We start from the raw sequence: 273,433 nt of genomic DNA on the forward strand, positions 1-273,433 counted from the left end.
TAAGGTTTAGCTTACGCTGCGTTTGTGGTTCTGGCCATGTGATTTTTGTGTGGTTCGTTTCATTTTCGATTGGCTAGCATTCAGGAATTGTGGGTGTGAAGTGAATTTTTTAATTTTCCTCCGAGGAGGCCGAATTACAATTGGCACTCTTACGGTCCACGGGAGTTTTTTGGGGTTTTCTCCTTCACTTGTTTTTTTTTCTGTGGTTATAGTAATGTCTAAGTTTGAATTGTAGCTGCTGTTAGGGTTCTTCTTTTTCAGCTTCGTTGGATATTGCAGCATAGATTTGGCCAGTTGGGCGGAGAGGCATCTATGGCGAGACAAATGGCTGACTTTTTAGGTGCTAGGTACTGGTAGCCAGTGGTTAGGTGTGTGAGTTTTTGTGTTTGGGTTGTTTTTCTTAAGCTTCTTTTCCGTCTCGAACGAAGGTGGGGCCGGCCCAGCTTGTTCTTCATTCCCTTGTCGAACTGTCATGGGTCGAGTTGAGAGCATCGCCCTTATCCTGAGTGTCGGAGCGGATTTGGTGGCTTTACGAGCCTCTTGGCCTTGAGTGGGAATTGTGTGTCAGCTGTTTTCCCCATGTTAGCTAGCGGCGTGCGGTTCGATTTTCTTCCATGGACACGGCTCCTGAGGGGGTGACCTCTGAGGTTCTGTATGGGGTAGTCATGGGTTTTTTTTTGGGTAGTCCAGCGTCCACTGCTTGTACTTAGTGATTTCCTGTGTTATAGGGTGGACGGTGTTCGCCTTTCCCATGCCGACATTGGTGCGTTTTTAGGAAGTATTTTTTAACTTTTTGATTGGTTAGCTTTCAGGGTTTTTTTTTTCATTTTCTTGGTTGGATGGCGTCCTGCGGTTTAGGTAAACCTTGTTGTGGCGGAAAGTCTCTACCAGCCAGTGGTCAAAAGCTTGCTTAAGTGGTCATTGTGAAGCCATAGGTGTGCGCAGGGGGGGGTGCCTGGTGCGCACAGGCACCCTCTAATGTCTGGCACCCCGATCTCACATGCCTGATGCAGCGATCGTCGAGCAGGCTGATTACTGTCCCCTCTGCGCTGCACCCTGTCAGGACTGCATTACTGACTGGATGCCTGGGTTAATCAAGGGTGCCACTGACACCGGCTTTCAAATTCCCAGCTCCACCTCCATGTACAAAAACAGTGTGATGTGACGTGATTACGTCATGCTGCTCGCATGCCAACCCGTCACACCCGCCACATACACACCTCTCTCCTTCTATGCTATGCCAACGCCAGCCACTGATGAGGAGCAGCATGCAGCCAGCATTCCTCTTAGGAAGACAAATTCAATACTGGCAGACGGCCGGCAGCAGCATTGACACGTCACTCATTTTTCCAGCAGCACCAGTACTAGTCTGCGACAGTCAGTGTCAGTGAGTGACTGACTTGTAAGTAAGCTGGTGCAGCTTGCAGGGGAAAGAGAGTGGCAGCAAGACCAGGCTGAGGAGGAGCAGTGTAATTGCAGTGAGTGCCATCAGGGGTTTTTGTTTGGTGCACACCACATCTGACAATGTATCTGCTTTATTAGGATTGGTTCAAAGATGGATATTTTAAATGTGTTGACCATCAATAGATGGTACTAAACACGCCCAAAAGGCGGTGCTAGACACCCCCCCATCCCCCGACGGTGCACCCCCTAATAAAATGTGCTGCGCACGCCAGTGTGTGAAGCACCCCCTTTTTGGAAGACGACGAGTGTGTCCTCCCCCTGCGGGTGGACTACGGACGTTCCCGTGCGGGTTCGTCCATTGCTCTGCTAGAGTAAAGGGTGGTGAGTCCTGCACAATGCGGGTTATGCTGTAGGAGGCGGTGGTGAGTCCCCTCCTAGGCTATTTGGTATTATTCTAGTTGACTGGTACTGGTGAGTTGGTAGCGCCTTTCTTTGCCATCCTCCCATACATAGTTAAAATTAGGTCATCAAACAATAAATACCTGTTGACCTTTTAAATCTAGCAGTTGGTGTCCATGTCGGTATTTCTTAGTGCTAAGCTAGTTTAAGTTTATATATGTTTAAGTGTGTCACAATAAACCTATGGGCGACTTATTGCTTTGTACTATTTGTTCCCAATTGTAAATGGTCATATAAACCAGATTGCATAGGATTAGTGCATTAGATGACGAGCAACGTATATTGGGGGTAATTCAGACCTGATCGCTAGACTGCATTTTCGTACAGCCTGCAATCAGGTCTAAACTGCGCGTGCATATGCAGCACAATGCGCAGGCGAGTCGCACGGGTACAAAGCGGATCGCCGCTCAGCGATGGGTTTGTGCGAAGGATCCATTCGCACGGGCATTAGCAAGGAGATTGACAGGAAGAGGGCGTTTGTGGGTGGCAACTGACCATTTTCTGGGAGTGTCTGGAAAAACGCAGGCGTTCCCAAGCGTTTGCAGGGTGGGTTCCTGACGTCAATTCCGGCCCCGGACAGGCTGATGTGATCGCAGCGGCTGAGTAAGTCCTGGGCTGCGCAGAGACTGCACAATATCTGTTTGTACAGCTCTGCTACATATGCGTTCGCACACTTGCAAAGTGAAAATACACTCCCCCTGTAGGCGGCGACTATTTGATCGCAACAGTGCAAAAAATCACCTGCTAGCGATCAGGTCTGAATTAGGGCCATTGAGTCACCCCAAAAAACATGTGGTAACTTTGTCCTGCTCTAAAACATCCTTGCCCAGAGCCTTCCGCTATTTTTCAACTCTGAGGCTATGGACGTCGGACGATGAACCACATGATGCGCCCAAAGGCAATCGCAGGGGGAGTTTCCACTTGTCAGGGAAGCCCCTATACCCACTGCATTCCCAGTCAGCGGTTCAAATCATAACCACAACAGCAGTCATACAGTATATTATTTATACGTTTTTTCAAGTGCTGCTGCATATGCAAAGTGGCAGCAGCTTTTGCAACCTAGGGGTATATTCAGTTAGGGTCGGATCCATTCCGACATGCATTTGTCGCAATGAATCCGACAACCCCTATTCAATCTCATCTCAATTCGACTTTTAAAAAGTCGAATTGAGATGTGGGACCCAGACGAGTAGGGGGGGGGGGAGCCGCGGGGAGACCAGCGGGGACAGCCGCGGGAAGACGGAGGAGATCAGCGCTACAGTAGCGCTGCAGGAGGATGTCTCACAGCCGCCCGACCTCACGGCAGTGTCCACCCGGCTCCAGCAAGCGTGACCTCACTTGCTGGAGCCGGGTGGATGCTGCCGTGAGCGGCGCGGCTGTGTGACATCCTGCTGCAGCGCTTTGCTATAGCGCTGACCTCCTCTGTTTGCCCGCGGATGTCCCCCATCTCCCCGCGGCTCCCCCTCCTCTCCTCCTCTGGGTCCCACATCTCAGTCCGACATTTTTTTATGTCGGACTGAGATGGTCGGAAACGGGGCCAAATCCTGTAGAATTTGGCCCCGTTTCCCTCAAAAGTACCTGAATCGGCAGCTATACCACTGATTCACGTACTATTCGATAAGTCGAATTCCACGACTTGTCGAATAAAAACTGCTGGGACTGAATAGGTCGAATCATGATTCGACCTTAAAAAGCCGAAAACTGCCGTCTTTTCGACAGACGGCAGTTTTCGACCCTAATTGAATATACAACCTAGGCTGCTGTATCTGTAGTACAGAGCGATCACTCAGCACATCAGAGCAGAGATAACAGAGAGCAGCTGCCAACAAAAAGAGAATCAGAATCAGCTTTATTGGGCAAGTATACACAAATATACAAAGAATTCAGTTCCGATATGCTACAAGACTCATAGAGAAAGGGAAAAAATAAATTGGAGATAAAAACATATATCCATAATTAAAATTCAGTGTAGTCTATAACCCCAAAATTCAGTGTAGTCTATCGGGGTTATAGACCCTGAACTTTCCCTGTCACACTCCAGATTTTAAAAACACTTTCTTACCTACGAGGTGTCTGTACTGCCTCGCGCAGAGGTTGGTGTGCGCTGTGTAAATACATTGCTCCCAGAGGTCCGCCGGCGCTGATCCCGTATGAGGTCTCCTGCAGTGGCCGCTATCTCTGTGCATAGCACTTCACAGCGCTGTCTTCCATTGTTTCAGTGTTCATTCTCCATTATTCTTATTTCTCTGTGTTTGGGCCTAGTGAGAGTTTCCTTCCAAGCAGAGGTGTAGCTAGGTGCCATGGTGCCCGGAGCAAGGTTATGTTTTGACGCTCCCCTCTCCTGTACTGAACTTGGGGGCCTAGCCAACTAGACCTTGTGGAGCTCAGGGTGAAAGTTTCCTTTGGGTGCCCCCCCCATTGTCTAAAATAGGATCAGTGTGTGCCAAACGCTTGCAACAATAATATAAGGGTGTGGCATTACGAATGGTTAACATTACTGCCTCTCAGCACTGAGGTCATGGATTCGAGTACCACCATGTGTGGAGTTTGTATATTCTCCCCGTGCTTGGGTGGGTTTCCTCTGGGTACTCCGGTTTCCTCCCACAATACAAAACTATACTGCTAGGTTAATTGGCTCCCAACAAAAATTAACAACTGGTAATAATAAAGAAAATAATGGCTTCACTGGGCAGGTGCGTGGCCACAAAATAGTACCCATTCACATTACATTAGAAAGAAGTACTGCAGCAACCGGAGCAGAAAGAGGTTCTGCAGAAGTTGAGACAGAAAGAGGTGCTGCAGCAGCTAGGGTAGAGAGAGCAGCTGCAGCATCTGAAGTAGAGAAGTGCTGCAGCTTCCAGAAAATAGATCGGTGCTGCAGCAGAGAGAGAAGGACAGAAGCAGACAGTAAGACGTATAAAGAGGACGGCAGAGCTCCGGCATGTGCCGGCTGTCAGTGTTTCCTGCTGTGCCCTATGGCCTGCCCTGTTCCCTACCTAGGGGGTCATTCCGAGTTGATCGCTAGCTGCCGTTGTTCGCAGCACAGCGTTCAGGCTAAAAAACTGCATTTCTGCGCATGCATATGCTCCGCAATGCGCACGCGCGACGTACAGGCACAAAGCCCGTTGTGGTTGTGCACAGGTTCTAGCAAAGTTTTCCTTCGCACTGACGGTCGCAAGAAGGTTTACAGGAAGGGGGCGTTACTGGGTGTCAACTGACCGTTTTCAGGGAGTGTTTGCAAAAACGCAGGCGTGGCTGGGCGTTCGCTGGGCGGGTATATGATGTCAAATCCGGACATGAATAGGATGAAGTGATCGCAAGCACTGAGTAGTTTCAGAGCTACTCAGAAGCTGCACAAACTGTTTTTGCAGAGCTCGGCTGCACATGCGTTCGCACTTCTGCTAAGCTAAAATACACTTCCCAGTGGGTGGCGGCATAGCGTTTGCACGGCTGCTAAAACTAGCTAGCGAGCGATCAACTCGGAAAGGTCGCCCCTAGTCTCAGAGTCCGACCAAGTGTGCGCCCCCTCTACTTCTCCTCCTGACGAAAAATTAACTGTGAAACGCGCGTCGGCGTTTTCACTCTATACTCATGTGTTCATTAAAATGTGCATAATAATTTATGTAGTGCTAGTCAGGTGTTAAGGGTGCGAACTACATTTAAGGGGGAGATTATTGAAATTTTTCTGAGCAATACAAATGATGTTAACTGCCATATCAGTGTAGCACAATACAGCATAGCAGCTGGTGAGCCGGTGTATTCATACCGGAGACTGAGGAAACTTACCAGTTGCAGGTGTGTCAGGAGAATGTAACTGCAGCTAGAACATAGTGACAGAATCTGACCTTACAATTGTCCAAGATAGCAACATTGTGATTATAGCTTAGTGCTTTATGCATATATCTATCTGTAAGCCACACACAGTGCTTTGGTGGTTAATAAGGCTCAGACAGCGGGACAACAAGAGCTATCACTATAAAAGCATTTGCAGCCTAACTAAAAGCTAATTATTAAATATATATACTTAATATGTTTAATATGAGCGCAGCTGTGACAACACATTAGAGGAAACCACTTAGTAGCTAGTGATTATCTGCTGCTTATATATCTGACACTGAAGATATTTACCAGTTATCTGTGTACTATGAGAACGCAGCTGCAGCTCTAACATAGTAACAGAATCTGTCCTCACAGCTTTGTAAGATAGCAACATTGGGGGTCATTCCGAGTTGTTCGCTCGCAAGCTGCTTTTAGCAGCTTTGCACACGCTAAGCCGCCGCCTACTGGGAGTGAATCTTAGCTTACCAAAATTGCGAACGAAAGATTAGCAGAATTGCAAATAGACACTTCTTAGCAGTTTCTGAGTAGCTCCGGACTTACTCGGCAACTGCGATCAGTTCATTCAGTTTCGTTCCTGGTTTGACGTCACAAACACACCCAGCGTTCGCCCAGACACTCCTCCGTTTCTCCAGCCACTCCCGCGTTTTTCCCAGAAACGGTAGCGTTTTTTCGCACACACCCATAAAACGGCCAGTTTCCGCCCAGAAACACCCACTTCCTGTCAATCACATTACGATCACCAGAACGAAGAAAAAACCTTGTAATGCCGTGAGTAAAATTCCTAACTGCATAGCAAATTTACTTGGCGCAGTCGCACTGCAGACATTGCGCATGCGCATTAGCGACTAATCGATCCGTTGCGAGAAAAAAATACAGAGCGAACAACTCGGAATGACCCCCATTGTTACTATAGCTCAGTGCACAGCATATGTATCCACTTGTAAACCACACACAAAGCCTTTATGCCTAATAAGGCTTAGACAGTGGGACAACTAGAGCTACTATAAAAGCATCTACACTTTAAATTAAAGTTAAAATAATAAACAAATGTGTTGGAACTGTACAATGAAAGTGTGGCTCAGTTGAACTACAAAGAGTGTTAATCACAGTAAGAGATACATTGTGAATACAACTTGGGGGGTCATTCCGAGTTGTTCGCTCATTATTTTTTTCTCGCAACGGATCGATTAGTCGCTAATGCGCATGCGCAATGTCCGCAGTGCGACTGCGCCAAGTAAATTTGCTATGCAGTTAGGTATTTTACTCACGGTATTACGAGGTTTTTTCTTCGTTCTGGTGTTCGTAATGTGATTGACAGGAAGTGCGTGTTTCTGGGCGGAAACTGGCCGTTTTATGGGAGTGTGTGAAAAAACGCTACCGTTTCTGGGAAAAACGCGGGAGTGGCTGGAGAAACGGAGGAGTGTCTGGGCGAACGCTGGGTGTGTTTGTGACGTCAAACCAGGAACGACAAGCACTGAACTGATCGCACTGGCAGAGTAAGTCTCGAGCTACTCAGAAACTGCACAGAGAAGTATTTTCGCAATTTTGAGAACCTTTCGTTCGCAATTTTAAGAAGCTAAGATTCACTCCCAGTAGGCGGCGGCTTAGCGTGTGCAAAGCTGCTAAAAGCAGCTTGCGAGTGAACAACTCGGAATGAGGGCCCCGGTGCCCAACGTTTATATCAATGGGCAGACTATACAGAAAAAATATACAGATACTTATGTCTGATGTGAATGTCTTAGTAAAAAGCAAGTAATCACCCTCGCATAAAGGGTTGGCAGTGTAACATACTCCTATGGTACAGAATATGAAATTATACCTAGAGATTGCCTGACCTGTATAATATTGGCAGTAATGATTCTCCAATAATTAATCACACGTGAAACATACTATTTGTGAAGTGATAGCAATTAATACCAGATAAAGTGTATGACTACGGATGAAAGTCATGTTATGAAGATTAACCCATGAGAGAGCAGGACTGAGAGTGTTGAATGACAATACACATATATAATAGTCCATCTCATCACATGAATAGAAGTTACAAGCTAGTAATTTCATACAGACGTTGACAGTATAAACTGAGAACGCCAGCAAACCAGCTCTGTATATATAGGAGGGTGGCACTTAGAGGGTTGGCACCCTACGCGTTGACAGCATAGACTGAGAACGCCCATACATACTATAAGATACGCCACAACCAACTTATCTCTATGAATAATTCAAGCTGATAACTGGTATTCAGCGGTGAACCTCCTAAATATATATCATCTGTACCTAGTAATACAGGGACGTTGACAGCAGAGACTGAGAACGCCTATTAAAGCATACAATAATATAGTGACGCTGACAGCAGAGACTGAGAACGCCAATACACTAGGTACAGAGAGGCACTTCTTGAAATAAATTTACTAATCCATGTGATGTTTGTAAACTCTCTATTATTTATTAGATAATTTTCCTTTTTTACGGGAATTCATCGATAACAATACACTTATCTGAGGTTCATTGGGATCGGTGATTACACGTGGGATTATCATACTGTCGCTCGCACTCATTGCACCCAGCTATTGACAGGGATAACTTCCTGACAGCACTAAATCAATTTTGCGAAAGGTCATAGAACCTATCATTATCGTATATAACATATTAGATATTGCACAACACATTGGAGTAAGAGAGTGTGTTTTTTAATATTTATGTTACACTGTGTCTTGCACTTGTCCAGATCTATTTTAATATTTCACAGTTACTGTTTTTTTTAAATTCAAATGAATTAAAAGTTACATTTTAAGAGAGTGTTTATTTAACTTCAGTGCGCCACCCACAGTCCAATTCTTTCCCCTCCCTTCAATACTTCTCCTCCTGCTCTGTGGCTTCCAGTGGCCCACGGGAAGGGTAGGGCAGCGCGCCCTCTAACTTTTTTGGCGCCCGGAGCTCGTGCTCCACCGGAACCACCCTCGCTACACTCCTGCCTCCAAGTCTGGACATCTTGGATTCCATCAGCTGATCCTCCATTGCCCAATCCTCAGAACTCTGCATTGCTCTGATCCAGTTCCAGTCTGGTAAATTCTAAAGTACTCTGCAATATCTCCAAGGACTTACAGTGTCAAGATTCCGGATCCAGGCCGGTCAGCACTCCAGGCCATTCCGGTTTCTATTGTTATGTTATGTGTTATTGTTCTAAAGTACTCTGCAATATCTCCAAGGACTTACAGTGTCAAGATTCCGGATTCAGGCCGGTCAGCACTCCAGTCCATTCCGGACTCTATTGTTATGTGAACTTCAGGACTTTCAGTGTCAAGATTCCGGATCCAGGCCGGTCAGCACTCCAGGCCATTCCGGTCTCTAGTGTTATGTTATGTGTTATTGTTCTAAAGTACTCTGCAATATCTCCAAGGACTTTCAGTGTCAAGATTCTGGATCCAGCCCGGTCAGCACTCCAGTCCGTTCTGGCTCTATTTAGACTTTATTGTTAAGTGGACTTCTGCCTTTCTTCAGGACTTCTAGTGTCAAGATTCCAGACAGCACTTCAGTCCATTCTGGTCATCATCCCTGTCATTATTCCAGTTCCATCATCTTTACAATTGTTAACCTGATATCATTATGTATCATACAGAATCTGCAGTGATCCACAGATTCTATTCTTAATAAAGTTTTATTCCTATTATAGCTGCCTCCGGGCTTGTCACTGCTAGAACACCAACGATTCTTCCAAGTACATGTATCAACATTCATTCACCATCAGGATAAATCCTCCTCGCTTCATTTACACTCGCTTTGTGTCAGCTCCACTTAAAAACACCTGCCCAAGCCAAATCCAACCCTCAGGCATGATATTCCCAAAACCGCTTTGCAGGTGTCACCCCTCTCACACAGACTGCTACATTTTTCGTTAAGTTGAACATAATATCCAACGCATTTTTCCGGATGCTAACCGAGGCTTACAGGTTACTTGCATGTGTGTTTGAGTGGCAGAAAAGGTTTAGTGATGGTCGTGCGAATGTTGAAGATGATTAACATCTCGGAAGGCCCTGCAAATCAAAAGCCAACAAAAATGTGGAAAAAATTAGAACATTTCTGAATTGGCCATCGACCCAACATCTGAATGATAACAGAAATGGTAAGCATCGACAGAGAAACTCTTAGGCAAGTTTTGCATCAAGATCTTAACATGACCAATGTTTGTGCTAAGATGGTTCCAAGGCTTCTCACTGCCGAGCAGAAAGAAAATCAAAAGTGAATTTGTAGAGACATTTTTGGAACAAAATCAAGTGGATTCACATTTTTTAGATAAAGTTATTAGCTGTGATGAGAGTAGACATAGATTTTCCAGTATGATCCTGAGACAAAAGTCCATGCACTGGAAAACACCGTCATCACCTAGAATGAGGAAAGCACGTCAATGCAAATCTAAATTCAAAGCCATGGGAATTGTTTTCGTTATTATTATTATTATTATTATTATTATACTTTATTTATAAGGTGGCACATGGGATCCGCAGCGCCCAATTACAGAGTAAACAAAGAAGCAAAGCTCGTGAGAGCTTACATTCTAAACTGACATCAAAGGGGTTATTTTGGGAGACTGGGTACCAGAAGGTGCAAGAGTAACTCAACATTACTACAAAAATGTCCTAGACACTTTTTGCGAAAGAATCAGAAGACAGAGGCCAGAGCTGTGGAAAAATGGATTTATTCTCCATCAGGACAACGCACCAGCCCACACAGCTCTCCCTGTGAAGCAGTATTTGGCCGAGGAATAGATTGCAATGCTAGAACACTCTCCATATGTGAGGGTGGCGGTGTGGTGTAGCACGTGCTGCCGTGCAGGTGTGATTCGCTTCTTACCGCAAACTGCCCTTCTCGACTTCCGGACTCAGAACTTCTTTTCGAACGGGAACCCTTCCTGGGACCTCAACGCAGCGATCCGGCCTTGTAGTCCAGACCAGCTAGGGGAAGAGAGGCACTAGTCACCAAGTATTACTCTTTCTCGCACGTGCAAGGTCCACCGAACCGGCGCTCAGGGGACAGACAGGAGGGACAGAGAGAGACAGATGTTACTCACCGTTGCCAGTCTTGCACTGCGATCAGGGCCGGTTCTAGACCTTGTGGCGCCCAGTGCGAAAGTTTCCACTGGCGCCCCGCCACCCCCACCCCCACCCCCCGAGGCAAGACAGCCGGAGGTGCGCAGCAAAAAATAGGGGCGTGGCTTCATAGGGGAGGGGAGTGGCCACAGTTATGACCCCAGTAGCTGTGCCCCCAGAATTGCCCCAAGTAGTTGTGCCCCCCAGTTGATTTGCCCCCAGTAGATTTGCCCCCTGTAGCTGTGCCCCCAGTAGCTGTGCCCCCTGTAGCTATTCCCCCAGTAGATTTTCCCCCAGTAGTTGTGCCCCCTATAGCTATGCCCCGTCGCTGTGCCCCTGTTGCTTTGCCCCCAGTAGTTGTGCCCCCTGTTGCTTTGCCCCCAGTTGTTGTGCCCTCTGTTGCTGTGCCCCCTGTTTCTTTGCCCCCTGTCGCTGTGCCCCCAGTAGTTGTGCCCCCTGTAGCTATGCCCCCAGTAGATTTGCCCCAGTAGTTGTGCCCCCTGTTGCTTTGCCCCCAGTAGTTGTGCCCTCTGTTGCTGTGCCGTTGCTTTGCCCCCAATAGTTGTGCCCCTTAGTAGCCGCTTACAAACAAACACAAAAATAAAAAATAAATACTTACCACTGCCCCGCTCCTGCTTCCCGACCGCTGCTGCTGCTCCTTCTGGCCTCCTGCGGCTCCTCTCTATGGGAGAGACATCATGACGTCTCTCCCATAGCAGCGCCGCACAGACACTAGAGGTCAATAATGACCTCTAGTGTCTGTCACTGGAGCCGGCTGCAGCGGATGCCCACACAGCCCACGGCGTCCGCTGCAGCCGGTGAGCGTGGTGCGGGTAGGCGGCGGTGCCTGCGGGGTGACTGCGGCCGCGCCCCCAGGCCGCAGCGCCCCGGATGCAGTCACTGCTTGCCCGCACCAAGAACCGCTCCTGACTGCGATCTTCCTCTCCACTTACAGGTCCTTGTAAGGAGGCAACCAAACAACAGCCGTGCAGGGCCCAACTCTATCCTGATGTAACACCACTACACTAACTATAACCAGAGCCCTCAACTAACTCTGTGTGTGTGGTGCAACAAAACTAAACAAACTATAAGCAAACTTGGCCCTGCACGGGAACAACAATTCAATAACACAGTACAGTACAAGTATCTACAATGCTGCTGTCCCTTTAAGTTCCTATCTGCTTTAGATTACTGGGGAGTGGGCGCCGTACAGCCTACCCACCTCCCATACACTTACTGCACTCCCTAAATGCACACAGGCCGGAGGCCTGACTTTACCAACAGGCCTAGCGCCCGCCTAACATGGAGCTGGATGGGTGACTCTGGGCCTAATACCCAGAGTCACCTTATATACCCTAGGTGCCGCACTTTAACTAGGGCCTAATGCCCTCTAATGTGGCCACAGGCCTATTGCCTGGTCTTGCCCCACGGGCCTATTGCCCGCCTATCATGCCCCACAGGCCTGGAGCCTGAATGAGCCCACGGGCCTAGTGCCCAATCCCTGATGGTCTAGGGAGGGGTAGGGGTAGCAGGGGCACCTTAAAAGGGCCTACCTGACCCGGTGGGAGAGGCAACATGGGGGAGCTTCATCAGCTCTTTCTTCCCACTCCTTGAGGCTTGTCCGGTCCGCGCCTTCAATCTTCTGCCGTTGGCCCGTCCTAGCCAGCGGCGCCGACGTTGCCTCTCCGCGTCCAGCCACCTCTGGACATCTTGCCTGGCGCTGTCTTTTCCGCGGCCTCAGGAACTCCCTCCGCGGCGTCCTCTTCTTCCTGGCACCGCCTGACTCTTCTCCACTCTTCCGCGCGGTCTCCTTCATCTTCACCCTCCCGGCGGCGTCTGACGTCACTCGCCGGTGGCGGGGCCTATGACGCACCCGCTTTCCATTGGCCGGCACCCCGTGAGCCGCTATTGGCTCACGGACGGTGCTGGATTCAAAATCCCGCCGCCGGCACTTCCAATTGGCTGCCAAAACAGCGCCAAGTTTGAAGTGTCGCTCCTGCTGCACTGAGCCGCGCTGCTTCAGGTCCGGTGCTGGGAACCAATACACGGTCCCTGCACTGGACGCCCGCCGCTGCACTGATGTGGCCTGTGACCTAGCACCGTGTGACTTCTTTCTTTTCCTTAAAGTCAAATCTGTACTCAAGGGAACCCGTTTTGCATCAGTTACTAAAGGGGGGTACTCACGGGAGAGATGTGTGCTGAGCGATCTTAACACAGACCGCTCAGCACACATCTCTCCCCCCGCTCAGCACAGCGCGATGTGCTGAGCGAGGGGGAAAGCCGACGGGGGGCCGCTCACTTCACACAACGGTGAAGTGAGCGACTCGCTAGATTGAGCCTGCATGCAGGCTCAATCTAGCATCGGCGATAGCGATGCGCGGGGCCGCGCATCGCTATCGCTGGAGGGCATACACACGGCAGATCCGTGCTTAAAATCTAAGCAATCTAGCAAGATTGCTTAGATTTTAAGCACGGATCTCTCCGTGTGTACCCCCCTTTAGGTAAAGAAGAAAACAATGGAGCTGCTGAGAGAGCTGACAGATAATGAGCTACAACACAGCTTTGAAATAAGAATGCAGCGGTGTATGGATGCAGGAGGGGAGTACATAGAAAGGGGGCAGCGTTAAAATGTATTTAAACGTAAATGATAGCATCAGTCTCGTTATTTAATAGCCACACCTCATAAGACTGACATACAGTTGAGTATTGCACACACTGCACTTGGTATGAGGAAAACCCCCCTCCCTTCAGAGATCCTGCATTTGCTCCTAGTGCACCACACTAAAGCGGATTTGAAAGAGCTGCAATTTTAGATTGGTCTAAGGGAGAAGGTCGGCAGAGTGTGTGTGTGTGTGGGGGGGGGGGGGGGGGCGGTTGTGCATGGGGGGACGACAGGATGCTGAATAGGGGCGGGACAGGGGGCGTTTCTGCGTGACCATGTCATTGTGGCTCCTTCCCCACTGCACAACATTGTGCGGAGAGGTGTGGGTGTGTTGGCAGAGGCGATGTTCTGCGGGCGGATGGTGTTCTGCCAGGAGACTTGCCCAATCTTCCAGGAGGCCGGGAGCACCATCTGATTTTCAGGCAGGGCCGTCTTAACGGCAGTGTAGGCCCCTGGGCACAGCAATGCATTAAGCCCCCTACCCGTCCTCCAGCGGTAGGGGTGGGGGGTGCTATCAGCGGCAGCTTTGATGTCCCGTGGGTGGTAGGGGGTGTTCTATCTTCCGCTCAGCATGTAGGACCTGGAGCAGTAATTTCTGCTAATTGCTCCTTTACTGCACAGATGGGGCGGGAGGGAGAACACTAAACTGTAGAAGAGGGCATTGGGCTGAATGAAGGGGCCCCGGTACATGACTTCCGGGGTGGTAGGGGGTGTTTAATACACAGGGGAGGGATGGATAGTGGAGTAGGCTTAACATTCATCATTTTCTGGTGGGAGGGCAGCTTGCTTGACTGCAGATATCTCAAGTTCCTGAAAATATATTTCTTGGTTTTGAATGGGATAACAAAACTAGAGATGAGCGCCTGAAATTTTTCGGGTTTTGTGTTTTGGTTTTGGGTTCGGTTCCGCGGCCGTGTTTTGGGTTCGACCGCGTTTTGGCAAAACCTCACCGAATTTTTTTTGTCGGATTCGGGTGTGTTTTGGATTCGGGTGTTTTTTTAAAAAAACACTAAAAAACAGCTTAAATCATAGAATTTGGGGGTCATTTTGATCCCATATTATTATTAACCTCAAAAACCATAATTTCCACTCATTTTCAGTCTATTCTGAATACCTCACACCTCACAATATTATTTTTAGTCCTAAAATTTGCACCAAGGTCGCTGGATGACTAAGCTAAGCGACACTAGTGGCCGACACAAACACCTGGCCCATCTAGGAGTGGCACTGCAGTGTCACGCAGGATGTCCCTTCCAAAAAACCCTCCCCAATCAGCACATGACGCAAAGAAAAAAAGAGGCGCAATGAGGTAGCTGACTGTGTGAGTAAGATAAGCGACCCTAGTGGCCGACACAAACACCGGGCCCATTTAGGAGTGGCACTGCAGTGTCACGCAGGATGTCCCTTCCAAAAAACCCTCCCCAATCAGCACATGACGCAAAGAAAAAAAGAGGCGCAATGAGGTAGCTGACTGTGTGAGTAAGATTAGCGACCCTAGTGGCCGACACAAACACCGGGCCCATTTAGGAGTGGCACTGCAGTGTCACGCAGGATGTCCCTTCCAAAAAACCCTCCCCAATCAGCACATGACGCAAAGAAAAAAAGAGGCGCAATGAGGTAGCTGACTGTGTGAGTAAGATTAGCGACCCTAGTGGCAGACACAAACACCGGGCCCATTTAGGAGTGGCACTGCAGTGTCACGCAGGATGTCCCTTCCAAAAAACCCTCCCCAATCAGCACATGACGCAAAGAAAAAAAGAGGCGCAATGAGGTAGCTGACTGTGTGAGTAAGATTAGCGACCCTAGTGGCCGACACAAACACCGGGCCCATTTAGGAGTGGCACTGCAGTGTCACGCAGGATGTCCCTTCCAAAAAACCCTCCCCAATCAGCACATGACGCAAAGAAAAAAAGAGGCGCAATGAGGTAGCTGACTGTGTGAGTAAGATTAGCGACCCTAGTGGCCGACACAAACACCGGGCCCATTTAGGAGTGGCACTGCAGTGTCACGCAGGATGTCCCTTCCAAAAAACCCTCCCCAATCAGCACATGACGCAAAGAAAAAAAGAGGCGCAATGAGGTAGCTGACTGTGTGAGTAAGATTAGCGACCCTAGTGGCCGACACAAACACCGGGCCCATTTAGGAGTGGCACTGCAGTGTCACGCAGGATGTCCCTTCCAAAAAACCCTCCCCAATCAGCACATGACGCAAAGAAAAAAAGAGGCGCAATGAGGTAGCTGACTGTGTGAGTAAGATTAGCGACCCTAGTGGCCGACACAAACACCGGGCCCATTTAGGAGTGGCACTGCAGTGTCACGCAGGATGTCCCTTCCAAAAAACCCTCCCCAATCAGCACATGACGCAAAGAAAAAAAGAGGCGCAATGAGGTAGCTGACTGTGTGAGTAAGATTAGCGACCCTAGTGGCCGACACAAACACCGGGCCCATTTAGGAGTGGCACTGCAGTGTCACGCAGGATGTCCCTTCCAAAAAACCCTCCCCAATCAGCACATGACGCAAAGAAAAAAAGAGGCGCAATGAGGTAGCTGACTGTGTGAGTAAGATTAGCGACCCTAGTGGCCGACACAAACACCGGGCCCATTTAGGAGTGGCACTGCAGTGTCACGCAGGATGTCCCTTCCAAAAAACCCTCCCCAATCAGCACATGACGCAAAGAAAAAAAGAGGCGCAATGAGGTAGCTGACTGTGTGAGTAAGATTAGCGACCCTAGTGGCCGACACAAACACCGGGCCCATTTAGGAGTGGCACTGCAGTGTCACGCAGGATGTCCCTTCCAAAAAACCCTCCCCAATCAGCACATGACGCAAAGAAAAAAAGAGGCGCAATGAGGTAGCTGACTGTGTGAGTAAGATTAGCGACCCTAGTGGCCGACACAAACACCGGGCCCATTTAGGAGTGGCACTGCAGTGTCACGCAGGATGTCCCTTCCAAAAAACCTCCCCAATCAGCACATGACGCAAAGAAAAAAAGAGGCGCAATGAGGTAGCTGACTGTGTGAGTAAGATTAGCGACCCTAGTGGCCGACACAAACACCGGGCCCATTTAGGAGTGGCACTGCAGTGTCACGCAGGATGTCCCTTCCAAAAAACCCTCCCCAATCAGCACATGACGCAAAGAAAAAAAGAGGCGCAATGAGGTAGCTGACTGTGTGAGTAAGATTAGCGACCCTAGTGGCCGACACAAACACCGGGCCCATTTAGGAGTGGCACTGCAGTGTCACGCAGGATGTCCCTTCCAAAAAACCCTCCCCAATCAGCACATGACGCAAAGAAAAAAAGAGGCGCAATGAGGTAGCTGACTGTGTGAGTAAGATTAGCGACCCTAGTGGCCGACACAAACACCGGGCCCATTTAGGAGTGGCACTGCAGTGTCACGCAGGATGTCCCTTCCAAAAAACCCTCCCCAAACAGCACATGACGCAAAGAAAAATAAAAGAAAAAAGAGGTGCAAGATGGAATTGTCCTTGGGCCCTCCCACCCACCCTTATGTTGTATAAACAAAACAGGACATACACACTTTAACCAACCCATCATTTCAGTGACAGGGTCTGCCACACGACTGTGACTGATATGACGGGTTGGTTTGGACCCCCCCCAAAAAAGAAGCAATTAATCTCTCCTTGCACAAACTGGCTCTACAGAGGCAAGATGTCCACCTCATCATCACCCTCCGATATATCACCGTGTACATCCCCCTCCTCACAGATTATCAATTCGTCCCCACTGGAATCCACCATCTCAGCTCCCTGTGTACTTTGTGGAGGCAATTGCTGCTGGTCAATGTCTCCGCGGAGGAATTGATTATAATTCATTTTAATGAACATCATCTTCTCCACATTTTCTGGATGTAACCTCGTACGCCGATTGCTGACAAGGTGAGCGGCGGCACTAAACACTCTTTCGGAGTACACACTTGTGGGAGGGCAACTTAGGTAGAATAAAGCCAGTTTGTGCAATGGCCTCCAAATTGCCTCTTTTTCCTGCCAGTATACGTACGGACTGTCTGACGTGCCTACTTGGATGCGGTCACTCATATAATCCTCCACCATTCTTTCAATGGTGAGAGAATCATATGCAGTGACAGTAGACGACATGTCCGTAATCGTTGTCAGGTCCTTCAGTCCGGACCAGATGTCAGCATCAGCAGTCGCTCCAGACTGCCCTGCATCACCGCCAGCGGGTGGGCTCGGAATTCTGAGCCTTTTCCTCGCACCCCCAGTTGCGGGAGAATGTGAAGGAGGAGATGTTGACAGGTCGCGTTCCGCTTGACTTGACAATTTTCTCACCAGCAGGTCTTTGAACCCCAGCAGACTTGTGTCTGCCGGAAAGAGAGATCCAAGGTAGGCTTTAAATCTAGGATCGAGCACGGTGGCCAAAATGTAGTGCTCTGATTTCAACAGATTGACCACCCGTGAATCCTTGTTAAGCGAATTAAGGGCTCCATCCACAAGTCCCACATGCCTAGCGGAATCGCTCCGTGTTAGCTCCTCCTTCAATGTCTCCAGCTTCTTCTGCAAAAGCCTGATGAGGGGAATGACCTGACTCAGGCTGGCAGTGTCTGAACTGACTTCACGTGTGGCAAGTTCAAAGGGCATCAGAACCTTGCACAACGTTGAAATCATTCTCCACTGCGCTTGAGACAGGTGCATTCCACCTCCTATATCGTGCTCAATTGTATAGGCTTGAATGGCCTTTTGCTGCTCCTCCAACCTCTGAAGCATATAGAGGGTTGAATTCCACCTCGTTACCACTTCTTGCTTCAGATGATGGCAGGGCAGGTTCAGTAGTTTTTGGTGGTGCTCCAGTCTTCTGTACGTGGTGCCTGTACGCCGAAAGTGTCCCGCAATTTTTCTGGCCACCGACAGCATCTCTTGCACGCCCCTGTCGTTTTTTAAATAATTCTGCACCACCAAATTCAAGGTATGTGCAAAACATGGGACGTGCTGGAATTTGCCCATATTTAATGCACACACAATATTGCTGGCGTTGTCCGATGCCACAAATCCACAGGAGAGTCCAATTGGGGTAAGCCATTCCGCGATGATCTTCCTCAGTTGCCGTAAGAGGTTTTCAGCTGTGTGCGTATTCTGGAAACCGGTGATACAAAGCGTAGCCTGCCTAGGAAAGAGTTGGCGTTTGCGAGATGCTGCTACTGGTGCCGCCGCTGCTGTTCTTGCGGCGGGAGTCCATACATCTACCCAGTGGGCTGTCACAGTCATATAGTCCTGACCCTGCCCTGCTCCACTTGTCCACATGTCCGTGGTTAAGTGGACATTGGGTACAACTGCATTTTTTAGGACACTGGTGAGTCTTTTTCTGACGTCCGTGTACATTCTCGGTATCGCCTGCCTAGAGAAGTGGAACCTAGATGGTATTTGGTAACGGGGGCACACTGCCTCAATAAATTGTCTAGTTCCCTGTGAACTAACGGCGGATACCGGACGCACGTCTAACACCAACATAGTTGTCAAGGCCTCAGTTATCCGCTTTGCAGCAGGATGACTGCTGTGATATTTCATCTTCCTCGCAAAGGACTGTTGAACAGTCAATTGCTTACTGGAAGTAGTACAAGTGGGCTTACGACTTCCCCTCTGGGATGACCATCGACTCCCAGCAGCAACAACAGCAGCGCCAGCAGCAGTAGGCGTTACACGCAAGGATGCATCGGAGGAATCCCAGGCAGGAGAGGACTCGTCAGAATTGCCAGTGACATTGCCTGCAGGACTATTGGCATTCCTGGGGAAGGAGGAAATTGACACTGAGGGAGTTGGTGGGGTGGTTTGCGTGAGCTTGGTTACAAGAGGAAGGGATTTACTGGTCAGTGGACTGCTTCCGCTGTCACCCAAAGTTTTTGAACTTGTCACTGACTTATTATGAATGCGCTGCAGGTGACGTATAAGGGAGGATGTTCCGAGGTGGTTAACGTCCTTACCCCTACTTATTACAGCTTGACAAAGGGAACACACGGCTTGACACCTGTTGTCCGCATTTCTGTTGAAATAGTTCCACACCGAAGAGCTGATTTTTTTGGTATTTTCACCAGGCATGTCAACGGCCATATTCCTCCCACGGACAACAGGTGTCTCCCCGGGTGCCTGACTTAAACAAACCACCTCACCATCAGAATCCTCCTGGTCAATTTCCTCCCCAGCGCCAGCAACACCCATATCCTCCTCATCCTGGTGTACTTCAACACTGACATCTTCAATCTGACTATCAGGAACTGGACTGCGGGTGCTCCTTCCAGCACTTGCAGGGGGCGTGCAAATGGTGGAAGGCGCATGCTCTTCACGTCCAGTGTTGGGAAGGTCAGGCATCGCAACCGACACAATTGGACTCTCCTTGTGGATTTGGGATTTCGAAGAACGCACAGTTCTTTGCGGTGCTACTGCTTTTGCCAGCTTGAGTCTTTTCATTTTTCTAGCGAGAGGCTGAGTGCCTCCATCCTCATGTGAAGCTGAACCACTAGCCATGAACATAGGCCAGGGCCTCAGCCGTTCCTTGCCACTCCGTGTGGTAAATGGCATATTGGCAAGTTTACGCTTCTCCTCCGACAATTTTATTTTAGGTTTTGGAGTCCTTTTTTTACTGATATTTGGTGTTTTGGATTTGACATGCTCTGTACTATGACATTGGGCATCGGCCTTGGCAGACGACGTTGCTGGCATTTCATCGTCTCGGCCATGACTAGTGGCAGCAGCTTCAGCACGAGGTGGAAGTGGATCTTGATCTTTCCCTAATTTTGGAACCTCAACATTTTTGTTCTCCATATTTTAATAGGCACAACTAAAAGGCACCTCAGGTAAACAATGGAGATGGATGGATACTAGTATACAATTATGGACGGACTGCCGAGTGCCGACACAGAGGTAGCTACAGCCGTGAACTACCGTACTGTGTCTGCTGCTAATATAGACTGGTTGATAAAGAGATGTCGTAGTATGTATGTATGAAGAAGAAAGAAAAAAAAACCACGGTTAGGTGGTATACAATTATGGACGGACTGCCGAGTGCCGACACAGAGGTAGCCACAGCCGTGAACTACCGTACTGTACTGTGTCTGCTGCTAATATAGACTGGTTGATAAAGAGATGTCATAGTATGTATGTATGAAGAAGAAAGAAAAAAAAACCACGGTTAGGTGGTATACAATTATGGACGGACTGCCGAGTGCCGACACAGAGGTAGCCACAGCCGTGAACTACCGTACTGTACTGTGTCTGCTGCTAATATAGACTGGTTGATAAAGAGATGTAGTAGTATGTATGTATAAAGAAGAAAGAAAAAAAAACCACGGGTAGGTGGTATACAATTATGGACGGACTGCCGAGTGCCGACACAGAGGTAGCCACAGCCGTGAACTACCGTACTGTACTGTGTCTGCTGCTAATATAGACTGGTTGATAAAGAGATGTCGTAGTATGTATGTATGAAGAAGAAAGAAAAAAAAACCACGGTTAGGTGGTATACAATTATGGACGGACTGCCGAGTGCCGACACAGAGGTAGCCACAGCCGTGAACTACCGTACTGTACTGTGTCTGCTGCTAATATAGACTGGTTGATAAAGAGATGTCGTAGTATGTATGTATAAAGAAGAAAGAAAAAAAACCCACGGTTAGGTGGTATACAATTATGGACGGACTGCCGAGTGCCGACACAGAGGTAGCCACAGCCGTGAACTACCGTACTGTACTGTGTCTGCTGCTAATATAGACTGGTTGATAAAGAGATGTCGTAGTATGTATGTATGAAGAAGAAAGAAAAAAAAACCACGGTTAGGTGGTATACAATTATGGACGGACTGCCGAGTGCCGACACAGAGGTAGCCACAGCCGTGAACTACCGTACTGTACTGTGTCTGCTGCTAATATAGACTGGTTGATAAAGAGATGTCGTAGTATGTATGTATAAAGAAGAAAGAAAAAAAAACCACGGTTAGGTGGTATACAATTATGGACGGACTGCCGAGTGCCGACACAGAGGTAGCCACAGCCGTGAACTACCGTACTGTACTGTGTCTGCTGCTAATATAGACTGGTTGATAAAGAGATGTAGTAGTATGTATGTATAAAGAAGAAAGAAAAAAAAACCACGGGTAGGTGGTATACAATTATGGATGGACTGCCGAGTGCCGACACAGAGGTAGCTACAGCCGTGAACTACCGTACTGTGTCTGCTGCGACTGGATGATAAATAATTATATAAAAAATATATATATATCACTACTGCAGCCGGACAGGTATATATATTATATAATGACGGACCTGCTGGACACTGTCTGTCAGCAGAATGAGTTTTTTATAGAATAAAAAAAAAAACACCACACAAGTGAAGTCACACGACGAGTGTTTAACTTTTTCAGGCAATCACAATATAGTATACTACTAACTATACTGGTGGTCAGTGTGGTCAGGTCACTGGTCAGTCACACTGGCAGTGGCACTCCTGCAGCAAAAGTGTGCACTGTTTAATTTTAATAATAATATGTACTCCTGGCTCCTGCTATAACCTATAACTGGCACTGCAGTGCTCCCCAGTCTCCCCCACAATTATAAGCTGTGTGAGCTGAGCACAGTCAGATATATAATATATACATAGATGATGCAGCACACTGGGCTGAGCAGTGCACACAGATATGGTATGTGACTGTCTTGTACTCCTGGCTCCTGCTATAACCTATAACTGGCACTGCAGTGCTCCCCAGTCTCCCCCACAATTATAAGCTGTGTGAGCTGAGCACAGTCAGATATATAATATATACATAGATGATGCAGGCATGCAGCACACTGGGCTGAGCAGTGCACACAGATATGGTATGTGACTGAGTCACTGTGTGTACCGTTTTTTTCAGGCAGAGAACGGATATATTAAATAAAACAACTGCACTGCTGGTGGTCACTGTGGTCAGTCACTAGCCTCAGGTCAATCTCTCTCTCTCTCTCCTAATCTAAATGGAGAGGACGCCAGCCACGTCCTCTCCCTATCAATCTCAATGCACGTGTGAAAATGGCGGCGACGCGCGGCTCCTTATATAGAATCCGAGTCTCGCGAGAATCCGACAGCGTCATGATGACGTTCGGGCGCGCTCGGGTTAACCGAGCAAGGCGGGAAGATCCGAGTCGCTCGGACCCGTGAAAAAAAACATGAAGTTCGTGCGGGTTCGGATTCAGAGAAACCGAACCCGCTCATCTCTAAACAAAACTAGAGATTCCCACCTTTCAGAAGGTTTTGGGGACTTGGGGATCAGAGTTCAGGAGCCAGAGCAATCCTCCAATGAATATATAAAACTGTATACCAGGCGCGTGGAGCTGGAGCAGGGACCAGCTGCTGGAAGGCTGATATCTCTGGTTCTGGGCACAGTAGAGACAAGCTGCCAGCGTCCAGCAAAAGGGGAGAGTCCCAGCTTTTGGATTATACCCTCAGAAAAACTCTAAGTCAGACAGAACCTGAGCTATCTGGCTGGGAAGAGCAATTAACAGGCTCGGATGGGGACCACTGCTTTCACGTTGGATATCTCCGGTTCCCCAAGGCCGATTTTCAAAAATCTGGTACCCCTGGAAAGAGGGGACCCTCAGCTATCAGCCTAGGGCCCTTATACTCCTGGGGCCCTTGGGAAAGAGCCCATTGAGCCCATACGGAAAGACGGCCCTGTTTTCAGGAGGGCAAGAATGTGTGAAACTTTAGCTGACTTCCCAGCTTTGACAAGTAATATGATTGCAGTAGAGGTTGCAGGATACTCACATGCAGCACATGTCTCTACATAGCAAACACTGTGACATTGGGGGTAATTCCAAGTTGATCGCAGTAGTAATTTTGGTAGCAGTTGGGCAAAACCATGTGCACTGCAGGGGAGGCAGATAAAACACATACCTCCCAACTGTCCCGATTTTCGCGGGACAGTCCCGTTTTTTTGGGACTGTCCCGCTGTCCCACCCGCGGGCCGCAGTGTCCCGCTGTGTGGAACGGGAAGTTGGGAGGCTCCTATCATCGATGCTCTGCTTAGCAGAGCAGCGGTGAATAGACGCTGTGCGCATGCGCACAGCGTCTATTCAGTGAAGACAGGGAGAGGGGGCATGCCAGCGGCTCACAGAGTGCTGGTCATGCCCCCTTTAGTGATGAAAAACGGGTGCGTGACTCGCAATCGCGGCAGTGCCGCGAGGCCACGCCCCTTTTTGTTAGACCACGCCACCTTTTCGGGCACGCGCGCTACGCGCGTGCAGGGGTCCCTCTTTGAGCCCACAGAATATTGGGAGGTATGATAACATGTGCAGAGAGAGTTAGATTTGGGTGGGGTGTGTTCAAACTGAAATCTAAATTGCAGTGTAAAAAAAAAGCAGCCAGTATTTATCCTGCACAGAAACAATATAACCCACCCAAATCTAACTCTCTCTGCAAATGTTATATCTTCCCTCCCTGCAGTGCACATGGTTTTGTCCAATTGCTAACAAACTTGCTGCTGCGATCAACTCAGAATTACCCCCTGTGGCTGGCCGCTGCCACCAATTTCTGTGACAGGACGGTAGCATACGAAAGCACTCGCCGCTTTCGCGTCCCGTTGACTGCGCACAGAATGGAAGGTCAAGCCGCACGAGGCCTGACCACATAGGGGATTCCCGCTTACCGTCAGTAACCGCCTGTTACTGACTCCACCCACTGCGTTGTGGACGGGTTCTTGCTGCCACCACCAAACTCCTAACCTGCCGTGGCGTTTGGAACCACGGTTCTGCTATGTATGTGCCGACGCACTGCCTTACCACAGCTGTGTGGTGCTGACGAATCCCCACTAGCCACTTGCTAGGCCTCTACCGGTAGCTGGCGGAAGGCGGAGCTTGGAGACGTCAGGTGCTTCCCTGGACAGCCGGAGAACGGGGCTAGGTTTGGCCTAACCCTGTAGGTCACAAGATGAAGCAGTCTTGAGGCAAAGATGTTTATTGCTCAAATAACCTTTAAAAAGGCTCCTCCCTATTGCTAGGGGCAACAGCATACAATCAAGATGTTTTCAGCAGAAGAAGATGTTACAACTACTACTCTGGAGGCACGCAGGTCTCCTTTTTATGTCAGTTTTCCACACAGTACCACAGGGGGGTAAGCCCTCCCTGTCTTCTCCAACCAATCAGGTTATTTTACAAAATACCAATAAATTACATTTTACAAGGATATAAGTGCAATAAAACAATATCCTCCTTCCTGTCACCCAGACAACGTTTGGTATCAGATTAACATTCACTATTGATAAATTTATCACATATCTTCAAAATACAAATGTGTCTGGTCATTCCCATCTGCAGGCAATCCCAGTGTTTAAGATTACAACAGGAATGGCTACAATACAAACAAACAGTCTTCCTTCCTTTATCTGCCATTCACGGATCGTAAGTCAATTACATCCCCTACATGAAACAGATTCCAAGCCCATAGACCCAGTGATTAGTATCTCTCTCTAAGGAACTTACACATCAAAAGGTTTTGTCCTTCACACCTCTCTGCTAGCACAGAGCCATTTTTCCTTTAAATACATTTCATTTAAACACGTGTTTCCCTTTAAATATACACCAAGCTTGTCTTGAATATAAAATAAATACATTTAAACATGTCTTCCTGCAATGGTGCACAGAGCACTACATATGACATGTTAAAACACATCATTCAACAAACTTTTAAACAGTCCGCAACATGGCGCTGGGCACGAGGGTTAACCCCTTCAGTGCCGCAGACGCCATTACACGTGTGGCTGGCTTGTCTCTCCGGCCACATTCCTTCCCCCCCATTCAAGCGGGTCAACCAGGGACCCATGTCCCAACGATTTGGGTCCTGGTCCCGCAGTCCCTTGTGTTGAAGGGGATGCTACCTAGGGTGTGTAGGCTCCGGCCTAGACAGTTCATCCATAGTGCAGTGGGCCTCTCTTCGTGGGTGCACAATGTTCAGATAGTCCACCTGAAGTCCAAGTGCAAGGCTCCACCACAAAAGTCTGTCCAATTTCCCCAAGGTAGGTTGCCGCCACCTAACGGGTAGGTGGTAAGTCACCACGGTGGGGGGCCGATTACAAACAAGTGCCACCCAAGGTGTCCCAATCGTGGCATACCCCACCTCCCACAATAGCAGTATACTGCTCAACCAGGCCACAGGGTGCTCCTGCCCATAAGGCTCTTTCTGGCTCTGTACAGCTCCCAGTCCGTGCAGTGGCGCAATAGTTCGTAACACACAGTCCTGGTCAAGAATGTGCGCCAACAGCACTGGAGCGGGTACCCGAGCCTCCTTCAATGACTGGAATGCCAACTCGCAAGCGGGTGCAAAGTCCACTGACTTGGGAATGCCCTTCCTAGCCATCTCTGTCAAGGGGTTCACTACAGGACTAAAGTCAATGACAACATGTCCGTAGGGCCTTACAGGTTCTAAGGTCAGTACCGGTCTGGGTGATGTGGGTCGGGGACAGCCTCTGGTTGCCTCCACCCCCTCTGGGTTGGGCCTACCCCTGTCTCCTCCCACATGGTGCCCCAGGCACTGCACCTTCGTCATACCTATCTGGCAACTGTCTGCCCTAACTGTCAGACCTGCCCTCCAATCCTCTTCTGTCGACCTATGACTCGGGAAACATACCCTGTCACCTAGGCCTACTCTTCCCTCCTCGTCCGCTACCTGTGCCACAGTGATGGCGGCCAGACCACCAGCCTCTGGATCCTGTGTGGCATCCACTACAGGGAGGCTGCGTGTCTTCCCCGATCTACTGTGCACAGGCAAGGGACCTGCTATGTCCACAGCAACTTGCTGCAAGGGTTCTCCTATGGGCAGAGGCCCAGAGACAACACAACCGCTGGAGTGCCCCGGCTGCCAACGCATGGCACCAGCCTTACATGTGGTCTGGGCGTCATCCGACATTCCAGACCAGGGTAAGCTCTGTGTCAGGCACTTCAGGGTACGGTCTGTCTCCGGGTTACTGTCCAAAGGGGTTTCGCTGGCAACCGACACCGGTTGCACAGGAAAGTTCCCTGGGGGGACCAGTTGGACACATTCCCTATCTGGTCTATCCCCTCCCACTTTCCTGGCTACCCTGTACCTTAACCCTTCCCGCCAGGTCAACCTCCCCGCCCCAACCCTGTCAAGGCCGCAGCCAGAGTGGCGCCTCATGCCTTTCGGGGATGGGTCAGAGAGTTGAGCCTCCCTAAACTCCTGCCTGTGGCCCTCAATCTCTCCTAAATTGGGACACTCTACAGGGGGATCTAGGTGGGGACTACTAGGGTCAGTCTGGTAGGGGTCAGTCAGGGAAAAGTCAGTGTGGTTTCTCATACTCACCGCCGGAGTTGGCAAACCACTTCGGTCAGGAGCATCATTGGGCACCCCCACAGGATCACACGAGCTGGAACCGACATCCTCTGCGTTGCTAGGGGACGTAGGCATACCAGAGGCAAAAGGCATGCGGGGTCGATGTACTGATCTAGCCGCTGTGATCTTTTCCTCTGGGCTGGTTGATGCTGTGGTTGGCTGTGCTGGCAGTTGCCTAGTAGCTGTAGTCTTTTCCTCTGGGCTGGGCTGTGCTGGAGTAGCTGATGTCAACGGTGGTTTTGGAACTTGACTCCGGGGAATGGCGCCAACAAACATAGTGACGATCCCACCACCCAGATCATTTCCTAGGACCACATCAGTTGGGAGACCATCCATGACGGCAACTTCTCGCAACTCTGGTCCAGCTCCCCAGTCCAGGTAGACTCTTGCCATGGGAACCGCTTTTTCTGTTCCTTCTGCCAGGGTGACCGTGGCAGTGCGACCCTGCAATACTGCAGCAGGATCTATAAGGTGGGGGCTCACCACAGTGATTGAGGCCCCAGAGTCTCTTAGGCCTTCTCCCTGCAGGGGTCCCACGTGGACTGGCTGCAGGTGCCTCCACATGTTGTGTAGGGGCTGTTTGGCCATGCAGGTGACTCTCTCCTCAGAGTGCACCTGTCTCTCGCCACACTCCATCGGACTGACTGGAGGGGGAACAGTCTCTGTAGGCTCATCTCCTCTCGTCAAACAAGCGAGCCGGGCTCCAGCACTCGGATTTGGGGCACGAGTCTGGGGTGCTTGGGATGCAGGACAGTTCATCCTCAGATGTCCGATTTTCCCACAGCCGTAGCACTTCTTCTCCAGTCGTGGCACCGATGATCTCTGATCAGTTGCAGGGACGCTGCGGTGCGGTTGCTGGCCAAGATCACCCGGGTTGGAAGATGCTTGTCTTTGGGGTTGATGAGCTGAAGAGGGTGGTCCCCTTGGTGGTACAGTCTGTTGGAGCTGGCTGCTGGCGGGGCGCTTCTGCCCCCGTGGCCGAATTGCCACATACTTGTCTGCTAATTGGGCAGCCATCTTTAAGCTGGGTGGCTCCCGATCTAGCACCCACTCCTTCACTTCTTGGGCGCACCGGCGGTAGAACTGCTCCCTGCAGATCAGGTCGATCAGTGCGTCCCATGTAGTGGCTTCCGAATCCTTCACCCACTTCACCACATACTGCCGCAGCTGGGTGGCGAACTGCTCATGGGTGCTGCTAGGATTCTTGGGCAAGTCTCTGAACTTCTTCCTGTAAGACTCTGGAGTGATGAAGAATCGCTGGAGGAGGGCCTTCTTGACTTCGTCGTAGTTCCCACAGTCCTCCGTGGCCACTCCTCGATAGGCCTCCAAGGCCTCTCCATGCAGAGTGGGCACAAGGTGTCTCACCCACTCTGACTTGGGAAGATCGTGTAGTTTGCAAGTCCTTTCAAAAACTTGTAAATGTCCATCAATGTCCCCATCACTGTCTGCAAACTTGGCAAACTGAATACGTCCTGATCTGTGTACAACAGCTGACAACGGCTCCCGGGGTACCACGGCCTGTGGTGCCCGCTCATCACGCCACATCTGGATGATGATCAAGCGCTCTTGCTCCGTTGCCCTTTCCCCCAATTCCGCTAGCCGATCTGCTAGGGTATCCGGGCCGCCCCCCCTGGGACGTTGGGATCCTGGCCCTGCTAGGGATTGCTGGGAAACATTGCTGCTGTGAGAGAGGGCGGGGCTTGTGGTTCTCACCGGTTCCTTACGAAGGTCCACTGTTGGGCCGTCCTCTGCGATGCTGACGCCGTCAGTGCTTTCCACCTCCGCCCGATGAGACTCCTCCCAGCTCCTGAGCGCCGCCTGCATGATGCTCCTGGACGCGTTGGAAGGGATTTCCACACCCTTCCCCTGGCATACGATCTCCAGATCCTCCTTGGACATTCCGCCGAATTCCGCCATCTTGTGCGTTCTCCTGCGCTGCAGTCACTCCTCTCCTGAGTAACTCGGCTTCTCCAATCGGGTGATGAAAAGCCGCCTGGGATTATCCCACCACTATGCCACCAATTTCTGTGACAGGACGGTACCGTACGGAAGCACTCGCCGCTTGCCGCGTCCCGTCGACTGCGCACAGAATGGAAGGTCAAGCCGCACGAGGCCTGACCACATAGGGGATTCCCGCTTACCGTCAGTAACCGCCTGTTACTGACTCCACCCACTGCGTTGTGGACGGGTTCTTGCTGCCACCACCAAACTCCTAACCTGCCGTGGCGTTTGGAACCACGGTTCTGCTATGTATGTGCCGACGCACTGCCTTACCACAGCTGTGTGGTGCTGACGAATCCCCACTAGCCACTTGCTAGGCCTCTACCGGTAGCTGGCGGAAGGCGGAGCTTGGAGACGTCAGGTGCTTCCCTGGACAGCCGGAGAACGGGGCTAGGTTTGGCCTAACCCTGTAGGTCACAAGATGAAGCAGTCTTGAGGCAAAGATGTTTATTGCTCAAATAACCTTTAAAAAGGCTCCTCCCTATTGCTAGGGGCAACAGCATACAATCAAGATGTTTTCAGCAGAAGAAGATGTTACAACTACTACTCTGGAGGCACGCAGGTCTCCTTTTTATGTCAGTTTTCCACACAGTACCACAGGGGGGTAAGCCCTCCCTGTCTTCTCCAACCAATCAGGTTATTTTACAAAATACCAATAAATTACATTTTACAAGGATATAAGTGCAATAAAACAATATCCTCCTTCCTGTCACCCAGACAACGTTTGGTATCAGATTAACATTCACTATTGATAAATTTATCACATATCTTCAAAATACAAATGTGTCTGGTCATTCCCATCTGCAGGCAATCCCAGTGTTTAAGATTACAACAGGAATGGCTACAATACAAACAAACAGTCTTCCTTCCTTTATCTGCCATTCACGGATCGTAAGTCAATTACATCCCCTACATGAAACAGATTCCAAGCCCATAGACCCAGTGATTAGTATCTCTCTCTAAGGAACTTACACATCAAAAGGTTTTGTCCTTCACACCTCTCTGCTAGCACAGAGCCATTTTTCCTTTAAATACATTTCATTTAAACACGTGTTTCCCTTTAAATATACACCAAGCTTGCCTTGAATATAAAATAAATACATTTAAACATGTCTTCCTGCAATGGTGCACAGAGCACTACATATGACATGTTAAAACACATCATTCAGCAAACTTTTAAACAGTCCGCAACATGGCGCTGGGCACGAGGGTTAACCCCTTCAGTGCCGCAGACGCCATTACACGTGTGGCTGGCTTGTCTCTCCGGCCACACCCCCATTACACGTACAGATCGGGTGGTATTCATGTGACCGCCGGTCAGCTGACCGACAGTCACATGACCTCCTCCACGAGCCCGACGGCTCACTTTCCCGATGGTCGGCATGCCGACCAACAGGGACTATTTCCACTCGTGGGTGTCCACGACACCCATAGAGTGGGAATAGAACCCGTGGCGAGCGCAGGTCGCCACCGAGCCTGCAGCGAGGCGAGCGCAGCGAGGCGAGCGCAGCGAGCCCGCAAGGGGCTTGCTGCACTCGCCCCTCCCCGCCGGGATCCCGGCGTCCGTATGCTGCCGGGATCCCGGCGTTGGTAAGCTGACGGGCGGTCAGGAGACCGCCGGTCAGCCATACTACACCCGTACAGATCTTGCAGGCTCTCTCATGAAGATTCAGGGAATGGTCAGATAAGTAATATTAGAAGTCACTGTGTGGTGTGTACCTGATACCATACCTACTGCCAATGAGTACTCATCCTGCTTTATCCAAGCCTAGCAGAGATGCTGATGAATTGTTAATGTACAGAGCTGCCAGCTAGGCCTGAGGCAGTGGAAAGCTGTGTGATGTGATTGTACATGTATACTACTCCTGAAGGCCGCTGTGACAAGAGAACAGTGTCGGAGGATGTCATTCTGCAGCTGTTGCAGATATTGCTCTTTCAAAACTGAAAAGAAAAGCCACCGGCTCCTGCACCCAGTATAGGGGACTTTCTTCTCTGCTGACATAATAATGATTCCTTCTAAACGCCAAAGACTGCTGGATTACATATTATAAACGGTCAGATGCCTCTCATTTCATGACTATTATCAGTATTACCTTATAAGGGGTCACAGTGCTCTGCAGTGCTGGACAAAGGGGAAAACGGAACATATATTAAGTAGACACATACAGTTGAAAGATGAGTCTCCAAGGAGGCTTTATACCCTATCCCAAGATGGCCACCAAGAACCCTACTGAGCATGTGTAGAGGTCATTTTGTCTTTACTGTGTAGAGTGACATGGTGGGAGACAGAAATCTCCTACTTAGCTCCTATGAAAAACCTAGTTATTACCTGCAAAAAGGCTGTTCCAGCATCCGGCCCAGCTACCGGTTTGCAGCATACACTCACCGGCTGGTGAGCTGTATGAAATCCCACTCCGCTCAAGCTCCATTCCATCACCAGTGTGCATGTAACAGTGAGTACGGCTGCACTTGCTATCTATCAATAAACCAACATCACTGGTTACATATCTAGACTGACATAGTTTGAGTCATCTGCTGGTGTGTGCCTGTAATATCAACACCTGCACACACAACGTTCCCAACAGGTCTAGTTCCATGAGGTATTTCTCCTTCTTGCAGACCCAGGCACACTTCTAGTTTACAGTCTGAGGTAATGTGACCTTGAGAAACCAGTGTGATCCTGAAGCCCAAATCCATTAGTTCATAAACCTGAGGGTGCAGCCTTTTACATTCAGAAATTTGTGTTACATTAATGTGGGTCTCAAGGAGAGTTAGGGGTACATTCAATTAAAGATTGGAATGGATCCGACATGCCCTATTCAATGAGCGGCCAAATCCGACTGTCGGATTTGAGCCAAATACGACTGCCGGATCTGGCCGTTCCCGGTGTCCTGCTGCTGCTGTCAGTGGCGGCCAGGGTGCGCTGTCAGTGGCGGCCGGGGTGCGCTGTCAGTGGCGGCCGGGGTGCGCTGTCAGTGGCGGCCGGGGTGCGCTGTCAGTGGCGGCCGGGGTGCGCTGTCAGTGGCGGCCGGGGTGCGCTGTCAGTAGCGGCCAGGGTGCGCTGTCAGTGGCGGCCGGGGGGCGGGGTGCGCTGTCAGTGGCGACCGGGTTGTGCTGTCAGTGGCGGCCAGGGAGCACTGTCGGGAGTGAGGAGCCTGGCCGGGGGGACACCCTGCTATAGAGGTACCTGTGCCCTGCTGCCCCTATAGCCCGTCAGCCCGCTACCCCGTCTCATCTCCTCAATCCAACTTTTTTAAAGTCGGATTGAGATTGTCGGGAACGGGACCAAAAACTGTCGACTTTGGTCCCATTTCCGACAGAAGCACACGGATCGGCGGCTATTCCGCCAATTCACGTGCTTTCCAAGAAGTCGAAATGCCCGACTTGTCGAAAAAATCTGGGTGGGATTGAATAGGTCGGAACCCCTTCCGGCCTGAAAAAGTCGAAACCTGCCGTCTTTCTGACGGCAGGTTTCGACTTTAGTCCAAGGATGCGGATGTGAGGTGATAAAATTGCCAGAATCTGCACTGTGATAATTTCAACCTCCTGGAGGCCCCTTGCTTCTTGCTACATATGGGCAGGGCGGGCAGACCCCACTGCTGCCACTGTAGCTACATTAACAAGTCCAGGCTGGCTCTCGTGGCAGATAAGAGGATCAGTCGGGTTTGGTTAAGTCTGGTAGGAGCTGTTCTACCCATATAACAACATAGGCACATACATGTGACATGCGCACACATAAGACACGCTCTGCTTAGTGACGGAACTAGCGAGCGGTGGGCCCAGGTGCGACAAAATGCTTTGCCCCCCCCCCCCCCCCTCATCCCATCCAAGTCCACCACCTCACCCATGGAGAGGATCTGGTGAGGGGGACCTACTCAGGGCCAGGGAAATGGATACCTAGCAACCGTGCCGTAACTAGACATTTTAGCGCTTTGTGCAAGAAACGGCATTGGAGCCCCCCCTAGGTAAAACAGGGGCAGTGCGCGCTATAGGCGCGCGCAAAAAGTATAGGGGCGTGGCTTCATGGGGAAGGGGTGTGACCACAAAATAATACCAATTCATATAACGGTGCACAGTAGTCTCCATTATTCAAATTACGCCGCACAGTAGCACCACTACACCAGGTACAGACCCTTTTACACCTTACGGTGGACAGATTCTCCTACAGTATTTACACATTACGGCAGACAGAGTCCACCTTTTACACATTACGGCAGACAGCGTCCCCTTTTTACACATTTCAGCATACAGCGTCCCGTATTTACACATTGCGGCAGACAGCATCCCCTTTTTACACATTACGGGAGACAGATTCCCCTTTTTACCCTTTACGGCAGACAGAGTCCCCTTTTTTTCAAATTATGGCAGACAGAGTCCCCTTTTTTACACATTACGGCAGACACCGTCCCCCTTTGTACACATTACGGCAGACAGCGTCCCCTTTTTACACATTACGGCAGACAGCGTCCCCTTTTTTGCACATTACGGCAGACAGCGTCCCCTTTTTACACATAACGGCAGACAGCGTCCCCTTTTTTACACATAACGGCAGACAGCGTCCCCCTTTTTACACATTACGGCAGACAGCGTCCACCTTTTTGCGCATTATGGCAGACAGCGTCCCCCTTTTTACACATTATGGCAGACAGCTTCCCCCTTTTTACACATTCCGGCAGACAGATTCCCCCTTTTTACACATTATGGCAGACAGCGTCCCCCTTTTTACACATTAAGGCAGACAGAGTCCCCTTTTTACACATCACAGCAGACAGCATCCCCCTTTTTACACATTACGGCAGACAGCGTCCATTTTTTACACACTACGGCAGACAGCGTCCCTTTTTTACACATTACGGCAGACAGCGTCCCTTTTTTACACATTACGGCAGACAGCGTCCCCCTTATTACACATTACGGCAGCCAGTCCCCCTTTTTACACATTACGGCAGACAGCACCCCCTTTCTACACATTAAGGCAGACAGAATAGATAGATAGATAGATAGATAGATAGATAGATAGATAGATAGATAGACAGAATACTTACTGTCTTCGCTGGCAGTCAGGCTCCTCTCCTTTACCATAGGCTGTCCTCCGCCGCTGTGATGAGGGAAGCGCATCCCAGCATTCACAGCGGCGGAGGACAGCCTATGGTGAAGGAGAGGGACAGCAGCAGCGACGCCTACACCAATTACACTGCGCTGCTGCGGCTCCCTCCTCCACCTCCCTCCTCCTCCTCCCCCCCCCCACCCCCCCGTGGCCGCTGCGCTCCTCTCCTCGGCGGGCGGCGGTGGCCCGCAGCACACAGTGGCATGTAATGAGTCCATTTGACTCATTACATGCCGCGCTGGCTTTGGGCCCCTTGACAGTGGTGGGCCCCAGTGCAAGGCACAGCTTGCACTGGCGGTAGTTCTGCCACTGGCTCTGCTGCAAATGGGTGCATATATGTTCAGCTCTGCATCAGCTACTATGCACATTTCTGTACATTCATAGTTTTGCATGGTAACACCGATGAAATGTTGACTGTTGGAATGTCGACAAAATGTTCTTAGTGGTCTAACGGAGACTTACCTGGTACAGAGTCTTCAGCAGTGTCTCCCGGGCCGGTGATGATGTCATAATGACTTCCTGCTCATCCTGCAGGAGTTTCAACAGTTAATGCACCTAATACCTAACCCTCCTAGTGCCTCACCCTAACCTCCCCTCCCATAGCCTGAACCTAACCCTCCTAGTGCCTCACCCTAACCTCCCCTCCCATAGCCTGAACCTAACCCTCCTAGTGCCTCACCCTAACCTCCCCTCCCGTAGTCTGAACCTAACCCTTCTAGTGCCTCACCCTAACCTCCCCTCCCGTAGTCTGAACCTAACCCTCCTAGTGCCTCACCCTAACCTCCCCTCCCGTAGTCTGAACCTAACCCTTCTAGTGCCTCACCCTAACCTCCCCTCCCATAGTCTGAACCTAACCCTTCTAGTGCCTCACCCTAACCTCCCCTCGCGTAGTCTGAACCTAACCCTTCTAGTGCCTCACTCTAACCTCCCCTCCTGTAGCCTGAACCTAACCCTTCTAGTGCCTCACCCTAACCTCCCCTCCTGTAGCCTGAACCTAACCCTTCTAGTGCCTCACCCTAACCTCCCCTCCCATAGCCTGAACCTAACCATTCTAGTGCCTCACCCTAACCTCCCCTCCCGTAGCCTGAACCTAACCCTCCCACCAGTGCCTAATCCTATCCCTCTCTTCCTGTAGTCTGACCCTTATCGCTCTGCTGCCGCAGTGTAACCCTAACCCTCCAGTTCATGCTAAATGGCAAGATTTAACTTGCCGACATACTGCAGATGCCGACATGGTCAATGTCATTGTGATGTCACCATAATGATTGCATCCCTGCCATTGTACATGTTTCTACAGACCAAAAGGCATCTTTCTCTAGGCAGTACTACAAGCCATTTTGGGTAGAGATGTGAACCGGAAATTTTTCGGGTTTTGTGTTTTGGTTTTGGATTCGGTTCCGCGGCCGTGTTTTGGATTCGGATGCGTTTTAGCAAAACCTCCCTGAAAATTTTTTGTCGGATTCGGGTGCGTTTTGGATTCGGGTGTTTTTTTTTCAAAAAACCCTCAAAAACAGCTTAAATCACAGAATTTGGAGGTAATTTTGATCCTATAGTATTAATAACCTCAATAACCACAATTTCCACTCATTTCCAATCTATTCTGAACACCTCACACCTCACAATACTATTTTGGCTAAGCAAAGCGACCCACAAACACCTGGCCCATCTAGGAGTGGCACTGCAGTGTCAGACAGTGTCAGACAGGATGGCACTTCAAAAAATTGCCCCCAAACAGCACATGATGCAAAGAAAAGAGAAAAAGTGGTGCACTGTGGTCGCTGGACGGCTAAGCTAAGCGACACAAACACCTCAATATCACAGGAATTATTCATTCTAATCAATGGTATTATTGGTCCAAATCACTGGAAGAAAATGACAAAATCACAGGAATTATTCGTTCTAATCAATGGTATTATTGGTCCAAATCACTGGAAGAAAATGACAAAATCACAGGAATTATTCGTTCTAATCAATGGTATTATTGGTCCAAATCACTGGAAGAAAATGACAAAATCACAGGAATTATTCGTTCTATTCAATGGTATTATTGGTCCAAATCACTGGAAGAAAATGACAAAATAACTGGAATTATTCGTTCTAATCAATGGTATTATTGGTCCAAATCACTTGAAGAAAATGACAAAATCACTGGAATTATTCATAAACATTTGTAGAAAGTCGCTGCTTTCTGATTACAGAAATGCTCAGATATTCCTGCGAATCCACAATCCCTTCCCAGAGGAAAAAGAAATTGAGAAACCGTTGTTTGAGAACATTTGTTCTCTTTCCCTTACAAAGGAACAAACCACTTTCCAAGAAGACTGACGTTTTTGGGATTATGGAGACATAATGTTTTTTAATATAAATCCTAAAGCAGGTGGTGTATTAGAGCAAGAGTGCAAGAGACCAGCCATGCAGTTTCTGAAATATTATGACAAAATGTTACTGTATTTTAAAAGCACTCATTCCTAACTTTGCTAAGTACTTTTTGGTATACTGTATCTGGCTTCCATGAGGTCGTTGTCCATTATTTCAGCTTCCATTGACCTTTTTGAAAGCGGTAGAAGTTATCAATTCTTTTTTTTTATTTCTCTTACATCCTAGAGGATGCTGGGGACTCCAAAAGGACCATGGGGTATAGACGGGATCCGCAGGAGACATGGGCACACTATAAGACTTTGAATGGGTGTGAACTGGCTCCTCCCTCTATGCCCCTCCTCCAGACCTCAGTTAGATTCTGTGCCCAGAGAGACTGGACACACACTAGGGGAGCTCTCCTGAGTTTCTCTGAAAAAACTTTCTGTTAGGTTTTTTATTTTCAGGGAGACCTGCTGGCTACAGGCTCCCTGCTTCGTGGGAGTGAGGGGAGAGAAGCAGACCTACTTCTTCTGAGTTCAAAGGCTCTGCTTCTTAGGCTACTAGACACCATTAGCTGAAGAGGGTTCGATCACTTGGTGCGCCTAGCTGCTTGTTCCCGGAGCCGCGCCGTCAACCCCCTCACAGAAGCCAGAAGAAAGAAGCCGGGTGAGTATAGAGAAGATCAGAAGACTTCAGTGACGGCAGAAGACTTCAGTAACGAGGTACCACGCAGCGGTCGCGCTGCGCGCCATGCTCCCACACACACTTCAAACGGCACTTGCAGGGTGCAGGGCGCAGGGGGGGGGGGGGCGCTCTGAGCAGCATGTTACTGGAGGTCACAACTGGCAGAATATATATATTATAAGTGCCTAGGCACTAAATATAGCCCCTGCCAGTATAAATATTTGAATTTTGAGCGGGATTACATCGCGCCGGTGAGGGGGCATGGCTTAGCCCTCACAGCTTACCAGCGCCATTTTTCTCTTCACAGGCTGCAGAGACGCTGGCCCGGACCTCCACTCTCCTGAACAAGTAACAGGGAGAAAAACGGGGGGAGGGGGGGACAGTAATTTGGTGCTATTAACCCTTTTTATAATATCAGCGCTGACATCTGAGGCAGTGTATATTGCTCTCAGTACTGGAATAGGTACTGGGGTGTGAGCTGGTAAACTCCCTCTGTGTTTCTCTAACAGGCTTCCCTGTGGGTCTGTCCCCTATAGCCAGTGTGATTGTGCGTGTCGGTACGTGTGTGTCGACACGTCTGAGGCTGAGTGCTCCTCCCCGGAGGAAGTTGCAGTGGACGCAGATAAAGAGCTGGGAATGACTCTGTTGGCACCGCCGACTGCTGATTGGGTGAATATGTTGAGTACATTGAATGTAAATGTGGCGTTATTGTCTAAAAGGCTGGATAAATCTGATTCTCAGACACAAACGTGGAGAAAATCCATGGAGGACGCCTTGTCTCAGGTACAGCCCCCCTCAGGGTCACAAAAGCGTTCATTTACCCAGATGGCGGATACTGATACCGACACGGACTCTGATTCCAGTGTCGACTTTAGTGAGGCCAGTTTACATCCAAAATTGGCTAAGAGTATTCAGTACATGATTGTGGCAATTAAAGATATTTTACATATTTCTGAAGTGCCTGCTGTTCCAGATACAAGGGTTTGTTTGTTTGTATAAGGGAAAAAAGCCTGAGGTGACGTTTCCCCCCTCTCATGAACTGAACGCTCCTTGTGAAAAAGCTTGGGAATCGCCTGACAAAAGGTGGCAGATTCCCAAGAGAATTCTAATGGCAGTGGGCAGACAATTTGGCATCTGACATGGATACCCTGATTAGGGATAACAATCTTTTGACTCTCGGTTATATTAGGGATGCGGCAGCTTACCTAAAGGATGTGGCGAGAGATATTGGCCTCTTGGGATCAAGGGCCAATGCCATGGCAGTCTCGGCTAGGAGAGCGCTGTGGATTCATCAATGGAATGCTGATGCCGACTCTAAGAAAGCTATGGGAAGCTCTCCCATACAAAGATAGTGTCTTGTTTGGTGACGGCCTCGCTGACCTGGTATCTACGGCTACAGCGGGTAAGTCATCCTTTCTTCCTTATGTTCCTGCACAGCAGAAAAAGACACCCCATTATTAGATGCAGTTATTTCGGCCTCATAAATACAAAAAAGGAAGGGGGTCGTCCTTCCTTGCCTCAAAAGGTAGAGGAAGGTGAAAAAGGTCGCCTGTGGTGTCAGGCTCCCAGGACCAGAAGTCCTCCCCAGCATCTGCCAAGTCCACCGCATGACGCTGGGGCTCCCCTACGGGAGGCCGTACCGGTGGGGGCACGTCTCCGACTCTTCAGTCAGGTCTGGTTTCACTCGGACCTGGACCCTTGGGTGTTAGACATAGTGTCCCAAGAGTACAAACTGGAGTTTCAGGAGGTGCCCCCCCCCCCCACCGATTTTTCAAATCAGCCTTGCCAGTTTCTATCCCAGAACGGGAAATAGTCAGTGCGGCGATACAAAAGCTGTGCCAACAGCGTGTCATTGTCACGGTGCCCCCATCTCAACGGGGAGAAGGGTTTTATTCAAGCCTCTTTGTCGTACCAAAGCCGGATGGCTCGGTCAGACCTATCCTGAACCTAAAATCCCTCAATCCGTATTTGAAAACTTTCAAGTTCAAGATGGAGTCTCTTCGAGCAGTGATCTCCAGTCTGGAAGGAGGGGATTTTATGGCGTCAGTCGACATAAAAGATGCCTACTTACATGTCCCAATATATCCTCCACATCAAGCTTTCCTAAGGTTTGCGGTGCAGGATTGTCATTACCAATTTCAGACATTGCCGTTTGGTCTTTCCACGGCCCCGAGGGTCTTCACCAAGGTAATGGCAGAAATGATGGTACTCCTACGCAAGCAGGGTGTCACAATTATCCCGTACTTGGACGATCTCCTGATAAAGGCGAGATCAAAGGAGCAGTTCCTAAGAAACGTGGCACTCTCCCATAAAATTCTGCAACAACATGGTTGGATTCTAAATTTGCCAAAGTCACAGTTAGTTCCGACAACTCGACTGTCTGTCTTGGGCATGATCCTGGACATGGAACAGCAGAGAGTATTTCCCCTGGCGGAAAAAGCTCTGGAAATCCAGACCATGGTCAAGGAGATTCTAAAACCGGCAAGAGTATCGATTCATCAATGCACTCGGGTGCTGGGGAAGATGGTTGCAGCTTACGAAGCCATTCCGTTCGGCAGGTTTCATGCCCGGGTATTTCAGTGGGACCTGTTGGACAAGTGGTCCGGGTCTCACCTCCACATGTTCCGGAAAATAAGTCTATCTTCCAGGACCAGAATATCTCTTCTGTGGTGGCTTCAAAGTTCTCACCTCCTAGAGGGACGCAGGTTCGTGATCCAGGATTGGGTCCTGGTGACCACGGATGCAAGTCTCCCAGGCTGGGGAGCGGTCACACAAGGAAGAAATTTCCAGGGAAAATGGTCAAGCCTGGAAGCTTGTCTGCACATAAACGTTCTGGAATTAAGAGCCATCTACAACGGCCTTCTGCAAGCGGAACATCTTCTGTGAGGTCTACCTGTCCTGATTCAGTCACACAACGTAACAGCGGTAGCGTACATGGGTTCACTACGGCTGGCCGGTGGTCAGGCTCCCGGCGACTAGCATCCCAGCGCCGGGAGCCCGACCGCCGGCTTACCGACAGCGTGGCGAGCGCAAATGAGCCCCTTGCGGGCTCGCTGCGCTCGCCACGCTATGGGCACGGTGTACGCGCGCCACACTATTTTATTCTCCCTCTATAGGGGTCGTGGACCCCCATGAGGGAAAATAAGTGTCGGTATGCCAGCTGTCGGGCTCCCGGCGCCGGTATACTGAGCGCCGGGAGCCCGACCGCCGGCATACAGAAGACCACCCGCGTACATAATCCGCCAGGGCGGAACAAGGAGCAGAGCTTTGATGGCGGAGGCCACAAAAGTTCTCCACTGGGCGGAAAAGCATGTAAGCGCTCTGTCAGCGGTCTTCCTTCCGGGCGTGGACAACTGGGAAGCAGACTTCCTCAGCAGACACGATCTCCATTCAGGAGAGGGGGGTCTTCATCAAGACGTCTTTGCAGAAGTGACAAGTCGTTGGGGAATTCCTCAAATAGACATGATGGTGTCTCGCCTCAACAAGAAGCTTCAGCGATATTGTTCCAGGTCAAGGGACCCTCAAGCCAGTGCAGTGGACGCCCTGGTAACTCCGTGGGTGTTTCAGTCGGTATATGTGTTCCCTCCACTTCCACTCATTCCAAAAGTGTTGAGAAGCGTAAGAAGAACAAGGGTTCAGGCGCTACTCATCGTTCCAGATTGGCCACGGGGGGCCTGGTATCCTGATCTTCAGGAATTGCTCATAGAAGATCCCTGGCCTCTTCCTCTCAAAGAGGATCTGTTACTGCAGGGACCGTGCGTCTTCCAGGACTTACCGCGGCTGCGTTTGACGGCGTGGAGGTTGAACGCCAAATCCTAGCTCAGAAGGGTATTCCCGGGGAAGTCATCCCCACTCTCCTTAAGGCTAGAAAGTAGGTCACGGCGAAGCATTATCACAGAATTTGGAGAAAGTATGTGTCTTGGTGTGAAGCCAAGAAGGCTCCTATGGAGGAGTTTCAGCTGGGTTGTTTCCGCTCATCACTTGTTTCCTCCATTTTTTGCAGGCAGGCGTGGATGCAGGCCTAAAATTAGGTTCCATTAAAGTGCAGATTTAGGCTTTATCTATTTTCTTTCAAAAAGAATTGTCCGCCCTTCCAGAGGTTCAGACTTTTGTGAAGGGAGTGCTGCGCATCCATCCTCCATTTGTGCCACCCGTGGCACCGTGGGATCTTGATGTGGTGTTGCAATTTCTTATGTCTCACTGGTTTGAACCTTTGCGAAAGGTTGAGTTGACATTTCTCACTTGGAAAGTGGACATGCTTTTGGCCTTAGCGTCCGCAAGACGGGTGTCGGAGTTGGCGGCTTTGTCTCACAAGAGCCCCTATTTGATTTTCCATGTGGATAGAGCGGAATTGAGGATTCGTCAACAATTTCAGCCGAAGGTGGTTTCTTCGTTTCACATAAATCAGCCTATTGTGGTGCCTGTGGCCACGGATGGCGTGGCTGTGTCAAAATCTCTCGATGTGGTGAGAGCTTTGAAAATTTATGTCGCCAGAACGGTTCCGATTAGGAAATCAGAAGCTCTGTTTGTCCTGTATGCTCCCAACAAGATTGGGGCTCCTGCTTCCAAGCAGACGATTGCACGCTGGATCTGTAATACGATTCGGCATGCTCATTCTACGGCTGGATTGCCGTTGCCGAAGTCAGTGAAGGCCCATTCTACCAGGAAAGTGGGCTCATCTTGGGCGGCTGCCCGAGGAGTCTCGGCGCTTCAACGTTTGCCGAGCAGCTACGTGGTCGGGTTCAAACACTTTTGCTAAGTTCTACAAGTTTGATACCCTGGCTGATGAGGACCTCATGTTTGCTCAGTCGGTGCTGCAGAGTCGTCCGCACTCTCCCGCCCGGTCTGGAGCTTTGGTGTAGACCCCATGGTCCTTTTGGAGTCCCCAGCATCCTCTAGGACGTAAAAGAAAATAGGATTTTAATACCTACCGGTAAATCCTTTTCTCCTAGTCCGTAGAGGATGCTGGGTGCCCGTCCCAGTGCGTACTGTTATTTGCAGTTGTATTGATAGTCGTTACTTCTGTTGCATGAAGGTTTGTATCGGTTATGTTCAGCTAGTTGCTGTTTTTAGTTCATGCTGTTAACTTGTGTTGCTTAAAAGCCATGTTGTACGGTGTGTTGTGGTGTGAGCTGGTGTATGTCTCACCCTTGGTTAACAAAAATCCTTTTCCTCGGAATGTCCGTCTCCCTGGTCACAGTTCCTATAACTGAGGTCTGGAGGAGGGGCATAGAGGGAGGAGCCAGTTCACACCCATTCAAAGTCTTATAGTGTGCCCATGTCTCCTGCGGATCCCGTCTATACCCCATGGTCCTTTTGGAGTCCCCAGCATCCTCTACGGACTAGGAGAAAAGGATTTACCGGTAGGTATTAAAATCCTATTTTTTATTTCCCCCTATTTTTAATTTTCTCCTGCATAGCCCAGTAAAATGTTGCAATGTTAAGTATTGACTTGTGCCTTCTGGGGGTCCACTTCTTCACCAAACCCAGCCAAATCTCATCCTAACCTTCTGTTCCACATTCTCTATGTACCCCATCTGTGTCACCCATGTCTGTCTACCCCTCCCCTTTAGATTGTAAGCTCTCACGAGCAGGGCCCTCATCCCTCATGTGCTTATCCTTTGTCTTACTTTAATAATCTTCAACTGTACAACATCCAGCAGTCTTCTGCCACCTGATACTTATTCCAGTGTCATCTGCTGATGTAACTATGTGTATTTACCCTGTACTTGTCCTATACTGTCATCAACTATAAGTTGCTGTTTTCCTGTTTGATTATTTATGTACTCTGTAATTGGGCACTGCAGAACCCTTGTGGCGCCATATAAATAAAGGATAATAATAATAATTATATACAGTGTATAATCCCCAGGTGTATCTCACACATCGCTCAGTACAGATTACAGGATGTACAATCACCTGGTGTATAACACACGTCACACAGTACAGTATACATACTGGTCACAACAATGCAGCAGATATTGAGCACTGATCAGGATACTAGAAGTGACACAGAACTGCAAGATACAGCAATGGCTTACTCTACTGTACTATATATGTATACTGCTGGTCACCAAAATGCTGCACTGTCCTACTATATACTGCTCACAAAAATGCAGCACAGATATGGAATGGATACTTGCAGTGACACAGAGCTGCAAGATACAGCAATGGCCTACTGTACACAACTATATACTGTTGGGTCACCAAAATGCTGCACTGTAATACTATATATACTGCTCACAAAAATGCTGCACAGATATGGAATGGATACTTGCAGTGACACATAGCTGCAAGATACAGCAATGGCTTACTGTACACAACTATATACTATATACTGTTGGGTCACCAAAATGCTGCACTGTAATACTTTATATACTGCTCACAAAAATGCAGCACAGATATGGAATGGATACTTGCAGTGACACAGAGCTGCAAGATACAGCAATGGCCTACTGTACTGTACTACTATAAGTATAATTATATACTGGTGGTCCCCAGTCCCCACAATAAAGCACACTGAGCACAGATATTTGCAGCACACTGAGCACAGATATGGAGCGTTTTCAGGCAGAGAATGTAGATATTTTCAGCACACTGAGCACAGATATTTGCAGCACACTGAGCACAGATTACGGAGCTTTTCAGGGAGAGAACGCAGCCACGTCCTCTCTGTTCAATCTCCAATGCATGAGTGAAAATGGCGACGACGCGCGGCTCTTTATATAGAATACGAATCTCGCGAGAATCCGACAGCGGGATGATGACGTTTGGGCGCGTTCGGGTTAACCGAGCAAGGCATGAAGATCCGAGGCTGCCTCGTAACCGTGTAAAATGGGTGAAGTTCGGGGAGTTCGGATCTCGACGAACCGAACCCGCTCATCTCTAATTTTAGGAGATGAATCAGCTTACAGTTTAAGGAGTTAAACTGCAGACACATGAGCTCAGTGATTTTTTTTTTTGTTTGCCTTTGTTTCAGTAATGTGACATTTGTTCCTCCACTTTCATTACATAATGGACCAATAACCAATTATGTCTACAGTGTTTGCAATGTCACCTTGTCAACTTGCTCTTTTAATATTTCACAGTTCTACTATGGCTTGAGGTGATAGAATATTTGTGCTTGTTTGTATCAGTATAATATATATATAAACAGGATGTAGTCATATTGCCGGCAGTCGGAATCCCGGCGGTCAGGATACCGACGTCGGAATCTTGACTGCTGACGGGTATGGGTCATTAGGTTCACCACTTAGGTCGACAGTCGTTAGGCCGACCACTATTGGTCGACATGCAGTAGGTCGACATGGAAAAAGGTCGACATGAGTTGTTGTTTTTTACTGTTTTTGGTGTCGTTTTCTTCGTAAAGTGACGGGGAACCCCAATTGGTGCACCGTGTCCCCTCGCTGCGCTCGGCACAGGTTACCATTCCCAATTGTAGACCATGTGGATCGTAAAGTATGAAAAAGTTAAAAAATTAAAGAAAATGTGAAAAACTCATGTCGACCTTTGTCCATGTCGACCTAGTAAATGTCGACATAATGACTGTCGACCTAAGTGCTGTCGACCTAATGACCGTATACCCTGCTGACAATGCCGCCTGCTGGAATACCGGCTAACAGGGGCTATTCCCACTCATGGGTGTTCACGACAAGGGACTTTGTTGCACCCTCAAGGAGCTTTGTTGTGCTTGCCCCCTGCCGGCATTTTGGCGGCCAGGATCCCGGCGTCGGAATGCTGACCGCCGGGATCCCGGCCGCCGGTCACCCATACCCAACACATATAAACAATGTAAAGATCTGGCACTCACTGCATATTTGAACAGTTTCACCGCGTGGTTGTCCTTGTGTGTATATGCAACAAAAGTCCACTATAGATACAGATAGGACTGGTGTCATGGTGGCACATCAGTTGTCTATTTGAATAGAAACAACTTGGCCCACTGAAACTTGCAGCCTCCCTCTGGCAGGTGCAGTTTCTCCATCTGAATATGGCCGCCAATGCCTGTGGCTGTGCGCCTTTGGATGCAGCAGCTTACAGCGACACGCCCACATCTGCTTATCCATCTCCCCGTTACCCCCCCAGGAACGCCCACTGAATTCCACAGACCCTGCATCCAAATCTGTTCTGCTTCTCTGAGTGATAACATTCAAGACGCATACGCTGACTTAAAACATCGGCCAACTGCGTGCGGCTTTGACACTGCGTGCAACTCTGATTCGTGCCCAAAACGCATAGGATATATTTGGTAGTGCTTGAAAGGACTGTTTCCTGCATATCTGCTGTATATACTTACCTGGATTGTAGAGGTTCACACTTGAAAGGAATTTGGACATAAAATCAGTTACTGTAGCAGCTAAGCCTATAATGTTTTCATGTTAATAATATCTGTGCATTTTTTTATTATGTTTTTGTTATGATGTATATAAGGATAAGAGATATGCAAAAGCACCCTCCCTATCCTTGTGTGTCACTATGAGAGCTAGGCTAAGTGATTTGGGTACATCATTTCAGTAAAACGGCTCGCTGGCTGAGAAGAGAGTACTCATTGTATTTTAAGTCCCAGGTGTTTTTGTAAATTAAACTGAATTTGCGCGGATTGTCTCTCATAGTCTCAGATCTCCAGCTCCTATCACAATAAAGCAGAAACAGACCTAGCATTCAGTGCTAGGTGATTTCCAGTGTAACTTTGTATCACTATTGCCACCCACTCTACTTTGATCTTCTATGTTCCGATTTTGTCAGTGACTTTTGACCTCTATCGTGTCTCCTCCTTATACTTGCTGATTACTTTGTACCAAACTTGCTACCTGACCTTTGTGTTATGACCCTTGCTATCTGCTTATACAGTATACTAGAACTGTATAACCAGGACTTGAAGTTGACTAAGCTCATGACTATTCCTTCTAATATAGAACCATACCCAGGTAACAAACTTGACAAATGATATTGCCTTAGCTTTTGTTTGCCACTACTTCAACTTGTTAGTGTCCTGAATCCAAAAACCTTTATAGACCTTGCATCAATTCTCACTGTTCTTTTGTACCTGCTAAGCAGGTGATTGCCCTATGAAACACACCAGTGTTACTCATCATCCATTCATTAATAAAAGTACTGATGCATCTGTACTGTAAGTTGCTCACCCCCAGCTGACATATATTATACTGTAAGCTCCTGCCACTGGGGTCTTCGCCTGAGCTCTGTAGATAAAAATTCCACCCTGATTATGTGACATTATCAATGGTTATTATACAGGGCCGTAAGGCACATAGTGCAACATGTGCCACGACCCAGAGCGCAAAACTGAGGGACGGCACGATTGTTGCCTTGATGGCAACCATTCTCGAGGTTAAAGAGGCACCCCACTACATAGATAGCTGCAGGTGCCCAACTTCCTGGTCCTGGTGCTTGTCCTGTTAGATCATCAAATCAAGGGGCTGATTTATCAACGAGTTTTATCATATGCTCGTTGGGTATAATAAATGGTGCTCCAGCCAATCAGCTCCTAACTGTTATCATCATAAGCAATGAGTTTTAAACGTTGTTGTGTATTATAAAACTCATTGATAAATCAGCCCCCAAGTGTGTCGACGGCAGTGTGCGGGGATAGCCGGCCAAGGTTGCTTCTGTGTCTAGCTACGGCACTGGTTTTATATCTCCTACACTATAGGTAAATGTAACAGTGAGTCTGCCCGATGTTTTAGCAACCTGAATTTATCTTTAAATTTTTGTTACTTTAAAACATCAGGCAGACTTGCAAGGGTATGTGGTTCATTAGGTCGACGTACATTGGGTCGACCACGTTTGGTCAACATGCATTAGGTCGACATGATCACTAGGTCGAAATGGTCATTAGGTCGGCGTGTACTAGGTCGACATGGAAAAAGGTTGACATGAGGGTTTTTTTTTACTTTTTTGGTGTCGTTTTCTTTGTAAAGTGACAGGGAACCCCAATTAGTTCGCTCGCCATGCTACGGGCAATTCACAATTGTAGTCCACGTGGATCGTTAAGTATGAAAAAGGTCAAAAAATTGAAAAAATGTGAAAAACTCATGTCGACCTTTTTCCATGTCGACCTAGTACATGTTGACCTAATGACCATGTCGACCTAGTGATCATGTCAACCTACTGAATGTCGACCAAATGTGGTCGACTCAATGTATGTCGACCTAACTCATGTCGACCTAATGACCGCCATCCCTTGCAGGGATCTTGCCAATGCTTGCAATTCACTATTACTCACTAGAGCCAGGGCCAGATTAAAAATGGGGTGTATGGAGTGACAGCCAGTGTCAGACTGGGGCATGAAGGGCCCACCGGAGGAATGCTGTGATAGGGGCCCATACTTGTGGGTGTGGCCAGCCTACAAAGGGGGTGTGACCAGCCTCCACAGAAGCTTGAAATACACAATAGACTTGTGCATCGTAATGCAACATATCTACCATGTATAATACAAGTGCACAGTCTGGAACCTGATCCCTAGAGGAAGGAGTGGGGCCCCAGGCAGTGGGACCCACCGGTGGTTTCCCCTGTACCCCTGTGGACCAGTCCGACCCTGGTGACAGCTCCAGGCCTCCACATAACAATAGGCCCATCATCATGGCAAATTGATGATGGCGAGATAACTAGCAGGACACACAGTCGGCCATAAATCGTAAGTATTAAAGTAATATTTCTAGTTTCCTCACAAATGACGCAATTTTTATATTACTTATTCAGGGAGACATTGGGACTGATAGTGTGGGGGGTGCACACGCCCATGTGGCATTGGCCACACCCACACCGCACTGGCCACACCCACACAGCACTGGTCACACCTCCTCCACTTTTCAGTGTAAGCCCATGTGGTCCTTAATCAAGCCCTGACTGGATCTTCATATTCAAGCACGCTTGCATACTACACTATAGGGACGCACTCTCCTTTGGTATTCATTTGGGTGTGCATTTATCAAGAATTGCATATGCAATGCGATCTTGGCGCGATATCAGTGCAATATGCGTTTCTTACGGAGAGATGCAGAGGTGTCACTGGGTGTGGCCATGCGGAAAGGGGCGTGGCCTCATGAACCAACCCCCATTTTCCTTACTCCGGGGGCCGTGCCAAGCATTCCCAGATGTGCTGGGCTACCCCCAGAGACTGGTCTAGCTACAATTCCAGCTCCTGTACTGTCCCACTGGAGCACAGTCTAAATTCCATACCACACAAACACGGGTCTGTTTCAGTCAGAAGCCACGTAACTTACCATAGACTTTTTATGTAGTTTGTTATTTTATTTCCATATTCACTGAATATATGTTGCAGTAAAAAAAAAAAATAGTAGGATTTGCTATTTATTTTATTAAAAATGAAAATATTTTACATGGCTTGATGGAGCCTTTTTTAAAACATATTTAGGGGGACATTTACTAAGCAGTGATAAGAGTGGAGAAGTGAGCCAGTGGAGAAGTTGCCCATGGCATTGGCAACCAATCCGCACTGAAGTATCATCTATAGTTTGCATACTATAAAATGATACAGAGCTACCGATTGGTTGATGGGGCAATTTCTACATTGGCTCACTTCTCCGCTCTTATCACTGCTTAGTAAATGTCCCCCTTAATGTGTTGCTCCTAGCCCGGTGGCTGTCACAGTTGTTCAGATGTCGGCTTTCAACAGCATCTGTGTTATTTTATTATGAATTTCGACTTTTTGACTGTCAGCATTTTGGCCCTGTCGACATTTTGATCGTCGACCTTGAGGCCAGCTCTACAGTCTGAGCACGATGCACTTTTTGGGGGCCGTATTTTGCCCCAGTATGTGCCCGAGATTATTTCAGGTTATAGTTATGTTAGTGATATTTTTATTATGAGTGGCAGCTGATGACAATAGGGATGGCACCCCATGTAATTATTATACCTACTAGGGTCTAGCTCCGATACAGTATATTCATTTTACATTGGAAATGTCTTCCACATCTATTTATATCATCATGGAAAAATACCTTTCAAGCAGGTCTGCAAGGCATTTCGATATTCTATTACAGTGACAGCGGTAAGGTTATTTGCTGGCCATCTGTGTAAATAGATGAGAGTATTTACAGTGAAGACAGATGGGTGCCATAGATTGGTTTATGTGATTTCACCACTACGTGTCAGGCTTTGCAGGGATTTAAAGCCAGGCTATCAATGATGCACTGCCAAGTCCTATTACTGTGTCATTTTTCCCAATCCTCATCGTTTTGCTGACACTTTTCGTCCCCAAAATCCTGCAGGGATGTCTTAGAAATTTTAGGGAGCCCAGGGCAAGTTACTTGGGGGCCGTTATTACATGTGCAGGCTGGCCAAACACTGCACTGCCAGCAACACTACCAAATACGTTCCAAAAGTGAATAAACTGTATTTGAGATAAGGTTAAAATAATGATGAGAGTATTTATTGCTACAGTACGCTGCTAGGTAGGTACAGCATACCCAGGGCCGTCTTTTCATATGGGCTTAATGGGCACTTGCCCAAGGGCCCCAGTAGTATAAGCCCTATGCTGATAGCCGAGGGTCCGCTCTTTCCAGGGGTACCAGATTTTTGAGAATTGGTCCTGGGGAACGAGAGATATCCAACTTCAAAGCAGTGGTCCCCATCCGAGCCTGTTAATTGCTCTCCCCCCCCCCCAGATATCTCGGGCTCTGTCTGACAGAGTAGTTCTGAGGGTATAATCCAAAAGCTGGGACTCTCCCCTTTCACTGGACACTGGCAGCTTGTCTCTACTATGCCCAGAACCAGAGATATCAGCCTTCCAGCAGCTGGTCCCTGCTCCAGCTCCACATGCCTGGTATGCAGTTTTATAATTTCGTTGGTGAATTGTTCTGGCTCCTGAACTCCTACCCCCAAGTCCCCAGTACCTCCTGAAAGGTGGGACTCTCTAGTTTTTTATCCTATTCAAAGCTAAGAAATATATTTTCAGGAACTTGAGAAATCTGCAGTGAAGCAAGCTGCCCTCTCACCAGAAAATGATGAATATTAAGCCCACTCCACTATCTATCCCTCCCCTGCGTATTAAATACCCCCTACTGGCCTAAAAGTCAAGTACTGGGGCTCCTTCATTCAGTGCAATGCCCCCTTCTACAGTTTAGTGTTCTCCCTCTCACCGCATATCCCACCATCTGTGCAGTAAAGGAGTAATTAGCAGAAATTACTGCTCCAGGCCCTACATGCTGAGCAGAAGATAAAACACCGCCTACCCCCAGCGGGACATCAAAGCTGCAGCAAATAGCACCCCCACCCCTACTGCCGGAGGATGGGTAGGGGCCACAGTGCATTGCTGTGCCCAGGGGCCTATACTGCTGTTAAGACGGCCCAGAGCATACCTCCCAAATCCAACTTCTAATGCCACATGCTGAGGAGCCAGAATTCCGTGTGGCAACACCTCCCAAAAAACCCTGGGTCCTGCAACTGTGAAGAACTTCTTGAGCGCAGGACTGCCCTGGGAAAAACGGGATGTTTGGGAAGTATGTAAACGGTATACCTCTTTAAGGAGATGTGTCAAACCTTGGAGAGTAATAATGTACCAACCAATCAGCCCCTAACTGCCATTTCCCAGACTTTGTTTGAAAAATGACAGCTGATTGGTTGGTACTTTATCCACTACTTGCCTACCCTCCCTCATTCTGCAGGAGACTCCCTGAAATAGAAGCAATCTCCCTGACTCCCTGAATAGACCAGCAATCTCCCTGATTGCACCTTACCCCCATTATGCAGCTGTTACATTCTTGGGGGGGGGGGAATAAATCACAGATACATACATTCAAATGGGAACATCAGCGCCATTTCCCTGCATTGATATAAGCAGCAATGATCCCTATGGATACACACATTTGAAATAAGGTTTCTCGTGGCCACTTACAGTATATGGAACCTCTTGTAAAATAAAATACAGTATCCCAGATAAGAAACTTCACTTTATCCATCTTTAATAATAGTTTTCAGCACCCGTCCCCCTGGATCTCCAGCTTGGAGTAAAAAAATACTTAGGGGTCTATTCATGAAGCAGTGATAAGAGTGGAGAAGTGAGCCTGTGGAGAAGTTGCCCATGGCAACCAATCAGCTGCTCCGTACAACTGTATAGTATGCAAATTATAAATGTTACTTCAATGCTGATTGGTTGCCATGGGCAACTTCTCCGATGCCTCATTTCTCCACACTTTTCACTGCTTCATGAATAGACCCCCTTAGCAATAAATTGTGCGATCCGCTCTGTCTTTCAGATTCTTGTATTCTTCTCACTATTTTGCATTTTATTTTCTCCCTGGCTGTGATCAGTGTGCAAGAGAACAGACAATGCTTTGATACTGCATCTAGTTGTTCCGTTCAGCTCCTGTATGTTTTATTCTGCTGGTCTGACTGTTGATGAAACTTTTATATAAAGAAATCCTGCCTTGGCTTACAACGTATTCATCAGGGCAGCTGGCCCAGGATGTTACAGACGCAGCACTTTTGCAACACGGAGAAAGTATAGCTGTTCCCAAACAATTAGGAATGTATCTTCCAGCACATTATAATTGTATTGTCAGCAGGCGCTACTTTCAGCTGTCCCAAACCCAAGTATTCCGCCATAAACAGCTTTTTCCTTCTTTGTCTCATGCCTTGGGCATCCTTATCGGTCCATATCGTAGCGGGAATAATAGTTTGTAACATGTTTATCCCAGCTATGTACTAACAATTTCTACAGGAATAGCGCTTTGGCTGTACCTGTGAAGAACTTCTCTGCGCGTTGGAGGATTCTTTTGTATTTTCTAAAGACTTCTTCACAGTTTGATAGTTTCAGTTTCCAAGGGTTTTTACCAGAGGTCAGAGGCTGCGAGAGAGGGATCACAAGATCCCTCTCTTTTGGAAATGCCTCCATAGGCATAAAGCAGCTATCGCCATCAGAGGATGGTGGTAGCCAGGGCCAGACATAAACCCAGCGCTCCAGTCCCACACAAAAATGGGAAGGCCACGCACAGCGCAGCCTCCTGCTCTTTGGTTTAGCTGCCCCCACTGCCCGAAGCATATATCTCCATGGAAATGGAGGGGTGTCGTGTATCCATGCCCACCTGATTTGCAGCGGACCTCCAACCCCCCCCCCCACCACCACCACCACCACCACCTGAGGCGCATGTCTCCATGGAAATGGGAACGTGCTGCGAGTTCGCTGTCAAAGTCAGAAAAATATCTCTATACACACTGCCATATTTGCACCTCATTCTGGTCCGCGCTGCGCATGCGTGCGCTCTCCCGTGCGTGCGCATACTCACAGTCGCGGGCACCCGCAGGCGCACGGTATGCGTATTTACGGTAGAGTTTATGTGATCGTAGCGTGCGACTCAATCGTTACATATTTTCAGTAATAATGTATTTTGTAGATCATGGTCCCTTTGATAGATTCTGAAAGTTTGGTTAATATAGAATGTTCATGAACAGAGAAATCCCTCTTTGTTTGATACGAAGGGTCAGACAGGAGTAATACAGTGGTGTTTAGTATCCATCGGAAGAATATTTAATTAGAAATATTCCGGTGTTGGTTTGAAGCAGATCAATCGCTCGTGCGAATAGTTATGGACATAAGAAGTTTATGAACATTTACTTTATTTGCACTTTATTACCCATGCGGCGGGAAACCCAGTTTCCCTCCCACCTGAGCTGTTGGAAATAGTCACAGCCCACCTGTATGAATCAACCTATGACCTTTTGTTATAATGCGAAGCCGAATTCCTGTGTCCAATGAACAATGAGATTGTAGGGACCATTGAATTGCATTGTGTGTGGGGCATAAATAGAAAGGCCGATCACATCCAGCTCTCACTCTTCAACGGTTATCATTGCTGAAAATCGGGAGCTGGATGTCCAGAGGCGCATGCGATCGTTTCCTTTGTGCGTAAGTTTTTCTCCGTAAGCATACTGTTTCTCTCTTGTTATTATGGGCCATATCTTTCTCTCTCTTCTCTTTCTCTCATTTTCTCTTAAACTTAATTGTATTGTATTTACTGTATAGTTACCTGGTTAGTTAGTCTATGTTATATTGTAGTGTATGATTTGTATTTGTATTAATTCTTTTGCAAGTATATCATTCAAAATATATATATATATTAGGCGTTGGACCCTAAGCCTAGGTATCTGTGTATTTCTTATAGAGTTAAGTATTCTCAGAGCGTCAGTGACGCTCAAACTGCTTTTAAGCTAGTAAGGTTATACTGTGTTGCATTTACACCATATCACTACACAAAGGGTTTACTGCATAATACACTGTTTATGGTTTAGATATAAAGGTTTTACATTGTGAGCGTATGCGTCGCTGGTGATCTCTTCGTGGTCTCGAGCGGTCGCATCGCTATAGCGAATCATTACGGTAGTCGGCAGCCAATAGCGTGCCTGCCAGTGATCTCTTGGCCGTGAGCGAATGTAACGCTTGAGCGTCTCGACCACGGCTAAGCGATCGTTACGCAACGTGCGTACCCTTACGGTACTTCATACGTAGTTAGCGTACAGTGTTCTTAGACCTCATAAAGGGTATTATATCCGATAAATATTTAGCTTTACCAATTGCGGGCTCGTCCTGTCCTTCACATATCTACACTAGGTAATTTCAGCAGACATTATCCAGCAGCAAAGGGCGGGAGATCATATTCCTCGTAGTGCTGTTTGGATAAGCGTCTGCTTCTCTTAGTAAAGGGTGCTGAAGGAATCCGGGAACCGGAGGTAAGAACAAAACAATAGTGTCTTTTTAAAACTGTTTATTTTTCTGTCTTGCGTACACACGCACGCACACATATATATCTGCATTTCCTTTTCATTGGTGTATTTTCGTATGTCACTCTCCTGTTTGCCAGTTCTATAGTTGATAAACGTGCTTAGAGAGATTTGTCACTATTTCATAGTTTAAGAGTAAAGGTAATATAGTTAAAGTATAGACAAACACACAGCTGTGCCTGAGAGACAAGGCGAAGTCAGTGTGGTGCGCGGTAGATGATAAAGGATCATCTACATTGATAAACGTATAAATTGTGTTACGGTGGATCTTTCCTTTGCGTACACGTGTCTCTAACAAAAGACTGAGACTTGCGTACGCAATCCAAGGGCCGACGCACGCAGCGTATATTACGCAACGGAGCGTACGGGTACGCCCACGTAACTCAAATCACAAGTTTTTTTTTCTCTCCTCTCAACGCGATAAGTAGCGCCACGCGGTAAATAACGCCAGGCGATAAATCGCGCAAATCTATTTTTTTTTAAATTCGAAATTTAAATTAATAGATCCTTCTCCTAATTTGTAACACATCTGGTCTAAAGAGAAATTTCTGCGCAGAAATAGAAATAGAAACAAAAGTGTACATGTGGTGAGTGAGTGTGGTGTATACAATTTTACAGGTTGTACCACAAGAAAAGTCGAGTTCTCGTGAGGTACATGCGTGTAAGTGACGTACATGGTGGCTAGGGAGGCATCCCTGGTTAAAACATACAATTTGAGCATTAGAGTGTAGCAGACCAGGAGGTCATACTGTAACAGACCAGGAGGTCATAGCAGACCAACAGGTTCAGGTACAGCAGACAAGGAAGTCCGCTATACAGTCCACAGGCACAACACCAAGAAAGGGTTGGTGCAACACCCATATAGGCCATACAAGCTCTGGCTGAAGGAATTCGCAGCCGCAATTTTCGATTCCACTGGTCGCTCCGTACATAAGATTAGTTGCTTATGTGCTGAACGATTGTACCGCACGTAATTGTGTACATTAGTAAACCTGACCGGTACTATTTGTGTACGAAGGTCATAAACGCTATTTGTACATTCTAACGTGATTTGTGTAATTTTTTTTATTTTAAGGGAAGTTCGCTGCTCACTCAGGAACTATCCAGCAACCAATAGTTACTGGAAAGAGTAAGTGTTCTTCGGATCACCCTCACAGGTTCCAGTAAATAGAGGTTCAGGTCGCAGGGGCCCTAGGTCGAGTACGCCAGCACCATATCGGTGTGATCAGGTCGTATTGGTCGGCGTGGGCGAGTGAGTGGGGTACTCGGTAAACCGCCACCGTCAGCCTATTTTGGACATTTGGTTTGCGTAAGGGTTGGCTGGATAAAGCAACACTTTCGAACTATGGGGGCCACTTGTTCAGGTAGGGGGCGATCAACCTCGGTTCGGGTTGATTCAGTGAACCGACCAATTGGGTCGGCAAGGTATGTAATGTGTGAGAAATACGGAAGTCACACAGAAGCTTTATGTGATGAATGGGAGAGAATGACAGTACATGATGGGGAGAAATTCCCAAGAGTAGGTAGCTTCAGCACAGAAGTGTTAACGAATTTAAGGAGAAGGATATGTCTCATTAAATCAGCAAAGAGACGAATCAAGCATTATGATTATTTGCAGTTGTGGCAACAGGAGGGTGACATACAGAGAGGATTGGCTCAGGCGGCGGGATCTGGCTCAATCAGAAAACTGATAGCCACGGCCCCACCGCCACCATACATATCAGGAGAGAAATTGGTTGCGGAGAATGACGCACTAAGGTGTAACACACAAACACTTAGCAACTGTGTAAATGTTAAAGATAATGTTAACCAATTAACCAATGCAAGTATTAACCCGTGCAAGTTGTACCCTGTTTTGAACTTTCCTCAGGAGTGTGATCAAGAAGACGAATCGGCAACAATTTCAGCGCTCTCTCTAGCAGCCACCATAGCAGAGACCACAGTAGGCACAGCTCCACCCACGAGATTAGTAACAAGGGCCCCTAGCGGAGGGATAGGTGAGGTCGTATCTACAGGTAAGTACGGCACCATACACTATGCTGAAGCCATTTCACCACAGGCTGTAGAACCCACACAGAGTGATGTTGTTAGAGTTAATCCTGTTAGGGTAATAGCTGTTCCAAATGGGAAAACTGACACATCAGGAGTCACCCCTGTGAGGAACATTGCCATGTATAGCCCATTTTCCAGAATGGAATTAAGGACCATAGTGTCTGAATTCCCTGACCCTAGAAAAGACTTAGTTGCCAGTCAAAAATACATCAGAGACTTAGGTAACACTGTAGAGCCCAACAATAAAGACTGGCAGATATTGCTGAGAGCATGTTTACCCTCCAATGTTGACGCAACTCAATTTTTAGCTGATTGCGGATTAGATCAGGATGTACCTCTTACAGATGTGTACAACAAAGATAATGTAAAAAGAATAAGCTTACAGTTAAAAGAGTATTTCCCAGCGGTAGTCAGATGGAACAAGATATTCTCCATTAAACAGAAGGAGTCAGAGACAGCTGCAGAGTATTTTCACAGAGCATTATCAGAAATGGCAAAATACACAGGCATAGAGGACATTAAAACAAACATAAACCATCGAGAAGTAGCAGTATCGGTACTGATGGATGGTTTAAAAGAATCATTAAAGACTAGGGTACAGACCACACAACCATGTTGGCGAGGTCTGTCTGTGGCTACTTTGAGAGAGGCTGCTATTGATCACGATAGGAACATCACCAGACACAGGGAACAACAAAGTGATAAGTTAATGGCAGTAAGTATACAGGCCCTGACCACAAAACAGCCTGTGTTAACATCACCAAACCCTGTGGGTAAGTCAAATGTGGTAACATGTTATTTTTGTCACAAACAGGGACACTTTGCACGAGACTGTAGATCGAGAAATGTACAAAAAATCTTATCAACCCCCTAGACAACGACACGACACACGACATTGGGAGCAGGGTCCGCAGAAACGGAGTTATGAGCCACATGCAGGGGAAACAAAAAGATACCCCCCAAACAGAGATTGGCAGGCCTCTGGGAGTTCCCATTTAACCCCTTCACAGGTAGTTGCTGCCAGCGGAATTCAGGTAGGTCACCATACCCAATAGGGGTGTGGCCATACCTGTAATCTGCAGCCAGTAAAATTGATTGCAAGCCTTGGAAGTGAACCAGAAATTGCAATCAATGTAGCTGGTAAATCATTAAACTTTCTTGTAGACACAGGGGCGGCCAAATCAGTGATAAATTCGACAGTGGGCATGAGAACCACTGGTAAGACAATTCCAGCCATAGGGGTAACGGGAGTAGTCCAGCACTACCCTGTTAGCAAACCAGCCGAGATTACAGTAGGGCCGTTACATACCAAGCATTCCTTTTTGCTGGCTGCATCGGCACCGACCAATCTCCTGGGAAGAGACTTACTGTGTAAAATGGGGTGCGTCATTTATTGTACTCCTGAAGGTGTATTCTTGGACATACCTGAGAATCACGCTCAGGAAGTACGAGACATGTTAGACTCCCCATCAAAATTAATGTCACATACCACTATGACAAATAGGACTCCCTCCCAAGTAGAAGAAATGACATCTCAGATACCAGAGTCACTTTGGACAAAAGATGGACAGGACACTGGATTAATGGCAAACGTAGCTCCGGTAGTTGTACAAGTAAAAGATGGTAGGATAGCTCCAAAAATCCCACAGTACCCTCTGAAGCCAGAGGTGGAGTTAGGAGTTTACCCAGTAATAGAGCGCTTGCTACAACAGGGCATTCTGGTAAGAACGTCCAGCACTGCTAATAGTCCCATCTTCCCTGTGAAAAAGAGTGGGGGGAGGGGTTACAGGCTAGTGCAGGATCTAAGGGGGATTAACAAAATAGTTGAGAGTCAGTTCCCCGTAGTGCCAAATCCAGCTGTCATCCTAATGCAAATCCCTCCCACTGCGAAATTTTTCACTGTTATTGACCTCTGCTCCGCTTTCTTTTCGGTACCTCTGCACCCTGACAGTCAATATTTGTTTGCATTTACATACAGAGGAGTCCAATACACATGGACTCGATTACCACAAGGATTCATAGATAGCCCAAGTATATTTTCTCAGGCTTTGCATGATTGTTTACAGTCTTTCCAACCAGTGAGTGGATCAGTATTAATACAGTACGTGGATGATCTACTACTGTGTTCTGATTCATTGGAGGCATCCCTGAAGGATACGAAACAGCTCCTGTTTCATCTTTCAGACACAGGACACAAGGTTTCCAAAGACAAGTTGCAATTATGCCAAACTAAGGTAAAATATTTGGGACACTGTTTAACACAAGGACTGAGACACCTGACCGCTGATAGAATTCAAGCAATTAGAGACATGACTCTGCCACAAACCCAGCAACAGATCAGAACATTTTTAGGAATGTGTGGGTATTGCCGTAATTGGATCCCAGGGTTTTCCATTTTAGCGTTACCTTTGCAGGAGATGGTCTCCTCAAACAAACCTGATCGGATTTCGCATACAGACGAGTCTGAGGCAGCATTTGAGAGACTTAAACAGTGCCTAACGCAGGCACCAGCATTAGGTATGCCGGACTATGGGAAACCCTTTGAACTATACGGAACAGAAAGTGCTGGTTGCGCGGCAGGCGTACTAACCCAAAAGCACGGTGATGCCAGCAGACCGGTAGCATATTACAGCGCTCAGCTAGACACGGTAGCGCGATCCCTCCCCACATGCTTGCGAAGCGTTGCTGCGATAGCATTGCTAGTAACGAAAAGCGAAGACGTCGTGCTAGGTCACAACCTCACAATTCATACACCACATGCAGTGTCAGCCTTGTTAAATTCTGCACAAACCAGGCACGTCTCATCAGCGCGGTTTACAAGATGGGAATTGGCACTAATGGCCCCCGTAAACATCACCATAAGGAGATGCAGTGCATTAAATCCTGCAACATATCTCCCAGGTGTGTCTGGACAGACCCAAAGGGTGGAGGATGAGAGTACTGGGGAAGAAGGATTTAATACAAAGGAAGACACTCATGATTGTATGGAATATTTGACCCAAAATTTTACCGCAAGGCCTGACATCAGTGACAACCCACTGGAAGATGTAGAACTTACGTTCTACACGGACGGTAGTTGTCATAGACAGTCAGACTCGGGAGACTTGTGTACTGGATACGCAGTCGTAGATGACCAAGGCACCATAGAAGCGGAACCGCTAGGCCCACCTCACTCAGCCCAGGTTGCTGAACTGGTCGCCCTAACCAGAGCATGTGAATTGGCTAAGGGCAAATCAGCCAATATCTACACCGATTCTAGATACGCATTCGGGGTAGTCCATGATTTCGGAGCCCTATGGCGCCTCAGAAATTTCATGACGGCAGCTGGTACACCGGTAGCGCATGCAGCTCACATAAAAAGGCTTCTAACAGCGATACAGGAACCCGACAGAGTGGCTGTTATCAAATGTAAAGCACATACATATAGCCAAGACCCAGTATCACTTGGTAACAGCCGAGCAGACGAAGCTGCTAAATTAGCAGCTGCTACCCCCAGACAGACAGACACCACACAATTGATGGTATTTAATACCATCAACACACAGAAGTTGTGTGAGATGCAAAATTTGTGTTCAACGCAGGAAAAGGCAGTCTGGAAGGCAAAGGGATATGGCCAGGAGTCCTCAGGACTCTGGACGGATGGACATGGTAAACCAGTGGCCCCCAGAGCATATCTTCCATGTTTGGCTGAAGCAGCTCACGGGCTGACTCATCTAGGCAAGGAAGGGATGTGCAAGTTGGTAAGAGCATATTGGTGCGCCCCAGGATTCTCCTCTCATGCGAGTAAAAGAGCCATGTCATGCCTTACCTGTTTGAGAAAGAATATTGGAAAGGCAATACCTACAGAACCATCCCATATCCCACCTGCCGGCGGCCCTTTCCAGGTAATACAGATTGACTTCATTCAATTACCCCCTTGTCGAAATTTGAAATATGTACTTGTTTGTATAGATGTTTTCTCAAATTGGGTCGAAGCATTTCCGGCGGCCACAAATACCGCTATGTTTACTGCTAAGAAAATTGTGCAGGAATTTGTATGTAGATATGGTATCCCTAGAATTATCGAAAGTGATAGGGGTACCCATTTTACAGGTGATGTCTTTCAAGGAATGTGTAAATTGATGGGAATTGATAGCAAGCTGCACACTCCATACCGTCCACAGGCGAGTGCGAAAGTGGAAAGAGTGAACAGCACTATTAAAAATAAACTGAGTAAAGTGATGGCAGAGACAGGATTGACATGGCCAGAAGCTTTACCCATTGTACTGTACAGCATCAGAACCACTCCCAGGTCCCCTCTTAATCTGTCTCCCTTTGAAATCTTGTTTGGTCGACAACCGCATGTTATGATTAACCCTCATGATGATTTGAAGTGTAACAATGAAGTGACTGTAAAATACTTGACTAACATGAGTAAACAGTTAAGGAATCAAAATGATAATCTGAAGTTAGTGATTCCTGATTTACCAGATAGTAATTGTCATGACATTGAACCTGGGGATTATGTAATGATACGGAATTTTCTACGCTCAGGTTGCCTTATTGACAGATGGGAAGGACCATACCAGGTCTTATTGACTAGCACTACAGCATTGAAGGTTGCTGAGAGAGAGACTTGGGTTCAGTCGTCCCACTGTAAAAAGGTTGCTGATCCAGAGAGGTCCCGTGATAAGGAACAGACGGTAGAGGTTGTATCACTGGAGTGTCTGTTCCAGGAAGATTGAGGCGGCACCTGAGCATTGAAAATCACAAGACCAAAAGCAGTTGTCGATCCCCTGTTCCCTTTTATTGTTTTTCTCCAACTCCCCACCCCCTCTCCCTCAAATTATTTTTTTTCCCCCTTCTCATTCTTCTCCATTTCCTCCTACAAGATGGACTTGCCCCAAGAGACTGTGATCCGGATTTTCCTGTTGACCATGATGTTGACCAGAGCAGTCTGTTCCGGCGAGAGTACCATGGAGGTCGAGAGAGGTTCTGGAATGGGTTCTGATGATAAAGATGGAGGCGTAGTTTTCCAAGAACAACTTAACCAACAAGTAAAGGCGAGTATCAGAAAACGATCCAATAGCATTGACCATAGAAGGAATTGTGAAGGATTGTTAGCTGAAGAAAACTGTATCTGTCGGCTCTGTAACAATGTCATTGAGGATGGGTGCATAAAGAAATGCCAATCCAGTTTTAATATCCATATGGACCGGCATCCATTAAGTGACTATCACTCCTTAGTGGGTAGTGTGTTAAATAAAACAGATTGTTGGGTATGCTCTCAAGTACCTCAAGGTCATAGCAAATCAGGGCTAGTACCATTTCCTTTAACGATAGGGGAGGTACTTGAGTTAAGTGGTGGGAGACCGGTGGACAGAAGGTTTAATATCTCCAGTCCTCCTAGTTTGAAGCTCCACCAATACCATGTGGATAGGTCCCTATTATGTTTCAACATCTCCAATCCCCGAAAGCCGGGAAATTGGGAAGTGTCATGGAGTAACCAAACCATGACCTTTTCGCATAGAGCAGATAGAATGCCTACAGATACAGAGCTTGTACGCCACATAGCCAGTAGAGGAAAATCTTTCCGGTATAGGTATACCTTAGGAAATAGGATTACTAGAGTTGGAGAGGTATCACCAGGATACTGTGCACATATCGTACAACCTGATACGTGTACTAAGCAGATGGAAGAATTAGGGTTAGGAGATTTCACATGGAAGGTGTGTAATATGGTTATGTCCTACTCCGTCCCATATGTTCTCCCCGATGATGCATATTTCATATGCGGGAGAAAGGCGTACAAGTGGCTTGCCCCAAACTCTGAAGGATTGTGTTATATTGGAAAAGTACTGCCTGAAGTAATGACTGTATCACATGACAAAATGAAAGACATACACCGTGGTGCCCAAGCTCCTTATACTCACACCCATTACGAGCACGTTGTTAAGAGGCACCTGATAGAGAAGACAGAGCATCCGGCCTCTGATCTGATAAGTGAATCCACCGGGATTCAATTCTTAATCGCGTTAGATTTCACCCGCACCGCTAGAGGAGTGCTGAATTATAAATACATATCGGCGCTCGCAAATTTGTTAGATAATATCACTGAAATGTATGATGACACATTTAGGTATACTGGAAGGGAACTTCAAGCTTACAAAACAGAACTGGTACAGCATAGAATGGTTCTCAATTACCTCACAGAAGTGACAGGCGGATATTGTGTCACACTGGCAACACAATACGGCGTGAAATGTTGCACATATATTACGAATAGCACCGAGGATCCGGTCGAGGTCATAGACCAAAAGATGGACGATATTCTCCAATTGAAGTGGGAATTTCGCAGGAGACACAATCTCACTCTTGCTGCTGTAGGTAATGAGCTGACTGGTTGGGTGTCATGGTTGAACCCGCGAAATTGGTTTTCTGGTTTAGGAGAATGGGCTCAAGGAGTCATAATGGATGTTGGGAAGTTTCTCCTATGTATCTTAGGTGTTGTCATATCGATTGGATTGATATTTAGATGCGGTCAGGCTTTAATGAAGTGCAAACATCGTACAAGGGTAATGAGTTTAAGGAGTGAGGAAACTGTAATTCCAATGGACTTGATTTATGACCCAAATGTAGAAACAATGATGTGATGAAAATGCGATTTCTACGGTCCGTTTCTTTCACCTGTTTTTCCGTTTCCTCCAAGGTAAAAAGACCCACTTGGACGAGGAATTTGATGAGCCGATATACAGACAACAGAGGGATTAAAGAAGAAGTTTTGACAACCTGATACACAGATTCTTGATGAACTATGCCATGGATCCCCAGTTTCCCTAGAAATTTTAAAATTATGCTAGCCCAACACTTTTGTAAATCTATGGACATTGACAGCTTTTGCTCGCACCTTATGGGCAAAAGCACAAAGAAGACTGCATTCAACAGACACCAAACAAGACCTCAATCGACGAATGTACATTTACCTGACATAGAATACCACCGCATTTACCGTAATTATGTCTTCTCTTCATTTCTACAACCCTCAGGTAATGACACACATAGTCGATAGGGAATACAGGCACAGATATCAGCAATCACATATCTTCCCCATTCATGTATCATCAACTAAAATGTGCTCCCCCATTTTGTTACAACCAAAGCCGAAAAGAGCTCGGTAAAGTTTGACAGCCCATCCACAGACCCGTACCACGGGATAAGAAGGAATTCAAATGTATACTTCGCAATACCTCGAAGCTTGATTTAAAACACGTACGGCACGATGATACATGACCCCCAAGCACGGATTCATACACACATGCTTCTGCTATCTCACTAGGTCTTACCCTTTTCCTACCTTCTCCTCTCCTCCCCTACCCAACCATGTAAATGTATTAACCCCATACATATATTTTTCTCTTTTGAAATGTTTTTAGAAGGTGGCAGTTATTATTGACTGCCAAAGGGTGGACTGTCAAAGTCAGAAAAATATCTCTATACACACTGCCATATTTGCACCTCATTCTGGTCCGCGCTGCGCATGCGTGCGCTCTCCCGTGCGTGCGCATACTCACAGTCGCGGGCACCCGCAGGCGCACGGTATGCGTATTTACGGTAGAGTTTATGTGATCGTAGCGTGCGACTCAATCGTTACATATTTTCAGTAATAATGTATTTTGTAGATCATGGTCCCTTTGATAGATTCTGAAAGTTTGGTTAATATAGAATGTTCATGAACAGAGAAATCCCTCTTTGTTTGATACGAAGGGTCAGACAGGAGTAATACAGTGGTGTTTAGTATCCATCGGAAGAATATTTAATTAGAAATATTCCGGTGTTGGTTTGAAGCAGATCAATCGCTCGTGCGAATAGTTATGGACATAAGAAGTTTATGAACATTTACTTTATTTGCACTTTATTACCCATGCGGCGGGAAACCCAGTTTCCCTCCCACCTGAGCTGTTGGAAATAGTCACAGCCCACCTGTATGAATCAACCTATGACCTTTTGTTATAATGCGAAGCCGAATTCCTGTGTCCAATGAACAATGAGATTGTAGGGACCATTGAATTGCATTGTGTGTGGGGCATAAATAGAAAGGCCGATCACATCCAGCTCTCACTCTTCAACGGTTATCATTGCTGAAAATCGGGAGCTGGATGTCCAGAGGCGCATGCGATCGTTTCCTTTGTGCGTAAGTTTTTCTCCGTAATCATACTGTTTCTCTCTTGTTATTATGGGCCATATCTTTCTCTCTCTTCTCTTTCTCTCATTTTCTCTTAAACTTAATTGTATTGTATTTACTGTATAGTTACCTGGTTAGTTAGTCTATGTTATATTGTAGTGTATGATTTGTATTTGTATTAATTCTTTTGCAAGTATATCATTCAAAATATATATATATATTAGGCGTTGGACCCTAAGCCTAGGTATCTGTGTATTTCTTATAGAGTTAAGTATTCTCAGAGCGTCGGTGACGCTCAAACTGCTTTTAAGCTAGTAAGGTTATACTGTGTTGCATTTACACCATATCACTACACAAAGGGTTTACTGCATAATACACTGTTTATGGTTTAGATATAAAGGTTTTACATTGTGAGCGTATGCGTCGCTGGTGATCTCTTCGTGGTCTCGAGCGGTCGCATCGCTATAGCGAATCATTACGGTAGTCGGCAGCCAATAGCGTGCCTGCCAGTGATCTCTTGGCCGTGAGCGAACGTAACGCTTGAGCGTCTCGACCACGGCTAAGCGATCGTTACGCAACGTGCGTACCCTTACGGTACTTCATACGTAGTTAGCGTACAGTGTTCTTAGACCTCATAAAGGGTATTATATACGATAAATATTTAGCTTTATCATCGCGCCCCCTGACACATAGCACGCCCCCATGCTTTGTGTCCGTGTCCCCCCCGTGATGTGCGCGGGCCCCCTGTGACGTGTTCACAAATGCCCAGGCCGATTCGGAGCCCCAGTCCATCCCTGGTGGTAGCTTTCGGGAGCAATCTTCTAAAAGCTTTTTGGAGCGTGGTACAGTACATAGGGGTCAGCCTGCAGTCCCTAGTAAGAAAAATGGGGACTGTGGTCTGCAGTGCTATTTAGCCTCTAACTGGAGATTGGCTAGTGATAAATAGCGGAGATATGTAAAATTATGCAGAAACTGTAGTTTTGCATAATTTAATGAAAAACAGACTTGATAACTACAGTACGCCTAGTGGTGTGGATATCTTACCAACCTAGAAAACGTAAGATGTATTGATTCTCTCACTGAGGATCAGTGTCCTGGCTCTAAGGGGTCTATTTACTAAGCCTTGGATGGAGATAAAGTGGACGGAGATAAAGTACCAGCCAACCAGGTTCTAACTATCATTTTTCAAACCCAGCCTGTAACATGGCAGTTAGGAGCTGATTGGCTGGTACTTTGGGCGGGATGTACTAAAGGAAAAATGCGGTAAAACCCCCGAAAATGGGGGTTTTACCGCATTTTCAAATGTACTAAGACCCCACCGCCGGTTTTTCGCCATCCAGGGTATCGCCATCTCTGGATAGCGATACCCTATAGAAGCCTATGGGCTTCTTATCGCCGACCACCGCAACCCACCACCTCCGCCGCAGATGCCTCCCCTCCGGCATACCTTCCTCCAGGCTGCCCTGTTACCGGAAGATAATCTCCTCCTCCCCCTAGCTACGCAGCCGGAGGTCCTTCCGGCTGCAGGGGTAGGAGGAGGCGCCGGGGACAGCCTGCTGCTGCTTCCCGGCGTGCGGGCAATGTGGAGACCCCTGGTAGGTGATGGAGACCCCCCGCAGACCACCTCACAGGTATCACGGGGAGCCTCCGTCACCGCATTGCGATATTGACCGCATATGTTAGTACATATGCGATCAACATCGCTGCGATAAGCGGCGAGGGGCAGCGATGTATCTTAATACATCCCGCCCTTTATCTCCATCCACTTTATCTCCATCCAAGGCTTAGCTTAGGCGAAATTCTCTTCTACACTGCCAGTGCTGGCTTCAAACTTACAGTCAGATGTATTGTGAAGCCTGGTTTATAGGCACCACTTGCTACTGAAGCTGATATGATCGTCTCTTACCTATTTCTGATCAAATATAAATTACATACGGCGGCGTCTTTGCACATCAATGCTGCCTCTTCTCCATGAAGCAATCTCCAGGATATTACTTGTAAACAAAACAAATTCTGATGCGTTTCATCATCCCCAGGTGTATTTCTTCAAGCGTAAAGTCATCTGTGTGGGTCATGAAACTCATCAGCAGGGAGCACGGAGTATTATAACTACCAACCGACACTTCTATCTTACTGTCTCAAGACCCCCTTACATGCTAACGTATGCTTTCCATGCTACTATCTGGTACAAGTTTTTAACATATGTGAACTCAAATGACCTTGTGGAGATTTTTATATGCCTGTTATGTTGATGGAAATCTGAGCATATCTCATGATTATTCAGCTGTCGAAACAATATTATGCTAGGACCATCCTTGATTTTCTCTTTACATGGTGGAACAATATGAAGATATGAAATCTTTCTGACAAATGGGAAAAAGGAAAGGAAGAACAAATCCATATGGTATACGTTTAATTTGCCGGCTGTCGGGATTCCGGCATTCAGGCTACCAATGCCAAAATCCTGACAGCAGGCAATGCTGGAAGCCGAATACCGGCTCAACAGGACTATGCCCACTCGTGGGTGTCCACGACACCCATAGGGGTATATTTACTAAGGTGGTAGGTTTTGTTTTTAGAACTGGTGATGTTGCCCATAGCAACCAATCAGATTCTACCTATTATTTTTTAGAAGCAGATAGATAAATGTTAAGTAGAATCTGATTGGTTGCTATGAGAAACATCACCAGTTCTGAAAAAAAAACCTCCCACCTTAGTAAATTTATCCCATAGAGTGGGTATAGAATCTGTGGCGGGGGCAGCGAGCCCGCAAGGGGACTCTTTGCACTTGCCCGCTTTTACACTGAGTTGCTGGGTCGCACCCGGATTTTGTAGTTGGCTCCAACCTGGATGCGACTCAGCTGAGACCCTGATCAGACTGGCGCCAAGACGTCAGTGGTCACATGTGCAGTGCCGGCGCTAGAAGATGAGAACATATGTTAGCGCCAGCTTTCTTATGCTGTAAATGGTTCCCAGATCGCATCGACCCTGCTCACTCATTTACACTGCACTGCGACCAGGGTCCTTCCCGGGACCAACCCTGCAAGCAAGCCGGATTGGATTCCTAGGTCACTGGACCCATGGAATATCCTTTTACAGCGAGCCGGCAATAACCCATATCAAAAGCTCAGTGTGAAAGAGTATAAATCATAGCAACCAATGAGGCGCTTGCTATCAAGACAGATAAAAAAAAAACTAATTGCTGATTGGTTGCAGTGTTTCAATGAACATTTTGCATAAAAATGCAGTTTTATTTAAATAGCCATATAAATGCATTAAAACCTTCATATTGTTACTGTTGTGAACATGGTGTTTGGTTGAGAATCTAAACTACTAGCCACAAAAGTAATTAATTATTTAATTAAGAAAATGAGTGATTGTAATTTGTTAGAGTAATCAATGACATGACCCAGCAGTCTGCTATGTAATGAGGACAGCTAATTATTGAATGTAGGGCAGTGGCCTAAAGGACCTGTACAGCCAAATGACTGTTTAGCTAAGGATCCCTGGTGGAGTATGAATCATGTATTCAGCATTATAACTACAGTACTTTCTGTGACTTTTCTTTGGTGGTACAAATATTCCTAATGAAATCCAATGATCATTTAATGAAACAAGATGGCAGTAATATATAAGGGTCTATTTAATAAACAAAAATATGGCTCATCGCCAGCATTTAGCCACAGAGAGCCACACAGTACTTTTGTTTTCTCTCTAGTAACATAAAAAGAGCAGAGAAATCACTTCTTGCTTCTTCTCCACTCCCTCGCCAGCTTCTGCTCTCCTGCCCGTTCCCTCTTCTATGCTTCCTAGGGAAGTAGGTTCATATCAGGCACCCGGAGGCAAAATAGAAGGTGGTGCCCCCCAAGCGGCTTTGGCTTGCATATGTGCTGACGTACACTGGCACATGTGCAGCAGCACAGCTGAGGGGGCAAAGGAGGAAGTAACGTGATCGCAATCCAATCACTTTATGTCTCAGTGGTAGCTGGGATTGGCTCCATTGGATCCCCTATCCCAGTGACTCACCAATGATACATCTGGGAGAATAAAGATTCCTTATTGCTGCTAATTGCAGTGATAAGGATCTTTATTTTCGGGTGCTGTCTGCATATGATAATAAATAGAGCCCTAAAAGTTTTATTCTAACAATTAATGCACTTACTTAGAACAACTTCTGCTCTCCTTTCTGTCATCATATAAGACACTGAGAGCTGTCACACATTCCAAAACTCTTCAGCTTAAGGGGGCCACAAAAATGAGTGAATTGAGTGGAGATCTCTCGTAGTTCAGCAGCCCCCTTGGTCTTTCCTCCTTGGTGCCCCCTTCAACAGCTGGAGCCCTGGATTCCTGTTTTTCCAGTTACTCCAGTGCTGCTCCCGCCGGCCAGCTTCAACAATCAGCATCAGTCTGACATCACCGTCGCTGATCTGGGCCTGCGCAGAGCATTCAGATATCTTTAGCAAATGTGAAAGCTGTTTGAAATGGGGACAGCCCTTTTCCATATGCTCACAATGTATAAAGACACAAAGGGCTGATTCAGAGATTGACGTTGCTGTGTAAACTCTCGAGTCTGTTGCCAGAGTTGCGGGTGCGATAATACGCAACTGCTAGTAACAGCCATTCCAAGCACTGAGATCAGATGTCCACTTTCAGTATCTCTGCATGCCACCTGTGATTCTTAACACTCCACCATTGTGTGCAGTGTGTACCATCAACACCCAATAGCCTTTGGTTGAAAATCTATGAAGCTTTTCCTATTCCTCCATAATCTTCCAATAGTCTAACATTGAGTTATTTTGATTTATATATACCGTGTGTGTGTGTGTGTGTGTGTGTGTGTGTGTGTGTGTGTGTGTGTATATATATATAATAATTTTTTGTGTTTGTGTACTGTATGCATCTATTGTGTTATGTGTGTTTCTGTTTTGTTTTTGTTATTTTGCTGCAATTGTAAATTATTATTTTCAAATGAACGTTTTTCCTCTAGCAATGTACAGTAGCTGACACTCCTGAGGCTCTCGGAAATGATAAAGCACTGTAATGCTTATTTTGAATAAGTGTTGTGTAGTTGGTTAGGGAGCTAATATAATTTATCACCGCATTGATACAGATTGGTTTTGTAAACAGAAACAACGTAACAGGTCGAAGGACAGTTTTTCCTGCTGCAGAAAACTCTGTAATAACATAACGGCCTCAATAAGTCATATGCTAGCAGAATAGCTGCAAAGCTAAAATGATGCTAATTGTATAAATTTTCTCTGTGTGGCTCTAGTCGCTCCGGACACTGATAAATGACCGTCTTTGTGTTTAAGCAGATTACTTGCTTTAAATGCATTATATATTTTCACAGCCATTCAATACAATCTCTTTTTATTTTTAACATATAAATTAGGTCTATCTGTATTAATTTAGAGATGAGCGGGTTTAGTTTTCTAAAACTTCAGGTTTCCAATTGAATCTGAGCCATGGCTGGGGTTTTCCCGTCAGGCTCAGAATCCAAACTGAGGCAAAACATCATCTTACCGTCGTTGGATCTTGCTTGTTTTGTATTTGATATAAATCCCTCCCACAGTGATTCGGCGCCTTTTCACACAAGACATAGATAGAACACACTAGACTGCCAGGGCAGCATTATATAATTGAATCCTTACCTTTACATGTGCACACAGGCCAGAGCTCCTTCATAATACAGACAGAGCAGCATTTCTTTGACCATTAACCCTTTGCTTTTATTGGTGCACAGTTATGCTGGTGATGAGCGTGCAACTGCCCACAGTGCAGCCCAGAGCTCCCACAGTACAGCCCAGAGCTCCCACAGTGCAGCTCAGGGCTCCTAGTACAGGGCAGCATTAATGCTTTATTGGTGCACACTGGTGCTCTAACTGCCCTCAAAAGTTTTAAGTTTGTGCAAATTTCCAAAGGTGCCAGTGTGCCTCCATTACTATAAGCGCAGTGAGTCGCAGCAGTGTGTAAATATATATACACAGTGCTAGATTAAGGTCCTGATGGGCCTGGAGCTGAAATTTATGAAGGGCCTATTGTGCACTACTGCAGGGGGTGTGACCTGCATGGTGGGGGTGTGACTACTTATATGGGGGTGTGATCTGTGCCATGTGGCAAGCACCATGGAGGGCATAGCTAGACACCTACCTTCAATTTCCAAATTCACTATATATACTTTCTGGATTTACGCTCTCTCTCTCTATATATATGTACATACATACACACATATATGTACAAGTATATTACATGATCAACGTTTCAGGGCATCCGCACTGTCATTATGACCACAATGCATTGTATGTGGTTCTGACTACAGTGTGGACACCCCGAAACATTGATCATTGAATATACTTATTTGCCAGCAGAAACTCTGACTGCTGTTTATTGGAGAGATACTGATGTAGCCAGCCTTGTCCATATCGAGGGTGCAATTTGGTGCGCCTAAGTGCAACTATTCCAGCCAGCGCTGAGTTAATGTACGTATTCTCTATGGCCATGCACATGCATATGCACGCATGCAGCCATTCACTGGCACACATGGTGTGACTACTTTGCCACGAGGCTGGCTACATCTGTATGTCTTATTACAATTCCACACTGGGGCAAGCTGCCATTGGTATTGTGAGTGCCGGCAGTTCTTCTGGATGTATGGAGAAAAACAAACAATTTTTTATATATATATATATATATATATAGCAAGCACAAAAGACTGCGGCACTCAGAGACTTGATGCAAAACTCGTGATATATTAAAAATACCACCTGAACTCCAACGTTTCGGGGTTGGCACACCCCTTTGTCAAGGAAAAACGTTGGAGTCCAGGTGGTATTTTTAATATATCACGAGTTTTGCATCAAGTCTCTGAGTGCCGCAGTCTTTTGTGCTTGCTTTACATTACGTGTTTCCTGGAGGCACCGGAGCGAGTCCATTAGGTGGAGTGCCGGTCCATACATTGCTTTTATATATATATATATATATATATATATATATATATTCTTTAGTTTTCCTTATTAAAAAAAAAAATATATATATATATATATATATATATATATATACAATCATGTGACCGGCACTCCTATTCCAATGGATAACTGGTCCCGGTGCCCTCATAAAGGTGAATGTAGCAAATTGTAGAATGCGGCACTCAGGAAAAAATACAACATAAGCAAATTTCGTATCACCGTTTCAATCTTATTAGATTGTCTTCAGGATACAGGCATAACAAATAAATCGTGACTTACCCGAACTTTATACCCCTCACCGTGTTCAAAACGGGATCACGCCGTTCACCACGCTGCGGCTCTGGCTGTGTCCCATTTAGATGACGTCATCGCGTATAGACGCGACACGCGTCCACCCAGCTAGTGCGTGTGTATCGTAACTATGGCAACCCGGCAAAACATAATACTGTAACAGAGAGATTGATCAAAGATACAGAATATAGCAATCCACATCAACTAAATCCAGCAAGTTCTATATCACAGATTGAATAGCGATTATAACACAGTGCATCTACAGCTTGTATATCTGTGCTTAAGACAGCACGACATTTTGTGTCCACAACAAAATAAAATTAAAATTAATTTAAACTGCATACAAGTTGTAAGGGAAAAAATACCTAATAACATGATAGTGTAAAGATCTCATTGAGACCCCTGGGGTGGATAACATCGAGGCGATGGATCCATGCATTTTCACGTTTAATTAACATCGCATCACGATCACCTCCTCTTTTTAGAGGTGGAATGTAGTCGATCATGCGGTAACGCAAACTTGGAAGCGTATGTCTGGCTTCTTGGAAATGGCGAGCAACAGGTTGTTTGCTATAGCCATTTTCGATGGCTGCCTTGATCGATGACCTATGAGCAGCCATCCTTTCTTTAAATTTGCGTTTAGTTTTCCCTATATAGGTGAGACCACAGGGACATATAATTTGATAAATTACAAAAGTACTGTCACAGGTGAGATGATGTTGGATGCAGTATTTCTTTCCAGAATGTGGGTGATTAAAAGAATCACCTTGAATCAAGAATTTACAAGTGGTGCAAGAGCACTTAAAGCACCCTGGTTTTTTCTTTAAAAAATTCTTGACTGAGGACTGTATAGGTGTAGAGGTAATGTCAGATTTAACCAAATGATCATGTAGATTTTTGGCTCTGGAATAGCAAGGCATCAGAGATGTATCTGACAGCTGTAAATCAGGATCAGTAGTGACTACATGCCAATGCTCCTTGGAGATACGATTAATGATGGGTGACCTATGTGTATATCTATTAACCCATGGAAATTTCTTTGAACTTGCTTTAGATACAGGATCTTTCTTTTTTAACAGTAATGATCTATCTTGACTCAGCGCTGACACTTTAGCATTCTGTAACAGTTTAAATGAATACCCCCTCCTCAAAAATTTGGTGATTAATTCATCAATTTGAGTAATGGCTGTCTCACGACAGCTATTGATACGTAATATACGTATCATTTGTGAATAGGGGAGGCCGCGTTTAAGACTGGCAGGATGATTACTTTGATATTGTAAGATGGTATTCCTGTCAGTATCTTTGGAATAAAGTGTGGTAGTGATTTTTCCCTCAACTATACCAATTTGGACATCTAAGAAATGTATGGTATCTTGGCTCATGGTGGAGGAAAGTTTGACCGGCGTTGAAGACATATTGTTTGCTTCAATTAAATCAACAAATTCACGCTGGGTCCCTGTCCAAATTAACAAAATATCGTCTATATATCTACTATAGAAAAATATTTTAGATGAAATGGAGGAATTTGCAAAAAATAATTGGTCTTCAATCAAAAACATATATGCATTAGCATATGTCGGTGCCACTGAAACACCCATGGCGCAACCTTGTTTTTGAAGAAAATACCTGTTGTTAAACATAAAAAAATTCTTGGTAAGTATAAACTCCAACATTAACAAAAAAATTTAAATATGTGCCAGGTCAAATTTACCTCCAGATAACAATAATTGTCTAATGGCCATTAGGCCAACAGAATGCGGTATGATGGTATATAAGCTAGAGACGTCAAGCGAAATCAACCAAGCTTGATCAGGAATGTTGACCAGCAGTGCTAACTTATTAAGTAATGATGTAGTATCACTTAAATAATTTTAATGTTGTTGAACCAGTGGTTGCAGCACAGAATCTAAGAAGATAGAAAGAGGTTGAAGTAATGAGCCACGGGCGGAGATTATTGGACGACCCGGTGGAGGGATACCCTCTTTATGCACCTTGTGTAAGATGTATAATATAGGAACAATGGGGTTATCTGGTAATAAAATTTCTCCGCCCGTGGCTCATTACTTCAACCTCTTTCTATCTTCTTAGATTCTGTGCTGCAACCACTGGGCCACGGGCGGAGAAATTTTATTACCAGATAACCCCATTGTTCCTATATTATACATCTTACCCAAGGTGCATAAAGAGGGTATCCCTCCACCGGGTCGTCCAATAATCTCCGCCCGTGGCTCATTACTTCAACCTCTTTCTATCTTCTTAGATTCTGTGCTGCAACCACTGGTTCAACAACATAAAAATGATTTAAGTGATACTACATCATTACTTAATAAGTTAGCACTGCTGGTCAACATTCCTGATCAAGCTTGGTTGATTTCGCTTGACGTCTCTAGCTTATATACCATCATACCGCATTCTGTTGGCCTAATGGCCATTAGACAATTATTGTTATCTGGAGGTAAATTTGACCTGGCACATATTGAATTTTTTTTGTTAATGTTGGAGTTTATACTTACCAAGATTTTTTTTATGTTTAACAACAGGTATTTTCTTCAAAAACAAGGTTGCGCCATGGGTGCTTCAGTGGCACCGACATATGCTAATGCATATATGTTTTTGATTGAAGACCAATTATTTTTTGCAAATTCCTCCATTTCATCTAAGATATTTTTCTATACTAGATATATAGACGATATTTTGTTAATTTGGACAGGGACCCAGCGTGAATTTGTTGATTTAATTGAAGCAAACAATATGTCTTCAACGCCGGTCAAACTTTCCTCCACCATGAGCCAAGATACCATACATTTCTTAGATGTCCAAATTGGTATAGTTGAGGGAAAAATCACTACCACACTTTATTCCAAAGATACTGACAGGAATACCATCTTACAATATCAAAGTAATCATCCTGCCAGTCTTAAACGCGGCCTCCCCTATTCACAAATGATACGTATATTACGTATCAATAGCTGTCGTGAGACAGCCATTACTCAAATTGATGAATTAATCACCAAATTTTTGAGGAGGGGGTATTCATTTAAACTGTTACAGAATGCTAAAGTGTCAGCGCTGAGTCAAGATAGATCATTACTGTTAAAAAAGAAAGATCCTGTATCTAAAGCAAGTTCAAAGAAATTTCCATGGGTTAATAGATATACACATAGGTCACCCATCATTAATCGTATCTCCAAGGAGCATTGGCATGTAGTCACTACTGATCCTGATTTACAGCTGTCAGATACATCTCTGATGCCTTGCTATTCCAGAGCCAAAAATCTACATGATCATTTGGTTAAATCTGACATTACCTCTACACCTATACAGTCCTCAGTCAAGAATTTTTTAAAGAAAAAACCAGGGTGCTTTAAGTGCTCTTGCACCACTTGTAAATTCTTGATTCAAGGTGATTCTTTTAATCACCCACATTCTGGAAAGAAATACTGCATCCAACATCATCTCACCTGTGACAGTACTTTTGTAATTTATCAGATTATATGTCCCTGTGGTCTCACCTATATAGGGAAAACTAAACGCAAATTTAAAGAAAGGATGGCTGCTCATAGGTCATCGATCAAGGCAGCCATCGAAAATGGCTATAGCGAACAACCTGTTGTTCGCCATTTCCAAGAAGCCAGACATACGCTTCCAAGTTTGCGTTACCGCATGATCGACCACATTCCACCTCTAAAAAGAGGAGGTGATCGTGATGCGATGTTAATTAAACGTGAAAATGCATGGATCCATCGCCTCGATGTTATCCACCCCAGGGGTCTCAATGAGATCTTTACACTATCATGTTATTAGGTATTTTTTCCCTTACAACTTGTATGCAGTTTAAATTAATTTTAATTTAATTTTGTTGTGGACACAAAATGTCGTGCTGTCTTAAGCACAGATATACAAGCTGTAGATGAACTGTGTTATAATCGCTATTCAATCTGTGATATAGAACTTGCTGGATTTAGTTGATGTGGATTGCTATATTCTGTATCTTTGATCAATCTCTCTGTTACAGTATTATGTTTTGCCGGGTTGCCATAGTTACGATACACACGCACTAGTTGGGTGGACGTGCGTCGCGTCTACACGCGATGACGTCATCTAAATGGGACACAGCCAGAGCCGCAGCGTGGTGAACGGCGTGATCCCGTTTTGAACACGGTGAGGGGTATAAAGTTCGGGTAAGTCACGATTTATTTGTTATGCCTGTATCCTGAAGACAATCTAATAAGATTGAAACGTTGATACGAAATTTGCTTATGTTGTATTTTTTCCTGAGTGCCGCATTCTACAATTTGTCTATATATATATATATATATATATATATGGTTATATACAGTATGTATGTATATATATATATATATATATATATATATACACACACACATACACACACATATACACATGTAACTGTAATTTAACAGTGCCTCAGTATGCCACGTCAGTCTGATACCTCGCCTCAGTCTGGAGGATATCAGATGATATGCTGCTGCTGCCGCTGGGCCACCTTCAAGAAGCAGCTGCTTAGGGGATCTAGGCGCTATCCTGCTTTGAGTGCCCTGCCCTGGGCTGTATTTTGGAGTCTGGGTGCCGTATTGGCACCTTTTTGATGTCGGGGCCGGCCCCAGGTCAGCTAGCACCATGTTAAAGATATTTTGAAGTGCCCCTCCCCCCCCCGCTAGGGTTAGGGATAGGCTACAGGGGTGGGATGGTCAGGGTTAGACTGTGTGGAGGAGGGTTAGGGTTAGGCATCCCCGGGGAGTGTTAGGCTACGGGGGAGGATGGTTAGGTTTAGGCTGTGGGTGGAGGGAGGGTTAGGGATTAGCATTAGGTATCTTTTCCCAAAGGTGTCAGGATTCCCAGCGTCAGGATGCAGCAGTCGGAATTTTGACTGCCGGCATCCCGACCGCCGGGATATTATATGTATTCCTACTCCATTGTATAGCAATATCCCTATTCCTCCAAGATATCATTAATATACACACCAAAACTTAAATACACCCCATCCCTTATAATGATCCACCCTGTAGATAACGTTTGAACTCATCAACCCTCAGGTAACCTTAATATACCCCCATCCCACATAATAATACACACCACATCCCTCAAATCATATTAATAAACACCCACACCATATAATACATTTCAACCCTCTTCACATTTATACACTCCTACACCACACAATAATGCACCCCATAGATAACATTTATGCATCCCCCACCCCCACACAATAATACACCCCACAGATATCATTTATACACACCCTACAATAATACAACCCACAGATAACATTTATACAACCCCACAATAATATACCCCCAGATAACATTTATACACCCCCACAATAATACACCCCACAGATAACATTAACACCCACACAGTAATACACCCCACAGATAACATTTATACACCCCCACAATACACCCCCCAGATAACATTTATACACTCCCCACAATACACCACCCAGATAACATTTATACACCCCTCACAATAATACACCCCACAGATAACATTTATACACCCCCCACAATACACCCCACAGATATCATTTATACACCCCCCACAATAATACACCCCACAGATAACATTTATACACCCCCCACAATACACCCCCCAGATAACATTTATACACCCCTCACAATAATACACCCCACAGATAACATTTATACACCCACCACAATACACCCCCCAGATAACATTTATACACTCCCCACAATACACCCCACAGATATCATTTATACACCCCCCACAATACTCCCCACATATAACATTTATACACACCCCACAATAATACACCCCACATATAACATTTATACACACACCACAATAATACACCCCACATATAACATTTATACACACCCCACAATAATACACCCCCTACACAATCAATAATACACAACACAGGATAACATTTTGATACTCCTAAAACTTTAATAAACCACTATCCCACTCACTGATTGCTTTTACACACCCTCACCCCACTCCAGTTACGTACATACCACAATATTGAACAAGTCAGTGCACTGTCTTTAGCTTGGTGCCTCGTCTTCTGAGGGTGCAGCTGCAGCACAGGAAGGGAAGCCTCTTCACAGTGTGAGAGGTGCGGCTGTGGTGTGGTGGTGCCTGCTGCCGTGCAGGTGTAGTCTCGGTACTCACCAGGCGCCGCTCTCTCTCACCTTCAGGTACCGGAACCTTCAACGGACCTGGAAATCTTCAATCGGATCCGAACGCGGCGATTCCCTCTCGAAGCTGACCGACGACCGAGCTGAGGAGAGAATAGTTTACCTTAAAGGGGGTATCGACCCTTCTTCCACTGGAACAGGGGATACCCCAGGGGTGACCGCGACCTTCACCGGTTGGGTGAAAGGTCATCACTGGCACAAAGCCTCAGCCACCCAGCTTTCACACACTCGCGCTCTCGCACGTAGTGTGATGAAAAGGATTCTCACGTCCGTGAGCAATCCCGACTCCAGCGCTCGGGGACAGACAAGGGACAAACGTACACGGATGCTACTCACCGTCACAAGTCTTGCACTCCGATCTTCTCCACTTACAGGTCCCTGTAAGGAGGCAAAGAGAAACAGCCGTGCAGGGCCAAGAACTACCCTAGTGTGCATCCGCTACACTAGCTACATAAACAGAGCCCTCAAACTAGCTCGTGTGGGTGGTGCAACACAACTATGCACAACTTAAACACATACACTTTGCCCTGCACGGTAACAACATACATCACAATATCGGAATACAAGATCACACGGTGCTGTCCCTTTAAATCCCTACCTGCCGCTGGAAGGGGGTGGGCGCCACACAGCCTGCCCACCTCCTGTACACTTCCGGGGGCTCAGGTCAAACGGACCTGCCTACCTAACACCTCAGGGTGGCGTGGACCTAGTGCCCAGTACCACCTTTATTTACCTCGGGGGAACACTGATTCACTGGGCCTAGTGCCCCCTGACTGCCCACAGGCCGGAGGCCTGATTTCACCCACGGGCCTAGCGCCCGCCTAACTTGTCACTCGTGGGGTGACCTGGGCCTAGTACCCAGCATCACCTTTATATATCCCTAGCGGCCGCCAACTGAAGTAGGGCCTAGTGCCCCCTACTGTCCCCTCAGGCCTATTGCCTGTATTTGCCCTCGGGCCTAATGCCCGCCTAACTGGCGCTGGAGGGGTAGCTTGGGCCTAATACCCAAACTACCCAAATGATGGCCCCCAAATCTTAGCCGGGCCACGGGCCGGGGGGGACCCCGACTGCGCAGGGCCCGACTAAAGGTACCCACGGGCCGGGAGGGCCCGACTACTTGCCCACAGGCCGGGAGGGCCTGACTGTGCCCACGGGCCTAATGCCCGAACACCCGGTGGTCTGGGGAGGAGCGGCTACAGGGGCACCTGAAAAAGGCCTACCTGACCCGCTGGGAGGGGCACCAGGGGGGAGCTTCGCCAGCCCTTGCTTCCCACCCCTGGTGACCCCTCCGGCGTTCTTCTTTAATCTTCGGCCGCTGGCCCGTCCTGGCCAGCGGCGCCGCCGTCGCCTCGCCGCGTCCAGCCGCCGCTGGACATCTTCCTGCCGCCGGACGTCTTCAGGCCTCTTCCGCGGCCTCCCGAGCTCCCACCGCAACGACTTCTTTCTCGCGGGATCTCTTCCGCTCTTCTGCGCGCTTCTGCGCCTCTTCGGCTCCCGCCCGGCGTCCTCTTCTGCCTTCGCGCCCCCGCGCGCGGTCTTTTTTTCAGGCTCAGAGTTCAAAGTCCTCCGCAGCCTCTGGTCCGGTGCAGGGACAAGGGTAATCCCTGCACCAGACACCCGCTGCTCCTGCCCACAGACAAGCGCTGGGGGCAGACAAGCTGCCCCAGCGCTGCCACACACACACTCCCGCAGGGGACACAGATCCCCTGCGTGCTGCTGATGGGATGTGTCCCGGAGTACCGGACACATCTCCACAACAGTACGTCATGGTGGCTGCCGGCTCGGGGGAAGGACCAGCCAGCCACCAGGAAGCACACACAGTAAGTAAAGTTCTTCCAGTGAAGCCGACAGTGGCAGGGGGCTGACCTGGCATTTGTGGCAGGGGGTGGCAGCTGTGCGATCGGGCCCTGAAGCTGTCTTTAACAGGGTGGGGAGGGATCCGGGCACCGCAGTGCACTTGCGGCTGTGGCACTACCTCTGGCTGCTTGACTCAGCATTTGTCACTGGTCGCAGTGGCGGTGACCACACACAGTGCCGCCTATGGGATGGCGCCCCGCGCAGCTGCTCAGCTGGAGCAGCGCTCGAAGCCCTGCACACAGCGTCACATCATCCGACGCAGAGGAAGCGCTGCCGAGACACACTGTGTATGCAGTACAGGGAAGGCAGGTGAAGCCTTATACTGTCTCTGTCTGCGGCGCAATTTAATCCACCAACACTGCGGGAAGGAGGCCTAGGGTGTTGAGGGTGGAGGGGGCGATACCTGCCTAGGAGGCTGCAGCAGTAGAAGGAAATTGTATTTCCTGTCTACTGCACAACATAGATCTGCAATTCTCCGGGCCTATTTTAGTGGGTGGGCCTGGAGCTGCAGCTCCATCAGCCCCATTGTTAATCCGGCCCTGTATATATATTTATATATATATAACAAAAAAAAACTTGTATATGTTCAGAGTCAGGTTGTGGCTCTATGTTACAATAAAGGTACCATGCCACCTTGTTAATAATACAAGCACTGTGTGCGTCGCAGTGTGAAGTTGTTATGTTAGAAAACAGATTGTGGTAGAAAACATGGATCATACACTTGGTGCAGAAATGTCAAAGGAAATAGTGTTAGTTATTTGCAGTGAACACATTGAAGTCCGATAAATTTAGTCTAAAGCTTAAATGTGGTTTAGTAGCATTTTATTGCAACATAAAGTTACACACATAAAAGCATTTAAAAGCCTTGATTTGTAAAAGACAAACAGCAACAAAAAAAAAAACATTCAAGAGTTCAAGAGGGTAGATCCCCAGTGCCTACCATGTGGTATTGTCAGATATTACTGCTGAGTTTAATGGTTACTGTAGCTTTGCATAGGAATATTCCAGCAATGTAATGCAGCTTGCCCAGCATAACTTATTCCACAGGTCTTTCTTGCGGCTGTGTGTGTTCCCCACTGTCCTCTAAAAGTGCGGCCACGGTGTCCATGTTAGCTGTGTGTGAGTCTGACATCTCTCACACTGTACTTGTAAAGTAGCCACCATTCTGCACCCTCTAAAAATGTGGGCATGAGCAGTACAAGTAAAGATGGTGATGAAAACATTATAGAAATTGAGGATGCTAGTGTGGAAGTACAACAGGATGAGGGTGATATTTGTGCACTATCTGATGCTAATGAGGATATTGATGATGAGGATGTTTATGATGTTTTTTGTGTAAGTCAGCCACCAGTGGTAGCAGTTCTTGCCCATGATAAAAAGAAATCCATTGTCATGCCGGGGCATAAGACCAAAAAACCTACAGTACCTCTTGGGTGTAGGATTATTTTTACCCAAATCCTGACAACATTTGTGAAGGCATCTGCTCCATTTGAAAGGCCAAAATTAGTAGAGGTAAGGATGTTAACCACGTAGGCACCTCCTCCATGTTACATCATTTGCTGTGAGTTCATAAAATGTATTTTACAAAAGTATAATTATTTGTATTATAATAATAATAATAATAATAATAATAATAAAAAACAGTATCAGCTACCAGCAGTTCAGACTAGCCAATGCAAATAACTACAATTAATCTGCTAACAAAAAAAATATTTATTTAATGTAACAATTATGCCCCTTTCACACATAAGACCCAATAAAAACACGGCTATGACCCGGGTCTATCAACCCGGCTTCAACCCAGGTCTCAGCATAAGGCACCCATTCACACAACACCAGAAACCTGGGAAATTCCCGGCCCAGATGCTTTCACACCAGTGATCCGGGTCTTCCGTAAGGCAGTGGGCGCTTGGAGATTATATCATCTCCAAGTACCACTGTGCCTGCCAATCTGCACCAGGCATGCCGTTCACACTACAGGCGACCCACGACATTCCCAGGAATATTCCTGGTACCGAGCAGGGTCGCGGGCCCGGTACTCAGATCCAGGTAGGCACTATTCACACATAGCTGAGATCCAGGTCGACGTACTTGCACCGGCAAAGACCCGGGTATTTCAGCTACTGTATGTGTGAAAGGGGTATTAGTGATGAGTCTTGTTCATTAGTCAGATCAACTAGTCTTAAAACATATAAAAATATAATCTGTGTAAGTTGTTTAAACCTGATACTATATTGAAGGTTTTTCTGTAATGTTTTGGTGCCTTTTGTTATTAATTATGAATTGAAATAACTGCATTTGTTCAAGCATTATTAAACTATTTCTCATTCATTTTAGAATATGACCAAACATGGCCAGCACATAACGGAGTGGCAGTTGTAAGAAGCACAGTACTTGCAATGGCTGCACACAGGAAGAGGATAAACAGCTCACTATTTTACATTAGAAATCACATATTTGGGATCCCAATACTTCAAAATCCTTCCAAAAGTAGAGAGAAAGTATTATTGAAGTATTATTAAAATATGAGGAAAATACAATTTATTACATGCCGCTCATATAGAAATGTCCCTGGTGTGAATGAAACAGAAATATTATTTAAAAAAGTAATAAAGCGGACAGATTGCTCTAAGCTGCGTGGTGTCAACATCAGAAGTAAGATTTAATTAAAAAACACACAGGAGACATCACACATGATTCTGATTGCATCAAGACTGACTTTGCAGAATATTACCAATCACTATAGGACTTTAAGCCCAATAGCCCTGGTAATCAGTTAACAATGTCTGACATTAATACGTGTCTCTGCTCTTGTTCCCTTCCAAGCAGACAATTAGAACATCTGAACAAACGAGTCACAGTGAAAGAAAGCTTAACGTCTTTAAAAAAATATAATTATTATAATAAAGCCCCAGGCCATGATGGCTTCACAAAATGTTTTACTTTTAAGCCGAGTCCTCTAATTAACTTGTCATTCACTTTCTCCAACCCTCCATCTTGTCTTCTTCCCAGGTCACCCTACCTTAGTCAGAGGCGTCACTGTACCTGGTGTCACCCATTGTGGGTAAGTGGCACATGCCTCAAGTGGAAGGGGGAGTGACCTTATGCCTGCAAAGTCATGCCCTCTGGTGTTTGACGTTTGGGGTTCCCGTCAAGTTGGGAGCTTGCCTAGTGCTCCGTGAGTGACTGCTTGCATCATCCATCTCCGCTATCACTGCTGCTCGGTGACACCATCCACGGGGCAGAGCAGCTCTGCTATTTTGGTGTCACCCCTCGGATGGTGTCCACACACCCCCTTCCCCAGTGACAGCACTGCCCTTAGTATGTAAGACCTCGGGCATGACCCTGCTCCCTGTTGTTCTGCCCATAGAACTATCCATGCTACCATTGAGCCTTATCTTTTGTCTTCTTCAGCTACAATGATAATATTGGTTCCTACGGGCAACATTCCATCTTAAATAGAATTTCCATCTTAGTAAATTTACCCCTAAGAGCCACTAACGTTACCAAAAGTCTGGAAGGCACTTTGCAGCCCCCCCCCCCCCCCCCTCCTATTTTTTTCAGAAAAGACAACCAACCTGTATAATTTACATTTAAAGCTACAGTAATTATTTTGTAGAAAGTAATACTGCAGTTGTATAACTTATGTACCTGTACTATGTTGTAGTGATAATAAGTGACAACTATTACTGTATAGATCCTTTCCTCTCGCCTCCATTTTCACTCTTGTTTCCCTTTTCCCTTATCAGGCATTGCATGAAACTGTCCAGGGAACTATTATTACCGGCTGGTCATGTTATATATACGAGGAATCTAAAAGGCTACATTTTATTACAACATTAAACCTACCTGAGTGAGGGTTAAGGCGGCAGTTTTATTGCCACTGATTTTGTTTTATCGCAGAGTTTTCTGGTCTTTTTGTGTTTTGCTTACAGAGAGAAATAATGCTGGCCATACACTTGTGATATATCGGGTACAATCATGCGATGGCGATAAATCGCAGCGACAAATCGCGAGAATCGCACACGCCAAACGCATGTGTCCCCCGATGCGATGTGTGAGCACGCTGGTCGAATCTCGGATCTTAAGATATTGGCCCTCATTCCGAGTTGATCGCACGCTGCTGATTTTCGCAGCGCAACGATCAGGTTACTACTGCGCATGCGTATGCACCGCAATGTGCACGCGCGTCGTACGGGTACAAACAGCATTGCCGCTGTGCAATGCTTCTAGCGACTATTCCATTCGCACAGCCGTTCGCAAGGAGATTGACAGAAAGAGGGCGTTTATGGGTGTCAACTGACCGTTTTCTGGGAGTGGTTGGAAAAATGCAGGCGTGTCCAGGTGTTTGCAGGGCGGGTGTCTGACGTCATTTCCGGGACCGGACAGGCTGAAGTGATCGCAAGGGCTGAGTAAGTTCAGACCTACTCAGAAACTGCAAAAAACTTTTTTGTCCCGCTTGGCTGCACATGCGATCGCACACTTGCAAAGTGAAAATACACTCCCCGTGGGCGGTGACTATATGTTTGCACGGCTGCAAAAAGTAGCTAGCGAGCGATCTACTCGGAATGAGGGCCATTATGTGCTGCACGTAATATTTATCGCATCGCAGGTGCGATCACATGTGGTTTTTAAACACATGTGATTTATCACACTACGATGTGCGATCTGTGCTGTTTTTAACTCATTTCCTGGACACTCCAATCAATTCGAGAGAGCAGCCAGTTCGTCTCAGCAGAGAGGCAGGGTAGGACAATGACGAGCAGAGGGGACGGAGCGGAGGCGGTATGGGGGCGGGACAGAGGTGGTTCAGGACGTGGTTACAGCGGGACGTCATTTAAGCCATGCCCCCAGCTCTGTAATGCGGCTATTACCGCCATTACACTGCAAGGGGCGTGGCTATAATGACGCGATTCAACAAGAATTGCGTCATCGACTGCCCAGACCGCCCACTTTACTCACAAAGTGGGCGGCCGGGCAGGGGGGAATTTAAGAATCGGGAGACTTGTCTGCTCTTCCGGGGGGCTGGGAGGGTCACCCGGTTTTCAGGAGCCTCCTGGCCATTCCGGGAGAGTAGGCAAGTATGCGCAAGGGGTATGCGATTTGTCACATGGCCGTATGCACATTGAATGCCAAGAAAAGCACTTCAGATGCGATTTATCGCATGGGGAGCTTCAAGGGAAATCGCAGCACGATATTGCAGCACGTACAATCGCACATATGTATGGGTACCACAAGACAGGACAGACAGGCTCTATAAGAAGCACAAGATGTGTGAATCATCAGTGTATTTAGACAGCATACATTTGTAAACATTATAATTTGTGACTGTCAATGCCCGGTATTCATGAGCTCATAGGCTACAATGTCAAGACCCACTTTTTTATCCAAGCCTTCTAGCTCCCATCCTAAACCACTGTTCCTTGCTCATTACTGACAGTCAGCCATAGGGGGTAATTCAGAGTTGATCGTAGCAGCAAATTTGTTAGCAGCTGGCCAAAACCATGTGCACTGCAGGTGTGGCAGATGTAACATGTTCAGAGAGAGTTAGATTTGGGTGGGTTATTTTGTTTCTGTGCAGGGTGAATACTGGCTGCTTTATTTTTACACTGCAATTTAGATTTCAGTATGAACACACCGCACCCAAATCTAACTCTCTCTGCACATGTTATATCTTCCCCCCCTGCAGTGCACATGGTTTTGGCCAACTGCTAACAAATTTGCTGCTGCGATCAACTCTGAATTTTACCCCCATTGTCATTGCTGAAAGTAGGGTGGTACAGGGTGGTACGGAGTACCTTTAAGAAATATGCGTACATACTGTATATGCCACCGCCGGCGCCGCAGGGTGCAAAGTCTCTATCCGCAATGAGAATACAAACCCTGGCAATGAGCAAGAAACCCCTGGCAATGAGCAAGAAAGCCCTGGCAATGAGCAAGAAACCCCTGGCAAAGAGCATCTTAGGGCGGTAAGTCCAACTAGAGTTATTATGTGTGTAAGCGGCACTGCAGGGGGCGTTATGTGTGTAAGCGACACTAGTGGGGCATTATGCGTGTAAGCAGGACAGCAGGGGGCAATGTGTGTGTAAGGGGCACTACAGGGGGGCATTATGCGTGTAAGCGGCACTACACAGGGCATTATGTGTGTAAGCAGCACTAAAATGCCACGGGGGGGCGCAAAATGTACAATTACCCCACTGCAAGTATATCATTACCCACAAGTGCGGGAAAACCTGGCGCCGCCAGGAGACGATGCAGAAAGCTGAATCTTTTGCCATGAAACCCCTGGCAGCAAGTAAATAGAAGCCTTAGTGGGGCATAATATTTATAAGGGGCATTTTTGTGTGTGGGACGAAAAATGGTGTGAGTGGCATAACTGTGTGTGGCATAATATGAAATAGGCTAAACAGTGTGTGGTAAAATATGTAATAGGCATTACGGTGTGTGGCATAATGTGTAATGGGCATTACGGTGTGTGGCATAATGTGTAATAAGCATTAGGGTGTGTGGCATAATGTGTAATAAGCATTAGGGGGTGTGGCATAATGTGTAATAAGCATGACCATGTGTGGCATAATGTGTAATGAGCATTACAGTGATTAGCATAATGTGTAAGGGGCATTAGTGTGTGGCAAAATGTGGCTATGCCACTATTGTCATGTAGCACTAGCCACTCCCCTAGTTCTGTGTGACCACACCCCCTCATGACATTTGACCACACCCATTTTTACTAGCAGTACCACTAAGAAAAAATTTCTACTTTCACCACTGGCCTTAGTTGCCTACCGTCCCGCATTCTGCAGGAGACTCCCTGAAATAGTTACAATCTCCCTGACTCCCTGAATAGACCATCAATCTCCCTGATTGCCACTTACCCTATTATGCAACTGTTACATTCTTGGGGGGGGGGGGGGGGGAAATAGGATTTTGATAACCTACCGGTAAATCCTTATCTCCTAGTCCGTAGAGGATGCTGGGGACGACATCAAGACCATGGGGTATAGACGGGATCCGCAGGAGACATTGGCACTCTAAAGACTTTTCATTGGGTGTGAACTGGCTCCTCCCTCTATGCCCCTCCCCCAGACCTCAATTGTAGGAACTGTGCCCAGGGAGACTGACATTTCGAGGAAAGGAATTACTTAACTAGTGGTGAGATATCTACCAACTCACACCCCCAACCATGTCGCACACATGGCATTCAACATAACACACGCCAACAGGCATGAACTAATTACAGCAACATGCTGAAACCAAGATAACACAACTTGTGCAACTGTAATAACTAAACTGCAGGTAAAGTACGCACTGGGACAGGCGCCCAGCATCCTCTACGGACTAGGAGAAAAGGATTTACCGGTAGGTTATCAAAATCCTATTTTCTCTATCGTCCTAGTGGATGCTGGGGTTCCTGAAAGGACCATGGGGAATAGCGGCTCCGCAGGAGACAGGGCACAAAAAGTAAAGCTTTAGGATCAGGTGGTGTGCACTGGCTCCTCCCCCTATGACCCTCCTCCAAGCCTCAGTTAGATTTTTGTGCCCGGCCGAGAAGGGTGCAATCTAGGTGGCTCTCCTGAGCTGCTTAGAATAAAAGTTTAGTTAGGTTTTTTTTATTTTCAGTGAGTCCTGCTGGCAACAGGCTCACTGCATCGTGGGACTAAGGGGAGAAGAAACGGACTCACCTGAGTGCAGAGTGGATCGGGTTTCTTAGGCTACTGGACACTAGCTCCAGAGGGACGATCACAGGTTCAGCCTGGATGGGTCACCGGAGCCGCGCCGCCGTCCCCCTTACAGAGCCAGAAGAGACGAAGAGGTCCGGTGAAATCGGCGGCAGAAGACATCCTGTCTTCAGACTAAGGTAGCGCACAGCACCGCAGCTGTGCGCCATTGCTCTCAGCACACTTCACACTCCGGTCACTGAGGGTGCAGGGCGCTGGGGGGGGAGCGCCCTGAGACGCAATATAACGGAATACCTTAGGTGGCAAAACAGAATACATCACATATAGCTCCTGGGCTATATGGATGTATTTTAATCCCCTGCCATTTTACACAGAAAAGCGGGAGATAAGGACGTCGTGAAGGGGCGGAGCCTATCTCCTCAGCACACAAGCGCCATTTTCCCTCACAGCTCCGCTGGAAGGACGGCTCCCTGACTCTCCCCTGCAGTCCTGCTTCAGAATCAGGGTAAAAAAGAGAAGGGGGGGCATTTTTGGCAGCAAATAACGATAATAACAGCAGCTATAAGGGAATAACACTTATATAAGGTTATCCCTGTATATATATATATAGCGCTGGGTGTGTGCTGGCAGACTCTCCCTCTGTCTCTCCAAAGGGCTAAGTGGGGTCCTGTCCTCTATCAGAGCATTCCCGGTGTGTGTGCTGTGTGTCGGTACGCGTGTGTCGACATGTATGAGGAGGAAAATTATGTGGAGGCGGAGCAGTTGCCTGTGTTGGTGATGTCACCCCCTAGGGAGTCGACACCTGACTGGATGATTGTATTTAAACAATTAAGTGATAATGTCAGCAATTTGCAGAAAACTGTTGACGACATGAGACAGCCGGCAAATCAATTAGTGCCTGTCCAGGCGTCTCAGACACCGTCAGGGGCGCTAAAACGCCCGTTACCTCAGTGGGTCGACACAGACCCTGACACAGATACTGAGTCTAGTGTCGACGGTGACGAGACAAACGTAATGTCCAGTAGGGCCACACGTTACATGATCACGGCAATGAAAGAGGCATTGAACCTTTCTGACACTACAAGTACCACAAAGAAGGGTATTATGTGGGGAGAGAAAAAACTACCAATATTTTTTCCTGAGTCAGAGGAAATAAATGAGGTGTGTGAAAAAGCGTGGGTTTCCCCCGATAAAAAACAGCTAATTTCTAAAAAATTATTAGCATTATATCCTTTCCCGCCAGAGGTTAGGGCGCGTTGGGAAACACCCCCTAGGGTAGATAAGGCGCTCACACGTTTATCAAAACAAGTAGCGTTACCGTCTCCTGATACGGCTACCCTCAAAGAACCAGCTGATAGAAGGCTGGAAAATATCCTAAAAAGTATATACACACATACTGGTGTTATACTGCGACCAGCAATCGCCTCAGCCTGGATGTGCAGTGCTGGAGTCGCATGGTCGGATTCCCTGACCGAGAATATTGATACCCTGGATATAGAACATTTAAAGGATGCACTACTATATATGCGTGATGCACAGAGGGATATTTGCACCCTGGCATCAAGAATAAGTGCTATGTCCATCTCTGCCAGAAGAGCGTTATGGACGCGACAGTGGTCAGGGGATGCGGATTCCAAACGGCACATGGAAGTATTGCCGTATAAAGGGGAGGAGTTATTTGGGGCTGGTCTATCGGACCTGGTGGCCACGGCAACGGCTGGAAAATCCACCTTTTTACCCCAGGTCACTCCACATCAGCAGAAAAAGACACCGTCTTTTCAAACTCAGTCCTTTCGTTCCCATAAGTACAAGCGAGCAAAAGGCCACTCTTTTCTGCCCCGGGGCAGAGGAAGAGGAAAAAGACTGCACCATGCAGCCGCTTCACAGGAGCAGAAGCCCTCCCCTGCTTCTGCCAAGTCTTCAGCATGACGCTGGGGCTTTACAAGCAGACTCAGATATGGTGGGGGCCCGTCTCAAGAATTTCAACGCGCAGTGGGCTCACTCGCAAGTGGATCCCTGGATTCTACAGGTAGTATCGCAGGGGTACAAACTGGAATTCGAGGCGTTTCCCCCTCGTCGTTTCCTGAAGTCTGCTTTACCAAAGTCTCCCTCCGACAGGGAGGCAGTTTTGGCAGCCATTCACAAGCTGTATTCCCAGCAGGTGATAATCAAGGTACCCCTCCTGCAACAAGGAAAGGGGTATTATTCCACGCTGTTTGTGGTACCGAAGCCGGACGGCTCGGTGAGACCAATTTTAAATCTGAAATCCTTGAACACTTACATAAAAAGGTTCAAATTCAAGATGGAGTCACTCAGAGCAATTATAGCAAACCTGGAAGAAGGGGACTATATGGTGTCTCTGGACATCAAGGATGCTTATCTCCACGTCCCGATATACCCTTCTCACCAAGGGTACCTCAGGTTTGTAGTACAAAACTGTCATTATCAGTTTCAGACGCTGCCGTTTGGATTGTCCACGGCACCTCGGGTCTTTACCAAGGTAATGGCCGAAATAATGATTCTTCTAAGAAGAAAAGACATTTTAATTATCCCTTACTTGGACGATCTCCTGATAAGGGCAAGATCCAGGGAACAGTTAGAAGTCGGAGTAGCACTATCTCAGGTAGTGTTACGTCAGCACGGGTGGATTCTAAATATTCCAAAATCGCAGCTGATTCCAACGACACGTCTACTGTTCCTAGGAATGATTCTGGACACAGTCCAGAAGAAGGTGTTTCTCCCGGAGGAGAAGGCCAGGGAGTTATCCGAGCTAGTCAGGAACCTCCTAAAACCAGGACAGGTCTCAGTGCATCAGTGCACGAGGGTCCTGGGGAAAATGGTGGCTTCTTACGAAGCGATTCCATTCGGAAGATTCCATGCAAGAACATTTCAGTGGGATCTACTGGACAAATGGTCCGGATCGCATCTGCAGATGCATCAGCGGATAACCCTGTCGCCAAGGACAAGGGTGTCTCTCCTGTGGTGGCTGCAGAGTGCTCATCTACTAGAGGGCCGCAGATTTGGCATTCAGGATTGGATCCTGGTAACCACGGATGCCAGCCTGAGAGGCTGGGGAGCAGTCACACAGGGAAGGAATTTCCAGGGCCTGTGGTCAAGCCTGGAAACGTCTCTTCATATAAACATTCTGGAACTAAGGGCCATTTACAATGCCCTAAGTCAAGCAAAACCTCTGCTTCAGGGTCAGGCGGTGTTGATCCAATCGGACAACATCACGTCAGTCGCCCACGTAAACAGACAGGGCGGCACGAGAAGCAGGAGGGCAATGGCAGAAGCTGCAAGGATTCTTCGCTGGGCGGAAAATCATGTGATAGCACTGTCAGCAGTATTCATTCCGGGAGTGGACAACTGGGAAGCAGACTTCCTCAGCAGACACGACCTTCACCCGGGAGAGTGGGGACTTCACCCAGAAGTCTTCCACCTGATTGTAAACCGTTGGGAAAAACCAAAGGTGGACATGATGGCGTCCCGCCTCAACAAAAAACTGGACAGATATTGCGCCAGGTCAAGGGACCCTCAGGCAATAGCAGTGGACGCTCTGGTAACGCCGTGGGTGTACCAGTCAGTGTATGTGTTCCCTCCTCTGCCTCTCATACCAAAAGTACTGAGAATCATAAGAAGGAGAGGAGTAAGAACTATACTCGTGGTTCCGGATTGGCCAAGACGGACTTGGTACCCGGAACTTCAAGAGATGCTCACGGACGAACCGTGGCCTCTACCTCTAAGAAAGGACCTGCTACTGCAGGAGCCTTGTCTGTTCCAAGACTTACCGCGGCTGCGTTTGACGGCATGGCGGTTGAACGCCGGATCCTGAGGGAAAAAGGCATTCCAGAAGAAGTCATCCCTACTCTGGTCAAAGCCAGGAAGGACGTAACCGCAAAACATTATCACCGCATTTGGCGTAAATATGTTGCGTGGTGTGAGGCCAAGAAGGCCCCTACAGAGGAATTTCAACTGGGTCGTTTCCTTCATTTCCTGCAAACAGGACTGTCTATGGGCCTAAAATTAGGGTCCATTAAGGTTCAAATTTCGGCCCTGTCGATTATTCTTCCAGAAAGAACTGGCTTCAGTACCTGAAGTTCAGACATTTGTAAAAGGGGTCCTGCACATACAGCCTCCTTTTGTGCCTCCAGTGGCACCTTGGGATCTCAATGTGGTGTTGAGTTTTCTAAAGTCACATTGGTTTGAACCACTTTCCACTGTGGACTTAAAATATCTCACATGGAAGGTGTCGATGCTGTTAGCCTTGGCTTCAGCCAGGCGTGTGTCAGAATTGGCGGCTTTATCATATAAAAGCCCTTACTTAATTTTTCATTCTGACAGGGCGGAATTGAGGACTCGTCCTCAATTTCTACCTAAGGTGGTTTCTGCATTTCACATGAACCAACCTATTGTGGTACCTGCGGCTACCAGGGACTTAGAGGACTCTAAGTTGCTTGACGTTGTCAGGGCCTTGAAAATATATGTTTCCAGGACGGCTGGAGTCAGAAAATCTGACTCGCTGTTTATCCTGTATGCACCCAACAAGCTGGGTGCTCCTGCTTCTAAGCAGACGATTGCTCGTTGGATTTGTAGTACATTTCAGCTTGCACATTCTGTGGCAGGATTGCCACAGCCAAAATCAGTAAAAGCCCATTCCACAAGGAAAGTGGGCTCATCTTGGGCGGCTGCCCGAGGGGTCTCGGCTTTACAACTTTGCCGAGCAGCTACTTGGTCAGGGGCAAACACGTTTGCTAAATTCTACAAATTTGATACCCTGGCTGAGGAGGACCTGGAGTTCTCTCATTCGGTGCTGCAGAGTCATCCGCACTCTCCCGCCCGTTTGGGAGCTTTGGTATAATCCCCATGGTCCTTTCAGGAACCCCAGCATCCACTAGGACGATAGAGAAAATAAGAATTTACTTACCGATAATTCTATTTCTCGGAGTCCGTAGTGGATGCTGGGCGCCCATCCCAAGTGCGGATTATCTGCAATACTTGTACATAGTTACAAAAATCGGGTTATTATTGTTGTGAGCCATCTTTTCAGAGGCTCCGCTGTTATCATACTGTTAACTGGGTTCAGATCACAGGTTGTACAGTGTGATTGGTGTGGCTGGTATGAGTCTTACCCGGGATTCAAAATCCTTCCTTATTGTGTACGCTCGTCCGGGCACAGTATCCTAACTGAGGCTTGGAGGAGGGTCATAGGGGGAGGAGCCAGTGCACACCACCTGATCCTAAAGCTTTACTTTTTGTGCCCTGTCTCCTGCGGAGCCGCTATTCCCCATGGTCCTTTCAGGAACCCCAGCATCCACTACGGACTCCGAGAAATAGAATTATCGGTAAGTAAATTCTTATTTTCTCATACGTCATAGAGGATGCTGGGGACGACATCAATACCATGGGGTCTATACCAAAGCTCCAGTACGGGCGGGAGAGTGCGGATGACCCTGCAGCACCGATTGACCAAACTTTAGGTCCTCATCGGCCAAGGTGTCAAACTTATAGAACTTAGCAAATGTGTTTGACCCTCACCAAGTAGTTGCTCGGCAAAGTTGTAATGCCGAGACCCCCCGGGCAGCCGCCCAGGATGAGCCCACCTTCCTAGTGGAGTGGGCCCTTACCGACGTCGGTAACGGCAATCCAGCCGTAGTATGAGCTTGCTGAATCGTATTTCTAAGCCAATAGTCTGTTTGGAAGCAGGACAGCCAATCTTGTTATGATCATACAGGACAAATAGAGCCTCTGTTTTCCGTATACGAGCTGTTCTAGCAACATAGATTTTCAAAGCTCTAACCACATCTAGAGACTTTAAATCAGTGAATGTGTCAGTAACTACTGGCACATAGGTTGGTTTATGTGAAAAGCAGAAACCACCTTAGGAAGAAAATGTTGTCGAGTTCGCAACTCTGCCCTATCTTCATGGAAAATCAAGTAAGTGCTCTTGTGAGACAAGCTGTCTATCCATGATTATTGGATGTACCGCAGTGACCTTACAGTTGTCGATGGTATTATTTACAAAGGCAATAGGTTTGTCATACCTGCAGGACTAAGAAAAACTATGCTGTGCAAGATACATGAAGGCCACTTAGGAGAAGAAAAATGTAAGCGGAGAGCGCGTGAAGTTATGTATTGGCCAAGAATGAACCAAGACATAGCACAGACTACAGCTACATGTGAATTATGTCTTATGTATAGACCGAAACAACAAGTCGAGCCACTGAGTCCTCACGCAGAGCCAGAGAGACCGTACCAGAAAGTTGGCGCAGATTTGTTTGATTGTAATGGGAAAATGTACATTGTCATGACTGATTATTACTCTAACTACCCTGAGGTGAAGACACTACATACAACTACTAGTAAAGCCGTAATCAATTGCATGAAGTCAATCTTTGCAAAGCATGGTGTTCCTATGGAAGTGTTCACTGACAATGGTCCTCAGTTTTCCAGGGCTGAATTTAGACAATTTGCTGATGAGTGGGAATTTGTCCATACTACGTCAAGTCCCCACTATCCACGCTCAAATGGGTTGGTGGAAAGTTCAGTAAAAACTGTAAAGAGTCTCATGAAAAAAGCTCAAGAAGGTAAAGAAGATTTCTACAAAAGTCTTTTAATCTACCGCAGTACACCGTTACAGAATGGACTTTTTCCTGCACAAATGCTGAAGGGAAGGAGGATTAGAGCAAATCTCCGATACATGATGAACTGCTTAATACACATAACTCAGCGTTGGTCAGACTGAGTAAAGAACGTCAACAGGCGAAACAGAAACTGTTCCATGACAGGCGAGCAAAAAGCTTATCTGATCTAAAATCGGGTGACCAAGTCTGTCTCAGAGATCATGAGAAAGGTATTTGGGTGCAGAAAGGTATTGTGCAAACACAAGTAGCACCAAGATCCTATACTATACGTACAGAGCGTGGAACGGAAGTAAGAAGAAATCGGGTGGATTTAAGATCTCAACCTAACCATAATGAAGACAACATGACTGAAGAATACCCTTCATCTGACATGTATGATGATCCTGATAATGGTGAACAAACCACGATTCTAGAAAGGTCCAACATGGTAGATGAAACACAGACTGTGTATGAAAGACCCAAAAGGGAAATACGCAGACCTGAGAGACTCATTGAAACATGTTAGATGATGTTCTCAATATGACGTTGTTAATTGTTGCATTGAAGCGTATAGTGCTTATCTTTAAAGAAAAGAGGATGTGATGTTAGTGTATTAGAATGCTTAATATTTGTAGACACTCCATTACTAATCTGTGTAAGCCTGAATCTTCAGTGATGGTCCCTGGGACCAGGGGGATGCTGGGAAGTGGGTGGTCCAGTGTGCAGTGTGCCTGGAGTTGGTGATGGAATAAACAGCACAGCAGTGAACTCACATGTCTCCTGATGACTGGATTTACAAACATATGAACAAAACACGGAGTACCTTTAAGAATTTGGCAGCGGGTACCACCTGCCACACACTTCTGTACTACAATTATAATGTGCCACAAAGCAACAATACCATGGTGTTTGGTAGCTACTCCCACTGTGTCAGGGTTACTTGGAGTGCGACAGTGGCTGTAATTTCCTGTTATACTGGAGGCATTACTATATATTTTTAGCTTTGCCCCCAGATTCCCCCCCCCCCAAAAAAAAGGGGCTGTTGTGTGGCCACGCTGCTAGTGCCATGTAGCCACTCCCACTAGCAGCAAGTGGCCACCCCCCTCACAACACATGACCATGCCCATTTTTCGGCACTCAGTACCACTAAGAAAATATTTCTACTTGCGCCACTGTCTGTACAGTAAGTCACTGTCTTTCTTATTTTGTTCATACTGTTTCTATTTATGTATGTGGAAGGTGCTGTGGACCCCTTGTGGTGCCATATATATAAAGGATAATCATAATACTAATAATCACCATCATACAGTACATATGCTCATGTCCTAAACTCTGTGTTGGGAAAGCTATCTACAGTACATGCACTAAGAAAGGACTGCCTTGCATAAATCAGACATTAGATCTTTCTGCTTTACGCGTCGCACTCAAAAACAGCTTTAAAGAGAACTGCAGGCATTTGAAAAGAAAGGAGCAGTTGCAGCAGCCCCCTACACCCAGGGGTGTAGCGACATTGGCTCCGGTGGATCTCGAGCCCCTGGTGCCGTAAAAGTTAGAGGGCACCCCCTCCCTGTACAGGTAGCCGCAGAGCATTAGGAGGAGAAGCAGAGGGGCACACATTGACTTGGATTCGGAGACTAGGTAGGGAACAGGGCAGACCAGCAGGAGACACTGACAGCCAGCACATGCCGGAGCTCTGCCCACCATCTTTATATGTCTCACTGTCTGCTTGTAGCTGTTCTGTTCTGCTACACCATTCTCTGCCCCGCTGCTGCAGCACCTTTTTGTCCCGGTTGCTGTGGCACCTCTCTCTGTCACAGCTTCTGCAGCACCTCTCTCTACATTGATGTTGCAACATCTCTCTCTGCCCCAGCTACTGCAGCACCTCTCTCTGCATTACTGTATTAGATGCTGCAGAGTAACATGTATAAGCAGCTCTACTGTGGTGTAACGTGTATAAAAAGGCTCTACTGTAGTGTAACGTGTATAAAAAGGCTCTACTGTGATGTAACGTGTATAAAAAGGCTCTACTGTAGTGTAACGTGTATAAAAAGGCTCTACTGTGGTGTAACGTGTATAAAAAGGCTCTACTGTGGTGTAATGTGTATAAAAAGGCTCTACTGTAGTGTAACGTGTATAAAAAGGCTCTACTGTAGTGTAACGTGTATAAAAAGGCTCTACTGTAGTGTAACGTGTATAAAAAGGCTCTACTGTGATGTAACGTGTATAAAAAGGCTCTACTGTAGTGTAACGTGTATAAAAAGGCTCTACTGTGGTGTAACGTGTATAAAAAGGCTCTACTGTGGTGTAATGTGTATAAAAAGGCTCTACTGTTGGTGTAACGTGTATACAAATCCTCTACTGTGGTGTAACGTACATAACTGGCTCTACTGTGGTGTAATGTGTATAAGCAGCTCTGCTATGGCATAACATGTATATGCTGCACTTCTGTATTGTGTAACATGTATAAGGGGCTCTACTGTGTGGTGTAATGTGTATAAGGGGCTCTACTGTGTGGCGTAACGTGTATGAGGGTCTCTACTGTGTTGCGTAAAGTGTATAAGGATTACTACCGCGCGGTGTAATGTGAATAACGGACACTACTGTGTGGAGTAATGTGAATAACGGATAATACTGTGTGGTGTAATGTGAATAACGGATAATACTGTGTGGTGTGATGTGAATAACGGATAAAACTGTGTGGTGTAATGTGAATAACGGACACTACTGTGTGGTGTAATGTGACTAACGGATAATACTGTGTGGTGTAATGTGAATAACGGATAATACTGTGTGGTGTAATGTGAATAACGGATAATACTGTGTGGTATAATGTGAATAATGGACAATACCGTCCGGTGTAATTTGAATTGGTACTATTCTGTGGGCATGCCCCTTCACCATAAAGCTACGCCCCTATATTTGTGTTCCCTCTTCCACTGTCCCTATTTTATACATGGAGGGGTGCCCAAAGGAAATATTCGCCCTGAGCTCCACAAAGTCTAGAACCAGCCCTGTCACCAATTTAGGATTTTTAACTATTTTTTTATTTTCAAATGTAACATGCACCCAATTCAGTACAGGGGAGGGGGTGCTGTAACATACCCTTGCTCCAGGCATCATGGCACCTAGCTACACCTCTGCCTACACCTTCTGCCGCTGGCACAGTCTTCTTCAGGAAGTTGGCACATGCACAGAAGCAGGGGCTAGTTAAGGTTTGTGTGGGACCCTGGAACCCTTCCCCCTCACCAGTTGAAGGATAGTTTAGCAATTGCAGTTGGCTTCAATTACGCCAAACTGCTCCTCTTGGCACACCAGGTTAAAGTGCTGTAATGTGGTGGTCATGGCTTTTTCTCACACCAACTTCCCTGCTTTTGATCTGACACCGGGGGTAATTCAGATCTGTTCAATAGGCAGCGATTTTTGCTGCCCTGCGATCAGACAGTCGACGCCTACAGGGGGAGTGTATTTTCACTGTGTAAGTGTGCAATCGAATGTGTAGCAGAGCTGCACAAACTGCATTTGCGCAGTCTCTGTGCAGCCGCTGCGATCACTTCAGCCTGTCCGGGACCGGATTTGACGTCAGACACCATCCCTTCAAACGCCAGCCTGCGTTTTTCCAGACACTCCCTAAAAACGTCCACTTGCCACCCACAAACGTCCTCTTCCTGTCGGTCACCTTGCGAACGCCCGTGTGAATGGATCCTTTGCACAATCTTGTCGCTGAACGGCTATCCACTTTGTAGCCGTCTGTCGTGCCTGTGCATTGCGGTGCATACGCATGCGCAGTTCAGATCAGATTGTCCGCTGTGCGAAAACGCACAGCAGCGATCAGATCTGTAAAACCCCCACAGTCTTTAATAATCTCAGCACTGGCGCTATCTTTCTCGATATATCACTTGGAAGAATGCACCACATATACTGTAGATTTATGTGGATGTGGAATTTGCATCATTGCCATCCACTTGTTATACAGGAAGTGGTTGTTGTTATACAGGAAGTTCCTCTGCAGCCATTGTTCAGCATAACTGCAGTTTGTAAATACACACTTCTGCAGCTCTCCAGAATCCTGTGGTGATTTGCACACAGACTACTTTACACAACAGGCAGATTTCATATAATAAGTGTGACTTGCTCCACGGAACACAGTGGGGTCATTTTCAGGTGCAGGATTTGCAGTATGGGGCTCCGCGTAACCCAGGTGCCCATTGCACACCTTACACCCATTATAAATATGCTACTGAGCTGCAGGTAAATTGTGGTGGTATATGCAGCCAAGCGTTAATGGCTCAGATAGATAACAAATAATCAGATACAAATCTGCAGCACTTTCATTGGCACACATACAGTATGTCAGCAGTATATGAGCAGAAAGCTGTTAAATTAAATTTATATTTTTTTACATTAGTGGACATAAAAAAGGAACACGCATTAAGGAAAACGGGGCCAGTTTACTTTACTTATCTGTTTAAGTTTCAATGAAGAAAGATCTCTAAATGAGAGAGGTAATTTCGATCACGGCTTACCGCACCGCTTTCATAAATAACAATTGTCCCTAGTTGTCGGCTCCCTGGCTGCAATAGAATGGAAGCGCTAGAACTTGGTATTTTATTGTTTCTCATCTATTTAAACCACCCAGGCTGGGATAGACTAAATGGGTAAACTGCATAGACGTTCTATATATGGAGATCCATAATTACACACATGGAAATGTAACAATGCACAAGGAAGGAGATTAGGGTAACAGCATACATATCTAGGCTACTGCAGATGGAAACAGCGCAGCCGAATGATGTGTGTAGGGTTAAAGCAGCATTTGATTATACAGGGCTTAGGCTGAATTCTTGCCAAGAACGCTGATTTTCTTGCAGAATGGTTTTCATTTTAAGGTACATTGGGTTCCAGATTAATGAGAAAGCCCAGAGTGTGCAAATAGTGCATTTTAGGAAGCTTTTTGTAATGCCTCAGGTCCCAAGTTCAATCTCTTGCAAAATACCAGGTTGTTTGGAAGTTTGCAGGGCCTGGGGGAGAAATCTTTAAAGATGCAGCCATTAGTTGGCCTTTTAAACGTGTTATTAGCAATGTACTGCAGTGCATGAGTCTGCAGCTCTGTCAGCGCACCGGCTTACCCTCTCCTTACAGGAATTTATCCAAAAGTATTCTGAAATCAAGTTAGAATTTCTCTTGGGAGGATTCATCAAAAGGAGATAAGTGCGTATCATGACATTTTATGCTATGGAGCTGATATTACACTTCCCTGATGAGTAGCAGGAGACTGAAATACTATTTACTCAGAATAATAAATGTATTGCTTCTTGCCCCACTTGACACTAAAGTCATGCATAATATTTCCTACTGTACGGTGGCGGATATTTGAGAATATTTTATGGAGACCCTATCGTGAAATATGAAAAGCAGTAAGAACATTTGTACACTGAAACAGACATCTAGCACTGCTGTTGTTTCTGCTGCAATAACAAATACGTCAGCTAAGGAGCAGAACTTAAAGGGTTCCATAGTGGCTAGTTTACAAGGTTCCAGGCTTAATTGCCCTTCTATTGATTATTTTGTCCCTCCTGGAGAAGGTCATGTTGGGAGGTATGTATTCATGCTACCACCAGCATAGCCTGAGCAGGTGTGACCTCTGGATCAATAGGAAGCTGCAATCAGAAAGAGTTCAGCCTCCAGTTGGTCTATAGGGTCACACCCCTATCTGGGAAACATACTTGGTTAACTAATGCTTTTAACAGTGTTCAGAGAAAAAGCGGAAACACCAGAAACTGCTCACTAAGGGGAAGGAACCGCTCAGTAAGTTAGGGGGAGATGTACCAAACCTTCTAAAGAGCACAAGGGGGACAGTGGGATTCTAGCTATCATTTATATAGTAATAATATATATAATGTTCTATAAAATGATTGCTAGGGTGTGATTGGTTGCTAAGGCAACATCTACACCTATCCTGTATACTTCCTGATGGCCGACCCCTCTCACAGCCACCTTACATTAGGTTGATTCTGAGTTAGGAGTAGGGATGTGAGCCGCCCCCCACCATGGGTTTTGGATCTATGGCCCTCATTCCGAGTTGTTCGCTCGCAAGTGAATTTTAGCAGATTTGCTCATGCTAAGCCGCCGCCTACTGGGAGTGAATCTTAGCATCTTAAAATTGCGAACAATGTATTCGCAATATTGCGATTACACACCTCGTAGCAGTTTCTGAGTAGCTTCAGACTTACTCGGCATCTGCGATCAGTTCAGTGCTTGTCGTTCCTGGTTTGACGTCACAAACACACCCAGCGTTCGCCCAGACACTCCTCCGTTTCTACAGCCACTCCTGCGTTTTTTCCGGAAACGGTAGCGTTTTTTCCCACACGCCCATAAAACGGCCTGTTTCCGCCCAGTAACACCCATTTCCTGTCAATCACATTACGATCGCCAGAACGATGAAAAAGCCGTGAGTAAAATTCCTAAGTGCATAGCAAATTTACTTGGCGCAGTCGCAGTGCGGACATTGCGCATGCGCATTAAGCAGAAAATCGCTGCGATGCGAAGATTTTTACAGAGCGAACAACTCGGAATGAGGGCCTATATCTCCTTCATGTTTTGGATCTGTATTTGGTTTTGTCAAATTAGCCCCTGCCGGTTTTTGGTTTTGATCTGTATTTTATTTTTACAAAAATCCTAAAAAACAGCTAAAATCACAGAATTTAGAGAATTTGGGGGTGTCTTTGTTCCAGCAGTATTATTAACCTCCATAACATTCATTTCCAAGCAGTTTTGACCACCTCACAGCTCACAATATTGTTTTCATCCAGTTTAGGCCTAAAGGTTGCACCGAAGTAGGTGGATGACTAAGCTAAGTGGCAGCAGTGGGTGGCACTTAAACTGGCAACAACATGGCACATCTGGGAAACAGAAAGGCACTTGCTTTGGCAGACAGGGTGGTAGTTTAATAAACTAGGAAAATGTTCGTCGTATAAAGAAGACAGATAGCGATGTACATGTATGAATATTACACTGCGGTACTACCTACAGTGTCACAATACTTGGATGAAATTGGGTTACCACCTACAGTGTCACAATACGTGTATGAATATTACACTGCGGTACGACCTACAGCGTCACAATACTTGTATGAATATTACACTGTGGTACGGCCTACAGTGTCACAATACTTGTATGAAATTGGGGTATGGCCTGCAGCGTCACAATACTTGTATGAGTATTACACTGTGGTCTGAACTACAGCGTTACAATATGTATATGAATATTAAGCTGTGGTACGACCTGCAGCGTCACAATACTTGTGTGAATGTTACACTGCGGTACGACCTACAGCGTCACAATACTTGTATGAATATTACACTGCGGTACGGCCTACAGAGTCACAATACTTGTATGAAATTGGGGTATGGCCTACAGCATCACAGTACTTGTATGAATATTAAGCTGCAGTACGTCCTTCAGTTTAACAATTATATGAATATTACACTGTGGTACCACCTACAGTGCCACAATACTTGGATGAAATTGGGGTACGACCTACAGTGTCACAATACGTGTATACATATTATACTGCAGTGCTACCTACAATGTCACAATACTTTGATTAAATGAATGTACCACCTACAGTGTCGCAATACATGTATGAATATTATAATGCGGTACTACCTACAGTGTCACAATACTTGGATGAAATTGGGGTACCACATACAGTGTTACAATACATGTATGAATATTACACTACGGTACCACCTACAGTGTCACAATACATGTATGAATATTACACTGCGGTACCATCTACAGTGTCACAATACTTGGATGAAATTGGGGTACCACCTACATTGTCACAAAAAATGTCTGCCCATGTGCCATCGCTAATGCAGCCAGGCATCCATCCCTGTAGCTACAACCCCCTGCGCCGCTACACCCCCCTTCACCGAATACTTACCTAGTGATTGGTGCTCTGGTGCACTCCACTAGCTCCGGTCATGGGATCGCCGGCTTCCTAAACTGTGACCCTGTCATCTGGCGACTTGCTCAGAGTGCAGGAGCCGGAGATCACATGACCGGAGAGCACAGGAGCGCTGATCCAAGCTGTACAGTAAGTATATTTTAAAAAAAAAAATTTTTTTTTTGCTTGTGTGTCAATCGGACACACATAGCTGATCACACTGGCCGGGTCACCGCACAGCTTGCTCTGCTGGGGTTCACAGAAAGCTGTGCAGAAGGCTGAATATCGCAGTGAGTCCTGTGATTGACACTGGCCTAATTATGACAGCGCTCACTGCAGTGTTTTTTTTACATTATTATTATTTATTTTTAGTAAATTTGATCACATCGCATTTCCCATTATAAGTATGGGAAATGCGATCTGGGCTACTAAAAAAAAAAAAAGGAATTAAAAGGGTTTGGACCAGTTTTTCACGAAAACTGCTCCAAAAACCCTTTAATACATTCAGGTGATACTAAAATAATGTAAGAAGAGTGTGAAAATGTTGATAAATAGGCCCCTTAGTGAAGCTATACATCCAGCGCACAGCATTATATTGAAAGCTGGTGTTCCGATCATGTTTCTGCAGAACTTGACACCACCCAAGTTATGCAACGGAACCCAACTTAAAGTGACTGCTCTGCAGAGGAACCTAATTGAGGCAGAGATTCTAACAAGATGTGGCGCAGGTGTGACTGTGGTATACCACGTATAACCGATATCCCAAACAACTTTCCTTTTCAATTCAAATTCCTGCAGTTTACTCTGTAAATGTCTGCTTCTTATGACGATCAAAAAGTTGGAGGGGTAGACGCTCAGGGCTGCATGCATAGATCTCAGGACCAGATTCTTCTCCCATGGGCAGCTCTATGTGGCTTGCTCATGTGTTAGTAGCCCCAAGCATATGTTTGTGTTGATCCCTGAAGAGAAAAAAACTGCAAATATTGTTTACAAAGAAAATTTGTGATCAGTGTCTACAATATAAAATATACATCACAATATTAGGTGGCACTACTGTCTTTGTAAAATTTGGTCCACTGAGCAATAACAGACATTCACGCGAGCGAAAACGTGGGCAAACGCTAGTGTATATATATAATTTTAATTTTAATGATTTATGGCCAGTCATGTGGGCAGCTGCTACGATGATGGGCCTGCTATTATGTAGAGGTCTAGTAGTACCATCTGCCTCATTGAGAGCTGTAGTACCATCTGCCTCATTGTTAATATGGCCCTGGATGTTGCATTTTAAGAAGGGAATGCAAACAAAAAAAACAAAAACAAAAATACGCCGAACCATCAACTCTGTTTGGTCCATGGTCCGAATCCTTATTCGGTCACTTATTCCAGATGCCCCCACCTTCCTCCTGAGACGCTTCTCTTGTGTGCCCAAGCCTGTCAATTATCCAAGTTTGAAACAAACTGGCTCTACATATCGCTTGTGCAGCTAAACTCCAAATTGCTAAATCATGGACACAAGCCGCCCCTCCCACCCGTCCTGAACTTGTGAACCGTATTCGGTTTGTAGCGAAGATGGAGTACCTTTTCTCCCTGATGAAGGACACAGTGGATAAATTCCACAACGTTTGGACACCTTGGTATGCTAAATTTCAAGTAGCTCTTCCAGGTCTCCTAATTCACCTTACCCTTTTCTCCATTTTTCTTCTCCGACGATTCACTCTCCCCTTGTCTGTGTTTTGTCTCTCTTCTTTTTCTTTCTCTCAACTCTTTTCTCAATTTTCTTTCTCGTCTCTACTTACTCTTCTCTGTGACAAGCCCTCCCAAGGGTTCCACTGGTTGGCCCTTCGGAATATACTTTTTTAAGTTTTGCTTTTTTCTCTCATTTTTTATTTTTTTTAAAAACAGATTTTTATTGAGTTTTCTTTCAGGATAACAACAGTGATCATCATTACAGAAAAGGAGAGAGAGGATCAGAACCAATGAAAAATCAGAATATATCTCATACAGATATCACCAAAATACGTTTAGACATCAGGGGTCCAGATTTATCATCGAGTAACAACAGATGGCATTATGCAGAGATATATCATAAAAGCAAACGGATAACCTATCTGATTATTGTGCCTTATACAAATGTTACATGAAGATAATAAAAGTACAAAAGATGGCAATTATGTCTGTCTTCTTTATTATACAGGTTGAGTATCCCATATCCAAATATTCCGAAATACGGAATATTCCGAAATACGGACTTTTTTGAGTGAGAGTGAGATAGTGAAACCTTTGTTTTTTGATGACTCAATGTACACAAACTTTGTTTAATACACAAAATTATTAAAAATATTGTATTAAATGACCTTCAGGCTGTGTGTATAAGGTGTATATGAAACATAAATGAATTGTGTGAATGTAGACACACTTTGTTTAATGCACAAAGTTATAAAAAATATTGGCTAAAATTACCTTCAGGCTGTGTGTATAAGGTGTATATGAAACGTAAATGCATTCTGTGCTTAGATTTAGGTCCCATCACCATGATATCTCATTATGGTATGCAATTATTCCGAAATACGGAAAAATCCGATATCCAAAATACCTCTGGTCCCAAGCATTTTGGATAAGGGATACTCAACCAGTATATATAGGATTGCCATGTCAAGTGTACCTTTTTCTCTCTCTCATATAAACTTAGCATATAAACTAAACAAGGGAGGGGGGGGGGGTGTTATTCAGCTAGAGAGGGGCCCTGCAATGAGGCGATTCCTGTCAGAGGAATAGAAAAACAGAGTATCCTATAGGTTGACCCAGGAATATACATTATTTAAGTGAGGTCTTCAAATCGTTTATAATGCCACCAGTCAGTGTTTTCATAAAGCTTGAAAATCATCAAGTGTTTCAATGTATATACCCCATTTCCTGTAAAAGTGGACTACCCCCTTTTCCAGGTCAGGAATTGTCGATTCCCCATCAAAATAGAGAATCCTGAGGAGTAGGGTCTTCACCTCAAATAATGAGGGGGATGTTGCCAATTTCTCTCATTTTTGATAGATTTTTAAAAGACAGATTCATGCACTTGATTTTCTGGTTGATGTACTTCATCATGTAACATCACGCAGCTGCCACGGCCCACCTCACAAACACACCAGACACGCCTGCGGTGTCCTGACCGCGCCCCCCCCCCCTAACGCTGCCACAATGCCCCTAAATGCCAAATCAACGCCCCTCCCGCCCTGTGAACGCCTCTGTCTGTCAATCAGGCAGAGGCGTTCGCGGATGAGAGATGCCGTCGCATCTCGCAGTGCGCCTTCTGTGAGTGCGCACACTTCACAGGCCCTCAGTGCTGTCCAAATGAAAAACAATCAGAATTCACTGAATCCAATATCCAAATCACTCTAATCGGTTTTCCCATCTGTGATCAATAATCCCAGTGTGCACACTTTCCATTCCGCAGCCCAGATTGTGGCTGATCCCCACGTGTGTTTAAACCTTCAGACTCGGGAAATTCTCCATCTGCAGAGCGGAAACCCTACCATTCTAGGAACGACTGTCTGTAATACTAACCTCGTCTGAAGTTCAACATTTTCATCAAAAAATTCCCATTGCATTAATGTCTATAGATGATCTCGTTGCGTAACTAATTTGAGCAGATTTGCTCTAGCTGCTGCCTGAGTTACTCTCCGCACGTTGCAGCTCGTCAGGCCCTGCTACACTGCACATTTACATGACATTTTGTGCTGCTTTTATGAATTTACTGTCCCTTTTGTACTGTAAGAATCAATACATAATCCTTTGCAAATCATGGTATATTATTATGACCATCCTGAATCTCATTTTGAACATAGAGCCTGACATATAGTCATCTTTACATTTGTAATCCTTTAAACTCAGGGAACTAATAAAGTATTTGCCCCAGTGAATGTAGTTAAATCACCTGACATTGTATAAATATTACTTTTACAGATCCGCTGAGGGGTAAAGTGCACCAGCTTGAGTAATAGGGCTGCAACATATGTTCCGTCTATTAGAGCTGGTTCAACATCTTATTATGTACAGCCATAATGTGGCTGCGTGCAGTAAGATTTATCATCATCTCTTATTCCTAATTACTCCCACATATGGCCACATAAACATCCCGTCCTGCACTTCTAAGCGCTTCCCAAACAAGCATTTTTATCAATTTATTCTCTTAATTAAGATCATATTGTTTCTAAGTGGCAATGATGATCGTACTGTATTTTCCAACAATGGGGTAAATGTATGAAGCGGTGATACAGTAGCCCTCTTTTCAACAGAAATGGAGTTATTCCCGCTTCTCCAAAATGTATGACAAGGCCGACAATGAAGAAGTCAGAGCTTTCTCTGTGCATATTCTGTATGTTCTCCCTTTCCCCAGCAGCGCCTTCATCGGTTATTATAATGCTGCCACCATAGCTGCAATTCTGGACTCATAGCAATGAAAAGGTACTCTTTCCAATGCTTGCCCACTAGTACTGAGCGCCATCTGAGGATGGCATTATGTATTACTTATCAGTCCCACTGCCGGACATCTTAGTACAGTACATTGGGGGTCATTCCAAGTTGATAGCACGTAGCAACTTTTTGCTGCTCATGCGATCAACTAGACGCCGCCTATGGGGAATGTATTTTAGCATAGCAGGGCTGCGATTGCTTGTGCAGCCCTGCTATGCTAAAAAAGTTTTGTGCAGAACAAGACTAGCCATGCAGTTACTTACCCAGTGCGATGGATCCAGCGATGATTTTCCCAGAATTGATGTCAGACAACCGCCCTCCAAACGCCTGGACACGCCTGCGTTTGGATCTCCACACCCGGAAAACGGTGAGTATCCGCCCCGGAACACCTCCCCGCTGTCAATCTTCTTGCGATTGCGCTAGCGATCACTCTCTTCTGGTCCTTGCCCGGTGACGACTGCCGCTGGGCAACGACGTGCATTTGCATTGCAGGCGCAGCGCATGCACATTTCCGTCCCATTCGCACTGCAGCGTAGAACCGCAGCATGCGAACGGGTCGGAATGACCCCCCCAGTTGACCCTTAAGTCACTGGAAATTCTGGCGGCAACCGCACAAATAGGGACCATGGACGGTTATGCCAAGTCGGGGGCAGGGGCTCTGGGAGTGGGGGGAGCAGGTGCTAATTACACATGCCTGGGTCCAGAGGTGGATTGGCCATAGGGCTTACAGGGAAGATTCCCGGTGGGCCGACGCACCCGTGGGGCCTATTTTGTTTCGGGACATGTGGTCCTTTTTATAGACATAATGAATAAGATGCAAAATAATTTGCATATATGAAAATTACTTTGCCACTTAGCCTGTGATTGCAGATGATCTAGTGTATGCTCTGTCTGCCTGCTTGGCTGACATATAAGATTGAGTGAATAGTGATTGGGATACGGTTGGTGTAATAAGCAAGAAAATATATCTTTCTAAAGAATGATATAGTTTCCTAAATTCTGAAGGTGTATCATATAATGTGCTCATAATATTTAATTTTATTTCCTTTTAACTTCCCCCTTGATGCTGGACTTGCCCACTATCTGGAAAGTCTTGGGGGGAGGGTGCTGCTGCCATGGCCCATGGCTAGACCGTACACCTCTGGTGCTGCCCATGTGGGGCCACTAGTACAAATTTTTCCAGGGCCGCTTTTTGTTCCCAATAAACCCCTGCCTGGGTCTTTTGGAGGGCTCCGCTGATGTCCAGACCAGCTGCTGAGGGGGCATGTAGCATCTTGCATAGTATTTTACTTCTTTTTTTTTACTAGATGGGTGTGGCCACATCTATCAGATTTATGGGCTAATTCAGACCTGATAGTTGCTGTGCGTGTTTGCACAGCAACAATCAGGTCTGAACTGCGCAAGCGCCGGCGCCGCAGTGCGCTGGCACATGGCAGACAGTGCTGTGCAATGCTTTTGTACTTCTGCGGGAAGGGACTGACATGCGGGGCGGACTAGCCCTGTGCTGAGCTTCCCCCCCCACATGTCAGTGTGCCTGATCGTAGATGTGCTAAATTTAGCACATCTATGATCAGGTCTGAATTAGGCCCTTAGTACCCTGGCCCAGTGTATGCCTCAGCTGCCCTGGTCATGGCTGCTCTTGGCTGCCCCAAAATCCACACTTTCACTAAAACCGACACTTCCAAAAATCATCTGTGGGGCTAAGAGTTCATATTCTGGTATCACTCAGGATGGCTCTAATAGGAGGATTAAATAAGTAAATGATAGTAATTTATACTGAACAAATTTTTCATTTTTTGTGAAGGCGCAGGTCATTTAGCCAGTTTCTCAATGGACTTGTGGTGTGGTCGATGGACACAAATGTAATCTCTACGTGAAAACACATATAACGCTGACACATGCGCTATATTGTTCATATGTAGTACACCGTGACCTGAGGCCACCCAACAGGGGAGCACGGGTCTCCCTGCTTTCGGGTCACCCACGGCAAAACTAACGTCGCTTTAAATCTAGCTGTTATCTTGCCAGAATCTCACCGGTGCAGGCAAATCGCAGCCTATTACATATGGGTGGTCATTCCGAGTTGTTCGCTCGCAAGCTGCTTTTAGCAGCTTTGCACACGCTAAGCCGCCGCCTATTGGGAGTGAATCTTAGCATAGTAGATTTGCGAACGAAAGATTAGCAGATTTGCGAATAGACAGTTCTTAGCAGTTTCTGAGTAGCTCGAGACTTACTCTGCCACTGCGATCAGTTCAGTCAGTTTCGTTCCTGGTTTGACGTCACAAACACACCCAGCGTTCGCCCAGACACTCCCCCGTTTCTTCAGCCACTCCCGCGTTTTTCCCAGAAACGGCAGCGTTTTTTCACACACACCCATAAAACGTCCAGTTTCCGCACAGAAACACCCACTTCCTGTCAATCACATTACGATCACCAGAACGAAGAAAAAACCTCGTAATGCCGTTAGTAAATTACCAAACTTCTTAGCAAATTTACTTGGCGCAGTCGCAGTGCGAACATTGCGCATGCGCAATTAGCGGAAAATCGCTACGATGCGAAGAAAATTACCGAGCGAACAACTCGGAATGAGGGCCATGGGCCATTACTTGGGTGTCCCTTTCAGTGTTTTAGGCAGCCCCCAAGCCATGACCATCTAGGGGGACCTAATGGTAGCATCAGCCTTAACCATTCTCTCTTCCTCTTCCTTCTGACTTCATCAAGCATAAAAAGCACGCTGGATCATATAGAGTACTCTCTCCCAGAACACAGGGGTCACAGAGAACCCTTTCTTTTACTACATACCATGCCCAAGCATTAAGCAGTAGAGCAATGAACTGGAACCAGGCACCCCAGTGACCAGTGACAGGTGCGCTTCCCGCAGGAGAATTCCACTGACCAGTGGCAGGCGAGATATATATGATATTTTAAACAAAGAAATTGATAGCAGCCTTGCGCTTGTTAATTGCTGCTAGTTCTAATGCAGTGGAGGAAACACCCAATATCTCCTATTTCACAGCAAATTTACACAAACACAACAATTGCTTAAAACTAGCGCTTTATATGCAAAGACAAATGTGAATGGTGCTTAATATTGACACGCAGAAATCCCCTGTGTGTTCTCTCTCCTGGAAAGACACTTACAGTTTATTTCTTTCTCGTGTGCCCATAAAGGTATCTTTTAGACAGCTTAAGGATTTCGCCCACTGGTATCCCAATATTCTTTCAATATATAGCTGACAGGATGTAACTTACATTAAATTTCTGTCCCGCGTTCCCATAAAGGTATCTTTATCCTTTTTGTGTGTTGTTATCCAATAGGAATTCTCAGCAGTGCAACGCTTGTTTTCCAAAAAAAGGATTTTTTATTTAAAATACAAAATAGTCATTAAAAGTAAGTCCACATACATGCATCGGCACTGGGTCTCGGCAGTTGATGAAAAATCCCGATAAAGGACGCACCGGCTGCAGACAGGTAAGCGCACTCCACAGGATTCGAATCACCGATCTCCAGGACCTTTCGTATGTGTGACACAGGACGGCTTCGACGCGTTTCTGGGAGTCCACTCCCCTTTTTCAAGAAGTGGAAAAAGGGGAGTGGAGTGCGCTTACCTGTCTGCAGCCGGTGCGTCCTTTATCGGGATTTTTCATCAACTGCCGAGACCCAGTGCCGATGCATGTATGTGGACTTACTTTTAATGACTATTTTGTATTTTAAATAAAAAATCCTTTTTTTGGAAAACAAGCGTTGCACTGCTGAGAATTCCTATTGGATAACAACACACAAAAAGGATAAAGATACCTTTATGGGAACGCGGGACAGAAATTTAATGTAAGTTACATCCTGTCAGCTATATATTGAAAGAATATTGGGATACCAGTGGGCGAAATCCTTAAGCTGTCTAAAAGATACCTTTATGGGCACACGAGAAAGAAATAAACTGTAAGTGTCTTTCCAGGAGAGAGAACACACAGGGGATTTCTGCGTGTCAATATTAAGCACCATTCACATTTGTCTTTGCATATAAAGCGCTAGTTTTAAGCAATTGTTGTGTTTGTGTAGAGATATATATGATACATCTCCCCTTCCCTGTTCTCTGCAACTGACCTTGGCAGGCAGCCGACGCAGCCTGGAACTATGACATTTATAATAACGTTTGATAAATGGTAGACTTGGATAACTTTGTGCCGCATAAGCTGATTTTAAATGCTGTGATTTTACACTGCTCCCTTTCTTGCATGGATAGATTTTAAGAGTACATTTCTGTATGTGAGAAAACGTTTCCTTGTTTTCCTCTTTTCCGGTTAACTGGATATATATGGAATATGTAATTATTTTTTATATTTTCTAAACCTGTTCCTGTGTTTTATAATAGGCTATGCATTATGCTTTTTGTAAATTCCTGTGCGAATTAGTTATATATCAAATAAATACCAGAAGGCAGCGCGGATGGTGTAATGGTTAGCATTACTGCTTCACAGCACTGAGGTCATGTGTTCGATTCCCACCATGGCCCTAACTGTGTGGAGTTTGTATATTCTCCCCATGTTTGCGTGGGTTTCCTCCGGGCACTCCGGTTTCCTCCCACAATCCAAAAATATACCGGTAGGTTAATTGGCTCCCAACAATATTAACTCTAGCGTGAATGTGTGTGTGTGTACATGTGATAGGGAATATGGTGGGTAATTCAGACCTGATCACTGCAGTGCGTTTTCGCACAGCGGGCGATCAGAGCCAAACTGCGCATGCATATGCACTGTAATGCGCAGGTGCGACGGAATGCTGCAAAGGGGATTACCGGTCAGTGATGGGTTTGTTCAAAGGATCCATTCGCACGGGCGTTCGCAAGGAGATTGACGGGAAGAGGGCGTTTGTGGGTGGCAACTGACCGTTTTTAGGGAGTGTTTGGAAAAACGCAGGCGTGTCCAAGTGTTTGCAGGGAGGGTGTCTGACGTCAAATCCGGTCCTGAATAGGCTGATGTGATCGCAGCGGCTGAGTAAGTCCTGGGCTGCGCAGAGACTGCACAAAATCAGTTTGTGCAGCTCTGCTTCACATGCAATCGCACACTTGCACAGCGAAAATACACTCCCCCTGTAGGTCACTATGGCGACTATCTGATCGCAGGGCTGCAAAAATCACTGCCCAGCGATCAGGTCTGAATTACCGGGATCCGGTCTGAAGATCGATAGTGTCTAGGTCGACAATGTTTAGGTCGACCACTATAGGTCGACAGTCACTAGGTCGACATGGATGGAAGGTCGACAGGGTTTCTAGGTCGACATGTGCTAGGTCGACATGTCTAAAGGTCGACATGAGTTTTTCACATTTTTTATTTTTTTATTTTTTCATACTTAATGATCCACGTGGACTACGATTGGAACGGTAAAGTGTGCCGAGCGAAGCGGTAGCGGAGCGAAGGCACCATGCGAGGGGACGTGGTGCACTAATTTGGGATCCCTGTCACTTTACGAAGAAAATTACGTACACCCAAAAAAAAATTTCTCCTCATGTCGACCTTTAGACCTGTCGACCTAGCACATGTCGACCTAGAAACTAGTGATGAGCGGATTCGGTTTTACTCGGTTTTACTCGGTTTTACTCGGTTCTCAAAACGGCATCTTATTGGCTCACGGATGTCACGTGTTTTGGATAGCCAATAAGATGCCGTTTTGAGAACCGAGTAAAACCGAGTAAAACCGAGTAAAACCGAACCTCGCTCATCACTACTAGAAACCCTGTCGACCTTCCATCCATGTCGACCTAGTGACTGTCGACCTATATTGGTCGACCTAAACATTGTCGACCTAGATACTGTCGATAAAACGAACCACACCCTGAATTACCCCCATAGATTGTAAGCTCCACTGGGGCAGGGACTGATGTGAATGGCCAAATATTTTCTGTAAAGCGCTGCAGAATATGGGTGAGTTATATAAATAACTGGTAGTAATAATAATAATAATAATAATAATAATAATAAGGCTTATGATATTAGTTACTTGCTGTAAAATAGGTTTTATTGCAAAATAAGATACTGCAATTGTTATAGTGATGCTCAAATGTTCACCTTTTTATACCCAGTGCCGGATTATACCCTGCAGAGGCCCCTAGGCAGTTGAAATCTTGGGGCCCCCTCGCATATTTTCTAATACCTTTTTAATTTTACCAGCCAACAGTCTACGATCTGGTAAGGTTCTGGTATGAATGGTCGACAATGTTAAGGTCGACACTCATTAGGTCGACCCCTATTGGTCGACATTGACATGGTTGACATGGACTAATGGTCGACACATAAAAATGGTCGACAGTTGAAAGGTCGACACATGAAAAGGTCGACATGAGTTTTTTTAAAAATATTTTTTGGTGTCGTTTTCTGCGTAAAGTGACAGGGAACCCCAATTAGTGCACCGTTTCACTCGCCATGCTTCGGGTAAGGTGCCTCGCTCCGCTACCTCTGCGCTCGGCACAGGTTACCATTCCCAATCGTAGTCCACGTGGATTGTAAAGTATGAAAAAGTTCCAAAAAAAGAAAAAAAAATTGAAAACCTCATGTCGACCTTTTCATGCATCGACCATTTTCATGTGTCGACCATTTGTCCATGTCGACCATGTCAATGTCAACCAATAGTGGACGACCTAATGAGTGTCGATCTTAACATTGTCGACCATCTGAACGGATACCATCTGGTAACCGTAATGTGAATCTGATGTCTATGGTTTAGGTACTTAATGAGTACATTACATTAATACTAGAGATGAGCGGGTTCGGTTCGTCGAGATCCGAACCCCCCCGAACTTCACGTGGTTTACACGGGTCCGAGGCAGCCTCGGTTCTTCCCACCTAACACGCAAAACCCGAACGGGGGAAAACGTCATTATCCCGCTGTCAGATTCTCGCGAGATTCGGATTCCATATAAAGAGCCACGCGTCGCCGCCATTTTTACTCGTGCATTGTCGAGATAGCGAGAGGACGTGGCTACGTTCCCTGCCTGAATAGCCCAATATCAGCTAAATCTCAGCTCAATATCTGTGCTCAGTATCAGTGCTGCATTGTGGTGACCAGTATATATATAGTAGTACAGTACAGTAGTTCATTGCTGTATTTTGCTGCTCCATGTCAGTTCTGTTATCCTGAATAGTGCTCAGTATCTGTGCTCATTTATTATCATTGCTGCATTGTGGTGACCACTGACCAGTATATAGTAGTAGAGTACAGTAGTCCAGTGCTGTTCTCGCTGCCCAGTGTCAGTTCTATTATCCTGAATAGTGCTCAGTATCTGTGCTCATTTATTATCATTGCTGCATTGTGGTGACCACTGACCAGTATATAGTAGTACAGTACAGTAGTCCAGTGCTGTTCTCGCTGCCCAGTGTCAGTTCTATTATCCTGAATAGTGCTCAGTATCTGTGCTCATTTATTATCATTGCTGCATTGTGGTGACCACTGACCAGTATATAGTAGTACAGTACAGTAGTCCAGTGCTGCTCTCGCTGCCCAGTGTCAGTTCTATTATCCTGAATAGTGCTCAGTATCTGTGCTCATTTATTATCATTGCTGCATTGTGGTGACCACTGACCAGTATATAGTAGTAGAGTACAGTAGTCCAGTGCTGTTCTCGCTGCCCAGTGTCAGTTCTATTATCCTGAATAGTGCTCAGTATCTGTGCTCATTTATTATCATTGCTGCATTGTGGTGACCACTGACCAGTATATAGTAGTAGAGTACAGTAGTCCAGTGCTGTTCTCGCTGCCCAGTGTCAGTTCTATTATCCTGAATAGTGCTCAGTATCTGTGCTCATTTATTATCATTGCTGCATTGTGGTGACCACTGACCAGTATATGGTAGTGCAGTACAGTAGTCCAGTGCTGTTCTCGCTGCCCAGTGTCAGTTCTATTATCCTGAATAGTGCTCAGTATCTGTGCTCATTTATTATCATTGCTGTATTGTGGTGACCACTGACCAGTATATAGTAGTACAGTCCAGTATTCCAGTGCTATTCTCGCTGCCCAATGTCAGTTCTATTATCCTGAACAGTGCTCGGTATCTGGGCTCATTATTATCATTGTTGCATTGTGGTGACCAATATATGGTAGTACAGTACAGTAGCCCATTGCTGTATCTTGCTGCTCCGTGTCACTTCTAGTATCCTGAACAGTGCTCAGTATCACTGGTCAGTGTCATGTCAGAACAAAATGTTTTGGAGGTTGTGGAGGTGTCTTCCTCAGAGGAGTCTGTACCAGGTACTCAGGATTGCCTTGAGTGGTTTCATCCCATTAGGATGGAGACAGAATGGCTGGATAGCCTAGGAAATAAGATTCCTCAGAGTTCATTAGGGCATACTCTATTAAGTTGCTGGGAAAAAAAAGCTACGAAGAATGCTCTAGATATGGATCAGTCCATTTCATTTAGGACCCCCTCAGCTCCTGATACACAGGTCTTGCAGGCCAACGCGGACATCGATGCCGACACAGGGATCGACACAGAAGTTAGAGGAGGGCACTATGATAGATTGGAATATAAAATTCAGCAATTTATCAATGCCATTAGGGATGTGTTAGAAATACCTATACAAATAGAGGAAAATTCTTGTATTCTAACTGCAAAATCATTAGTGACATTCCCGGTTTCGGAAGAGTTGAATACCCTATTTGAAAGATCCTGGTTAAACCCAGAAGAGGTTTTTCACATCCCCAATAAAGTACTTAAGACATATCCCTTTCCTGAGGCCATCAGGGGTAATTACATTACCTGTACTAGGATCGGCCTCGTTAACGGAGCCGACTGACCGCAAGATAGAGACAACTCTAAAATCCATTTACACGGCTACTGGGGTCCACTAGGGGGGGGGGGGGGGATCTCATCTACATCACTACAGGGGAGCCTTAGTGATTATTATTATATCCCGGGTAATAAAAATTATTACCCAGGGTTAGAAACTGGATTCAGGAGTTTCCCCCTGGCTGTTAGTTTAATCAGCTCTGCCAATTGTTAGGACAGTGGGTTTGTCCCTGTCATATAAAAAAAAAGTTTTTTTTAAAGTGCCATCATGTCTGACACTTCCGTATATGTCCAGTGGTACTGCCATTTGATATAATTCCCGACATTACTGCCATTTAATTCCAGTGATTTTGTCATTTTTTTCCAGTGATTTGGACCAATAATACCATTGATTAGAACAAATAATTCCTGTGATAATGGCTTTTAATTCCAGTGATTTTGTCATTTTCTTCCAGTGATTTGGACCAATAAATAATATCATTGATTAGAACGAATAATTCCTGTGATATTGAGGTGTTTGTGTCGCTTAGCTTAGCCATCCAGCGACCGCCATCCAGCAACCTTGGTGCACCTCTTTTTTTCTTTGCATCATGTGCTGTTTGGGGACTATTTTTTTAAGTGCCATCCTGGCTGACACTGCAGTGCCACTCCTAGATGGGCCAGGTGTTTGTGCCGCCAACTTGGGTCGCTTAGCTTAGTCATCCAGCGACCTCGGTGCAAATTTTAGCACTAAAAATAATATTGTGAGGTGTGAGGTGTTCAGAATAGACTGGAAATGAGTGGAAATTATGGTTATTGAGGTTAATAATACTATAGGATCAAAATTACCCCCAAATTCTATGATTTAAGCTGTTTTTGAGTGGTTTTTGAAAAAAAACACCCGAATCCAAAAACACACCCGAATCCGACAAAAATTCTTAAGGGAGGTTTTGCCAAAACGCGTCCGAATCCAAAACACGGCCGCGGAAACGAATCCAAAGCCAAAACACAAAACCCGAAAAATGTCCTGTGCACATCTCTAATTAATACAGTATTTTCTCTATATAGTCTTTAATGTAAAGTTGATTAATTTTTTCTATCTTTTCAGAACAATTTAAGAAAGCTTGATAGTAATTTTCTTTCAGAATGAAACAAGTATTATTTTGATCTGTTTTCACAGGGCCCCTAAAAGGCGCGGGCCCATAGGCCAGTGCCTACTCTGCCTATTCGGTAATCCGACACTGTTTACATTAGAGATGAGCGGGTTCGGTTCGTTGAGATCCGAACCCCCCCCCCCCCCCCGAACTTCACCTATTTTACACGGGTCCGAGGCAGCCTTGGATCTTCCAGCCTTGCTCGGTTAACCCGAACGCGGGCGAACGTCATCATCCCGCTGTCGGAATCTGGCAAGATTCTTATTTTATATAAAGAGCCGCGCGTCGCCGCCATTTTTTTCACTCGCGCATTCGAGATTGAACGGAGAGGACGTGGCTGCGTTCTCTCCCTGTAAAGCTCCGTAATCTGTGCTCAGTGTGCTGCAAATATCTGTGCTCAGTGTGCTGAAAATATCTATGTTCTCTGCCTGAAAACGCTCCATATCTGTGCTCAGTGTGCTGCAAATATCTGTGCTCAGTGTGCTGCATTGTGGGGACTGGGGACCACCAGTATATAATTATAGTAGTACAGTACAGTAGGCCATTGCTGTATCTTGCAGCTCTGTGTCATGTATACTATCTCTGTGCTGCATTATTGTGAGCAGTATATAGTAGGACAGTGCAGCATTTTGGTGACCAGCAGTATACATATAGTACAGTACAGTAGGCCATTGCTGTATCTTGCAGCTCTGTGTCAAGTATACTATCTCTGTGCTGCATTATTGTGAGCAGTATATAGTAGGACAGTGCAGCATTTTGGTGACCAGCAGTATACATATAGTACAGTACACTAGGCCATTGCTGTATCTTGCAGCTCTGTGTCACTTCTAGTATCCTGATCAGTGCTCAATATCTGCTGCATTGTTGTGACCAGTATGTATACTGTACTGTGCGACGTGTGTAATACACCTGGTGATTTTATACATCCTGTAATCTGTACTGAGCGATGTGTGAGATACACCTGGGGATTATACACCCTGTATACTGTACTGTGCAACGTTTGTGATACACCTGGTGATTATACACCCTGTATACTGTACTGAGCGATGTGTGAGATACACCTTGGGATTATACACCCTATATACTGTACTGTGTGATGTGTGAAATACCCCTGGGGATTATACACCCTATATACTGTACTGTGCGATGTGTGTGATACACCTGGTAATTAATTATACACCCTGTATACTGTACTGTGCGATGTGTGTTATACACCTGGTGATACTAATTATACATCCTGTAATCTGTACTGAGCAATGTGTGAGATACACCTGGGGATTATACACCCTATATACTGTACTGTGTGATGTGTGAGATACACCTGGGGATTATACACCCTATATACTGTACTGAGCGATGTGTGAGATACACCTGGGGATTATACACCCTATATTATTATTATTATTATTATTATTATCCTTTATTTATATGGTGCCACAAGGGTTCCGCAGCGCCCAATTACAAAGTACATAAATAATCAAACAGGAAAACAGCAACTTACAGTAGATGACAGTATAGGACAAGTACAGGGTAAATAAACATAGTTACATCAGCAGATGACACTGGAATAAGTATCAGGTGGCAGAAGACTGCTGGATGTGGTACAGTTGAAGATTATTAAAGTAAGACAAAGGATAAGCACATGAGGGAAGAGGGCCCTGCTCGTGAGAGTTTACAATCTAAAGGGGAGGGGTAGACAGACAGGGTGACACAGATGGGGTACATAGAGAACGTGGAACAGAGGGTTAGGATGAGATTTGGCTGGGTTTGGTGAAGAAGTGGACCCCCAGAAGGCACAAGTCAATACTTAACATTGCAACATTTTACTGGGCTATGCAGGAGAAAAGTAAAAATAGGGGAAAATAAAAAAAATAAAAAAAATCGATAACTTCAATACCATTGATTAGAACGAATAATTCCAGTGATTTTGTCATTTTCTTCCAGTGATTTGGACCAATAATACCATTGATTAGAACGAATAATTCCAATGATTTTGTCATTTTCTTCCAGTGATTTGGACCAATAATACCATTGATTAGAACGAATATTTCCAGTGATTTTGTCATTTTCTTCCAGTGATTTGGACCAATAATACCATTGATTAGAACGAATAATTCCAGTGATTTTGTCACTTCTAGTATCCTGATCAGTGCTCAATATCTGCTGCATTGTTGTGACCAGTATGTATACTGTACTGTGCGACGTGTGTAATACACCTGGTGATTTTATACATCCTGTAATCTGTACTGAGCGATGTGTGAGATACACCTGGGGATTATACACCCTGTATACTGTACTGTGCAACGTTTGTGATACACCTGGTGATTATACACCCTGTATACTGTACTGAGCGATGTGTGAGATACACCTTGGGATTATACACCCTATATACTGTACTGTGTGATGTGTGAGATACCCCTGGGGATTATACACCCTATATACTGTACTGTGCGATGTGTGTGATACACCTGGTAATTAATTATACACCCTGTATACTGTACTGTGCGATTTGGACCAATAATACCATTGATTAGAACGAATAATTCCAGTGATTTTGTCATTTTCTTCCAGTGATTTGGACCAATAATACCATTGATTAGAACGAATAATTCCAATGATTTTGTCATTTTCTTCCAGTGATTTGGACCAATAATACCATTGATTAGAACGAATATTTCCAGTGATTTTGTCATTTTCTTCCAGTGATTTGGACCAATAATACCATTGATTAGAACGAATAATCCCAGTGATTAGAACGAATATTTCCAGTGATTTTGTCATTTTCTTCCAGTGATTTGGACCAATAATACCATTGATTAGAACGAATAATTCCAGTGATTTTGTCACTTCTAGTATCCTGATCAGTGCTCAATATCTGCTGCATTGTTGTGACCAGTATGTATACTGTACTGTGCGACGTGTGTAATACACCTGGTGATTTTATACATCCTGTAATCTGTACTGAGCGATGTGTGAGATACACCTGGGGATTATACACCCTGTATACTGTACTGTGCAGCGTTTGTGATACACCTGGTGATTATACACCCTGTATACTGTACTGAGCGATGTGTGAGATACACCTTGGGATTATACACCCTATATACTGTACTGTGTGATGTGTGAGATACCCCTGGGGATTATACACCCTATATACTGTACTGTGCGATGTGTGTGATACACCTGGTAATTAATTATACACCCTGTATACTGTACTGTGTGATTTGGACCAATAATACCATTGATTAGAACGAATAATTCCAGTGATTTTGTCATTTTCTTCCAGTGATTTGGACCAATAATACCATTGATTAGAACGAATAATTCCAATGATTTTGTCATTTTCTTCCAGTGATTTGGACCAATAATACCATTGATTAGAACGAATATTTCCAGTGATTTTGTCATTTTCTTCCAGTGATTTGGACCAATAATACCATTGATTAGAACGAATAATTCCAGTGATTTTGTCATTTTCTTCCAGTGATTTGGACCAATAATACCATTGATTAGAACGAATAATTCCAGTGATTTTGTCATTTTCTTCCAGTGATTTGGACCAATAATACCATTGATTAGAACGAATAATTCCTGTGATATTGAGGTGTTTGTGTCACTTAGCTTAGCCGTCCAGCGACCACAGTGCACCTCTTTTTCTCTTTTCTTTGCATCATGTGCTGTTTGGGGCCAATTTTTTTAAGTGCCATCCTGTCTGACACTGCACTGCCACTCCTAGATGGGCCAGGTGTTTGTGCCGCCCTCTTGGGTCGCTTATCTTAGTCATCCAGCGACCTCGGTGCAAATTTTAGGACTAAAAATAGTATTGTGAGGTGTGAGGTGTTCAGAATAGACTAGAAATGAGTGGAAATTGTGGTTATTGAGGATAATAATACAATAGGATCAAAATTACCCCCACATTCTATGATTTAAGCTGTTTTTGAGGGGTTTTGAAAAAAAAAACACCTGAATCCGACAAAAAAATTTCAGGGAGGTTTTGCCAAAACGCGTCCGAATCCAAAACACGGCCGCGGAACCTAATCCATAACCAAAACACAAAACCCGAAAAATTTCCGGTGCACATCTCTGGTTTACACCATACCTCCTAACTGCTGGAAATACTGTATGTGTGTTCAGGTAAGATGATGTGACAGAGTTGCTGTACACACCAGCGGATGGCTTGAGACAATGAACAGCCCAGTTGCTTAACCAGTGGAGAGGTTTTATTGAAGGTACAGCCATACAGTACTCACTGTTAAAAAGGAGAAGGAGTGGAGCTTGAGCAGATTGGGGTGTCATACAGTTCGCCAGCAGGTGAGTGTTTGTGGAAGCAGATAGCAATACAGGAATGCAGGCAATTGCGTTGAAATTTAATATCTCTGGTGCTAAGGGGAAGACAAATGTCTACAACTGTGACACTCTAACACAGTGACAAGATGGCGCAGCACATGTGTAGTATTTAGGTTGGTTGCCATCTTGGTACAGGATATGAAGCCTCCCTGTATGAGCAATATGGAGGCTGAGCGGTAGCACTCTCCACCTTCAACACCCACTGTCCAGATTTAGGCAGCCCAGTCCCATTTTGAGGGGACTGCCATGTCATCCCACGTTCCGAGTCCATTTGTCACAATTTAGTAGCTGTCCCACTAGTTGATTCCCCTTAAAGACACTGTGTTTTAGGTGAAGGGCATCCCAACACTACCTAATTGCTTTTCATACCCTTGTAACATGGCCATGCCCTACTAGTGTTACCACGCCTCCCAGCAGGCGATCAGGTCTAAACTGCGCATGCGTATGCACCACAATGCGCCGGTGTGTCGCACGGGTACAAAGCGGATCGCCGCTCAGACATGAGTTTGTGCAAAGGATCCATTCGCACGGGCGTTCGCAAGGAGATTGACAGGAAGAAGGTGTTTATCGGTGGCAACTGACCGTTTTCTGGGATTGTTTGGAAAACGCAGGCGTGTCCATGTGTTTGCAGGGAGGGTTCCTGACTTCAATTCCGGTCCCGGACAGGCTGATGTGATCGCAGCGGCTAAGTAAGTCCTGGGCTGCGCAGAGACTCCATAAGATCTGTTTGTACAGCTCTGCTACGAAAAGAAGAGAGAAAAGAATGTCTCTTTGTTGGCACACATGAGATAATTTAAAATTTAACTTTTAATAGATCCATTAAAATTGTCCAAACACGAAATAAGACAATACAATACACCAAATAATAACTAACTACACACAGTGAATGAAATACTTAATAAAGTGAAGTATTATAACCAAGGCTCGCTACCTGTGTCGTATCTTGAATTGATTTAGTTTTATTGTATCTTGCTATGGATCTGAATACTCTGGGATATTGATTCAATGATCTGGATATGGTATAATAGTAAAACTATAATCAGTCTATTGAATTAAATATCCAGATAAATATCCTGTAAATTCCCAGAGATTATGGTACTAAGATCTGTGTAATAACTACTTGGAGTACGATATTAGTTGGTTCCCATACAGTATGATATTGAGGACCCTCCACACACACAATTAAATTGATGTCTTAGCGTTTGGGGATTTATTGCTGTGCATTAAACAATCATAGCAAAGTAATGTTCATAAATTATGCTATTATTCCATTTTCAAAATGAGTGCTTATCCAGTGATTACGTGATGTCTATAATGCTAATATCTTTGCATGATACTTATTGTAGCCACATTAGATTCCTCATGTGTTTCCTTTATTACTGCCAGCTGTGCATAGTAAGAATATGTCATTGTAACTTCATCTATTGCAAATAGATTCAGATTTCTATCTGTGGAGCCTTCAACAAATGGCTGTACTCAAAATAGATACAAATGTAGCCTTCAATAAATGGCTGTACTGCTCACATGTACATGTAATGTAGCTGTTAGAGTGAGGTCACTGAGTCTATCTCGTATTCCTAAATATGATAATTGGGGTGGTCTTTAGTATGCCGAATGACAGTATACCGGCGCCGGAATCCCGACACCCGGCATACCGACATCTATTCTCCCTCGTGGGGGTCCACGACCCCCCTGGAGGGAGAATAAAATATGCGCCACCGTGCCCGCAGCATGGCGAGCGCAGTGAGCCAGCAAGGGGCTCCTTTGCGCTCGCCACAGTGTCGGTATGCCGGCAGTCGGGCTCCCGGCGCCGGTATGCTGGTCACCGGGAGCCCGGGCGCCGTCATACCATACTACACCCGATAATTGAGCTGCTCATAGATTACTGGCAGCAATATAACACACAAACATATAAACATCAAGTATTGACTGGGTTTTACCAGTTGATAGATGCTGCAATTATTGGATTTTTCACTCTAAGATATTCAGCATATGCTACACATGCGATCGCACACTTGCACAGCTAAAATACACTCCGCCTGTAGGCGGCGACTATCTGATCGCAGCAGTGCAAAAATCGCCTGCTAGCGATCAGGTCTGAATTACCCCCATGGTCCACAATGGAAGACGGTGGCGGTGGATGAATTCTGACAATAATGGTAGCATTGGTGTGAGTATGCCTGGCGTATCTACAACCTGGCTCACTTCTCTACTCTTTTCCCTGCTTAGTACATCTCTCCCTTGACCACTGATTATTCATGTTAGTGCTGCATAAGGGGTGTGTGGGCGTCAGTTGGGTCTTACACTTGGCTGCACAGATGCAAGCACCGAAATTACACACAAGACAACACCTTTGATAAGATGCCCCTAAATGGTGCATTTGCATAAGCAACCCACAATCTCCTCTTCTGCGCATACTGTATGTTGGGGTCCATTGTTTGTGCACTGTGGCCGAATTTAGACTTTGGACTTCCCACTGAAAAAAATGTAGTCATCGTCCAGCTGCCGTATTCTCGCGGGTTTTGTATTCTATTAGTCCCCGTGCATCGGCGCCATCTTCACTCCGACATTGATCTGCTGTTGTAGAGGTGATTTAGGGGCTCTGCTGTTCTATTAGGGGGCTCTGCTGCCCCCCCAAACATAAATATATATTTAAAAAAACATTGTGCTCTGTGTCCACCCATGTGTTCTGTCCTCCAAAGGCCTGCTGTTGTAGGGGTGATTCAGGAGCTCTGCTGATCTGACAGGGGGCTATGTTGCCCCCAAAACATTATATATATATATATATATATATATATACATTGTGCTCTGCTCTCATTTGTGCTCTGTCCCTCATAGGCCTGCTGTGTTTTAGGGGCGATTTAGGGGCTCAGTGCTGATCTGTCAGGGGGCTCTGCTCGCTGCCCACCAAAAATAATATATTTTAAATACATTTTTGTGCTGTATCATCATCCCAGGCCAGTACACATCCAGGGACTGCTGCTGTGTGCATCTATCTAGGGCCCTTGGGGTGTTTTGCTCTCCGTCCATCCACGGGCTTTGGCCCAGAGTTAAAACATTTTTTTTTAAATAAACTAATAAAACAAAACACTGTCGGTGAAAGTGATCCACGGTGCATCATTCTCTGTGACTTATACACGTATTGTTGAGTGACGCTGTCGGTGAAAGTGATCCGCAGTGCATCATTCTCTGTGACTTATACACGTATTGTTGAGTGACGCTGTCGGTGAAAGTGATCCGCAGTGCATCATTCTCTGTGACTTATACACGTATTGTTGAGTGACGCTATAGGTGAAAGTGATCCGCAGTGCATCATTCTCTATGACTTATACACATATTGTTGAGTGACGCTGTCGGTGAAAGTGATCCGCAGTGCATCATTCTCTATGACTTATACACGTACTGTTGAGTGACGCTGTCGGTGAAAGTGATCCGCAGTGCATCATTCTCTGTGACTTATACACGTATTGTTGAGTGACGCTGTCGGTGAAAGTGATCCGCAGTGCATCATTCTCTGTGACTTATACACGTATTGTTGAGTGACGCTGTCGGTGAAAGTGATCCGCGGTGCATCATTCTCTGTGACTTATACACGTATTGTTGAGTGACGCTGTCGGTGAAAGTGATCCACGGTGCATCATTCTCTGTGACTTATACACGTATTGTTGAGTGACGCTGTCGGTGAAAGTGATCCACGGTGCATCATTCTCTGTGACTTATACACGTATTGTTGAGTGACGCTGTCGGTGAAAGTGATCCACAGTGCATCATTCTCTGTGACTTATACATGTATTGTTGAGTGACGCTGTCGGTGAAAGTGATCCGCAGTGCATCATTCTCTGTGACTTATACACGTATTGTTGAGTGACGCTGTCGGTGAAAGTGATCCACAGTGCATCATTCTCTGTGACTTATACACGTATTGTTGAGTGACGCTGTCGGTGAAAGTGATCCACAGTGCATCATTCTCTGTGACTTATACATGTATTGTTGAGTGATACTGTCGGTGAAAGTGATCCACAGTGCATCATTCTCTGTGACTTATACATGTATTGTTGAGTGATACTGTCGGTGAAAGTGATCCACAGTGCATCATTCTCTGTGACTTATACATGTATTGTTGAGTGATACTGTCGGTGAAAGTGATCCACAGTGCATCATTCTCTGTGACTTATACATGTATTGTTGAGTGATACTGTCGGTGAAAGTGATCCACAGTGCATCATTCTCTGTGACTTATACACGTATTGTTGAGTGACGCTGTCGGTGAAAGTGATCCACAGTGCATCATTCTCTGTGACTTATACACGTATTGTTGAGTGACGCTGTCGGTGAAAGTGATCCACGGTGCATCATTCTCTGTGACTTATACACGTATTGTTGAGTGACGCTGTCGGTGAAAGTGATCCACAGTGCATCATTCTCTGTGACTTATACACGTATTGTTGAGTGATACTGTCTGTGAAAGTGATCCGCAGTGCATCATTCTCTGTGACTTATACACGTATTGTTGAGTGATACTGTCGGTGAAAGTGATCCGCAGTGCATCATTCTCTGTGACTTATACACGTATTGTTGAGTGACGCTGTCGGTGAAAGTGATCCACGGTGCATCATACTCTGTGACTTATACACGTATTGTTGAGTGATGCTGTCGGTGAAAGTGATCCGCAGTGCATCATTCTCTGTGACTTATACACGTATTGTTGAGTGATGCTGTCGGTGAAAGTGATCCACAGTGCATCAGTCTCTGTGACTTATACACGTATTGTTGAGTGACGCTGTCGGTGAAAGTGATCCACGGTGCATCATTCTCTGTGACTTATACACGTATTGTTGAGTGACGCTGTCGGTGAAAGTGATCCGCAGTGCATCATTCTCTGTGACTTATACACGTATTGTTGAGTGACGCTGTCGGTGAAAGTGATTCACAGTGCATCATTCTCTGTGACTTATACACGTATTGTTGAGTGACGCTGTCGGTGAAAGTGATCCGCAGTGCATCATTCTCTGTGACTTATACACGTATTGTTGAGTGACGCTGTCGGTGAAAGTGATCCGCAGTGCATCATTCTCTGTGACTTATACACGTATTGTTGAGTGACGCTATAGGTGAAAGTGATCCGCAGTGCATCATTCTCTATGACTTATACACATATTGTTGAGTGACGCTGTCGGTGAAAGTGATCCGCAGTGCATCATTCTCTATGACTTATACACGTACTGTTGAGTGACGCTGTCGGTGAAAGTGATCCGCAGTGCATCATTCTCTGTGACTTATACACGTATTGTTGAGTGACGCTGTCGGTGAAAGTGATCCGCAGTGCATCATTCTCTGTGACTTATACACGTATTGTTGAGTGACGCTGTCGGTGAAAGTGATCCGCAGTGCATCATTCTCTGTGACTTATACACGTATTGTTGAGTGACGCTGTCGGTGAAAGTGATCCACGGTGCATCATTCTCTGTGACTTATACACGTATTGTTAAGTGACGCTGTCGGTGAAAGTGATCCACGGTGCATCATTCTCTGTGACTTATACACGTATTGTTGAGTGACGCTGTCGGTGAAAGTGATCCACAGTGCATCATTCTCTGTGACTTATACACGTATTGTTGAGTGACGCTGTCGGTGAAAGTGATCCACGGTGCATCATTCTCTGTGACTTATACACGTATTGTTGAGTGACGCTGTCGGTGAAAGTGATCCACAGTGCATCATTCTCTGTGACTTATACACGTATTGTTGAGTGACGCTGTCGGTGAAAGTGATCCACGGTGCATCATTCTCTGTGACTTATACACGTATTGTTGAGTGACGCTGTCGGTGAAAGTGATCCACAGTGCATCATTCTCTGTGACTTATACACGTATTGTTGAGTGACGCTGTCGGTTAAAGTGATCCACAGTGCATCATTCTCTGTGACTTATACATGTATTGTTGAGTGACGCTGTCGGTGAAAGTGATCCGCAGTGCATCATTCTCTGTGACTTATACACGTATTGTTGAGTGACGCTGTCGGTGAAAGTGATCCACAGTGCATCATTCTCTGTGACTTATACACGTATTGTTGAGTGACGCTGTCGGTGAAAGTGATCCACAGTGCATCATTCTCTGTGACTTATACATGTATTGTTGAGTGATACTGTCGGTGAAAGTGATCCACAGTGCATCATTCTCTGTGACTTATACATGTATTGTTGAGTGATACTGTCGGTGAAAGTGATCCACAGTGCATCATTCTCTGTGACTTATACATGTATTGTTGAGTGATACTGTCGGTGAAAGTGATCCACAGTGCATCATTCTCTGTGACTTATACATGTATTGTTGAGTGATACTGTCGGTGAAAGTGATCCACAGTGCATCATTCTCTGTGACTTATACACGTATTGTTGAGTGACGCTGTCGGTGAAAGTGATCCACGGTGCATCATTCTCTGTGACTTATACACGTATTGTTGAGTGACGCTGTCGGTGAAAGTGATCCACAGTGCATCATTCTCTGTGACTTATACACGTATTGTTGAGTGATACTGTCTGTGAAAGTGATCCGCAGTGCATCATTCTCTGTGACTTATACACGTATTGTTGAGTGATACTGTCGGTGAAAGTGATCCGCAGTGCATCATTCTCTGTGACTTATACACGTATTGTTGAGTGACGCTGTCGGTGAAAGTGATCCACGGTGCATCATACTCTGTGACTTATACACGTATTGTTGAGTGATGCTGTCGGTGAAAGTGATCCGCAGTGCATCATTCTCTGTGACTTATACACGTATTGTTGAGTGATGCTGTCGGTGAAAGTGATCCACAGTGCATCAGTCTCTGTGACTTATACACGTATTGTTGAGTGACGCTGTCGGTGAAAGTGATCCACGGTGCATCATTCTCTGTGACTTATACACGTATTGTTGAGTGACGCTGTCGGTGAAAGTGATCCGCAGTGCATCATTCTCTGTGACTTATACACGTATTGTTGAGTGACGCTGTCGGTGAAAGTGATTCACAGTGCATCATTCTCTGTGACTTATACACGTATTGTTGAGTGACGCTGTCGGTGAAAGTGATCCGCAGTGCATCATTCTCTGTGACTTATACACGTATTGTTGAGTGACGCTGTCGGTGAAAGTGATCCGCAGTGCATCATTCTCTGTGACTTATACACGTATTGTTGAGTGACGCTATAGGTGAAAGTGATCCGCAGTGCATCATTCTCTATGACTTATACACATATTGTTGAGTGACGCTGTCGGTGAAAGTGATCCGCAGTGCATCATTCTCTATGACTTATACACGTACTGTTGAGTGTCGCTGTCGGTGAAAGTGATCCGCAGTGCATCATTCTCTGTGACTAATACACATATTGTTGAGTGACGCTGTCGGTGAAAGTGATCCGCAGTGCATCATTCTCTGTGACTTATACACGTATTGTTGAGTGACGCTATAGGTGAAAGTGATCCGCAGTGCATCATTCTCTATGACTTATACACATATTGTTGAGTGACGCTGTCGGTGAAAGTGATCCGCAGTGCATCATTCTCTATGACTTATACACGTACTGTTGAGTGACGCTGTCGGTGAAAGTGATCCGCAGTGCATCATTCTCTGTGACTTATACACGTATTGTTGAGTGACGCTGTCGGTGAAAGTGATCCGCAGTGCATCATTCTCTGTGACTTATACACGTATTGTTGAGTGACGCTGTCGGTGAAAGTGATCCGCAGTGCATCATTCTCTGTGACTTATACACGTATTGTTGAGTGACGCTGTCGGTGAAAGTGATCCACGGTGCATCATTCTCTGTGACTTATACACGTATTGTTAAGTGACGCTGTCGGTGAAAGTGATCCACGGTGCATCATTCTCTGTGACTTATACACGTATTGTTGAGTGACGCTGTCGGTGAAAGTGATCCACAGTGCATCATTCTCTGTGACTTATACACGTATTGTTGAGTGACGCTGTCGGTGAAAGTGATCCACGGTGCATCATTCTCTGTGACTTATACACGTATTGTTGAGTGACGCTGTCGGTGAAAGTGATCCACAGTGCATCATTCTCTGTGACTTATACACGTATTGTTGAGTGACGCTGTCGGTGAAAGTGATCCACGGTGCATCATTCTCTGTGACTTATACACGTATTGTTGAGTGACGCTGTCGGTGAAAGTGATCCACAGTGCATCATTCTCTGTGACTTATACACGTATTGTTGAGTGACGCTGTCGGTTAAAGTGATCCACAGTGCATCATTCTCTGTGACTTATACATGTATTGTTGAGTGACGCTGTCGGTGAAAGTGATCCGCAGTGCATCATTCTCTGTGACTTATACACGTATTGTTGAGTGACGCTGTCGGTGAAAGTGATCCACAGTGCATCATTCTCTGTGACTTATACACGTATTGTTGAGTGACGCTGTCGGTGAAAGTGATCCACAGTGCATCATTCTCTGTGACTTATACATGTATTGTTGAGTGATACTGTCGGTGAAAGTGATCCACAGTGCATCATTCTCTGTGACTTATACATGTATTGTTGAGTGATACTGTCGGTGAAAGTGATCCACAGTGCATCATTCTCTGTGACTTATACATGTATTGTTGAGTGATACTGTCGGTGAAAGTGATCCACAGTGCATCATTCTCTGTGACTTATACATGTATTGTTGAGTGATACTGTCGGTGAAAGTGATCCACAGTGCATCATTCTCTGTGACTTATACACGTATTGTTGAGTGACGCTGTCGGTGAAAGTGATCCACGGTGCATCATTCTCTGTGACTTATACACGTATTGTTGAGTGACGCTGTCGGTGAAAGTGATCCACAGTGCATCATTCTCTGTGACTTATACACGTATTGTTGAGTGATACTGTCTGTGAAAGTGATCCGCAGTGCATCATTCTCTGTGACTTATACACGTATTGTTGAGTGATACTGTCGGTGAAAGTGATCCGCAGTGCATCATTCTCTGTGACTTATACACGTATTGTTGAGTGACGCTGTCGGTGAAAGTGATCCACGGTGCATCATACTCTGTGACTTATACACGTATTGTTGAGTGATGCTGTCGGTGAAAGTGATCCGCAGTGCATCATTCTCTGTGACTTATACACGTATTGTTGAGTGATGCTGTCGGTGAAAGTGATCCACAGTGCATCAGTCTCTGTGACTTATACACGTATTGTTGAGTGACGCTGTCGGTGAAAGTGATCCACGGTGCATCATTCTCTGTGACTTATACACGTATTGTTGAGTGACGCTGTCGGTGAAAGTGATCCGCAGTGCATCATTCTCTGTGACTTATACACGTATTGTTGAGTGACGCTGTCGGTGAAAGTGATTCACAGTGCATCATTCTCTGTGACTTATACACGTATTGTTGAGTGACGCTGTCGGTGAAAGTGATCCGCAGTGCATCATTCTCTGTGACTTATACACGTATTGTTGAGTGACGCTGTCGGTGAAAGTGATCCGCAGTGCATCATTCTCTGTGACTTATACACGTATTGTTGAGTGACGCTATAGGTGAAAGTGATCCGCAGTGCATCATTCTCTATGACTTATACACATATTGTTGAGTGACGCTGTCGGTGAAAGTGATCCGCAGTGCATCATTCTCTATGACTTATACACGTACTGTTGAGTGTCGCTGTCGGTGAAAGTGATCCGCAGTGCATCATTCTCTGTGACTAATACACATATTGTTGAGTGACGCTGTCGGTGAAAGTGATCCACAGTGCATCATTCTCTGTGACTTATACACGTATTGTTGAGTGACGCTGTCGGTGAAAGTGATCCACGGTGCATCATTCTCTGTGACTTATACACATATTGTTGAGTGACGCTGTCGGTGAAAGTGATCCACAGTGCATCATTCTCTGTGACTTATACACGTATTGTTGAGTGACGCTGTCGGTGAAAGTGATCCACGGTGCATCATTCTCTGTGACTTATACACGTATTGTTGAGTGACGCTGTCGGTGAAAGTGATCCACAGTGCATCATTCTCTGTGACTTATACACGTATTGTTGAGTGATACTGTCTGTGAAAGTGATCCGCAGTGCATCATTCTCTGTAACTTATACACGTATTGTTGAGTGATACTGTCGGTGAAAGTGATCTGCAGTGCATCATTCTCTGTGACTTATACACGTATTGTTGAGTGATACTGTCGGTGAAAGTGATCCGCAGTGCATCATTCTCTGTGACTTATACACGTATTGTTGAGTGACGCTGTCGGTGAAAGTGATCCACAGTGCATCATTCTCTGTGACTTATACACGTATTGTTGAGTGATACTGTCTGTGAAAGTGATCCGCAGTGCATCATTCTCTGTGACTTATACACGTATTGTTGAGTGATACTGTCGGTGAAAGTGATCCGCAGTGCATCATTCTCTGTGACTTATACATGTATTCTTGAGTGACGCTGTCGGTGAAAGTGATCCGCAGTGCATCATTCTCTGTGACTTATACACGTATTGTTGAGTGATGCTGTTGGTGAAAGTGATTCACAGTGCATCATTCTCTGTGACTTATACACGTATTGTTGAGTGACGCTGTCTGTAAAAGTGATCCACAGTGCATCATTCTCTGTGACTTATACACATATTGTTGAGTGACGCTGTCGGTGAAAGTGATCCACAGTGCATCATTCTCTGTGACTTATACACGTATTGTTGAGTGATGCTGTTGGTGAAAGTGATTCACAGTGCATCATTCTCTGTGACTTATACATGTATTCTTGAGTGACGCTGTCGGTGAAAGTGATCCGCAGTGCATCATTCTCTGTGACTTATACATGTATTCTTGAGTGACGCTGTCGGTGAAAGTGATCCGCAGTGCATCATTCTCTGTGACTTTTACACGTATTCTTGAGTGACGCTGTCGGTGAAAGTGATCCGCAGTGCATCATTCTCTGTGACTTATACATGTATTCTTGAGTGACGCTGTCGGTGAAAGTGATCCACAGTGCATCATTCTCTGTGACTTATACACGTATTGTTGAGTGACGCTATAGGTGAAAGTGATCCGCAGTGCATCATTCTCTATGACTAATACACATATTGTTGAGTGACGCTGTCGGTGAAAGTGATCCACAGTGCATCATTCTCTGTGACTTATACACGTATTGTTGAGTGATGCTGTTGGTGAAAGTGATTCACAGTGCATCATTCTCTGTGACTTATACACGTATTGTTGAGTGACGCTGTCTGTGAAAATGATCCGCAGTGCATCATTCTCTGTGACTTATACATGTATTCTTGAGTGACGCTGTCGGTGAAAGTGATCCGCAGTGCATCATTCTCTGTGACTTGTACACGTATTGTTGAGTGATGCTGTTGGTGAAAGTGATTCACAGTGCATCATTCTCTGTGACTTATACACGTATTGTTGAGTGACGCTGTCTGTGAAAGTGATCCACAGTGCATCATTCTCTGTGACTTATACACGTATTGTTGAGTGACGCTGTCGGTGAAAGTGATCCACAGTGCATCATTCTCTGTGACTTATACACATATTGTTGAGTGACGCTGTCTGTGAAAGTGATCCGCAGTGCATCATTCTCTGTGACTTATACATGTATTCTTGAGTGACGCTGTCGGTGAAAGTGATCCGCAGTGCATCATTCTCTGTGACTTGTACACGTATTGTTGAGTGATGCTGTTGGTGAAAGTGATTCACAGTGCATCATTCTCTGTGACTTATACACGTATTGTTGAGTGACGCTGTCTGTGAAAGTGATCCACAGTGCATCATTCTCTGTGACTTATACACGTATTGTTGAGTGACGCTGTCGGTGAAAGTGATCCACAGTGCATCATTCTCTGTGACTTATACACATATTGTTGAGTGACGCTGTCTGTGAAAGTGATCCGCAGTGCATCATTCTCTGTGACTTATACATGTATTCTTGAGTGACGCTGTCGGTGAAAGTGATCCGCAGTGCATCATTCTCTGTGACTTATACATGTATTCTTGAGTGACGCTGTCGGTGAAAGTGATCCGCAGTGCATCATTCTCTGTGACTTATACACGTATTCTTGAGTGACGCTGTCGGTGAAAGTGATCCGCAGTGCATCATTCTCTGTGACTTATACATGTATTCTTGAGTGACGCTGTCGGTGAAAGTGATCCGCAGTGCATCATTCTCTGTGACTTATACACGTATTGTTGAGTGACGCTATAGGTGAAAGTGATCCGCAGTGCATCATTCTCTATGACTTATACACATATTGTTGAGTGACGCTGTCGGTGAAAGTGATCCACAGTGCACCATTCTCTGTGACTTATACACGTATTGTTGAGTGATGCTGTTGGTGAAAGTGATCCACAGTGCATCATTCTCTGTGACTTATACACGTATTGTTGAGTGATGCTGTTGGTGAAAGTGATCCGCAGTGCATCATTCTCTATGACTTATACACGTATTGTTGAGTGACGCTGTCGGTGAAAGTGATCCACAGTGCATCATTCTCTGTGACTTATACACGTATTGTTGAGTGATGCTGTTGGTGAAAGTGATCCACAGTGCATCATTCTCTGTGACTTATACACGTATTGTTGAGTGATGCTGTTGGTGAAAGTGATCCACAGTGCATCATTCTCTGTGACTTATACACGTATTGTTGAGTGATGCTGTTGGTGAAAGTGATTCACAGTGCATCATTCTCTGTGACTTATACATGTATTCTTGAGTGACGCTGTCGGTGAAAGTGATCCGCAGTGCATCATTCTCTGTGACTTTTACACGTATTCTTGAGTGACGCTGTCGGTGAAAGTGATCCGCAGTGCATCATTCTCTGTGACTTATACATGTATTCTTGAGTGACGCTGTCGGTGAAAGTGATCCACAGTGCATCATTCTCTGTGACTTATACACGTATTGTTGAGTGACGCTATAGGTGAAAGTGATCCGCAGTGCATCATTCTCTGTGACTTATACACGTATTGTTGAGTGCCGCTGTCGGTGAAAGTGATCCGCAGTGCATCATTCTCTGTGACTTATACACGTATTGTTGAGTGCCGCTGTCGGTGAAAGTGATCCACAGTGCATCATTCTCTGTGACTTATACACGTATTGTTGAGTGACGCTGTCGGTGAAAGTGATCCGCAGTGCATCATTCTCTGTGACTTAGACACGTATTGTTGAGTGCCGCTGTCGGTGAAAGTGATCCACAGTGCATCATTCTCTGTGACTTATACACGTATTGTTGAGTGATGCTGTTGGTGAAAGTGATCCACAGTGCATCATTCTCTGTGACTTATACACTTATTGTTGAGTGATGCTGTTGGTGAAAGTGATCCACAGTGCATCATTCTCTCTGACTTATACACGTATTGTTGAGTGATGCTGTTGGTGAAAGTGATCCACAGTGCATCATTCTCTGTGACTTAAACACGTATTGTTGAGTGATGCTGTTGGTGAAAGTGATCCACAGTGCATCATTCTCTGTGACTTATACACGTATTGTTGAGTGACGCTATAGGTGAAAGTGATCCACAGTGCATCATTCTCTGTGACTTATACACGTATTCTTGAGTGACGCTGTCGGTGAAAGTGATCCGCAGTGCATCATTCTCTGTGACTTATACACGTATTCTTGAGTGACGCTGTCGGTGAAAGTGATCCGCAGTGCATCATTCTCTGTGACTTATACATGTATTCTTGAGTGACGCTGTCGGTGAAAGTGATCCACAGTGCATCATTCTCTGTGACTTATACACGTATTGTTGAGTGACGCTATAGGTGAAAGTGATCCGCAGTGCATCATTCTCTGTGACTTATACACGTATTGTTGAGTGCCGCTGTCGGTGAAAGTGATCCGCAGTGCATCATTCTCTGTGACTTATACACGTATTGTTGAGTGCCGCTGTCGGTGAAAGTGATCCACAGTGCATCATTCTCTGTGACTTATACACGTATTGTTGAGTGACGCTGTCGGTGAAAGTGATCCGCAGTGCATCATTCTCTGTGACTTAGACACGTATTGTTGAGTGCCGCTGTCGGTGAAAGTGATCCACAGTGCATCATTCTCTGTGACTTATACACGTATTGTTGAGTGATGCTGTTGGTGAAAGTGATCCACAGTGCATCATTCTCTGTGACTTATACACTTATTGTTGAGTGATGCTGTTGGTGAAAGTGATCCACAGTGCATCATTCTCTCTGACTTATACACGTATTGTTGAGTGATGCTGTTGGTGAAAGTGATCCACAGTGCATCATTCTCTGTGACTTAAACACGTATTGTTGAGTGATGCTGTTGGTGAAAGTGATCCACAGTGCATCATTCTCTGTGACTTATACACGTATTGTTGAGTGACGCTATAGGTGAAAGTGATCCACAGTGCATCATTCTCTGTGACTTATACACGTATTCTTGAGTGACGCTGTCGGTGAAAGTGATCCGCAGTGCATCATTCTCTGTGACTTATACACGTATTCTTGAGTGACGCTGTCGGTGAAAGTGATCCGCAGTGCATCATTCTCTGTGACTTATACATGTATTCTTGAGTGACGCTGTCGGTGAAAGTGATCCACAGTGCATCATTCTCTGTGACTTATACACGTATTGTTGAGTGACGCTATAGGTGAAAGTGATCCGCAGTGCATCATTCTCTGTGACTTATACACGTATTGTTGAGTGACGCTATAGGTGAAAGTGATCCACAGTGCATCATTCTCTGTGACTTATACACGTATTGTTGAGTGACGCTATAGGTGAAAGTGATCCGCAGTGCATCATTCTCTGTGACTTATACACATATTGTTGAGTGACGCTGTCGGTGAAAGTGATCCACAGTGCATCATTCTCTGTGACTTATACACGCAGGCTCGGTGACAGGGGGGGTCAAAGGGGACAGCCGTCCCGGCCCCCGACGTTGTGAGGGGCCCCAAGGTCCAGCGGCGGCAGCATGTAACAGATCTAAATAATAATATATATTGCGGCATCGCGCCCGCTGCGGGCCGCCCGCTGTGCAGTTAAAAGTAATCAATAACTGACCTTTTTTTTCAGCTCCCCCACCCCCATGATCTGTGGTCACCACTTAGCATCCCCAAGCCCAGCCCCAGGTCAGCTGTCACACAACGCTACCTCCGGACCTCCCCTCCTCTCCCAGTCATCCCCGCCCGCCCTGTCTCTGCTGTAAGGAGCGTGAGCAGGCAGGCAGGAGCAGGATTGCGGGACTGCTGGCAGCTTGTTGCGGCGGGGTTCATCAAGCTGGTCACTCGGAGGCTGAGCCTCGTTGATTCACGGTGCCGGCGGCTGTGTCTGGTAAGTCAAGTGTCTGCACTGCAGGTGCACTCGGCTCTCCAGCAGGAGTTTGGGGCTTTGGGATGGGCTGCATGCAGGCACATATCATGGATGCATGTGCATGCATTACATCTGCCCTGTAAACCTGGTATTACTGTAGGTAAGAGCGAAGATTGCAGGGCGAGAAAAGGTAGGGATGGCCATTATGGTGGGGCATGCTGGATCGTTACAGGTGAGTATAACTCTCTCTCCCTCTCCCATAATGTGTAAAAATGGGGACTGCCTGCCATAATGTGTAAAAATGGGGGACTCTGCCTGCCTAATGTGTAAAAAAGGGGACTCTGCTGCTGTAATGTGTAAAAAGGGAGACTCTGCCTGACGTAATGTGTAAAAGGAGCTCTGTAGTCACGCCCCTATATTTGTATATTGGGGGGGCCCACAGGGATATCAGTGTACCGGGCCCCAAGATTTCTGTTGCCGGCCCTGTATACACGTATTGTTGAGTGATGCTGTCGGTGAAAGTGATCCGCAGTGCATCATTCTCTGTGACTTATACACGTATTGTTGAGTGACGCTGTCGGTGAAAGTGATCCGCAGTGCATAATTTTCTGTGACTTATACACGTATTGTGTGACGCTGTCTGTGAAAGTGATCCGCAGTGCATCATTCTCTGTGACTTATACACGTATTGTTGTGTGACGCTGTCTGTGAAAGTGATCCGCAGTGCATCATTCTCTGTGACTTATATGCGTATTGTTGTGCAACGCTCGGTGAAAGATAACCGCAGTGCACCATTCTCTGTGACTTATACAAGTATTGTTGTGTGACGCTGTCGATGAAAGTTAACCGTAGTGCATCATTTTCTGTGACTTATACACGTACTGTACTGTTGTATGACACTGTGTGTAATACTAATAATAATATATATTTCGGACTCATTTGTGCGACACTGTAACTGCAGTGTGTGACATAAAAAATAATATATTTCTGACTAATTTGTGCGACACTGTAACCGCAATGTGTGATAATGTATTAATGAAATCACATATATATTTTGATTTAAATTAATATTTTGTGCTGTGCCATCCCAGTATACATCCAGGGACTGCAGCTGCTCCATCCATCTAGGGGTGTTCTGTCTGTCCGCCCAAAATAAAAGACATCTTTTTTAAAATATTTTGTGCTGTATCCTCCCAGCATACATCCAGGCGTGCTCCATCCATTTCAGGGTGCTGTTTCCCTAGCTCATATTATTGTGTTATAACTTATTGTCCTGTTTTCATAATTCTTCTTATCACAACATTGTGATTCATTTAAATTAATATTATTAATAATAATTATAAATTAGCTACATTTTTATTAAATTAATATAACTAAATTCTTTACACTTGAATAGCGAATCTCTGCATTTCGTAGATTTCCTTCAGCAACAGAAGAACTTGATACCAAATAAATTAAAATCATGATTACAGCATCTAAAACATTGTCTTTTTTTCATTCTTCTTTGCCTAACTCATCTTTTTGTGAACTGAAATCTTGAACCTTGCCTAATGCGTAATTTTTTTTAAATACATTCTTTTTTCAAATATTTTGTGCTCTGTCTGTCCTCCCAGTATATACATCCAAGGGCTGCTGCTGCTCCTCCGTCCATCTAGGGGCATTGGCGTTTCTATAATGGGTGCAGCGTGTGCGGTGCACACGGGCCCCTGAGTCCCGGGGGGGGCCCACACCGCATACACTGCACCCATTTCTCCTATACTTACCTTTCCGGAGTCCATCGCTAACCGTGTGTGGTCCCCCTTCTCTCCCATAGCCGTCGCGCCGCTGCTAGCGCACTGACCACTAGAAACTCTGGCACAGTGCCAGAGTCTACAGCGCATGCGCAGTACTCCCAAAAAATGGACCGGTGGCCATTTTTCAGAGTCCTGCGCATGCATTGTAGACTCTGGCACTGTGCCAGAGTCTACAGCGCTCAGAGCGCTAGCAGTGGTGCAATGGCTACGGGAGAGGAGGGGGCCCACACACGGAGTCTGCACACGGGTCCCCTCCTCTCTAGAGACGCCCGTGTCTAGGGGTGTTCTGTCCATCCATCCAGGGGCTTTGGCCCAGTATTAAAAAAAGAAATAAAATATATTGTGCTGTACCCCAATATAATATACATCCAGGAGCTGCTGCCTCACCTACCAGTGACAAAGGATGTTCTGTGTCCTGTTCATCCATCCATCTAGGCTTTGCCCCAGTGTTTAATGGAGGGTGGTCAACTTAATTAAAGCAAAGCAAGTTTTAGAGAATGGAGGACATTTCATATGTCCATAGTGACATAAAATTCTGAGTAGTATACTGAATGAAGCAGCAAGGTCAGGTAGAGTTGGTTCTATGGTAACTGGTTGACCTATTGGGGTTACCAGTGGTGCAAGTATGCGGGTATGCTCGGGTACGGAGTAACCTTAAGAATTTGGCAGCTGGTACGCAGTACCACCTGCCACACACTTTGTCATTGCCACAATTATAAGTGCCACAAAGCAACAAGACCATGGTGCTTGGCATCATGATGGCTCCTCCCACTTTGTCAGGGTTACTGGGAGTGTGACAGTGGCTGTATTTTCCTGCTATAATGGAGGCATTACTATATATTGTTATTAAATTGGGAGCATTACTATATATTTCTATTATACTGGAGGTATCACTATATATTTTTAGCCTTGCCTCCAGAATCCCCCAAAAAAGGGGCTGTGTCATGTGTCCACGCCACTAGTTTTATGTAGCCACTCCCACTAGCAGCATGTGGCCACGCCCCATCACAACACATGGCCACGCCCATTTTTCATCACTCAGTACCCATAAGAAAATATTTCTACTTGCACCACTGGGGGTTACTGAGAGATCAGGCGATGGGAAGGTCTAAGCTTTTATGATGGGAGGATTGATTAAGTTCTCCCTCTTTTCCTCAGGAAACATTGAACAGTGAAGTGCTCTGTGTTGTACTGAACTGTGATAATTTGTGAATTTATTGTTCTTTCTTTTCATTTTTAATTTAATACTTTACTATTCTCTAATTTCCTTCCTCCCTTTTTCTCTAATCTTTCCTTTATCTAATCTATTCTTTGCTTTAACATTCCTAGTCCCAGTCATGCTGCCTGGTCCCCCTATCCGTTTTATTGAAAACGGAGGAATGGGTACCGGGGAGTCAGTGTCAGGAGGGGGCCAAGGCAGTACGGTGCCGATGAAGATGGTGGGGTGTATCTAATGTGTGTGATAGTACCACCGCCAGGGGTCGGGCTCGACCTCTAGAGAGAGCTGTGGTGGCGAGCGGAGCTGCGTCACACAGAGGCCAGGTGACCAGCATGTCTGTGACACACTCTGGTGCAGACATAGTGGAGTGAGTGCGCTGGAAGTACAAACGGAAGGTACAATTTCTCAGAGCATTGGCGCCTTGGTGGAGTCACTGAGTGGAGTGAGCTGTAGCATCGAGAGGTGTTACCTCAGGATTGCATGTCCCGGAGGTTCGACGCGGTCACCCCGTGGGGCCACGGGGGACCGCGTCGAGCAGAGGCATTCGTGACAGAACTGGACTTTCTAGAAGTGAGCAGGCTGGAAGGGAAGCTAAGGGAACACGTAAACAATTAGCGGTGCAAGGATTTGGAGCACCCAATGGAGGCGGTAGCAGGAAAAGGGCCAGTTTACAGGGTGGCAATGTAAGTGCAAAGGGAGATGGTCAGAGCGCGGGTACTTCAGGCCTCGCTAATGCTGTGAGGGGCAGAACCGTGGTTTCTGAAGGAACACAGGGCAGGCTTACCAGCCCTGGTGGGTCATATGCAGATGCAGAGCGCTGTCGCAGGGTGGGGGGAGGTGCAAAGTTGCTGACTAGAATTCTTCTGAGGTGGCGTCCATCTGCACCTCAGTGATATCAGCACTTGTCCCCGTTCTCACTGTCAGTCACACAGAGGGGAGAGTTTTGAGGGGGCAGAAGTCCACCTGGATTAATGAGGGTAGTGTAAGTGAAGCAGCGGCTGCTGGTGCACGCATTAGAGCACGCAGGGGAAGGGATGGTCAGGAGATACTCGATGAGCCTCTAGTGGATGTGTCCCCTTACATTTCTCCTGCAGAGTCTTTGATTGTCCCCGAGCTACAGGAGGATTCAGGGGAATCGGAGGCTGCGGTCCAGTCCGCTCAGGACGATGGTGGAAGGTGTGATGGTGAGTCTGATTTTTACCTTGAGGCAAGTCAGGAGGGTTCAGAAGCCAGCTCTGTTCATAAGTCAGCGTTTACAGAGAAAACATGCACGCAAAAAGCCACGGGTAAGTGTAGGCGCAGACGCAGGAAGTAGAGTGGTTCATCCACATCTTCCTCTGAGTCCTCAGATTCTGAGGATTGCAGTGGTTGTGAGAGAAAGCACAATAGGAAGCGCAAATACAGCAGTTCTAGCATGTCTTCAGAGGAGGGTACTGAGGATTCTCTGCAATGTGCTAATACAGCTGTTTTAAGAAGACATATATGTTAACATGTTTTTGCTAATGAGCAAAGCGAAGAAGGCATTAGCTGCAGCCAGAAAAAAATCGGGTATAAGGGAGGAGGTGTATAAATCATATTGAATTTGGCAAAAAGGCATGCTGGTCTTTGCAGGCTGTTATTTGGAGACTAGACCACAAGAGCATTTGAACGTAATCAAATATATGTATTTCTTACATGAACTAGCGAGATCAGGGCGTGAGCTAGCTTGGAAGATTTATGATGAGGATTTTCGAAGGAAGCAGTATGGTAGAGCAGTCGTGGATTTTGGTAAAAAAGATGTTGAGATTTTTGTAGACGTTACACAACCACAGAAGAGTGGTTCTGAAGGGATTAGAGAAAAATGTGGCGTCAACAGTAGTAGATGGACGTCAGGGAAGAATAGTCAAGGTAGGTGCTATTCTTTTAATAATGGGCAATGTACCCTAGGGTCTGGGTGTTGTTTTCGGCATGTTTGTATCCACTGTGGGGGGGTCACATCCCATTAGAGACTGCACACATCCCTCAGGTGGTAGAGGAAGTTATAATAGACAGCAGAACCATGCACCCGTGGTTGCCAGTACTAAGTAGGGCTCCTACACTAGTGAGATTGGATAAATTGTCCTATTGGTTAGACTATTACCCGAACAGGAAAGACGCTGATTTCTTAAGGTTGGGTTTTTCCAGGGGTTTCCCGTTGCCTATTGAGGGCCAAGTTTTTTCAGGTGTGGTTGGAAATTTGCACTCGGCTGAGCAGTTTCCAAAAATTTTGAAAGAAAAAGTGGATAAAGAGGTTGCTTTGGGAAGAATGGTAGGGCATTTTAGTTCTCAGCCAGTGTTGGACTTGATTTTGTCCCTGGTGTTGTTCCTAAGAAAACCCCGGGAAAGTTTAGATTAATTCAGCATTTGTCATGTCCAAGTGGGTCTTCAGTTAATGATGCCATTCCGGAGGTTTTGACCATGGTAGTTTATCAATCTTTCAAAGATGCGTTGGCAAAGGTTAGGTCATTTGGTAAAAGAGCTTTAATGAGTAAAATCGACATAGAGTTTTTTTTGCCTGGCGGATGGTTTCTGTGTGGATAAATGTCTTCCTATGGGTTGTTCTATATCTTGTTCGTACTTTGAAAAATTTAGTAGTTTCTTACATTGATATGTTACAGAATATTCAGGCGAGTCTGGAATGGTTAATTATTTAGATGATTTTTTGTTCATTGGACCGGCTGAGTCTGATATTTGTGGTAATATTCTAGCGAATGCATTGTCATTGTTCGCTGATTTGGGGGTTCTGGTAACTGATGAAAAGATGGTTTGCCCTATATCGATGTTGACCTTATTAGGGATTGAAATTGATATGATTAAGGGTTGCTGTTGTTTGCCCATGGAAAAATTAGAGAAGTTGAGAGAGGAGATAATGGTGGCATTGGCTAATGGCAAGGTGACGTTGAAACAGGCTCAATCATTATTGGGGTCGCTTAATTTTACTTGCAGGGTTATACCAATGGGTAATGTTTTTAGCAGGAAGTTAGAAAGAGCGACAGCCAGTGTTAAGGGGCCAGGTCATTTTATACGTCTATTTAAAGAAATTCGTAGGTATTTGCATATTTTGGAGGAGTTTTTGGTGGATTTCAATGGTGTTTGCATTTGGCAGACTGAGCCCAGATCCAATGTCGAGTTGCAGTTATTCAATGATGTGTCTGGTTCTTTGGGTTTTGGAGCGTACCTGGAGGGCAGGTGGTGTGCGTCCCCCTGGCCCAAAGCATGGTTTTATGAAGGCCTTACAGGGAATCTGTTGTTAGAGTTATTCCTAATCATGGTTGTGTTGGAGTTATGGCACGAGGTATTGGCCAATGTTTCTGTAGTTTTTTTGGTGTGATAATTTGGGGGTGGTTCAGGTGATTAACAGACAAAAAGCTGCTGGTCTGCCTGTTTTGCGATTGTTGGGTCAGATTGTCCTGCGTTGTTTGCAGTGGAATATACATTTTTGCGCCAGGCATGTTCCATGCATTCAAAATGGCGTGGCAGATGCTCTATCACGTTTTTATTGGCACAGGTTCAGGGTGCTAGTGCCGGATGCTAATGTATCTGGTGACCTTTGCCCATCTTCTGCCTGGCAGGTGATACTCCCGGATTGGAGGGCCTAGCGCTAAGGTCTTTGGCGCTTTCCACTCTTCGGGGGTGTGGAGCAGCAATGAGAGAATGGGAGAGCTATGTCCGCATACGTCAAGACCAAGGTAAGAGCAATTATGGCATGTTGTTGGATTATGTTTGGGAATGTTTTAGCGAAGGCAAGTCAAGAGGGTTTGTAACACGCTTACTGTCTGCTCTATCTTATTTCTTGAGACTTAATTTCACTAAATCTTTCTTTTTATCGAGAGTATTGAAAGGGTGGGCGCGAGTGATGCCCCCTGTACAGGATACACGCAGACCAATAACCATTTCAATGTTGCATCGCATGACGGTCGTTTTACAAGAGGTCTGTGTGTCGGACTATGAAACACTTTTTTTTTTTAGATCGTGTTTCGTTATGGCCTTCTTTGGGGCCTTTAGAGTCAGCTAATTGGTGTCAGCATCAAAAAGAGCAATGTCACCTATGCTTCTTGAGCATGTGTCATGGAAGAGGGATGCTTATGGTGCAAAGTGCAGCGTTCCAAATCCGATCAATTAGGTAAAGGGTGTTGTGTGGCTTTGAGGAGCTTTGAGGATATTGAGATTTGCCCAGTGTCACTGGCAAAGGAATATTTGAGAGCAAGGACGGATGTGCCAGGTCCATGGTTGCAGCATGGGGATGGTCTGCCGGTTACTCAATTCCAATATCGATGGGTTATGGAACGTTTTATTTGCACAATGGGTTTGCCAGTATCGAAATACGGTATCCATTCATTTCGGATAGGTGCGGCGACATTAGCGGCTGCAGAGGGTCATTCGAGCGAGCAAATTAGAGCTCTTGGTAGGTGGAAGTCTAATGAATTTCGGAAATATATCAGGTTTTGAACATTGGTAACTAAAACAGACTTGAGATTTCAGCCACTCGCCATATTCGGGTGTCTTGAGGAATGTGTGTTTTTCACCTCTACTCAAATCTGATTCTTCATATCTCCTACCCCTTCACACTCTTACCTCTTCAAATGTGTCATCTTAGAGTCCAAATTAAAAATAGTTTAATTATTAAAAGTACCATATTAGAAAGGTTATAATGGGGCTAGATGGAGTTTTCTGTCTTTGCAGTAAGATTGCTTTTAGGTTATTTCTTTCAGTTGGTGGTATGAAGGTTGTGTGAATATGGATTTAATATTTTTCAGATTGGCATTTGGATGAGTGTCCGATATGGATTGTGGGATACTCGTATGTCTTTCACAGCAAAAGGGGTTGGAGTGCCTACAGTCCCCTGAAGCGGAGCTGATCAGGTGGATCGGTGTGAGGGGCCTACATTGGGAGCAAGTCATGCCCCTATTTTGGCAGCAGCTTCAGAGGTCGGGATGCCCGTTGAGAGTGCTGTTCCATGCCGGTGGAAATGACTTGACCAGAAGGTTGGGTCTGGACCTCCGGAAAACCATGGCTAGGGACCTAGTAAGTCTACAAAATAGGTTACCCTTCCTAAGCATGGGGTGGTCCGACATCCATGATTAGTGTGGAGAGGAGTAGAAAGGCCGGCCGCCATTGCGTTGATACGGCGTTGGATCAATTCTGTTGTGGGCCGGGCTGTGAGTGAGAACTGGGGGTTTGTGGTCCTGCATCCCTCCATTTCGGTTTGTACTCCTCAGGTATACATGGCCAATGGTGTCCATTTAAATTTGAGGGGTATGGAAATTTTTCTGGAGGACTTGTCCTCTGTCTTTAGTTGGGAATTTAGTAGTTAGGTAGGATGAGTTTTAGGAAAAGAGTAAGTGGAGTTGTTAATGGTAAAGGTATGGTGGCGGGGTTTCGTTGAAACTGTGGCGGGTTGGGACGGCCTGAAATTGTGGCTGTAGTTAAAAAGGGTTTATAGGTGCTCAGGAGATGAGAAGGTGGTGGAATTTGATACATTATGGGGCGAGTACCATCGGACCAGATGGGCTTCGGTCTCCGGTGGAGTGGCTAGACACCTGAGCACCTTTTGGTTTGGAGTTGGGGAATACCTTGGGGTATATTTACTAAGATCCCGATTTTGACCGAGATGCCGTTTTTTCTTCAAAGTGTCATCTCGGTAATTTACTAAACTCAAATCACGGCAGTGATGAGGCCATTCGTATTTTTTTGGAAGTCCAAGAAAAAAATTACGAATGAATACACCATCGGACAAAACGCAGCTGTTTAAGTATGAATCTCGGTCATTTACTAAGAAGTGCAAAGCAAAAAAAATTAAAACACTGCCGTGAAAAATTACAACTCGTAAAAAAGTGCTAAAAAAAACCAGACCTGCTTTTTTTTACCGTGATTGGATAGGCATGCACGGATCCATGAGATCCGTGCATGTATATCAGTGGGAAGGGGTGGGAAAGTGGTTATTTTCCACAAAAAAAAATGCGTGGGGTCCCCCCTCCTAAGCATAACCAGCCTCGGGCTCTTTGAGCCGATCTTGGTTGCAGAAATATGGGGAAAAAATTGACAGGGGTTCCCCCATATTTAAGCAACCAGCATCGGGCTGTGCGCCTGGTCCTGGTTCCAAAAATACGGGGGACAAAAAGAGTAGGGGTCCCCCGTATTTTTAAAACCAGCACCGGGCTCCACTAGCTGGACAGATAATGCCACAGCCGGGGGTCACTTTTATATAGTGCCCTGCGGCCGTGGCATCAAAAATCCAACTAGTCACCCCTGGCCGGGGTACCCTGGGGGAGTGGGGACCCCTTCAATCAAGGAGTCCCCCCCCCAGCCACCCAAGGGCCAGGGGTGAAGCCCGAGGCTGTCCCCCCCATCCAATTGGCTGCAGATGGGGGGCTGATAGCCTTTTGTGAAAATGAAAAGATATTGTTTTTAGTAGCAGTACTACAAGGCCCAGCAAGCCTCCCCCGCATGCTGGTACTTGGAGAACCACAAGTACCAGCATGCGGCGGAAAAAACGGGCCCGCTGGTACCTGTAGTACTACTACTAAAAAAAAAACAAAAAAAAAGACAAGACACACACACCTTGAAAGTAAAGATTTATTACATACATCCACACAAACATACATACATACTTACCTATGGCCCCACGCAGGTCGGTCCTCTTCTCCAGTAGAATCCAAGGGGTACCTGTTGAATAAATTATACTCACCAGATCCAGGGTCCCAGGCTCCTCGTAGAATCCATTTGTAATCCACGTACTTGATTAAAATAAAAAAAACGGAGACCCGAGCCACGCACTGAAAGGGGACCCATGTTTGCACATGGGTCCCCTTTCCCCGACTGCCAGAAACCCACTCTGACTTATGTCTAAGTGGGTTTCTTCAGCCAATCAGGGAGCGCCACGTTGTGGCACCCTCCTGATCGGCTGTGTGCTCCTGTACTGACTGACAGGCAGCACACGGCAGTGTTACAATGTAGCGCCTATGCGCTCCATTGTAACCAATGGTGGGAACTTTCTGCTCAGCGGTGAGGTCACTTTCGGTCAACCGCAGGGCAGAAAGTTCCCACCATTGGTTACAATGGAGCGCATAGGCGCTACATTGTAACACTGCCGTGTGCTGCCTGTCAATCAGTACAGGAGCACACAGCCGATCAGGAGGGTGCCACAACGTGGCGCTCCCTGATTGGCTGAAGAAACCCACTTAGACAGAAGTCAGAGTGGGTTTCTGGCATTCGGGGAAAGGGGACCCATGTGAAAACATGGGTCCCCTTTCAGTGCGTGGCTCGGGTGTCCATTTTTTTATTTTAATCAAGTACGTGGATTACAAATGGATTCGCCGAGGAGCCTGGGACCCTGGAGCTGGTGAGTATAATTTATTCAACAGGTACCCCTTGGATTCTACTGGAGAAGAGGACCGACCTGCGTGGGGCCATAGGTAAGTATGTATGTATGTTTGTGTGGATGTATGTAATAAATCTTTACTTTCAAGGTGTGTGTGTCTTGTCTTTTTTTGGGTATTTTTTTAGTAGTAGTACTACAGGTACCAGCGGGCCCGTTTTTCTGCCGCATGCTGGTACTTGTGGTTCTCCAAGTACCAGCATGCGGGGGAGGCTTGCTGGGCCTTGTAGTACTGCTACTAAAAACAATATCTTTTCATTTTCACAAAAGGCTATCAGCCCCCCATCCGCAGCCAATTGGATGGGGGGGGAAAGCCTCGGGCTTCACCCCTGGCCCTTGGGTGGCTGGGGGGGGGGACCCCTTGATTGAAGGGGTCCCCACTCCCCCAGGGTACCCCGGCCAGGGGTGACTAGTTGGATTTTTGATGCCACGGCCGCAGGGCACTATATAAAAGTGACCCCCGGCTGTGGCATTATCTGTCCAGCTAGTGGAGCCCGGTGCTGGTTTTAAAAATACGGGGGACCCCTACTCTTTTTGTCCCCCGTATTTTTGGAACCAGGACCAGGCGCAGAGCCCGATGCTGGTTGCTTAAATATGGGGGGAACCCCTGTCATTCCCCCCCCCATATTTCTGCAACCAGGGTCGGCTCAAAGAGCCCGAGGCTGGTTATGCTTAGGAGGGGGGACCCCACGCATTTTTTTTCTCCGTTTTACAGTGTTTATTTAAAAAAAAAAAAAAAATGAACCCCAGCACGGATCACACAGATCCGGCCGAGATTCATTTTGAAAAAGTCGGCAGTGTTTTGCTAATCACTGCCGTAAAAAAGGTAAAAAAAACACGAATGACATCGACATCGGAACAAATGAAAATGCAGAATACGACAGCTTAGTAAATTAGTCGTAATAAATTCAAAAAGTTGCAATTTTACACTTTCGATGTCATTCGTGATTGAACTTTGACCTTTTTCCGAAAATTACGAATGTTAGTAAATTTACCCCCTTGAGTGGAGAGTTGGCCATGTCCCCAGTAAAGATTCATAAACACAAGGGGTGGCAAATGATGCCATATTGCCCCTTGTAATGCGATGGAGGCAGAGCTGAAATTGGGCCCTGGCCTCTTCTTGTCTTTTGTAGTTTAGAAGTGGTTTTGGTCAGCCACAATAAAAGGGGTAAAGTTTAGAATAAATAGGGACTTGATTTAAATAGGCCGTCCCTCCTTGCCACCATACCATTTTCTAAAAATAAAGCTGACAGTTTTATTTGACAAAAATTATTTCAGTTGTCGTATCAGTTATTTCTTTAGAGTTTGTTTGGATGAAGGATAGTCTACGATAGACATTTTATGCAAGGGCCTCCAAATTTGCTTTTTTTTTCCCTGACAGTATTAGAACAGACTGTCTGACATGCCTATTTGGAATGCTACTATGACTAAAATAATCAACCATTTTTTGAATGGTGACCGTATCATATGCAGTCACAGTAGACATGTCAGTAATAATTGTAGGCAGTTCCTTCAGTCCGGATCAGATGTCAAAAGTTTTTGCTGTATGATCTGCATCACTGCCACTGGGTCTCTTAGTAAAACTTCCTGAATGGCAAAAATGTCCCGAAATTTTCCAGGCTCTTGACAAAAAAAAAGGTTTGTAATTTGTTTTTGTGTGATTAGATTGGCCAAGTAGTACATAACTGCCGTTAAATTCTTTCTAAGCTAATCCTTTTTTTCTTTCTTTTATAGGAAGTGCTGCGGCGGCTTGCCCGCCGCTATAATCGGCACCTGTCTGCCACTGCAGTGCCATTCTGTTTCCTAGATGAGCCATGTTGGAATTTTAAGTGCCACATGTTTGTGCCGACCACTGCTGTCGGTTAGCTTAGTCATCCCGCTACCTCACTTCAACCTTTTGGCCTAAACAGGATAAAAACAATATTGTGAGGTGTTCAAAATAGACTGGAAATGAGTGGAAATTAATGTTATTGAGGTTAATAATACTGTAGGAACAAAAACACCCCCAAATTCTGTAATTTTAGCTGTTTTTATGATATAAAACAAATAAATACAGATCCAAAACTAATACCAAAACTAAAACCCGCAAGGGTGGTTTTGGCAAAACCAATCCAGATCCAAAACACAAAGGAGATACAGATAAAAAACCAAAAATCAAATATCCAAGATTTGGCCTGGCGCACACCCCTACCTAAAATACATAGATGGATGGATGGATGGATGGATGGATGGATAGATAGATCTCACAATGTGCAGAATGGACCTTGCACAGACGAAAATTCCCGATAATCGTGAATCTGCGTGCAGCGCAGTACCTGCTCTGAACTCAGAATCAGGCCCCTAGAACCATGAGTGTCACATGAGTAAGAATCATACTGCAGTGCACTGGCAAAGGAAGGGTTAAAACTAGTGACGTGCACCGGAAATTTTTCGGTTTTTGTGTTTTGGTTTTGGATTCGGTACCACGGGCATGTTTTGGATTCGGACGCGTTTTGGCAAAACCTCACCGAAATTTTTTTGTTGGATTCGGGTGTGTTTTGGATTCGGGTGTTTTTTTTACAAAAAAACCTCAAAAACAGCTTAAATCATAGAATTTGGGGGTAATTTTGATCCCATAGTATTATTAACCTCAATAACCATAATTTCCACTCATTTCCAATCTATTCTGAACACCTCACACCTCACAATATTATTTTTAGTCCTAAAAAAAGGTCGCTGTATGACTAAGCTAAGCGACCCAAGTGGCCGACACAAACACCTGGCCCATCTAGGAGTGACACTGCAGTGTCAGAAAGGATGGCAGATTTCTGAAGAAGCTGCCGATTGTATCTAAGGCAGAGAAACGCGTAAACATTCTGTTGAGTGTACCCCAAACCGGTATTTCCATTTACTGGTCATTTGCTCTACAACTGATGATACATGAGGAGGAGCGAGTTGGAGAATAATTACTGCCAAACGGCAGTGTGGAGCCTGACACTGCAGGCAAAAAGGTTACCGACGAGGAGACAGCTGCAGGTGAGACGAGTGTCCCAGCAGCGGTGGTAACCTGGTGCGGAGGCGGGCGACACGAAAAACAACAACTGCCGGCTAGCCCGGGTGCAGCCCAGCGCCTAGCGCCACGACGCAGAGGGAGAAGCTTGTGTCATAGAGGTGGGAAGGACGAGCGTTTGCAATAACGCTGACAGCCGAAGTCAGAAGCAGCTGTTTGACCAATGTGGAGGATGAGGTGAGCATGTGATCATACACCTCTTGCTAATAATAAAAATCCTTGCCGTCCAGCTCCCCCATCACCCAGCTAACAAGCATCTGCACGAAAGATCAGTGTGCCCCTCCTGCCATACAGTGACATAAAGACTGCATATAGTGTGCCCATTCTGGGTTATTACTACTAAAAGACTGCTCCACAGTGCAAGTCACGGAGTATATTAACAGTCCACCCTGAGTATCACATTAACCAACTTTGCACTAAAGATCACCTTATGGACTTCCAGATACGTCCGCACATAAAGGAACTGCCACCAGCGGATGGGAAGTGTGATTCTAAACACATATATATATATATATATTTTGTATGAGCATCTTGATACATGTTTACTACAAATTATTTTTGAGTGTAGCCATTTAGATACAGGAATGCACTTGTTTTAAATTGTTCTGTTTTAAGGATTGTATTAATCTGAATGTACATACCGGCCGGTACTCTATATACAAACATTTTTTTAGTTTTAATAAATCATTAATTATATACTGTTATATGGTTTGTTTATTCATTATATTTTCATATCAGCGCCTCAACTCTTTTTCCCATTTGTTGGGAAAAGGAACTTTTCAGGCCGACACAAACACCTGGCCCATCTAGGAGTGGCACTGCAGTGTCAGAAAGGATGGCAGATTTTAAAAATAGTCTCCAAACAGCACATGATGCAAAGAAAAAAAGAGGTGCAATGAGGTAGCTGTGTGACTAAGCTAAGCGACCCAAGTGGCCGACACAAACACCTGGCCCATCTAGGAGTGGCACTGCAGTGTCAGACAGGATGGCAGATTTAAAAAATAGTCCCCAAACAGCACATGATGCAAAGAAAAAAAGGGGTGCAATGAGGTAGCTGTGTGACTAAGCTAAGCGACCCAAGTGGCCGACACAAACAACTGGCCCATCTAGGAGTGGCACTGCAGTGTCAGACAGGATGGCACTTCAAAAAATAGTCCCCAAACAGCACATGATGCAAAGAAAAAAAGAGGTGCATTAAGGTCGCTGGATGGCTAAGCTAAGCGACCCAAGTGGCCGACACAAACACCTGGCCCATCTAGGAGTGGCACTGCAGTGTCAGACAGGATGGCAGATTTAAAAAATAGTCTCCAAACAGCACATCATGCAAAGAAAAAAAGAGGTGCAATGAGGTAGCTGTGTGACTAAGCTAAGCGACCCAAGTGGCCGACACAAACACCTGACCCATCTAGGAGTGGCACTGCAGTGTCAGACAGGATGGCAGATTTAAAAAATAGTCCCCAAACAGCACATGATGCAAAGAAATAAAGAGGCGCAATGAGGTAGCTGTGTGACTAAGCTAAGCGACCCAAGTGGCCGACACAAACACCTGGCCCATCTAGGAGTGGCACTGCAGTGTCAGACAGGATGGCAGATTTAAAAAATAGTCCCCAAACAGCATATGATGCAAAGAAAAAAAGAGGTGCAATGAGGTAGCTGTGTGACTAAGCTAAGCAACCCAAGTGGCCGACACAAACACCTGGCCCATCTAGGAGTGGCACTGCAGTGTCAGACAGGATGGCAGATTTAAAAAATAGTCCCCAAACAGCACATGATGCAAAGAAATAAAGAGGCGCAATGAGGTAGCTGTGTGACTAAGCTAAGCGACCCAAGTGGCCGACACAAACACCTGGCCCATCTAGGAGTGGCACTGCAGTGTCAGACAGGATGGCACTTCAAAAAATAGTCCCCAAACAGCACATGATGCAAAGAAAAAAAGAGATGCACCAAGGTCGCTGGATGGCTAAGCTAAGCGACCCAAGTGGCCGACACAAACACCTGGCCCATCTAGGAGTGGCACTGCAGTGTCAGACAGGATGGGAGATTTAAAAAATGGTCTCCAAACAGCACATGATGCAAAGAAAAAAAGAGGTGCAATGAGGTAGCTGTGTGACTAAGCTAAGCGACCCAAGTGGCCGACACAAACACCTGGCCCATCTAGGAGTGGCACTGCAGTGTCAGACAGGATGGCAGATTTAAAAAATAGTCCCCAAACAGCACATGATGCAAAGAAAAAAAGAGGTGCAATGAGGTAGCTGTGTGACTAAGCTAAGCGACGCAAGTGGCCGACACAAACACCTGGCCCATCTAGGAGTGGCACTGCAGTGTCAGATAGTATGGCAGATTTAAAAAATAGTCCCCAAACAGCACATGATGCAAAGAAAAAAAGAGGTGCAATGAGGTAGCTGTGTGACTAAGCTAAGCAACCCAAGTGGCCGACACAAACACCTGGCCCATCTAGGAGTGGCACTGCAGTGTCAGACAGGATGGCAGATTTAAAAAATAGTCCCCAAACAGCACATGATGCAAAGAAATAAAGAGGCGCAATGAGGTAGCTGTGTGACTAAGCTAAGCGACCCAAGTGGCCGACACAAACACCTGGCCCATCTAGGAGTGGCACTGCAGTGTCAGACAGGATGGCACTTCAAAAAATAGTCCCCAAACAGCACATGATGCAAAGAAAAAAAGAGATGCACCAAGGTCGCTGGATGGCTAAGCTAAGCGACCCAAGTGGCCGACACAAACACCTGGCCCATCTAGGAGTGGCACTGCAGTGTCAGACAGGATGGGAGATTTAAAAAATAGTCTCCAAACAGCACATGATGCAAAGAAAAAAAGAGGTGCAATGAGGTAGCTGTGTGACTAAGCTAAGCGACCCAAGTGGCAGACACAAACACCTGGCCCATCTAGGAGTGGCACTGCAGTGTCAGACAGGATGGCAGATTTAAAAAATAGTCCCCAAACAGCACATGATGCAAAGAAAAAAAGAGGTGCAATGAGGTAGCTGTGTGACTAAGCTAAGCGACCCAAGTGGCCGACACAAACACCTGGCCCATCTAGGAGTGGCACTGCAGTGTCAGATAGTATGGCAGATTTAAAAAATAGTCCCCAAACAGCACATGATGCAAAGAAAAAAAGGGGTGCAATGAGGTAGCTGTGTGACTAAGCTAAGCGACCCAAGTGGCCGACACAAACACCTGGCCCATCTAGGAGTGGCACTGCAGTGTCAGACAGGATGGCACTTCAAAAAATAGTCCCCAAACAGCACATGATGCAAAGAAAAAAAGAGGTGCATTAAGGTCGCTGGATGGCTAAGCTAAGCGACCCAAGTGGCCGACACAAACACCTGGCCCATCTAGGAGTGGCACTGCAGTGTCAGACAGGATGGCAGATTTAAAAAATAGTCTCCAAACAGTACATGATGCAAAGAAAAAAAGAGGTGCAATGAGGTAGCTGTGTGACTAAGCTAAGCGACCCAAGTGGCTGACACAAACACCTGGCCCATCTAGGAGTGTCACTGCAGTGTCAGACAGGATGGCAGATTTAAAAAATAGTCCCCAAACAGCACATGATGCAAAGAAAAAAAGAGGTGCAATGAGGTAGCTGTGTGACTAAGCTAAGCGACCCAAGTGGCCGACACAAATACCTGGCCCATCTAGGAGTGGCACTGCAGTGTCAGACAGGATGGCAGATTTAAAAAATAGTCTCCAGACAGCACATGCTGCAAAGAAAAAAAGAGGTGCAATGAGGTAGCTGTGTGACTAAGCTAAGCGACCCAAGTGGCCGACACAAACACCTGGCCCATCTAGGAGTGGCACTGCAGTGTCAGACAGGATGGCACTTCAAAAAATAGTCCCCAAACAGCACATTATGCAAAGAAAAAAAGAAGTGCACCAAGGTCGCTGGATGGCTAAGCTAAGCGACCCAAGTGGCCGACACAAACACCGGGCCCATCTAGGAGTGCCACTGCAGTGTCAAACAGGATGGCAGATTTAAAAAATAGTCTCCAAACAGCACATGATGCAAAGAAAAAAAGAGGTGCAATGAGGTAGCTGTGGGACTAAGCTAAGCGACCCAAGTGGCCGACACAAACACCTGGCCCATCTAGGAGTGTCACTGCAGTGTCAGACAGGATGGCAGATTTAAAAAATAGTCCCCAAACAGCACATGATGCAAAGAAAAAAAGAGGTGTAATGAGGTAGCTGTGTGACTAAGCTAAGCGACCCAAGTGGCCGACACAAACACCTGGCCCATATAGGAGTGGCACTGCAGTGTCAGACAGGATGGCAGATTTAAAAAATAGTCCCCAAACAGCACATGATGCAAAGAAAAAAAGAGGTGCAATGAGGTAGCTGTGTGACTAAGCTAAGCGACCCAAGTGGTCGACACAAACACCTGGCCCATCTAGGAGTGGCACTGCAGTGTCAGATAGGATGGCAGATTTAAAAAATAGTCCCCAAACAGCACATGATGCAAAGAAAAAAAGAGGTGCAATGAGGTAGCTGTGTGACTAAGCTAAGCGACCCAAGTGGCCGACACAAACACCTGGCCCATCTAGGAGTGGCACTGCAGTGTCAGACAGGATGGCAGATTTAAAAAATAGTCCCCAAACAGCACATGATGCAAAGAAAAAAAGAGGCGCAATGAGGTAGCTATGTGACTTAGCTAAGCGACCCAAGTGGCCGACACAAACACCTGGCCCATCTAGGAGTGGCACTGCAGTGTCAGACAGGATGGCAGATTTAAAAAATAGTCCCCAAACAGCACGTGATGCAAAGAAAAAAAGAGGTGCAATGAGGTAGCTGTGTGACTAAGCTAAGCGACCCAAGTGGCCGACACAAACACCTGGCCCATCTAGGAGTGGCACTGCAGTGTCAGACAGGATGGCAGATTTAAAAAATAGTCTCCAAACAGCACATGCTGCAAAGAAAAAAAGAGGTGCAATGAGGTAGCTGTGTGACTAAGCTAAGCGACCCAAGTGGCCGACACAAACACCTGGCCCATCTAGGAGTGGCACTGCAGTGTCAGATAGGATGGCACTTAAAAAAATAGTCCCCAAACAGCATATGATGCAAAGAAAAAAAGAGGTGCACCAAGGTCGCTGGATGGCTAAGCTAAGCGACACAAGTGGCCGACACAAACACCTGGCCCATCTAGGAGTGGCACTGCAGTGTCATACAGGATGGCAGATTTAAAAAATAGTCCCCAAACAGCACATGATGCAAAGAAAAAAAGAGGTGCAATGAGGTAGCTGTGTGACTAAGCTAAGCGACCCAAGTGGCCGACACAAACACCTGGCCCATCTAGGAGTGTCACTGCAGTGTCAGACAGAATGGCAGGTTTAAAAAATAGTCCCCAAACAGCACATGATGCAAAGAAAAAAAGAGGTGTAATGAGGTAGCTGTGTGACTAAGCTAAGCGACCCAAGTGGCCGACACAAACACCTGGCCCATCTAGGAGTGGCACTGCAGTGTCAGACAGGATGGCAGATTTAAAAAATAGTCTCCAAACAGCACATGATGCAAAGAAAAAAAGAGGTGCAATGAGGTAGCTGTGGGACTAAGCTAAGCGACCCAAGTGGCTGACACAAACACCTGGCCCATCTAGGAGTGTCACTGCAGTGTCAGACAGGATGGCAGATTTAAAAAATAGTCTCCAGACAGCACATGCTGCAAAGAAAAAAAGAGGTGCAATGAGGTAGCTGTGTGACTAAGCTAAGCGACCCAAGTGGCCGACACAAACACCTGGCCCATCTAGGAGTGGCACTGCAGTGTCAGACAGGATGGCACTTCAAAAAATAGTCCCCAAACAGCACATGATGCAAAGAAAAAAAGAAGTGCACCAAGGTCGCTGGATGGCTAAGCTAAGCGACCCAAGTGGCCGACACAAACACCTGGCCCATCTAGGAGTGGCACTGCAGTGTCAGACAGGATGGCAGATTTAAAAAATAGTCTCCAAACAGCACATGATGCAAAGAAAAAAAGAGGTGCAATGAGGTAGCTGTGGGACTAAGCTAAGCGACCCAAGTGGCCGACACAAACACCTGGCCCATCTAGGAGTGGCACTGCAGTGTCAGACAGGATGGCACTTCAAAAAATAGTCCCCAAACAGCACATTATGCAAAGAAAAAAAGAAGTGCACCAAGGTCGCTGGATGGCTAAGCTAAGCGACCCAAGTGGCCGACACAAACACCGGGCCCATCTAGGAGTGGCACTGCAGTGTCAAACAGGATGGCAGATTTAAAAAATAGTCCCCAAACAGCACATGATGCAAAGAAAAAAAGAGGTGCAATGAGGTAGCTGTGTGACTAAGCTAAGCGACCCAAGTGGCCGACACAAACACCTGGCCCATATAGGAGTGGCACTGCAGTGTCAGACAGGATGGCAGATTTAAAAAAGTCCCCAAACAGCACATGATGCAAAGAAAAAAAGAGGTGCAATGAGGTAGCTGTGTGACTAAGCTAAGCGACCCAAGTGGTCGACACAAACACCTGGCCCATCTAGGAGTGGCACTGCAGTGTCAGATAGGATGGCAGATTTAAAAAATAGTCCCCAAACAGCACATGATGCAAAGAAAAAAAGGGGTGCAATGAGGTAGCTGTGTGACTAAGCTAAGCGACCCAAGTGGCCGACACAAACACCTGGCCCATCTAGGAGTGGCACTGCAGTGTCAGACAGGATGGCAGATTTAAAAAATAGTCCCCAAACAGCACATGATGCAAAGAAAAAAAGAGGCGCAATGAGGTAGCTATGTGACTTAGCTAAGCGACCCAAGTGGCCGACACAAACACCTGGCCCATCTAGGAGTGGCACTGCAGTGTCAGACAGGATGGCAGATTTAAAAAATAGTCCCCAAACAGCACGTGATGCAAAGAAAAAAAGAGGTGCAATGAGGTAGCTGTGTGACTAAGCTAAGCGACCCAAGTGGCCGACACAAACACCTGGCCCATCTAGGAGTGGCACTGCAGTGTCAGACAGGATGGCAGATTTAAAAAATAGTCCCCAAACAGCACATGATGCAAAGAAAAAAAGAGGCGCAATGAGGTAGCTATGTGACTTAGCTAAGCGACCCAAGTGGCCGACACAAACACCTGGCCCATCTAGGAGTGGCACTGCAGTGTCAGACAGGATGGCAGATTTAAAAAATAGTCCCCAAACAGCACGTGATGCAAAGAAAAAAAGAGGTGCAATGAGGTAGCTGTGTGACTAAGCTAAGCGACCCAAGTGGCCGACACAAACACCTGGCCCATCTAGGAGTGGCACTGCAGTGTCAGACAGGATGGCAGATTTAAAAAATAGTCTCCAAACAGCACATGCTGCAAAGAAAAAAAAGAGGTGCAATGAGGTAGCTGTGTGACTAAGCTAAGCGACCCAAGTGGCCGACACAAACACCTGGCCCATCTAGGAGTGGCACTGCAGTGTCAGACAGGATGGCAGATTTAAAAAATAGTCTCCAAACAGCACATGCTGCAAAGAAAAAAAGAGGTGCAATGAGGTAGCTGTGTGACTAAGCTAAGCGACCCAAGTGGCCGACACAAACACCTGGCCCATCTAGGAGTGTCACTGCAGTGTCAGACAGAATGGCAGGTTTAAAAAATAGTCCCCAAACAGCACATGATGCAAAGAAAAAAAGAGGTGTAATGAGGTAGCTGTGTGACTAAGCTAAGCGACCCAAGTGGCCGACACAAACACCTGGCCCATCTAGGAGTGGCACTGCAGTGTCAGACAGGATGGCAGATTTAAAAAATAGTCTCCAAACAGCACATGATGCAAAGAAAAAAAGAGGTGCAATGAGGTAGCTGTGGGACTAAGCTAAGCGACCCAAGTGGCTGACACAAACACCTGGCCCATCTAGGAGTGTCACTGCAGTGTCAGACAGGATGGCAGATTTAAAAAATAGTCTCCAGACAGCACATGCTGCAAAGAAAAAAAGAGGTGCAATGAGGTAGCTGTGTGACTAAGCTAAGCGACCCAAGTGGCCGACACAAACACCTGGCCCATCTAGGAGTGGCACTGCAGTGTCAGACAGGATGGCAGATTTAAAAAATAGTCTCCAAACAGCACATGATGCAAAGAAAAAAAGAGGTGCAATGAGGTAGCTGTGGGACTAAGCTAAGCGACCCAAGTGGCCGACACAAACACCTGGCCCATCTAGGAGTGTCACTGCAGTGTCAGACAGGATGGCAGATTTAAAAAATAGTCCCCAAACAGCACATGATGCAAAGAAAAAAAGAGGTGTAATGAGGTAGCTGTGTGACTAAGCTAAGCGACCCAAGTGGCCGACACAAACACCTGGCCCATCTAGGAGTGGCACTGCAGTGTCAGACAGGATGGCAGATTTAAAAAATAGTCTCCAAACAGCACATGATGCAAAGAAAAAAAGAGGTGCAATGAGGTAGCTGTGGGACTAAGCTAAGCGACCCAAGTGGCCGACACAAACACCTCGCCCATCTAGGAGTGTCACTGCAGTGTCAGACAGGATGGCAGATTTAAAAAATAGTCCCCAAACAGCACATGATGCAAAGAAAAAAAGAGGTGTAATGAGGTAGCTGTGTGACTAAGCTAAGCGACCCAAGTGGCCGACACAAACACCTGGCCCATCTAGGAGTGGCACTGCAGTGTCAGACAGGATGGCAGATTTAAAAAATAGTCTCCAAACAGCACATGATGCAAAGAAAAAAAGAGGTGCAATGAGGTAGCTGTGGGACTAAGTTAAGCGACCCAAGTGGCTGACACAAACACCTGGCCCATCTAGGAGTGTCACTGCAGTGTCAGACAGGATGGCAGATTTAAAAAATAGTCTCCAGACAGCACATGCTGCAAAGAAAAAAAGAGGTGCAATGAGGTAGCTGTGTGACTAAGCTAAGCGACCCAAGTGGCCGACACAAACACCTGGCCCATCTAGGAGAGGCACTGCAGTGTCAGACAGGATGGCACTTCAAAAAATAGTCCCCAAACAGCACATGATGCAAAGAAAAAAAGAAGTGCACCAAGGTCGCTGGATGGCTAAGCTAAGCGACCCAAGTGGCCGACACAAACACCTGGCCCATCTAGGAGTGGCACTGCAGTGTCAGACAGGATGGCAGATTTAAAAAATAGTCTCCAAACAGCACATGATGCAAAGAAAAAAAGAGGTGCAATGAGGTAGCTGTGGGACTAAGCTAAGCGACCCAAGTGGCCGACACAAACACCTGGCCCATCTAGGAGTGTCACTGCAGTGTCAGACAGGATGGCAGATTTAAAAAATAGTCCCCAAACAGCACATGATGCAAAGAAAAAAAGAGGTGTAATGAGGTAGCTGTGTGACTAAGCTAAGCGACCCAAGTGGCCGACACAAACACCTGGCCCATATAGGAGTGGCACTGCAGTGTCAGACAGGATGGCAGATTTAAAAAATAGTCTCCAAACAGCACATGATGCAAAGAAAAAAAGAGGTGCAATGAGGTAGCTGTGTGACTAAGCTAAGCGACCCAAGTGGCCGACACAAACACCTGGCCCATCTAGGAGTGGCACTGCAGTGTCAGACAGGATGGCAGATTTAAAAAATAGTCCCCAAACAGCACATGATGCAAAGAAAAAAAGAGGTGCAATGAGGTAGCTGTGTGACTAAGCTAAGCGACCCAAGTGGTCGACACAAACACCTGGCCCATCTAGGAGTGGCACTGCAGTGTCAGATAGGATGGCAGATTTAAAAAATAGTCCCCAAACAGCACATAATGCAAAGAAAAAAAGGGGTGCAATGAGGTAGCTGTGTGACTAAGCTAAGCGACCCAAGTGGCCGACACAAACACCTGGCCCATCTAGGAGTGGCACTGCAGTGTCAGACAGGATGGCAGATTTAAAAAATAGTCCCCAAACAGCACATGATGCAAAGAAAAAAAGAGGCGCAATGAGGTTGCTATGTGACTAAGCTAAGCGACCCAAGTGGCCGACACAAACACCTGGCCCATCTAGGAGTGGCACTGCAGTGTCAGACAGGATGGCAGATTTAAAAAATAGTCCCCAAACAGCATGTGATGCAAAGAAAAAAAGAGGTGCAATGAGGTAGCTGTGTGACTAAGCTAATTGACCCAAGTGGCCGACACAAACACCTGGCCCATCTAGGAGTGGCACTGCAGTGTCAGACAGGATGGCAGATTTAAAAAATAGTCTCCAAACAGCACATGCTGCAAAGAAAAAAAGAGGTGCAATGAGGTAGCTGTGTGACTAAGCTAAGCGACCCAAGTGGCCGACACAAACACCTGGCCCATCTAGGAGTGGCACTGCAGTGTCAGATAGGATGGCACTTAAAAAAAATAGTCCCCAAACAGCATATGATGCAAAGAAAAAAAGAGGTGCACCAAGGTCGCTGGATGGCTAAGCTAAGCGACACAAGTGGCCGACACAAACACCTGGCCCATCTAGGAGTGGCACTGCAGTGTCATACAGGATGGCAGATTTAAAAAATAGTCCCCAAACAGCACATGATGCAAAGAAAAAAAGAGGTGCAATGAGGTAGCTGTGTGACTAAGCTAAGCGACCCAAGTGGCCGACACAAACACCTGGCCCATCTAGGAGTGTCACTGCAGTGTCAGACAGAATGGCAGGTTTAAAAAATAGTTCCCAAACAGCACATGATGCAAAGAAAAAAAGAGGTGTAATGAGGTAGCTGTGTGACTAAGCTAAGCGACCCAAGTGGCCGACACAAACACCTGGCCCATCTAGGAGTGGCACTGCAGTGTCAGACAGGATGGCAGATTTAAAAAATAGTCTCCAAACAGCACATGATGCAAAGAAAAAAAGAGGTGCAATGAGGTAGCTGTGGGACTAAGCTAAGCGACCCAAGTGGCTGACACAAACACCTGGCCCATCTAGGGGTGTCACTGCAGTGTCAGACAGGATGGCAGATTTAAAAAATAGTCCCCAAACAGCACATGATGCAAAAAAAAAAAAAAAGAGGTGCAATGAGGTAGCTGTGTGACTAAGCTAAGCGACCCAAGTGGCCGACACAAACACCTGGCCCATCTAGGAGTGGCACTGCAGTGTCAGACAGGATGGCACTTCAAAAAATAGTCCCCAAACAGCACATGATGCAAAGAAAAAAAGAGATGCACCAAGGTCGCTGGATGGCTAAGCTAAGCGACCCAAGTGGCCGACACAAACACCTGGCCCATCTAGGAGTGGCACTGCAGTGTCAGACAGGATGGGAGATTTAAAAAATGGTCTCCAAACAGCACATGATGCAAAGAAAAAAAGAGGTGCAATGAGGTAGCTGTGTGACTAAGCTAAGCGACCCAAGTGGCCGACACAAACACCTGGCCCATCTAGGAGTGGCACTGCAGTGTCAGACAGGATGGCAGATTTAAAAAATAGTCCCCAAACAGCACATGATGCAAAGAAAAAAAGAGGTGCAATGAGGTAGCTGTGTGACTAAGCTAAGCGACGCAAGTGGCCGACACAAACACCTGGCCCATCTAGGAGTGGCACTGCAGTGTCAGATAGTATGGCAGATTTAAAAAATAGTCCCCAAACAGCACATGATACAAAGAAAAAAAGAGGTGCAATGAGGTAGCTGTGTGACTAAGCTAAGCAACCCAAGTGGCCGACACAAACACCTGGCCCATCTAGGAGTGGCACTGCAGTGTCAGACAGGATGGCAGATTTAAAAAATAGTCCCCAAACAGCACATGATGCAAAGAAATAAAGAGGCGCAATGAGGTAGCTGTGTGACTAAGCTAAGCGACCCAAGTGGCCGACACAAACACCTGGCCCATCTAGGAGTGGCACTGCAGTGTCAGACAGGATGGCACTTCAAAAAATAGTCCCCAAACAGCACATGATGCAAAGAAAAAAAGAGATGCACCAAGGTCGCTGGATGGCTAAGCTAAGCGACCCAAGTGGCCGACACAAACACCTGGCCCATCTAGGAGTGGCACTGCAGTGTCAGACAGGATGGGAGATTTAAAAAATAGTCTCCAAACAGCACATGATGCAAAGAAAAAAAGAGGTGCAATGAGGTAGCTGTGTGACTAAGCTAAGCGACCCAAGTGGCAGACACAAACACCTGGCCCATCTAGGAGTGGCACTGCAGTGTCAGACAGGATGGCAGATTTAAAAAATAGTCCCCAAACAGCACATGATGCAAAGAAAAAAAGAGGTGCAATGAGGTAGCTGTGTGACTAAGCTAAGCGACCCAAGTGGCCGACACAAACACCTGGCCCATCTAGGAGTGGCACTGCAGTGTCAGATAGTATGGCAGATTTAAAAAATAGTCCCCAAACAGCACATGATGCAAAGAAAAAAAGGGGTGCAATGAGGTAGCTGTGTGACTAAGCTAAGCGACCCAAGTGGCCGACACAAACACCTGGCCCATCTAGGAGTGGCACTGCAGTGTCAGACAGGATGGCACTTCAAAAAATAGTCCCCAAACAGCACATGATGCAAAGAAAAAAAGAGGTGCATTAAGGTCGCTGGATGGCTAAGCTAAGCGACCCAAGTGGCCGACACAAACACCTGGCCCATCTAGGAGTGGCACTGCAGTGTCAGACAGGATGGCAGATTTAAAAAATAGTCTCCAAACAGTACATGATGCAAAGAAAAAAAGAGGTGCAATGAGGTAGCTGTGTGACTAAGCTAAGCGACCCAAGTGGCTGACACAAACACCTGGCCCATCTAGGAGTGTCACTGCAGTGTCAGACAGGATGGCAGATTTAAAAAATAGTCCCCAAACAGCACATGATGCAAAGAAAAAAAGAGGTGCAATGAGGTAGCTGTGTGACTAAGCTAAGCGACCCAAGTGGCCGACACAAATACCTGGCCCATCTAGGAGTGGCACTGCAGTGTCAGACAGGATGGCAGATTTAAAAAATAGTCTCCAGACAGCACATGCTGCAAAGAAAAAAAGAGGTGCAATGAGGTAGCTGTGTGACTAAGCTAAGCGACCCAAGTGGCCGACACAAACACCTGGCCCATCTAGGAGTGGCACTGCAGTGTCAGACAGGATGGCACTTCAAAAAATAGTCCCCAAACAGCACATTATGCAAAGAAAAAAAGAAGTGCACCAAGGTCGCTGGATGGCTAAGCTAAGCGACCCAAGTGGCCGACACAAACACCGGGCCCATCTAGGAGTGGCACTGCAGTGTCAAACAGGATGGCAGATTTAAAAAATAGTCTCCAAACAGCACATGATGCAAAGAAAAAAAGAGGTGCAATGAGGTAGCTGTGGGACTAAGCTAAGCGACCCAAGTGGCCGACACAAACACCTGGCCCATCTAGGAGTGTCACTGCAGTGTCAGACAGGATGGCAGATTTAAAAAATAGTCCCCAAACAGCACATGATGCAAAGAAAAAAAGAGGTGCAATGAGGTAGCTGTGTGACTAAGCTAAGCGACCCAAGTGGTCGACACAAACACCTGGCCCATCTAGGAGTGGCACTGCAGTGTCAGATAGGATGGCAGATTTAAAAAATAGTCCCCAAACAGCACATGATGCAAAGAAAAAAAGGGGTGCAATGAGGTAGCTGTGTGACTAAGCTAAGCGACCCAAGTGGCCGACACAAACACCTGGCCCATCTAGGAGTGGCACTGCAGTGTCAGACAGGATGGCAGATTTAAAAAATAGTCCCCAAACAGCACATGATGCAAAGAAAAAAAGAGGCGCAATGAGGTAGCTATGTGACTTAGCTAAGCGACCCAAGTGGCCGACACAAACACCTGGCCCATCTAGGAGTGGCACTGCAGTGTCAGACAGGATGGCAGATTTAAAAAATAGTCCCCAAACAGCACGTGATGCAAAGAAAAAAAGAGGTGCAATGAGGTAGCTGTGTGACTAAGCTAAGCGACCCAAGTGGCCGACACAAACACCTGGCCCATCTAGGAGTGGCACTGCAGTGTCAGACAGGATGGCAGATTTAAAAAATAGTCCCCAAACAGCACATGATGCAAAGAAAAAAAGAGGCGCAATGAGGTAGCTATGTGACTTAGCTAAGCGACCCAAGTGGCCGACACAAACACCTGGCCCATCTAGGAGTGGCACTGCAGTGTCAGACAGGATGGCAGATTTAAAAAATAGTCCCCAAACAGCACGTGATGCAAAGAAAAAAAGAGGTGCAATGAGGTAGCTGTGTGACTAAGCTAAGCGACCCAAGTGGCCGACACAAACACCTGGCCCATCTAGGAGTGGCACTGCAGTGTCAGACAGGATGGCAGATTTAAAAAATAGTCTCCAAACAGCACATGCTGCAAAGAAAAAAAAGAGGTGCAATGAGGTAGCTGTGTGACTAAGCTAAGCGACCCAAGTGGCCGACACAAACACCTGGCCCATCTAGGAGTGGCACTGCAGTGTCAGACAGGATGGCAGATTTAAAAAATAGTCTCCAAACAGCACATGCTGCAAAGAAAAAAAGAGGTGCAATGAGGTAGCTGTGTGACTAAGCTAAGCGACCCAAGTGGCCGACACAAACACCTGGCCCATCTAGGAGTGGCACTGCAGTGTCAGATAGGATGGCACTTAAAAAAAATAGTCCCCAAACAGCATATGATGCAAAGAAAAAAAGAGGTGCACCAAGGTCGCTGGATGGCTAAGCTAAGCGACACAAGTGGCCGACACAAACACCTGGCCCATCTAGGAGTGGCACTGCAGTGTCATACAGGATGGCAGATTTAAAAAATAGTCCCCAAACAGCACATGATGCAAAGAAAAAAAGAGGTGCAATGAGGTAGCTGTGTGACTAAGCTAAGCGACCCAAGTGGCCGACACAAACACCTGGCCCATCTAGGAGTGTCACTGCAGTGTCAGACAGAATGGCAGGTTTAAAAAATAGTCCCCAAACAGCACATGATGCAAAGAAAAAAAGAGGTGTAATGAGGTAGCTGTGTGACTAAGCTAAGCGACCCAAGTGGCCGACACAAACACCTGGCCCATCTAGGAGTGGCACTGCAGTGTCAGACAGGATGGCAGATTTAAAAAATAGTCTCCAAACAGCACATGATGCAAAGAAAAAAAGAGGTGCAATGAGGTAGCTGTGGGACTAAGCTAAGCGACCCAAGTGGCTGACACAAACACCTGGCCCATCTAGGAGTGTCACTGCAGTGTCAGACAGGATGGCAGATTTAAAAAATAGTCTCCAGACAGCACATGCTGCAAAGAAAAAAAGAGGTGCAATGAGGTAGCTGTGTGACTAAGCTAAGCGACCCAAGTGGCCGACACAAACACCTGGCCCATCTAGGAGTGGCACTGCAGTGTCAGACAGGATGGCACTTCAAAAAATAGTCCCCAAACAGCACATGATGCAAAGAAAAAAAGAAGTGCACCAAGGTCGCTGGATGGCTAAGCTAAGCGACCCAAGTGGCCGACACAAACACCTGGCCCATCTAGGAGTGGCACTGCAGTGTCAGACAGGATGGCAAATTTAAAAAATAGTCTCCAAACAGCACATGATGCAAAGAAAAAAAGAGGTGCAATGAGGTAGCTGTGGGACTAAGCTAAGCGACCCAAGTGGCCGACACAAACACCTGGCCCATCTAGGAGTGGCACTGCAGTGTCAGACAGGATGGCACTTAAAAAAATAGTCCCCAAACAGCACATTATGCAAAGAAAAAAAGAAGTGCACCAAGGTCGCTGGATGGCTAAGCTAAGCGACCCAAGTGGCCGACACAAACACCGGGCCCATCTAGGAGTGGCACTGCAGTGTCAAACAGGATGGCAGATTTAAAAAATAGTCCCCAAACAGCACATGATGCAAAGAAAAAAAGAGGTGCAATGAGGTAGCTGTGTGACTAAGCTAAGCGACCCAAGTGGCCGACACAAACACCTGGCCCATATAGGAGTGGCACTGCAGTGTCAGACAGGATGGCAGATTTAAAAAATAGTCCCCAAACAGCACATGATGCAAAGAAAAAAAGAGGTGCAATGAGGTAGCTGTGTGACTAAGCTAAGCGACCCAAGTGGTCGACACAAACACCTGGCCCATCTAGGAGTGGCACTGCAGTGTCAGATAGGATGGCAGATTTAAAAAATAGTCCCCAAACAGCACATGATGCAAAGAAAAAAAGGGGTGCAATGAGGTAGCTGTGTGACTAAGCTAAGCGACCCAAGTGGCCGACACAAACACCTGGCCCATCTAGGAGTGGCACTGCAGTGTCAGACAGGATGGCAGATTTAAAAAATAGTCCCCAAACAGCACATGATGCAAAGAAAAAAAGAGGCGCAATGAGGTAGCTATGTGACTTAGCTAAGCGACCCAAGTGGCCGACACAAACACCTGGCCCATCTAGGAGTGGCACTGCAGTGTCAGACAGGATGGCAGATTTAAAAAATAGTCCCCAAACAGCACGTGATGCAAAGAAAAAAAGAGGTGCAATGAGGTAGCTGTGTGACTAAGCTAAGCGACCCAAGTGGCCGACACAAACACCTGGCCCATCTAGGAGTGGCACTGCAGTGTCAGACAGGATGGCAGATTTAAAAAATAGTCTCCAAACAGCACATGCTGCAAAGAAAAAAAAGAGGTGCAATGAGGTAGCTGTGTGACTAAGCTAAGCGACCCAAGTGGCCGACACAAACACCTGGCCCATCTAGGAGTGGCACTGCAGTGTCAGACAGGATGGCAGATTTAAAAAATAGTCTCCAAACAGCACATGCTGCAAAGAAAAAAAGAGGTGCAATGAGGTAGCTGTGTGACTAAGCTAAGCGACCCAAGTGGCCGACACAAACACCTGGCCCATCTAGGAGTGTCACTGCAGTGTCAGACAGAATGGCAGGTTTAAAAAATAGTCCCCAAACAGCACATGATGCAAAGAAAAAAAGAGGTGTAATGAGGTAGCTGTGTGACTAAGCTAAGCGACCCAAGTGGCCGACACAAACACCTGGCCCATCTAGGAGTGGCACTGCAGTGTCAGACAGGATGGCAGATTTAAAAAATAGTCTCCAAACAGCACATGATGCAAAGAAAAAAAGAGGTGCAATGAGGTAGCTGTGGGACTAAGCTAAGCGACCCAAGTGGCTGACACAAACACCTGGCCCATCTAGGAGTGTCACTGCAGTGTCAGACAGGATGGCAGATTTAAAAAATAGTCTCCAGACAGCACATGCTGCAAAGAAAAAAAGAGGTGCAATGAGGTAGCTGTGTGACTAAGCTAAGCGACCCAAGTGGCCGACACAAACACCTGGCCCATCTAGGAGTGGCACTGCAGTGTCAGACAGGATGGCAGATTTAAAAAATAGTCTCCAAACAGCACATGATGCAAAGAAAAAAAGAGGTGCAATGAGGTAGCTGTGGGACTAAGCTAAGCGACCCAAGTGGCCGACACAAACACCTGGCCCATCTAGGAGTGTCACTGCAGTGTCAGATAGGATGGCAGATTTAAAAAATAGTCCCCAAACAGCACATGATGCAAAGAAAAAAAGAGGTGTAATGAGGTAGCTGTGTGACTAAGCTAAGCGACCCAAGTGGCCGACACAAACACCTGGCCCATCTAGGAGTGGCACTGCAGTGTCAGACAGGATGGCAGATTTAAAAAATAGTCTCCAAACAGCACATGATGCAAAGAAAAAAAGAGGTGCAATGAGGTAGCTGTGGGACTAAGCTAAGCGACCCAAGTGGCTGACACAAACACCTGGCCCATCTAGGAGTGTCACTGCAGTGTCAGACAGGATGGCAGATTTAAAAAATAGTCTCCAGACAGCACATGCTGCAAAGAAAAAAAGAGGTGCAATGAGGTAGCTGTGTGACTAAGCTAAGCGACCCAAGTGGCCGACACAAACACCTGGCCCATCTAGGAGTGGCACTGCAGTGTCAGACAGGATGGCACTTCAAAAAATAGTCCCCAAACAGCACATGATGCAAAGAAAAAAAGAAGTGCACCAAGGTCGCTGGATGGCTAAGCTAAGCGACCCAAGTGGCCGACACAAACACCTGGCCCATCTAGGAGTGGCACTGCAGTGTCAGACAGGATGGCAGATTTAAAAAATAGTCTCCAAACAGCACATGATGCAAAGAAAAAAAGAGGTGCAATGAGGTAGCTGTGGGACTAAGCTAAGCGACCCAAGTGGCCGACACAAACACCTGGCCCATCTAGGAGTGTCACTGCAGTGTCAGACAGGATGGCAGATTTAAAAAATAGTCTCCAAACAGCACATGATGCAAAGAAAAAAAGAGGTGCAATGAGGTAGCTGTGTGACTAAGCTAAGCGACCCAAGTGGCCGACACAAACACCTGGCCCATCTAGGAGTGGCACTGCAGTGTCAGACAGGATGGCAGATTTAAAAAATAGTCCCCAAACAGCACATGATGCAAAGAAAAAAAGAGGTGCAATGAGGTAGCTGTGTGACTAAGCTAAGCGACCCAAGTGGTCGACACAAACACCTGGCCCATCTAGGAGTGTCACTGCAGTGTCAGACAGGATGGCAGATTTAAAAAATAGTCTCCAGACAGCACATGCTGCAAAGAAAAAAAGAGGTGCAATGAGGTAGCTGTGTGACTAAGCTAAGCGACCCAAGTGGCCGACACAAACACCTGGCCCATCTAGGAGTGGCACTGCAGTGTCAGACAGGATGGCACTTCAAAAAATAGTCCCCAAACAGCACATGATGCAAAGAAAAAAAGAAGTGCACCAAGTTTGCTGGATGGCTAAGCTAAGCGACCCAAGTGGCCGACACAAACACCTGGCCCATCTAGGAGTGGCACTGCAGTGTCAGACAGGATGGCAGATTTAAAAAATAGTCTCCAAACAGCACATGATGCAAAGAAAAAAAGAGGTGCAATGAGGTAGCTGTGGGACTAAGCTAAGCGACCCAAGTGGCCGACACAAACACCTGGCCCATCTAGGAGTGTCACTGCAGTGTCAGACAGGATGGCAGATTTAAAAAATAGTCCCCAAACAGCACATGATGCAAAGAAAAAAAGAGGTGTAATGAGGTAGCTGTGTGACTAAGCTAAGCGACCCAAGTGGCCGACACAAACACCTGGCCCATCTAGGAGTGGCACTGCAGTGTCAGACAGGATGGCAGATTTAAAAAATAGTCTCCAAACAGCACATGATGCAAAGAAAAAAAGAGGTGCAATGAGGTAGCTGTGGGACTAAGCTAAGCGACCCAAGTGGCTGACACAAACACCTGGCCCATCTAGGAGTGTCACTGCAGTGTCAGACAGGATGGCAGATTTAAAAAATAGTCTCCAGACAGCACATGCTGCAAAGAAAAAAAGAGGTGCAATGAGGTAGCTGTGTGACTAAGCTAAGCGACCCAAGTGGCCGACACAAACACCTGGCCCATCTAGGAGAGGCACTGCAGTGTCAGACAGGATGGCACTTCAAAAAATAGTCCCCAAACAGCACATGATGCAAAGAAAAAAAGAAGTGCACCAAGGTCGCTGGATGGCTAAGCTAAGCGACCCAAGTGGCCGACACAAACACCTGGCCCATCTAGGAGTGGCACTGCAGTGTCAGACAGGATGGCAGATTTAAAAAATAGTCTCCAAACAGCACATGATGCAAAGAAAAAAAGAGGTGCAATGAGGTAGCTGTGGGACTAAGCTAAGCGACCCAAGTGGCCGACACAAACACCTGGCCCATCTAGGAGTGTCACTGCAGTGTCAGACAGGATGGCAGATTTAAAAAATAGTCCCCAAACAGCACATGATGCAAAGAAAAAAAGAGGTGTAATGAGGTAGCTGTGTGACTAAGCTAAGCGACCCAAGTGGCCGACACAAACACCTGGCCCATATAGGAGTGGCACTGCAGTGTCAGACAGGATGGCAGATTTAAAAAATAGTCTCCAAACAGCACATGATGCAAAGAAAAAAAGAGGTGCAATGAGGTAGCTGTGTGACTAAGCTAAGCGACCCAAGTGGCCGACACAAACACCTGGCCCATCTAGGAGTGGCACTGCAGTGTCAGACAGGATGGCAGATTTAAAAAATAGTCCCCAAACAGCACATGATGCAAAGAAAAAAAGAGGTGCAATGAGGTAGCTGTGTGACTAAGCTAAGTGACCCAAGTGGTCGACACAAACACCTGGCCCATCTAGGAGTGGCACTGCAGTGTCATACAGGATGGCAGATTTAAAAAATAGTCCCCAAACAGCACATGATGCAAAGAAAAAAAGAGGTGCAATGAGGTAGCTGTGTGACTAAGCTAAGCGACCCAAGTGGCCGACACAAACACCTGGCCCATCTAGGAGTGTCACTGCAGTGTCAGACAGAATGGCAGGTTTAAAAAATAGTTCCCAAACAGCACATGATGCAAAGAAAAAAAGAGGTGTAATGAGGTAGCTGTGTGACTAAGCTAAGCGACCCAAGTGGCCGACACAAACACCTGGCCCATCTAGGAGTGGCACTGCAGTGTCAGACAGGATGGCAGATTTAAAAAATAGTCTCCAAACAGCACATGATGCAAAGAAAAAAAGAGGTGCAATGAGGTAGCTGTGGGACTAAGCTAAGCGACCCAAGTGGCCGACACAAACACCTGGCCCATCTAGGAGTGGCACTGCAGTGTCATACAGGATGGCAGATTTAAAAAATAGTCCCCAAACAGCACATGATGCAAAGAAAAAAAGAGGTGCAATGAGTTAGCTGTGTGACTAAGCTAAGCGACCCAAGTGGCCGACACAAACACCTGGCCCATCTAGGAGTGTCACTGCAGTGTCAGACAGAATGGCAGGTTTAAAAAATAGTTCCCAAACAGCACATGATGCAAAGAAAAAAAGAGGTGTAATGAGGTAGCTGTGTGACTAAGCTAAGCGACCCAAGTGGCCGACACAAACACCTGGCCCATCTAGGAGTGGCACTGCAGTGTCAGACAGGATGGCAGATTTAAAAAATAGTCTCCAAACAGCACATGATGCAAAGAAAAAAAGAGGTGCAATGAGGTAGCTGTGGGACTAAGCTAAGCGACCCAAGTGGCTGACACAAACACCTGGCCCATCTAGGGGTGTCACTGCAGTGTCAGACAGGATGGCAGATTTAAAAAATAGTCCCCAAACAGCACATGATGCAAAAAAAAAAAAAAAAGAGGTGCAATGAGGTAGCTGTGTGACTAAGCTAAGCGACACAAGTGGCCGACACAAACACCTGGCCCATCTAGGAGTGGCACTGCAGTGTCAGACAGGATGGCAGATTTAAAAAATAGTCCCCAAACAGCACATGATGCAAAGAAAAAAAGAGGTGCAATGAGGTAGCTGTGTGACTAAGCTAAGCGACCCAAGTGGTCGACACAAACACCTGGCCCATCTAGTAGTGGCACTGCAGTGTCAGATAGGATGGCAGATTTAAAAAATAGTCCCCAAACAGCACATAATGCAAAGAAAAAAAGGGGTGCAATGAGGTAGCTGTGTGACTAAGCTAAGCGACCCAAGTGGCCGACACAAACACCTGGCCCATCTAGGAGTGTCACTGCAGTGTCAGACAGAATGGCAGGTTTAAAAAATAGTCCCCAAACAGCACATGATGCAAAGAAAAAAAGAGGTGTAATGAGGTAGCTGTGTGACTAAGCTAAGCGACCCAAGTGGCCGACACAAACACCTGGCCCATCTAGGAGTGGCACTGCAGTGTCAGTCAGGATGGCAGATTTAAAAAATAGTCTCCAAACAGCACATGATGCAAAGAAAAAAAGAGGTGCAATGAGGTAGCTGTGGGACTACGCTAAGCGACCCAAGTGGCTGACACAAACACCTGGCCCATCTAGGAGTGTCACTGCAGTGTCAGACAGGATGGCAGATTTAAAAAATAGTCCCCAAACAGCACATGATGCAAAAAAAAAAAAGAGGTGCAATGAGGTAGCTGTGTGACTAAGCTAAGCGACACAAGTGGCCGACACAAACACCTGGCCCATCTAGGAGTGGCACTGCAGTGTCAGACAGGATGGCAGATTTAAAAAATAGTCCCCAAACAGCACATGATGCAAAGAAAAAAAGAGGTGCAATGAGGTAGCTGTGTGACTAAGCTAAGCGACCCAAGTGGCCGACACAAACACCTGGCCCATCTAGGAGTGTCACTGCAGTGTCAGACAGGATGGCAGATTTAAAAAATAGTCCCCAAACAGCACATGATGCAAAGAAAAAAAGAGGTGTAATGAGGTAGCTGTGTGACTAAGCTAAGCGACCCAAGTGGCCGACACAAACACCTGGCCCATATAGGATTTGCTCTGCAGTGTCAGACAGGATGGCAGATTTAAAAAATAGTCTCCAAACAGCACATGATGCAAAGAAAAAAAGAGGTGCAATGAGGTAGCTGTGTGACTAAGCTAAGTGACTCAAGTGGCCGACACAAACACCTGGCCCATCTAGGAGTGGCACTGCAGTGTCAGACAGGATGGCAGATTTAAAAAATAGTCCCCAAGCAGCACATGATGCAAAGAAAAAAAGAGGTAAAATGAGGTAGCTGTGTGACTAAGCTAAGCGACCCAAGTGGCCGACACAAACACCTGGCCCATCTAAGAGTGGTACTGCAGTGTCAGATAGGATGGCAGATTTAAAAAATAGTCCCCAAACAGCACATGCTGCAAAAAAAAAAAGGGGTGCAATGAAGTAGCTGTGTGACTAAGCTAAGCGACCCAAGTGGCCGACACAAACACCTGGCCCATCTAGGAGTGGCACTGCAGTGTCAGACAGGATGGCAGATTTAAAAAATAGTCCCCAAACAGCACATGATGCAAAGAAAAAAAGAGGCGCAATGAGGTAGCTATGTGACTAAGCTAAGCGACCCAAGTGGCCGACACAAACACCTGGCCCATCTAGGAGTGGCACTGCAGTGTCAGACAGGATGGCAGATTTAAAAAATAGTCCCCAAACAGCACATGATGCAAAGAAAAAAAGAGGTGCAATGAGGTAGCTGTGTGACTAAGCTAAGCGACCCAAGTGGCCGACACAAACACCTGGCCCATCTAGGAGTGGCACTGCAGTGTCAGACAGTATGGCAGATTTAAAAAATAGTCTCCAAACAGCACATGCTGCAAAGAAAAAAAAGAGGTGCAATGAGGTAGCTGTGTGACTAAGCTAAGCGACCCAAGTGGCCGACACAAACACCTGGCCCATCTAGGAGTGTCACTGCAGTGTCAGACAGAATGGCAGGTTTAAAAAATAGTCCCCAAACAGCACATGATGCAAAGAAAAAAAGAGGTGTAATGAGGTAGCTGTGTGACTAAGCTAAGCGACCCAAGTGGCCGACACAAACACCTGGCCCATCTAGGAGTGGCACTGCAGTGTCAGACAGGATGGCAGATTTAAAAAATAGTCTCCAAACAGCACATGATGCAAAAAAAAAAGAGGTGCAATGAGGTAGCTGTGTGACTAAGCTAAGCGACACAAGTGGCCGACACAAACACCTGGCCCATCTAGGAGTGGCACTGCAGTGTCAGACAGGATGGCAGATTTAAAAAATAGTCCCCAAACAGCACATGATGCAAAGAAAAAAAGAGGTGCAATGAGGTAGCTGTGTGACTAAGCTAAGCGACCCAAGTGGCCGACACAAACACCTGGCCCATCTAGGAGTGTCACTGCAGTGTCAGACAGGATGGCAGATTTAAAAAATAGTCCCCAAACAGCACATGATGCAAAGAAAAAAAGAGGTGTAATGAGGTAGCTGTGTGACTAAGCTAAGCGACCCAAGTGGCCGACACAAACACCTGGCCCATCTAGGAGTGGCACTGCAGTGTCAGACAGGATGGCAGATTTAAAAAATAGTCTTCAAACAGCACATGATGCAAAAAAAAAGAGGTGCAATGAGGTAGCTGTGTGACTAAGCTAAGCGACACAAGTGGCCGACACAAACACCTGGCCCATCTAGAAGTGGCACTGCAGTGTCAGACAGGATGGCAGATTTAAAATATAGTCCCCAAACAGCACATGATGCAAAGAAAAAAAGAGGTGCAATGAGGTAGCTGTGTGACTAAGCTAAGCGACCCAAGTGGCCGACACAAACACCTGGCCCATCTAGGAGTGTCACTGCAGTGTCAGACAGGATGGCAGATTTAAAAAATAGTCCCCAAACAGCACATGATGCAAAGAAAAAAAGAGGTGTAATGAGGTAGCTGTGTGACTAAGCTAAGCGACCCAAGTGGCCGACACAAACACCTGGCCCATCTAGGAGTGTCACTGCAGTGTCAGACAGAATGGCAGGTTTAAAAAATAGTTCCCAAACAGCACATGATGCAAAGAAAAAAAGAGGTGTAATGAGGTAGCTGTGTGACTAAGCTAAGCGACCCAAGTGGCCGACACAAACACCTGGCCCATCTAGGAGTGGCACTGCAGTGTCAGACAGGATGGCAGATTTAAAAAATAGTCCCCAAACAGCACATGATGCAAAAAAAAAAAAAAAAAAAGAGGTGCAATGAGGTAGCTGTGTGACTAAGCTAAGCGACACAAGTGGCCGACACAAACACCTGGCCCATCTAGGAGTGGCACTGCAGTGTCAGACAGGATGGCAGATTTAAAAAATAGTCCCCAAACAGCACATGATGCAAAGAAAAAAAGAGGTGCAATGAGGTAGCTGTGTGACTAAGCTAAGCGACCCAAGTGGCCGACACAAACACCTGGCCCATATAGGAGTGGCACTGCAGTGTCAGACAGGATGGCAGATTTAAAAAATAGTCTCCAAACAGCACATGATGCAAAGAAAAAAAGAGGTGCAATGAGGTAGCTGTGTGACTAAGCTAAGCGACCCAAGTGGCCGACACAAACACCTGGCCCATCTAGGAGTGGCACTGCAGTGTCAGACAGGATGGCAGATTTAAAAAATAGTCCCCAAACAGCACATGATGCAAAGAAAAAAAGAGGTGCAATGAGGTAGCTGTGTGACTAAGCTAAGCGACCCAAGTGGTCGACACAAACACCTGGCCCATCTAGGAGTGGCACTGCAGTGTCAGATAGGATGGCAGATTTAAAAAATAGTCCCCAAACAGCACATAATGCAAAGAAAAAAAGGGGTGCAATGAGGTAGCTGTGTGACTAAGCTAAGCGACCCAAGTGGCCGACACAAACACCTGGCCCATCTAGGAGTGGCACTGCAGTGTCAGACAGGATGGCAGATTTAAAAAATAGTCTCCAAACAGCACATGCTGCAAAGAAAAAAAGAGGTGCAATGAGGTAGCTGTGTGACAAAGCTAAGCGACCCAAGTGGCCGACACAAACACCTGGCCCATCTAGGAGTGGCACTGCAGTGTCAGATAGGATGGCACTTAAAAAAAAATAGTCCCCAAACAGCATATGATGCAAAGAAAAAAAGAGGTGCACCAAGGTCGCTGGATGGCTAAGCTAAGCGACACAAGTGGCTGACACAAACACCTGGCCCATCTAGGAGTGGCACTGCAGTGTCATACAGGATGGCAGATTTAAAAAATAGTCCCCAAACAGCACATGATGCAAAGAAAAAAAGAGGTGCAATGAGGTAGCTGTGTGACTAAGCTAAGCGACCCAAGTGGCCGACACAAACACCTGGCCCATCTAGGAGTGTCACTGCAGTGTCAGACAGAATGGCAGGTTTAAAAAATAGTCCCCAAACAGCACATGATGCAAAGAAAAAAAGAGGTGTAATGAGGTAGCTGTGTGACTAAGCTAAGCGACCCAAGTGGCCGACACAAACACCTGGCCCATCTAGGAGTGGCACTGCAGTGTCAGACAGGATGGCAGATTTAAAAAATAGTCTCCAAACAGCACATGATGCAAAGAAAAAAAGAGGTGCAATGAGGTAGCTGTGGGACTAAGCTAAGCGACCCAAGTGGCTGACACAAACACCTGGCCCATCTAGGAGTGTCACTGCAGTGTCAGACAGGATGGCAGATTTAAAAAATAGTCCCCAAACAGCACATGATGCAAAAAAAAAAAGAGGTGCAATGAGGTAGCTGTGTGACTAAGCTAAGCGACACAAGTGGCCGACACAAACACCTGGCCCATCTAGGAGTGGCACTGCAGTGTCAGACAGGATGGCAGATTTAAAAAATAGTCCCCAAACAGCACATGATGCAAAGAAAAAAAGAGGTGCAATGAGGTAGCTGTGTGACTAAGCTAAGCGACCCAAGTGGCCGACACAAACACCTGGCCCATCTAGGAGTGTCACTGCAGTGTCAGACAGGATGGCAGATTTAAAAAATAGTCCCCAAACAGCACATGATGCAAAGAAAAAAAGAGGTGTAATGAGGTAGCTGTGTGACTAAGCTAAGCGACCCAAGTGGCCGACACAAACACCTGGCCCATATAGGATTTGCTCTGCAGTGTCAGACAGGATGGCAGATTTAAAAAATAGTCTCCAAACAGCACATGATGCAAAGAAAAAAAGAGGTGCAATGAGGTAGCTGTGTGACTAAGCTAAGTGACCCAAGTGGCCGACACAAACACCTGGCCCATCTAGGAGTGGCACTGCAGTGTCAGACAGGATGGCAGATTTAAAAAATAGTCCCCAAACAGCACATGATGCAAAGAAAAAAAGAGGTAAAATGAGGTAGCTGTGTGACTAAGCTAAGCGACCCAAGTGGCCGACACAAACACCTGGCCCATCTAAGAGTGGTACTGCAGTGTCAGATAAGATGGCAGATTTAAAAAATAGTCTCCAAACAGCACATGATGCAAAGAAAAAAAGAGGTGCAATGAGGTAGCTGTGTGACTAAGCTAAGCGACCCAAGTGGCCGACACAAACACCTGGCCCATCTAGGAGTGGCACTGCAGTGTCAGACAGGATGGCAGATTTAAAAAATAGTCCCCAAACAGCACATGATGCAAAGAAAAAAAGAGGCGCAATGAGGTAGCTATGTGACTAAGCTAAGCGACCCAAGTGGCCGACACAAACACCTGGCCCATCTAGGAGTGGCACTGCAGTGTCAGACAGGATGGCAGATTTAAAAAATAGTCCCCAAACAGCACATGATGCAAAGAAAAAAAGAGGTGCAATGAGGTAGCTGTGTGACTAAGCTAAGCGACCCAAGTGGCCGACACAAACACCTGGCCCATCTAGGAGTGGCACTGCAGTGTCAGACAGTATGGCAGATTTAAAAAATAGTCTCCAAACAGCACATGCTGCAAAGAAAAAAAAAAGGTGCAATGAGGTAGCTGTGTGACTAAGCTAAGCGACCCAAGTGGCCGACACAAACACCTGGCCCATCTAGGAGTGTCACTGCAGTGTCAGACAGAATGGCAGGTTTAAAAAATAGTCCCCAAACAGCACATGATGCAAAGAAAAAAAGAGGTGTAATGAGGTAGCTGTGTGACTAAGCTAAGCGACCCAAGTGGCCGACACAAACACCTGGCCCATCTAGGAGTGGCACTGCAGTGTCAGACAGGATGGCAGATTTAAAAAATAGTCTCCAAACAGCACATGATGCAAAAAAAAAAAGAGGTGCAATGAGGTAGCTGTGTGACTAAGCTAAGCGACACAAGTGGCCGACACAAACACCTGGCCCATCTAGGAGTGGCACTGCAGTGTCAGACAGGATGGCAGATTTAAAAAATAGTCCCCAAACAGCACATGATGCAAAGAAAAAAAGAGGTGCAATGAGGTAGCTGTGTGACTAAGCTAAGCGACCCAAGTGGCCGACACAAACACCTGGCTCATCTAGGAGTGTCACTGCAGTGTCAGACAGGATGGCAGATTTAAAAAATAGTCCCCAAACAGCACATGATGCAAAGAAAAAAAGAGGTGTAATGAGGTAGCTGTGTGACTAAGCTAAGCGACCCAAGTGGCCGACACAAACACCTGGCCCATATAGGATTTGCTCTGCAGTGTCAGACAGGATGGCAGATTTAAAAAATAGTCTCCAAACAGCACATGATGCAAAGAAAAAAAGAGGTGCAATGAGGTAGCTGTGTGACTAAGCTAAGTGACCCAAGTGGCCGACACAAACACCTGGCCCATCTAGGAGTGGCACTGCAGTGTCAGACAGGATGGCAGATTTAAAAAATAGTCCCCAAACAGCACATGATGCAAAGAAAAAAAGAGGTGAAATGAGGTAGCTGTGTGACTAAGCTAAGCGACCCAAGTGGCCGACACAAACACCTGGCCCATCTAAGAGTGGTACTGCAGTGTCAGATAGGATGGCAGATTTAAAAAATAGTCCCCAAACAGCACATGATGCAAAGAAAAAAAGGGGTGCAATGAGGTAGCTGTGTGACTAAGCTAAGCGACCCAAGTGGCCGACACAAACACCTGGCCCATCTAGGAGTGGCACTGCAGTGTCAGACAGGATGGCAGATTTAAAAAATAGTCCCCAAACAGCACATGATGCAAAGAAAAAAAGAGGCGCAATGAGGTAGCTATGTGACTAAGCTAAGCGACCCAAGTGGCCGACACAAACACCTGGCCCATCTAGGAGTGGCACTGCAGTGTCAGACAGGATGGCAGATTTAAAAAACAGTCCCCAAACAGCACATGATGCAAAGAAAAAAAGAGGTGCAATGAGGTAGCTGTGTGACTAAGCTAAGCGACCCAAGTGGCCGACACAAACACCTGGCCCATCTAGGAGTGGCACTGCAGTGTCAGACAGTATGGCAGATTTAAAAAATAGTCTCCAAACAGCACATGCTGCAAAGAAAAAAAAGAGGTGCAATGAGGTAGCTGTGTGACTAAGCTAAGCGACCCAAGTGGCCGACACAAACACCTGGCCCATCTAGGAGTGTCACTGCAGTGTCAGACAGAATGGCAGGTTTAAAAAATAGTCCCCAAACAGCACATGATGCAAAGAAAAAAAGAGGTGTAATGAGGTAGCTGTGTGACTAAGCTAAGCGACCCAAGTGGCCGACACAAACACCTGGCCCATCTAGGAGTGGCACTGCAGTGTCAGACAGGATGGCAGATTTAAAAAATAGTCTCCAAACAGCACATGATGCAAAAAAAAAGAGGTGCAATGAGGTAGCTGTGTGACTAAGCTAAGCGACACAAGTGGCCGACACAAACACCTGGCCCATCTAGGAGTGGCACTGCAGTGTCAGACAGGATGGCAGATTTAAAAAATAGTCCCCAAACAGCACATGATGCAAAGAAAAAAAGAGGTGCAATGAGGTAGCTGTGTGACTAAGCTAAGCGACCCAAGTGGCCGACACAAACACCTGGCCCATCTAGGAGTGTCACTGCAGTGTCAGACAGGATGGCAGATTTAAAAAATAGTCCCCAAACAGCACATGATGCAAAGAAAAAAAGAGGTGTAATGAGGTAGCTGTGTGACTAAGCTAAGCGACCCAAGTGGCCGGCACAAACACCTGGCCCATCTAGGAGTGGCACTGCAGTGTCAGACAGGATGGCAGATTTAAAAAATAGTCTCCAAACAGCACATGATGCAAAAAAAAAGAGGTGCAATGAGGTAGCTGTGTGACTAAGCTAAGCGACACAAGTGGCCGACACAAACACCTGGCCCATCTAGGAGTGGCACTGCAGTGTCAGACAGGATGGCAGATTTAAAATATAGTCCCCAAACAGCACATGATGCAAAGAAAAAAAGAGGTGCAATGAGGTAGCTGTGTGACTAAGCTAAGCGACCCAAGTGGCCGACACAAACACCTGGCCCATCTAGGAGTGTCACTGCAGTGTCAGACAGGATGGCAGATTTAAAAAATAGTCCCCAAACAGCACATGATGCAAAGAAAAAAAGAGGTGTAATGAGGTAGCTGTGTGACTAAGCTAAGCGACCCAAGTGGCCGACACAAACACCTGGCCCATCTAGGAGTGTCACTGCAGTGTCAGACAGAATGGCAGGTTTAAAAAATAGTTCCCAAACAGCACATGATGCAAAGAAAAAAAGAGGTGTAATGAGGTAGCTGTGTGACTAAGCTAAGCGACCCAAGTGGCCGACACAAACACCTGGCCCATCTAGGAGTGGCACTGCAGTGTCAGACAGGATGGCAGATTTAAAAAATAGTCCCCAAACAGCACATGATGCAAAAAAAAAAAAGAGGTGCAATGAGGTAGCTGTGTGACTAAGCTAAGCGACACAAGTGGCCGACACAAACACCTGGCCCATCTAGGAGTGGCACTGCAGTGTCAGACAGGATGGCAGATTTAAAAAATAGTCCCCAAACAGCACATGATGCAAAGAAAAAAAGAGGTGCAATGAGGTAGCTGTGTGACTAAGCTAAGCGACCCAAGTGGCCGACACAAACATCTGGCCCATATAGGAGTGGCACTGCAGTGTCAGACAGGATGGCAGATTTAAAAAATAGTCTCCAAACAGCACATGATGCAAAGAAAAAAAGAGGTGCAATGAGGTAGCTGTGTGACTAAGCTAAGCAACCCAAGTGGCCGACACAAACACCTGGCCCATCTAGGAGTGGCACTGCAGTGTCAGACAGGATGGCAGATTTAAAAAATAGTCCCCAAACAGCACATGATGCAAAGAAAAAAAGAGGTGCAATGAGGTAGCTGTGTGACTAAGCTAAGCGACCCAAGTGGTCGACACAAACACCTGGCCCATCTAGGAGTGGCACTGCAGTGTCAGATAGGATGGCAGATTTAAAAAATAGTCCCCAAACAGCACATAATGCAAAGAAAAAAAGGGGTGCAATGAGGTAGCTGTGTGACTAAGCTAAGCGACCCAAGTGGCCGACACAAACACCTGGCCCATCTAGGAGTGGCACTGCAGTGTCAGACAGGATGGCAGATTTAAAAAATAGTCTCCAAACAGCACATGCTGCAAAGAAAAAAAGAGGTGCAATGAGGTAGCTGTGTGACAAAGCTAAGCGACCCAAGTGGCCGACACAAACACCTGGCCCATCTAGGAGTGGCACTGCAGTGTCAGATAGGATGGCACTTAAAAAAAAATAGTCCCCAAACAGCATATGATGCAAAGAAAAAAAGAGGTGCACCAAGGTCGCTGGATGGCTAAGCTAAGCGACACAACTGGCCGACACAAACACCTGGCCCATCTAGGAGTGGCACTGCAGTGTCATACAGGATGGCAGATTTAAAAAATAGTCCCCAAACAGCACATGATGCAAAGAAAAAAAGAGGTGCAATGAGGTAGCTGTGTGACTAAGCTAAGCGACCCAAGTGGCCGACACAAACACCTGGCCCATCTAGGAGTGTCACTGCAGTGTCAGACAGAATGGCAGGTTTAAAAAATAGTCCCCAAACAGCACATGATGCAAAGAAAAAAAGAGGTGTAATGAGGTAGCTGTGTGACTAAGCTAAGCGACCCAAGTGGCCGACACAAACACCTGGCCCATCTAGGAGTGGCACTGCAGTGTCAGACAGGATGGCAGATTTAAAAAATAGTCTCCAAACAGCACATGATGCAAAGAAAAAAAGAGGTGCAATGAGGTAGCTGTGGGACTAAGCTAAGCGACCCAAGTGGCTGACACAAACACCTGGCCCATCTAGGAGTGTCACTGCAGTGTCAGACAGGATGGCAGATTTAAAAAATAGTCCCCAAACAGCACATGATGCAAAAAAAAAAGAGGTGCAATGAGGTAGCTGTGTGACTAAGCTAAGCGACACAAGTGGCCGACACAAACACCTGGCCCATCTAGGAGTGGCACTGCAGTGTCAGACAGGATGGCAGATTTAAAAAATAGTCCCCAAACAGCACATGATGCAAAGAAAAAAATAGGTGCAATGAGGTAGCTGTGTGACTAAGCTAAGCGACCCAAGTGGCCGACACAAACACCTGGCCCATCTAGGAGTGTCACTGCAGTGTCAGACAGGATGGCAGATTTAAAAAATAGTCCCCAAACAGCACATGATGCAAAGAAAAAAAGAGGTGTAATGAGGTAGCTGTGTGACTAAGCTAAGCGACCCAAGTGGCCGACACAAACACCTGGCCCATAAAGGATTTGCTCTGCAGTGTCAGACAGGATGGCAGATTTAAAAAATAGTCTCCAAACAGCACATGATGCAAAGAAAAAAAGAGGTGCAATGAGGTAGCTGTGTGACTAAGCTAAGTGACCCAAGTGGCCGACACAAACACCTGGCCCATCTAGGAGTGGCACTGCAGTGTCAGACAGGATGGCAGATTTAAAAAATAGTCCCCAAACAGCACATGATGCAAAGAAAAAAAGAGGTAAAATGAGGTAGCTGTGTGACTAAGCTAAGCGACCCAAGTGGCCGACACAAACACCTGGCCCATCTAAGAGTGGTACTGCAGTGTCAGATAAGATAGCAGATTTAAAAAATAGTCCCCAAACAGCACATGATGCAAAGAAAAAAAGAGGTGCAATGAGGTGGCTGTGTGACTAAGCTAAGCGACCCAAGTGGCCGACACAAACACCTGGCCCATCTAGGAGTGGCACTGCAGTGTCAGACAGGATGGCAGATTTAAAAAATAGTCCCCAAACAGCACATGATGCAAAGAAAAAAAGAGGCGCAATGAGGTAGCTATGTGACTAAGCTAAGCGACCCAAGTGGCCGACACAAACACCTGGCCCATCTAGGAGTGGCACTGCAGTGTCAGACAGGATGGCAGATTTAAAAAATAGTCCCCAAACAGCACATGATGCAAAGAAAAAAAGAGGTGCAATGAGGTAGCTGTGTGACTAAGCTAAGCGACCCAAGTGGCCGACACAAACACCTGGCCCATCTAGGAGTGGCACTGCAGTGTCAGACAGTATGGCAGATTTAAAAAATAGTCTCCAAACAGCACATGCTGCAAAGAAAAAAAAAAGGTGCAATGAGGTAGCTGTGTGACTAAGCTAAGCGACCCAAGTGGCCGACACAAGCACCTGGCCCATCTAGGAGTGTCACTGCAGTGTCAGACAGAATGGCAGGTTTAAAAAATAGTCCCCAAACAGCACATGATGCAAAGAAAAAAAGAGGTGTAATGAGGTAGCTGTGTGACTAAGCTAAGCGACCCAAGTGGCCGACACAAACACCTGGCCCATCTAGGAGTGGCACTGCAGTGTCAGACAGGATGGCAGATTTAAAAAATAGTCTCCAAACAGCACATGATGCAAAAAAAAAAGAGGTGCAATGAGGTAGCTGTGTGACTAAGCTAAGCGACACAAGTGGCCGACACAAACACCTGGCCCATCTAGGAGTGGCACTGCAGTGTCAGACAGGATGGCAGATTTAAAAAATAGTCCCCAAACAGCACATGATGCAAAGAAAAAAAGAGGTGCAATGAGGTAGCTGTGTGACTAAGCTAAGCGACCCAAGTGGCCGACACAAACACCTGGCCCATCTAGGAGTGTCACTGCAGTGTCAGACAGGATGGCAGATTTAAAAAATAGTCTCCAAACAGCACATGATGCAAAAAAAAAAAGAGGTGCAATGAGGTAGCTGTGTGACTAAGCTAAGCGACACAAGTGGCCGACACAAACACCTGGCCCATCTAGGAGTGGCACTGCAGTGTCAGACAGGATGGCAGATTTAAAAAATAGTCCCCAAACAGCACATGATGCAAAGAAAAAAAGAGGTGCAATGAGGTAGCTGTGTGACTAAGCTAAGCGACCCAAGTGGCCGACACAAACACCTGGCCCATCTAGGAGTGTCACTGCAGTGTCAGACAGGATGGCAGATTTAAAAAATAGTCCCCAAACAGCACATGATGCAAAGAAAAAAAGAGGTGTAATGAGGTAGCTGTGTGACTAAGCTAAGCGACCCAAGTGGCCGACACAAACACCTGGCCCATATAGGATTTGCTCTGCAGTGTCAGACAGGATGGCAGATTTAAAAAATAGTCTCCAAACAGCACATGATGCAAAGAAAAAAAGAGGTGCAATGAGGTAGCTGTGTGACTAAGCTAAGTGACCCAAGTGGCCGACACAAACACCTGGCCCATCTAAGAGTGGTACTGCAGTGTCAGATAGGATGGCAGATTTAAAAAATAGTCCCCAAACAGCACATGATGCAAAGAAAAAAAGAGGTGAAATGAGGTAGCTGTGTGACTAAGCTAAGCGACCCAAGTGGCCGACACAAACACCTGGCCCATCTAAGAGTGGTACTGCAGTGTCAGATAGGATGGCAGATTTAAAAAATAGTCCCCAAACAGCACATGATGCAAAGAAAAAAAGGGGTGCAATGAGGTAGCTGTGTGACTAAGCTAAGCGACCCAAGTGGCCGACACAAACACCTGGCCCATCTAGGAGTGGCACTGCAGTGTCAGACAGGATGGCAGATTTAAAAAATAGTCTCCAAACAGCACATGATGCAAAGAAAAAAAGAGGTGCAATGAGGTAGCTGTGGGACTAAGCTAAGCGACCCAAGTGGCCGACACAAACACCTGGCCCATCTAGGAGTGTCACTGCAGTGTCAGACAGGATGGCAGATTTAAAAAATAGTCCCCAAACAGCACATGATGCAAAGAAAAAAAGAGGTGTAATGAGGTAGCTGTGTGACTAAGCTAAGTGACCCAAGTGGCCGACACAAACACCTGGCCCATATAGGAGTGGCACTGCAGTGTCAGACAGGATGGCAGATTTAAAAAATAGTCTCCAAACAGCACATGATGCAAAGAAAAAAAGAGGTGCAATGAGGTAGCTGTGTGTTTAAGCTAAGCGACCCAAGTGGCCGACACAAACACCTGGCCCATCTAGGAGTGGCACTGCAGTGTCAGACAGGATGGCAGATTTAAAAAATAGTCCCCAAACAGCACATGATGCAAAGAAAAAAAGAGGTGCAATGAGGTAGCTGTGTGACTAAGCTAAGCGACCCAAGTGGTCGACACAAACACCTGGCCCATATAGGAGTGGCACTGCAGTGTCAGATAGGATGGCAGATTTAAAAAATAGTCCCCAAACAGCACATAATGCAAAGAAAAAAAGGGGTGCAATGAGGTAGCTGTGTGACTAAGCTAAGCGACCCAAGTGGCCGACACAAACACCTGGCCCATCTAGGAGTGGCACTGCAGTGTCAGACAGGATGGCAGATTTAAAAAATAGTCCCCAAACAGCACATGATGCAAAGAAAAAAAGAGGCGCAATGAGGTAGCTATGTGACTAAGCTAAGCGACCCAAGTGGCCGACACAAACACCTGGCCCATCTAGGAGTGGCACTGCAGTGTCAGACAGGATGGCAGATTTAAAAAATAGTCCCCAAACAGCACGTGATGCAAATAAAAAAAGAGGTGCAATGAGGTAGCTGTGTGACTAAGCTAAGCGACCCAAGTGGCCGACACAAACACCTGGCCCATCTAGGAGTGGCACTGCAGTGTCAGACAGGATGGCAGATTTAAAAAATAGTCCCCAAACAGCACATGATGCAAAGAAAAAAAGAGGTGCAATGAGGTAGCTGTGTGACTAAGCTAAGCGACCCAAGTGGCCGACACAAACACCTGGCCCATATAGGAGTGGCACTGCAGTGTCAGACAGGATGGCAGATTTAAAAAATAGTCTCCAAACAGCACATGATGCAAAGAAAAAAAGAGGTGCAATGAGGTAGCTGTGTGACTAAGCTAAGCAACCCAAGTGGCCGACACAAACACCTGGCCCATCTAGGAGTGGCACTGCAGTGTCAGACAGGATGGCAGATTTAAAAAATAGTCCCCAAACAGCACATGATGCAAAGAAAAAAAGAGGTGCAATGAGGTAGCTGTGTGACTAAGCTAAGCGACCCAAGTGGTCGACACAAACACCTGGCCCATCTAGGAGTGGCACTGCAGTGTCAGATAGGATGGCAGATTTAAAAAATAGTCCCCAAACAGCACATAATGCAAAGAAAAAAAGGGGTGCAATGAGGTAGCTGTGTGACTAAGCTAAGCGACCCAAGTGGCCGACACAAACACCTGGCCCATCTAGGAGTGGCACTGCAGTGTCAGACAGGATGGCAGATTTAAAAAATAGTCTCCAAACAGCACATGCTGCAAAGAAAAAAAGAGGTGCAATGAGGTAGCTGTGTGACAAAGCTAAGCGACCCAAGTGGCCGACACAAACACCTGGCCCATCTAGGAGTGGCACTGCAGTGTCAGATAGGATGGCACTTAAAAAAAAATAGTCCCCAAACAGCATATGATGCAAAGAAAAAAAGAGGTGCACCAAGGTCGCTGGATGGCTAAGCTAAGCGACACAACTGGCCGACACAAACACCTGGCCCATCTAGGAGTGGCACTGCAGGGTCATACAGGATGGCAGATTTAAAAAATAGTCCCCAAACAGCACATGATGCAAAGAAAAAAAGAGGTGCAATGAGGTAGCTGTGTGACTAAGCTAAGCGACCCAAGTGGCCGACACAAACACCTGGCCCATCTAGGAGTGTCACTGCAGTGTCAGACAGAATGGCAGGTTTAAAAAATAGTCCCCAAACAGCACATGATGCAAAGAAAAAAAGAGGTGTAATGAGGTAGCTGTGTGACTAAGCTAAGCGACCCAAGTGGCCGACACAAACACCTGGCCCATCTAGGAGTGGCACTGCAGTGTCAGACAGGATGGCAGATTTAAAAAATAGTCTCCAAACAGCACATGATGCAAAGAAAAAAAGAGGTGCAATGAGGTAGCTGTGGGACTAAGCTAAGCGACCCAAGTGGCTGACACAAACACCTGGCCCATCTAGGAGTGTCACTGCAGTGTCAGACAGGATGGCAGATTTAAAAAATAGTCCCCAAACAGCACATGATGCAAAAAAAAAAAGAGGTGCAATGAGGTAGCTGTGTGACTAAGCTAAGCGACACAAGTGGCCGACACAAACACCTGGCCCATCTAGGAGTGGCACTGCAGTGTCAGACAGGATGGCAGATTTAAAAAATAGTCCCCAAACAGCACATGATGCAAAGAAAAAAAGAGGTGCAATGAGGTAGCTGTGTGACTAAGCTAAGCGACCCAAGTGGCCGACACAAACACCTGGCCCATCTAGGAGTGTCACTGCAGTGTCAGACAGGATGGCAGATTTAAAAAATAGTCCCCAAACAGCACATGATGCAAAGAAAAAAAGAGGTGTAATGAGGTAGCTGTGTGACTAAGCTAAGCGACCCAAGTGGCCGACACAAACACCTGGCCCATAAAGGATTTGCTCTGCAGTGTCAGACAGGATGGCAGATTTAAAAAATAGTCTCCAAACAGCACATGATGCAAAGAAAAAAAGAGGTGCAATGAGGTAGCTGTGTGACTAAGCTAAGTGACCCAAGTGGCCGACACAAACACCTGGCCCATCTAGGAGTGGCACTGCAGTGTCAGACAGGATGGCAGATTTAAAAAATAGTCCCCAAACAGCACATGATGCAAAGAAAAAAAGAGGTAAAATGAGGTAGCTGTGTGACTAAGCTAAGCGACCCAAGTGGCCGACACAAACACCTGGCCCATCTAAGAGTGGTACTGCAGTGTCAGATAAGATAGCAGATTTAAAAAATAGTCCCCAAACAGCACATGATGCAAAGAAAAAAAGAGGTGCAATGAGGTGGCTGTGTGACTAAGCTAAGCGACCCAAGTGGCCGACACAAACACCTGGCCCATCTAGGAGTGGCACTGCAGTGTCAGACAGGATGGCAGATTTAAAAAATAGTCCCCAAACAGCACATGATGCAAAGAAAAAAAGAGGCGCAATGAGGTAGCTATGTGACTAAGCTAAGCGACCCAAGTGGCCGACACAAACACCTGGCCCATCTAGGAGTGGCACTGCAGTGTCAGACAGGATGGCAGATTTAAAAAATAGTCCCCAAACAGCACATGATGCAAAGAAAAAAAGAGGTGCAATGAGGTAGCTGTGTGACTAAGCTAAGCGACCCAAGTGGCCGACACAAACACCTGGCCCATCTAGGAGTGGCACTGCAGTGTCAGACAGTATGGCAGATTTAAAAAATAGTCTCCAAACAGCACATGCTGCAAAGAAAAAAAAAAGGTGCAATGAGGTAGCTGTGTGACTAAGCTAAGCGACCCAAGTGGCCGACACAAACACCTGGCCCATCTAGGAGTGTCACTGCAGTGTCAGACAGAATGGCAGGTTTAAAAAATAGTCCCCAAACAGCACATGATGCAAAGAAAAAAAGAGGTGTAATGAGGTAGCTGTGTGACTAAGCTAAGCGACCCAAGTGGCCGACACAAACACCTGGCCCATCTAGGAGTGGCACTGCAGTGTCAGACAGGATGGCAGATTTAAAAAATAGTCTCCAAACAGCACATGATGCAAAAAAAAAAGAGGTGCAATGAGGTAGCTGTGTGACTAAGCTAAGCGACACAAGTGGCCGACACAAACACCTGGCCCATCTAGGAGTGGCACTGCAGTGTCAGACAGGATGGCAGATTTAAAAAATAGTCCCCAAACAGCACATGATGCAAAGAAAAAAAGAGGTGCAATGAGGTAGCTGTGTGACTAAGCTAAGCGACCCAAGTGGCCGACACAAACACCTGGCCCATCTAGGAGTGTCACTGCAGTGTCAGACAGGATGGCAGATTTAAAAAATAGTCTCCAAACAGCACATGATGCAAAAAAAAAAAGAGGTGCAATAAGGTAGCTGTGTGACTAAGCTAAGCGACACAAGTGGCCGACACAAACACCTGGCCCATCTAGGAGTGGCACTGCAGTGTCAGACAGGATGGCAGATTTAAAAAATAGTCCCCAAACAGCACATGATGCAAAGAAAAAAAGAGGTGCAATGAGGTAGCTGTGTGACTAAGCTAAGCGACCCAAGTGGCCGACACAAACACCTGGCCCATCTAGGAGTGTCACTGCAGTGTCAGACAGGATGGCAGATTTAAAAAATAGTCCCCAAACAGCACATGATGCAAAGAAAAAAAGAGGTGTAATGAGGTAGCTGTGTGACTAAGCTAAGCGACCCAAGTGGCCGACACAAACACCTGGCCCATATAGGATTTGCTCTGCAGTGTCAGACAGGATGGCAGATTTAAAAAATAGTCTCCAAACAGCACATGATGCAAAGAAAAAAAGAGGTGCAATGAGGTAGCTGTGTGACTAAGCTAAGTGACCCAAGTGGCCGACACAAACACCTGGCCCATCTAGGAGTGGCACTGCAGTGTCAGACAGGATGGCAGATTTAAAAAATAGTCCCCAAACAGCACATGATGCAAAGAAAAAAAGAGGTGAAATGAGGTAGCTGTGTGACTAAGCTAAGCGACCCAAGTGGCCGACACAAACACCTGGCCCATCTAAGAGTGGTACTGCAGTGTCAGATAGGATGGCAGATTTAAAAAATAGTCCCCAAACAGCACATGATGCAAAGAAAAAAAGGGGTGCAATGAGGTAGCTGTGTGACTAAGCTAAGCGACCCAAGTGGCCGACACAAACACCTGGCCCATCTAGGAGTGGCACTGCAGTGTCAGACAGGATGGCAGATTTAAAAAATAGTCTCCAAACAGCACATGATGCAAAGAAAAAAAGAGGTGCAATGAGGTAGCTGTGGGACTAAGCTAAGCGACCCAAGTGGCCGACACAAACACCTGGCCCATCTAGGAGTGTCACTGCAGTGTCAGACAGGATGGCAGATTTAAAAAATAGTCCCCAAACAGCACATGATGCAAAGAAAAAAAGAGGTGTAATGAGGTAGCTGTGTGACTAAGCTAAGTGACCCAAGTGGCCGACACAAACACCTGGCCCATATAGGAGTGGCACTGCAGTGTCAGACAGGATGGCAGATTTAAAAAATAGTCTCCAAACAGCACATGATGCAAAGAAAAAAAGAGGTGCAATGAGGTAGCTGTGTGTTTAAGCTAAGCGACCCAAGTGGCCGACACAAACACCTGGCCCATCTAGGAGTGGCACTGCAGTGTCAGACAGGATGGCAGATTTAAAAAATAGTCCCCAAACAGCACATGATGCAAAGAAAAAAAGAGGTGCAATGAGGTAGCTGTGTGACTAAGCTAAGCGACCCAAGTGGTCGACACAAACACCTGGCCCATATAGGAGTGGCACTGCAGTGTCAGATAGGATGGCAGATTTAAAAAATAGTCCCCAAACAGCACATAATGCAAAGAAAAAAAGGGGTGCAATGAGGTAGCTGTGTGACTAAGCTAAGCGACCCAAGTGGCCGACACAAACACCTGGCCCATCTAGGAGTGGCACTGCAGTGTCAGACAGGATGGCAGATTTAAAAAATAGTCCCCAAACAGCACATGATGCAAAAAAAAAAAGAGGTGCAATGAGGTAGCTGTGTGACTAAGCTAAGCGACACAAGTGGCCGACACAAACACCTGGCCCATCTAGGAGTGGCACTGCAGTGTCAGACAGGATGGCAGATTTAAAAAATAGTCCCCAAACAGCACATGATGCAAAGAAAAAAAGAGGTGCAATGAGGTAGCTGTGGGACTAAGCTAAGCGACCCAAGTGGCTGACACAAACACCTGGCCCATCTAGGAGTGTCACTGCAGTGTCAGACAGGATGGCAGATTTAAAAAATAGTCCCCAAACAGCACATGATGCAAAAAAAAAAAGAGGTGCAATGAGGTAGCTGTGTGACTAAGCTAAGCGACACAAGTGGCCGACACAAACACCTGGCCCATCTAGGAGTGGCACTGCAGTGTCAGACAGGATGGCAGATTTAAAAAATAGTCCCCAAACAGCACATGATGCAAAGAAAAAAAGAGGTGCAATGAGGTAGCTGTGTGACTAAGCTAAGCGACCCAAGTGGCCGACACAAACACCTGGCCCATCTAGGAGTGTCACTGCAGTGTCAGACAGGATGGCAGATTTAAAAAATAGTCCCCAAACAGCACATGATGCAAAGAAAAAAAGAGGTGTAATGAGGTAGCTGTGTGACTAAGCTAAGCGACCCAAGTGGCCGACACAAACACCTGGCCCATAAAGGATTTGCTCTGCAGTGTCAGACAGGATGGCAGATTTAAAAAATAGTCTCCAAACAGCACATGATGCAAAGAAAAAAAGAGGTGCAATGAGGTAGCTGTGTGACTAAGCTAAGTGACCCAAGTGGCCGACACAAACACCTGGCCCATCTAGGAGTGGCACTGCAGTGTCAGACAGGATGGCAGATTTAAAAAATAGTCCCCAAACAGCACATGATGCAAAGAAAAAAAGAGGTAAAATGAGGTAGCTGTGTGACTAAGCTAAGCGACCCAAGTGGCCGACACAAACACCTGGCCCATCTAAGAGTGGTACTGCAGTGTCAGATAAGATAGCAGATTTAAAAAATAGTCCCCAAACAGCACATGATGCAAAGAAAAAAAGAGGTGCAATGAGGTGGCTGTGTGACTAAGCTAAGCGACCCAAGTGGCCGACACAAACACCTGGCCCATCTAGGAGTGGCACTGCAGTGTCAGACAGGATGGCAGATTTAAAAAATAGTCCCCAAACAGCACATGATGCAAAGAAAAAAAGAGGCGCAATGAGGTAGCTATGTGACTAAGCTAAGCGACCCAAGTGGCCGACACAAACACCTGGCCCATCTAGGAGTGGCACTGCAGTGTCAGACAGGATGGCAGATTTAAAAAATAGTCCCCAAACAGCACATGATGCAAAGAAAAAAAGAGGTGCAATGAGGTAGCTGTGTGACTAAGCTAAGCGACCCAAGTGGCCGACACAAACACCTGGCCCATCTAGGAGTGGCACTGCAGTGTCAGACAGTATGGCAGATTTAAAAAATAGTCTCCAAACAGCACATGCTGCAAAGAAAAAAAAAAGGTGCAATGAGGTAGCTGTGTGACTAAGCTAAGCGACCCAAGTGGCCGACACAAACACCTGGCCCATCTAGGAGTGTCACTGCAGTGTCAGACAGAATGGCAGGTTTAAAAAATAGTCCCCAAACAGCACATGATGCAAAGAAAAAAAGAGGTGTAATGAGGTAGCTGTGTGACTAAGCTAAGCGACCCAAGTGGCCGACACAAACACCTGGCCCATCTAGGAGTGGCACTGCAGTGTCAGACAGGATGGCAGATTTAAAAAATAGTCTCCAAACAGCACATGATGCAAAAAAAAAAGAGGTGCAATGAGGTAGCTGTGTGACTAAGCTAAGCGACACAAGTGGCCGACACAAACACCTGGCCCATCTAGGAGTGGCACTGCAGTGTCAGACAGGATGGCAGATTTAAAAAATAGTCCCCAAACAGCACATGATGCAAAGAAAAAAAGAGGTGCAATGAGGTAGCTGTGTGACTAAGCTAAGCGACCCAAGTGGCCGACACAAACACCTGGCCCATCTAGGAGTGTCACTGCAGTGTCAGACAGGATGGCAGATTTAAAAAATAGTCTCCAAACAGCACATGATGCAAAAAAAAAAGAGGTGCAATAAGGTAGCTGTGTGACTAAGCTAAGCGACACAAGTGGCCGACACAAACACCTGGCCCATCTAGGAGTGGCACTGCAGTGTCAGACAGGATGGCAGATTTAAAAAATAGTCCCCAAACAGCACATGATGCAAAGAAAAAAAGAGGTGCAATGAGGTAGCTGTGTGACTAAGCTAAGCGACCCAAGTGGCCGACACAAACACCTGGCCCATCTAGGAGTGTCACTGCAGTGTCAGACAGGATGGCAGATTTAAAAAATAGTCCCCAAACAGCACATGATGCAAAGAAAAAAAGAGGTGTAATGAGGTAGCTGTGTGACTAAGCTAAGCGACCCAAGTGGCCGACACAAACACCTGGCCCATATAGGATTTGCTCTGCAGTGTCAGACAGGATGGCAGATTTAAAAAATAGTCTCCAAACAGCACATGATGCAAAGAAAAAAAGAGGTGCAATGAGGTAGCTGTGTGACTAAGCTAAGTGACCCAAGTGGCCGACACAAACACCTGGCCCATCTAGGAGTGGCACTGCAGTGTCAGACAGGATGGCAGATTTAAAAAATAGTCCCCAAACAGCACATGATGCAAAGAAAAAAAGAGGTGAAATGAGGTAGCTGTGTGACTAAGCTAAGCGACCCAAGTGGCCGACACAAACACCTGGCCCATCTAAGAGTGGTACTGCAGTGTCAGATAGGATGGCAGATTTAAAAAATAGTCCCCAAACAGCACATGATGCAAAGAAAAAAAGGGGTGCAATGAGGTAGCTGTGTGACTAAGCTAAGCGACCCAAGTGGCCGACACAAACACCTGGCCCATCTAGGAGTGGCACTGCAGTGTCAGACAGGATGGCAGATTTAAAAAATAGTCTCCAAACAGCACATGATGCAAAGAAAAAAAGAGGTGCAATGAGGTAGCTGTGGGACTAAGCTAAGCGACCCAAGTGGCCGACACAAACACCTGGCCCATCTAGGAGTGGCACTGCAGTGTCAGACAGGATGGCAGATTTAAAAAATAGTCTCCAAACAGCACATGATGCAAAGAAAAAAAGAGGTGCAATGAGGTAGCTGTGGGAATAAGCTAAGCGACCCAAGTGGCCGACACAAACACCTGGCCCATCTAGGAGTGTCACTGCAGTGTCAGACAGGATGGCAGATTTAAAAAATAGTCCCCAAACAGCACATGATGCAAAGAAAAAAAGAGGTGTAATGAGGTAGCTGTGTGACTAAGCTAAGTGACCCAAGTGGCCGACACAAACACCTGGCCCATATAGGAGTGGCACTGCAGTGTCAGACAGGATGGCAGATTTAAAAAATAGTCTCCAAACAGCACATGATGCAAAGAAAAAAAGAGGTGCAATGAGGTAGCTGTGTGTTTAAGCTAAGCGACCCAAGTGGCCGACACAAACACCTGGCCCATCTAGGAGTGGCACTGCAGTGTCAGACAGGATGGCAGATTTAAAAAATAGTCCCCAAACAGCACATGATGCAAAGAAAAAAAGAGGTGCAATGAGGTAGCTGTGTGACTAAGCTAAGCGACCCAAGTGGTCGACACAAACACCTGGCCCATATAGGAGTGGCACTGCAGTGTCAGATAGGATGGCAGATTTAAAAAATAGTCCCCAAACAGCACATAATGCAAAGAAAAAAAGGGGTGCAATGAGGTAGCTGTGTGACTAAGCTAAGCGACCCAAGTGGCCGACACAAACACCTGGCCCATCTAGGAGTGGCACTGCAGTGTCAGACAGGATGGCAGATTTAAAAAATAGTCCCCAAACAGCACATGATGCAAAGAAAAAAAGAGGCGCAATGAGGTAGCTATGTGACTAAGCTAAGCGACCCAAGTGGCCGACACAAACACCTGGCCCATCTAGGAGTGGCACTGCAGTGTCAGACAGGATGGCAGATTTAAAAAATAGTCCCCAAACAGCACGTGATGCAAATAAAAAAAGAGGTGCAATGAGGTAGCTGTGTGACTAAGCTAAGCGACCCAAGTGGCCGACACAAACACCTGGCCCATCGAGGAGTGGCACTGCAGTGTCAGACAGGATGGCAGATTTAAAAAATAGTCTCCAAACAGCACATGCTGCAAAGAAAAAAAGAGGTGCAATGAGGTAGCTGTGTGACTAAGCTAAGCGACCCAAGTGGCCGACACAAACACCTGGCCCATCTAGGAGTGGCACTGCAGTGTCAGATAGGATGGCACTTAAAAAAAATAGTCCCCAAACAGCATATGATGCAAAGAAAAAAAGAGGTGCACCAAGGTCGCTGGATGGCTAAGCTAAGCGACACAAGTGGCCGACACAAACACCTGGCCCATCTAGGAGTGGCACTGCAGTGTCATACAGGATGGCAGATTTAAAAAATAGTCCCCAAACAGCACATGATGCAAAGAAAAAAAGAGGTGCAATGAGGTAGCTGTGTGACTAAGCTAAGCGACCCAAGTGGCCGACACAAACACCTGGCCCATCTAGGAGTGTCACTGCAGTGTCAGACAGGATGGCAGATTTAAAAAATAGTCCCCAAACAGCACATGATGCAAAGAAAAAAAGAGGTGTAATGAGGTAGCTGTGTGACTAAGCTAAGCGACCCAAGTGGCCGACACAAACACCTGGCCCATATAGGATTTGCTCTGCAGTGTCAGACAGGATGGCAGATTTAAAAAATAGTCTCCAAACAGCACATGATGCAAAGAAAAAAAGAGGTGCAATGAGGTAGCTGTGTGACTAAGCTAAGTGACCCAAGTGGCCGACACAAACACCTGGCCCATCTAGGAGTGGCACTGCAGTGTCAGACAGGATGGCAGATTTAAAAAATAGTCCCCAAACAGCACATGATGCAAAGAAAAAAAGAGGTAAAATGAGGTAGCTGTGTGACTAAGCTAAGCGACCCAAGTGGCCGACACAAACACCTGGCCCATCTAAGAGTGGTACTGCAGTGTCAGATAAGATAGCAGATTTAAAAAATAGTCCCCAAACAGCACATGATGCAAAGAAAAAAAGAGGTGCAATGAGGTGGCTGTGTGACTAAGCTAAGCGACCCAAGTGGCCGACACAAACACCTGGCCCATCTAGGAGTGGCACTGCAGTGTCAGACAGGATGGCAGATTTAAAAAATAGTCCCCAAACAGCACATGATGCAAAGAAAAAAAGAGGCGCAATGAGGTAGCTATGTGACTAAGCTAAGCGACCCAAGTGGCCGACACAAACACCTGGCCCATCTAGGAGTGGCACTGCAGTGTCAGACAGGATGGCAGATTTAAAAAATAGTCCCCAAACAGCACATGATGCAAAGAAAAAAAGAGGTGCAATGAGGTAGCTGTGTGACTAAGCTAAGCGACCCAAGTGGCCGACACAAACACCTGGCCCATCTAGGAGTGGCACTGCAGTGTCAGACAGTATGGCAGATTTAAAAAATAGTCTCCAAACAGCACATGCTGCAAAGAAAAAAAAAAAGGTGCAATGAGGTAGCTGTGTGACTAAGCTAAGCGACCCAAGTGGCCGACACAAACACCTGGCCCATCTAGGAGTGTCACTGCAGTGTCAGACAGAATGGCAGGTTTAAAAAATAGTCCCCAAACAGCACATGATGCAAAGAAAAAAAGAGGTGTAATGAGGTAGCTGTGTGACTAAGCTAAGCGACCCAAGTGGCCGACACAAACACCTGGCCCATCTAGGAGTGGCACTGCAGTGTCAGACAGGATGGCAGATTTAAAAAATAGTCTCCAAACAGCACATGATGCAAAAAAAAAAGAGGTGCAATGAGGTAGCTGTGTGACTAAGCTAAGCGACACAAGTGGCCGACACAAACACCTGGCCCATCTAGGAGTGGCACTGCAGTGTCAGACAGGATGGCAGATTTAAAAAATAGTCCCCAAACAGCACATGATGCAAAGAAAAAAAGAGGTGCAATGAGGTAGCTGTGTGACTAAGCTAAGCGACCCAAGTGGCCGACACAAACACCTGGCCCATCTAGGAGTGTCACTGCAGTGTCAGACAGGATGGCAGATTTAAAAAATAGTCTCCAAACAGCACATGATGCAAAAAAAAAAGAGGTGCAATAAGGTAGCTGTGTGACTAAGCTAAGCGACACAAGTGGCCGACACAAACACCTGGCCCATCTAGGAGTGGCACTGCAGTGTCAGACAGGATGGCAGATTTAAAAAATAGTCCCCAAACAGCACATGATGCAAAGAAAAAAAGAGGTGCAATGAGGTAGCTGTGTGACTAAGCTAAGCGACCCAAGTGGCCGACACAAACACCTGGCCCATCTAGGAGTGTCACTGCAGTGTCAGACAGGATGGCAGATTTAAAAAATAGTCCCCAAACAGCACATGATGCAAAGAAAAAAAGAGGTGTAATGAGGTAGCTGTGTGACTAAGCTAAGCGACCCAAGTGGCCGACACAAACACCTGGCCCATATAGGATTTGCTCTGCAGTGTCAGACAGGATGGCAGATTTAAAAAATAGTCTCCAAACAGCACATGATGCAAAGAAAAAAAGAGGTGCAATGAGGTAGCTGTGTGACTAAGCTAAGTGACCCAAGTGGCCGACACAAACACCTGGCCCATCTAGGAGTGGCACTGCAGTGTCAGACAGGATGGCAGATTTAAAAAATAGTCCCCAAACAGCACATGATGCAAAGAAAAAAAGAGGTGAAATGAGGTAGCTGTGTGACTAAGCTAAGCGACCCAAGTGGCCGACACAAACACCTGGCCCATCTAAGAGTGGTACTGCAGTGTCAGATAGGATGGCAGATTTAAAAAATAGTCCCCAAACAGCACATGATGCAAAGAAAAAAAGGGGTGCAATGAGGTAGCTGTGTGACTAAGCTAAGCGACCCAAGTGGCCGACACAAACACCTGGCCCATCTAGGAGTGGCACTGCAGTGTCAGACAGGATGGCAGATTTAAAAAATAGTCTCCAAACAGCACATGATGCAAAGAAAAAAAGAGGTGCAATGAGGTAGCTGTGGGACTAAGCTAAGCGACCCAAGTGGCCGACACAAACACCTGGCCCATCTAGGAGTGTCACTGCAGTGTCAGACAGGATGGCAGATTTAAAAAATAGTCCCCAAACAGCACATGATGCAAAGAAAAAAAGAGGTGTAATGAGGTAGCTGTGTGACTAAGCTAAGTGACCCAAGTGGCCGACACAAACACCTGGCCCATATAGGAGTGGCACTGCAGTGTCAGACAGGATGGCAGATTTAAAAAATAGTCTCCAAACAGCACATGATGCAAAGAAAAAAAGAGGTGCAATGAGGTAGCTGTGTGTTTAAGCTAAGCGACCCAAGTGGCCGACACAAACACCTGGCCCATCTAGGAGTGGCACTGCAGTGTCAGACAGGATGGCAGATTTAAAAAATAGTCCCCAAACAGCACATGATGCAAAGAAAAAAAGAGGTGCAATGAGGTAGCTGTGTGACTAAGCTAAGCGACCCAAGTGGTCGACACAAACACCTGGCCCATATAGGAGTGGCACTGCAGTGTCAGATAGGATGGCAGATTTAAAAAATAGTCCCCAAACAGCACATAATGCAAAGAAAAAAAGGGGTGCAATGAGGTAGCTGTGTGACTAAGCTAAGCGACCCAAGTGGCCGACACAAACACCTGGCCCATCTAGGAGTGGCACTGCAGTGTCAGACAGGATGGCAGATTTAAAAAATAGTCCCCAAACAGCACATGATGCAAAGAAAAAAAGAGGCGCAATGAGGTAGCTATGTGACTAAGCTAAGCGACCCAAGTGGCCGACACAAACACCTGGCCCATCTAGGAGTGGCACTGCAGTGTCAGACAGGATGGCAGATTTAAAAAATAGTCCCCAAACAGCACGTGATGCAAATAAAAAAAGAGGTGCAATGAGGTAGCTGTGTGACTAAGCTAAGCGACCCAAGTGGCCGACACAAACACCTGGCCCATCGAGGAGTGGCACTGCAGTGTCAGACAGGATGGCAGATTTAAAAAATAGTCTCCAAACAGCACATGCTGCAAAGAAAAAAAGAGGTGCAATGAGGTAGCTGTGTGACTAAGCTAAGCGACCCAAGTGGCCGACACAAACACCTGGCCCATCTAGGAGTGGCACTGCAGTGTCAGATAGGATGGCACTTAAAAAAAATAGTCCCCAAACAGCATATGATGCAAAGAAAAAAAGAGGTGCACCAAGGTCGCTGGATGGCTAAGCTAAGCGACACAAGTGGCCGACACAAACACCTGGCCCATCTAGGAGTGGCACTGCAGTGTCATACAGGATGGCAGATTTAAAAAATAGTCCCCAAACAGCACATGATGCAAAGAAAAAAAGAGGTGCAATGAGGTAGCTGTGTGACTAAGCTAAGCGACCCAAGTGGCCGACACAAACACCTGGCCCATCTAGGAGTGTCACTGCAGTGTCAGACAGGATGGCAGATTTAAAAAATAGTCCCCAAACAGCACATGATGCAAAGAAAAAAAGAGGTGTAATGAGGTAGCTGTGTGACTAAGCTAAGCGACCCAAGTGGCCGACACAAACACCTGGCCCATATAGGATTTGCTCTGCAGTGTCAGACAGGATGGCAGATTTAAAAAATAGTCTCCAAACAGCACATGATGCAAAGAAAAAAAGAGGTGCAATGAGGTAGCTGTGTGACTAAGCTAAGTGACCCAAGTGGCCGACACAAACACCTGGCCCATCTAGGAGTGGCACTGCAGTGTCAGACAGGATGGCAGATTTAAAAAATAGTCCCCAAACAGCACATGATGCAAAGAAAAAAAGAGGTAAAATGAGGTAGCTGTGTGACTAAGCTAAGCGACCCAAGTGGCCGACACAAACACCTGGCCCATCTAAGAGTGGTACTGCAGTGTCAGATAGGATGGCAGATTTAAAAAATAGTCCCCAAACAGCACATGATGCAAAGAAAAAAAGGGGTGCAATGAGGTAGCTGTGTGACTAAGCTAAGCGACCCAAGTGGCCGACACAAACACCTGGCCCATCTAGGAGTGGCACTGCAGTGTCAGACAGGATGGCAGATTTAAAAAATAGTCCCCAAACAGCACATGATGCAGAGAAAAAAAGAGGCGCAATGAGGTAGCTATGTGACTAAGCTAAGCGACCGAAGTGGCCGACACAAACACCTGGCCCATCTAGGAGTGGCACTGCAGTGTCAGACAGGATGGCAGATTTAAAAAATAGTCCCCAAACAGCACATGATGCAAAGAAAAAAAGAGGTGCAATGAGGTAGCTGTGTGACTAAGCTAAGCGACCCAAGTGGCCGACACAAACACCTGGCCCATCTAGGAGTGGCACTGCAGTGTCAGACAGTATGGCAGATTTAAAAAATAGTCTCCAAACAGCACATGCTGCAAAGAAAAAAAAGAGGTGCAATGAGGTAGCTGTGTGACTAAGCTAAGCGACCCAAGTGGCCGACACAAACACCTGGCCCATCTAGGAGTGGCACTGCAGTGTCAGACAGGATGGCAGATTTAAAAAATAGTCTCCAAACAGCACATGCTGCAAAGAAAAAAAGAGGTGCAATGAGGTAGCTGTGTGACTAAGCTAAGCGACCCAAGTGGCCGACACAAACACCTGGCCCATCTAGGAGTGGCACTGCAATGTCAGACAGGATGGCAGATTTAAAAAATAGTCTCCAAACAGCACATGATGCAAAGAAAAAAAGAGGTGCAATGAGGTAGCTGTGGGACTAAGCTAAGCGACCCAAGTGGCCGACACAAACACCTGGCCCATCTAGGAGTGTCACTACAGTGTCAGACAGGATGGCAGATTTAAAAAATAGTCCCCAAACAGCACATGATGCAAAGAAAAAAAGAGGTGTAATGAGGTAGCTGTGTGACTAAGCTAAGCGACCCAAGTGGCCGACACAAACACCTGGCCCATCTAGGAGTGGCACTGCAGTGTCAGACAGGATGGCAGATTTAAAAAATAGTCTCCAAACAGCACATGATGCAAAGAAAAAAAAAGAGGTGCAATGAGGTAGCTGTGGGACTAAGCTAAGCGACCCAAGTGGCTGACACAAACACCTGGCCCATCTAGGAGTGTCACTGCAGTGTCAGACAGGATGGCAGATTTAAAAAATAGTCTCCAGACAGCACATGCTGCAAAGAAAAAAAGAGGTGCAATGAGGTAGCTGTGTGACTAAGCTAAGCGACCCAAGTGGCCGACACAAACACCTGGCCCATCTAGGAGTGGCACTGCAGTGTCAGACAGGATGGCACTTCAAACAATAGTCCCCAAACAGCACATGATGCAAAGAAAAAAAGAAGTGCACCAAGGTCGCTGGATGGCTAAGCTAAGCGACCCAAGTGGCCGACACAAACACCTGGCCCATCTAGGAGTGGCACTGCAGTGTCAGACAGGATGGCAGATTTAAAAAATAGTCTCCAAACAGCACATGATGCAAAGAAAAAAAGAGGTGCAATGAGGTAGCTGTGGGACTAAGCTAAGCGACCCAAGTGGCCGACACAAACACCTGGCCCATCTAGGAGTGTCACTGCAGTGTCAGACAGGATGGCAGATTTAAAAAATAGTCCCCAAACAGCACATGATGCAAAGAAAAAAAGAGGTGTAATGAGGTAGCTGTGTGACTAAGCTAAGCGACCCAAGTGGCCGACACAAACACCTGGCCCATATAAGAGTGGCACTGCAGTGTCAGACAGGATGGCAGATTTAAAAAATAGTCTCCAAACAGCACATGATGCAAAGAAAAAAAGAGGTGCAATGAGGTAGCTGTGTGACTAAGCTAAGCGACCCAAGTGGCCGACACAAACACCTGGCCCATCTAGGAGTGGCACTGCAGTGTCAGACAGGATGGCAGATTTAAAAAATAGTCCCCAAACAGCACATGATGCAAAGAAAAAAAGAGGTGCAATGAGGTAGCTGTGTGACTAAGCTAAGCGACCCAAGTGGTCGACACAAACACCTGGCCCATCTAGGAGTGGCACTGCAGTGTCAGATAGGATGGCAGATTTAAAAAATAGTCCCCAAACAGCACATAATGCAAAGAAAAAAAGGGGTGCAATGAGGTAGCTGTGTGACTAAGCTAAGCGACCCAAGTGGCCGACACAAACACCTGGCCCATCTAGGAGTGGCACTGCAGTGTCAGACAGGATGGCAGATTTAAAAAATAGTCCCCAAACAGCACATGATGCAAAGAAAAAAAGAGGCGCAATGAGGTAGCTATGTGACTAAGCTAAGCGACCCAAGTGGCCGACACAAACACCTTGCCCATCTAGGAGTGGCACTGCAGTGTCAGACAGGATGGCAGATTTAAAAAATAGTCCCCAAACAGCACGTGATGCAAAGAAAAAAAGAGGTGCAATGAGGTAGCTGTGTGACTAAGCTAAGCGACCCAAGTGGCCGACACAAACACCTGGCCCATCTAGGAGTGGCACTGCAGTGTCAGACAGGATGGCAGATTTAAAAAATAGTCTCCAAACAGCACATGCTGCAAAGAAAAAAAGAGGTGCAATGAGGTAGCTGTGTGACTAAGCTAAGCGACCCAAGTGGCCGACACAAACACCTGGCCCATCTAGGAGTGGCACTGCAGTGTCAGATAGGATGGCACTTAAAAAAAATAGTCCCCAAACAGCATATGATGCAAAGAAAAAAAGAGGTGCACCAAGGTCGCTGGATGGCTAAGCTAAGCGACACAAGTGGCCGACACAAACACCTGGCCCATCTAGGAGTGGCACTGCAGTGTCATACAGGATGGCAGATTTAAAAAATAGTCCCCAAACAGCACATGATGCAAAGAAAAAAAGAGGTGCAATGAGGTAGCTGTGTGACTAAGCTAAGCGACCCAAGTGGCCGACACAAACACCTGGCCCATCTAGGAGTGTCACTGCAGTGTCAGACAGAATGGCAGGTTTAAAAAATAGTCCCCAAACAGCACATGATGCAAAGAAAAAAAGAGGTGTAATGAGGTAGCTGTGTGACTAAGCTAAGCGACCCAAGTGGCCGACACAAACACCTGGCCCATCTAGGAGTGGCACTGCAGTGTCAGACAGGATGGCAGATTTAAAAAATAGTCTCCAAACAGCACATGATGCAAAGAAAAAAAGAGGTGCAATGAGGTAGCTGTGGGACTAAGCTAAGCGACCCAAGTGGCTGACACAAACACCTGGCCCATCTAGGAGTGTCACTGCAGTGTCAGACAGGATGGCAGATTTAAAAAATAGTCCCCAAACAGCACATGATGCAAAAAAAAAAAAAGAGGTGCAATGAGGTAGCTGTGTGACTAAGCTAAGCGACACAAGTGGCCGACACAAACACCTGGCCCATCTAGGAGTGGCACTGCAGTGTCAGACAGGATGGCAGATTTAAAAAATAGTCCCCAAACAGCACATGATGCAAAGAAAAAAAGAGGTGCAATGAGGTAGCTGTGTGACTAAGCTAAGCGACCCAAGTGGCCGACACAAACACCTGGCCCATCTAGGAGTGTCACTGCAGTGTCAGACAGGATGGCAGATTTAAAAAATAGTCCCCAAACAGCACATGATGCAAAGAAAAAAAGAGGTGTAATGAGGTAGCTGTGTGACTAAGCTAAGCGACCCAAGTGGCCGACACAAACACCTGGCCCATATAGGATTTGCTCTGCAGTGTCAGACAGGATGGCAGATTTAAAAAATAGTCTCCAAACAGCACATGATGCAAAGAAAAAAAGAGGTGCAATGAGGTGGCTGTGTGACTAAGCTAAGTGACCCAAGTGGCCGACACAAACACCTTGCCCATCTAGGAGTGGCACTGCAGTGTCAGACAGGATGGCAGATTTAAAAAATAGTCCCCAAACAGCACATGATGCAAAGAAAAAAAGAGGTAAAATGAGGTAGCTGTGTGACTAAGCTAAGCGACCCAAGTGGCCGACACAAACACCTGGCCCATCTAAGAGTGGTACTGCAGTGTCAGATAGGATGGCAGATTTAAAAAATAGTCCCCAAACAGCACATGATGCAAAGAAAAAAAGGGGTGCAATGAGGTAGCTGTGTGACTAAGCTAAGCGACCCAAGTGGCCAACACAAACACCTGGCCCATCTAGGAGTGGCACTGCAGTGTTAGACAGGATGGCAGATTTAAAAAATAGTCCCCAAACAGCACATGATGCAAAGAAAAAAAGAGGCGCAATGAGGTAGCTATGTGACTAAGCTAAGCGACCCAAGTGGCCGACACAAACACCTGGCCCATCTAGGAGTGGCACTGCAGTGTCAGACAGGATGGCAGATTTAAAAAATAGTCCCCAAACAGCACATGATGCAAAGAAAAAAAGAGGTGCAATGAGGTAGCTGTGTGACTAAGCTAAGCGACCCAAGTGGCCGACACAAACACCTGGCCCATCTAGGAGTGGCACTGCAGTGTCAGACAGTATGGCAGATTTAAAAAATAGTCTCCAAACAGCACATGCTGCAAAGAAAAAAAAGAGGTGCAATGAGGTAGCTGTGTGACTAAGCTAAGCGACCCAAGTGGCCGACACAAACACCTGGCCCATCTAGGAATGGCACTGCAGTGTCAGACAGGATGGCAGATTTAAAAAATAGTCTCCAAACAGCACATGCTGCAAAGAAAAAAAGAGGTGCAATGAGGTAGCTGTGTGACTAAGCTAAGCGACCCAAGTGGCCGACACAAACACCTGGCCCATCTAGGAGTGGCACTGCAATGTCAGACAGGATGGCACTTCAAAAAAATAGTCCCCAAACAGCACATGATGCAAAGAAAAAAAGAGGTGCACCAAGGTCGCTGGATGGCTAAGCTAAGCGACACAAGTGGCCGACACAAACACCTGGCACATCTAGGAGTGGCACTGCAGTGTCATACAGGATGGCAGATTTAAAAAATAGTCCCCAAACAGCACATGATGCAAAGAAAAAAATAGGTGCAATGAGGTAGCTGTGTGACTAAGCTAAGCGACCCAAGTGGCCGACACAAACACCTGGCCCATCTAGGAGTGTCACTGCAGTGTCAGACAGGATGGCAGATTTAAAAAATAGTCCCCAAACAGCACATGATGCAAAGAAAAAAAGAGGTGCAATGAGGTAGCTGTGTGACTAAGCTAAGCGACCCAAGTGGCCGACACAAACACCTGGCCCATCTAGGAGTGTCACTGCAGTGTCAGACAGGATGGCAGGTTTAAAAAAAAGTCTCCAAACAGCACATGATGCAAAGAAAAAAAGAGGTGCAATGAGGTAGCTGTGTGACTAAGCTAAGCGACCCAAGGGGCCGACACAAACACCTGGCCCTTCTAGGAGTGGCACTGCAGTGTCAGACAGGATGGCACTTAAAAAAATAGTCCCCAAACAGCACATGATGCAAAGAAAAAAAGAGGTGCACCAAGGTCGCTGGATGGCTAAGCTAAGCGACCCAAGTGGCCGACACAAACAGCTGGCCCATCTAGGAGTGGCGCTGCAGTGTCAGACAGGATGGCAGATTTAAAAAATAGTCTCCAAACAGCACATGATGCAAAGAAAAAAAGAGGTGCAATGAGGTAGCTGTGTGACTAAGCTAAGCGACCCAAGTGGCCGACACAAACACCTGGCCGATCTAGGAGTGGCACTGCTGTGTCAGACAGGATGGCAGATTTAAAAAATAGTCTCCAAACAGCACATGCTGCAAAGAAAAAAAAGAGGTGCAATGAGGTAGCTGTGTGACTAAGCTAAGCGACCCAAGTGGCCGACACAAACACCTGGCCCATCTAGGAGTGGCACTGCAGTGTCAGACAGGATGGCAGATTTAAAAAATAGTCTCCAAACAGCACATGCTGCAAAGAAAAAAAGAGGTGCAATGAGGTAGCTGTGTGACTAAGCTAAGCGACCCAAGTGGCCGACACAAACAACTGGCCCATCTAGGAGTGGCACTGCAGTGTCAGACAGGATGGCACTTCAAAAAAATAGTCCCCAAACAGCACATGATGCAAAGAAAAAAAGAGGTGCACCAAGGTAGCTGGATGGCTAAGCTAAGCGACCCAAGTGGCCGACACAAACAGCTGGCCCATCTAGGAGTGGCGCTGCAGTGTGAGACAGGATGGCAGATTTAAAAAATAGTCTCCAAACAGCACATGATGCAAAGAAAAAAAGAGGTGCAATGAGGTAGCTGTGTGACTAAGCTAAGCGACCCAAGTGGCTGACACAAACACCTGGCCCATCTAGGAGTGGCACTGCAGTGTCAGACAGGATGGCAGATTTAAAAAATAGTCCCAAAACAGCACATGATGCAAAGAAAAAAAGAGGTGCAATGAGGTAGCTGTGTGACTAAGCTAAGCGACCCAAGTGGCCGACACAAACACCTGGCCCATCTAGGAATGGCACTGCAGTGTCATACAGGATGGCACTTCAAAAAATAGTCCCCAAACAGCACATGATGCAAAGACAAAAAGAGGTGCACCAAGGTCGCTGGATGGCTAAGCTAAGCGACCCAAGTGGCCGACACAAACACCTGGCCCATCTAGGAGTGGCACTGCAGTGTCAGACAGGATGGCACTTCAAAGAATAGTCCCCAAACAGCACATGATGCAAAGAAAAATGAAAGAAAAAAGAGGTGCAAGATGGAATTGTCCTTGGGCCCTCCCACCCACCCATCTGTTGTATAAACAGGACATGCACACTTTAACAAACCCATCATTTCCGTGACAGGGTCTGCCACACGACTGTGACTGAAATGACTGGTTGGTTTGTGCCCCCACCAAAAAAGAAGCAATCAATCTCTCCTTGCACAAACTGGCTCTACAGAGGCAAGATGTCCACCTCCTCCTCATCCTCCGATTCCTCACCCCTTTCACTGTGTACACCCCCTCCTCACAGATTATTAATTTGTCCCCACTGGAATCCACCATCTCAGGTTCCTGTGTACTTTCTGGAGGCAATTGCTGGTGAATGTCTCCACGGAGGAATTGATTATAATTCCTTTTGATGAACATCATCTTCTCCACATTTTCTGGAAGTAACCTCGTACGCCGATTGCTGACAAGGTGACCGGCTGCACTAAACATTCTTTCGGAGTACACACTGGAGGGGGGGCAACTTAGGTAAAATAAAGCCAGTTTGTGCAAGGGCCTCCAAATTGCCTCTTTTTCCTGCCAGTATACGTCTGACGTGCCTATTTGGATGCGGTCACTCATATAATCCTCCACCATTCTTTCAATGGTGAGAGAATCATATGCAGTGACAGTAGACGACATGTCAGTAATCGTTGGCAGGTCCTTCAGTCCGGACCAGATGTCAGCACTCGCTCCAGACTGCCCTGCATCACCGCCAGTGGGTGGGCTCGGAATTCTTAGCCTTTTCCTCGCAGCCCCAGTTGCGGGAGAATGTGAAGGAGGAGCTGTTGACGGGTCACGTTCCGCTTGACTTGACAATTTTCTCACCAGCAGGTCTTTGAACCTCTGCAGACTTGTGTCTGCCGGAAAGAGAGATACAACGTAGGTTTTAAATCTAGGATCGAGCACGGTGGCCAAAATGTAGTGCTCTGATTTCAACAGATTGACCACCCGTGAATCCTGGTTAAGCGAATTAAGGGCTTCATCCACAAGTCCCACATGCCTAGCGGAATCGCTCTGTTTTAGCTCCTCCTTCAATCTCTCCAGCTTCTTCTGCAAAAGCCTGATGAGGGGAATGACCTGACTCATGCTGGCAGTGTCTGAACTGACTTCACGTGTGGCAAGTTCAAAGGGTTGCAGAACCTTGCACAACGTTGAAATCATTCTCCACTGCGCTTGAGTCAGGTGCATTCCCCCTCCTTTGCCTATATCGTAGGTAGCTGTATAGGCTTGAATGGCCTTTTGCTGCTCCTCCATCCTCTGAAGCATATAGAGGGTTGAATTCCACCTCGTTACCACCTCTTGCTTCAGATGATGGCAGGGCAGGTTCAGGAGTGTTTGCTGGTGCTCCAGTCTTCGGCACGCAGTGGCTGAATGCCGAAAGTGACCCGCAATTCTTCGGGCCACCGACACCATCTCTTGCACGCCCGTCGTTTTTTAAATAATTCTGCACCACCAAATTCAATGTATGTGCAAAACATGGGACGTGCTGGAATTTGCCCACATGTAATGCACGCACAATATTGGTGGCGTTGTCCGATGTCACAAATCCCCAGGAGAATCCAATTGGGGTAAGCCATTCTGCGATGATGTTCCTCAGTTTCCGTAAGAGGTTGTCAGCTGTGCGCCTCTTATGGAAAGCGGTGATACAAAGCGTAGCCTGCCTAGGAACGAGTTGGCGTTTGCGATATGCTGCTACTGGTGCCGCCGCTGCTGTTCTTGCTGCGGGAGGCAATACATCTACCCAGTGAGCTGTCACAGTCATATAGTCCTTAGTCTGCCCTGCTCCACTTGTCCATATGTCCGTGGTTAAGTGGACATTGGGTACAACTGCATTTTTTAGGACACTGGTGACTCTTTTTCTGACGTCTGTGTACATTCTCGCCTGCCTAGAGAAATGGAACCTAGATGGTATTTGGTACAGGGGACACAGTACCTCAAGCAATTCTCTAGTTTCCTGTGAATTAACTGTGGATACCGGAACCACGTTTAACACCACCCAGGCTGCCAAGGCCTGAGTTATCTGCTTTGCAGCAGGATGACTGCTGTGATATTTCATCTTCCTCACAAAGGACTGTTGGACAGTCAATTGCTTACTGGAAGTAGTACAAGTGGTCTTCCGACTTCCCCTCTGGGATGACGATCGACTCCCAGCAGCAACAACAGCAGCGCCAGCAGCAGTAGGCGTTACACTCAAGGATGCATTGGAGGAATCCCAGGCAGGAGAGGACTTGTCAGACTTGACAGTGACATGGCCTGCAGGACTATTGGCATTCCTGAGTAAGGAGGAAATTGACACTGAGGGAGTTGGTGGTGTAGTTTGCAGGAGCTTGGTTACAAGAGGAAGGGATTTAGTGGTCAGTGGACTGCTTCCGCTGTCACCCAAAGTTTTTGAACTTGTCAATGACTTATGATGAATGCGCTCCAGGTGACGTATAAGGGAGGATGTTCCGAGGTGGTTAACGTCCTTACCCCTACTTATTACAGCTTGACAAAGGCGACACACGGCTTGACACCTATTGTCCGCATTTCTGTTAAAATAATTCCACACCAAAGAGGTGATTTTTTTTTGTAATTTAACCAGGCATGTCAATGGCCATATTCGTCCCATGGACAACAGGTGTCTCCCCTGGTGCCTGACTTAAACCAACTCACCATCAGAATCCTCCTTGTCAATTTCCTCCTCAGTGCCAGCAACACCCATATCCTCATCCTGATGTACTTCAACAGTGACATCTTTAATTTTTGACTATCAGGAACTGGACTGCGGGTGCTCCTTCCAGCACTTGCAGGGGGCGTGCAAATGGTGGAAGGCACCACCTCTTCCCGACCAGTGTTGGGAAGGTCAGGCATCGCAACCGACACAATTGGACTCTCCTTGGGGATTTGTGATTTAGAACGCACAGTTCTTTGCTGTGCTTTTGCCAGCTTAAGTCTTTTCTTTTCTAGCGAGAGGATGAGTGCTTCCATCCTCATGGGAATCTGAACCACTAGCCATGAACATAGGCCAGGGCCTCAGCCGTTCCTTGCCACTCCGTGTCGTAAATGGCATATTGGCATGTTTACACTTCTCATCAGACGCTTTTACTTTTGATTTTTGGGTCATTTTACTGAACTTTTGTTTTTTGGATTTTACATGCTCTCTACTATGACATTGGGCATCGGCCTTGGCAGATGACGTTGATGGCATTTCATCGTCTCGGCCATGACTAGTGGCAGCAGCTTCAGCACGAGGTGGTAGTGGATTTTGATCTTTCCCTATTTTACCCTCCACATTTTAGTTCTCCATTTTTTAATGTGTGGAATTATATGCCAGTAATATATCAATAGCAATGGCCTACTGTACCGTACTGCTATATATTATGTACTGGTGGTCAGCAAAATTCTGCACTGTCCTCCTACTATATATACTGCGCACAACTAAAATGCACCACAGGTATGGTTGGATAGTATACTTGATGACACAGAGGTAGGTAGAGCAGTGGCCTACTGTACCGTACTGCTATATATTATATACTAGTGGTCAGCAAAATTCTGCACTGTCCTCCTACTATATATACTGCGCACACCTAAAAAATGCACCACAGGTATGGATGGACACAGATTTAGGTAGAGCAGTGGCCTGCTGTAACGTACTGCTATATATTATATACTGGTGGTCAGCAAAATTCTGCACTGTCCTCCTACTATATATACTGCGCACAACTAAAAAATGCACCACAGGTATGAATGGATAGTATACTTGACGACACAGAGGTAGGTAGAGTAGTGGCCTACTGTACCGTACTGCTATATATTATATACTGGTGGTCAGCAAAATTCTGCACAGTCCTCCTACAATATATACTGTGCACAACTAAAAAATGCACCACAGGTATGGATGGATAGTATACTTGATGTCACAGAGGTAGGTAGAGCAGTGGCCTACTGTACCGTACTGCTATATATTATATATTGGTGGTCAGCAAAATTCTGCACTGTCCTCCTACTATATATACTGCGCACAACTAAAATGCACCACAGGTATGGTTGGATAGTATACTTGACGACACAGAGGTAGGTAGAGCAGTGACCTACTGTACCGTACTGCTATATATTATATACTGGTGGTCAGAAAAATTCTGCACTGTCCTCCTACTCTATATACTGCGCACAACTAAAAAATGCACCACAGGTATGGATGGATAGTATACTTGACGACACAGAGGTAGGTAGAGCAGTGGCCTACTGTACTGTACTGCTATATATTATATACTGGTGGTCAGCAAAATACTGCACTGTCCTCCTACTATATATATTGCGCACATCTAAAAAATGCACCACAGGTATGGATGGATAGTATACTTGACGACACAGAAGTAGGTAGAGCAGTGGCCTACTGTACCGTACTGCTATATATTATATACTGGTGGTCAGCAAAATTCTGCACTGTCCTCCTACTATATATACTGCGCACAACTAAAATGCACCACAGGTATGGTTGGATAGTATACTTGATGACACAGAGGTAGGTAGAGCAGTGGCCTACTGTACCGTACTGCTATGTATTATATACTGGTGGTCAGCAAAATTCTGCACTGTCCTCCTACTATATATACTGCGCACAACTAAAAAATGCACCACAGGTATGGATGGACACAGATTTAGGTAGAGCAGTGGCCTACTGTAATGTACTGCTATATATTATATACTGGTGGTCAGCAAAATTCTGCACTGTCCTCCTACTATATATACTGCGCACAACTAAAAAATGCACCACAGGTATGAATGGATAGTATACTTGACGACACAGAGGTAGGTAGAGCAGTGGCCTACTGTACCGTACTGCTATATATTATATACTGGTGGTCAGCAAAATTCTGCACTGTCCTCCTACTATATATACTGTACACAACTAAAATGCACCACAGGTATGGATGGATAGTATACTTGATGACACAGAGGTAGGTAGAGCAGTGGCCTACTGTACCGTACTGCTATATATTATATACTGGTGGTCAGCAAAATTCTGCACAGTCCTCCTACTATATATACTGCGCACAACTAAAAAATGCACCACAGGTATGGATGGATAGTATACTTGATGACACAGAGGTAGGTAGAGCAGTGGCCTACTGTACCATACTGCTATATATTATATACTGGTGGTCAGCAAAATTCTGCACTGTCCTCCTACTATATATATTGCGCACAACTAAAATGCACCACAGGTATGGTTGGATAGTATACTTGACGACACAGAGGTAGGTAGAGCAGTGGCCTACTGTACCGTACTGCTATATATTATATACTGGTGGTCAGCAAAATTCTGCACTGTCCTCCTACTTTATATACTGCGCACAACTAAAAAAATGCACCATAGGTATGGATGGATAGTATACTTGACGACACAGAGGTAGGTAGAGCAGTGGCCTACTGTACCGTACTGCTATATATTATATACTGGTGGTCAGCAAAATTCTGCACTGTCCTCCTACTATATATACTGCGCACAACTAAAATGCACCACAGGTATGGATGGATAGTATACTTGATGACACAGAGGTAGGTAGAGCAGTGGCCTACTGTACCGTACTGCTATATATTATATACTGGTGGTCAGAAAAATTCTGCACTGTCCTCCTACTATATATACTGCGCACAACTAAAATGCACCACAGGTATGGATGGATAGTATACTTGATGACACAGAGGTAGGTAGAGCAGTGGCCTACTGTACCGTACTGCTATGTATTATATACTGGTGGTCAGCAAAATTCTGCACTGTCCTCCTACTATATATACTGCGCACAATTAAAAAATGCACCACAGGTATGAATGGATAGTATACTTGACGACACAGAGGTAGGTAGAGCAGTGGCCTGCTGTACCGTACTGCTATATATTATATACTGGTGGTCAGCAAAATTCTGCACTGTCCTCCTACTATATATACTGCGCACAACTAAAATGCACCACAGGTATGGATGGATAGTATACTTGATGACACAGAGGTAGGTAGAGCAGTGGCCTACTGTACCGCACTGCTATATATTATATACTGGTGGTCAGCAAAATTCTGCACAGTCCTCCTACTATATATACTGCGCACAACTAAAATATGCACCACAGGTATGGATTGATAGTATACTTGATGACACAGACGTAGGTAGAGCAGTGGCCTACTGTACCGTACTGCTATATATTATATACTGGTGGTCAGCAAAATTCTGCACTGTCCTCCTACTATATATACTGCGCACAACTAAAATGCACCACAGGTATGGTTGGATAGTATACTTGACGACACAGAGGTAGGTAGAGCAGTGGCCTACTATACTGTTCTGCTATATATTATATACTGGTGGTCAGCAAAATTCTGCACTGTCCTCCTACTATATATACTGCGCACAACTAAAATGCACCACAGGTATGGTTGGATAGTATACTTGACGACACAGAGGTAGGTAGAGCAGTTGCCTACTGTACCGTACTGCTATATATTATATACTGGTGGTCAGCAAAATTCTGCACTGTCCTCCTACTATATATACTGCGCATAACTAAAATGCACCACAGGTATGGATGGATAGTATACTTGGCGACACAGAGGTAGGTAGAGCAGTGGCCTACTGTACTGTACTGCTATATATTATATACTGGTGGTCAGCAAAATTCTGCACTGTCCTCCTACTATATATACTGCGCACAATTAAAAAATGCACCACAGGTATGGATGGATAGTATACTTGACGACACAGAGGTAGGTAGAGCAGTGGCCTACTGTACCGTACTGCTATATATTATATACTGGTGGTCAGCAAAATTCTGCACTGTCCTCCTACTATATATACTGCGCATAACTAAGATGCACCACAGGTATGGATGGATAGTATACTTGATGACACAGAGGTAGGTAGAGCAGTGGCCTACTGTACCGTACTGCTATATATTATATACTGGTGGTCAGCAAAATTCTGCACTGTCCTCCTACTATATATACTGCGCACAACTAAAATGCACCACAGGTATGGATGGATAGTATTCTTGACGACACAGAGGTAGGTAGAGCAGTGGCCTACTGTACCGTACTGCTATATATTATATACTGGTGGCCAGCAAAATTCTGCACTTCCCTCCTACTATATATACTGCGCACAACTAAAAAATGCACCACAGGTATGGATGGATAGTATACTTGACAACACAGAGGTAGGTAGAGCAGTGGCCTTCTGTACCGTACTGCTATATATTATATACTGGTGGTCAGCAAAATTCTGCACTGTCCTCCTACTATATATACTGCGCACAACTAAAATGCACCACAGGTATGGTTGGATAGTATACTTGATGACACAGAGGTAGGTAGAGCAGTGGACTACTGTACCGTACTGCTATATAAACTGGTGGTCAGCAAAATTCTGCACTGTCCTCTTACAATGCAGCACAGATATGGAGCGTTTTCCAGGCAGAGAACGTAGATATTTGCAGCACACTGAGCACAGATATTTGCAGCACACTGAGCACAGATATTTTCAGAACACAGAGCTCAGATATTTGCAGCACACTGTACAAAGAAAGAACTGAGGGGACGCAGACACGTCCTCTCGTTATCATCTCCAAAGCACGAGTGAAAATGGTGGCGACGCGCGGCTCCTTATATAGAATACGAATCTTGCGAGAATCCGACAGCGGGATGATGACTTTCGGGCGCGCTCGGGTTAACCGCGCAAGGCTGGAGGATCCGAGTCTGCCTTGGAACCGTGTAAAATGGGTGAAGTTCGTGGGGGTTCGGATCTCGAGGAACCGAACCCGCTCATCTCTAGTAAAAACACGTCTAATGCATGGCTGGGGGTCTGTCGCAGGATGTATTTTGGTTGAGATGACATTATTTCCATGGCTACAAACTCCAGGAGATAATAGAATATAAATGACACAAAGCATAATGAAAACAACATCAGAACTTATGTCATTAATTTCTCCTAAAATGCAATCTCCGGAGAGACTAAAGGTTATTATTGCTTTGTGGATTTGCTGCCCCGTTCTGTACCCTCCGTATTCGGTCTGCTCCGTCAGCTCACTGTAATTTTAGAACAGTAATGAAAACCAGGAAAAGATTAGAGCGTAATGTGTTCTGACATTATCAAAAATTAAGCACGGAAGAAGATGTAAACGGTTAACAGCGGCGTGCAGTGATTGGACGGATCTCTCCTTTAGAAGCGTGATGTGAGAAGTGTTTAGGAATATAGAAGGGGCAGATGCTTTGGCTCGTCGTCTTCTCGCTCATGATAATATGCAAAACTGCTGTCAGTGCAGATCAGGATGTTGACGTGCAATCTCTCAGGTCAATCCTGTTAAAATTCCGGCTGCAACGTGTGAATCCTCTGTGAGTGGCATTTGCAGTAAATCTAAGTGGAACAGAGTGAGGATGAGCAATCCATTTGGCACTAATCACAGTATTTAGATGATAAGTCCCAACTTCCAATTTCTCCGTTTTAGGACATGCATAGGCTTACTAGCTGAGGAAACTTATCCACAGTAGACGACCTGGGAGAATATTTTACATCCATTATATAATTCAATTTTAATCCGTCTCCTGCTGCAGCAAAATTAATGTTGCATATTAAAAGGCGGCTAAAGAAGAGTACTTGGATTTCCATTTAAAGTGGCAAATATGCCTAAAATAATCTCACTGCAGTGTATGCCGTTCGATATACAATAGTAGAACAGGGTTTTTTTTTCATGGGCAGTGGCAAACGTTGGATTTCTAGAGGGGAGTTTCCAAATGAAGTCCACAATCTCCCAATCTGCGGAATATTAGAGTAAGTGCGGGAGTCTGGGGAAGCAGTAGAAGAACCTAATACTGACCCTGAACATTAATGTACACATCGGTCTTTTTATGCGCTGGATACTTTATGGAATACAGTATTAATATTTAACACTATATCTAGTATAGACTGTATCAAACATTTAAATAATATAAATAAGTGGTCAGTAAAAGGTTAAAAATACCACAATAAATACACAAACATAATAGAACCAGTTCTGCAATTTCTAAGCACACATTCTCCCACCTCATGGTAAGGCCCCTGTCTCTTCTTCCTGGTAGCTAATCTCTGGTCCAGTGCACTGACTGAGGGCTCACACATACACAGCAAACTTGGTAGAAGAAGCTGCTACCACTGGGCACAGAGCTGGCCCTAACCAATATGATGCCCTGGGCAAGATTTTGGCTTGTGCCCCCTAGCACCGCCACATGTTCTGCCTTTGACTCTGCACCCCTTTTCCAGCACCATCACCCCTCACACATAGCAGTCATCATTTTGGTGCTCCTACCCAATTTATTTTAAATAGGAACAGTTCGCACATTTGGCGTGCAGCCCAAAAAGTGGCGTGTTATTGTTGGGAAGGGGCATGGCCAAACAATAGTACCCCAAATTCAAATTACGCCACACAGTAGTGCAACTTTACTCACATTATATAATGCAATAGTGTCCCTTATTCACGTTACATCACACAGTAGTACCACTTTACCTTATATTCGTTACTCCTCACAGTAGTGCCCCTTATTCACATTTACACCTCACTGAATTGTGCCTTCTCACATTACACCACATCATATTGCTCTTTCTACACATTAGAACACACAGTAATGCCCTTTCTATACGTAATGTATACACAGTAGAGTACCTTATACACATAATGCCAAACATTAGTAATGCCTTTATAAACATAATACCACACAGTAATGCCCCTTAACCATGACACACTTTATGTCCTTATAAACATAATGTCCCTTACACACATGCCACACATTATTAATGCGCTTATACAAATAATGAAACACATAGCGCCCCTTACACATTTGCCGAACACTATTGCACAACCAACCCTCCTGCACACAGCACTCACATAGCCGCTAAAACTGACCTCTGCTTTTGCTTGGATACAGATGTGTCCTCATACATCTTGCCTCAATACGCCATGCAGCAGGAGATGCCTGGCGTGAGTCAGCTGGCAACTCTGCTAATGTCGGCCACCTATATTCTGTGTGCGACTGCGGCTGTATCTGCATACGAAATGCTATGTTACAGTGATTTCCAGGAATACACTGTAATGTAGCATTTCGTATGCAGATACAGCCACAGTCACAAACAGAATATAGGCATGCTGCTATCATTTTAATCAGCAGGAGCTGCTTATGCCCCTAGGAATTCCAAATGCCCTAGACATTTGCCTAGTTTGCCTATGCCTAGGGCCGGCTCTGACTGGGCATGTGCTGCAGCTCTACTCTGGCCCTTAAACTGCATAATGTGGCGGCAGCTCTAGTAATCGTATTAGATACCATTGCTATTGTTGTCATAATTTGAGCTACTTGCCAAGAGAAGAGGGGTTTCCAGGCAACCAGAAACCCCCCTGCGTTTGCCTATGATGGGGATAACTGTGTATTTTTTAGGGGCCTATTCATCAAAGTGAATGAATCTGTTATACATGTTATACAGTATAAGCCGAACCAGTATATTTAAGTAACAAACCCATTCACCATTGCCGCAACAACGGAGATCAAGGATGTTAACTGTATACAGTAAAAGTACTGATGTTCAACTTGTTCCTATACACTAAATTGGGGACGACTATTAATCAACCCTGTAAGCTAAATAAAAATTGAAGATGATTTCATCGGTACTTTGCGGATGTGCAGGAGCAGGACCCGTCCTGCGCATGGACAAATGGGTCCTGCGACGACCGACGCTGATCCGCATCAGACTGTAAGTGATTAACAGTCTGATGGCGCTTGGGGGATGGCAACGGTCTCCGCTTCCCCAAACAGAGGTGTGTCGCCGGCGTGGCAGGGGAGGGAAGAGGCCAGGAAATCTCAAGTGTGGGACTTGCGGCAGCCGGCTTACGCAACCCCATGGATTACACAGCCTGGGGAAGATCTGATACTGAGTCCTTGGACGCAGTTTGGATCAGTAATGCAGCAGAAGGTGTGATGCAGAGGAGAGCATTCTCATTTCAGACAGATCTCCTGCACCAAGGGTAGCGCTGGGGCAAATGCGTTCTGAAAGTGACAATAGCTTCCACAGGTGGATGGGTAGGATGGCGCAGTCACACAGATTTGTACAACTCTGTGGACAGGTGTATATCAACATATTTCTGAGCGCACAAAGCAGTGGTATCTGCGGCCACTTTCCGTGCAACTCTGAATAAGCCCCAGGGTCCGCATTATTTCCATTTATGATGATATGGTCACATTTAGTGGCTGCTTTGTTGATGAGTGAGGGAAAGCTAGTCTTTAGTTTTACATTTAACAACGTTACAGTCTTCTCAAGAAATGCATCACCTGTCTCACAATGTCAGTGTTGCCAACATTTTTAAAATATCAACAAGCAACGTGTCAACATTGTCAGTATGTCAACGGTTGAATGCCGACATTAGGGTTTGGCTGCGGCTGGAAGGGCTAGGTTGCAGGGGGAGGTTAGGATTAGACTGTATTGGGGTGGGGCCGTCAGGAGTACTGTAAGTCCCCACCAGGCCATTTTAACATGTCGACATTTGTGAGGCAGCGTGACATGTTCTAACATGTCGACATTTCATCACTGCCTAAATGATAAATTCTCAAGTCAACACAATGAATGCCGACATTATGGCAGTCGACATAGGATTCCCAACCCAAGAAGACTGACGAGTGAGGCAGCGTGACATGTTCTAACATGCCGACATTTCATCACTGCCTAAATTATAGATTCTGAAGTCAACACGATGAATGCTGACATTATGGCAGTCGACATAGGATTCCCAACCCAAGAAGCCTGACGAGTGAGGCAGCGTGACATGTTCTAACTTGTTGACATTTCATCACTGCCTAAATGATAAATTCTCAAGTCAACGCTATGAATGCCGACATTGTGGCAGTCGACATAGGATACCCAGCCCACGCAGACTGACGAGTGAGGCAGCTGCCTAATCTATGGTCTTCAGGCATCACAGACCATTGTTCCATTCCAGTAATGTTCTCTGCTTTAATCATCGTTTCCAAGACTTGACACGTTTTCCTCAACAGGGTGCCACTTCCATTTATTTCCCAAACAGCTTAATTATTGTTCTTATTTCTGATTACAGGGTAGGGGAACTTGTATCCTTGAACACTTGAAAGAAAAAAAAAAACTTAACACGTTTCATTTACTTCTTAGCTGACCATCCATGATGCCTCCTGCCAAGCACTTACATGTATGCCTACCAGATTGTAATGACAGTCTTCTGTTAAAGACAATAATTTGTGCTCTGCAGACTCATCATGTGCCAGCCGCCTGGCGGTGACGTCTCCTTGGGCTGGATAATTACACAGAGAGGTGTGTGCCGTGACATCAGGACTATTTTTAGAGTGCAAGCTAATTTTCATGAAAAGCAAGCTCTAAAATCCAGAAAGGGCTGTCTACGCCGACTCCATCATCAATATTAAAGTAACAGCTGCGTCTTGCATCCTAAAAAGTTATTTTTATCGGAGCGGATGTCATTTACAAGCCCGACTGAAGAAAAAAAAAGACGAATCGGCAAAAGAAGGCATACATGAATAATTATGTATGTGGAACAGTATAGTTGATTGTCACCTGAATTTAAATTAATGTAGCTTTAAAGTGACAATAAATACCAAGCCCTTAAGCCCAGATATGTAAATGAAGGTCCTGGATGCCAGACACGTTTGTCCACAAGCTGCCCGAGACTTGCATGCTAACATTCTTCACTTGTAAACACATAGGGGTAGGCTCATTGTTGCATGTTGGTTAGGGATGCCCATCAAAAGGGTCACCATCAATGACTTTTATAGATGGTATGAAACCTTCGACAGGAGACAATTGATGGTTTCACCCATCGATGGACATTCCTACAGCGGGAGGCATGCCATATTATCATAACATAGAATTTGATGGCAGATAAGAACCACTTGACCCATCTAGTCTGCTCCTTTTTTACCTTATTGTTACCTCAAACCCTTAGGCCCATATTTATCAAGCCTTGGAGAGTGATACATTGCACGGTGATAAAGGGTTCTATTCATGAAGCAGTGAAAAGAGTGGAGAAGTGAGCCTGTGGAGAAGTTGCCCAGGGCAACCAATCAGCTGCTCTGTACAATTGTATAGTATGTAAATTATAACTGTTACTTCAATGCTAATTGGTTACCGTGGGCAACTTCTCCACTGGCTCACTTTTCCACACTTTTCACTGCTTCATGAATAGACCCCAAAGTACCAACCAATCAGCTCCTGTCATTTTTCAAACACAGCCTATAACATCACAGCTAGGTGCTGATTGCCTAGTACTTAATCACTGTGCAATGTATCACTCTCCAAGGCTTGATAAATCTGGGCCTAAAGTTCTTAGTAAGGATGCCAATCATGAGGGAAGGGGTGGGACCAAATTGGATTGTGGCTAACAGGCCAATCACAGATGGAGACTCTGTTCACCATCTGCCAGAAAGAAAAAGAAATCATTGCCGCCTTCTCTGCCAGAGCATTGCCATTAGCTACAAGGATGGTTCTGACAACTCCAAACAAGCTCAGAGTGCACCAGGAGCTCCTTCCCTCAGGAAGAGGACTCAGACAGTGTACTGTAGTGTACACCCACCTTAAACTGTGATAATGACAGAATGTGTAACGAAGAAGAAGAAGAAGGAAGAAGAAGAAATAATAATAATATTAATCCATGGTTCGTGGCGCTACCCGAGGTGCACCCACGGCAGATACGGTAAAAAGTGACAGGACCATATTTGTAGTTTATTAAATTCTAAACACTGGAGGTGCAATACAAATTTTGATCCGATTGTCCATTTGGGCGTTATCATTCACGCAACGCAAGCCACGCATCAGTAATGATGTCATTATGTCAACCTCCTTTTCATCCCTTAGGGGAGGTTTATTAAAATTCTAATTACGTACTTTTCCTATTTCCCACCTGCAGAATAACTATGTTAAATGTCAGCTTCCTAACATATCGGGAAGAGAATCAGTGATGAGTGAGTGAGTGAGTCAGTGAGTGAGGGCTTTCACATTTATATATATATATATAGATATGTAGATATGTGTTAATTAAATTAATGTATTTTTAGAAGTTGTATTGTAACTATGAGTAACCTAATTTAATTGGAGAACGGTCTCGGTTTAAATAAAGTGAAGAAGAAAAAGTACTGTTCCTAGCTTCCTATCATTTTGTCAAACACAACCTGTTACATGATAGGAGCTGATTGGTTGTGTCGAAGTCGAAAATATTATAGCCACACGCACCACGTACAAACACCACACAGATGTCCTCCGTGCTGGTGCTTGTTCTGCCGTGCGTGCGCATACTCGCAAGTTACGTATAATCGCTCAAGCGGTCTTGCGTATTAGCGCGTGGTATGAGTAAATACGGTAGCATACTCATTTGCATGGAAAAGCCATAAAGACATTTTCCATATTTAATCCACATAGTACATAATTTACACATAGCCTACATGCACCACACCAGCGAGTTACATTTACTTTGGAAAGGGAACAATAGAGATATCCAACTTAACAGGATATGAGGGGACAGAATTAGGTTAGGAGGTGGTGTTTGATATCCAGCTGTACAGTATTTCAAGGGCAATATTCTGATGGCAGTTTGCAGAAAGTAGCACGCTCCTGCTCATAGATATGCGCAGGAATACATTATTAATATCACACTGTATGTACTGTACTCTTGATATTCGGAGGGAACCCAGTGGAGGACATCTGCAAGTGCACCTGGACCAGGCATCGCCCACCTATTCAAACCGACCTATGACCCCTCATGTACTGTAAATGACCAGCCCTTTAACCTATGGATGAAGAGATTACAGTTTCCTTTGTTTCATGCTTTGGATCATTGTATAAAACCTCAGTCTATTCTCTGAAGGTCATCTATCCAGATTGACTGAGGACCAGAACCGGGTTGCGTAGGTGAACAAAAGTATGTATCCATTGATTGTAACCTTTTCTCTTATGTGATTGTATTTCTTGTTGTACCCCTTTTCTAAGTAAATACCTGTAACTGTTGCTGGGTTGGATCTGCAACATTGCATATACAATTGATGTCGCATTCCTTTCCTGTTAGGGGTTATAGAGTATATTCCGCCGCATGTGTAGCTACTCTGTGCTAACAGCGTGACGGCGTGCGCACACAACGTGTATGCATTTGATAGGGGTTACACGCACACACGCTTAACGGTCATAGCGACCTGAACACTTGTGTATTTAGAAGTGTTGCTCATTTCCTTAAAGTTAATAAGACTTCACCATTGGTACTTTATCTCTCTCCACTTTATCTCTCTCCAAGCTTTGATAAATCTTCCCCTATGGGACAACTTTGTCCTGTCAATGACAAAGAAGTTAGGCATCTAATGTATATTATAGCAACAGCGAACAGCAATTAAAGCATACTTACCTTCTTTTAAATTGCCTTCCCTGGGAGAAGTCCGGGGAGAACAAGCATGTGGGCTGTGATGGGGCGGAGCTGGAGCTATCACATCATTAGGTCCCGCTCACTAATGGCAAAGGTGCTGTGAATCATGCTTCTTTGATTAGGGGACGAGGCATAAATTATGCAATTAATTATGGTAATTGCATCACTAGGCCCTGCCCCTTCCTCATGGACCTTGATTCCTGTTACTGTTCTGCCCACTTCACTAGGAACTGGGAAGTGGGCAGAATGCAGGAGGGATGTCCACTCTTCTAGGGGGTGCAGGGGAGGACCCCAAAAATTAGGAGTCCCCTGCAGGATCCTGGAGGGTAGGCAAGAATGAATTAAAGGGCATTTGGAGTACCAGGCAGTTTAGCATGTCAAATGTGCTTGGACTTTGAGGGTACATAGCCACCCCCCAATACTTCATGGTCATGTCCCAACTGAATAAGGGGAGAAGACACTTTCAGCTAGAGCATGTGACTGAAACAGGATGGAAACGATCCTGTCCTGAAAAGCTTACACTTTAAATATTCATGAAGCACCATTTAGTACTCACTTGATCTGAAGGTTTAACGTTCTCTATTAGGAAATAAACTTTATTTGTTCTAGGGGAAATTGCAATTGGTTCTCACACCGTTGCATTCAAATACTTTGTCATATTTATTTTCCACATTAGCTCTTTCACGGGCATTATAATGTGAATAGAATATGAATTCTATAACTCATATTTCCAAGCCTCACTGCTACATCCATTTGTTCGCCGGCTTATTTTTTGGCAGCTCTGCGATCAGATAAAGGACCCCAAAGATACATAAGAATGATGGAAATCTCGGCACCCTATGGGGAAATGAACTAAGCCGCGAATCTGTCTCATCTCCATTATTATCTGTAATATTTCTGAAACATGAATCTGGGCGCCAGCCTCCCTCCTCCGAACAGTTAGACATTAAATTACATTTCCTTTAATGACGGGCAATAAATTGTTCCCTGACACCTAGGCAGAATTATTGACAGGCAAAAGGTATGATATTCCCTGGAAGATTCCCATGTCAGACGCAGCAACGAAACTTCAAATACGGCAATTAAGTTTTGCAAGAACTTGTCCAATGCGGAGGTGAGCTAACTATAAAGTTATTGTGGTATTGTGATCTGTTGTGAGCTGTCCATGGTTTTTATTCTTCTGCAAGAGTTTCCTTTTGGTGCCCACCCACACACACACACACACACACACACACACACAGACCCCGCACACTCTCAATAACCACATAGTCTGACACACACATATGCTGCCCCATAGGCACATTTCCCAGTGATCCCTCACATTCCTCTGTCTCTCAGTGACCCTCCCCCATTCCTCTCTGTCTATCAGTGACCACCACACATTGAGTGCTGGAAGCCAGGGGCCCTTCTGCAGACCGGGGATGTCTCAGGCACCCAGTGCAAATAATTAATTCTCCTGGCGGGCTGGTAACAGCAGAGAGGAAGCACCTCAGCTGTAAAATGAGCTCAGAGTGGCAGTGGTTCAGTGCAGCCCCTGCCATAAGAGCCAATGGTGCCCCCCCCCCCCCTTCTTTCCAGGCCCAGGACCCCAGTCCTGGCAGTCCCACCCTATTGGCAGCCCTGCTTAAACCTTACCACGCCCTTTGGCTGAATATACTATGCACAGACTTGACGGGTGGCTGTGGCTGGAGCCAGCCAGCTCCTACAATGTAAGTGATTGTGAAACCTTAAGTGTTCAAAATAGATGTTTGTGCACTTTTATTATTTATAAAGGCAATTCATTTTTATTTATTTTTTTTAAAGTATGCAATTATATGTAGCCCCTTGAAATATGGAGATAGATTGTACAGTGCCTAGTCAAATGTTCACAATCTGGAATGTCTTATTCCCGGTCCTGCCAAAGTGCCTTTTATGTAATGCGCTTTTACATTTCCAGTTCTACTTGAGTACACTTTATATTTTGTGGTTTTATCTTTCCAGTCCTGCAATTGTGCATTTTATGTTGTGTGGTTTTATATTTCCTTTCCTACCCGAGTGAATTTTATGTGTTTTTACCTCTCCTGTACTGAGCCAAGTGCATTCCAGGTTGTTCGTATTTACCTTTCCAGTTCTACCTTTGTGACTTTTATGTATTTGTACAGTATGGGCCTTATTCAGAGTCATCCGAAAATGCAAACCTGCAATGCAGCCATTCAAAAACAAAAACCGCTGTTTGCGAGCTATGGATAATTGGCCACAAACACGACAAATACGAGCGGCAGTAACAGGAGCAGAAGCATCAGGAACACAATAGGAGGCGTGGCTTTCTTGTCAAAAATCGCTGTACACCATTAATACGTTGTACAGTAAATGGGCAGAGAACACAGATAATAAGTATCCAACTACTGTAGCTTGCAGCCATGGAAAACAAACAAGACACAAATATAAAATGTGTTTTTTAAGTCGATACCAATAATTATATGCGCAGCCTTCCACTTTCCCAGAGAATAGAAAACATTGTTTATTTTTTATTAGAGATGAGCGGATTTTGTTCCCTGAGAACCGAACCCCCCCGAACATCACGTCCCGAGCCCAGATCCGAGTCCGGCTTGGGACTTCCCGCCAGACTCGGAAACTAGAACAAGGCAAAACGTCATCATCCCGCAGTCGGGTTCTCGCAGGTTTTTGATTCCATGTAAGGAGCCGCACGTCGCCGCCATTTTCACTCCAGTCCTGGAGAGTGTAGCGAGAGGACGTGTCTCCTCAGTGTCCTTTTGTGGGAAAGTGGTGTGGCGTGTGGGGTGGCAATCTGCTCTTTTATGTCATTTCAGTGCTGTGTTGTGCTGCATCAGTTCAGTGGTGGTGTCTTGTGCTGCATCAGTCCAGTCACAGTGGTGGTGTCCTGTCCTGCCATAAGTCCAGTGCTGCTGTATAAGTCCAATGCAGTGGTGCTGTCTTGTGCTGCATCAGTCCAGTGGTGGTGTCCTGTGCTGCCATAAGTCCAGTGGTGGTCTGTGCTGCCATAAGTCCAGTGGTGCTGCTGTATATGTCCATTCCAGTAGTGCTGTGTTGTGCTGCATTGGTCCAGCGGTGGTGTCCTGTGCTGCCATAAGTCCAGTGGTGCTGCCATATAACTCCAGGGGTACTGCCGCACAAGTCCAGGGTACTGCCATATAAGTCCAGTCCAGTGGTGCAGCCATATATGTCCAGGGGTACTGCCATATAAGTTCAGTCCAGCGGTGCAGCCGTATAAATCCAGGGGTACTGCCGTATAAGTCCAGGGGTAGTGCCAAACAAGTCCAGCCCAGTGGTACAGCCATATAAGTCCTGGGGTACTGTCGTATAAGTCCAATCCAGTGGTGCAGCCTTATAAGTCCAGGGGTACTGACGTATAAGTCCAGTGCAGTGGTGCAGCCATATAAGTCCAGGGGTACTGCCATATAAGTCCAGTCCAGTGGTGCAGCCATATAAGTCCAGGGGTACTGCCATATAAGTACACTCCAGTGGTGCAGCCGTATAAGTCCAGGGGTACTACTGAATAAGTCCAGCCCAGTGGTGCAGCCATATAAGTCCTGGAGTACTGTCGTATAAGTCCAGTCCAGTGGTGCAGGCATATAAGTTCAGGGGTACTGCCGTATAAGTCCAGTGGTGCTGTCCTGTGCTGTATATTATTTACTCCAAATAAAGGGGTTATTAATATTTAATCCAAATAATTTTTACAGGGTTTGTCCTGTGTGGTATAGGGGTATGCTCTCCTGTGCCGCATATTGTTATATAACTCCAGAAATATAATGGAGAACAGAAATTTGGTTGATAAAATAAGTAAAGATCAAGAACCACTTCCTCCTGCTGCTGCTGCCACTGCTGTTGTTGCTGCTGGAATCCGATCGTCATCCCATAGGGGAAGTCGGAAGACCACTTGTACTACTTCAACTAAGCAAATGACTGTCCAACAGTCCTTTGTGAGGAAGATGAAATATGACAGCAGTCATCCTGTTACAAAGCGGATAACTGAGGCCTTGACAGCTATGTTGGTGTTAGACAATTGATGGAGCTAGTGTTTCCCCGGTACCAAATCCCATCTACAGTAGGTTCCACTTCACTGGGAAAGCGATTCCCGGACTGTACAGGGACATTAAGAATAGTGTCCTCAGTGTCCCGAAAAATACGGTTGTACCCAGTGTCCAGTTAACCACAGACATGTGGACAAGCCCACTGGGTAGATGTATTGCCTACTGCAGCAACAACAGCAGCGGCACCAGTAGCAGCATCTCGCAAACGCCAGCTCGTTCCTATCAGGCTACACTGTGTATCACCGCTTTCCGTAAGAGGCACACCGCTGACAACCTCTTATGGAAACTGAGGGACATCATCGCATACTGGCTTACCCCACTTAGACTCTCCTGGGGATTTGTGATATTGGACAACGCCACCAATATTGTGCGAGCATTACATCTGGGCAAATTCCAGCACGTCCCATGTTTTGCACATACAATTAATTTGGTGGCGCAGAATTTTTTCAAAAATGACAAGGGCGTGCAGGGGATGCTGTCGGTGGCCACTTTTGACATTCAGCCACTGCGAGCCACTTCTAGATGGGCCAGGTGTTTGTGCCGCACACTTGTGTTGCTTAGCTTAGTCATCCAGCTACCTCATTGCACCTCTTTTTCTTCTTTGCATGATGTGGTTTGGGGCCTAGTTTTTAAAAGTGCCATCCTGTCTGCCATTGCAGTGCCACTCTTAGATGGGCAATGTATTTGTGCCGCACACTTGTGTCGCTTAGCTTAGTCATCCAGCTACCTCATTGCACCTCTTTTTCTTCTTTGCATGATGTGCTGTTTGGGGCCTAGTTTTTAAAAGTGCCATTCTGTCTGCCACTGCAGTGCCACTCCTAGATGGGCCAGGTGTTTGTGCCGCCCACTTGTGTCGCATAGCTTAGTCATCCAGCTACCTCATTGCACCTCTTTTTATTCTTTGCATGATGTGCTGTTTGGGGCCTAGTTTTTAAAAGTGCCATCCTGTCTGCCACTACAGTGCCACTCCTAGATGGGCCAGGTGTTTGTGTCGCACACTTGGGTCGCTTAGCTTAGTCATCCAGCTACCTTGGTGCAACTTTTTGGCCTAAAAACAATATTGTGAGGTGTTCAGAATAGACTGGAAATGAGTGGAAATGAATGTTATTGAGGTTAATAATACCGTAGGATCAAAATTACTTCCAAATTCTGTGATTTTAGCTGTTTTTTTGTTTTGTTTTGTTTTCAAAAATCATCCAGATCCAAAACCAAAATCTGAAGGTTGGTTTTTCAAAACCAATCCAGATCCAAAACACGAGCGGGGATCCAGATCCAAAACCAAAACACAAAATACGAAACGTGCTTGCCGCATATCTCTATTTTAAATTTTTTTAAACAAGTGTTCTCATACACTGTAATCTTACTTTTAAATCACTGCAGTTTTGCACTATTTGCATAACTGGGCGTGTCTTAGATGCATTCGACTAATCAGACTTGGCTTACAGTCATCATTAGCAGCAGCTGGCAACTTGCACCAGGGTTTCCGTACCCTCCAGTCATGGTGCAGGGTATCCAGCAGTTCAGGGAGAGTCTCTGGTAGCACTTCCAACGTCTCAGGAAATCCTGGCACGCCTCCGAAGTAATAAAAATGAAGGGGTGCCACGAGGCCATGCCCCCTACCTGCGAGGCCATGCCCCTTTTTGGGGGGATGTTTAGTGCACTAAATTTTACATAACCCCCTACGTTTTTAAATGCAGTGATTGACTAAAGACTATATAAACTCTTCACTGGACATTAACATGTGCTAGACTTTGGTGGAGATGTCTCAAACTGTCTAAAAAATAAAAAAAGAGAGAAGTTGCCCATAGCAACCAGATTCTAGCTATTACCAATCACACAGAATCTGATTGGTTGCCATGGACAACTTCTCCACATTTACTCTCAACTATCATTGCTGCTGTCAATGTCATATATGGCCATCTGTCCACTGAGCTCATTTGAGATTCAGGTCACCTTCAGTGTTTGGCGCTACTTGACCCACTGAGCCAAACTTTCAGGATCACGTGTCAAAGCTGCAGATTACCTATTCCATTAATCTCAGACTGGAGTTACTTAACCACTTAACTGATGATTTCTTCCCCCACAAAACCGCTCAGAAATTCTTAGGTTATTCTATTACTTTCATTTAAAAAGTATTTTTATAATATACAGATGGAGCCACGCTTATCTTGGCTTCTCTGCTGCGCCTAGGCACACCATGGTTTATTAGTATAAACCCTTCATCTATTGTTCTCAGCTGCAATACAATACAGAGAGAACAATACATCAGAGGATCACCATCACCAATACACCATCCGCATCCAGGATGCGGATGACAGGTGATAAAATCGCCCAAACTCGCACTGCGATAATTGATTACATCGCAGGGATGTATCAATTATCGCATGCAGGAACAGTCCCTGCGCTGCCTCTTCGCAGCATCCACGGGGTATTTTTCGTAAAAAATACCACGATGTCTTGCTGCGCATGCGCCGCTACCGCCGCCGTCCGGTCGACCCCCCCCCCCCGTTGCGACTACCTCCGTGCGCCGCAGTCCCCATCCCAGAAGATCAATATACTCACCTGTCCAGGAAGCCGGTCCGTGCTGCTTCAGGAGGCTGCCGGGCGCCGGGTCCTTCTCTTGCGCTGTGACCCCAGGTGCTGTAAAGTGCGCTGCCAGTTTGCAGTGTCACTTTACTGCACCGGGGTCACAGCGCAGCATGTGGGGGACCCGGCATCCGGCATCGCTCACCGGAGCAGCGGACACCGGCTCCCTGGACAGGTGAGTATGTTTTTTGTTTACACTGCGATCAGCTTGTGTCCATCGGACACACATAGCTGATCACTCTGCCGGGTCACCGCTCAGCTTTCTCTGCCAGGGGCAGAGAAAGCTGGGCAAAAGGGTGCAGATCGCAGTGCTGCCCTGTGATCTCACTAGCCTGGGCACACTGTGATATTTTTTCACTTATTTTTTTTTTTTTTAGTAAATTTGGCCACATCACATTTCCCATTATAAGTATGGGGAATGCGATGTGGGTTACTAAAAAAAAGTGAATTAAAGGGTTTGGAGCAGTTTTTCATGAAAACTGCTCCAAATGCCGTTTAATACATTCAGGTTATAGTAAAATAATGTGAAAAGGGTGTGAAAACAGAAAACCCCCCTTTTCACATTATTTTAGTAAAAATAATCTTATTAAATAGACCCCCAAGTCATTACAGCGGGGGATTAAGTCTGACTGACCTGGCTCAGTTAGTCCTATTAAGGCCAAGATAAAGATGGCTCCATCTGTATTCAAATATTGTATCCCTTATGTCCATAGGCTCCCATTATAAAACAACTTCCCACCCCCCATTGGCAACAGAACCCCCAGTGGTCTTGAATCCTTAAAATAGTACACCCATCCTCCTTTAGTATTAAAAACTTAACCTTCCTGTTAAAAGTGCCTTTTTTGTACCCCCTCCACCTACCCTTTGGCCAATGTATATTTTGTTTATTATTTTAACCCCCCCCCCCCCCCTCCAGCATAATTGAAATTTATATTCCCCTACCCCCACTGGTTATAGATCACCCTGTGGGTTACTGCCCTCCCTACCCCACATGCAGATCACAGTGGAGTATGTGTCAGGGCGGACTGATGATCAGTCCCTCTTGCTGCAGCTGACCTCACTTGCAGAGATCAGCCAAATAGTGCTTGGAGGGGAACTAAGTCCCTCTTACCGCACTGTGATTCCTTAGCGCATGCGCTCCAGAATGCCAGACGCACGGCATTCTGGGGTACAATTCTGGCAGTGATGGCGGCTGTCAGAAACCGCTGCATCCGGGGAGCCACAGGAGATCAATTCTCCACTTGTGCAGAATGGATCTCCTAATCTACAAGTGGGGGCACACAGTGTGTCACATGTAATGATACCTGGCCAGGTAACGTACTCCTGGCTCCGGCCGCATCACATGTGACTATGCCAGGCAAGGAGCTAAACACTAATTTACAACTCCATTGTGACTGCTATTGCAAAGCTTATTTCACTTATTTCCTCCTTTGATCAATCCCAGTGGTCATTATGTCCCATTGTTTGTGGTGGACACACCATTGACCTTGTCTTCTGCACTGCTCCGTCAATTGTTTCTCCAACAAAACCTTTTCACTCTCCCACAACCTCCTTGCCCTCAACCTTCCTAAAACGCACGTTCCCTGACCCATTAAAATCCACATGTAGACAACAAGTAAACCCACTTCTTATTTTACTTGAACAATTACTCTCGCCCTGTTCTGTCTTAATTTTATTCCAACAAAACTTCAGCCCAAACTAACCCCCTACAAAGTGCTCCCACCTGCTGAGCCTTATACCCCTGACATTTCTTTGATATCTTCAGCTCACTCCTCTGCCCCCTTATTCCTCCTTCTACTCATCCCCATTTCTCCCTCATAGCCCACAAGCTTCTAAGACAAAATGAACCACGTTTGACAATAACAATTCAAACCACACACTCAGTTCATTCTTTCCAACAGCCGAGGATGAAGTCTCTGAGCTCATCTTATCATCTCATCTTACAGCCTACTTAGTCAACCCTATTCCCTCCCAATGTCTCAGCTCCATCTCACCCACTGCATGCCCACCTCTAGCTCATCTCGTTAACTTGTCACTCCCCACTGGCATATTTACATACTTTTTTTTAAATATGTGCTCATGTCACCATGTCACTTTGTTTGCATTTGATGTTTTTGTAGTGACAAGAAACAAATTAATTGAGCTGAATGCTAAATGAGTCATCACTCAACTCAGCCTTTCCATCCAAGTATTTTCCTATTCTCTTTGCCTACAAACTACTTGAGGGACTTGAAAACAATCTATCTCACCTTATCTCCCCCTACTCCACTCTCTACAACTGGCCTTTTTCAACCAAATAAAAAAAGTGAACATATAATCTACTTGGAGGTCTAAGGTTCATTTCAACATACAGTACCTATCCTACAGTACCTACTATCTACTGTGTATGCTGCATCCAACATTGTTGATCTTCCCCTTTGTTGTGTACAACCTTCATGGCATTGGCTTTCATGACTCATTTCTTTCATGGTTGACTTGCTAGCTATTAAACTGCCCGTTTAGTGTTTTTCACCTCAGAGACATCCTCCCGTCCACTCCCATTATCTGTGGTGGTCTCACAAGTCTCTCTTCTCAGTCATCTTCTTTTTTCACTATACAGCTCTTCTCTTGGGAATCAAATGAATCATTAAGCCTCCAGAACCACCTTCAGCATGATGACACCATAATCTACCTCTTCTCCAGTGATTTCTTCCCTTCTGGATTACAGTATCTTGTTTAACTACCTTTCTCACTGCTATCTCCATATGGAGTCTCAAAGTTACAACTGAAACAGAGCTTATCATATTCCATCCATCCAGAATCACCTCCTTCCCTAAAATGTCCCTCACCATCAGTAACATCACTTTATCCTCAGTCTCCCAAACCCACTGCCTTGGTGTCACACTTGACTAGTCTTTAAATTCGCATAGCTGTCAACTTATTACCTGAATACACTCTTTCTTACCCAAGATGCTACCAAAAATGTTATCTATTCTCCCATCATTTAGCACTTTGACTGCTACAACCTCTTTTTTCCTCTCACTTATTTATCACCCCTTAAATCCATCTTAAAAGCAAGTCTGGTCTTCCTCTTTTGGCACTCTATATTTGCCTTACCACACTTGCTCCTTGTGTCCTCCAGAAATTCTTTCAGATTAGTCAACCTTATCTACAAAGCCCTTAAAACACCACCTCTATCCACATCTCAAATTTCATCTCCAAAACCTTTCTCTATAGCCCCCTTAGATCTACCCATGACCTGTGGTTTGCTTGTAACCACCCATCACTCCCATCTAGGATGACTCCTGTGCCTCTACTCACTTATGAAAAACCCTGCCATCAAACGCTTAAAAACTCTCTTATAGCAAACCTCATTATGGGGTCTATTCATGAAGAAGTAAAAAGTGTGGAGAAGTGAGCCAGTGAAGAAGTTGCCTATGGCAACCAATTAGCTGCTGTGTAAAGTTTCTAGAATGCACTTTATAAATGTTACCTTAACACAGATTGATTGCCATGGGCAACTTCTCCGCTTGCTCACTTCTCCACTCTTTTCACTGCTTCATGAATAGACCCCTCTTAGTGCTGACCCTACTCCCACCTATACTACCCACACTAATGCTTTCACAACTGTCCTAATCTGCTACCCTCACCTTCTTGTTTCTGCTTTTCCTTCTTCCAATTCTAATGTTTCATGGTTCAGATTTAACATTTTCAATAGTTGGCAGTTAGCGGTTCTCTAATGAGCTACAGGCCTGCGCATGCTAATGATCGTGTTTTGGTTTGACAGAGCAGCAGCATAAATACACGGCAGTTGCTTAAAAAATATGGCACATCTATGAAACATTGCGGCACAGCAGTAGAAGACAGGAAGGTAGATTAATAAACTATACGACCCCATAGAAAGAATGTTTTCAAAAGAAGAGGCCCCAGGGCATTACAGGGAAATGGAGGGGGAGTATGTAGAGGAAAGCAGGTAAGCATTGGTTGATTGGATTGATTGATTGATTGAAAAAAAAATGATTTAGGTAATTAATTTAGAAAATTTAAAAATTTAAAAGCACAAAAATTAGTTTGCAGCCACTAAGAGAAGGCCATAAAAGAGTATAAAATAGGGATTCCTGACAAGGGTTGAAATTGATTGATTGATTGATTGATTACTTTAATTGTTTAATTTAGAATAAAATTAAATTAAAATATGCAATTGTAATGGTAGCACCTACTGAACGTTATTTTTGAATAGTGCCTGAACAAAATACATCACAGTCACAGTGCTGCAGCCCACAGCTCTGGTTCACTGACGATTATGATGATGATGATGATGATTATGATGATGATGATGACACTGACACAGTAGCCCTCAGCCCATACTCTTTACTGAGTCACACTGCAGCCCACAGCCCTTCACTAACGACAGACACTGACACAGTCACAGACAGCGCTGCACCTCACAGCCCTAGTTCACTGATGATGATGATGATGATGATGAGGATACTGACACAGTAGCCCACGGCCCATACTCGTCACTGAGTCACACTGCAGCCCTCAGCTCCTAGTTCACTGATAATGATGATGACACTGAGTGTGACACAGTAGCTCACAGCCACACTGCAGTCTGCCTTACATCCTAACCCTCCGGTGTCCTGTGTGAAATGGTGCCCAAACCACGAGGGAGGGACATTTATGAAATCCAAAACACACGAGAGCCAACACCAGGAGGATGATGTTGTGCCTCTTTTTCTGATCCGAGCCTGGCAAGAAAACCCGGAGCCCAGGAATAGTCAGAAATGCCAAGTTCGGGTATATTCCGTTTTACCGCACAACTCTACGAAATATCACCAGAGACCAAGAGCTTATATAGGACCTGAATCTATGTTGGACTCAGCAGTGATGTGGGACTTAGTGGAGTGATTTTGTATGCGTCTGAGACATGCTGTACATGAGTCCCAGTGGTGTTCGTTTTAAGCAACTTCTCCACTTTATCTCTCTACAAAGCTTAATATACTTGGGACACTTTGCTCTGATGAGTTTTGTTCCATGAATATGTTGAATGTTGTGTTTCCTAAGGCACCTCAGCTTCAAATATTTATCAGAGTGTTTCCGTAAAATAAAAACATTGGTTGCTGGACAAACACATAAATGTATGGATGAGACAAGGGACGTTCCCAACCAGGGAATCATGGCTGCTCAAGGAAACTCTAATAGCGCCTTTCTCACTCCTGAGAACCAGAAACATAGGAGCTGTCTGCCCTTCAAAAGACGATAATTATCCATCTAAAACATTATTAAATGCGATGGAATCGTTTCCTGGCTGGAAACTTCCTCCATTGTATTCATTATATACATAGCCCTGTAGCCAACTTACTTTCACTGTGATACAATACAAGTCATACCTCCCAACTCCCTTTTTCCTCGAACTGTCCCACCAGTATCTCTCGTGGGGGGGGGGGCAGTTGGGGGGAACACACACCACTGCTTATTGCCGCTCTGCACAGCAGAGCAGCGGGTAAGCAGCAGGTGAATAGATGCTCCCGGCATCTCCAAGGGTGCTGGACACGCCCCCACAGTGATGGGAACGGGGGTGCCACAAAGCTCAGCCCCCATTCCCCGAAGCTCCACCCCGTTTGCTGCCAAGGGTCCCGATCCACTGGCCACCAATGTTTATAGGTATGTACAAGCTAAAACAAAAACGATGCTAATAGAACTACAGGAGTATAGAGCTTGGAAGCATGTTGCATTTTAACACAATATTTTGTTTCTAAATACATTTAAACACCTCTATTAAAAAAACAAACTGAAAAACCTTAAGATGACTGCAGGGGAGCTGTTGAGTCAGTGAGTAGTAGACAGGCGGGCCAAAAGAACCCCAGTGCTTGGTGCATCTGATTTGCTCTGCCATTATTATTATTATTATTATTATTATTATTATAGTTTTTATTATTATTATTATTATTATTATTATTATTATTATTATTTTTTTTTTTACAACACTAATAAATATATATCCCCACTTGGGCATAAATAATTTTTTATATTTGGAAAATTAAATGTAAAGGGTCTTTTTAAACACTACTTGTAATGAATTTGATGTATTTGAATAAATGGGTGTGTTTTCACTTTTCACATTTGTGACCAATCAGATGCAGTTATCAATATCAACATAACATTTATACCAGAGCCAGGGCACAAGCAGCTCAGATCCCCACAGGAGGGGGACTGTGACACTTTCCATGTTAGACTCAAAGCATGAATAGGCACCCGCCCTTACTGTACTTTTGCTGCAGCTGCCCTCCCGCTTCAATACGACTCACACCACCTTCCCCTGTCTATGTACCCCTGTCTATGCACCCCTCCCAGCCTAGGTCTCCACCCAGGGGCGTATCGAGAACTTTGTAGCAAAATCTTGAAAGGGCCCACCTCCCCCGCCATTGTCATCGCAATGCCACTTAGGGAAGCAGGAGAGAGAGAGAGAAAGAGGGTGTTGGGGAGAGATAGAAAGATAGAGAGGAGCAAGGAAGAGAGGGGGGAAGAGAGAGAGAGAGAGAGAGAGAGAGAGAGAGAGAGAAAGAGGGTTGGAAAAAGAATGAGTGAAAGAGAGGAGAGAGAGAGAGAGAGAGATAGAAAGAATGAGAGGGGATAGAGATAGAGGGCATCAAGGAGAGAGGGGGGAGTGAGGGGAGTGAGCGGGAGTAGTGTCAATGAGATAAATAGTGGGATACAGAGGAAGAGAGAGGGTGTCAGCGAGAGGGAGAGAGTGTGTCAGGGAGAGAAAGAGTGTCAGGGAGATAGAGAGTCAGGGAGAGAGGAAGATAAGAGTCAGAGAGAGACAGCTTCAGGGAGAGAGAGAGAGAGATGGTCAGGGAGAGAGACAATGTCAGAGGAAGAGAGAGGGAGCAAGTGTCAATAAGAGAGAGAGTGTCTGTCAGTCAGGGAGAGAAAGACAGTGTCAGAGAGAGACAGCATCAGGGGGTGGGAGAGACAGTGTCAGAGGGAGAGACTGTATCAGAGAAAGTGTGTCAGGGAGAGAGAGACAGTGTAAAGGAGAGAGGGATTCAGTATCAGAGAGAGAGGCAGTGTCAGGTGGAAAGAGACAGTGTCAGCGAGAGAGACAGTGTCAGGAGGAGATGGAGAGAGAGACAGTATCAGGGAGAGAGAGAGAGAGGGAGAGACAGTGTCAGAGAGATAGAGAGGGAGAGAGATGGAGAGACCGTATCAGAGAGAGGGAGAGAGAGAGACGGTGTCAGGAGGAGATGGAGAGAGAGACAGTATCAGGGAGGGAGAGAGAGAGAAAGAGGGAGAGATAGTGTCAGAGAGATAGAGAGGGAGAGAGATGGAGAGACAGTATCAGAGAGAGGGAGAGAGAGATACGGTGTCAGGAGGAGATGGAGAGAGAGACAGTATCAGGGAGGGAGAGAGAGAGAAAGAGGGAGAGATAGTGTCAGAGAGATAGAGAGGGAGAGAGATGGAGAGACAGTATCAGAGAGAGGGAGAGAGAGATACGGTGTCAGGAGGAGATGGAGAGAGAGACAGTATCAGGGAGGGAGAGAGAGAGAAAGAGGGAGAGATAGTGTCAGAGAGATAGAGAGGGAGAGAGATGGAGAGACAGTATCAGAGAGATAGAGAGGGAGAGAGATGGAGAGACAGTATCAGAGAGAAGGAGAGAGAGATACGGTGTCAGGAGGAGATGGAGAGAGAGACAGTATCAGGGAGGGAGAGAGAGAGAAAGAAAGAAAGAAAGAGGGAGAGACAGTGTCAGAGAGATAGAGAGTTAGAGACAGTATCAGAGAGAGGGAGAGATAGAGACAGTGTCAAGGATAGAGGGAGAGAAAGACAGTGTCAGGTAGAGGGACAGTGTCAGAAAGAGTGAGTGAGGGAGAGTGAGACTGTCAGGGAAAGAGACAGTGTCATTGGGAGAGATTGTCAGGGAGAGAGAGTGGGGGAGAGAAACACTGCCAGGGAGAGAGAGGTGGAGAGACACAGTGTCAGGAAGAGAGAGAGAGAGAGACAGTGTCAGGAAGAGAACGAGGGTCATAGAGACAGTGTCAGGGAGATAGAGGAGCAAAAGAGAGAGGGTCAGGGAGAGAGGGGGATAGAGAAGGAGGCAGGAGGAGTGAGAAGGAGAGACACTACCTAAATATAGCAGTAAACACAGCTCTCTGGTGGGGACTGCTCTGCTCTGCTGCGGGATTCCAGCCAGGTAGGGGCGGAGCGGGTCGGGTGGGCCCGGCTGTACCAACGTTTGCTGCAGTGCGAGTGGGGTAAGAGGTGGCTGCTACATTTTGCAGTCACAGGGGGCAGGGCATGCTCTCGGTGGTGGACTTTCTGCCCAGCGGCCAGGATCAAAGTGGAAGCGGCAGGCCTTGGAGGCAGCCACCGGTGACTGGGTGCAGGGGGAGCTGTGGGCCCTGGACACAGCCCGGGCCCCATAGCAGCTGCACCCACAGTAGTTACGCCACTGTCTCCGCCCCCTTATCAGACACAGTTATTAAGTCAAATTCTGAGACAAAAAAAAAATCTCAACTTGACTTTCAGACTGACTGAGTTCAGGCCATTAATTAACATTTTGTATAATAAATAACTTAAACTAGGTACACACTGGCAGATTTTTTTGGGTCTGCCTGACAATCGGACGATTTTACAGGAAATTGTAGGCACCAATATCTGAGCTACACACTTAAAGATTTTTTTTTTTCAGTTACCAATTTTCTGCCACGTTACACTGCGTTTGTATATGTCTGCCCACAAGGAGGATGATGTAGTGAGAGGAAACATAGGAAATATGGGCAGATTATTGAGAACGCACACACACTGCTCAATATCTGGAGATTGAGGCAGATATTTTTGGTCTGGGCCGATAGATCGGAAAATCGATCGTTCGGGTGTGTGCGCAAGATTTTCACGAATTATCATCGAAACGCAGACACGATCATTCATACACACTATACAATACAGTAAATCAGGCCAATGTCCCAGTTATTGGCAAACTGGCCCAATAATTGTATAGTGTGTACATAGCTTTAAGCTGGGCATACACTATACAATTATCTGGCAGATGATCTGCCAGATCTGGCTGATTGGAATGAAAACCTGGTAATGGAATAGATCAAATGACAATCGACCATTTGCTCTCAAACACTTGAAAATGAACAAAACCTGTCATTCATACAAACTGGTTAAATCACGGATTTAACCAATTTGTATGAACAACAAAGGGCTATATGCATCATCGCTTGGAGATTAATAAAATGGAAAGTGATAAACCATCAGCCAATCAGCTCCTAACTGTCATTTTTCAAACACAGGGGCAGATGTATTAACCTGGAGAAGGCATAAGGAAGTGATAAACCAGTGATATGTGCAAGGTGATAAAGGCACCAGCCAATCAGATCCTAACTGTTAATTTACATATTGGAACTGATTGGCTGGTGCCTTTATCACCTTGCATTTATCACTGGTTTATCACTTCCTTATGCCTTCTCCAGGTTAATACATCTGCCCCGCCAAGTGATGATGCATCTAGCCCTTTGTCCGTTTCCAGTGTTTGGGAGCAAATGGTCGATTGTCATTGGCTTTAATCCGTTACCAGATTTTCATTCTAACCAGCCAGATCTGGCAGATCATCTGCCAGATGATTGTATATGTTTTAGTTGTTTTTTTTTATTTAAATTCATTAAGTTTTCACCACTTTAATAAATAAATAAACATAACAGACATAGTACTTAATAATAAAAAGAACTGTTTTTGATGGTAATAAGCTCTATGAACATGATTTAGAGACCCAGAAACTTCTAAATAAATGAATAACTCTATTCTAAAATAAAATCATATAAATGTGTCTCAACCGATGTGCGATTATTATTCCGACATTATATTGCCCAGTGAGCAAGTGCTGTAAACACACACCTACACAGTGGTGTAACTACTGCCCCCGCAGCCCTCGCGGTGGCTTGGGGGCAAAGGGCTGCGGGGGCGCCAATGATTTAGCGCAGATTGACATGCGGACCAGCGTCCGCATGTCAATCTGCGGTCTCCTCTCCCTCCTTCCCTCCGCTGCTGCCTGCTGTGTTGGAGGGACACGGAGGGCACAGCGCGCGCCTCTCCTGTGTCCCTCCTGGGTCTCCGGCAGGTCTAATAAAGGAAGTGCCGTTCGTGAGCTCTGATTGGCTCACGAACCGGCACTTCCTTTAACAGACCCGCCGGAGACGCAGGAATGGACACAGGAGAGGCACGCGCTGTGCCCTCCTTGTCCCTCCAACACAAAACAGCGGGGGAGCGCAAGGGGGGGGGGCACTGGGGGAGCATATGCGGCACAGGGGGAGGGGGGCATATAATGTGGCACTGAGGGGGCATATGTGGCACTGGGGGGGTATATTTGCATTGGGGGCACGTGAGTACCTGGCACTGTGGGGGAATATCTGGCACTGGGGGCATATGTGGCACTTGGGGGGGGGGGGTACACCCAGTGCATGAAACCCCTGGCAACGAGCATGACACCCAGTGCATGAAACCCCTGGCAACGAGCATGACACAATGAGAATGAAAACCCCTGGCACCGTGCATGGAACCAAGAGCATGAAACCCCTGGCAACGAGCAGGTAAATTAAAAGTAATTAGAAGCCTTACTGTAGGACTTAATGTGTAATGGGCATTACGGTGTGTGGCATAATGTATCACGGACATTTCGGTGTGTGTCATAATGTGTCACAGGCATTACGGTGTGTGGCATACTATATCACGGGCATTGTGGTATGTGGTATAATGTCTCAGGGGCATTGTAGTGTGGCATAATGTATAACGGGCATTACGGTGTGTGGCATAGGGTATAACGGGCATTGCGGTATGTGTCACAGGCATTACGGTGTATGGTATACTATATCACGGGCATTGTGATATGTGGTATAATGTCTCAGGGTCATTGCAGTGTGTGGCATAATGCAGTGGCGTGCAGTGAGGTCAGTGGCTGGTGAGGCACTGCAGTCATAATGTCCTTTGAGTATCGATGATGACTCCTACTGCCGCCGAGTCAATGCCCGCTACTGCCGCCGCCCCTGCCAATGCTCGCAGCCTCCCTGCTCATGAAACTTGTGATGAGCTGGAGGCTAATATATTGTCAACTTTTATACATTTATGGGACAGCGAGAGAAGGAATATGGGTGAGATGAGAGAGAGGAGGAATAGGGGGGAGACGGCAGACAGGGAGAGAGGAATAGGGGGAGAATGAAGAGAATGAATAGAGGGAGATGAGAGAGAGAAAAGGAACAGGGGGAGACGGCAGTGAGAGAGGAGGAATGGGGGAGATGGCAGACAGCGAGAGAGGAATAGGGGAAGAAGGAAGAGGCGTGTCTGGACCGTTTGTGGGGTGGGCTGTGGCGGCTGTGTGACGTCATCATACAGCCGATGTGCCCAAAAACATGGTGGGTAGCCGCCTGCCTTAGCAGCTAGGCTGCAGAGGCAGGGAGCTACTCGGCAAGTGTGAAAGCATTGCCACTGTGCGATGATTTCGCATGTCTGCGGGGGACTGGTAGGGCCCGGTATGCGGGGTGGAGTCGCCCTGTGCTGGGTATGTCAGAGAGTTTGATCGCAGATGTACATTTTTTCGCACATCTACGATCAGCTCTGAATTAGGCCCATAGTTACAGGGAAAGTAGACGGACAGGAGAAGGATGATGGGGAAGGGGAGGGGGAGTGGGGGAGACACAAAAGGAGGGGGGTATAAGCAAGGGGGTCAAAACAAATACCGGGTTACTGGAGATGAGATGAGCCATCTGCAGCAGCAGGAGCCTGAGAATGATGAAAGTATGCAGCAGCAGAAACAACAGGAACCAGGAAAGGACATCCGCACGGAACACTCCAGCCAGGATACGCAGGGGACACAGCTACCTGAAGAGCAGCACTGAAAAGAAGGTAACAATTCAGCAAGTCTTCTGCTGAGCCCGGTTGAGGAGTCAGGAGGGGCAAAGCCAGGGGCGTAGCTATACCAATGGGGGCCCCATAGCATAATTTCTATGGGCCCCCTGAATGACTGCTCAGAGGCACGCCCCCCCCCCCCCTGACTATTTAAAGACCCCCCTGGTGGAGGGGGATATGGAGGCTGGCTACAGGGGAGCACACTATGGGGAGGGGGGTATGGAGGCTGGCTACAGGGGAGCACACTATGGGGAGGGGGATATGGAGGCTGGCTACAGGGGAGCACACTATGGGGAGGGGGGTATGGAGGCTGGCTACAGGGGAGCACACAATGGGGAGGGGGATATGGAGGCTGGCTACAGGGGAGCACACTATGGGGAGGGGGGTATGGAGGCTGGCTACAGGGGAGCATACAATGGGGAGAGGGATATGGAGGCTGGCTACAGGGGAGCACACTATGGGGAGGGGGGTATGGAGGCTGGCTACAGGGGAGCACACTATGGGGAGGGGGGTATGGAGGCTGGCTACAGGGGAGCACACTATGGGGAGGGGGATATGGAGGCTGGCTACAGGGGAGCACACTATGGGGAGGGGGGTATGGAGGCTGGCTACAGGGGAGCACACAATGGGGAGGGGGATATGGAGGCTGGCTACAGGGGAGCACACTATGGGGAGGGGGGTATGGAGGCTGGCTACAGGGGAGCATACAATGGGGAGAGGGATATGGAGGCTGGCTACAGGGGAGCACACTATGGGGAGGGGGGTATGGAGGCTGGCTACAGGGGAGCACACTATGGGGAGGGGGGTATGGAGGCTGGCTACAGGGGAGCACACTATGGGGAGGGGGATATGGAGGCTGGCTACATGGGAGCACACTATGGGGAGGGGGGTATGGAGGCTGGCTACAGGGGAGCACACTACGGGGAGGGGGGTATGGAGACTGGCTACAGGGGAGCACACTATGGGGAGGGGGGTATGGAGACTGGCTACAGGGGAGCACACTATGGGGAGGGGGGTATGGAGGATGGCTACAGGGGAGCACATTATGGGGAGGGGGGTATGGAGACTGGCTACAGGGGAGCACACTATGGGGAGGGGGGTATGGAGGATGACTACAGGGGAGCACACTATGGGGAGGGGGGTATGGAGGCTGGCTACAGGGGAGCACACTATGGGGAGAGGGTATGGAGGCTGGCTACAGGGGAGCACACTATGGGGAGGGGGGTATGGAGGCTGGCTACAGGGGAGCACACTACGGGGAGGGGGGTATGGAGACTGGCTACAGGGGAGCACACTATGGGGAGGGGGGTATGGAGACTGGCTACAGGGGAGCACACTATGGGGAGGGGGGTATGGAGGATGGGTACAGGGGAGCACACTATGGGGAGGGGGGTATAGAGGATGGCTACAGGGGAGCACACTATCGGGAGGGGGGTATGGAGGATGACTACATGGGAGCAGGGACGTGCAGTCAGGGGAGGCAGGGGAGGCAGTGCCTCCCCTGTCATTTCTGATTACCACAATATGAAGCAGATACTTATGACATACATTCTGTGTCATAAGTATCTGCTTTAGCCTTCATATTGTTTAAATCATTTTTATCATGTTAAATAGTTTTAAATGGTTCGGAGGCAATGCTCTCAGTGCCTCCTGCAGTCAATATGTAATGGCCGGAAATGGGGGGCGGGGCTAAAAATCGGGCAGCAAAAGCCCATTGAAAAAAGCGCTGTAAGCGGCACCTCTAGAAGTGCCTCTGTGACAGGGGCGTGCTTTCAGTCCATATAAAAGCACGCCCCTGTCACTGAGGCTGTTGTGATTGGGCAGTGGGCGAGGACGGACTGGCTACCCCACTCCCCAGGGCTCACAGCTAATGGGTCCCCCCACCTACCCCATCATGATAAGGATTTTTTCTTCTCTATTGGGGGCGTGGCCACGGGTCCGTGATGAGGCCACGCCCCCGACTACGTCTAGGCTCCCTGCCTGTCTGTTCTCTACCTGCCTACTCATGCGGAATACTTTGGGCCTGGGCTCTATACTTCCCCCGCTGCTTGAATACCTCCCCCCCCCCTCCTGATACATTGCAGCTGCAGGCACTGGCAGCTTCCTGTCCATGCGTGTAGCTCAACCCCCAGTGCACCCAGGCATGAACTTTCCGTGGAGCTTACCAAGTTTAGGCTGCTGCTGGCCGGCCATGTGATGGATCGTGTTGCTGCTCTGAGTCTTTCCTCCTTCATCCCCTGACAGCCACAGACCACAGGTAAACTATACAGTATTTTGCCTCCAGCTCCACCACAGCCTGCAATATGCATTCTAACTCCCACCTACCACTCCTGTAGCCAGGGTAGATGCTAGAATCAAGTGGGCTAAGGGACCTTTTCCGTAAGGGGGAGGAGTTACGATGTAGCCCCCTGTAGCCAGACTCCATACCCCCCTCCCCATAGTGTGCTCCCCTGTAGCCATCCTCCATACCCCCCTCCCCATAGTGTGCTCCCCTGTAGTCATCCTCCATACCCCCCTCCCCATAGTGTGCTCCCCTGTAGTCATCCTCCATACCCCCCTCCCCATAGTGTGCTCCCCTGTAGTCATCCTCCATACCCCCCTCCCCATAGTGTGCTCCCCTGTAGCCATCCTCCATACCCCCCTCCCCATAGTGTGCTCCTCCATACCCCCCTCCCCATAGTGTGCTCCCCTGTAGCCAGTCTCCATACCCCCCTCCCCATAGTGTGCTCTCCTGTAGCCAGTCTCCATACCCCCCTCCCCGTAGTGTGCTCCCCTGTAGCCAGCCTCCATACCCCCCTCCCCATAGTGTGCTCCCCTGTAGCCAGCCTCCATACCCCCCTCCCCATAGTGTGCTCCCCTGTAGCCAGTCTCCATACCCCCCTCCCCATAGTGTGCTCCCCTGTAGCCAGCCTCCATACCCTCTCCCCATAGTGTGCTCCCCTGTAGCCAGCCTCCATACCCCCCTCCCCATAGTGTGCTCCCCTGTAGTCATCCTCCATACCCCCCTCCCCATAGTGTGCTCCCCTGTAGCCAGTCTCCATACCCCCCTCCCCATAGTGTGCTCCCCTGTAGCCATCCTCCATACCCCCCTCCCCATAGTGTGCTCCCCTGTAGCCAGTCTCCATACCCCCCTCCCCATAGTGTGCTCCCCTGTAGCCAGTCTCCATACCCCCCTCCCCGAAGTGTGCTCCCCTGTAGCCAGCCTCCATACCCCCCTCCCCATAGTGTGCTCCCCTGTAGCCAGCCTCCATATCCCCCTCCCCATAGTGTGCTCCCCTGTAGCAAGCCTCCATACCCCCCTCCCCATAGTGTGCTCCCCTGTAGCCAGCCTCCATACCCCCCTCCCCATAGTGTGCTCCCCTGTAGCCAGCCTCCATACCCCCCTCCCCATAGTGTGCTCCTCCATACCCCCCTCCCCATAGTGTGCTCCCCTGTAGCCAGCCTCCATACCCTCTCCCCATAGTGTGCTCCCCTGTAGCCAGCCTCCATACCCCCCTCCCCATAGTGTGCTCCCCTGTAGTCATCCTCCATACCCCCCTCCCCATAGTGTGCTCCCCTGTAGCCAGTCTCCATACCCCCCTCCCCATAGTGTGCTCCCCTGTAGCCATCCTCCATACCCCCCTCCCCATAGTGTGCTCCCCTGTAGCCAGTCTCCATACCCCCCTCCCCATAGTGTGCTCCCCTGTAGCCAGTCTCCATACCCCCCTCCCCGTAGTGTGCTCCCCTGTAGCCAGCCTCCATACCCCCCTCCCCATAGTGTGCTCCCATGTAGCCAGCCTCCATACCCCCCTCCCCATAGTGTGCTCCCCTGTAGCCAGTCTCCATACCCCCCTCCCCATAGTGTGCTCCCCTGTAGCCAGCCTCCATACCCTCTCCCCATAGTGTGCTCCCCTGTAGCCAGCCTCCATACCCCCCCTCCCCATAGTGTGCTCCCCTGTAGTCATCCTCCATACCCCCCTCCCCATAGTGTGCTCCCCTGTAGCCAGTCTCCATACCCCCCTCCCCATAGTGTGCTCCCCTGTAGCCATCCTCCATACCCCCCTCCCCATAGTGTGCTCCCCTGTAGCCAGTCTCCATACCCCCCTCCCCATAGTGTGCTCCCCTGTAGCCAGTCTCCATACCCCCCTCCCCGAAGTGTGCTCCCCTGTAGCCAGCCTCCATACCCCCCTCCCCATAGTGTGCTCCCCTGTAGCCAGCCTCCATATCCCCCTCCCCATAGTGTGCTCCCCTGTAGCCAGCCTCCATACCCCCCTCCCCATAGTGTGCTCCCCTGTAGCCAGCCTCCATACCCCCCTCCCCATAGTGTGCTCCCCTGTAGCCAGCCTCCATACCCCCCTCCCCATAGTGTGCTCCTCCATACCCCCCTCCCCATAGTGTGCTCCCCTGTAGCCAGCCTCCATACCCTCTCCCCATAGTGTGCTCCCCTGTAGCCAGCCTCCATACCCCCCTCCCCATAGTGTGCTCCCCTGTAGTCATCCTCCATACCCCCCTCCCCATAGTGTGCTCCCATGTAGCCAGCCTCCATATCCCCCTCCCCATAGTGTGCTCCCCTGTAGCCAGCCTCCATACCCCCCTCCCCATAGTGTGCTCCCCTGTAGCCAGCCTCCATACCCCCCTCCCCATAGTGTGCTCCCCTGTAGCCAGCCTCCATATCCCCCTCCCCATAGTGTGCTCCCCTGTAGCCAGCCTCCATATCCCCCTCCCCATAGTGTGCTCCCCTGTAGCCAGCCTCCATACCCCCCTCCCCATAGTGTGCTCCCCTGTAGCCAGCCTCCATATCCCCCTCCACCAGGGGGGTCTTTAAATAGTCAGGGGGGGGGCGTGCCTCTGAGCAGTCATTCAGGGGGCCCATAGAAATTATGCTATGGGGCCCCCATTGGTATAGCTACGCCCCTGGCTTTGCCCCTCCTGACTCCTCAACCGGGCTCAGCAGAAGACTTGCTGAATTGTTACCTTCTTTTCAGTGCTGCTCTTCAGGTAGCTGTGTCCCCTGCGTATCCTGGCTGGAGTGTTCCGTGCGGATGTCCTTTCCTGGTTCCTGTTGTTTCTGCTGCTGCATACTTTCATCATTCTCAGGCTCCTGCTGCTGCAGATGGCTCATCTCATCTCCAGTAACCCGGTATTTGTTTTGACCCCCTTGCTTATACCCCCCTCCTTTTGTGTCTCCCCCACTCCCCCTCCCCTTCCCCATCATCCTTCTCCTGTCCGTCTACTTTCCCTGTAACTATGGGCCTAATTCAGAGCTGATCGTAGATGTGCGAAAAAATGTACATCTGCGATCAAACTCTCTGACATACCCAGCACAGGGCGACTCCACCCCGCATACCGGGCCCTACCAGTCCCCCGCAGATATGCGAAATCATCGCACAGTGGCAATGCTTTCACACTTGCCGAGTAGCTCCCTGCCTCTGCAGCCTAGCTGCTAAGGCAGGCGGCTACCCACCATGTTTTTGGGCACATCGGCTGTATGATGACGTCACACAGCCGCCACAGCCCACCCCACAAACGGTCCAGACACGCCTCTTCCTTCTTCCCATATTCCTCTCTCGCTGTCTGCCATCTCCCCCATTCCTCCTCTCTCACTGCCGTCTCCCCCTGTTCCTTTTCTCTCTCTCATCTCCCTCTATTCATTCTCTTCATTCTCCCCCTATTCCTCTCTCCCTGTCTGCCGTCTCCCCCCTATTCCTCCTCTCTCTCATCTCACCCATATTCCTTCTCTCGCTGTCCCATAAATGTATAAAAGTTGACAATATATTAGCCTCCAGCTCATCACAAGTTTCATGAGCAGGGAGGCTGCGAGCATTGGCAGGGGCGGCGGCAGTAGGAGTCATCATCGATACTCAAAGGACATTATGACTGCAGTGCCTCACCAGCCACTGACCTCACTGCACGCCACTGCAGGGGAGCACACTATGGGGAGGGGGTTATGGAGGATGGGTACAGGGGAGAACACTATGGGGAGGGGGGTATGGAGGATGGCTACAGGGGAGCACACTATGGGGAGGGGGGTATGGAGGATGGCTACAGGGGAGCACACTATGGGGAGGGGGGTATGGAGGATGGCTACAGGGGGCTACATTGACTACAGAAGATAGCTGCAGGCTGACTATGGGGGTGGAGGTTTGGGGACTGGCTACAGGAGTGGTAGGTGGGAGTTAGAATGCATATTGCAGGCTGTGGTGGAGCTGGAGGCAAAATACTGTATAGTTTACTTGTGGTCTGTGGCTGTCAGGGGATGAAGGAGGAAAGACTCAGAGCAGCAACACGATCCATCACATGGCCGGCCAGCAGCAGCCTAAACTTGGTAAGCTCCATGGAAAGTTCATGCCTGGGTGGGGGTTGAGCTACACGCATGGACAGGAAGCTGCCATTGCCTGCAGCTGCAATGTATCCTGCAATGTATCAGGAGGGGGGGGGGGGAGGTATTCAAGCAGCGGGGGAAGTATAGAGCCCAGGCCCAAAGTATTCCGCATGAGTAGGCAGGTAGAGAACAGACAGGCAGGGAGCCTAGATGTAGTCGGGGGCGTGGCCTAATCACGGACCCGTGGCCACGCCCCCAATAGAGAAGAAAAAATCCTTATCATGATGGGGTAGGTGGGGACCCATTAGCTGTGAGCCCTGGGGAGTGGGGTAGCCAGTCCGTCCCCGCCCACTGCCCAATCACAACAGCCTCAGTGACAGGGGCGTGCTTTTATATGGACTGAAAGCACGCCCCTGTCACAGAGGCACTTCTAGAGGTGCCGCTTACAGCGCTTTTTTCAATGGGCTTTTACTGCTCGATTTTTGGCCCCGCCCCCCATTTCCGGCCATTACATATTGACTGCAGGAGGCACTGAGAGCATTGCCTCCGAACCATTTAAAACTATTTAACATGATAAAAATGATTTAAACAATATGAAGGCTAAAGCAGATAGTTATGACACAGAATGTATGTCATAAGTATCTGCTTCATATTGTGGTAATCAGAAATGACAGGGGAGGCACTGTCTCCCCTGACTGCACGTCCCTGGCATAATGTATCACGGACATTGCGGTGTGTGTCATAATGTGTCAGGCATTACGGTGTGATGTATACTATATCACGGGCATTGTGGTATAATGTCTCAGGGTCATTGCAGTGTGTGTCATAATGTGTCACAGGCATTGTATGTGCTATAGTGTATCAGGGGCATTGCAGTGTGTGGCATAATGTATAACGGGCATTGCGGTGTGTGTCATAATGTGTCACAGACATTGTATATGCTATAATGTATCAGGGGCATTGCAGTGTGTAGCATAATGTATAACGGGCATTGCGATTCCTGTCGTCATGTGTCACAGGCATTACGGTGTGTGGCATAACGTGTCACAGGCATTACGGTGTGTGGCATAATGTGTCACAGACATTGTATGTGCTATAATGTATCAGGTGCATTGCAGTGTGTAGCATAATGTATAACGGGCATTGCGATTCCTGTCATAATGTGTCACAGGCATTACAGTGTGTGGCATAATGTGTCGGGGGCATTACGGTGTGTGCATATTGTGTCGTGCATTATTGTGTGTGGCATAATGTCTAAGGGCCATTGCAGTATGTGGCATAATGTATACTGGGCATTACTATAAGGAGGAAAAATGACGACAAATAATGTAAGGGGCATGAAATCAGGATTATTTTTCTTTCCTGTGGTGGCTAACGTCTGGGCGTGCAGGTTGCAAAACTGGGGTATAAGGTAGTCTTTTCCTGCAATGCCACGCCCCTTCATGCGAAGCCACGCCCATTCCAACGAAGCCACGTCCCCTTTTTGCGGCGCACGCCTTTGGCGCGCGCATGTTTGTCCATTTCATAGTGCCAATTACGGGGGATGGGGGGGGGGGGGGAAATAATTTTTTGTCCTCGGGGAGAAAAAATTCTAGTTACGCCACTGCACCTACATACACATAGACTGTCTAGAATGCAGCCATCCTTTCCTCTCATCCCGTCTCCGTGGCAATCTGATGTCAGACTGAACGTTATAATACAGAAGAGGCAGCTGGAAGATACTGATGACATAACTGCCAGCACAGGAATGTTACAGATTTATTATTACGAGAGGCTGCAGGATAGGCAGCGCAGACATATCACCCGTGGTGACCCTGACCACTGGACCAGCATGCAGCTACACCCCACCGTTCCACCTCATAGCTCCTTATTACTTGCCTCCTTGCACAGAGTAATGATACAGAAGCAGCCCACAGGATACAGGAATTAATGCGGCTTTGCGAGTGGTGACAGAATTGGAGATACAATGAAATGTTGTGGCAGGACACATTACTCACACGGAAGTGTTAAATTGTAGTCTCAGGGAAGAGGGATGGAAAATACATTCTGAGCGTCTGGCTCTCCCATGTCACTTTGATTAAACATACATGGGCCACGATTTCCTAATTAATATTTAATTGTCCTTGAAGACAAAATTTGTGATGGGGTCCAGCTTAACCCGATGGTGTAGAATGAAATCTGACATTCTGTTTCCCATGTCTGTCCAAACTGGGAAGAATTTATATGATAAGCACCAGAATTGAAAGTAAGCGCCCATGACATGTAGTATGCTCGTGTAGGGGCCGGACTGCGTTGGAAGCAAAACAGAGAAAGCAGGTAAATTTGCGCCTTGGTAAAACCAGGTTTTATATATATATATATATATATATATATATATATATATACAACGTGTAACCGGCACTCACACTTCTTGTAATGATGCCGCGGTGCTCATTCCATAATGTGTAATAGTCAGTCCAGAGTACGGCACTCAGCGATCTTGGTCATCCAGAATAAATCACAATTTAGGCAGCATAAGCTTTGCAACGTTTCGGCTCTTTATTAGCCTTTGTCATGGTTATGCTGCTTGACAAAGGCTAATAAAGAGCCGAAACGTTGCAAAGCTTATGCTGCCTAAGTTGTGATTTATTAAATATATATATATATATATATATATATATATATATATATATATGTATGTGTACTAGTGATGAGCGGGTTCGGTTCCTCGGAATACGAACCCCCCCCCCCCCCCGAACTTCACCCATTTTACACGGTTCCGAGGCAGACTCGGATCCTCCCGCCTTGCTCGGTTAACCCGAGCGCGCCCGAACGTCATCATCCCGCTGTCGGATTCTCGCGAGATTCATATTCTATATAAGGAGCCGCTCGTCGCCGCCATTTTCACTTGTGCATTGGAGATGATAGGGCGAGGACGTGCAGCGTTCTCTCAGTTTCTGTGTTCAGTGTGCTGCAAATATCTGTGCTCAGTGTGCTTGCAAATATCTGTACTCAGTGTGCTTGCAAATATCTGTACTCAGTGTGCTTGCAAATATCTGTGCTCAGTGTGCTGTGAATATCTACGTTCTCTGCCTGAAAAACGCTCCATATCTGTGCTCAGTGTGCTGCAAATATCTGTGCTCAGTGTGCTTTATTGGGGGGACTGGGGACCACCAGTATTATATAGTAGGAGTACAGTGCAGAGTTTTGCTGACCAGTGACCACCAGTATTATACGTTCTCTGCCTAAAAAACGCTCCATATCTGTGCTGCATTGTAGTATATAGTAGGAGGACAGTGCAGAATTTTGCTGACCAGTGACCACCAGTATTATATCAGTATGGTACAGTAGTCCACTGCTCTACCTACCTCTGTGTCGTCAAGTGTACTATCCATCCATACCTGTGGTGCATTTTAGTTGTTGTGCGCAGTATATATAGTAGGAGGACAGTGCAGAATTTTGCTGACCACCAGTATATAATATATAGCAGTACGGTACAGTAGGCCACTGCTCTACCTACCTCTGTGTCGTCAAGTATACTATCCATCCATACCTGTGGTGCATTTTAGTTGTGCGCAGTATATATAGTAGGAGTACAGTGCATAATTTTGCTGACCACCAGTATATAATATATAGCAGTACGGTACAGTAGGCCACTGCTCTACCTAACTCTGTGTCGTCAAGTATACTATCCATCCATACCTGTGGTGCATTTTAGTTGTGCGCAGTATATATAGTAGGAGTACAGTGTATAATTTTGCTGACCACCAGTATATAATATATAGCAGTACGGTACAGTAGGCCACTGCTCTACCTACCTCTGTGTCGTCAAGTATACTATCCATCCATACCTGTGGTGCATTTCAGTTTTGCACAGTTTGCTGACCACCAGTATATAATATATAGCAGTACGGTACAGTAGGCCACTGCTCTACCTACCTCTGTGTCACATCACTAATATATATATATATATATATATCTTTCCAATGTAGGCGGCACTCAGATTGAAGACAATGACACAGGTTAATGTCAACGTTTCAAAGTCATTTAATACCTCGTCGTCAGGATCCTGACGACGAGGTATTAAATGACTTTGAAACGTTGACATTAACCTGTGTCATTGTCTTCAATCCGAGTGCCGCCTACATTGGAAAGCTATTACATGGTTAACCACGCCAGGTTACCTAAGGAGGGCACCGGGACATTTTAATATTCTGTTGGGAGTGCTGCCTGAACACAGTTTTCTATATATATATATATATATGTCTAAAAACAAAAAATTTACCTAAAGTGCTCTACTAAAATGTTATCAGGGTAATCCCTCAATTTGTATAAAAGGGTGGATATCTCCTATAGTTGGTACAGGCTGTAGTATTGATGGACCAACGCGTTTCGTCCACTATGGGACTTCTTCAGGGGCACCAATCTTAAAAAAATTCATACGAAATAACATGAATGCTTTTTTCTTTTATAATAATACAAACAATTGAACATATAAAGTGACATAATAGTATCAATGCATTCATATACATAACCGGCATTTTTAATATGCTTTAACATGCTTACTGTACACGTACAGTACATACACGTGTGTATATATACATAAATTCACATGCACAAATAAATAAATATATATATATATATATATATATATATATATATATATATATATATATATATATATATATATATATTAGTGATGAGCGGGTTCAGCTCCTCGGGATCCGAACTCCCCCGAACTTCACCCATTTTACACGGTTCCGAGGCAAACTCGAATCTTCCCGCCTTGCTCGGTTAACCCGAACTTCATCATCCCGCTGTCGGATTCTCGCGAGATTCGTATTCTATATAAGGAGCTGCGCGTCGCCGCCATTTTCACTCATGCTTTGGAGATGATAGCGAGAGGACGTGGCTGCGTTCTCTCAGTTTCTGTGTTCAGTGTGCTGCAAATATCTGTGCTCAGTGTGCTGCAAATATCTGTGCTCAGTGTGCTGAAAATATCTACGTTCTCTGCCTGAAAAATGCTCCATATCTGTGCTGCATTGTAGTATATAGTAGGACAGTGCAGAATTTTGCTGTGACCACCTGTGTGTATATATATATATATATATATATATATATATATATATATATATATAGCAGTACGGTACAGTGGTCCATTGCTCTACCTCTGTGTCGTCAAGTATACTATGCATCCATACCTGTGCTGCATTTTAGTTGTGCGCAGTATATAGTTGGAGGACAGTGCAGAATTTTGCTGACCACCAGTATATATATAGCAGTACGGTACAGTAGTCCATTGCTCTACCACTGTGTCATCAAGTATACTATGCATCCATACCTGTGCTGCATTTTAGTTGTGCGCAGTATATAGTAGGAGGACAGTGCAGAATTTTGCTGTGACCACCAGTATATATATATATAGCAGTACGGTACAGTAGTCCATTGCTCTACCTCTGTGTCGTCAAGTATACTATGCATCCATACCTGTGCTGAATTTTAGTTGTGCGCAGTATATAGTAGGAGGACAGTGCCGAATTTTGCTGTGACCACCAGTATATATATAGCAGTACGGTACAGTAGTCCATTGCTCTACCTCTGTGTCGTCAAGTATACTATGCATCCATACCTGTGCTGCATTTTAGTTGTGTGCAGTATATAGTAGGAGGACAGTGCAGAATTTTGCTGTGACCACCAGTATATATATAGCAGTATGGTACAGTAGTCCATTGCTCTACCTCTGTGTCGTCAAGTATACAATGCCTCCATACCTGTGCTGCATTTTAGTTGTGCGCAGTATATAGTAGGAGGACAGTGCAGAATTTTGCTGACCACCAGTATATAATATATAGCAGTACGGTACAGTAGTCCACTGCTCTACCTCTGTGTCGTCAAGTATACCATGCATCCATACCTGTGCTGCATTTTAGTTGTGCGCAGTATATAGTAGGAGGACAGTGCAGAATTTTGCTGACCACCAGTATATATATAGCAGTACGGTACAGTAGTCCACTGCTCTACCTCTGTGTCGTCAAGTACTGTATACTACAAAAGTTCAGTAAAATGACCCAAAAATCAAAATTAAAAACGTCTGATGAGTAGAGTAAACTTGCCAATATGCCATTTACGACACGGAGTGGCTAGGAATGGCTGAGGCCCTGGCCTATGTTCATGGCTAGTGGTTCAGATTCACATGAGGATGGAAGCACTCATCCTCTCACTAGAAAACTGCAGTGCCACTCCTATATGGGCCAGGTGTTTGTGTCGGCCACTTGGGTCGCTTAGCTTAGTCACACAGCTACCTCATTGCACCTCTTTTTTTCTTTGCATCATATGCTGTTTGGGGACTATTTTTTAAATCTGCCATCCTGTCTGACACTGCAGTGCCACTCCTAGATGGGCCAGGTGTTTGTGTCGGCTACTTGGGTCGCTTAGCTTAGTCACACAGCTACCTCATTGCACCTCTTTTTTTCTTTGCATCATGTGTTGTTTGGGGACTTTTTTTTAAATCTGCCATCCTGTCTGACACTGCAGTGCCACTCCTAGATGGGCCAGGTGTTTTGTTCGGCCACTTGGGTCGCTTAGCTTAGTCACACAGCTACCTCATTGCACCTCTTTTTTTTTTGCATCATGTGCTGTTTGGGGACTATTTTTAAAATCTGTCATCCTGTCTGACACTGCAGTGCCACTCCTAGATGGGCCAGGTGTTTGTGTCGGCCACTTGGGTCGCTTAGCTTAGTCACACAGCTACCTCATTGCACCTCTTTTTTTCTTTGCATCATGTGCTGTTTGGGGACTATTTTTTTAAATCTGACATCCTGTCTGACACTGCAGTGCCACTCCTAGATGGGCCAGGTGTTTGTGTCGGCCACTAGGGTCGCTTAGCTTAGTCACACAGCTACCTCATTGCACCTCTTTTTTTCTTTGCATCGTATGCTGTTTGGGGACTATTTTTTAAATCTGCCATCCTGTCTGACACTGCAGTGCCACTCCTAGATGGGCCAGGTGTTTGTGTCGGCCACTTGGGTTGCTTAGCTTAGCCATCCAGTGACCTCGGTGCAAATTTTAGGACTAAAAATAATATTGTGAGGTGTGAGGTGTTCAGAATAGACTGGAAATGAGTGGAAATTATGGTTATTGAGGTTAATAATACTATGGGATCAAAATGACCCCCGAATTCTATGATTTAAGCTGTTTTTGAGGGTTTTTTGTAAAAAAACACCCGAATCCAAAACACACCCGAATACGACAAAAAATTTTCAGGGAGGTTTTGCCAAAACGCGTCCGAATCCAAAACACGGCTGCAGAACCGAATCCAAAACCAAAACACAAAACCCGAAAAATTTCCGGTGCACATCACTAATATATATATATATATATATATATATATATATATATATATATATATATATATATATATATATATATATATATATATATATATATATATAATGTATATAATGTATATATATATATATATATATATATATATATATATATATATAATGTATATATTGACTGAGGAGGCTGAATTAAATCAATTTGAACAAGTTATGTTTAGAGGAGATATAATAAGGCGTTTACCCAATCACCAATAAAGAGTGCTCCTAATTCTACAGTATAACTTTTCTAATGACCTTAAAAAGTGTAAGGTGATAGAAACAACTTAGTTTAGGAGGATAGATGATACATCAGCCTTTATTTGATACGTACCAAACAGTATCTTTAATGGGTGCTAGGTGATGTTAAATTTGGTTATATCAAGAGCCGATTTTCCAAGATGGCTTTAATAAATCCTGTTTAGGATATAATGAATTAATTTCTTACAAATCGACCTTTTCTAAGATAGATGTTTCATTTAATAAGATACATATCAATCACTAATAAAGAGTGCTCCTAATTATACAGTATAACTTTTCTAATAACCTTAAAAAGTGTGAGGTGATAAAAACAACTTAGTTTAGGAGGATAGATGATACATCAGCCTTCCTTTGATACGTACCAAACAATATCTTTAATGGGTACTAGGTGATGTTAAATCTCGTTATATCAAGCGCCAACTTTCCAAGATGGCTTTAATAAAGCCTGTTTAGGATATAATGAATTACTATCTTACAAATCAACCTTTTCTAAGATAGAGATGTTTAATTTAATAAGATACATACCAATTTCACTTTACCACTAAGGGTTACCAGTGTGTATTTTGTTGTTGAGTGGTGAAAAACATCCAACAATTAATATTCCTATTACACAGAAAATATCATATTTACAATCAAACAATAAGCTATGGTTATCAAGTGTGTAAATCACACCAAAACACTATAACTTTAGGACTTTATCATTTTGTCATTTATGGATCAGAGGCAAAAAAAAATATTTATCACCAAAAAAAATATTTATATTATAAACAATTATTTATATTATAAAAAAATTATTATAATTATCTTCAACATTCAACAATCCCCCACATACAATTTGGATGATCTGACTAGGGACCAAATTCCTAATTAATATTTAATTGTCCTTGAAGACAAAATTTGTGATGGGGTCCAGCTTAACCCGACGGTGTAGAATGAAATCTGACATTCTGTTTCCGATGTCTGTCCAAACTGGGAAGAATTTATATGATAAGCACCAGAATTGAAAGGGAGCGCTCATGACATGTAGTATACTTGTGTAGGGGCTGGATCTGCGCTGGGAGTCAAACCAGCAGGTAACGTTGCACCTTTGTAAAACCATGTTTTATATGTGTGTATGTATATATATATATATATATATATATATATATATACTAGGTGATTCATCGCGCCCTACGGTTGCTCTTCACACCATCGTAAGGGGCTACGCCCCTTAACCCTTGCACACCCTTGTGGCGTGCAATATTTTTATTATATGGAGTATTACATCCAATCATAATTGTGTTAGTGGTTAAATATTGCACGGACAAAGGGCGTGCAATGGTTAAGAGGTGGAAGCCCCTTGCAACGGCGTGAACAGTGCACGCAGGGCCTAGTGAATCACCTAGTAGGTGCTTTGGTTGGGAGAGTAGTGGGTGCGGGGAAGAGGCGGATGGGATCCTGGGGTGCCACGGGAGGGGCAGTTGCGGTGGTGCCGCAGGTGGGGGAGGGTGCGTGGGTGCTGCGGGTGGTGGTCTGGAGCCGCTGCGGGTGGGGGAGGAGCAGTTGCGGGGTTGCCCCGGGTGGGGGATGCTGTGGTGCGGCGGGAGGTACGGGGTCGCTAAGTTAGAACACAAGCGGGAGCTGCACAGCGGTAGGACTGGGTGAGTGGGATCCTGTAGCGCGCGCTGGCCTGAACTGGGTAACTCAGTTACGCGTGGCTGAGGAGAAACCTCGGTCGCGTGGGTTGCAGCGTGCAGGGCAGCCCTTCTCTTCTCCAGCGGGCGCCGCTGTGGGACTGGATGAGAATGGTCCCGCAGCGTGCGCGCTGGCCGGCGCGCAAGTATCAGAGACAGCGCAGGAAGCACTTCTCACCGGCGGCTATTCACTGGTTCTATCAACGCCGCTGTGGGACTGGATGTGACGGGTTTATGTACATTGGGGCTGATATTGCTTATATTAACAGGAGAGTTAGTGGATGGGATTGGAAGTTTGGGCCTCCTTCGTTCATTAAGGTCTCCCTGCTGAGCTATTATACTCCCTTTTATTGCTGGGGTGCCTAATCTGCTATAAATTTTATTTTATTTATTTAAAAATGTTTCACAGAAAATGGAGAAAGGAACCGAAATCTTACATGGACATTTTCATTTTAAATCTCTACCAGATGGCACAGTTGATAAAACCAAAGTTATTTGTAAACACTTCAAAGCTGAATTTTCTTATCACCGGAGTACTTCGAGTCTGAAGTATCACTTAAATGCAATACACACCGTTGATGCCAGCAACTTACCCACTCAAACAAACAGTGGAGGCAAGCTTCGGCAGACTACATTGGATACAGCGTATGGGAGAAGTATAGATAAACAAAAGCAAGAAAAGCTAACAAATAACATAGCGAAGTGGATAGCTACAAACTGCAGGCCAATTAGTATTGTCGAAGATGTCGGTCTGAGGAACGTTTTTAGGATCGCAACGAATGACAGTACGTATGAGCCTCCCTCAAGACGCACCATCACAAGAAGAATACATGACTTGCATGAAAATGAGAGGACTACAAAAGCGATGGCGTTACAATGTGCACCACATGTTGCTCTCACTGGAGATTACTGGACATCGCTGGGTAACCATAATTACCTCGGAGTTACAGTGCATTATATTGATGAACACTGGGAGCTACATTCACATGCTCTGACTGTAATGAAAACAGAAGAGAGACATTTTGCTGAAACGTGCGCTGAACATTTTATTCATGTTGCACAGGAGTGGAACATTTCAGATAAAGTCGGCACACTTAGCACAGATAGTGCAAGAAATATGATTGCTGCTGCAAGACACCTGCCTTTTGAACATGTTCCCTGCACTGCGCACAGTCTCCAGCGTTCTGTCACAGTATCTCTGAAGAACAGTGCGTTTGACAATGTCCTGGCCAAATGCAGAAAAGTTGTAGGCCACTTTAAACACAGTCCAGCAAGTGCTGCAGAATTACAAAAACAACAAATTCAACATAGACAAAATAAGGAGTCGCTTATACAAGATATTGCAACCAGATGGAATTCGACTCTGGACATGATAAAAAGTGTCTGTAGAAATGAACAGCCACTGAGGGATGTCCTCACCACACACAACACAAAAATTGCCATGCCAACTACAGCTGAAATGGACAAACTGCAGAGGTTGGAAACGCATGCAGGCTCACACAGCAGGCTGGCCTCCATTGCACAGAAGTACTTGGCCACACCTGCAACATCAGTACCCTGTGAAAGGTTGTTTTCTCTTGCTGGTCATATTGTACAGAAGAAGAGAGTTTCTTTATCATCTGAAAATGTAAATAAACTTGTGTGTCTTAGCAACTGGCTTGGTGCAGAGGAGTAAATAGGTTACACACCTAAAATATATCTGTCCAATCTGGTGGGAACAAAAATCTGGAAAAGAAAACAGATTTAGATTCTCAGAAAACATATTTTATTTGTAATTTTAATTTTTAACGTTTTTTAAATGCTACTGTGTTAAGGGAAAACTGCAAACCAAATGTTTTTGCAGTGTTGTTTAATGTTATTGCACTGTTGTTCATATAGAAGTACTAAAAGTGCGCAATACACCACTTTTGAATTCATTATTGACTTTAGTCGGCTAACAATATGATTAATCGCTATTAATCGCATGAAATCCTGAGATTAATTGCGATTAAAAATTTTAATCGTTACCCAGCACTAATATATATATATATATATATATATATATATATATATATAGTACAGTGTTTCTCCACATTAACAGTGGAGAAAGATAGCACTCTCCAGACTTGTTATAATATACGTAGTAAAGTCATTTATTCACAAAACTTGGTTCCATGTAATCTTCATGTCACAAACAAGGTATATACAAAAAGGGCTCACCAACGTTTCGGTCCTTATTCGGACCTTTCTCAAGGTATTAGCCAGTCTCTCAGTGCAAAATCAGGAAAACACCATCGTCAGTATCAACATCAAAAGCAGGAACCGGTATCTGCTTTTGATGTTGATACTGACGCTGCTGTTTTTCTGATTTTGCACTGAGAGACTGGCTAATACCTTGAGAAAGGTCCGAATAAGGACCGAAACGTTGGTGAGCCCTTTTTGTATATACCTTGTTTGTGACATGAAGATTACATGGAACCAAGTTTTGTGAATAAATGACTTTACTGCGTATATTATAACAAGTCTGGAGAGTGCTATCTTTCTCCACTGTTAATGTGGAGAAACACTGTACTGTACTATGAGTTTGACCCAGTGATTGGATCAGACTTTGATTTGGCACACCAGCCGTTACCTGCGTTGGGTGAGAGTGTGGGGCTTCCCGTGTATATATATATATATATATATATATATATATATATATATATATATATATATATATATATATATATATATATATATATATATATAACAAATATAAAACCACAGCACTCGCCACCCCAGAAGCGGGGTGCAATGTCTGCACACACCACTCATTGGGTGGGGTGCATGTAGCCTATGGCAACCTACTTAAATATATACAAACAGAAAATTCAGCACTCACAATAGCAAGCTCTCTTATTCTCACCACATCAATAAATAAATGATGGGGGTTTAGTAAGTGAATTGGCCAATGCACAGAAGCCTGCAAACCATCAAGGTACCCCACCTTCATGCAGGTCCTACACTATCACAGAGTATTAAAAAATAAAACCTGGCAACTGTATCACACATAATATAACTGCAAATTGCCCACTTGGTTTAATGTGCACCTGCCACATACCTTATGGCTTTTAAAGGTACACTAGTCACCTGACACTGGGTGATAAATTACTAAGGAACAGCTGACACAGGTTTAGGGCAATTGAGTTTACATAGAGGTGCATGAAAAAGCTTGTGTGATGTTAGTGTATTAGAATGCTTAATAATTGTAAACACTCCCTTACTAATCTGTGTAAGCCTGAATCTTCAGTGATGGTCCCTGGGACCAGGGGGATGCTGGGAAGTGGGTGGTCCAGTGTGCAGTGTGCCTGGAGTTGGTGATGGAAAGCACAGCACAGCAGTGAACTCACATGTCTCTGTGTCCTTATGACTGGATTTACAAACATATGAACAAAACATGGTATCAGAAGAAGTTTAACTTGGACTGCTAGTGCTCTCAGAGTGTGAAAGAATCTTGCAGAAGTCTGTAAGGCTGTGATAATCGGTGTCTGCAAAGCCTGCCGTGTGCTCCTATCTTCAAACAGTGAGTAACCATGGATAAACTAGCTCCTCCAACCGGCATGCTGATGTCTGGTAACTTGTCTGCAAACTGGAAATGATTTAAGCAAAGGTTTTATATATATCTTGCTGCATGTGGAGCTGATTCAGAGGCTGACAAAACGAAGGCATCCATTTTCCTCCATGTGATGGGAGAGGATGTGCTGGACATTTATAATAGTTTTCAGTTTGCTGAGGGGAAGAATATGATGCTATCTTCTATAATGCAAAAGTTTGAAGATTACTTTGTGCCAAGGAAAAAAGTGACATATGAAAGATATAAGTTTTTCACATGTGATCAGCAGTCTGGAGATGGATTTGATCAGTATGTTACAGAGCTGCAATCACTCAGTAAAACCTGTGAGTTTGGTGATTTAAAGTATTCACTGATTAGAGATCGTATTGTCTGTGGAATACCTGATAATGGACTAGAGAGATACTGCGGAGAGAGCAAGACCTAACACTAGAAAAGGCAGTGACTATGTGTAGATCTGCAGAAATAACGATTTCAAGCCAAAAAGTTACACAAGGACGCTGATGCTGCTGTATATGTAGTGCAGAAACCAGAGCAAAGCAAACCTCCATTCTCAAGGATGAAGCAGTCTAAGCCACAGTCTAATAAGGAAATGTGTAGTAGATGTGGAAATGCTCCCTATCCTAAAATGTGCCCTGCTTATGGTAAAACCTGCATGAAATGTGGTAGACTTAATTACTTTGCCAAATGCTGTAAAATGAAAAGTGGAACAACCAATGTGCATGCTGTTAAACAAACAGAGGAATTCTTTGTGGATTGCATTGAACTTTGCAGTGCAGATAAGAAAGAATGGATTGTCCCTTTAACTGTGAATGAGATTGTCATTCCCTTTAAGCTTGATACTGGCGTGCAGGTGAATTTAATATCATTTCAAGACTATTAGACTTTTAGAGTAAAACCTAAAATTCATCCAGCCAAAGTGAAAGTTACAGGGTACACTGGGGAGGAAATTCCTGTGAAAGGTACATGCTTATTGACACTGTAATATAAGGGACAACAGTTTAAAACATATCTACTGATTGTGGATAAAATGTGCAACCGATTCTAGGATTAAGTTCCTGTGAGAAACTAAGCTTGCTAAAGAAAGTTTTTATGGTGACATCACAAATAGAAGTTGACTGCAAATCGATGTTTACAGAATACAGACTTGTTTGAAGGTCTAGGTTGTTTGCCTGGAGAGCATAAAATAAATATAGACATGCAAGTTTCTTCAGTGGTACACCCCTGTAGAAAAGTGCCGTTTGTGCTGAGAGAAAGACTGAAACAAGAGTTAAATCGCATGGAAGCCTTGGGTGTGATACAGAAAGTTGATGAGCCTACTGAGTGGGTAAGCTTCTTAGTAACTGTTGAAAAGAAAAATGGACAACTCAGAATCTGTCTAGACCCCAGAGATTTAAACAAAGCTATTAAACGAGAACATTTCAAACTACCAACCAGAGATGAAATCATGTCACAATTTGCGGGAGAAAAATGGTTCAGTAAATTGGACACATCTTCAGGATTCTGGCAAATGAAGCTAGATGAGGCCAGCTCAAAGCTTTGTAAATTTAATACACCAGAAGGTCGATACAGATTTCTTAGACTACCATATGGAATTTTGTCTGCTCCAGAAGTATATCACAAAAAGATACACATGATTTTTGAACATATTCCAGGTATTGAAACAATGATGGATGACATTATTGTCTGGGGATCTACAAAGGAAGAACATGATTCTAGATTGAGACAAGTAATGGAACTTGTCAAGAAAGTGAATCTAAAGCTAAACAAGGACAAATGTGAATTTGGCGTGAATACACTTACCTTTATGGGCGACGTGGTCTCGGATCAAGGTGTAAAACCAGACCCAAGGAAAATATCAGCCATAGTGAACATGGAACGTCCTAACAACAAAGACAACGTCAGAAGATTCCTAGGGATGATTACTTACTTAGGAAAGTTTATTTCTCAACTCTCTGAATGAACAGCCTCTCTTAGATGGTTGTTGACAAAGATAACGAGTGGATGTGGTCACATGAACAAGAAGAAAGTTGGCAAAACTTGAAAGAAATCATTACAGAGCAACCAGTGCTAAAATTCCTTATTCCTGCGAATAGAATAAGAATTTCAGCAGATGCTTCGCAATTTGGCCTAGATGCTCAGATAGAAAAAGAACTTCTAGCGATTACATATGCATGTGAGCGATTTCATCAGTTTGTGTATGGTCAAACATTTACAGTGGAAACTGACCACAGGCCATTGGTAGCTATCATGACTAAATCATTACATGACTGTCCCATGAGAATTCAACGAATGCTTATCAGACTACAGAAATATGATGTACACTTGCTGTACTGTACCGGCAAATACATGTACATTGCTGATACACTTTTTCGTGCTGTGAACAAAAGTGAAGGTTCCAAAAGTCTGATGGATGAAGAGATAGAAGCCTATGTTAATTTGATCATAGTTTCTCTACCAGTGTCTCTTGCAAGACAAGAACAGATTAGGAAAGAAACTGAGATTGATGACACAATGAAAGTGTTGAAAGATATCATTCTGAAAGGTTGGCCAGCAGAAAAACATGCGTGCCCGCTGTCTAGCCATGATTATTGGATGTACCGCAGTGACCTTACAGTTGTCGATGGTATTATTTACAAAGGCAATAGGTTTGTCATACCTGAACGACTAAGAAAAACTATGCTGTTCAAGATACATGAAGGCCACTTAGGAGAAGAAAAATGTAAGCGGAGAGCGCGTGAAGTTATGTATTGGCCAAGAATGAACCAAGACATAGCACAGACTACAGCTACATGTGAATTATGTCTTATGTATAGACCGAAACAACAAGTCGAGCCACTGAGTCCTCACGCAGTGCCAGAGAGACCGTACCAGAAAGTTGGCGCAGATTTCTTTGATTGTAATGGGAAAATGTACATTGACTGATTATTACTCTAACCACCCTGAGGTGAAGACACTACATACAACTACTAGTAAAGCCGTAATCAATTGCATGAAGTCAATCTTTGCAAGGCATGGTGTTCCTATGGAAGTGTTCACTGACAATGGTCCTCAGTTTTCCAGTGCTGAATTTAGACAATTTGCTGATGAGTGGGACTTTGTCCATACTACGTCAAGTCCCCACTATCCACGCTCAAATGGGTTGGTGGAAATTTCAGTAAAAACTGTAAAGAGTCTCATGAAAAAAGCTCAAGAAGGTAAAGAAGATTTCTACAAAAGTCTTTTAATCTACCGCAGTACTCCTTTACAGAATGGACTTTCTCCTGCACAAATGCTGATGGGAAGGAGGACTAGAGCAAATCTCCCGATACATGATGAACTGCTTAATACACATAACTCAGCATTGGTCAGACTGAGTAAGGAACGTCAACAGGCGAAACAGAAACTGTTCCATGATAGGTGAGCAAAAAGCTTATCTGATCTAAAATCGGGTGACCAAGTCCGTCTCAGAGATCACGAGAAAGGTATTTGGGTGCAGAAAGGTATTGTGCAAGCACAAGTAGCACCAAGATCTTATACTATACGTACAGAGCGTGGAACGGACGTAAGAAGAAATCGGGTGGATTTAAGATCTCAACCTAACCATAATGAAGACAACATGACTGAAGGATACCCTTTATCTGACATGTATGATGATCCTGATAATGGTGAACAAACCATGATTCTAGAAAGGTCAAACATGGTCGATGAAACACAGACTGTGTATGAAAGACCCAAAAGGGAAATACGCAGACCTGAGAGACTCATTGAAACGTGTTAGATGATGTTCTTAATATGACGTTGTTAATTGTTGCATTGAAGCGTACAGGGCTTATCTTTAAAGAAAAGAGGATGTGATGTTAGTGTATTAGAATGCTTAATATTTGTAGACACTCCCTTACTAATCTGTGTAAGCCTGAATCTTCATTGATGGTCCCTGGGACCAGGGGGATGCTGGGAAGTGGGTGGTCCAGTGTGCAGTGTGCCTGGAGTTGGTGATGGAATAAACAGCACAGCAGTGAACTCACGTCTCCATGTCCTTATGACTGGATTTACAAACATATGAACAAAACAGCTTGTGGCCACAGTTAATAAGAGTTAACCAAAGATGAACCCTGCAGGATAAATCTTTGGTTAACTCTTATTAGCTGTGGCCACAATGTGTATCATGCACCCCTATGATGTGTGATACAGTTGCCAGGTTTTAATTTTTGAGACTCTGTGATAGTGTAGGACCTGCATGAAGGTGGGGTACCTTGGCGATCGGTTTGCAGGCTTCCGTGCATTGGCCAATTCACTAACTAAACCCCCATCATTTATTTATTGATGTGGTAAGGATAAGTGAGCTTGCTATGGTGAGTGCTGAATTTTCTGTTTGTATATATACACATATATATATATATGTGTGTGTGTGTATGTGTGTATATATATATATATATATATATATGTGTGTGTATATATATATATGTGTATGTGTATATATATATATATATATATATATATATAGCAAACGGACGGGCGGCACTCAGAAAAAATAACAGGCAACGAGCAGGGTATAGCAACGTTTCGAAGTGTATTACTTCTTCATCAGGACAATAAATGTAATACAAAAATACCTTTAAATAGACTCACCACAGCGTGTCAAACAGCTCCGGCGCGGGACGCGAATGCCGACGCCCACAAATGACGTCATCACCGCTCACCGCGTAACCGGGGTAACTATAAACAAACAACTTCACAGTTTACAGTATGAACGGTGAAAACACCGATCCGTGAACATAATAAACCACCAAAATACATGTATAATTAAAAACAGACTGAAACAAATGGAAACATAGCAGATGCAACCAGGCAATTCCTAGTGATTTAAATGAAACACAATGTATGCAAAAGCAGCGCAGCGTGGACGATCAGGCATAAATGGCACACTGATGTTAATCTAATGAGACACCTATAGAAAGCAATCATAAAAAATCATAAAAAACAATGTAAACCCAAAGGGGCTATGAGCATAAATCTCTTCTTCAAGCTAAATCCAAGGCACTGTGTTGCACCAGGGAAAAACTCCTAACTTCGAGTCAGTCTACACCTAAAAAGAAGAAGCTTCCCTGGATCAATCATTTTAACACCATGAGCAATAATATTTCACACACTTCTAAGAAACTTTGGCCTATCGTCAGTACTGACAGCAATTTACAACTACATGACACCTCTATTATGTCGGCATATACTAGAGGTAGGAACATCAGGGACTGGGTGGTTAAAACTGACATTACTGGCCTAGATAATGCTCAGAGTGAACAAAACACCTTCTTAACACTTCAAAAAGGGTGCTTTCGGTGCCTTAATTGCACCACCTGCAGAGCCCTTACCACCGGTAAATTTTTCTGCAATCCATTTAGTGGTAGGAAATATTATATCCAGCATAGGGTTACATGCACCACCAAATTCATTATCTACATGATTACATGTCCATGTGGATACAATTATATCGGCAAGACCGACCGTACATTACGAGAGAGGATTGCTAATCATAGATTGGCCATCAGAAATGCGGTTGCAACTGGTCACAGTGACCAACCAGTTGCTCGTCACTTCTATCAGGCGAAACATAATGTTGCCTGTTTAAAATACATGATCATTGATCATGAACCCTTTAGAATCCGTGGAGGTGACAGATCCCGCAGATTATTACAAAAAGAATCTAGGTGGATTCATGAATTGCAAACCCTTGTGCCTCGTGGCCTCAATGAATCCTTGGGTTTACATTGTTTTTTATGATTTTTTATGATTGCTTTCTATAGGTGTCTCATTAGATTAACATCAGTGTGCCATTTATGCCTGATCGTCCACGCTGCGCTGCTTTTGCATACATTGTGTTTCATTTAAATCACTAGGAATTGCCTGGTTGCATCTGCTATGTTTCCATTTGTTTCAGTCTGTTTTTAATTATACATGTATTTTGGTGCTTTGTTTATTATGTTCACGGATCGGTGTTTTCACCGTTCATACTGTAAACTGTGAAGTTGTTTGTTTATAGTTACGCGGTGAGCGGTGATGACGTCATTTGTGGGCGTCGGCATTCGCGTCCCGCGCCGAAGCTGTTTGACACGCTGTGGTGAGTCTATTTAAGGTATTTTTGTATTACATTTATTGTCCTGATGAAGAAGTAATACACTTCGAAACGTTGCTATACCCTGCTCGTTGCCTGTTATTTTTTCTGAGTGCCGCCCGTCCGTTTGCTATATTGGACCTTATAGCTATTGAGGTACCTAGGAGGGCACCAGGCAAGTAATCTATTTATGTGAGGAGTGCTGCCACAACCTATGATATATATATATATATATATATATATATATATAGACACAGTATCCTTCCCCACCTGTGGCTCAGGTGTTAGCAGCAAAGGAAATGAGGCGGCACTCCATGGACTTATGCAAAAATCGTAATTTGTATTCAAAACATGGTGATGTCAAAGTAACATCGTGTCAATCAAATCAAAAACATGAGGGGGGGGGGGCAAGTATCTTACGACGTTTCAAGGCATCGCAGCCTTTTCATCAGGTAAGGTGACCCCTGTGCTCTTTTCTATCTCACAGCACAGGGGTCACCTTACCTGATGAAAAGGCTGCGATGCCTTGAAACGTCGTAAGATACTTGCCCCCCCCCCCCCTCATGTTTTTGATTTGATTGACACGATGTTACTTTGACATCACCATGTTTTGAATACAAATTACGATTTTTGCATAAGTCCATGGAGTGCCGCCTCATTTCCTTTGCTGCTAACACCTGAGCCACAGGTGGGGAAGGATACTGTGTCTGCATTATCACTAGGAGGGCACCCTGGCATTTTGTTTATTGTTTTTTCGTGAGTGCCGGATAACTTTGTTCTATATATATATATATATATATATATATATATATATATATATATATATATATATATATATATATATATATATATATATATATATATATATATATATATATATATATATATAATGCAAAAATGGGAGCACTCACCAGCCTTCATATTTGTAGAAATGTATTGATCAGACCATCCATGTTTCGGTCCCTATGTGGGACCTTTGTCAAGGTATATACTGTATATATATATATAGAGAGATAGATAGATAGATAGATATAGGGAAAAATATGATTCCCCTTATTTTATTTATAATAATAATTATTATTATTATTCTTTATATACCTTACATTGACTTATCGGGGTAAATTTACTAAGGTGGGAGTTTTATTAAGGACTGGTGATGCTGCTCAAAGCAACCAATCAGATTCTACTTAACATTTATCTAGCTTTTTGTAGAAGATAATAGATAGAATCTGATTGGTTCCTATGGGCAACATCACCAGTTCTAAAAAAACTCCCACCTTAGTAAATAATTATATTTATTTATTCATTATTATAGTTATTGTAATTTGTGTAATATCGTGATATATATTCTCTACTTCTTTAATACCTATGGGGCGAATTCAATTGTTATATTGCACCCGGAGATATATTTACTAAAAGTCACTTTGGGTCGATGTTGATCGATGTTTGGTTGGTGTTTGGACGATTTTTGATCGATTTTGTATTTCTGGGTCTAAATCACACATTATTAACATGATTTTTTACGTTGTTTAAAAAAAAAAGTAAAAAATCATCTGTTAGAAAATGTGGGATTTAGACACTGAAATACAAAATCAACCGCACATCGACCAAAACTCAACCAAGAACGACTTTTAGTAAATATAACCCTAAATCCCACATTTACTAACAGATGAATTTTTACAATCGATCAAAAATCGACCCAACATCGACAAAATAAATAAATAAAAATCGATCAACTTCAGCCAGACTCGACATGTAGTAAATATACCTCCAGATCTCCCATCTAAAGCGATGGGCGTTTCCAAACGGAAATCTACATTGCAGAGTAAACATAAAGCTGTCCAATATTTGTGGGCTACATAAGAAGCCAGTATTAACCCTGCATGCAAAAATAGGATTTTAACACCTACCGGTAAATCCTTTTCTCTTATTCTGTAGAGGATGCTGGGGATACTTGCAAGAACCATTGGGAGGGGGGGGGGGGGTATAGTCGGGATCCGCAGGAGGCATGGGCACTTTAAGACTTTAAATGGGTGTGAACTGGCTCCTCCCTCTATGCCCCTCCTCCAGACTCCAGTTATAGGATCTGTGCCCAGGGAGATGGACATTTCGAGGAAAAGGATTTATTGTTAAACTAAGGGGAGATACACACCAGCTCACACCACAAACATGCGTACAACATGGCATTAGCAAAAAGTCCAGTCAACAGCATGAACAAAATCAGCAACAGGCTAACCATAACTGAAACACAACCTTAAGCAATAACTATTAAACAAGTACTGCAGATAGAGTCCGCACTGGGACGGGCGCCCAGCATCCTCTACGGACTAAGAGAAAAGGATTTACTGGTAGGTATTAAAATCCTATTTTCTCATACGTCCTAGAGGATGCTGGGGATGCTTCAAGAACCATGGGGTTTATACCAAAGCTCTAGAACGGGCGGGAGAGTGCGTATGACTCTGCAGCACCGATTGACCAAACAAGAGGTCCTCCTCAGCCAGGGTATCAAACTTGTAAAACTTCGCAAAGGTGTTTGATCCCGACCAAGTAGCAGCTCGGCAAAGCTGTAATGCTGAGACCCCTCGGGCAGCCGCCCAGGATGAGCCCACCTTTCTGGTAGAATGGGCTTTCACCGATTTCAGTAACAGCAATCCTGCCGTAGAATGATATGGGAACACGTTCGCCACTATAACGTGTTCCCATACTATCAGTTCCAGGTTCATTCCATTGAGACTGATTAGTTTATTGTTAAACACAGGCGCAGCAAAAGATTTCTTCTTTTTCTTCTGCCGTAGAATGATCCTGGTGAATCGTATTACAGATCCAGCATGCAATAGTCTGCTTGGAAGCAGGAGCCCCAATCTTGTTGGGAGCCCACAGGACAAACAGAGCCTCCGTTTTCCTAATCTGAGCCGTTCTGGTGACATAGATTTTCAAAGCTCTGACCACATCGAGAGACTTTGATTTCGCTAAGGCATCAGTAGCCACTGGCACCACAATAGGCTGGTTTACGTGAAACGATGAAACCACTTTCGGCAGAAATTGCTGACGAGTTCTCAATTCCGCTCTATCTGCATGGAAGATTAAATAGGGGCTTTTGTGAGACAAAGCCGCCAATTCAGACACCCGCCTTGCGGATGCCAAGGCCATTAGCATGACCACTTTCCAAGTCAGGAATTTCAACTCAACGTTATGCAAAGGTTCAAACGAATGAGATTGCAGGAACTGCAACACCACATTAAGATCCCATGGTGCCACTGGGGGCACAAAGGGAGGTTGGATGTGCAGCACGAAGGTCTGAACTTCTCGAAGGGAGGCCAATTCTTTCTGAAAGAAAATAGATAAAGCCGAAATTTGTACTTTAATGGAGCCTAACTTTAGGCCCGCATCCACACCTGCTTGCAAAAAATGGAGCAAACGCCCCAGCTGAAATTTTTCCGTAGGAGCCTTCTTGGATTCACACCAAGACACATTTTCTCCAAATACGGTGGTAATGCTTCGCAATTACTTATTTTCTAGCCTGAAGTATTGTGGGAATGACTTCACTGGGAATACCCTTTCGGGCTAGGATTTGGCGTTCAACCGCCATGCCGTCAAACGCAGCCGCGGTAAGTCTTGATACACGCACGGTCCTTGCTGTAACAGGTCCTCTCGTAGAGGAAGAGGCCAGGGATCTTGTATGAGTAATTCTTGAAGATCTGGATACCAAGCCCTCCTTGGCCAGTCCGGAACAATGAGGATCGCCTGAACCTTTGTTCTTCTTATGATCTTTATCACCTTTGGAATGAGAGGAAGTGGCGGGAACACATATACCGACGGAAACACCCACGGTGTCACTAGGGCGTCCACCGCTATCGCTTGAGGGTCCCTTGACCTGGAACAATATCTCTGAAGTTTCTTGTTGAGGCGGGACGCCATCATGTCTATTTGAGGAAATCCCCAACGACTTGTCACTTTTGCAAAGACCTCTTGGTGATACCCCACTCTCCTGGATGGAGATCGTGTCTGCTGAGGAAGTCTGCTTCCCAGTTGTCCACTCCTGGAATGAAGACCGCTGACAGAGCGCTTGCATGTTTCTCCGCCCAGCGAAGAACTTTTGTGGCCTCCGCCATCGCCGCTCTGCTCTTTGTTCCGCCCTGGCGGTGTATGTACGCCACTGCTGTTACGCTGTCTGACTGAATCAAGACGGGCAGACCGCGAAGAAGATGTTCCGCTTGCCGAGGGCCGTTGTAAATGGCCCTAAATTCCAGAATGTTGATGTGCAAACAAGCGTCCTGGCTTGAACATTTTCCCTGAAAATTTTCACCCTGTGTGACTGCACCCCAGTCTCGGAGACTTGCATCCGTGGTCACCAGGATCCAATCCTGGATCCCGAACCTGCGTCCCTCTAGGAGGTGAGAACTGTGCAGCCACCACAGAAGGGAGATCCTGGTCCTGGAAGATAGGAAGATTTTCCGGTGCATGTCCAGGTGAGACCCGGACCACTTGTCCAGCAGGTCCCACTGGAACACCCTGGCATGGAACCTGCCATACTGAATGGCCTCGTAGGCCGCCACCATCTTCCCCAGCAACCGAGTGCATTGAAGAATCAATACTCTTGCCGGTTTCAGAATCTGTTTTACCATGTTCTGTATTTCTAGAGCCTTTTCCACTGGAAGAAAAACTCTCTGTAATTCTGTATCCAGAATCATACCCAGGAACGACAGCCATGTCATCGGAACCAACTGTGATTTTGGCAAGTTTAGGAACCAACCATGTTGTTGCAGAATCATCAGAGAGAGCGCAACATTTTTCAGCAATTGTTCCTTGGATCTCGCCTTTATTAGGAGATCATCCAAGTACGGGATAATTGTGACTCCCTGCTTGCGCAGGAGAACCATCATCTCCGCCATAACCTTGGTGAAAATCCTCGGAGCCGTGGACAGACCAAACGGCAACGTCTGAAACTGGTAATGACAATCCTGAACAGCAAACCTCAGGTAAGCCTGATGTGGAGGATATATGGGGACGTGTAAGCAGGCATTCTTTATGTCGACCGACACCATAAAATCCCCCTCCTCCAGACTGGAGATCACTGCTCGGAGAGATTCCATCTTGAATTTGAATTTTTTTAGCAAGAAATTGAGGGAGTTTAGGTCCAGAATCGGTCTGACTGAGCCATCCGGCTTCGGTACCACGAACAGACTCAAATAAAAACCCTCCCCCTGTTGTGACGGGGGTACCGTTACAATGATTTGATTTTGACACAGCTTTAGTATCGCAGCGCATACAACCTCCCTTTCCGGAAGCGAAGATGGCAAGGCCGATTTGAAAAATCAGTGAGGGGGCACGTCTTGAAACTCTAATTTGTACCCTTGGTCTACTATTTCTAATATCCAAGGTTCCAGATCCGAGCGAACCCATACCTGACTGAAGAGTTTGAGACGTGCCCCCACCGGTGCGGACTCCCGCAGAGGAGCCCCAGCGTCATGCGGTGGATTTGGTAGAAGCCGGAGAGGACTTCTGTTCTTGGGACTTGCCACAGCCTGTGACCTTTTTCCCTTTCCTCTTCCTCTCGCAGCAAGGAAGGAGGATCCTCGTCCTTTTTTGAATTTATTGGGCCGAAAGGACTGCATCTGATAGTGGGGCGTTTTATTTTGTTGCACAGGAACATAAGGTAAAAATGACGACTTACCCGCGGTAGCCGTAGATACCAGGTCAGTGAGGCCGTCACCAAACAAGACACTACCGTTAAACGGCAGAGACTCCATAGCCTTCTTCGAGTCAGCATCAGCATTCCATTGATGAATCCACAATGCCCTCCTAGCCGAGACTGCCATGGCATTGGCCCTTGATCCCAAAAGGCCAATATCCCTTGCAGCTTCTTTTAAATATGCTGCAGCGTCTCTGATATGACCCAAAGTCAAAAGCATGTTATCCCTGTCCAGGGTATCTATCTCAGATGACAAGTTATCTGCCCACTTTTCAGTAGCGCTACTCACCCATGCCGAAGCAACGGCAGGCCTGAGTAGCGAACCTGTAGTGACATAAATGGATTTTAGTGTATTTTCCTGCTTACGATCTGCAGGATCCTTTAGGGCTGCCGTGTCAGGAGACGGAAGCGGCACCTTCTTGGACAGACGCGACAGAGCTTTGTCCACTGTGGGGGTTGACTCCCACTTTTCCCTGTCCCCAGAGGGGAACGGATATGCCACTGGAATTCTTTTGGGAACCTGTACCTTCTTGTCAGGATTTTCCCAAGCCTTTTCAAAAAGAGCGTTCAGTTCATGAGAGGGAGGAAACGTTACCTCAGGTTTCTTTCCTTTAAATATACAGACCCTTGTATCAGGAACAGCAGGGTCCTCAGTGATATGTAATACGTCTTTTATTGCCACAATCATGTACTGAATGCTCTTAGCCAGTTTAGGATTCAATCTGGCATCACTATAGTCGACACTGGAATCCGAGTCCGTGACGGTATCTGTATCTGCTATCTGGGTAAATGACCCACAGCAAAGTCTGTTAGAGAGACCCAGAGTGAGTTTGCCATCTCACAACCCAGCGCCTATCCCGGTACTGAAACTTTATATACAATGCCTCAGACCTGTTAGTGCTTTTATAATAAAGATAATAGCACCAAATTTACTGTGCCCTGTGTAACTTTCAGGTCCCCATGCTGCCCAGGGCGCCCCCCCTGCGCCCTGCACCCTGTCAGTGCCGATGTGTGTTTGGGAGCATGGCGCGCAGCGCGACCGCTGCGCGGTACCACAAAACCTGAAGTCTTCTGCCGTCACTGAAGTCTTTGTTTCTTATTTTACTCACCCGGCTTCTTTTTTCTGGCTCTGCAAGGGGGGGTGACGGCGCGGCTCCGGGTACGAGCAGCTAGGCGTACCAAGTGATCGAACCCTCTGGAGCTAATGGTGTCCAGTAGCCTAAGAAGCAGAGCCTTTGAACTCACAGAAGTAGGTCTGCTTCTCTCCCCTCAGTCCCTCGAAGCAGGGAGCCTGTTGCCAGCAGAGCTCCCTCCCTGAACATAAAAAACCTAACAAAAGTCTTTTTTCAGAGAAACTCAGGAGAGCCCCCTGTTTGTGACCAGTCTCCCTGGTCACAGAATCTAACTGGAATCTGGAGGAGGGGAATAGAGGGAGGAGCCAGTTCACACCCATTTAAAGTGCCCATGTCTCCTGCGGATCCCGTCTCTGATGATAATAATAATTACAGAACCCCATAAAGCAGACCACACATGCATAGTAGCGCTGTGCAGGCACAAACCAGTGTGTGATCACTTCATTTCTTACACATCGCTGGAATAAGCTCACTTTGGAGCTCTGTCCTGCATGTGTTCTTTAAAACATTTATGTGAATGTTAAATTTATACCCCTGCGAATGCTTTGGAGGTGGCAGGGAGAGGCAGAGGGTGACATGGAGCGAGACAGTGGGTGATAGGGGAGAGGTGCAGGGTCACAGGGAGAGACAGTGGGTGACAGAGGAGAGATGGAGGGTGACAGGGGAGAGAACGTGGTGACAGGGAAGAGGTGGAGGGTGATAGGAGAGAGGCGGATGGTGATGGGGGGAGGTCAGTGGCGTAACTACTGCCCCCGCAGCCCTCGCGGTGGCTTGGGGGTGCAGGGCTGCGGGGGCGCCACTGATTTAGCGCAGATTGACATGTGGACGAGCGTCCGCATGTCAATCTGCGGTCTCCTTCCCTCCGCTGCTGTAAGGAGGGACACGAAGGGCACAGCGCGCGCCTCTCCTGTGTCCCTCCTGCATCTCCGGCGGGTCTAATAAATGAAGTGCCGTTCGTGAGCTCTGATTGGCTCACGAACCGGCACTTCCTTTAACAGACCGCCGGAGACGCAGGAGGGACACAGGAGAGGCGCGCGCTGTGCTCTCCGTGTCCCTCCATCACAAAACGGGGGAAGCACTGGGGGAGCATATGCGGCACAGGGGGAGGGGAGCTTATGTGGCACTGAGGGGGCATATGTGGCACTGGGGGGGTATATGTGTACCTGGCACATGGGGGGGAAGGGGGCTGTATTTGGCACTGGGGACATGTGAGTACCTGGCACTGTGGGGGAATATCTGGCACTGGGGGCATATGTGGCACTGGGGGGGGGGGTATAGGTGTACCTGGCACATGGGGGGAAGGGGGCTGTATTGGGGGCATGTGAGTACCTGGCACTGTGGGGGAATATCTGGCACTGGGGGCATATGTGGCACTGGGAGAGCACAGCCCTAGCAACAAGCACTACCCCCTAGCAACGAGCATGACACCCAGTGCATGAAACCCCTGGCAACGAGCATGACACCCAGTGCATTTAACCCCTGGCAACGAGCATGACACCCTGAGTATGAAAGCCCCTGGCACCGTGCATGGAAACAAGAGCATGAAACCCCTGGCAACGAGCAGGTAATTTAAAAGTAATTAGAAGCCTTACTGTAGGACTTAATGTGTAATGGGCATTACGGTGTGTGGCATAATGTATCACGGACATTGCGGTGTGTGTCATAATGTGTCAGGCATTACGGTGTGTTGTATACTATATCACGAGCATTGTGGTATGTGGTATAATGTCTCAGGGTCATTGCGGTGTGTGTCATAATGTGTCAGGCATTACGGTGTGTTGTATACTATTTCACGAGCATTGTGGTATGTGGTATAATGTCTCAGGGTCATTGCGGTGTGTGTCATAATGTGTCACAGACATTGTATGTGCTATAATGTATCAGGGGCATTGCAGTGTGTGGCATAATGTATAACGGGCATTGCGGTGTGTGTCATAATGTGTCACAGACATTGTATGTGCTATAATGTATCAGGGGCATTGCAGTGTGTGGCATAATGTATAACGGGCATTGCGGTATGTGTCATGATGTGTTACAGATATTGTATGTGCTATAATGTATCAGGGGTATTGCAGTGTGTAGCATAATGCATAACGGGCATTGTGATTCCGTCATAATGTGTCACAGGCATTACGGTGTGTGGCATAATGTGTCAGGCATTACGGTGTGTGGTATACTATATCACGGGTATTGTGATATGTGGTATAATGTCTCAGGGTCATTGCAGTGTGTGGCATAATGTATCACGGACATTGCGGTGTGTGTCATAATGTGTCAGGCATTACGGTGTGTTGTATACTATATCACGAGCATTGTGGTATGTGGTATAATGTCTCTGGGTCATTGCGGTGTGTGTCATAATGTGTCACAGACATTGTATGTCCTATAATGTATCAGGGGCATTGCAGTGTGTGGCATAATGTATAACGGGCATTGCGGTGTGTGTCATAATGTGTCACAGACATTGTATGTGCTATAATGTATCAGGGGTATTGCAGTGTGTAGCATAATGTATAACGGGCATTGCGATTCCTGTCATAATGTGTCACAGGCATTATGGTGTGTGGCATAATGTGTCACAGGCATTACGGTGTGTGGCATAATGTGTCGGGGGCCTTACGGTGTGTGCATTATTGTGTGTGGCATAATGTCTAAGGGCCATTGCAGTATGTGGCATAATGTATACTGGGCATCACTATAAGGAGGAAAAATGACAAATAATGTAAGGGGCATGAATCAGGATTATTTTTCTTTCCTGCGGTGGCTAACGTCTGGGCATGCAGGTTGCAAAACTGGGGTATAAGGTAGTCTTTTCCTGCAATGCCACGCCCCTTTATGCGAAGCCACCCCCATTTCAATGAAGCCACACACCCTTTTTGTGCGCGCGCGCGCACAAAAGGGTGTGTGGCTTCATTGAAATGGGGGTGGCTTCGCATAACGGGGCGTGGCATTGCAGGTCTCTCTCTTT

At 46.1% G+C, this 273,433-nt stretch overlaps 1 long non-coding RNA gene across 1 annotated transcript; it reads right to left on the reverse strand.

The window, feature by feature from the left end:
- Window positions 1-120,064: 120,064 nt before the first annotated feature.
- Window positions 120,065-240,694, reverse strand: LOC135058227 (uncharacterized). The gene is made up of 3 exons (XR_010244693.1): window positions 240,533-240,694; window positions 238,199-238,353; window positions 120,065-120,928 (listed from the first exon to the last, which is right to left on the reverse strand). It is a non-coding gene; the product is annotated as an uncharacterized LOC135058227 (long non-coding RNA).
- Between the last annotated feature and the right edge of the window lie 32,739 nt (window positions 240,695-273,433).

This window comes from Pseudophryne corroboree, chromosome 3 (assembly GCF_028390025.1).
Source record: "Pseudophryne corroboree isolate aPseCor3 chromosome 3, aPseCor3.hap2, whole genome shotgun sequence".
NCBI lineage: Eukaryota > Metazoa > Chordata > Amphibia > Anura > Myobatrachidae > Pseudophryne > Pseudophryne corroboree.